A 236,154-nucleotide genomic window follows, 5' to 3' on the forward strand; every position below is an offset into this window, starting at 1 on the left:
ACAATCTCTAAAACAGATTGAGGGAATAAAGCAAGGTGCAGAACAGTTAAGTAAGCCATGCTGTGTGCAGAGAAAACACTGAAAAAGAATATTTACAAATGTACTTGTATGTTACAGAATAACTCTGGAAAGATATATGTATAATCAAATGGAAACGGGGAGATTGTGGGGAGAATGGACAGAATGGAGGGAGACCTTTCATCAGATACCCATCTTTTGAATACTGCATCCTATGGATGCTTTTCCTCCAAAGCTGAATTTTTCAAACTCCTCAAAGCTGTCTTGATGAGCTCAGGTGGGCTTCTCAGGTTAGCTCCTGGCAGGCTGTCACTGGGCCTTGGGCCGCTTCCTGATAATGAGTCTGGCGCAGCTCTGCCCAGGTCCCTCCTTCTCTTGACATGGTCCTCTATAGTTTTGGGGCAGACCACCCACTCCCTGTGCTCCGGACTTAGCTGCTAGGCACCCCTGGGCACCCACTAAGAGGGGTTCCCTTTCCCCAACTACCTCCCTAGATCAGAGTCTGAACAATCGGTTCTCCAGAGCTGTCTTAGGCAGGTGAGTATGGGCTGTCGTCTCTGGGCTACCGCCTAGCCACCACTGGCGACCTCTCTCCTTCGCAGGTACTCACCCTGCTTTAGCGATGGCAGAGCTAGAATGGATGCTCTTGCCCCTCCCTACCGGAGCCGCCTGGGTGCGGTGGGCAAGGGGTAGGCAGAGCCTTCTGGAGAAGGGAGCACCGGCAGCACACCAGACTCCCAGCTCCCTGACTCCAGTCCCACCACTGGGAAGCCCAGGGGCACATAAGTGCAGCCACCAGACCATGTTCATGATGCCTGTAGCTGCTGTCAGGCCTGGGGTCCCCTGGCCCCTCTGTGGCAGCGGGAAACCTGCACTCAGGAGAATGTGGGGAAGGTTCAACCCTTTCTGGGATCTGAGCATGGGGAAAGAAACTCCGGGAGCCCACAGCTCTAGGTCCTTCAAGTTCACCCCATACGGTCCACCCTTCCTGTCCTCTCTTCGTGCTCCAGCCCCACACCAGGGGCTCCCTAGGGTCCTATAGCTGCTGCTCAGAATAGGAAGTGACGGGGCTCAGTGTAAGGGGCCTGAAGATGCGCAGCAATGGGGTTTCAGGCCAGGGGCACCTTTGAGTACCAGGGCCATGGAGGCTGTGCCTGAGTGCTGCCCTGCCCAGTGCCCTAGCGCACCCCAGCTTTGTTCACAACCCTGGCTTCGCACTCACAACGTGCGACAGGTGGAACACAGCCCCTTGGCCTAGGACTTCAGAGAGCTGGAGGTGCAGGAGTGAATAGGGTTTACCAGCACAATGCTTCTCAAACCTCTGGGAAATTTAAAAAAGAAAAAAAAAAAAAAAAAAAAAAAAAAGCCAGCCCCCAGATCCATGAACTGGAACCTGGGGTGGGATCCCAGGAAATCTCCAGTTGCAACGCAGGTGGAAGGGCTGCGGTATCGATGAGACCTGAGGGGTTGAGGAAGGGCAAGTCACCTGGTGCCTCCTTAACTAGGGACATGGGCTAAGACAAAGCTCCAGACCAGAGCTGTTCTCCTGGCCTGGATTACCTTAATTTCTCCTCCCCTAGGCAGCCAAGAAAAGCCTTCCTGAACCTGTCTTGGGCTCCACAGCTTCCCTGCCCACCCCCACCCCCACCACTGGAGCCACCGTCACCTCAGTCTGTACTCGTTTTCCAGGGCAGGGCAAGGAATTCAACTGTGCTCCAGCTCTAGCTGTAAACCCAGGGAATCAGAATGTGCATGAAGACTGCAAGAACAAGGTCAGGTCTTGAGAAGGGGTTGGAGGTCACCGACTTGGCCAGAAAGGCACATCCCAGAAGCCCAGCAGGGTCATGGTTTTTGCTGCAGTCTGAGCTTTCAAGATCTAGGCACAAGCATAGGGGAGCCCCCAACACAGAACCAAGGATTGCTGACCGAAACGTACGTTTTCACACTGAAAGTATTCTTCAAAGGTGTTCCGGGGCATTGTTTCTTCCAGAATGATGAGTTTTGGTATTTCAAGACAAACTTTTCTCTCAAATTCTGCAGAATCCTCAAAGTAGGAGGCAGGGAGTGTCATAATTCTTTATAAATATGTATTGGTATCACTTCCTGAAACTCATTTCCGGAGGTTTTACAAGATTTGGACTTCTCAATGCACACATAAGTAGATGTGAGAACAGGGCTCTAGTTGAGGGGGTGTTAAGGGAAATCAGTGGGCTCCCAACACCTCAAGTAGTCCATCAAAAGGTCCCTAAAATTCATCAGAAGGAACAGAAAACAGACGGGAACAGAAAGTGATTTACAAAAGCTAGAGACACCATGCCCTGATCTGAGATGAAGCTGCTTGTTTTCCACTTCTGCTTGAAACCAACTCTGGCTAGCTTGAGCTGAACAAGTTTTTAACAGAGGCTTCAGATATGGGTGCCTATGAAGGAAAACATCCAAGTTTACCTTGGTGGTGTAAAGTGTGGCAACTATTACCTCATCCTCAGAAGGCCAAGGCTGAGCACGAGCTGCTTCTCTTCTGTACGAAGGCCCGCAGGTGGGGAAGGGTTGATGCAAGATCCCAGTCTATTTCGTGGTCAGTAGGGCTGGGTTGCAAGACTCAACTTCAGTGAAACACCAGGTGTTTCACCAGGTGCTCACCAGGAACTGCTTGGAAGGCTGGTGGGGGCTGAGCACCTCCAGGCAGCACTGAGATACCGAAACACCAAAGCTGCTGCCACCACCGGCTGATGCAAGTTTTATTGAGACAATGTACAAACAGGCCATGGAAACAAGGGTTCTGATGCCAGGACCAGTAACGTAAAATGGGATACAAAAATAAAAAGGCACTAATCTGTTAAGAAAAGACACTCGATGTATTCTAAGAATATAAGTCATTTAATACTGTTAATTTTATAGCACAAAATAAAACAAGCTATGATCCCAAAAAATAATTTTAAAAGCTTACACAGAAAATATTATTGCCTAAAGTTTATGATCTTTAAGTTACAGGTCAAAAGAGTTTTGTGTTTTGTTGTTTTAAAACACACAGTGAAGACCGTCTAGAAGCAAGGCCACTGTTCCTCCTGCAGAGACAACGACCCTGTCTCAGAGAACTGTCCTTCTACTCCTTTAGAATGTACAACTAGCTCAGTGTCCACCCTGACAGCAGTTACCAGGGACATTGGTCTCTGGTCCCAGAGGGTGGAGTTTGAGGCAGAGCTCAGTGGTGTCCACAGAAAGCATTAGTCTTAGGTGCTGTGTTAAAACAAGAAATCCACTCATTTTAAGAGGTTAATGAACTTAATATTAAAGGATTAAATTAAAAACACCTGGCACAAAAACACATCATCCCTTTTCAAAAATAAAATGTTCATGTTTCCTCTGAGCAAACATTACAAGAGCAGTGGCTGTCTGTCCCGGCCCGCCTTGTCTGTAAACAGCTGTAAAAGATGGTTAGCATAGTGCCAGGGATGCTTGAGCTCCAAGGTGGGAGCAGCTGTCCTTCCCTCCTTTCAGTCTTCTAACAATGAGCACAGAAGGTACCTTCTGGGTGACCAAAGTTGTCAAATGGCAGCGAGTCAATGCTTCTTTTTCTTTGTTAACCATGTCATCAGGTGGTCCATGCCATGCAGAAATGACAAGAATGACTCCTGCGATGGAGGTCCTTCCCAGGATAAAGTTTGAATCAAACTGTCAATGCCCTTTAGTACATAATTTGTTCACTTCCTGGGTTAATTTAACATCCAAGTACTTTCTTAAATGACAAACAGTAGAGCAGAGCCAGCAGCGGTAACGAACAATCCTATAAGGGAAGTACACACAGGAGGGAAGGCGGCTCCTCTGAAAATTTGCATCGCTTTCTGAAGCAGTCTTCCCAGACTGCTGGGGGGGAACCTAGGCAGGAAGCCAAGACAAGGGTGGTGTTTTTTTGTGTATTTAGTGTGAAAAGGAGAATTTCTCTACCTGATTAAAAAAACCTAATACGGTTCCAAGTCGAAAAGGTACTACTTTTGGCACATATCTTGAGAGTTCGGAACTCAAGGCTCACCTTACTTTAGACTCTTGAGTGAGTCTCCTGGGTAGTGCTGAAGACATGCATGTGGGCTGAAGTGATGAGCAGACTCACTCTGAAGCCAAACCTAGGTTGTGGGTGTTGATTCTGAAGTGCTCCACATGATGTGAATCTTGCTATATTAGTCAGTAGACATGACTGAGAAGAAACCTTGCTTTCCAAAGTGGTCATTTCCTTCTTATATTTAAAGCCAACTATTGTCATAAAAGGTACCAAACCCCTCAGCTACATTTGGTTTAAAAAAACCTTAAGGTTTATGCCCTCCACGAACAAGGCACACATTCCACCTTCTGTTAGATACCCCCCTTTAAGTACTGGGTCATTGGCCAAAAGGCAAGTGCTATTTCCAGGCAGAGTGTAAGGATCCTGCTACATACAGGTTATTTGTTGTGTTAACTAGGCCTGAACTCCAAACAAAAGGCAACTGTAATGGACTGGCACCTTCAGAACCAGAGGTGACTCAAGTTCTAATGGGAAGAGCCAACTGCTGTCTTTTTCAAGAAAACCACAGATGGGCAGCCACAGTGATATTTTTTTCTAACTGACCATTGTATCACACATGAGCACTCTCAAGATTCTTTCGTATGGCAGTTATCTGCCTGACAGATAATGATTTAAAAAGATATTGTTACTTTGCTGGTTCTCTCACCAGAATATATTGCTCTTAACCCTCAAAACCTACAACCCTGTAGAAAACAGGGTCATAGTTATAGCAGATGCTCAGTACATGACACAGAGCTGCTCATTAGGTTGTTGCTACATCTCTAAGTCTGCTGTATTCACTCTGAGCTGAGGCCTGTCTTCATCAATGTTCAGAAGGGAGAGTAGACTGAAATGCATGAAGGTTCCAGAATTCTAATCTGCTACTGCCAGCAAATGAACTATCAGTTACATACTTGTACCAGCTGGCTTGTATGAACAGGTATCTTTTTCCGCTAACGGGGAAACTTTAACGTCAAATTGGTAAATGGTTAATGGTAAATTGGTTAATGGTTCTCCCTAGTCACAAAAACATTAGACATCAACTGTATTAACCAATTTCCAGAGCCTGCATTTTCTGCGCTTGGGAGTATCACGGGTACATAGAGAGTGGGACCAGTATTAACAGCACCATCTTTCTCTGGCAGCCTGGGTTGGGGCAGAGGACTGGGCTTCAGTGAGTGGAATTTAAAGGTTCATTAATGAATCCAATGATTCTATGAAATGATCTCACTTTTTAAAGAAACTTAAGTACTATACTTTAAAGGAGTACATTCTCTGAAACACTGGAGAGAAAACTGGCCACATGCCCCCTACAATGCTCCTGTCACTGGCAAACAAAGTAAGCAAAAGTTTCCCCCAAAGCACCTTCCACACTGTTACTGTAGGGGACAATGTAATCCAAGAGGCTGCCCAAACAGCTTGGCACACGACTGAATTTTTTTGTGTTGTTTGCTGTATGGCAAAACAAGATACTGCTGGCAACCAAGAAAATCAAGGCCTCCACTTCAGGGTTGTTTTTTTTTCATATTCCTTTAGTTACACCAGCTTCAGTTTAGAAGCTCAGAGGCATGTGTCATTTCTTGTGATAATACAAAAATCCAACCTGCTACTTATAAACCTGTTTAGAACACACAAGTCTAATTAAGTCTTCCAAAAACAAAAACAAAACAACAAAAAACCCCGATTTGGAGAGTTAAGGACAGAATTCCCTCTCAAAGTTCACTTGCTCCGTTCTTCAAAGGAAAAACAAAATGGTGATTGAGCCACTGCTTTATGGCGCGACAGTACGCAATGCCACACCATGGCCTCAAGTTTTCTCTGAAAAACATGACAGAATCAGTCACAAGTACAATTAACAGGGCAGTGATGAGAACGAAGATCCTTTCCTTATCGACTTCTCTCCACTTGTGTGCTTCCATCAGTATTTCCAGTTTATGATCCAAAAGAACTCTAAAATTGGCTACTCTTAGACAATACGACTATGATACAAGTGCCGAAGCAGCCACTGTGTGCATTCCAAACGTTTATGAGACTGTCAGTCTGCAGAAAGCTGGACATCGGCAACGCAGTGTAACCTGTCTGAGACAGAACGCTTTCCGACTCAAAGGAGACTATGACAGGCAGAACAAAGCAGCAGGAAAAAGGGCAACAGCAATCACTCATTTTCATCTGGGTTCTGAGGGTCAATGATTTTGACGTGCGTAAAGGGGAAAAGCCCTTTGCGCCCATTTACTTCGCCTTCCCACTGGCCATTTATATTCATCCTTGTGACTTTCACAATGTCACCAACCTGTAAAAATAGAGAAAGACGACAAAGTTAGCATTTTCTCTGCAAACTAAAGAAAAAAGAAAGTTAACATTAAATCACACTGTACTAGCCATAGAAACCTATATATTTTTAAGGACTCATATTTTCCCCGTGTTTAGACCTAAAATCAAGTAGTGCCAAAGACATTAAAGTGCCATCAATAAGCCCAGAGTGCTTCTCTCCAGCTGGTGAAAACGTGTGTTAGGTGAAGCAGCTTCGGAGCACAAAAGCAACTTTTCTCCCCATATTGGCTATTAACTCCAACAGGATAGAAATGAACACTTGATTCTGAGTCAAGTCACACAAAAAAGTATATTTAAAAAACCTCTAACAATTAGGCCATGGCCCAAACACGTGATCAGACATTTTTAAGAAAACACCAAGAAATAACACACTAAAGGGAAGTCAGAAACACACCAAGTAGGTGACTGACTACCTCTACACACACCATTGGGAAGCAGACAACATAGCACTTTGCTAATGTCTACCAAGTTTGTAAACTTGATAATTTTGTCCTGATGTGAAAAGAGCTCATGCTGCAAAGAGCTGAGGGAAAGGCCCACACAAGATGGAGAAGGAAAAGAGCCTGTGTGGAATGTGCTTCATGGGGCTGGGTTTCTAATTCAATGGACACTGTGAAGTCAGGGACTTGTCCATATGGCTCCATTTTCACAAAGGTGTCTATCTGCAGGACTCCTTCAGACATATTATCCCCCTTGATCCCCAACATACACCAGCCTCCTGTAATGTAGGCTGGAATAATAAAGCCAGAGGCTAGAGCCTTCCCCAAGGTCACAGGCTGGTCCACCATGAAGGAGGGGTACAAAACCAGGCAGCTCCTAGTCCTGGCTGCCTGTGTCCCTGCCACCCAGCACAGTGCAAAGGCAGCAGACCCCACCAGCACCTGGGACCACTCAGCCTCCCCTCCGGGGCTCTTCTCACCAAGACACTCTCTGCCCTTAATGTCCTATCTTTGTAACTTCCCCCTGTGAACAGAGACTGGTTGCTATGAATTTAATGTATTAAAATAAACATATAAAAAGGCAAGGACAAATAAGATGGTATGTGCGTGTATACCTGTAGAGAGAATTCAGTGAAGGGGGAGAGTGGGCAAACAACCGCCCAGGAGTACTCTGCTATACTAAGAGATGATGCCTTGGACGTCCAAGGGAACCTGGGCAGTCTGCAGGCAGGCAGGAAGGCATTCAGAGCCAGATCCAAGATCTGACTCTGACAAGATGTCAAAGAAAAAAGGCTAAGGCAAGAATGAACTGAGATTTAAAAAACAAAGCTACAGTTTGGGGCTGATGGGTGCTGCTGGCAGATGACAGAATCAGTGGCTTCTCCCCATGACTGAAGTTTTTGTTTGCTCCACTCATTTGATGTCCTACAAAAAGTATTTTGGTGTTTTGTCCTTTTATCAGTAACTTTTCCATCTTCGACTAGACTCCAGATGCACAGAAAGCACACCTTTTGCCCAAAGTTTGTACTCTTAGCCTGCCTTAGTTGATATTTGATAAATATAAAAGAGAACAAAGTCTCATCGTCCCGAAAACTTGGCCCTGGGCACCTCTTTCCCATTTCTTTGATGTGCTCATTCCTCCAGCCTGGTGACCAGGCATATATTGTCCTAATAATGCCCTCACCTCTGGTTTTCCCCAGCCTCCTACCACCTGGCTCTACCAGCCCAGCCATCCTGCCCTGAGCCACCTTCCATCATCTATGTCACCCCAGTCCAATCAGCCAACTCCTCTCCTACAGCCAGACCCTACCCTCTGGCTATTGCTTCCGCCATTTCACCAAGGAATTCCTGATGGCCCAAGTCAACAACCTAAATCCAGTTCTCTACCTTTGATGTCCTATGGCACCTGAAGTGGGATACCTCACCTACCTTCCTCATTCCCCACTCCCTAGCTCTTTTTGTGGTAATCTGTAAAATAACACTGCCAGGTGGGCACCTCCCATTTTGCACAAGGCTCTGTGAGGTCAGGTGCCTTATCTTCCAGGATTCTGGCAGACTCCTCTGAGGAAGCACCATTTTGTGCCTCCATGGTCACCTCCCCACCCCCAACAGACACGCCACCACAATACAGCACTCTCTGAAGGAAGGAACTTGCTTTGCTGATTTTGCACTCCATGTCACAGGTCTCTTGTAAGCTACTTTCTAGAGAAATTTGCAGAATCAAGGAAAAGGGAGAAAACTATGAGCTGATGTTCCCCACATGCTGGGGATAGATGACCGAGCAGAGGAGCAAGGTTTGGGAGAAATAACAGGCACAGGGCATAAAGACAGTAGCAGACAGACCTTACAAAGAAATAGAATTAGATCACCACTCTGCCTTTTAAACCCAACTTCACTTCTTTGCACGAGAGCAACATCCAAACTCCCATCTTCAAGGCCCTTCCTGATCTGGCTCCTAACTCTTCCCATCTCTAACCCCATTTCATGCCTCTGTGACCCTCCTCTCCAATCTCTCCAATCACACTGGCTTCCTTTCATTGCTCAAACTTGCCAAACTCCTTCCCAGGTATGGACTATATAATAGATGCAACTCTCTCCTTTAAGGAATGGCTGGAAATGCAATTATGCAACTGAGTGTCTTAAGATGTTAAAAATCATGTTTCAGGCTATGGCCCAGAATCACCCAGCTGGTCCTAAGAAAACCTGGACCTCTGCTCCTCTTTCATAGTTGAGGAAACATTAACTCTGACCAAAATCAAACAAATCCCAAGGACAACACAAACCCCCTTAGAAGCACCTTCCTTATAAAGCTGCACATGCAATGAGAGCAGGAAGGACCTCCTGGAGGTAGCCACTGTAGATGGGGTATTTATTTTGCTCAGAGCACTGAGCTAGGTTCTATGTTATGTACTTCAGATGTCTTGAATATCAGACCTACCTAAAACTAAGGTACAATAGGACAGAAGCAATCTCTCATCTGCTTAAAATGGGTATAAGGTGGCAACAGTGCAATGGTTCATGCTATGAACTTTGGAGCATGGAGCAGGACTGGATTGGTGTCCTGGTGCTGTCAGTTTTAGTGGCTACATGATCGTGGCAAATTGCTCAAGTTGTCCAAGTTTCGGTTTCCTTCTGACTTTAAAACGTTCTTGCAATAATTAAAGGAAGTATTACATGGGAATTGTTAACCAGAACATCTAACTAAGTAAACAGTAGATGTTATGGGAGTGGAGAGTCCTGAATGGAACCCAGCCCCCATTCCAAGTTCATGGTCCCAGATAGTCCTGGTACCTTCTGGAAGCACTGTGGGAAGAATTGAAACAGCATGAAGAAGCACTGTATTAAAGTGGGTTTTCAGCCTTGTTAAGTAAGAAGGGCCCTTTCAAAACTGATGGGATAGGAAGGATGCCATTTAGAATGAGAAGAGATGAGGGGCAAGTTTGAAAACTGGGGATCTAATAATTTACTGTGATAGATACTAAGCAGCTGAGGAAAACAAAGAGAAGATGAAGAAGAGGGTAAACCAAGTACTGAAAACTGCCAAGAACATGTAAACCTCACGCCTTCCAATTAACTCATCATTCTGATGGTTTTCACAGTATACTTTCCACATCATTCTACCTAGTTAATTTAATAAAATTTAATGAGTATCTGCAGGGAAAATGAGCAACTCACTCTCCATCCTCAAGGAACAGTTGTCTTCACTATGGGATAAGACAATAAATAACCCATTGTCCAGACATGGTAGATACTCAGTGAATATTTGTTAGATAATAAAAAGTTTTCAAAAAGTGGCAAGCGTCATAAAAACAATACTGAGTCAACCTTGCAGAGCAAAGGAGCAAGGAGTTATTGCTTTGACTGAGAGAACCATGACCAGCAGAGATAGGTTAAGATTCAGCCTAGGAAAAAAGAATGACTGGAAGACTTCTGATGCCCACTTGACCATTAATGCTTCATTCTGGCCTTAGAGACACGCTCACATGTCAAAACATAGCATGTCAGTCCTGCTGTTGTCTACCTCAGTCCAAGGCCCTGTACTTGGGAACAAGCCTCAGAACACCAACAAAGAAAAGATGCCCTGGCTATGTTATGCCACCAGCTGCCCACAATTACGAGCCTGGTTGTGGACCAGCTTCTTCCATGTCTCTACTGAACGATGTTCTGGCTCAAAACCTTCACGGCCATCTTGCTATTTCCTCTCATCATTCCCAATTCCAGTATGGTGCCCTTTCTTTGGGTTCACAGTAGAAGTGAGCCAAAAGAAGCACTTGCTTTGGAGGGCAGATCAATCTCGAAGTGGTTGAGTATCAATAACTCAGTTCAAGGAGCACTCTAAGCCTGGAAGATATGGCTGACCTGATCAACAGATCAAGAGGAGAGAGAACCTTATATACCATCTTTACTGTGACCCTATGACAATCCTAAATATTATGGTAACTGTCGTAATGCTATCTTTTTGCCTAGTTGAATTTATTAGTATTTGGGGAGTGCACATGTTAACTCTAAAACTGAGCACACACTGGTAGGGCACTAGTCAGCCCCATTCTTAAGTGTCTAGTGAGGACCATGCAAGAATCCAAGAGTTAAAGGGCAACAGTTTCCTTCAGCTTTACTTGTCTGCAGTATTAACAGAAGGGCTCTGGTGATTCTACTGCCTAACTTCTGGCACTTGATTCAAAGACCAGTCAAAGCCCTGGAAAGCCCAAGCACTAGGTAGCTCCAATCAGTCTCCTTTCCCCATACTAACATTTTGAGAATGCAAATGCACTCTCAGATTACACAAAAATAAGATGAGGAGCACAATGGGTTTCACTGGAATGAGAAGTTGGGTGACAAGAATGGGCCTTGGATATTAGAGAACATCCTGAAAGTATCTGTAGAATTTTATGTAAACCTATTAATGTATGTTGTTTTTCTCGAAAAAGATTTCGCAGCTTTCACCAGATTCCAAAAGGGTCCATACCCCTCCCTAAAATATAAAACAATAACCCATATCTTATAATCACCAGTTTTCATCCTATTTGTGGCTTTCATTTATTTATTCACTCAACAAATACCGAATTTCTATGTGCCAGGCCCTGGAAGGATACAACAAAGAACAAAGCAGACCAACAGCCCTCTCCTCACAGCGCTGCCTGGGGCCTTCACCCTGTTTTGACACCTGCTTCTGTGCACTCTGTGCACCTGTACCAGAATCAAAGCTACTGGAACTAGAGGGCCAGGTCCTCCCTTGACTGTCATCTGTGTGCCCTGAGCAGCAGTCGAGTAGTCTCAGGCACTCTCACCTACAACAGGATGTTGCTTTTAATACTGAAGACTTGGTCTCTTCCTTGAGATTCCAATTATCCTTCAGGGCAGTAAGTTGGTTAAAGACTGCTGCTTACTGGTTAATACTTCTCATGAAAACACAGGGATTTAGATTGTAGAATGAGCCATAGTTTAAAGGTATGCTGTGATGCGAAAGAACGTAGGCTATGGAAAGGAAGAAGTAAGACTATCTATGTTTGCAGATGATCCTAGATATAGAAAATTCTAAAGATTTCACAAGAAAGCTATTAGAGGTAACAAAAGTCAGCTAAGTTGTCAAGTACAGGATCAACACACAAATATCAGTTGTGTTTCAATACACCAGTTTAAACAATTAAGAATGCAATTCCGTGTACGAAAGCATCTAAAAGAATAAAATAACTGGTAATAAATTTACTAAGGTGAAGGACTTACGTCCATCACCTAATGAACAGCTAACCCTAATGTGGTATATATCTATATAATGGAATATTATCTGGCCATAAGAAGAGTGAAGATACATGCTACAACATAGATGAACCTGGTAAAGTGGAATAAGGGCAGTAAGGGCATGTATATGAGGTATCTAGAATAGGCAAATTCACAAAGACAGAAGATAGATTAGAGGCTACCAGGGCCTCAGGAGAAGGGGAATGGGAACACTGTGAATGTAATGAATGCCATTGAACTGTACGCCTAAAAATGGTAAATTGTTATACATATTTCATAATAATAAAAAAAAATAATGTAATGTGCCAAACACCATGGAGTTGAATGCTTTAAATGAGTAAATTATGACATGTGAATTCTCTCTCCATAGAGTTGTTTAAAAAAAAAAAAGGACTATGGGCTGAGTCTTAGCTTTGCTACATACTACCTGTGAGACTGTTAGCAAATTACACAAACCTCAAGTCTTAAATATGTAAAATGGGACTGGTGCCACCTACCCTATAAGGCAGCCACTGGGATTGATTAAAGTACTGTCTGTGAGGCCCCTAACTGATGGTTCTTTTTCCTGGACAGTCAATACCACATACAGAAAACTGAGGTCAGCATTAATGACCAGACTGGGACAGGCCCTGCCTGAACCACATAAAGGCCTCAATTTCATGGTTTTCTCACCCAATTTCCATGTTAAGGAAAAAGAACAAAAACTTTTAAGAATAATATTTTCTGATTCACAACCCAATGAGAATGATACACTGTAAGAAAAAAATATTAAATATATAAGAACTTTCTAAAATTCTAAAGGATTTTCGAAAAATTCCTACAAAAGGACTGTGATTAAGGAAAAAGTCACTTTTAGTACAGAAGTAAATCAAATTCCTAAAACTAGATGCTGCAAAGAATAACTGACACAACAACATCAGTGACAGAAGGTGCAGAAGGAGCCCATCAGTGCTGATGAAATGCCCTGAGATTCTTATTATGAAGCTGAGTGTGAGCTCGTGGGCAACTCTGACAAGGCTCCGTGAAAAGGTGAATCATTGCTATAATGTGATAGAAAGCAAGACAGTAGTCTCATTACACATTAGGAAGCTATGACCCTGTATAGATCTCCGGAGTTGAGCTGGATGCTTGATGATAATCATGTACAGATCTGACATCACCGTGGCTACATATTACAGGTCACCCAGGCAGAGGAACACACAGATAACCTTTGAGAGGTTTAAAAAATACAACTGGTACTATTGAAACCTGGATTTGCTCTGCAGTTGTCATCTCAGTACATGGAAGCAGCAATGAAGAAACTGCTAATGTGAATTTAATTCTAACAAATGAACAAAACCAACTGGTTGAAGTAGAAATCTGAGACTTTCAGGCCAGTCTGTGAAGAAACTGGTACCAAGGGCCTTAGAAAGGCCAATTCAAAAGATTCTGTGACCAGATGTAATCCAATAACTAAGGGTTTCAAAATGGGAAGACAATCCAAGAAGAAATTTGAACAGTACAATCACATGACCTCAATGAGAGTGAAAAGTAAGCTCGAAGAACATCAAGCATCATAAAAAGAACATGCACCAAAGATGAAAGGATGTCCTATACTGAAAATGAAAGATATTTAAGTATCGGTCAAACAATACTTAGGAAGAAGGAGTCCAATAGTGGTCTCTTGCCACAGAATTACATAATAGGACACTGGCAGATCTATGAAGGGTCAAATCTCTAAGTTTTGTTAAAACAGGCATGATAGCAAATTCTGTAAGATGTAAAAGGTGAGCTTCAAATCAAACCTGGACAAAGTTCTGACGCAATCAGCAAAATATGGCTTATTACTATTTAGAATGGGAATGAGGTGTCTGGAAAGCGGCACGGGCTCAATCAAGAACAAATCATGCCAGCCCACAATCTCACTGTCTTTTTTTAGATATGAGACAGATTAGGAGAGGCTGCAGAGGACATACTATAAAAATCTGGATTGTGCTTTTATGAACTGTGCAGTTAACATGAAACTGAGGGATGGATAATCGATATGCTAGAAGACAATCAAAATTTTAGAATATTCAGAAAGTGTACAGATAGTATAAGACCAAAAAGAAAAAGAAAAAATACAACTGGTACTACTGAAACCTAGATTTGAGGGATAACTGTAGGGCAACACACTGAAGTCCAAACACTGGGCTAGGTAAATATAGTAAGGGGACTCGGTTTGTTTCTCTCTGGTGGAGGGCTAGGATGCAATGAACTTCTTAACTACCAGAGTCATCCAAGACAAGAGGAACCACACATGAGACTATGCTCCAGAAAGTCCACAGGGACACAAGACCTTTGTTTTAGATATTTTGATACAAATTTTCATATAGCAAATACTCATGGGTGCGTACACCCAGAGTTAAGTACAATTTTGAAGGTGCTAAGAAATTTTTTCCTTTTCTAGCCAGAAAAATAAACTGGAATACAAGTGTGTGAGAATGATATGATTATAGGGAGACTGAAGCATTTGCTAATTTATTTAAATATTAATAAATAAAAAGATAAATTGTCCACAAATTTCAGAACCTCCTCAGCTGTGAGAAATTGGCTATTTCATACCACAATGAAGGCAACACAAGAAACCTGTTAATCTCCTCAGTTTAGTCCTTTGATAATATGGCAATAGCCCACTGCCCTGCTCTCTTTTGCCACTTTTACCCAACACCCAGCATCTCACCAACCTACAGCTACTCAGTGATGTTAGTCTTATTTACTCAAGCTCCTCCCTTTGCCAGGAATGCCTTCCCACATTACCCAGCTAACTTCTATTTACCCTTCATAACTCAGTTCAAGGGTCACCTTCTTCAGGAAGCCTTCTCAGACCAATATCTACCCATACTCCCATCTCCACTCTTCTTCGCACTGTTATCTGCACTTACCCACACTGCTGGCTTCTGTCTCTATTCTTTCAATAGGTAGCAGGACCCTACAAGGGTCCCCTCACAGGTTGGTTGCATGAACAGATGATTAACAAACAAATTAACAGCAACTTTTAGAGCCAGGGTGCCTTTTAGGCTCAAAAAAATTTAAGCAACCTGCCCAAGATCACACCAGGGAAAAAAGCAAGGATTTGAAAGAGGGTCCATGATCTTTCCTAACCATCTTGCTTCTCCACTGTGTTAGAGAACACGACTTTGACTACAGGTATTTTAAAATGACAATAGCACCCTTGCTCCACACATTCTCTTCTGACTAATGATCTACTTCTAGAAAAGGCTACATGGCTTCCCTCAACCTGACAATGTTCTTGTAGGGTGTGACCTGCTTCCCAGGAGCCCTTTCAGCCCTGCCATTCCAAGAGCATAGGAGAGCCCAGTTTTCAAGAAGTTAGGACATCCACCGCAATCCTACTTACACAGGTATCAAATCAAAGTAAATCCCAAGGATCAACTCACTCCTTGAAAAGAAGTGAGCAAAAAAATGGCTAAACATAGAGCTGTTTGAAAAATGTCTCTTTATTTGAAATAACGTTCTTTCTTTTTTATTATCATATTATTATCATATTATCTTAAGTGAGGCAACCTTTGGTTGACCTCACAGACTGCAAGGACCTTGTTAGCTTACAATCCTTTATTTTTCTATTTTTTACGCCTACAGCACCTGGTCTTACTAGGTAGAACATTCTTTCAAAAATAAAGTTTTGTGAAAAAAAAGCTTGTGAAATAATTCAAGAAATAAAGTTCACCTAAGCTATCATCGTTCTCTGTAACACTATCAAGGGGAATAACGAAGCTTCAATTACTGGTACATTTTGTCCTACTTGTCGTACCTTTCTCATTTTAATTTTAATACTTTTCCTGGTAACCTAATTACAATGGTCCTAAGAGAGTTGTTTTTAACAAGATCAGACAGGCACCACTAAGTTTCAGAAGATAATACAATTCATAGAAATACTTACTTATGCTGTAGCTGAACTCTCATTTAAATACACAGAATGAGAAATACCATTAAGTGTGATTTGGCAAAGGTATATTTCTTGGGGCTCACTTACTGTAAAGTACCAACGCAAGGCTTTGATGAGGCTTACATGGCTGCATTAGTGTCATGAGGAGGTTTTTCTCTGACATCTGAGAGATTAGGAGGGCTGTGTAATGGTCAAGTATATGAATTATCTTAAAATTACACCATTAACCAGATAGCATCTTTTTCCTCATCCTGGTCTAAAGCACTTACCTAAATCACATCAACTCTCTGAACCCTAGCTCTCTGCTCCTATGACAACATGACATATGTGAAAATGCCTGAGAAGGCAGAAGCCACTACACAAACTAGAAGGTATTAAGAGCCCAGTATACCCTAAGTTATTTTAGAGTGCTGAGGTGTAGACTAAGCCAGAGGTGTTCAGGGGCAGGTCTATGTGGGGATGAGAAAGCCAGAAGGCTTACACAGCCAGGAGGCTGCTTCCTCTATTTTTTTTTTTTTCCCCTATTCTTCCACTGAGAAGTATAAAAGCAACTGGGTCCTCCCTAGTCTCTGCTACAAGCCTCACTTTTTCCTTACAGCCAACAAAAGAGGGATATGACTCTTGGTCCAGAGAAAACTGAGAAAAGCAATGAAAAAAATACACATGAAACAAATTATAGCTAACTTTTATCTGTGGGAAGGCTGTTTTGTGGGTTAAGTTTTACTTTTTTGAAATGACAGACTCTATTACTTCATCCTGCCATGTACCAAATTGTCTCCCAACCCTACACTGTGCTTTGACTTTGGTGTTAATACACAGAGAGCAGTCACAAATTTAATCTGTTTCTCTCTAACATATACAATTTGATAATATTAAGAGTATTCAATGGTAATCATAAAGTGATACTTACATTGCAGTTTGTAGTTCACAAGGCGTTTTCACAAGTTATCAACACATGAAAGCACTGGGATTTGTAGTACCAAATCCCATGTTCTGCTACAATAATATTTACGGCCTACTTCACTAAGTATTTTATACATCATAAGAATAACACTAAAAAATATATGGGACCATTCTTCTAAAAATCTTTAAAATATTCTTTGAAATCTACTTTGTCAGATTCTCCTGTGCATTTTTCTCCAGGACTGTCAGGGGGGTTGTGCTCATATATGGTCCCTCTGGACTTAATCAGATGTCTCACCAAACTTCTACCTTCTGGCAGAAACTGTGTATTGCAGTTTTACCACCACCCTCAAAAGGCCATCTGCACTGGTCTTAAGGACTTCTTTGCATTTCCATAAGCCACAGGAATATGCTAAGCTTTGCAAGAATCTTTTTTTTTTTAAAGGCAGTTAATGTTTAGAAAGAACATGACTTTGTGATTAAAATGTTCAAGTTCTATTCCATGCTATTATAATTTACAAAATCTTTAATACGACCTGAGATATTTTAAAATTATTCCTCTGCTGGGCTGAAGAGGAATTCTAAGGTATTTATTCATATTTTTCCTCAACTGAACTGACCACAATGTTAGAAATATGGAAATGTACAAATGGCTATGTGTCATGTGGAACACTCACAGTGGACCTTCCAAATCATCCAGTTCTTATTCCTATGACTATAACCTTAAATGAGCAGTCATTACTTTGCAGAAACAAAATTAAAACTAAAGATGAAAACTGAATGTCAAAGATCCCCCAAAACCAGCCTCAGACTTTACCTCCAATGCCAAGGCAGTCTTGTCATAAGCACAGGGTACTCTTTTCTGGATTGCTTTTGCAAAGACAGGTCCATTCTGTGTGGATGGCAAAGGGTTGATTGCTGCCCCCGGGGTACTGGAAACTGCAGGTAGAGGAGTTGTGGTTTGAGGTTGAGCATATGCATGAGCAGGTTCTGGGATCCCATAACTGTTGGAATTCCTATTTCCATGTTTTCCATGTGGTGAGGATCTCACAAGCTTTTCAACATAAGGGACGGGAATCATCCCAATCCGGCCGTCCTTGTTCCGGGCACTCCACCACTGTTCTTCAGGCTTCTCTATTATCACCAGGATCTCACCCTTTTTAAAGGGCAAGTCTTCAGCATCATTTCCAGGAAAATCATAGAGAGTCCGTACATATTCCAGATTTTCTTCTGCTGTAGGCAGGTTGGGTGCTGATACAGATCCCATTGATGGGCTTGGATACCTTAAGAGAGAAAGAAAATTATTCTAAGAGAAAAATTTTACTCTATACCAGTGTGTGTTAAACTTTTAAATAAACCATTCTCTATAATAAATTATTTCTCTCTATATAGTCTTAGTAGTTTAAGATTCTGTCACACTGTTTTACTTTCTATTGTTTGTACTGCAACAGAAATTAATACCCTGAATATGCCTTTTAAATCACATGCTAAGTACGTATACGCACATACAAAGTCAATATCTGTTTTACAGGAACCTTTTGTTTACACAGATACCTGGTCGGAATTTATTTTCAAAATCTAAAGTAAGTTCAGTAGCTGCCTTCCTTAGGGCCCTGTCACAACCACCACATACATACTCTTCCTCCTGGTCCTAATCTGTGGCGTGCATCGTGCACACTTTCCCAGGCACCCACAAAAAGGATGACACAGATCTCTGTCTCTCAAATCATAAAAACCAGAAAAAGGTTCATATGCCTTCCAAATTAAAAAAGTCATACTGCATCCTGTATAACAGGGATCATCATCTGAGCATCCAAATGAAAGCATGTGAAAGTTTTCACTGCAAAACTCTGAGGCAAGAATTCTCATTTAAGCAACAGTTCATAGACACCACCAACTCCTTTTGCTGTGCTCACAGATTCAACATATATTTTGCCTTAGCACGTTGTAGAATGCACTCCCAGTGACAATTATAAAAGCAGTCTCTGCTCTCCAGCAACATCCCATTTGTAATGCCTTCTGCAAAAGAAGTAGAGGTTTCTCTTCACCTGAGAAATGTTCTGAAAAGTTGCAAATACAAGTTTTAGAAAAAACTACTTTACCATTAGTCTCCCCTGCCCCCCACCCCCACCAACTCTTTTGAAGCACAGAAGCTACACCAGAGTATAACAAACCCTGGCCTTCATCTAAAGAGTACACCTCTTTAGGAGGAGTATGCTAGGATATTCCCACTGACCTGGTTTCCGATTAGCTAACGGCTATTCTTTCTCCCCGCCCCCCCCATTAATGACCTAAAAAATTATTTCATATAACAATGTGATCTAAGTTGAAGCATTTTAATATAAAAAAAATTTCCTTTATAAAAAGTGTCACCATATAACATTCAGCAAAAAAAAGGAAAACAAGAGAAAAAAAATCCCACAGTTTCTGCCCTAAGGTAGTTACAATCCTCCTTTCCTTCTCCCCTTCCACAAGGCCAGTTTATGGCTTTCTTTAAAAAAAAAAAAAAAAAAAGTCGGTGGTAGTTTTTTTTGCCTAATATCATACCACAGGTGTTTCTCCACATCACTGGTCTTCTTCATGATCACTTCCACAGCAGGGTACCACTTTTCATTCTGGGAGCCTGCTGCAATGAAGCATCCCTATGTTTCTGGATATTTAGTTTTTGCTTTTTCCCTATTTTATAATTCTTGTCATGAACTTTTCTGACCATATTTTCTCTATACTGGATTTTTTTTTATAAGCCTAGATTTCCATACTGAAGAATGGTAACATTTTCATGCTCCTTGGTCCATACTGGCACACTGCTTTCTAAGTGGCAGTCAAAACTTGTATCTTTTTAATGTAAATGACTAGCTTCATCATTATCAGAATACCATGGTGATTAGGAGCTTGATTTAAAACTGAAAGGCCTTATTATTTATTAACAACCAAAGGGCAAACTGCTCACTACAAGTACACCTAATAAGAGACAGCAGGAGTGGTAGGGGCAGCAACAGTAATAAAGAGTTGACATTCGTTACCTATGCTAGGCATTTTCTGCAGTCTTTGCAGACATTATATTGTTTAATATTCGCAGCAATCTGGTGAGGTAGATGTTGTTATCCCCATTTCACAGATGAGGAAGCCAAAGCAGGGGTCAGATTTGCACTCAGGCAGTCTGGTTCTAGAGCCCTCACTCATAACCTCATAACCTTTAAGTTAGTCAGCCTCATGGATAAACCCTGCATCTTTCAGATGTATAAAAATTAAAGTTATAATGTCTGTAAAACATTCAAATAGTTTCTGACTGACACTGAGCAGCTACCCATTGCACCCTCTTTAAAGTACACCTCTCCCCTCTTCTCATTTCAAGGGCCACAAAGATTCTGTGAAAAGTTTGGGTAGTACTACATAAATCTCAGATGCTTTACTAAGAGCACAATAGGTTCCAACTCAGACACCATCCAAGGTTATTTTATTGTCTGTATAGTTAAATATTAAAAGCAGTTCATTCCACAACACATATTTTGAGACACCAGTACAGCTTCAGTGGGTAGTAACCCTAATAAAATCCATTTACCCAGGTATCCCCTGGCCTTACTATGTACTAACAATATGAGAGGACAAACAATGAGTTAATTAAAACCAAGTTACTGCTCTCAAAAGAGTACCAATTTAGTAGAGGAAAAGACTAGAAGGCAAATGAAAAAGCACAAAGTCATGATGTGTATCATGACAGACAGTGAGTGACAGGGTCAAAGAGCACTCAAAGGAGTTAGTTCTACTAAGGGACAGGAGAACAGGCAAGGAAGTAATACACAAAAAGCTGAAGACTAGCATCCTTTGAAGCTGACCTTGTGGAAGATACACTTACATATTTTGGTTTTGCTTCAGAAAAAGACTAGAGGCCCAAAGGTTCAAAAACTCTCTTCCCCAGCATCCCCAGCCCACGGGGCACACTGTTGCTGGTTCCTATAAGCACAGACCAGGAGCTTTGCTGGAGAGGACCTTCAAAGACTGGCAAACGTCTGTAAAGAACTGGTACATGTTTGAAGCTTTGTGGGCTACCTATGGTCTTTGTTGTATGTATTTTTTAAACAACCCTTTTAAAAATGCATTTTGTATAGTACACTATATAAAAACTATCTGGAGTCTGGCTTACGAGTCTGCAAACTATGGCTTTGTAGGCCACTGCGCCTACCACATAATTTTCTAAATAAAATTTTATTAGAACACAGTCAAGCCCATTCATTTATTATCTATGACTGCTTTTGTGCTATAAGGGCATAGATGAGCAGGCTGTGTGGCCCATAAAGCTTAAAATATTTACTCCCTGGACCTTTACTGAAAGTTCGCCAATTCCTGGTCTACGTAATTGAGTTAAAGAGCAGAGAGTGCTTTTCAACTTTCAACACCTCCCTGGTGAGGGGAAGTGTGTACAAACCTAATAAAGATGGAAAATGGCTTATACATTCTCCACAACTATATTACTATAGTAACCTTGGGGATTATTTCCTGATTCACTACACCAAGATACCCTTAAATCTGACATCAAATCTCCCAGCTACATTCCCGACATAAATTCAATGTCTTCCACTCCATATTCTCAAACTCATTTATTCATCAAAATCCCCAGCAAATTACACATTAGTGTCATTGCAGATGAAACCAGGATGATGCCAAGGTCAGATATACTTGCCCTTTCTATTAGGCCCCACTGTCCAAAGATATGTGAAATATAAAATTGGAACTATTCATTGTTTCTAAATCATTTCACAGTTTGTTCCTTGATCAAGACTGTAAATAGCACCCATCAACCCCCTTTTAAAGTTTATGTACAAAGAATTTTCCAAGCCCATTCAAACAAACTAGACCCATCCTTCTCCCTCTCTTGTGCCTATGGTTCATGTCACACTTGAGTAGCAAGGCCCTGGATGACTAACTGGTAACTGGCTTTTCTTATCTAATGACAATGATCTTCCCTCCTTTCTTGGTTAAAAGCATTCTCAACTTCATGTATAAACAGAGAAAACATTTTCTTTAAACCTGAGTATTAATATCCTCTAAGCTTGAAATCTTATTCATGGTGAAGAAGCTATACAATCAATTTCTGATGGGAGAGAGTTTCAAAGGTTTGAGTAAAAGTTTTAGTTTTTAAAAGGGGGTACATGGATAAAGAAGACTTTTCTTATTATATCCATGTATCCATATACCCTTTATATGTATTAAATATTTCACAAGAAAAAGTTGAAAACAAAACAATAAATGGTAAAAGAATCAATTCCAAGAAGACTAGCTAAGCATCTCTCCAGAGAAACTGCTTTAGTTAAGTTAATCCTTCTTTAGCATTCAGTGGCACTGAATACTGAGGACTTTTCCCTTCTATACCTACACCATCACTAATGGTTCTTATTCTATGCCTCTCCACCTCCTCCCACAGCTTCTCTCTCTCTGCTCATTCCCATTCTGCTCATTCTGGGGCCTCCATCTAAGCTTAGGCTCCCAAATCTATATGTTTAGCCCCCAACTCTCTTCTCAATAACAAACCCATCTAATTGTTAAACACCTGGCTTCCTTGTTGAAAACAATCATCCCCTTACCCTGCCTGATGTGTTCTCTTCTAGTCTCTCAATTAAAGACACCATTCTATCATCCCTGAAGTTACATCTCTTCCTTATCTTCTATATACAATTGCCCAGAAAAGACAGTCGTTTTCCATTTTATATTTCCAACATGTTTGATCTTAGTTCAACTTCTCACTATCCCTCAACCACCCCTGATTAATCTTACACTCTCCTCTCCCTACCAAGTCCCACACCATAGACGTTTCTAAAAAGTAAAACTGACCATGACAATTCTCTTCCTAAAAACTTCACATGGCTTCCAATGTTAAACTCATTTATTACAAAGTACAGGAGGCCCTTTACAATTTAGCATTATTCGTCCTTCCTAGCTTGCTGTCAGTCACACACTAATTATAACTCTGTGCTTTTCCCAGCAGACACTGCCACCACCTCTTCTACCTCATATAACTTGTTCTTATCCTTCAAGAATCAGTTGAGAGAGCACCTCCTCTTTTCAAGCCTTCCCCAACCCCTTAAATGATCATACTTGCTTTTAAGCACCAATGGTATTATATTTTAATTTGTTCAGTATACTGAGCTTCTCAAGGCAAGAATCATGGTTTACTCCATTTACTTACTGCCCTGAGTCTAGTATTAGACTTTAGTACACAGTGGGCATCAATATATTGAAATTCCTACTGATAAAATTAAAATGCCAAAGACACAGGAAAGCATTCCCTATTACTGTTTCTATCCTTTTTTTCCCTTCTGAAAACACAAAAGCTTTGACATTCCAATTCCCTTGACCTGGTTCAATTCTGTGACACAGACAAAGAAATCCTGTATGCCACTGGTTTTGCCTTCCGAGCCTCTTCACCTCACTACTGCTCCACTCGCGCTCTTAGCCATCATTCCAGACTAGCTGCCACATGCCTGGCGGCCCCACCCTACTAGTTAGGATCTTAGCTCAGACGCTAGGATAATCTGAACTCCCTCTAATAAGCACTGCCTGCCTTTTTACTTATCAGGAAGAACTAAAATATTTTAGCCTGAAGGAACCTTAGAAATAATCTAGTCCGACTGTTCAGATCAAAAGGAAAATTCTTCCTTAGGTAAAAAAACAACTCTCCGGATCGGAGTCTTAAACAAGAGTAAAGTCACAAATCTTAATGGATTTACATGCCATGGGAACACTACCCTTGACTGGGCAAGTTTCCATTCCAGACATAATGACAATGTTCTTATGTCTCATATGAATCGAATTTAGATAATTTAAACTACTGGTAAGAAACTCAAAGGTTTATTCACAGAGCTGAATTCTATGCTAATCAAAGTTACTGGTACTCCTTCTCCTCTACTCCCATTTATAAAAGTACAGATTTGAGTTCCCTTAAATATTTTTAACAAGGAATATGAGTGGAGGTGTGACCCAACTGCCTGTGGTATCCTCTGGTCCATGCAGGGCTTGATTTCTGCTTCACAGGTGTGAAAGTCCTCTCTCTGGGTCCTCAGGTTAGGCTAAGCATTCTTTCTTTGTTCTCCATATTAGATAGCATAGAAATGGCCTTTAAAAAAAAATCTTAGTAACCAGTAAGCTCCTCAGGAACCTAACAGGGATTGTTGAGTCAACGTTAGTTCCATATTACCAGGTACATGTGATGTGCAATAGTCTGCTGAGTAAAAAAAAAAAAAAAAAAAAACAACAAGATTTTCTCTAGGAATCAACTTGCCTCAATTTAAAATTTTTTACTTCTCATGATTCTTCTCCTACCCTTCACACATAAGCTAAAACGAAGTTACACAAAACATACTTTCAAGTATCGAAACCATGAGAAAATGCAGTTCATATCCAAACAATCCACTCAGAAACTTCTGAAAAATTCTGTTGTTTAACTGGAAATAACCTCTATTAAAAAAAACACTAGCGCTTACCTGATTACTAATTACAACTTAATACACAGAATGTTAAAAATGTTTATACTCAAATAAAATGGAGGTGAAAACCACCACAGGATTTGTTTATCCATCAAATTATTTGTAACACAAAAACTACACCCACGTGCAGAAAGAGAATCCTTTAGGGTCATTCAAAAATCAACCAAAGCCATCTGACATACTTTTTTTGGGTTAAATTTAAAACCCACCACAGGAATACCACAGACAAATATAAAAAGCAATTACAGTAATAAGATAAACCTAGAGGTCACAAAGTTATAAATACACCAGGTCATCTTTATTCTTCTTTCCCTATCATCCCTCTTCCCACCAGCATCATTTCTATCTCCAAAATAGGTACCTATAAGCCATAGCTGTCTGTGTTAGTCTATATGATGTCTATATGACATGACATATGTGTCATGAGTCACCATCATTTTGCACCTGGTTTACAGTAACAGCCCCAGGTCATTCCCTTGGCTCAAACTCTTCCATGGCAACCACTGTACTTAAAAAAAAAAAAAAAAAAAATCCAATTTCCTTATCTTGACCATTCTATCTCCGAACTCTTCATATATGACCTATTCCTTTAAGAACCACACTCCCGACACACTGGCTGGCTTTCTCATCTCAGGACTTTGTGTTAGTCCTTCCCTGTGCTTGGAAGGCTCTTCTCTTTAGCTCAAGCCTTTCCCAGGCTTACTTTCCTTCTCTACCCTTAGGTAGTTTCATGCTTTCTCTAACTGCAGTACCTCAGGTAAATCCCGTCTATTATAGTCTCTTGGCCTAGGTTTACTTCTTTCTTAGCATTTATTTATCTTATGTTTTATTTTTCTACTTTTTAGTCTGCCTCCTCCGCTGAAATATAAATTCCATGGTGAAGAAAGTATGTCACCTATCTTTTCCAGTAGCTATCACTGGGATAAAATTCTCTTGTAAATATTTGAACAAAAATACAAAATTAAAACTTAAAGAACATTTCAAGAACAACAAAAAAAAAACACACTAGAAGAAAACCAGCACCAATTCTTAAGTTTTGAGAAAGTCAGTTATGACCTTCTGCTAAGCAAAATAAACAACACAAACTACTGGCCAAGGGGCATAAAATTCTGGCTTTTAAGAATTATTTTGATGCCTAAAAACTAAGCCACTTAAATTTATCCTGTTTGGGGCGTGAAGCCGCTTTACACTGAATTTTGCATCTGGCCAAGCTTTTACTAGCCTCTAGTTTTCTACAAAGGCTAATAACATATCAAACCAAATCTGTGAATTTCAGGCTTGGGAGAGGTAATCCAAAGACTTAGTATAGCAAAGTACATCCAGTCAGTATATAATTCAACCAGCATTGTGACAGTCCTCTGAGATATAAGGAAAAATGAAAAACTAAATTATATCGACATGAAAAACTAAATTATATCAACATGCCTCGGGTGGAGGGCATAGGTAAAAAGAAACAAAGCTGAATGTAAGCGGGAGGGTCAGGGAGAGGCCTTATTATATGTGAGGGGCCTGGAACTACAGGTAGGATTTCAATAGGTGAGGAGTGGGTAGAGTTAGTCAAATGAAGAGCCAACAGAGACAGCAAAGGTTTTGTGGGAATGAGTGAGCAGACTAATGGCTACACTAAAAGAGGAGAGGGGGCAAGGGCAGATTTGGAGATTTGGTATCTGAGGGGACAGTATGGAAAATTTGGTGTCGTTTTTGTGGGTATCGGGAAGCCACTAAACCATATTCCTTTTTCTCTCTCTAGCAGGGGATCAAGTCATTTACTTATGCTTTTTGAAATGGCTGTAATACCTGTCAACTCAAAGCAAGCACAATGCCTTGCACACAGCATGGCTTAATAAATGCCTGAAATTAATGATATAATTCACCTTCCCAAGTTAGGGAATTTATTTACTTAAACATATTACAAAATCTCATTACGGTGGGTTCTAAGATTCTCCCCAACCCCTTATATTGTGCTCAAAGTCCAATTACCAGCGTCTTCAAGGACCTGTAGGTTTCACCAATCAGGTTCTTGCTGTCTAGGTCTTTGTTACACAGTACTTGATTTATAATCACTTTCCTCCAGTTTTTAAAGTCCATTTAGTTCAGTAGTTAATCTTATAGTCATTACACTGTCATGGCTTTGTTTCTTCTCTATTCCATGGAAGCAACATTTAAACTTGGCATCCAGTGGGTGCTCCTTAATTATAATAGCTTTTAATGTTTAAAGCTCAGAGTAATATCCTGTCAGCGAATCTATAAAATCAGAAATATCTCATCACCCAAAATTTCCTGTCCTTTTAAAATAGATATTTAAGAAATAAATTGGGCAGTGAAATACCATTTACTTTTAAAATTCTAGGCCATTTCTTCAGCTCACAGTTAGCATAATTTAAATAAAAGAAACCTCTGCTACAATACTAATTAAGGCAAATTAAAGCAAATAATCAAATGAAAGAAATGTATTTTACTTGGAAAAGAGGATGTTTGATGCTCAGTGTCACCTCTGGTAAACTTTAAAATAGATATTAAATCATTAGACTTAATACAAAAAGCACATCTTAAACTGAACTAAGATAGAATTAAAATAAGTGTCATTCAAAAATTTCCCTTAGTAGGTAAACATTCTAGCCTTATTCTTCTTTGGACTTTAACCAAATGGATTTTTGCCTACTAATGGTCCAGCTTGGGAGAAAATGAAAAAAAAAAAAAAAATGCCCTTACCGTTTAAAACTTTTAATTAATGTATGATAAAATAGAAAGAGTCAGGCTTATTTCAAATCTGGCACCAAAGTATCAATACAGACAATTCTGACATTTCAGTTAAAGGTTTTTGTTTCTAAATGCTAAAGCATTTTCTTTTGTCGATTGTTTCAAAGACTGTAGTCCAGGAGTTCAGAGACCTGCAGAGTCCAAGAACCTCGAATGGTGTGCAAACGTGTTTAAGAGCATTTTTTTTTTTTTTTTTTTTGAGCGGGGGTGAAGGAGGATGCCAGGGCTATCAAGATTCTCAAGGAAATCTGTGGTCCAAAAAAAAGGTTAAAAAGACCAAAACAACAAAACCCTGCTTTAGTTTGATAACCAATTACAGAACATAACGAAACGCAAATAGCATACATTTTAATATGCAACCGCGGTTAATCCTGTTTTAAGACGCATCCCCCTCACCCAGCGACCCAGATCCTGACACTAGCCTTTCCTTCGAATGCCTTCTGGAAAATAATTTGGTTCAGAATAGGGGAAAATGAGTTCAACCACACACACCCATACACACACTCTTGGATCAACCTCAAACGAACCAACCCAGCCATTGTTGACCTTCCTCGGGGATCGGAGTGGGTTGCGGCCGGGAGAACGGGGGGTGCTCGCGTTACCTGGGCGCAGGCTCGATTAGGGTGGTCGTGTCCAGGTAGTGAATCTTGTAGAACTCCAGCAGGGCTGGCAAGTGGTCAAACTCCTGGTCCCCGATCTTAAAACGGCGGTTGGGCAGCGAGTTGATGATGTAGTGGGAGACCCGGGAGTTCTCAGACACGGACAGCACATAGTCCCCTGGGCAGGTGGAGGAGTCACGGACTAGGAACATGCCATGACGCTGGCCCTGGAGCCGGGTCTGCGCCTCCTGGCGAGACACCGGTCCCATGTACCAGGCGGAGCGGTCTGAGGAGTCGAACCTGGCAGAAGACATGGTGCTGGGCCGGGGCTCTGGGACGGGTCCGGGCGACGGCTGCTCTGCCTGCTCTGGATGCCTTGACCCGGCAGACGGCTATGGAACCGAAGAAGGGCCTCTCCGCACACCTTGAGGCGCTCTTAGTGGGCCCAGCCAGCACCTTCCTCTCGGCTCCGGGCCCGCAGCATCCTCCGCCCCCGCTCGCCTGCTCAGGGGCCGCCTCACGGAGGGAGCCGGCTCGAGGAATGGTGGGCAGAGCCCGAGGTCGAGGCGGGCGAAACCGAGCAGCAGCAGAGGCCGCTCCGCGATTCTCGGACTTCCCAGCGTACCAGGGGTGCCTCCAGTCACTCCTGGCTTGAAACGCGTCGGCTCCGCACCCCCACGGCTCTGCACTGACCCCCACTGCTACACCCAGCACAAGACTTCAAGGACCGTCGCGCCTCCAGGGCGGTTTCACCCAGCCGGTTCCCAAGAGCCACAGCAACAAGATGGCGGACGCGGAGAAGCAGCCGGCCACCTCCCCCTCCGCTCAGCGCACTCTATCTGCGCAAGCGCAGGCTTAGATCCCAGCTGCCGCCAGGATCCTCCCCGTGACGTCGCCCGGCTCAGCCAATCAGAAGGGCTGTCGTGACGGTCGGGGCGTGCGCCGCTCTCTCTGGCTCCCGCGTTCCGGGAGGAGGCGGAGGAATCAACGGTGACGGACACTCTCTTCCTGGGCTGCGGCACGCCGCTGGGGGCGCTGTTGCAGCTGGGTCTCCCAGCGCTGGCAGGAAAACAGCTGGATCTGAGAGGGAGCGGCATTTCGAAAACCAGCTCTGGGAACAAAGCGTAATGTGCTGGGCGAATCTCCAGCCTGGGAGGCGTGGCACTGAGATTACCTAGCCAGCCAAGGGGACCCGCGCTAAGGGAGAACGACGGGCAGACAGCCCCTAATGGGCTGAGATGGCGCAGGAAGGATTTGACCGCGGGGACTGAGGCGACCACCAGACAGGGACTAGGTAACCCTGGCCCGGGTGGCTTGGTAGGCTAAGGGACCCGTGGTGGCCAGGTTACCCGAAAGGCACAAGTAAGGGTTGCGAAGGTTGGATTGCCAGGATTAAGTGGTCTAGGACGTACAGCCTGGCGTAAATTGGCCCTCACTGGAGCTGAATTGATGCAAGTAAAATACAAACGCCTCTCGGGTGTGGCCTCAAAGCCTCGCCTGCCTACTTCTCCGAATTAATCTTTCATTTCCCCTTGTTTACCCCTCTCCAGCAGTGGCCTCCTAGCCTTTTTGCTCCCCACCCCCAAACAGAATGTAAATATTAAGGGAGTAGGACTGTTGTTCGTCTTGTTCACCTCTGAGTCGATGCTCAAATATTTGTTGAATGAATGACTATTGAGAGAAACCTCCAGGCTACTGGTGCCCCATTATTAGTAGCACCACCCCCGGAAACTGGTCAGACAAGAAAGCATATCCAAAAAGGGAGTCGCAGGCCGTACAAACCCATATTTAGATCCCTCTGTCAATGTAATTTCATTTTGACCATTTGCACACTCCCTCCCCTTTCCTCCCTCAGGTTGAACATATCCTAGACTATAGGTTGATAGGAGATGTCCATTCTAAGGCAAACTAAAGGGTCAATGTCTAGTGCCTTTTGTGACTTAGCATAAGCACGTTTTCATCAATCCCCCAAATACTTAAATGTTGTATTAGTTCCAGGTACAATTTGAATAGCACAGAATTTGAAGCTTACTACTTGGCTGCAAATCCTGGCTGAGTTGATTGACTAGCTGAGTGACCTTGGGCCACTTACTTAATCATTCCATCCATGCCTCATGTATTTTTAAACAAGCTAATACATGTAAAGTGCTTAGAATAGTGCCTGGCACGTATTAATCATCGTATAAGAGTTTTTCATTATTATTCAGCCTCTTCCTGGACTTCTACCTCCATAGCCTAAAAAAAAAAGTGTGCAGATCTTAAAATGGGTGGTTGAGGGTGGGGAGAAAAAAAATCTCCATTTGATTTTCTACCTGCTTTTCACTACCAAATTTTCCCACTTCATCATCACCCACTTGTTGCTCAGCCTTCTTCGTTTAGCTTCTACCCTGACTTTGCCTGAAACTGGTCTTTGGAGAACATTAGTGATGTTCATCAAATCCATCGTTTTTCTTGATTCACCTGGCCTTATGTGTTTATATTGAAAAGCTCTTTTTGGAAAGACTCCTTTCCCGCCCCTCCCAGCTTCTAGAACACTAACAATTTCTTTCACCTCTGCAAATATACCTCCTCAGTCTCTTTCTGTGGCACTTTAATCTCCAGTCTCTACATGTAGAAGCTCAACCTTAACCTCTCTACAGCTTCTCCTTTGGCAGGCCACCACAAAAGCTTTAGGGGTCACCTCTCTATTGGTGACTCCAGTAGAACAAAAACTGACCACACCCTGTGATTACTATGCAAACACTGTGGTCACAGCCAAAATTAATTTTTATCCCATTCTATTGTAATTGTTTAAAAGTGTCTCTCCTTTCCTAATCTGAGCACACTGGAGGCAGATTGTAGTGTTATTTTTTTTGTAGCCCCACTGCCCAGCACAGTACCCAGAACATACTTAGTAAATGGTTTTTGAATGAAGGTGGATAAAAATGGGAAGAAGCCAGAGAAAACTGAAAATTTGTTTTAGTAAGGATAAAGAGATTGTACCATTGTTTCCTGTTACTGACATATTAAATGTATTTAAAATAAATGTATGGACCTAAAGTTTAGCTTCATCTCTCTCTCTCTGTTTAGTCTTCCATTTGGATAAACTTTGCCTTTCAGCTTCCCCTTTTCTGTCAATAATATTGCTATTGTTCTAATCTGCAGACTCAAATCTAAGTCATCTTTTGCTTAACTGAAGAACTTAATAATACCTAATTTATACAGTAATTTTAATTCACAAAACTTCAAATAATACATTGTTTTACTTAATTCAGCCAATTAAAAACATAATTGATGGTGCTCCCAATGTCTCAAGTCTAAGCAACTGCCGTCACTGAATGACTAAGTAAGTTCAAGACAAGTTTCTTTTCTCCAGATGCATTTTTTTTGGCTGCTAAAATCAAATAGTTTAATTAACTCAGCATTAATAAGCAGCTTTCTTTGGCTAACAAATGAGACACTAGGAAACCTTTGATTGCAATTTCATTTTCATTTTTTATTTTTGTGAGGAAATTCTGGTGAACTATTCCACTTGAATTTTTTTTTTGACTGTTGCTTTCCTTTGAGTTGGGAATACTATGATGACTGCTTAGCCTAAGCTGATATATATTGCGTTCTTTTAGCACAGATACAGTGTTATTGTATAATAAACACAATGCTTTGCCATTTAATTCAATAACAAAATAATCTACACTCCATGCCGCCTTAAAAGTTATGCTATTCAAAGTCCACTTATCTTCTTTTGACAATGAATGTGCCCTGGGAATAAGAAAATAAAATACTGTGGTACAATGACAACATGTAGCATTTGCAACACTGTCGAGTTGTAACTGTGTCATTGCAATCTGTAGTGCCAAGCTGAGCAGTAGTGCAAAGGGATGGGAGTGCCACATATGACCTCTGTCACAAGTACTCAACTGCCACTGTATTAGGAAAGCAGCCATAGACTATATGTGGCTTTATTCCAATGAGTGTGAGCGTAGCTATATCCAATAAAACTTTATTTATGGATGCTGAAGTTTGAATTTCACATAATTTTCATGTGTCATGAAATACCTTTCTTTCGATTTTTCCCCAACCATTTAAATATGTAAAACCATTCTTTGCTCACAGTACATACAAAACAGTCAGCGGGCTGGATTTGGCCCATGGACCACTGTTTGCCATCTTTAGACCAAAAATCTATATTGAATGTGTATCTTTTGTCTTGCTCTCTATGTGATCCAGGATTTTTTAGGGTCACTATCACACCTTCTGATAGACCTTCTCATCCCTGAAAAAGGTTCTTGATTACAATCACACACTCCTGATAAGTCAATGCAGTATTGGTTTTCATCTTACACCATCTCTATGTCTGGCCAGTTCTCTATTTCATAGTGCTCAGCCTCAGACAGCCTAGTATGTGATCTATTGTTATATCCCATAGCATTGTCAATATTTATCCCAGATGGAGCTCCCTCATCTAGTATAGTATTCCGTCCATAAGGGGTGACACGAGCCACCAGAGTGACTTGAGCCAGTAGAGTTCTAGAACACAGAGCAAAGGCCAACCACTACCCACACCCACAACACAAAAACTCCTTCTCCGATCCCATGTTTCCTCTGAGACTGAGACCCAAAGCAGTAACTCTGAAGCCTTGCTGAACTTTTGATCCCCTGGGCAGCATAAAAAATTAAATGCCCAGGCCCCATCGCAGGGGAGTCATTGAATTGACCTGGGGAGACCTGAGTACTATATTTTTTAAAAATAGGTAATGCATTCATTCGTATGGTTCACATATAAAAATGATACACATGGTATTCATTGAGAAGTCTTGCTCCCACCCCATCAATCTTGGATGCTACTATAGTTTACCACTTTTATTTGCCTGGTGTATACACAAGCGTTCCTTTATACAAGTAAAAATAAATAAGAATACAGTTGGCTCTTTGTATCCACAGGCTTTGCACCCACAATCTAACCAACTGCAGTTAAAAAAAAAATAATGTTGCTGTCACGTACTATATATTTAGGACTACAATGGTTGTGATGGTTGCATCTGTACTGGACATGTACATACGTTTTTTTCTTGTTGTTATTCCCTAGACAATACTGTATAACCAATTATGTAGAATTTACATTGTAGTAAGTGTTATAAGTAATCTAGAGATGCTTTAAAGTAGATAGGAGGATGTACATAGATTATATGAAAATATTAAACCATTTTACACAAGGGCCTTGAGTATCCTCAGATTTTAGTGTGTGTGGGGTTGGTGGGGGGTGGAGGGTCCTAGAACCAATCCCTGGCAGTTATGGAGGGACAACTCTCTCTCTCTCTCTCTCTCTCTCTTTCTCTCTCTCTCTCTCTCTCTCTCTCTCTCTCTCTCTCTCTCTATATATATATATATATATATATATATATATATTTCCCCCTTCCTTACACTAAAGGAAACATTATATCTATTCTTATGTATCTGGATTTTTAAAAATCTAATAATATGTCCTGGAAACATTTCCATATCAGCATATAGAGACCTTCCTTGTTGTTCGTTTTTACATTTGCATATTATTTCATTGTGAAGATATACCATAGTTTATTTAACCAGTCTTTGTAGGCAGATATCCAAATTATTTCTAAACTCTTATTGTATGCATATAATTTCATATGTATGCAGGTGTCTTATTCTGTCTGGGATGTTATAACAAGCTACCATAGACTGGGTAGCTTATAAGCAGAAATTTATTTCTCACAATTCTAGTGGCTGGGAAATTCAAGGTGCCAGCAGATTCACTGTCAGGTGAGGGCCCACTTCCTGGTTCCTGTGTCCTCACTTGGCAAAAAGGGTGAGGGAGCCCTTAGGGCACTACTTCCATTTAGGAGGGCTCCACCCTCATGACCTAGTCACCTCCCAAAGGCCCCACTTCCAATTACCATCATATTAAGAATTAGATTTCAACAAATGTATTTTGGGTGGATGTAAACATTCAGTCTATAACAGCAGGTATTACTGTAGAATAAATTCCCAGAAATAAGAATGCAGATTGAAAGATATATGCACATCTTCAGATATGCTCAAATTGTCCTTCGTAAAGACTGTACCATTTTGTACTTCAGCAGTGATATGAGAATGTTTATTTCCCCATAGCCTCATCAACAATGTGTCAGACTAGATTAGACTTAGGTAGCAAGTGGCTCAACATGATAAAGGTTAATTTCTGACTTAGCCTCAGACAGGGCAATGTTCCTCTGTGCATCAATTCAGCAGTCCGGACTGGTGGAAACTCTACTATCCTGAGGCTACACCAAGTAGAACACTTGACCTTCTCCCTCGGTAGTTGAATCTGGAAACAGAATTGGAGAGTCTCTTTAATAGCACCAGCTATTAAACTTTGCAGCCCAGGGGAAGTCTGTTAATTCTGCTTGCATTTTGTGGACCAGATAAACCAAGTCTAAATGAAAAGAGAGCAGAGAATTGCATCCTCTATGTCCTTAGAAGTAGAGGAGGACCAGATAATGATGAAATTATTCAATCAACTTTCAGATTCTTGCCAACCTAATATATGAAAAAACATTCGGAGTAGTTTGTTTTGCATTTCTCTTATTAGGAGTGAGGTTGAGCATCTTTTCATATGTTTAATGATCACCATCAATATTTTAAAAAATTCCTAGCTACTTTTAATGTTCAATCAGATCTGCACCTCCTGGAGATTTTCCACTCAGTTTAGATTTTCCATCTGAGAGAAACATCTTTTCCCTTTCATGATTAATATGATGGTGGTAATGATCTCGTGAGAAGTTATCCTACAGCTGAGACTTTTAAGTAATGGTAATAATTTGATTCAAATTATAAAAGAACTTTCAATCAATAACCATAGCATCTATGCCATATAACTTACATACCTTAATAGGAAACAGGATGGTCATTCTGTAATAGAGCCTAAACTAGAAATCTTTGCCTAAAAACGACCAAGACTCATGCTTACGTGTTGTGAGAGTCTTGCATCAACCCCTGTGATCACCATTTCTATTTGTGGGAGAAAGTATCATATAATTCTCTTTATTGTATGCTCATCTCTATAAGAGTAATATCTTTTAACAGGACATGGTTCCATAGTGTAGCAGTTAGCATGTCTGCTTTACATGCAGAAAGTCCTGGGGTCATGCCCCAGTGGAGTCATTGTTTATGGTCTACAGCCATACTACTATGAACAAGCCTGATGTCTGATCGTGGAAGCTAAGCAGGGTCAGGCCTGGTTAGTACTTGGATAGGAGACCACTTAGGAAGACCAGCTGCTGTAGGCATAAGGAAAAAAAAAAAAAAAGAATCTTTTAATGATGTAGATAGTGGACAGAAGATGTGAAACCTAAGTCCTTTTATAACACAAAACTAAAACCCCCAAAATTGTTAAAAATCATGATCACTTTTTTCCCCCCAGTCAGGTCCATTTCCACATTTTTATTTTCTACCCATCATAATAGCAGTTCCTCTAAACATCTTTCCTTCTGAAAATTAAGAGTTAGTTTTTATTTAAGCCTCCCAGCTCACCTAGGAGCATCTCATTCATTCCTAGTGTAAAGGCTATTCAAAAAGTACCCATGACTTAGCTTACTCACATTAGGTCAGGGGCTAATACACTCCTGGGATTAGGTAATCAGATAGGTCTATACTTGTAATACTAGAGTGACTCGGTGATCTTACAGAAGTTTACTCATCCTGTATTCAGGGTAAAACCATCTTAACCAGGCAATAATTAGAAGCTCTATTCCAAATAGTTTCAGTAGTAAGGGCATTTGTCATTTCTCGTAACACAAAATCTGTAGTTGGGCTGTTCAGCATATATGATACCCAGACTCTGAGTCTTCTGTGATTGTCTTGGTTCTGACCACCTTTAGATTTGGGCTTTATCCTCTGGCTGGCAGCTAGATGGCTGCAGTCACCCCAGGTCTCATGCAATCAATGCATTCATGATGATGCCCAGTGGAAGAAGGACTGCAATTTTTGTGTGTCCCTTTTTATGAGCAAAGAGTACTTCCTCCAGCAACGTTCCAAGAGACTTCCCCATCACATGCCCATTCTTAAAGCAAGCATTGGCAAGAGTGGGACCACCTGGGCCTGACTTAGACCAAACAAGACTGTTGCTTTGGCACTAGGAAGAAGAAAACAATGACTTCTAGGTAGACAGTCAAGCAAATGTGGACTAAAACTTTCCTTTACTGAGCGCCGTCTGGGAACTGGGATTAGGGATGCAAAGGTGAATACTGTACTATATGGCTCTGTCGGGTGGTGCTCAGTCTAGAGGAGGAATAACATTTTTAAAAATTTTACTTATTATTTATTTTTATAATCCTCTGATTTTTAATCTGGCTCCTCAAATAGTTTTTCTATAGAGAGAAAATGGGCTTTTCAGTTGTGATGAAACGTTCACTTTTTCCCCTAGCTTTATTGAGATTTGACTGACACATAACATGATATTAGTTTCACATGTACAACATAATGATTTGCTTTATGTATATATTGCAAAATGATCACCACAATAAGTTTAGTTAATATCCATCACCTCACACAGTTATAGATTTTTTTCTTGTGATGAGAGCTTTTAAGATTCACTCTCTTAGCAACTTTCAAATATTATACAATACAGTGTTGTTAACTTTAGTTACATGCTGTCCACTATACCCCTAGAGTTTATTTATCTGATATAACTGGAAGTTTTTATCTTTTGATCACATTTAGCCATTTGCTCACCCCCAACCCTCCACCTCTGGCAACCACCAATCTGTTCTCTGTATCTATGAATTCAGTTGTTTTTTTTTTTTTTAAAGATCCTACAGTGAGATCATACAGTATTTGTCTTTCTCTGTCTGACCTATTTCACTTAGTGGAATGCCCTCAAGGTCCATTTATGTTGCTGTAAAAGGCAGAATTTCCTTCTTTTTTATTCCACTGTATATACATACATACCACATTTTCTCTCCCCATTCATCAATTGATGGACACCTAGGTTGTTTCCATATCTCGATTATTATTGTAAATAATGCTGCAATGAACATGAGAGTACAGATATCTTTTCAAGATAGAGATTCCGTTTCCTTTGGGTAAATACCCAAAAGAGAAATTGCTGGATCATATGCTAGTTCTATTTTCATTTTTTTGAGGAATCTCCATACTGTTTTTCATAGTGGCTGTACCAATTTACAATTCCACAAACAATGCACAAGGGGTTTCTCTTCTTCACATCCTCATCAACACTTGCTATTCTTTGTCTTTTGATGACGGCCATTCTAATAGGTGTGAGGTGATATTATCATGTGGTTTTGATTTGCAGTTCCCCGATGGTAAGTGTTGTTGAGCACTTTCTTGTGTACCTGTTGGCCAAAAATTTCACTTTCTTTCTCTTTTTCTCTCTCTAGCCTCTTTTTCCTCCTCCTCCTCCCACTCCTCCTCTTTCCTTCCCTTTTCTCCATCTCCTCTTCTTCTTCTTAACCATCCATTCAACAAAAAATTACTGAGTGCCTTCTCTGCGCCGGCCACAATGTTCTAGTGTCCCATCTTCAGAAAGCTTACTTACATTCTAGTTTAAATTGTTTGACAATTGTATTTCTTATTGTAAATGAATAATTATGGCCTTTTATCTCATTTAAAAATTCATTGTGATTTTGGTTAGTATCTGTAAGAAACTAGCCACATTTGGGTCTGTAGACCTGGGACCACATTTGGGGCCACGGAGGTTGTCATGTGCTGCCTCAGTTAGCCAACTGGCTTCCCTAAATGACACTTCTGTCATAACCACAATAAGAGCCAATGGAGGTTTTTAAGTGGTGGAATAACATGATCCCCTTAGCCTGTCTCAGAGAACTGAAACTTCAAAACAGAGCACATATTGAAAAAAAAAAAATCGACCCACTGCAGAACTTGATTTTGACTTCATTTCTACATGGCCTGGAGGTGCTCTTGGTCTCAGAGGTTTGTCTGTGGCCTAAGTGGCTCCATAGCCCTTAAATGCTGCCTCTATGAGGTAAGCAGATATTGCACATCTATAATGACTTGCTTTACTCCCTGATCCTCATCTATTTTCAAGTTGAGTCCTGCCTAGACTTTCGGACATTCTTCTTTACACTAAAGTATGGAGATCAATATCAGATCAGTTTTGCTTCTAGTTCTTCTCTGATCTAAGCTTCAGTTCTAGTACCCAGACTTCTGCCTTGTGACCCTGGTCAAGGAACCAGACCCTTGCTCTAGGTCTCAGGTCAGAGTTCTGACTTCTAGCTTGCCTTCTTTAGCTTTGCTAGCCGGCCACAGGGCAGGAGGCCTGCTCTCAAACCCTGGCCACACTGTCGGGAACTCTCCTACCTCTTGTCAAGCAACCATGAAATAACTGGCGACTATAGGGCTAGAGACCCCACTATTCTATTTTTTTTTTTATTTTAAATTTGTGAAGTGTGTTCATTACCAGGATCCTTCTGAGTCTCTCATCTCAGCTGGGTCTTTGACAGTCTTTTCCTTGATATCCGCTGCTCCCATCCCTCTTTCAGCTCCCCCCAATTTGAGCCCCACAAAGAAAATAAAGGCTATCAGGTATCAGCTCATTCCCAACTACACACTTATTTCTCTCTCTTATGAATTGAATTGTGCCCCCCCCCCAATTAATATGTTGGTGTCCTAACTCCCAGTACTTCAGAATGTGACCTGATTTAGAGACAGGGTCTTTACAGAGGTAATTAAATTAAAATGAGGTCAGTAAAGTGAGCCCTATTCCAGTATGACTGATGTCCTTCTAAAAAGGGGAAATTTGGACACAGAGTGATGGACAGAGGGAAGATGTGAAGATACAGGTAGAATGCTATATGAACATGAAGACTACCCACCTATAAGCCAAGGAGAGAGGCCTAGGACAATTTTTCCTTCACCACCCTCAAAAGGAATCACCACCACCAATTCTTGGATTTTGTACTTCTAGCCTCCAGAACTGTGAGATAATAAATTTCTGTTGCTTAAGTCACTGAATGCTATTTCATTATGAAGGCTTAGCAAACTGAAATTATCTACATTCTTTCTCTACCTCCTTTCTCTGTGGAAACAGTCTTTCTTCTCAGGTCTGTGACTGACTTTTCTCCTTCTGTGGCATTTCTCCTCTATCCTACCTCTCTCGTCGCCTGCTTTTTCTCCTTAGCCTTTACACAAGGTCCAGTCTCTCCTTGGATTCTGTCCTCAACCCACTTCCTACTTTATCACCCTGTCTTCCTCCTTCACAGCCAAGTTTAAGAGAGTAATCTCCCCTCTTTTCTGCACACTCACTTCGCAGCCCTCATAACATGGATTCTACCCACATCACTCCGTTGAAACCTCTCTGTCCTGATGTACTTCTCTATATTAGAGAACATCACTCCCTCCTTCCTCCAAACTCTGCTTTTGCTTTCTGATTGCTCCTCTCTTCCTATTTTGAGCTGAGTTCTTGGCATTGCTTGTGGCTTTCAACGTCTATATTTCCAGGACTTGGTTGTGGCTTTCCTCTCATTCTCCCTGGGAACTCTTCTTCATCTGTGTGGCTTTAACTACCATCTATATTCTGACAATGCCCAAATCCTTTCCATATCTTTCCCAAGCCTCAGACCTGCATGGTCAATTTTATCATACTACTAATTTTCTTTCTTGTCTTGCGCATTGTCTTCTGTCTCATGAGAATTTAAGTTCCACGAGGGCAGAGATTTTGGTGTTTTGTGCACCACCTTTGGCTCAGATCTGAAATCCATCTGGATATCCCAAAGTTCTTTAAACTCAACATGTCCAATACTTAGTCATTTTCCTCCACCCTTAACCCCAGATGTGCATGTTTTTGTATTCCTTTGGTGAAATAAAACTGCTACTAGCTCCTTTGACCAGAAATCTTGCATGTCACCTTCAACACCACCCTTACGGGCAAATCTATCACTAAAGCCTGTCCTGCTCCTCCCTGTCCTGTCAAGGCTCTCGTGTGGCCCCCCGTTCAGTTCCTGCCTGAACCATTATTAAGTTGTTCTCTTTCGCATGTTATGTTTGTCCACCAATGTAAGGGTAATTTTCTCTCCCTGAAATACATACGTTGGTTTGGCTTACCACAAAATTGGTACCATACTGTATAATTAGTTTACAGCCATTCTTTCCCCCACAATGTTAATATTGCAAGCATTATCCTATATGCTTGTTAAAAGCTTTTAATAGCCACAACTGTCCATTGCAGCTGTTGGTGAACCATTATTTATCATTTCCTTCATCAGTTAGGTTCCTTCTAGTTTTTTTTTCTCTTATGTTACTATGCCTCTTTATGGTCTTTTCAAATGCAAATCTGATCATGTCACTCTTGCCTAGAATCCATAAACACCTCCCTGTCATCGACTCTTTATTTACCTTCTGCCCCTAAAGCCTTTCAGATTGGGACCTGCCCGCCTTCCTCATGTCATCTCCCACCCATAACCCAAGCTACAGGCTTTTCTGTACTTGCAGCTTCCATATGTGAGTCACTTTGATTTTTTCACTTACGCATCTGTGTAATGTCCTCTCCCTTGTCTTCTCAGAAAAGTCCACTGCCTGTGTTCAGACCCTTGTAGTCCTTTATTTGTAATGATACCCAAAGACGTTATCTGCTAAGACCAGAGTGGCCTTTGGAACATGTGCAGGTAGTCTACCGGCAGGTAAGATGTCCAAGATGTCCTAAGTCCCGGTGCTTTCTCAGAGCCTTCAGATATAGAAGCAGTTCCTAGGCCTGTGGTCAGACATAAAAATGGAGGCAGCAGAATGGAGCCAAGGCTAGTCCTGGCCTGTTTTCTCCATGGGCTGCAGTGTTGCCCAGGACAGGGGCCTAGAGCTCTGATGGGGAAACCACTTACAAAGCAGAGTGCTCATCCATTGCTCACCCCCATCCCAGAAGCACCTCTCAGCAGTCTGAAGAGGGGGTGATCACCTCCAGACCATGAGCCAAATGCAGCCCAGCATGTTTTGTGCCTCCTGTGAACTAAGTGGTTTTGTATTTTTAACTGGTTTATAGAAATTGAGAGTATTTTGTGACATGTGAAAATTACATGACATTCAAATTTCAGTGTTTGTAAAGTTTTATTGGAACATGGCTATTCACTTTTATGTAATGACATCTTTGTGTTCTGGTGCTTTTGTGCTACAGTGGTACAGTTGAATAGCTGTGACAAACCATTTGGCCTGTGAGCCTCAACATTTACTCTCTGGTCCTTTACAGTTTGCTGAGCCCTCATCTAGACAGTTCTGCAGAGGGGGCAGGGAGGTAGGAGATGGATAGGAAGAGTACTCTGACAGATGAGATGAAGGTTTCAAGAAGGAAGCTGGTTCATAGGGCTAACTGTAACAGGGAACTAAATGTGTCAGGGAAGGTCAAACACAGGAAGACTAAATGAGGACTCTCCTCCACCAACTCTTTGAAAATGACTATGTAGGAGACAGATTTTGATTTAAAAACTTCACATTTTACTTTATGGAATATGGTCATTTTTTGAGTTGAAGGCACAGAGCATAAGAGCTATTCAGATATAGACTCTGAACAAAAAGCACCTCCTCTCATGAGCACTTTTAATGACTGGATCATCATTCTGTACATAAGATCTTTCACCCATCACAGCCGAAGATGCTCAACAACATTAACTTTAAAAATTTTGCAGAAAAGACCTATACAGGCAAAGTATAAGATTTTTACTAAATTGGTGTAGTGTACACTTAAAATCACATATTCATGAAGAGTTAGAGAAATTAAAATGCACTTATGTTTTTTTCTCACCACCTGAGTTAAATTCAGGTCTCTTTTCCTACAGAATGTCCCCGCCTCCCCCGCCCCCCCACCACACACAAAAATCCATGAGGCAATCTCACTGCTAAGTTACAAATTGCTAGATGTTAGAAATAGTTTTCTCTGGACGAGAATGCACTTATTTTTAGTAAGCAGAACATTTAACATATAACCAGCCTAAAGTTAGAAAAGCCACTTTTTTGAAGGCACAGTTTGTTTCCAGCTCAACTGTGGAAATAAAAATTTGTCTTATGGGCTCCTTCTGGCAAAGGTCGAATTCATTTTTTATGTCTTACCAAGCCCATCCCACAGTCAAACCCAGCCTAGGCACCTCTGAGTGTCCCCATGAGAGGTATCTAGTCTAGAGGATAGAATGTTTTCTTTTTGATCATTGCCCTCATGTGCAAAGCTTCTGGAGGCTCCTCGGGTCTTTGTTCTCTGAAAATGCAAGCAACTCTGCTTTATAAAGTAGAACCAGTTGAGGGTCTTTGGTGGATGTGGGAAGGATAAAGCGGCTGGCTAGCTCGTAGCTTAGAGATAATACCTTGGCTGAGACCTTAGACTTAGGGCCTCTGAAAAAGAACGAAAAAAATGATATGAGGCCCTTTAATGTGTCAGAGGAAGACAAATTTCTATAAAAGTGAGGGCAACTCTCCTTCCATAGACTAAGGGTAAAAAAAAAAATAAAAAAGGGAGGTGACTGGCTTCATCAATCCAATAAAAGACAAGGGAAGGTACATAAAATAAGGTGCTGCTTTACTTCAAGTCAGTTAAATCAGTAATCCCATTATGCAAATGGAAGGCTGCTGAAGAGATTGTTTAGTGGCAGGTGGCTGCATCTACTTGAAAAAAAAAAAGTTTAGGTCTGAGGTATAATGACTAATCTCCGTGAGTCGGTCTGATGATGATAAACAAGAAAAAGTTAATATGACATACATGAAAAGCATTAGGAAAAAATCAGAAACAATTAGAATGAATGAAATATACACACTGGCTGCTGTTCTCTGGCTTCATGTTTTTTGAGCTGCCTTTCTGCTGAAAGCCCTGTAAACTCATTTACTCTGGGCTGGGTACGGATGTAAAAATTTTCCTTTCGCTAGTTACCAAGAGAATAATCATGATGAGCTCATCTGGTAAATGTCTAATTCGATCACATCCTTATATCCTGGGACATTCATAATATTGTGGATCACACTCCCTGAGGCGACTGCAACTTGACAGAAAGCATCTGCTGGTGGAGGTTGTTAGTATTCTTAGGAAGGTTGTGCATGGATGGAACTTGTAAAAACGATTTGTTACATAAAATACTGATGCATTCATTGCTGCAGCACTCTAAAGAAGTTTCCTTTGTTTTAAGGGATTTTGTTTACAGGCCACAATGGAAGTGGTGAAGGTCACATATTCAGTGCCATGTTTCAAAAGACACTGTTATTTTAAAGTTTTTGATCTAATCTGTCTTACTAAAATCAGTCCCTTTCTCCATCTTCAAAATATTTTCATTAATTTGTTTTTTAAAGAGTCTTGTGGCTTCGATTATTTTGTTGGCAGTACCAACACAAAGAAATCCATTTCATTATAGAAAATCAATTGTAATTAATGCTTTTAAGTGATTCTTTTTATAAAATGAAAGAACAAACTGGACCAGTTAAAATGATGATGTTTGGTCTTTCTTTTTTAGCCAAATCCTTCTATACAAAGGCAGCATCATTTGTGGAGTTCCAGTCCTGAAAGTGGGTGGCACAGAACCAAGTGCTGAGTCGATTTACCTTGTAAAACATGCAAGGTGAGTGGGCTCCCTGGAGAGGTCAGGAAGAGCTCCAAAGGGGTGGAGGGCTCAGTGCAGGAACACCACTGCTTGGCCATGTCTGTGTGATGCTCCATTCCCAACTCTACAGGTCCCATAAATTGTAAGCCAAGCAGTCTTGAGCCATTGGAGACTCTATTCCTCCTCACGGACAAAGAATCAGAGATGAAGACGTATGGCAAATAAGGGATTACCCATTTCTCTATGTATTTCCAGGCATCATAGCGAGTAGGGCTTGTCTGATCCCCTTCTACTAAAATGCACACCAAGGATGGAGGTCAAGAGGGGAAGAGGTGACATCTGTCAATAAGACATGAAAAAATGCTGACATCCTCCATTTCTGAATCTCCCACCAATCCTTTTCAAGGAAGCTGAACCGCAATATGCTTAGTGTCTGTGAGTGTGTATGGTGATCGCTGCTACACAAGATGTGGGAAGGACCCTCCCCACAAATAACTGGCTCACAGGGTCTCTTATTCTTCCCTTAGCATTCTGATGACAAGACCTGGGAATGAAATATTGGCAAAAGGGATTGAAATTCCGCCCACATCTTTCCATTTGCTCGTTAAAGTGAGAAACACAACTTTTCCTTCTCATTTCAGCATGGTAATAGTCAAAGGCCCACGATATTCAGGGCCAGGCTACTGGGCTCAGACTAAAACTCTAAGCATTCAGTTCAAAGAACTAAGAGAAGAGTTGGTTCTCAGAATAAGCGGGATGCACACTTCTTTGTAACAACAGAATCTCTTAAGACCCACTCTATTATAATATTTGCAAACATGTTAAATCACATACTAAAGTAATAAATGAAATTTCTTGGGAGTTTAAAAGATCTTTTGAATCTTTTCATCACAATGAAGTAGAATTCCTTCTCTGTCTTTAAAGTTGTCGAACTTTTCTTTCTGTGCTTTTTATATTGACATCTAATTTGTCCACTTTGGTTGTGAGGCGGTCAATAATGTCGTCTTGCTCCTCAATTTCTGTCTGCATCCCCAGGCCTATGTCCTTCAGCCGGCTCAGTCCCATGGACAGCTCATCTGTGGGAGAGGAAAAGACATGCATTGGGAACTGCTTCTTGTTCCCTCCCAGGTGTTCAGCAACATTTAGGTTACCGAGTCCTTCTCATGAAACAGACTACATTTCAGAGCTTTGGTTATATTTTCCAAAATAGATGCAAGTGAAAAGAAAATCTCTTTACTCAATAAAAAGTAATATGTGCTTAATATAGAGTCACTCCTGTCCCCACTGCTCACCTAAGGTAACTGCTGTTAATATAATGGTGTTTGTCCTTCCAGTGTTTTAAAAAATGCATATAGAGCTATGTGATTTTTTAGCAGCCTTTGAACCTTCTAGTAGGTTGCTGCACATTGCAGGATCAGTACTTATGCAAAAGGGCACTGAGGGCCCTGGAAACACGTTCCCTTTCAAGACCCTGTAATGAGTACCTGGGAGAGGTAAGCTGGTTACTAAAAGCCAGATTCACTGGTCTGCTCTTCAGGAGCAAAAACCCCACATCAGTGGGTGGTGCCTGCTTTCTTTCCTTCCATCTCCAGCTCTCTAAAGTTAGATCAAGCACAGCTCTGGAATGGCAAATAGGAGAATCCCCATTTGGAAATATGTCTGAGACAGACCTGGGAAGCCCTGTCTAATGAGAGCCCCTGTGTCCAGCCTACTCCAGCTCCAGACACCACCTTGGAGAAGGCTGCACACCCCAGTCTCCTCTGCAAGTGGGAGGAGAAGGGAGGGCGTGTCTGTTGCTGCCCTTCCACCTGGGGTGCCAGAGAACACATGAACGATGGATGTTCCTATTGGACCCAGATGCTGTGAGGTCCCTTTACTCACATTAGGAAAATTCACATTTTCTCACACTTGTTCACTCACTGTTACCATTTCCCAGATCCATGAACAACACACTGATGTTGCAAATGTTCTAGGTTACGACAGTCTCCCAGAACTGGCCTGGCGTCATTTCCTTTGCTTACTTTATGGTCAGGAAGAAGGCAGTGGCCTCTGTACAAGCTGGGTGCCCAGATCCCTGCAGCCCAGGGTCCCCATGTCAAAAGGAATAAAATGCTAAAGATCCTAGGTTCCTTTAGAGATGCCAGCTGGCTAAGCCCCAGGTACCTACGGAGTACACTGCCTTAGGCAAAAGCTCAGCTCTTGTGCTAGGTTATATCATTATTGTTAAAATTCAAATTCTCCACCAGGGGAAATGCAGTATTGGGGGAAATCCAGGCCAATTCCATTGGGCCTGAGTACAAATCATTTTTTTTTTTTTTTTTTTTTAATCTGAGTGCAAATTCTGACTCTGCTCCTTAGGCAAGCTCCAGCCCGCCCAGGACCCTGACCACAGCTGACCTGAGCCCCTAGGAGCGCTTGGCCATAACTGGCTACCCTGGTGCCAGTTTTCTTCTGAGCTCATTCTATTCCCCTCATTAGGCTTTTCCACTATTGGTAATAAATATTTTCCTTCTGTTTCAAAAAACTGTAAAAGTCAATCTCACATTCGTTTTAAAAGGGATATTGTCTATAAGGACGTGGCCAATCTTAGGAGTATGTGAAAGCTAACCTGGCACAGATGACATAAAGAGAACTGAGGGCGAGTAAGGGGAAGAGATGTACGGAGGGACCCTGGGGTCCTCTAGCGCTGTGCCAACTACAGAGATGAGTCTTGACTTGATTCTGTCTGGGTGAACAATAAAGCCTCTTTCCTAGGCTTTGTGAGTACGTGTGTGTGTGTGTATGCATGTGTGCACATATGTAAACGGGAAGTGGGAGCTGGGAGCATGCCTAGAGCTGCTTTCTTTACTAAGAACAGCAGGTCAGGAAAGAGCCCGAGGGAAGAGAAAAGAGATGGTGCTTTGTAAGCACCCCCCCCACCACCAATGCTAAATTAAAGGCAAAAACATTAAGTGATAAAAAGCCAGAATCCAGAAAATACTGGTATTGGTACTATAAATCTAAGCAAGATCAATAAAAAAAAATAGTCTTCAGCTCCATGTTTCTTGAGTTTATTGAAACCCATGACCATGGAAAGTGAAAGTATGAAGCCACCCCAGGCCATAGGAAGCTTGTCAGCAGCTGTGACAGCAAAGAATAGGCAGATAGCTACAATGAGATAAAAAGTGTGAGAAAGTTAGATCTTGAACACTTTTCTAAACCCTTTTTCCTAAAATTTCTATGAAAAGCACCCTCGGTCTCTAGGGGTGGGTTGGATTTCCTGAATTCTGACCCTCTGCGGATCTCCCTCCTCTTCCTTGGGGAAACCTTAGGTGGGGAGGGCTGAGGGCCTTCAATTCCCTTTGTGTTCCTTTGGAGCAGATCCCATACATGCACCTTCTGCCTGAGGCTTTTGGCTCCAGGGCAAAGTTCGGAGGACAGAAGGGATGGGTGGCTAGCTGGGGCTCCCTGGGCTCTAAGGCCAAAGGGCAGGTGGAGTCTGGTAGAGAACCTGCGGGGGCATAGAAATTGCTGACATGGGCCCTCTTCCCCACAGTGATGAAAGTCTAGTGCTGACATTCACACTGAGGGTAGCAGTGGTGAGCTGTGGGTGGTGAAATTATTTATTTTTTCTGGCTTACGTCTATTCTCTAAAATCTCCAAAGATTTCTTTTCATGATTAAAAGATAGATTCTATTCCTGGACTCTGTAATTCCATTTCTAGTAATCTAGCTACAAAATGTAGCCAAAGGCTTCCTCACAAGAATGGACAGAGGATTATTTGCAATAGCAAACAATGGATGTAACCTAAGCGCTGAACAGCAGGGGATGGAAATGGTAATGCTTTTCAAAGAAATTTTAAGAAAAAAGGTTTAGGAAAGTGCTTAAGATCTAAGTGAAAAAGGAGGATAAGGAAATGTGTATACTGAATGATTCTCAGTACATTTGACACGAGACATATGTACATGAAAACAGAAAGATTGGCGCCAAATCAGTGGCCACTGCTGGATAGGAGGATGTTGGGTACTTGTTTCCTCAAGCACTTTATCTAACTTTAGAATTTTCTACAATGAATCTACATAGTTAGAAATGGAAGTAAATGTTACTAAAAAGAAAATGAGTATGGATTTGCCTAACATGCCCTCTACGCTGGCCAATCAGGGCTGCTGGATGGGCCCTGCTCTGTGTGAACCAGGGAAGGGGCCCACGCTGTGTCTCTTCCTGGGAGGAAGACACAGGAGGAAGCCTTTGTACCGACATCCATTATGTACCTTCAGGAGATTCAGGTTTCTTTTCCACTAGACAACTTTAGAGCAGGGGGACATTTTACTTTTTGTCTCACTTACTTTGCCATCTCCTAATGGGGGTGAAAGACTAACGAGCAACCTAAGTAGTTATGGGACAAAGGTCAGAGGAGGAGGCACTATCTGAGACACTATCTAGAATAAACTTATGGAAGCTGCTCACAGGTCAACTCCTACTGTCCGCATATGTGATACTCCACCTGAACTTCAAATCACTGATTTCGCTCCTTTCATTCAAAGAATGATCATTGAGTGCTTGCCTGCTAGGCCTTGAGTGTAAAGTGGTGACAAACTGAAATATTCCTGTGTTCCCGGAAATTTATAGTTTGGTCAGGGAGACATCAGATGAGTCACTACAGTGGAAACAATAGGGTGCTTGGTAGACCAGAGGTGGCCACGTTAAAGCAGGGCTCAGGGCATGAGAAGAAGCCAGCCTGCAAATAGGAGGAAGGACTCTCCAGGCAGATGGGGGCAGTAAGGCAGGGAGCCACAAAGTGATGAGGGCAGGAGGGGTGGAGAGGCAGGCAAGGGCCAGAGGCCAGGGCAAGGGACCTGGAATGTAAGGAACCAGTTGTGTGGCCAATGTGCTGTCATGGCCATGAGTGCTAGCTCTTACTAGACCAGGCAGTTTCCTACATGCTTGATGTATCTCTCTCCCCAAGTCCTCAGAGGCAGGTTTTGTTCCTGAGCCTGGTTCACAAGGGAGGAAATGGGGGCTCCCATGTCAGGTGGTAAGGATGGAGCAAGCAGGGTCCAGGCTGCACAATAAGGCCTCTCGGGCACTCCTGGTCTCTGTTGATGTCATGATTTAGGTGGGGATAGAGAGAAGTAGACAGACTCTGGAGAGTTGAGGGGGTGAGATGAACATAACTTGTGTTGGATGTGACATGTGGCAATAGAGAGGCAGACACCAGGTTTTGGTCTTGAGAACCTGGGTGCCTAACAGTGTATTGGTTGGCTCGGCATGAGATGTCTACAAGGCAAGTATCTCGAGTAAGGGACCTGTAGAGGCTGGTACAGCTTCCAGTCTTACCTAGATTGTTGTCAACCTTCTGGTAATAGGCTCGAAGGTGTGGGTTCTTCGGGTAAGCATCAGTACTCACAGCAGAACTAGTCCCTGCAGGGACAGAGTCTGAGTTTAGAAAGAAACACAAGAATGGTTAACTCACATATCTTGCAATGTTGTCTCACTAAATTAATCTTAATATTGGAAATGGGTGGAGGGAATGAGGTGGTTGGTTCTGAGGCCATCTGAAGAGATGAGTGTGGAAATGAATAACATTTGGGGGCAGGAGCACTGGGTAGGCTGGTGGGGGTGGAAGAGACTCTTCTTTGGGGACAGCCCTTTAGAGATTGAAGACCCTCAACCTATAGGTCACCTGGTCAGAGCCTGACACCCAAGTTCAGGAAAGAGAAAGAGATTCACACAATAATCTGGCAGTAGATCTGCAACAATGCAAAACACCAAAGGCTTGTGAATAAAGTCTAAAAGACAAAGTTTAAAAAATAAAAATTGTTACGTTATAAAAATAGGATGATGGGTGATTTTTTTTCCTTTTGAGATGTATTTCTGTACTCTTTTAACTTCATAAACGAGTTAACAACAAACGCTAAATAATGCACATTTAGAAACTTTCATTTCTAAATGCGTAGGAAAAGCCTGTCTGTCATCTCAGTTTACATCTTTTGGGAATAATTCCCTTTCGGACTTAGTGGAATTCCTCTAGCATAACTTACTGAAGCCATTCTACACCCTTAAAATTGTGTCTTTTGGGTGTAGGGCCCCTACTCTACTTCTTCAGGGTAGGAAGAGCTCAAGTTTTTTTCCAGGTTTCTATATTTTGTCTCACACTTCCTCCTGGGGTTTTCACCCTTCTAGAACTGAACAGTACCAATCTTAGTCTTTCTTGACCCCCAGCTCATCCTTCATCAGTCCTCTCCTTAGCTGCGTCAACCATGATACTGGGGGGTTCCAGCACGTTAAGGGTGAGTCCTGCTTTCCTTGAAGGCAGCATAGAAAGCGTTTAGTTTCTGGAGCCCTGTCAATGGTCTGGCTTTCTAGGGGTCTACGGAAGCTCTCAGGAGGCTTAAATTCCCTTCCAGGTAAGGGATGTTTCTGGACCTGTTATTTGATATAAACGGGATGATTTGACACAAAACATTCTATCTTGCACACCTTGTCCACATTGCCACTTCTCTGTCCACTCAGGCTTGGGGGCTGTATTAGTCTTTTACCGCTGCTGTAATAAACAAATATCCTTTAATTCTGGAGTATAGAAGCCCAACACAGGTCTTACTGGGCTAAGATCAAGGTGTCAGCAGGGTTCTGTTCCTTCTGGAGGATCTGGGGAGAATCAAATTCCTAGCCTTTTCCAGCTTCTAGAGATCACCTTAATAGGTGGCCCCTTCCCCATCTTCGAAGCCAGCAGCATAGTATCTTCCATCTCTCACTCTGACACTCTCTTATCTGCTTTCCATTCCACTTAGGGCCTCTGTGATTACACTAGGGCCGGCTGGATAATCCAGGATAATCTACCATCTCAAGGTCAGCTGATTAGCAACCATAATTCTCTTTTTGCCATATAATCTAACATATTCACAGGGTCTGGGGATTAGGACATGGACATCTTTGGAGGGCCATTTTTCTACTATCATATGGGTGTTCCTGCAGTTGCCTTTTCACTTCCAAAGGAACACAGAGCTACAGGAGGCAGACTCACTTTTGATAGGACACGGGCTCCTACTTCATCACGCCACCCTCCATGGTGACATACACCTTAGCTCCCTGAGAGCAGTGCTGGGTCCCTAACACCCTTCACTCAGGATGTGAGATGAAAACAGCTGGAGCCCCCACTGCCCACGCCCCGCCCCTAAGCCAACACCAAATCCAAATGTGGGTGGGAACACAGGTCCCTGCTAACCTGAGTCATTCAGCTTCCTGAGGTTTGGGTGGCTGGCTTGGTACTGTGCCTCTTGTTCTTTACTTGTACTTATAGCTTCTTTCAATCTTGGATAAAAGTTAAGAAAAAAAAAATCTTTTAGAAAGGAAAAACACTTTGGCAGTACAGACAGTCTTTTCAAGTTAATGCCTATATGAGAAAATCAAATGGTTCCTTTGACTGCAGCAGGAATTCCATCAGCACCTCCTGGGACACTGCTGGTCACACGCGCAGTGATCTGAGACACTTGCTTCAGAAACACAGTATCTGGTTAGGTAGCCCTTCCTCAGGAAAATGAGGACCCTAGCATCATGTGGAAAAGAAGCATATGAAACCACCAGCAGGTACTTTAGAATAGGAGTCAGCAAACTTTGACCTGTAGGCCGAATCTAGCCCAACCACCTCTTTTTACACAGCCATGAGCAGAGAACAGCCTTTACAGATGTCCACTGGCAATCAATCAATTAAATGATAGGGAACACTAACTTTAAACCTCAGTTAAGAATTTCATTCTTATTAGTAGACCTGAATTACAAAGTGTACTCAATTATTATTATTTTCCTATCATATAAGTCTCTACAAAATATCTTTGATTTTGCTTCCTGGGCTGCTCCAGCTGTAGACAGGGACTTCATTTAACAACTCAGAGATATTCAGACACCTCACTGAATCCCCACAGGTATCACACGTGTTCTCGAAGCTGGGCCTCTCACAGTCTGCTTTTCTCTACCTGTGCTGACCAGCAGCCTGGCCATTTCCTCAGCTAAGATGGAATCTTCAGTTGCTCTTCATTTTTCTCTCCCTCTGCACAGATCTACTCTCAGTAATTCATGAAACAAAAGTCCTCTTGATCCCTCACATACCCCAGAAATATGGTCCCTCTTTCTGCTCTGCCTCTCTTTACCCCCACAGGGATTAGCACCCTGCCTTTCCAATCTTTAATCCCAAGATACTGGGTATCTTTCTAACAACCCTGACATTTACTTCTCTAGTTAAAATCTTTACTGGCACTCTGTCTGTTTGGCAGAGCAAGTCGGGACTTCGTCAGGTTAATGGCCTTGGGGGCCCCCAGTGTTCCTGTGACATGCAGAACACAGCAGAGCGTTCTGAAATCTCAGAATTTCATTACTTGGAAGCAGTGACCAAAGGTTTAGAACACACAACTGGTTTTTTTGAGCATGTCTGTCAGCCTCGTGTGTTGTTGGGCTGGGTGCAGATGGGAGGTGCAAGGCTTCTGAGCCTGCCTGGCCATCACCCAGCATGCTTACCTCAAAGCCAACTTTTTTTCTGTGAACTTGCTTTCTCTGTGAAAAATGGTTCCCCGAAAGAAAGCCAATTCTAGGGATAGTGACAGAAGTGATAAGAAAGGGAAGTGTAAGAGTGATTGCTCTTGGGCAGAAACCAAGTCTTAAATAAGAGAGTTTCAGGTTTAGTGGCCAAATCTATGACCTAAGTGGAGCCCCATGAGCTTTAAATGGAAATGAGAGCGAGAAGCTTATAAAGCATTGTCAGCTAGAACAAAACTGGTTTACCAAGAGAGAAATAAAACTTTAGAGAAGGCACGAGGTTTTGTGTGATAGGGATGTACACACAAAACACATGACTTGACAGAAGTCTGATCAGGAGAAACTTATTTTAAGAATCTTTAAATGACAAATATTTCTGTATTTATGAATTAAGAGTTTTAACAGATCACAAAAATTTATTCACAATTTACTACATTTTGCAGAAGTAATTATATATTGTGGTGATTTTTGCAAATTTAAGAGATTAGGAGCTTACGGGCCATGCCTCAATATTAAAAGCCTGCTGGGCTCCTGTTCTGGAAACAGTCAATGCCCTCCATTGCCCTGCCTGGGCTTTTCCAGTGCAGTGACTGCCATGTGTCTCCCCCTTTCCCCTTCTTTCAACTGGTAGGCTCTCATGCAACCCCGACTCCATGCAAAAGGTTAGCTCCTTAGTTCCTAGGGCCAGGCTCACCCACCGAGGCTCCACTGCATCACTGCTGATATAGTCGGCTTTCCCCATACCTTCGAACAGACGGACCGACCTTGCTCTTGCAGCTCTCTCCTTGCCACAGGCATGGGCCTGCAGGGTGTGGGTGCTTAGATGAAGGAAGGAACCCATGCAATGACACTGGAGCGGCCTCTCCAACAAAGCTGTACAGATCTGCTTCTATGTACATTTGAGCAACAGCTGAATGAGAGTGAGTTGCTTCAGGTTTCAAGATGCACAAACAAAGTTGCACATGGAGCTCCAGGATCTAAATGGCTTTTAAAGCATGATCGGGGCTGTGGGAATCCCATGAGTCCCAAGAAGCAGCTTTTGGGAGGAGGCATGGAGGACATAGGTTAGTGCCAAACACAAACTCTCCTAGGGCTCACTCTGCTGCTGTGCTTGTGCAAGGTGGATGTCTCAGTCCAAAGCAAAGGGGCATCCAAACTTCTTATGGTAATTACATGTAGCCAAAGACGAGGACACAAATCATATTTCTGATTTGCATATTGAAAAAAAAATTATTACAGCTGGGAAAGAAGAGTGACAAGATATTTGAAATTAGGATCAGACTGGATAATCAGGAGTGAATGGTAATTATAGCAGAGCCAACAAACCCTCATAACCGTGGCTAGTGTATCCACAGGAAACAGCTCCTGGGCCCCATACTAACTACCTGCTCCTTTTCCTGCAGTTTCCCCTTTGTTAAGTGCAATGGCTTCACTTACTTGTTCTTTCTGTTGCCACCATGGCTCTTTTGCCTACATTCGTTTTTCCCCAGCCCAAATGTGAGTTGGAGATAGTTTCCTAATTTCTTCCCCATTGCGCTCTACTTTCTTATCTGGGTGGTTGCCACACAGGTGTGTTTACACAGGTAAATAGTCACTGGCTCTCCACTTAAGATGTGTGCATGTCATTCTACATTGGTTATACAGTTTAATAAATACCTCATAAATAGCTCTGTATAACAGAATTAATAACAGAGAGGGGAAAAGGGAGAGAGACAGAGAGAGAAAGAGAAAACCTGTGTAATAGTGTTACATTAAACATTTTTCTCGGTTAAATAGAAGCAACAAGCTATAAAGTCAAATGAATACTCTGGCGACAACTATGAAAACACTGAACAAGAGGAGAAACTAAATTTTAAGTGTTTGCATTATGGTCAGTAAGGTGTAGATTTTCTATAATACGGCTTCATTGTTTTTAAAAAAACATGATCTGAGATATGAATAGTAGTAATCTATTGTAGCAGAAATTCAATTCTTTTATCTTTGAACATATGACATTTTAAATGCCCACCAGAATCACATGTATGATTTTATTATAACTTTAACTAAAACTTTTGAGGAAAATAATCTCTAATTGAAAAAAAATCAATTGGCAAATTGGCTTAGATATGGAAAAGTTCACTATACTTTTCAAAGCAAACGTTTTGTAAAGTGAGTCATAGTTATACTGATTAAGCTTTCTGAGATGAACATTCTCTTTCAAATTACTGAGGTAACAACTACTGGAACAGTAATTTACTGAAGACCCAACTAATGCAGGATTTACAGACTGGATGTCAAACACATAAAAATCATCAGGAGTGCTAGAGAAAGGTATGTTTCAAACTGTTGGAAGACCAATGCCTTCTAATGAGAATCTCACAGGGTTCTTGGATCCCTTTAAGACACTAGAAATGGCCTGAGAGTCTTGGCCATCTGCACTGAACCCTGCTACTTCACATCAGGATAGCTGAAGACCCACTCACCTGCTGTTGGGCGGGGAGGTTACAGTGCCATTCTGTTCGAGTGAGGTCTCTGCTGGTTTGGATTTGAAGTAATTGACGAACCCCCCAAACACACTCTTAATGCTGTTAATATGCTTCTGGCTGGTCTTCAAATCTTGATCCATCTTGTCCACCATCTTCTCTGTGCGTTCTAAGACTCCTCGCTGACGGACGAGCTCCTGGGGAAAATGAGAGGCAATGGCATTCCATGTTTTTGTGATTTCTCTTCTACCTGTAGAGGACCACACACAGCAGGCTCTTCATAAACACCCAGTGAGCACATAAAAGGACAGATGCTAGCATTTGTGAGAGGCACACTATCTTTTCTGACAACACATATTTTTGTCTTCCCTACTCTGCCTTACCTCTATTTGCTTTTGAGTTTCTTTCTCCTCCTGCCACTATAAGGTCAGCTGACAGGACCACATTAGATGGATAAAGTGTGCTTGTGGGGATCAGAGTGCAGGGCCTCCACTGGCAGCAGACTTGCTTGGACCTAGCACTGCTCCATGGACTATGGTTTTGCACTTCCTCTTTTCAGATATGGGAGTTCCCATTGAGCCACCTGGCTCAGGTTATGTCTTCAAACTATTTTGTATACTAGATTCTAGGGTCCTTTCTGGGCCCTGCTAATGTCTGATTCCAGTTATTGCATAGTTGTAGCTTTAAACCTTCTAACAAGGGTGACGCTGTCAGAAGGCCTTTCCACATGCTACTTTCTCTCATCCAGGTACTTGCATGACTCTCCTCCTCATTTAATTTAGATCTCTGCTCAGAGGTCACTTCCCTGAACATCCTTGCTAAAGCTGAACTCCATCTTTCACCCTCAACCCTCCACTCTCCACCCTTGACTTGCTTTAGTTTTAGTTTTCTTTACAGCAGGGACCTGCTTTACACACTGCTGTGTTTCTAGTGCCTCGATCAGAGCAGTTGCTCACTGCTCTGAATGGGGACAGCATGAACCTTATTCCTCAATAGCTGATGCTCCTGGCTGTGGATGTGAACTCACCACCAAAGCGACACTAACACTTTCATTTGTGCCAAACTTGCTTCAGTCCCTTTTTCAGGCCATTCTAGCATGTTTCCTCCATATGATCTGCCTTTCCGACCAGAAGGCTCCCAAGCCTCTCAAGTTTTTCTTCTTTCACCTCATGATAAGGGTGGCTCCTGCCCTTAGCTGCCTTCCTCTCAATCTGCTAACCTTGCATCTCCCTGTGGCTCAGCAATTTTATTAACTGTGCAAGTAATCGTTAGTGATGTTCTCTCCTGATACCTAAAAACAAAGTCATGAACAATTTAAACAAATACCCTGGAAATCTGAAGAAAATATAAAACTGTAGATAATGTGTTTGAGAGCCTATTTCAGATATAAAAGTGTTAAGAGAAAGCTTTCAGGACATTTAGTGGCTCAATGTATAATATGAATTATTAATGTTTAGCAGATGAAATTTAAAAATGATGTACAGACAAAAAGCTAAAACATTGGTTGAATTTACTACTAAATTCTATGTCACTCTTGTTGGAAATAAACTTAAACTGCTGAGCTTTACAGCTTTGAACATTTAAATATTTTCCACCAGCTCAGGAGACATGTCTGAAGAAACCATCAGATTTTTTCAAGTAAAAAGACAAATGTTTTCTGGACTGTGTTTGTTAATATGTCAAGCAAATTTTGCAAGGGTTAATTATCAGGGAAAAATAGATCTGCTAATTTATCTAGAGTTTCCACTTCTTTCAACACTTTAAGTTTGTCATCTTCACGTCCATTCTAAGTTTTTTCTAGAACAAGGGAGAGCTATAAAGTAAGATTAAAATGATTTTCTCCCACATTCACATGTTTTCTGAGTTGATATATTTCAAACAGTCCAGTCTCACCCAGCTTATTTCACATACTGCAGAAGACAGAAGAATTTGAAGCTGGAGGGGCACTTAGGATGGCCAAGGGTGCAAGTGGTGGCCAGGGCTTAGTTGTCCACCAGGAGGCAGGTTCTCGGCTTCCCTGAGAGCGAGCTCTCCCATCACAGCTTGGCTTGTCTCACCACTACTTGCCCTCACATCATGGCCTCTCTACCTCAATTTGGAGTGTCACAGCAGTAACAAGTAGCTGACAATATCTTCCTCATTTCAGTGAGATTTTATTTTTTTCTGTTTGCAGGTGACACGGTCTCTCAAATTCCTAGAGTTTGCATCACTGTGCAGACTTGGTATGGAAATCAAATGTCTGATTTAGATGTTATGATAGAAGCATAGAGAAATATGTAGGGGTGGCTTATCCTGCGGTCAGGCTGGATGGCCAGAAAATGAGTGCCGTTCTGTTCTCTGGAAGTTTCTGTGAACTGGAAACTTGTGTTTACCAGAGGTGATCTGTTGGTCAGGCCAGCAGAGGAGGAACTTCTGTTAAAATCCTCCCCCAGGGACAGAGGAAAGGATTGACTCCATGTGCCTGTGACCTAGTTCTAACCAATAAGGAAGAAAGGTTTGACAGGGCAAACACCAAGATTGCCAGGACAGAAAGGACAGACTAAGCAGGCCCTGCACCCCAGCCATTACGAAGGCAGGCCTCAAATGCTCCTGTCCCGCAGAAAGGGGGCCATGTCACATCTTCTCCATTGGTTCCTGTAAGAATGGGAAGTGGCTGAAGAGACAAGCGCAGCTGGGAGTTCTGCAAAGTGCCCTCGATGTAAAGAGCACACATGCAAGGACTTAGCTCAGGTGTTAGTATTACAGGTGATTCCTCCTCTCCCTTGAGCTTCAGTAGGAATTTCCTAAAGTTAAACTGGAAAGGAAGATGTTCAGAGAAAAAAATCTGTTTGGTACAATGCTGAGGGACAACACAGAGAGAGGGAGTATCTCAATTCCTCTTTGGCTTGTGACTTTCTGTCCACCAGAGGGATTTCTGATAGAAAAAAAAGGGAAGTAGAAAAAGACAGCTGAAGACCCTAAGAGGGTGCATACTGCCTGAGATGAGGTGACACCTGCCAGATGGACTATGTCTAAGAGTCCTGTGAGGACATGAAGACATCGGAGAATCATGGCTGGCAGAGTGCTCTTTGAAAACACACACACAATGACAGAGGTGCGGCAAGATACCTGCTAACAGGTGTTACCTAGCACCCACTCTCTCTCTGCCAGGCACTGTTCCAGGTGCATGGGATTCACGGGTGAACTAAACAATCCCAAATGTCTTGCCTGATGGAGCTGACAGTCTAGTGGAGGGCAAGATGAAGGAAGTTCCATCTAATTTTTCATTTTCTGACAACACTGCAGTGGTGGGAATCCAAGAAAGGCAGCTGGTTCCTTGCTTCACTGAGCTTAGTCTCCTGGGGGAGACAGAAAAGAAAGCCATCATACACATGCATGATGCAAGCTCTGCCAGGGTAAGCCCCTCTCAAGGATTCCTCAACCTGGGTGAGAGGGGGTCAAGTAGGCTCCCTGATGGGGTGAGAAACTGAAAGCTGAGAAGTTAGGGAGTCAAAGGGTTGGGGTGGAGCAAGAGCATTCAGGCAGAGGTAGCAACCAGAGCAGCTGGAGGAACTGAGAGAGAAAGAGGAACTGTGCGGTGAGTGTGAAAGGGAGCAGGCGGAGATGCCTGGCGGGACCCACAGGGGATCACCGAGCAGGTGGAGCTACGGCTTTCAAAGGGCAGCAGGGACCACCAGACCCCAAATCCAATTCACAGCCAATAAATCTTATAACATTAGATATGTCTCAGGGTCTTCCATGACCGAGCCATGCCGTGAATTCCTGAGGGAAAGGTGTCTGTACTAAGTTTCTCACACTAAGCTTATAATTAAACTTGGGTATTGAAATAAGTAAGCAGAAGTCAATTTGGAGTCAAAAAGCTGAATCTAGAACCTTGAAATTTATCTTTATTACATAATAGCTCCTCTTACAACAGAGCATACATATGTACAAGCGCTGACAGAGATGCATGAGCAAGTGTGGGGCATGTGTAAAACTGGGCTTTGTCTCACTGCAGTAGCATGGAGTGGTTCAAAAACACAAATCAAGTTTTAGGTTGCACAAAAAAACACTAAGGGCAAAGATGGTACTGCTGGTGCCCCTCATGGAGTGTGTGCAGGCAGACCTGGGATCCAGTAAAGGGCTAACTTAGCAAGCCTGGGTTGTCCACATCTTGCACATTCCAAAGAAAGGTCTTTCTGGCTCCTTGGCCTTGACTTACCCTGCTCTTGCTCCACTCCACCCCTTTGGTTCCGTAACTTCTAAGCTTTCAGTTTCTCACCCACTCCCCTATGTGACCCCCTCTAACCCAGGTTTATCAGGGTAAAGAGTGTCTTTGTTTATCTGAGTCCTTAGGCCAGGCCAGATAGTTTAAGCTAATAATGTTATTTATGATGGGGGCCTTGGGCCACATGCTTACCTTACAGAAGTGTTGGAGACTAAGGTCAGCCAGGCAGCCATGTACTCATTGCTGACCCCCCAATAAAATTTCTGGACTCCCGGACTTAAGTGAGTTTCTTTGGCTGGCAATACTCTGTGTGGTGTATGTTGGTGTACATCATTACTGGGAGAAGTAAGTGTTGTTCACACAACTCCACTTGGAAAAAATTAGAAGGTCACGCTTGGTCTCTTTTGGACTCTGCCCTACAAGCCTTTTTCATTTGAGGATTTTAATCTGTATCCCTTCACTGTAATAAACCATAACCATAAGTGTAACAGTTTTGTTGAGTTCTGTAGTCCTAAAGAATCACTGAACCCGAGGGTGATCTTGGGGACCCTCAAACAACACTTCTTCCAACAGCACTTCCTACTCTCAGAACCATCAACTCAGAGGCAGAAGGCTGGAGAGAAGATAGCCCCTTAGCTTCCCTCAGCAAAGCAAGGTCTCTTGGGACAATATGGCAGCCATCAATGGCTATTTTAGGAAGGAGCAGCATATATAGCCAAATGCCAAAACTCCGGTGTAGGATATATGATGTAACAGTAACTCACTCTCACAAGATGTCTTGTTACAGTTAAGGAGCCAGAAAATTTGTCTGGGATCCAAGAACTTTCTAACAGTTGAATTCAACCATTGATAGTTTATGAAAAATAAACAAATCCAGAACAGACCTATTGGTGAAAATGTGATCCAATGACATTTCTCTATCAGAGTCCCTTAAACCTGGTAGAAATAGCCTAAAGTGCCAAATGAGGCTTTTTCTGGTCATCAGGAGTAGGATTTCATCCAGTCACAGAGCTCAAATCATTTTTCCCACCTCAATCTCTCTTCCATGTCCAATCGATACTCTTCTCCCTCCTCTTCTTTTTCCTTCCCTTCCCCAGAGCATTTATTCACCTGGCAACTATTTGGGGAGCACCTGATGACATAAAGGACACTGTGCTGAGAAGTGAGAGAATAGAAGGTTGAGCAAGAGACTATTCCTCCTCTACAGCTGCCACTGGGGAATTGCTTAACATAGCAGATGTCTCCCTGCTCCATTTGCTTTTGTGTCAGGATAGGGTTGTGCTACAAACTCTGGCCACATTAGAACCACCACAGGCTGCCTTAGAGAAGAGGCTCTGAGGCTCTGGTTAGTATGGCCCCTCATTTGGAGTGGGAAAGGTTCTGCTCAAGACCAGTTTCCCAGAGAATGTGGGCACCACCCTAAGTTATGGAGACACCCTGAATAGATAGCCATGATGACCACCGTTCCTGGGTTAGGAGGGTGTTCTTCTCTCATTCTCCTCAGTGACTAAATGCCCAGTGTGGCTTCAGTGACTGCTGAGTGCTGGAAAGACACTGAGAAGGTGAGTGTGGCCCCTGCATGAAACAGTGTTCAGGATGTACAGGCTAGGGTGGCAGAGTGCATCATGTTTGAATCCTACCAAACACCACTCCCTTCCCACCGATGTTACTGAGCCAGCGGTTCAGGCCTCAGGCTAACATTTGTGGCTAGATTCCCATGAACTGAGATCCTGGGCCCCAGAAAACTTCACTGGAGTCAGCTCACAACCAGAGAGAACGAGAAGTACTCTGGCCAGGAGGGTCTCCCTCGGCCAGGGTGGTGAAAAGGGTATACAAAAACCGCGTCTAAGTAAAACACAAATAGGCTCACCCAAAGGTGCAAACGACTCAAATGCCCATCATCAGGGGACTGGCTACATAAATAGAAGCGATCATTCAATGGAAGATGGCATAGCTTAAAAATAAAGGGGCAACGCATTATATACTGCTATGGAATAACTCCAGTCCTATTAAGGATTTCAACGTATAGCATGTTTTTATGTGCAGATTTCAGTGTATAGCATGTTTTTGCTTAAAGTTAAAAAAAAAAAAAAAAGGAAAAAGTCTATAAGTATGCCTTTATACACAGACTATCTCCACACTGCAGGAACTGATGGTAAGTGGCTGCTGTGGGTGCAGAGGGTGAGGGGAGACTTCATAGCCTTCTGTATATTTTGAATTTCGAACCATGTGATTAGATTGTCACTTCACAAAAATTAAACCTTAGAGAAAAAAGAATAAGTCGCACTTACAAAACAGATGAGTGGAGTGGCCTACAAGTCTCTCTATGGTTCTGGACTGTGCTTAGCAGGACAGCTGGGTGCCAACCTGCTCTGCCTTGCCTACTCACTCCTCCTCTGTCCTTTGGCAGTCATGACCTGTGGCTAGTTTCTGTGAGAAATCTTGCCAGGTTTCACAGGAGAAGGGCAGCTCTCCTTCGTTAGAGGTGACTTGACTAAGTATTTACCCTACTTCTGCCAAGCTAGGACTGGATTATGACCTCCCCAAACCAATATTATTTGTAAGCTCTTGTCTTCTATAAAAATCTGTCATGTTCTGGCAAGTTTTATTGTGCTAGGTATCTGGTAGGCATCCATCTAAGTTGGGAGGTGGGAAGGTGACCTGGGTCTGCTGGGAGCCACCATGTACACTGAGTAGCAGGAAAAGCTCACCTGTCCCACACCCATATTGCCACCCTAAGGGGAACGAAAGAGTGATGAGTGTGGTTCAAAGACAGTTTGGAGAATATGGGGTGGGGTACTGACCATTCCTGCTTCTGGTAATTGAGAACTGATTTAATCCTGGAAAATTCAATGTGTAATCATGTTAATGAGAGAGACCGTCACCTGTCCAGTCATGATCATAGTGTACCTTTCACAGTAACACCAGCTTAGCCCAGGCAAAAACCCTCACAGAGTGCCGGAGGTGCCACCCTGAGTCTGCTTTCACAGTCCCCACTGCATACAAAGACCTCTGGGGGCAGCGTAAGGTATATCAACACAATTCGAATGAAACAACTCACATCTACTATGTTTTTGGCTCTCTTGAGTTATGAGACCAGATCTTCCCTCTGACCATGAAAGGGTCCTAAGTTGCCTCGTCCAGGCCCTTACCTAGCACACAACCTGTGCATCACTTCCCTGCTCAGGAGCCCAGGAGCTCTGGTGCTGGACCAGTGCCTTTGCATTCCTCCTCTCTTCCTGGGATCATCCTTCCTCCTCCTCACTCCTCTTGTCTAAACTTTAGTCTTAAAAGCCAGATTCAAGTTTATTCTCTGCCATGACACCCAAGTTCGTATCATTCTGATTTCCTACTTCATTTTTTTGTTTCTAAAAATGACTCTTCCAACAGTTCTTAGTTGGTTTCCTTGGGCCTGGAACACTCAATCTAGTGACCTTAGCACCAGATCTAGATCAACACTTTCCATTTAGACTCCAACACAGGAATCCTGTAGACCTGAGATGTTAAGAACTACACGCTAAACTTCCTCAGCAAGGCTAAAGATTGGAAAGTGGGCCAATGAGGAATACTGTAACAGGGAGAAGTAGCAAAGGAAAATCACCCAAAAATGGGTAATGGGAAAATGATGGCGATGACTGTTTGAGAAGTTAATCAATGTACCTCAAAACTCTCCAAGACCATACATAAATGATCAGGTCAGAATGAACTTTGTCAGAGAAAAGAATTGCAAGGAGACCCATGGAGAAAGACAACACTTTAGCTTCCAGCATTACATTTCGAAGCTACATAAGCTTAATTTTTCTTAGCTGACATATCAATAATCTACTATTACATTTTTTAAAACTAAAAAAAAGATGCCATACAAAACCTACAAAACCACTTCACTAGTAGGCTGAGAAGAGAATGTGGGGCCTAAGAAAGAATAAGCCTCACTCAAGGTCCTACTCTGAAGTCTTCTATGGATGAAAGAGCTGACAAAGGTAAATTGGAGCAATGGACTGTCCCAAACGTACATTTATTTAGAGATTTGGATTTGACAAGTTAAGACCCTAGACTTGACCAAACCCGGGTTCTGGTTTACTCAGCAGCTGTCCAGGAAGACAAGACCTCAACACCTCTACTGGTAAAGTGGAGAAGTGATCAGTGATGGGAAAGAATTCAAGGCCCATTTGTTCTGAAGCTTCAGACATCAGAACCCACACAGACCTCACTCGTTCTGGGTCACTCAGGGAGGAATGGCTGAAGCCCTGGGGCCAGGCTTCTGACCAGGAAATTATGTAAAAGAAACAGACCCTCCGTTTCCTTAACTCTGGCTCTGCTGTTCAGAATTTTTACTTACCTGGACAGTACAATGAAGGGTGTACCTTTGAATTAGGAGTAGGAAAAAAAATCAACTAAGCAGACTAATGGCTAAGGAAGATTCCTGGGATGCTAACAGCCTCTTTCATGTACTCAGGAGGCACATCTCTTTACACAGTTAAATTATTACAAATCATCAAGTCACTAAAGCACAAGAATCTATTCTAACCATGTCGATAATTCCCCCGAAATGGTGAACAAAACATTTCTTGAACCCATGTGACTGGTCGGTCCTGCCCAGCGCTGTTCCAGACTCACCTCAGAAGAGGCGACCCCGATCTTCTCGGACTCATACATGAGGGACAGCGACCTGCTGGTGCTGGCGGCCATAGTCTCGGCCCTACGCATCACCTCCTGCCGCAGGTACTGCTGTCTGTCCGTAGGCGCGCCGGCTCCGTCGGGGAGGTCGCGGGGGTCCTTCCATGGGACAGGTGGAGCGCCCTCATCCTCCACGTCGTCATCGAACGGGTTGTAACTTTTGGGGTAGGCCGACATGTTGTCAGCGCTCGGCTCGGTCTAGGGAAGAGCAGGAGGTGCGTGGCCGAGGCGAGAAACTGCCTTTCCAGGCTCGCAGAAGTCCCAGCCACTCTCCCGAGGCCCTCGGGAAGCGCCCACCTCGTAGCCGACTTCGGTCTACCGACACACTCTTCCTGTCGACGCCGCAGACGCAGCGCGAGCTTCTTTCGCACGTCGAGGTGGGCGGCCCCGCCTTCGGAGCGGACCATTGTGCCCAGCGGCTTGGGGAGGACCAAGCCCAGCGAGCGCGGCCACTGCTAACTGCACTACTTCTCTCCCCCCTCCAGCAGTGAGACAGCCCCGCAGCCCCGCCCCGCCCAGTATCGGCAACAGAGAGGTCACGTGGCGGGGAAGCCGGACGCCGTCGCGCCTGCGCGGTGAGCTCCGGCGCTCCCGGGCCGGGTGCGGGAAGCCGGCGGGCAGCGCCGGTTCGCGCGCTATGATGGCGGCAGCTGCGACCCGGGGGAATTCTGGCTCCGGCTCCAGCTCCAGCGCCTCGCGGGGCTTCTATTTCAATACGGTCCTTTCACTCGCCCGCTCCCTGGCCGTGCAGAGACCAGCATCCTTGGAGAAGGTAGCCTGGGCGGGCCCGGCTGCAGGTTGACAGGAATGGGTGACTCGGGTGGCAAAGAGGGGAGGCGGGGCGAGGGTCTGCAGGAGGCCGAGAAGGGGGTGGCGAGCTGCCCGTGAGAAGAGGGAGCTCCTGAGCCTAGTGGGCTGGCGGGTTAAGGAAGCCTGTGGGCGGTGGATCCTGGTGAAGAGAGAGGTCGTGGGGGAGGGGTCATGTGGAAGGATTGGCGGAGACGTTGCTGGTGGGAGGGACGTGTGACCTACAGGCCTGGATTCGACCCAAGGGGCACCTTGTAACATTGCTGGGGCGGGGTGGCAGTGAGGTGCAGTGGGAAGAGCCAAGTGTCAAAACCTGGGGCTCCGCTCCTGACTTCCCATGCTTTTTATTCTGTGATCTTGGGAAAATGCCTTTCTTGTAAAATGAGGGTACTTTTACCTCTTCGACGGCTTTACGGGATTGTCATGAAGGGCAGATGAAATAATGTATCTGAAAGTGCTTTCTGAAATGCCGATCTACTGCGCATTGTTTTTCTGTGAGACTAGAGGGGGCATTAGATTGGGTAAAAGATTGCATTTGAAGAAGGGACTGTGGCAGATATGGGAAGGCGGAGTGAACTGTCAGTGGGCAGAGACTTGAATTGAGGATTGCTTCAGAGGAGAAAGAACTTATGCCAAAGGAACCCTTATCTTGGGAGAAAGGTGAAAGGCACCTCAGATGTCTAATTTTACAGATTATTCTAAAATCTGCTGATACAGGTTTTAGAGTCAGAGCTAAGTTTGGTCCTGCACTGTCACTTACTATGCGTTGTCTTGGATAAGTTCTTTCAACTCTGACAGCCTCCTTTAGCTTATCTGTGAAATGAAGTGGTTCTTGAGGATTAAATGAATTCAAGCTTAAAGTGCCTTGTGTCAGCTTTCTTCTTCCGCCGTGTGTGATGAGATTCATTATAGTATACTAATGAAGAGATGGGATATCCCCCCTCCCTCCCCCACCACACACAGCAGATGGAAAGAACTTTGATAGTAGAAGAGCAGTGGTGACTGGAGACTGCCTGCTGCAGTTGGGAGTGCTTTAGTGGCTTTGGTGAGGAGTGAAGCTGAAAGGCTGTTTTAGGCACTTGGGCAGAGTGACCTAGTTCTTCCTTGCTTTTATAGTTTCTTAGCATCGATTTAACATTCATCTACAGAGTGAGCAGGTCTTGGGAAACTGATACCAACCTGACTTTGGAGTACAATAGAATGGAAAGAATATGGGTTACAGAGATAGGACCACATGAATTTAAATCCTGTATCATTTGATTTCTTTGATATGACTCTGGGCAGCTCACTTCCCCAATATGATTCTTCGCTTTCTTCTGCAAAATACAACTAATGAATATAGCCTCTAGGTTGGCAGCTCCCTGATACCATCTTTTACTTTGGAGGTACTTCAGTCTCATTGGCAACATTTACAGATCACTTCAGGAAAGAGTTAACAGAGCAAGCCTGAAGCTGCTGTCTTCAGAAGGGCTTGCTTGCAAGATTGGCCCCTGACTGTCATCTGGGAACTTGCCACTTGAATCATTCCCTCCATTCCCTAATTGATAAGGGTGGGTGACTGTGCCTAGACTCTTTATACAAAAAATATGACTTATGTCGAACACATGCTTTCCTTCTGGGAATCTGGATTTTTTATAGTTGCTAGGCAGACAGTTCCTATGTGACCAGCCCCTAGTAAAAACCTTAGGTGCTGAGTCTCTGATGGAGTTCCCTAGGCACAAACATTGCACATGTGTTGCTGCATTGTTTGCTGCTATAAAAGAGAGAGAGAGAATATGAGGACACTCTTCAGATTTCTTCAGATTGTACCTCAGTCTTTTTCCTTCCTGTTATCTTTTCACTGTAATAAAATTTAGCCATGAGAACTACTATGTATGTGTGGGTGGTCTTGGGGACCCCAAATAACTTTCTTAGAGGAGGCTTTTATAGATGGCTGATTTCATCAAATATATGTGAATTCCTGCTATCATCTAGGATCTAGAGACTTGATTATGCTAGGGATCATTGTTACTATTTAGTCCTATAGACTATGTCTACTTACTACATTCCCCTACTCTAAAATTATAAGAAAGAATCCCTTAGCATTCATAAGGAAAAGAATCTTGAGACTCTTACGAGTAAAGGAATTTCTGAGTACCTATCCAGAATAATAAAGATGGAGACTTAAGGGGGGAGATAAGTAGTGAAAAATCTCTCTAATTTCTTTGTTTCTATTTTCCCTCTTTTTCTTTTTCCAGAGAGAAAGCAAAGGACTGAGGAGGGTTTAGTCCAGATATGGTTGACTAGAGGAAGGCTAAATTTTCTGAATTAGACCTGACATTTCAGCTTCGACCTTGGTAACTTTTAGTGGCACTTGAGGCACATTAATGACAACATTCCCCATCTTTGTCCCTCTATATGCCACAGTGTGTGTACTTACTCTAGTCACCCACTCTAATTCCAGGCTGTGAAATCAAGCCTATCACTATTTAGTGTGGATTTTATTTTTTCTTTAATTAATTCATTCTTTCATTCAGAAAACATTTATTGAGCACCTACTATTAATTGGTACATGCTAGGCAGGTAAATAAGAAATAGTCATAATTTGGTCACTCAGGTGACCAGCAACAAGTCAGATTGGCTGCAAGTCCTTCATCTACTCTCGTATCACATGTCTGGTGACCAGACTCCTGCCATGTTCAGAGAGCCAAACCCAAGACCCCTGCACATCTATTCTCTGATCCGTATCTGAGCTTTTTCTTCTAGGCTGCCTCTAAGACTGATGTTCCAGCCCTGAGGCCCACTCCCAGGATTGTAGCCCAACTCTGAGGGCACTCTTGGTGATGCCTTGTAGACCACGTTCCACTCAGAGGGAGAGTTTTCAGCACTCTCCCTCTGGGTGAAAGGTGAGAAAAGAAAAATATGAAGAAAGAGAATCCAGTCTTACACTGGAATCTTCACATATAGTCGATTTCTAGACTCCCTCTCTCTGATTTCTGTATGCCTGCCTGTCACGCTTTACTTTCCTTGTTCTCATCTGTCTTCAATTTTAATATATGTGCTGCCGAAGCGAGCACTCTCATCTGTCTTCAGAATGTTGTTGAGCTGTCCCTGCCAAGCCTCCTGGCTCTTCCTGGTAATACTTCTCTGTATCCAAGAAATCAGGAGACCTGTTTCTGCCTTTTCTCATTTGGCCTGTGCCATACTGATGGACCCGAACCCCTGGGACATGGAGGGTCTGGACAGAGCTGCAGGGTAGGTAGCATTTCTTGCCCTTCCATTTCTCTTCTCACCCTCAGGAAGCTTTGATCAGAGTCTTTTTCCACGTCCTGAAATGTCTTCTCTATTTTCTTCTGTTAGAATGCCAGAATCTTGTCGCATCTTAGCTAACTATCAATCTGATGTTTAAACAAAACTAGGCATTAGGGACAGGCCAGACCCTCCCTGGACAGATGTGTTCCAGAAGATGAGCTGGTTAACTCTTACCTATAATTGGAGGAATACATGGCCAGATGGTGAGGTCAGTGGGCTTTCTGGAGTTCATGGTTATCCAGTCTGTCCTTTAGAGCAGGGGTTCCCAACCTCCTGGGCCACAGACTTGTTCCTGTCCATGGGCTGTTATGGACTAGGCCTCACAGCAGGAGGTGAGTTGAGAAGAGTCATCTGTTTTTGGAGCTGTTTCCCAGTGCTAGCATCACCAGCTCAGCTCCACCTCAGATCATCAGGCATTAGATTTTCATAGGAGCACTGGTCCCTTTGCCAAAAAGGTTGAGGACCGTTGCTTTAGAGTGGTCTGCCATGGAGTAAAAATAAAGATGCTGACTTTTTTTTAAGCATCATGAAGCTGAACATTTCCCATCCTCTCTCCCTTTCCTTTGTGAGGCCATGTTAAAAAATAACCATCCATGAAGTAAGAGGAGAGAGAAAGCACATTGGAAAAGGGCATCATGTTGCTAGAACCATTGTTATTAAAGCAGCTCTAAAATATTTTAAGAAGAAATTGGAAGAAGAAAATCTCTACCTGTAATAATGCCACATTAATTGTACTCCTTGCTAGGGCGGCCATAACAAAGTACCACAGTGGCTTAAACAACAGGAATTTATTTTCTCACACTTTGGGAGGCTATAAATCCAAGATAGAGATGTCAGCAGTGTTGGTTTCTTTTGAAGCCTCTCTCTTTGGCTTGTAGATGGTCATCTTCTCCCTATGTCTTCACAGTCTTCCCTCTGTGCCTGTGTGCGTCCTAATCTCTTCTTAATAATAAGAACACCACTCAGATTGGTAGGATTGGCCCACCCTAATTATCTTGTTTTAACTTAATTACTTTAAAAAAACCCCATGTCCAAATACAGTCACATTCTGAAGTACCTGGGGGCTTAAATATGTGAATTGGGGTGGGGACACAGTTCAGCTCATAACATTAACCCCTCAGCAGTTTCATTTCTTAGAGCTCTGTTTTTAATCTTCAACCGTATATAGCTATATTTATTTCCTTCTTCAAAAATAGCTCATATTTGTTATTTTAATGGCTTCATGCCATCTTTTGTATTGACAGACCATAATTTACTTAAGCATTTCTGTTTAAACTTTCTAGTTTTTCCTTTGTGAAGCAGCATGTTTGTACACTTAGCATTTTGTCATCTTCTGAATTACATCCTTGTGTTAAGATTGTAGGTGGGTTTTGATGTTTACTGCCCAGTTGTTTTCAAAAGACTGCACGTAGTTATGACAGCATCAGCAGGACACCTTGTGCATATTTATCTATAGCTTCACCAGTGCTGGATTTTATTTATTTTTCCTGCCAGCTTGGATCCCAAGATAATACTTGACCATGGTTGGCCATGCTAAATTATGAATTAAACAACAACAAAACAAAACAAAAAGGCTGAAGTGATTGTGTGATACTGCTGTGTTCTCGTTTTCTGTTTTGTGGTAACTTGAGTACAGCATTCTCTTCATACTTGTGGTCCTGTTGCTTGAATACCGACTCCTAGCTGTGCCTACTCTGGGTAGCTTACTTTCTACAGTTGAGTCTGTTAGGTGTGCACCCAATCCCAGCTCTCAGCTAACTTACAAATTAGTAGCAGCAGTGAAAGTGCAGGGCTGGCCGATTGTATGTCCAGAAAGAGCCAGTGGCGGACTGTGTGGCTTTTCAATAAAAATCCCCTGGGAAGATATTTAACTGTTTTGCACTTTGCTGGGGTAAAAATGTGAGGTGCAGATATTTTTTTTCTTTGGGTACCAAACCATTTTTCCGTGGCTTTTGACAGGTATGTGAAAAATGTAATAGAAGTTTAAAAAGGGAAACATGCTCTAAGAAAGTGAAAATGTTGTGGGCACTTGCTGGGAGGTTACTTTCCCCTGAGATTTTAAGTAGGGAAGGCTTGGAAATGATGAGGATGGGCATACGTAGATGCTAAGAGTAGTTGGCAAGGGAAGGTCAAAGCACCGAGGAAAATGAGGAACAAGTAATAGAGGTCTGTAGAAACAGTAAACCTAAAGGGAAGAGTGGAGATGAGACTGGAGAAGAAAGTGGGTGACCTCATATGTAGTCCCTGACTCAGAGTTTGAATTTAACGGATGAGACAGGGAAGAGCCCTTGAGTATTTAAGGGCCTGAGAGCGATGTGCATTAGGAAGATTATTATGGCTTCATTGTTTATTTCAGTGCCCTTAGGGAGTCTAAGAATTGATGCATCACTAGCTGTTTGCTCTTTCAGAGGGCAGAAATGTTTTATTTCTGACTCCTTACTGCTGATTCTCTTTGCTGCTGCCTGTGTTTGCAGTTTGTACCCGGGAGAGATGTGGTTGCTTCCAGTCCCTTTTACCATCAGCTGTTCCCAATGTTGATTTTAATTGCTGAAGTTTATCTCTGCACTTTGTGTTCCTGATTACTTTATATGTTTATTTGTTTTTGTATTTGCATTTTGTATTGGCAAGTAACTTGGCATTTTGGAAAAAAGCTTGGCTTTTATTGAATATTACCAAGCCAGCCAGCCTACTACTTTTGTGTGTGTGTGTGTGTGTGAGATAAATTGACGAGTAAATACAGGGTTGAGGCAAAAATCCTCAGTTCTCACTTGCATTTATTTGTTGAGTTTTGAGAGGCTCGCTCTCTATTGCTGAAGCCATTCTCTTTTTCTGAATGTTTCTGTGTTAAGAGCTGGTCTGGAAGCCTGGATTCAGGACAGTTAAGGCTATATACCATTATGAAAGCAAAAGATGGTGACATTCATTCCTTCCTTCCTTCATTCATTCATAGAATAAATCTTTGAGTGCTTGTTGTGTGCCAGGCCCTGGAAGGGCCCACTAGAGGGATGAATAAATAGACATTGTATTGTAGTTATAGAGTTAGTTACCATGAAGAGAGACAGGCAAATAATTACAAGTAAATATAACTTAAACTGGTAACAAGTGCAATGAAACAAAAGTAAATGGTGTCAGTGAATTTTATCTCAATTAAAAAGAAAAAGGTAAATGATATGAAGAAAGATAAAATGGGGTCCTGATTTATGTGAATATCAGGGGAGACTTTCAACACAGCTAAAGGACGAGTAGAAGTTAGCCAACAAAGTGTGTAAAAAAGAATACTCCTAGCAGAGAGAGGGTGCAGATTGTTCAAAAGCCCAGAGGAAGGAAATTTTTGACTCATTCGATGACCTTAAAGAAGGCTACAGTGGTTGTAGCTTTGGCGGGTACACAAAAATAGCCTGAGGAGGTGGGCAGGCTTGATTATCCAGGGCAGGGTTGTGGAAATAATTTTGGACTTTATCCTAAAAGCAACTTAATAGTTGAATAGCCCTCTAAGGGATTGGTGAAGATTATAAAATATTAATAAGTAAAATAAAAATGTCAATTGTGATTAGAATATAGATGGAAATATTTTAAGAACACTTTAAGTAAAGCTGTGAAAATTACATTAGTATGAACGTTAAATATTGTTTTTCTGATGTCTTTTCTCACTTGGGAGAATCGTCCGTTAGATCTTTTAGGGGAACTTATAATTATAGGATCATAGGAATTTGGACCTTCCTTCTTTTCTAATATAAGCATTTAAAGATACAAATTTCCTCCAAATGCTGCTTTAGCTACATCTCACACATTTTGTAAGACGTTTTCTTTTTTCATTATGTTCAAAATATTTTTTCTAATTTCCCTTATGATTTCTTCTTTTTTAAATATTATTTTTAAATTTTTTTTTAGTTGAGGCAACCCTTGGTTGACCTCACAGATTGCAAGGATCTTGTCAGCTTGCAATCCTTTATACCCATAGTACCCGGTCGTCCTAGGTGGTCTCCCATCCAAGTACTAACCAGGCCTGAGCCTGCTTAGCTTCTGAGATCAGACAGGATCGGTCTTGTTCAGGAGCATGGCCATAGACTCATGATTTCTTCTTTGATTTTGAAGTATATAGAAGTATATTGTTTAGTTTCCAAAACTGGAGGATTTGTAGATACTTTACTGTTGTCGATTTCTAATTTTATTCTGTTGCCATCAGAAAACAATGTTTGATTTCAGTTCTTTTTAATTTATTGAGACTTAGGATGTAGCATATGTAAGATATATCTTGGTAAATTTTCCAGTTATACTTGAAAATGTATATTCTGGTTTTGTTAGGTGAAGTTTCCCATAGATATTAGTAAGATCAAGTAGGTTTTTCAGGTCTTCAGTATCCTTATTGATTTTCCGTTTATTTGTTCTATCAGTTACTGGGAGAGGAAGTTGCCAACCATAATTGTGGTTGCTTCATATAATTTGAAACTTTATTCTTGGAAGCATACACACTTATATGTATAGTTGATGTCCTCAACATCAATTGACCTCTATCATCATGAATAGCTATAATCTTTGTTCTGAAATCTACTTTGATATTAATATAGCAACACCAGCTTTCTCGTTAATGGTGTTTGCATAGTATATTTTTTCCCATCCTTTTACTTTTAGCCTATGTCTTTACATTTAAAATGATTTTCTTGTAGACAGTAGGTAGCATGCTCTTTTTCTAGTCTGAAAATCTTTCAGTTGGAGTGTTTAGACCCTTTACGTATAATAAGATTATTGATACGGTGGGATTTAAATCTGTCATCTTGATATTTGTTTTCTATTTGTCCCATCTTTTTTTTTCTTGCCTTCTTTTGGCTTCATTGAACTTTTTTTTTAAGTTTTCCATTTAATCTCCACTATTGGCTTATTAGCTTTTTTAAAAAGTGGTTTTTCTAGGATTGAAATATGCATTTCTTTAATTTGTCAGTTTACCTTCAAATAACATTATCCCACTTTATTTATAATGTAATGACCTTACAATTATAATTTCATTTTTACCTCATCTTTTGCGATAGTTGTCATAGATTTTTACATCTCTGTGTTCTAAACTCCACATATATTGTTTAAATAATCATAAAAATGAGACAAACATATTTACAGATACACCATTTTCAGTTTTCTTTATTTCTTTATGTAGATTCATGTTTATCCCTGGTATCATTTAACATTTTTTTTATAGTCCAGATCTGCTAGTGTGATGAATTCTCTCAGCTTTCATTTGTCTGAAAATTTTCATCAGTTTCATTTTTGCTGACTATAGAATTCTGGGTTGACAGATGTTTTTATATTAGGACTTAAAAGGTGTTATTTCATTTTCTTCTAATTAGGAAACTGGTTAATTTTATCCTTGTTTCTTTGTATCTATTTTTTCTTCCCTCTGGGTATTTCTAAGATTTTCCCATTTGTATGGGTTTTTTCAGAACTGAATTATGATACGCCTTTGTGTGGCTTTTTATTTATCTTACATGGAATTTATTGAGGTTTTTAGATTTGTAGGCTTATATAGTTTTATGAAATTTGGAAAAATTGTTGCCATTATTTCTTAAAGTAGTTTCATCTGTCCCTCTCCCCCTTTTTTCCCTCCGGACTCTGATTACTTGTATGTTACAGGTTGTCCCACATGTTGTGTCTCCGATCATTTTCCTCACCCTTTTTTCTTCTGTGCATCATTTCATCTAGTTTCTATAGACATGTTTTCAAGTTCACCGGCCTTCCTTCTGCAGTCTCTGATTTGTTGGTAATCCAAGCCAGGACTTTTTAAAAAAATTGTTTAGGATATATTTTTCATCTCCAGAAACTCATTTGATTGTTTTGTAGCTCTCATTTCTCTGCATACTCAGAGGTTCATGTCTTCCTTAAAACATCTGAACATAGTTATAATGGCTGTTTTAATGTCCTTGCCCGCTAATTCCATCATTTGTCATTTTCTGGTTCTGATTCTTTTTCAGGGGTCCCCCAAGACTATCCACAATTTCAATGAGTTAGGGACTTAGCGCATAGTTTACTTGTAGTTAAGGTTTATTACAGTGAAAGAATACATGGGAGGATCAGCAAGGGGAAAAGACAAAGTGTGCTCTCTCCTTCTGTTGAAGAGACACATCAGATGTGCTCCTTTCCTAGCAATGAAAGTATGCATTAGCATGTGTGCAATATTTCTGCCCAGGGAAGCCAGTTAGAAACTCATCACCCAAGGATTTTGTTGGTGGGTGGTCATACAGGTACCCTATGTCTAGCAGCTGTCGAAATTCCAGATTACCAGAGGCAAATCAATGTTCAGCATAAATCACATTTTACAGTTGAGGCATAGCGAACTACCCTTAATAGTTAGGGAATGGAGACAACAGTGCCAAGTTCTCAGACCCTGTCCAAGGGCCAGCCTTGTAAGCTAGTGTGTGTACCTTAGTATTCATCAGACTCAGAGGACTCTTTTGTAGATTCCTGAAGTATTTTTCTGCTGAGCTCTCTCTTCTTCATAAATTCTAGCTCCCTTAGACTTCCTGTATTCCCATATTTGTTTCTTCAACTTAATGAGACCAGCATGATCTGCTTGGGATTCCCTTCCTTGTTCTGTGGTTCATGATATGTCTTCTGGCAGAAAACCAGGGCAGTCATAGAGGTCACTTTGTTTTCCTTTCTCTCAGGTATTAGAGTCCTGCACTCCATGTTTCATATATTTGTATATTTTTCTAGTTGTTTGATGGCAGGAAGATAAACCCAGGTCCTGTTATTCCCTCATGGCTATAAGTGGAAGCTCTTGGATCACAGGATTTTATTGCTGGAGCAGAGACTGCAAAACATCTGTCTGGTCATCCTTTAAAACATGAGAAAACTGAGGCTTGAGGGAGATGATTTGATAATATTGGCATAGTTTTAAGACACGAGCAAGATTCCATATGTTTTTGTATATACACACATTTTGTAATTTGTCCACATTTTACAGAAGGAAATACAAAGGCAGAGATGTTCAGATAGGTTTTGTCACTTGTTTAGGGTCACTTAGGTAAGAAGTGGAAGAGCTGGACTGAAAATCAGAACCTCTTAACTCTGTGCGGTTCTCCTGATCATTTGAGAAGTGCCTATGGAAACGATGTCCCAGGACCCTGAGATGTGCATTGTATGCGCAGCACTCTGCCAGGCACAAGAATGGTGGCTCGTTAATTGTGTGTAAAGGCTCGTGTAGTGCTGCCTGTGTTGAACATTGTAGAAAACTGTGTTAATTTGTCACACAGTCATCTGCAGATCACCAAAAGAGCATCTTTAATGAAACCCCCATCCAGGCCTGCTAGGAGGAGCAGATTGCTATGCCATCTGCATGTGCAGCTTCTTGTGCATCATGTCACAATCACCTTTGTTTGTCCTGATAGCTCTGAGCCCCTTAGAAATGTTAACTTATATTCAGTGCTCTCTGTCTAAGGGGCAGTACATTTGAGAAAGACAATTAAAAAATGGTTTTAACAACAACAACAACAACAACACAAAACTATCACTAATACTTAAAGCTTAATCTTTAGTTCTCAGGGAATTTTGTTTCACAGAAAGATATTCCCAGAGGTTTCAGTTAACAAAAGTTGTATGCCTTTAAAAATTGCTTAGTTAGCCAGCTTGTAATGCAATTATTGTGGTTTTATTTTGATCTAAATACCTTACCTGCACTCACTGTTATGTTTGATTCTCATCTGCAGCTTGTGAAGGCATCTTATTTTCTCTTTGGTTTGTCATTTCCTTACCTTGGCAATCATAGTTTCACCTTGTGGTCTCTCTTAACAGCCTTGGGTTAAAGTGTAGTTCGGAATTCTTGTCAAAGTCCATGTAAGTTACCTCTCTCGCCTCCCTGTGGTCCATTGGGTTATTGACCTCAGAGTGGTGTGTAGAGCCCCTCGGGATCCTATTCGTAAATGAGAATAAACCTGGCTCTGTCAGGTTTTGAGCTTAATGACCTTTTATAATGACAGGCTCTATATCCCCCGCCCCCTTAAAAACAATTTGTTAATTTGTCGTATAATTCTGGGAAAAAAATCTTTCAATGTTATTTTTTCATTTATTGAATTATAGCATCAAAGCTTTATTCTGCATTAGGACTTGGACCTTTCTATATCCCAGTTTCTTAATCCGCATAATGGGGATAATTAATAATATTGACCTAATATGCTATCGTGACGATTAGATGAGATAACACAACCCCAGCTCCTGGCGTGTGATAAATGCTCAGTAACTGTTAGCTGGGGATACAGTCCTGTTTGCATTGAGCAGAAGGTTGATGCAAGTAACACCAAAATAAGATACAAAAAGGTAATTAGGAGTACAGAGTTCTCGGTGGGCTACTGAGAGGTGTGATGGGAGAGATCATGTTATGTTGCTGGGGTCTGGCTGGAAAAGCTGTGAGAAGCAGGAGACAGTTGAGATGATTTTAGAAAGATGAGGTAGGTTGAATGAAATGTTGCAGATGGGCGAGGACTACGGAAAAGGCCAGGCAGGGAGAAGTGAGCGTTTTATTTGGGCCTGGTTGTTTGGAGAGGTTGGGGAGGACCTTCATTGCCAGGCTGGGAGTGTGCATTGGAGTGAGGAGCCATCGAAGGTGCCTGAGCTGGAAGTGGTGATCCTGGAGTAGGGAGAGACAAAAGTCAGAGAGAGGGTCTGGTTAAGAACCTGTTGCCTTAGGTTGTGCCTAACCTGTGACATAAGGATGGGATAACACGATGATCTGCCTGCAGGTGGGCATTTGGCAGTTGAGTGTGTGACCTCGCGCAGCCGTCCATTTGTGATCTTGCATATGTTTGGGAGTTGTTAGTGGTCCTCAGGTCTGAGGTCCGGGTGAGCATCATTTCAGTGTAGTAGTTGAACTTTTGTGCATCCTGTATTTCTTTAGAGAAATTATACCAATAAAAACTCCATGTCACATTCCATTTTTTTCCATGTTTTTTTTTTTTTTTTTTTGCTGAGATAATTTAATAAATTTGGTTTTTGTTTACACAGAGCTGTGAACTATTCAAGACCATTTTGTGAGATTAAGTTTTACATGCCTGGGTCTCTTGTTTCAGGTGGTATGTCTCTGCTGTGCCTGTTGCAGCCCTGGGTGTCTTCGTCAGGGTTGAAATAGCTGTATCTCTTGCTCCATGAAAAAGAGGAAAACTTTTCTACTTAGATTGAGACTCTTGGGGAAGTTATATTTAAGTAGGAGTTGTTTTATGATATTAAAGACTTAAAGAAATTGTAGGACCTTTGTATGTAGAAAACATCTGCTCAGCTTATTTGATCCAGATTTTCTTTCAGTTCTGAGTTACATTTTTGTTCTTGGATTACCCAGATTCTATCCATCGAAATATTATACACTTTTATTTCTGAGCTCTAAGGGCATAAATATTATTGTCCTTTTAAAAATGAGATTTGCATTAATGGCAAAGTTGTTTCCTACTATTTTAAAATATATATATTTTTCTAAATCTGAGGTTAACAATGTTCCTTAAGGATAATACAGAAAAGAGTAAAGGAGGAAATAAATATTGCCTGTAATTCAATTACTAATTTTTGTATCTTTCTTTATAGGCAGGCCAAGTTCTGAGTTTTATTTAGTACTCCTTGACTAATTGTGTTAGTTTCCTATTGCCGCTATGATAAATCAGCCCAAATTTAGTGGCTTAGAACAACACAAATTTATTGTTTTTCAGTCTGTATATTAGAAGCCCAACACTAGTCTCACTGGACTAAAGTCATGGTGATGTCAGGGCTGTGTACCTTTCTGGAGACTTTAAGGAAGAACCCATCCCATTTGTCTTTTATAGCTTCTCAAGTCCCCCACGCTCCTGGTTCATGGCCCTTTCTTTCATTTTCAAAGCTGGTGACATGGGGCCAAACCCTCACGGCACATCACTCTGATCTCCTCTTCTTCCTCTCCTGTTAAGGACCTTGTGATTACACTAGACCCACTCAAATAATTCGGGATAACCTCTCCATTTCAAAGTCCTTACCCTAATGACATCTACAGAGTTTCTTTTGCTATGTAAGGTAATATATTCACAGATTCTGGGGATTAGAACACATACATCTTTGTGGAGCCTTTATTCTGCCTGCCACACCAATGTAGTTCATGCATCCTTGAATTGTTATGTAGATCTCTAAGTTGTTTAATAGCTCTTTTTGGTATCTGTCTTTCACATTTTAAAACTCCTTTTAGAGTAATTTCTAAATGGTCACAAATGATTTCTGTTTAAATATTTTTAATTGAGCGGAGGTGGGGAAGGAAGGTCTGAAGTCATAGTAGCCTGGAGTTCCTTAGAGCCCCTCTGGGCAGACAGTCCAGAGAAGGCAAGAATGGTAAAAACTGCTGCCTTCAGATATCTCTGCTGAGTTTGGTGACAGCTGTATGGGCAGTAGGGTTTAGAAATGTTCATGATGCTGAATGCTTATCCTGGGATATTGCAAGTACTCATATCTGTGCCTATTCTTCTAGTGTAGTACTTAAAAAACAAACATTGTAGTACTTAAGAAGCAAACAGAAAACCCAACCTAGCCCAGAACACTTACACTGTGAAGAGATATCCAGTTCTTACACTGGCCATAAAGGAGGAACCTTGGGGTTTGCCTCTACCCTCTGGGGCAAGTGCTGGAATGGGCTGGCAGCATTCCTCCAAATAGGGGAGGGTCTGGATTGGGAAGAGAACCAGCCACAATAGTCAGAGTGAAGTCTGGGCAAAAAGTAAGAATAGGCGGGAAGGACTGCAGCCTGGGGGAGAGCGAGGGTGGCTATTATCATTCATGTCTGCAGTGGAGGAGATGGGGATTCAAAGATAAGCTATGATTTTTGCCCTTAAGGAGCTTACAGGTTAGTGGGGAGACAGACAAATGCACTAACATTAAAGGTAGGGTAGCTGCTGTTGTTGATGATGTTATTGGAGCCTTTCAAATAGATAAATTGTGTTTATACCTTGATTGTCTTCAGGCTAAACATTCCTTTAACCACTCCTTGTATGGAATATTTCCCAGACCTCACATGCTACATGTCTGTCTGTATGAATACTTTCTAGTGTGGCAAAAAGGCAACGAAAATAATCTTTCCTTCACTTCCACATGCCGCCCATCATCAAGTCCTGATACTCTTTTCCTTTGAAACATATCCTGAGCTGGTCTATTTCTGTCTCTTATTTTCATTACCATCTCTGTCTGAACTACTGCAGGATTTACTGACCTATTTCTTTGCTTTTCCCCTTTTTCTTCAAAATCCATTCTTCATGCAGCACCTCAGTTCTAAACTTGAAGCGTGAAGGCTTCTGTGTGTGTGCCCCAGCAGCTCTGGCTTCTCATTGTTATTACAGTACAATCTAGGCTCCCAGCCTGGCCTGGTGGAGTTCTGTGGGGTTGTCTCTGCCTGCGCTTGGACTTCTGGGCAGCCCTGCATGCCCTTTCCCACCGTGCTGCTGCCCCGGTGGTCTCTGCTGTTATGCTCTTTTCTGATTTTTCCCGGTTGGTTCTTTCTTAATTGAACCTAGTTTAATGGGCACCTTCTTAAAGAGGACTGCCTTGATCACCCCCATTGAAAGTGGTCCTGCAGACACTGTTGTTGGAGAAATATAATTAAAAATAAAATCTCCCAATCCAGAAATCCTCTCCACAAAGATAGAAGAGAAAGAAAATACTTGTGTTATTGAATGAGCATTAAACCATAATGGGATATGCATCACAGGCAGCCCATTAAGAGATTGCAGAAACAGAAAGAAATCTCACCCTTTTATATAACCAAGCAGATATAACCTATCACATACACATTATGTTTTCAAGGTAAAACTTAATTAGTCCTCAGGAAAGAGGATGTGACCATCTGTGTTAGCCAATTGGGTTTAATCAGAGGAAAAACAAATTCCTTCTATCTTTTTGCAGGAGGGTGTTTTGCAACTTGGTGTCAGGAACATGCTGGAGTTAGGCTCCTGCCATCCCACAGAAACTGGGAGATAGGGGTGCTGTGTCCCTTGATGTACATTTCAAAGAGAGAGCTTCCAGGTCTTTGTAAACGGCATTCCTCGGTCATAAAGCTTACAAATTGCCTGTCTAGTCTTCAAAAGGATTTGTGTACATTTCAAAGAAAGGAGAAATACTTAACAATGGTCAGTTTTCAATGTAAAAGAACAAAGAAAAAGGTGGAGAGGGAAACATTCTTCCCTTATTTTCAACAGAGTGAATTAAGCCTCTTATTTTAAATTTGTATTTGTCTTTACACTATCAGTAAATAGTACATGAATGAGTTAAAGCATGTCATCTAAATTGACCCTTATATAAACCATTGGAAGGATATTACTGAAGAGCAGTAGCATGGACAGTGTTTATTCTGTACTGTGAAGTGAGTCCTGAGTCCAGTTAATGACTGTGCTTTTGTATCAGACACATTATCTCATCTAGCTCCATGCGAGGACCGCTTCGTAGATGGGGAAACTGAGGATCAGCATGTCACCCAAGTGGGCCATGCCAGAACCAGGATGTGACTCTGGGTCTAACTCCAAAGTCCATGTGCATTTCACACCTTTAAAAATTGTCAAGATTAGATGTTTTTATATACAACAGAAAACAAAACATGATCTTTACCCTACCCCGAAAACAGTCTCTAGGGGCTTAGAAAGGGACTGAAAGCAAAGATAATTAAAATTTTAAGCATCATGTGTGTGTGGCATGTGGGAATACTGATGAGTTACCTTTTTTGTACGGTTTCATCTTTTCCATATTTAATAATGAGGTTGTGCCAGTTTTGATGAGTTTCTGAGTAGCTCTAGTCTGTCTTCCAGCACCTAAGCTTCATCTTCCAAGTCTGAGGCACAGTGTGTCATCTTTGTGTTCCAGAAGGGTGTCGGTTAAGTATTGCATAGGACAGGGCCAAGTACAAGGACTTTAACGGCCCTAGACTCTTTCCTCTGGTTCCATTTTGATTCATTAATCAACATTCTTTGCATCTCATTGACTCATTCTGATAGAAATCCATCTTCTTTTGGTCTTTTGTTTACAGTGATGTTTCTTGAGAGACTTTTTCTGTCAAGATATGTGATTCTCTGGTGAAAGAGGCTGGAGCCTCTGAAACGATCACTTTATTGTGGTTAGTCTGCAGCTCTGTTTGTATTTTATTTCCCCTCTGATTGTGAAGCTCATTCTCCTTGTGGAGGAACAATGAAGAAAAGTGGGAATTTAGCATTTCTGTCCTCTCTTGTTACTACTTTATGTTCTTTTGCCTAAGCATTTAATTTAAAAAAGCACGTATTTCCCCTACCCCATGTATATAGATTTTTTATTTTCACTTACTAGATGTTTTTTCTTATTACATAAGTAATATTTTTCCCTGGAAGATGCTTTGAAAAATATAAAGTACAAAGAAAAAACATAAAACTACTGATCATCCTGCCTCTCAAATATTTTGATATATTTTCTTCCAGTATTTTTTTCGTATATGGTAATTTAGATCATTCCTCTCATGACTTTATAGAACATTTAGAGCAAAAACACTTTTTAATGTTTGTAATAGGTTAAACTTTGCAAAAGCATTGTTTTTGTAAGTTAAAAACCATTGAATATCAGCTATTTCATATGATTCAGCCTAATATTTCATCAAGTGGTTGAATCATTTAGTCTTCCAAAGTTAAATAGATTGTTTCAGATAGATATTTAGTTATTTTCTTTTTAAAAATTACAGTGGTAATTGATTGTCTCATTTTCAGGGCAAATGTCAAGCACTACACTTTCCTTAGCTGTTAAAACATTCCACCAGGACCATATGAATGTCAGCGAGTGACTTTTCATTGGGTCCACAGCCAAACAGCAAGGTTAGGACCTCCTGGTATATTGAAATGCTCTGTTCAAGAGCTTGTGGCGGAGATTTTTAAAACTAACATCACCTGTTTTCCTATTCATACTAAATCCAGCTTTTTTGTTCCTTTATGACAGATATTTACTATTCGTTAATTTTGAAGATAATCTTAGTTTTTCCAATTATTCAGTAAGGCTCTGTCTGATTTATATGCCTGCTTGCCTTCTGCTAGCCATTATTATGGCATATTCAGTCGTAATAAATATGGTTTATTGAGCACTTGCTTTGTGCTATGCAGTTTTAAGTGCTTTACATATATTTGATTTTTAAAGAGCCCTAAAGAGGCATTATGCCGGTAGGTAGGTTTGGGTAACTGGCTTATAGGCACCACTGGGAAGTGGGGACTGCGGACTATCCTGACACCAAGTGCGGGCATTAGCCATTGTGTTTTTACTGCCTTTGTATATACATCATTATGACATGCTGCCGAGGTTCCTCAGACTGTGTTTGGGGGATATGTGTACAATTATTTCAGAAGCTGGAGATGTCCTTTTTATTATCTTTTAATTGAAAAAAATGACTTACTGGTTATATAGACTCATTGGTCTTTTATGGTGCTGGTTTATTCTGAATGTGAGTGGATAATTTTAATTAAATTTATTAATTAAATTAAATGTGGGTGCTGTTTTTTGTTGTCTCATTTTCTAGGTCCAAAAGCTGCTTTGTATGTGCCCCGTAGATTTCCATGGGATCTTCCAATTAGATGAAAGACGGAGAGATGCAGTGATTGCGTTGGGCATTTTTCTCATTGAGTCTGATCTTCAGGTAAGTCTTGACTAAATTAAAAGTATTTCTACAGTGTAAAAAGGGAATATAATTAGAACTTAAAACTGTGCCTCTTAAGTTTATCTAAAGTACTAGAAAAATGCATACAAATCCCTAATAAAAGTGGTTAGCAGTGGGTAAGACAGGGTAGGTGGAACAGGAGGGAATGAGACTTCTTACTTTACACTTAGGACATTTTGATTTGGGACTGTATGAGTAAATTATGCTGTTAAAAAAATAAAGCTGTGGGGTTTTTGTTTGGTTTGTTTGTTTGTTTGTTTTTGCCAGAAAGTTAGTTAAAATGCTTTGTGAAGTAACTGTGTGCCCTCTAAAGTAAACTTGATTTTCAATCTCAGGTAAAATTCTCATCAGTCAGAATTATAGTAACTTTTTTTTTCCTTCCAAAAGGACAGTATTTTTTAAAATTTCTATTTTTTCAATCACTGTTGACATACAATATTATATTAGTTTCAGGTGTACAACACAGCGATTAGACATTAATATAAGTTACAAAGTGATCACCTTGGTAAATCGAGTATCCATCTAACACCATACATAGTTATTACAATACTACTGACTATATTCCCCATGCCATATTCTACATCCCTATGACTTTTGTAATGACCAGTTTTGTACCTCTTAATCCCCTCCCCTATTCACCCACTCTCACACTCTTCCCCCATTCTAGCAATCATTGAAATGCTTTCTGTATCTATGAGCTTGTTTCTGTTTTGTTTGTTTATCATGTGCTCTAGATTCCATGCATAAGTGAAATCATATGACATCTGTCTTTCTCAGTCTGACTTACTCCACACAGCACAATACCTGCTAGGTCCATCCGTGTTGTTGCAGATGGCAAGATTGCACTCTTTTTTTATGGCTGAGTAATATTCCACTCTACATATGTACCACCTCTTCTTTATCCATTCATCCACTGATAGACATCCAGGTTTCTTCCATGTCTTGTAAATAATGCTGCAATGAACATATGGATGCACATGTCCCTTCAAAGTAGTGTTTTGGATTTTTTCGGATAAATACCCAGAAGTGGGATTACTGGGTCCTTCTATGTCTCTGGTTATAGCCTTTGTTTTAAAATATATTTTGTTTGTTATAAGTATTACTACCCCAGCTTTTTTGTGTTTCCATTTTCATGAAATATCTTTTTCCATTCCTTTACTTTCAGTCTGTGTGTGTCTTGCGATCTGAAGTAAGTCTCTTGTAGGCAGCATGTAAAGTTCTTATTTTCTTATCCATTCAGTCACCCTGTGTCTTTTGATTGGAGCATGTAATTTACATTTAAACTAATGAGTGCTAAGTGTGTAGTTATTGCCATTTTATTACTCACATTTTTTGTTTATTTTTTCTTCTTAAAGAAGTTCCCAAAGTTGGGTGGGATAGGGTCTCAGGGAATCACCAGGGTAGGGTGAATGGTATTAGTTAAATTGGTGAAGACTCAGATATGGCGCGTGCCTGTGTCTGCATGCGGGGTGAAGGAGGGGCTCGAGAAAGGAACAGTGGTTTCTGCCAGCACTTCTGTCCGGGACAAAGCTGCCCCTCCAGCCCTCTCCCCAAAGCCAGACAATTCATTTCCTCTTCATATGTTCCTGGTACCTTTCTTGCTGTTGCCCCAGAGCTGGAGCTCAGAGCAAGCAAGTGATTCCGTCAGTAAGTCTATGCCAGTGGGCCCTTTAAGAGGAGTGCCTGGGACTCCAGCACCCCTCTGTCTCATTCATCCACAATCTCCACTGGTTTTCACAGCCAGAGGTTGTGGGGACTTCTCTTCCTGGCACTAGTGCTGGGATCCTTCACCCTCTGGAGGGACCTCCATAGCCGAGATATCCCTCCGGATTTTCAGCCGCCACACGTGGGTGTGGGACCAGTCCCTTTCGTGTCTCTGCCCCTCCTACTAGTATGGATGTGGCTCCCTCTGTATATCCTTAGTTATTGGACTTCTGTTCAGGTAGACCTCAGGCCGATCTCACTGATGGTGGTTTTGATATGATCATGAGATGAGGCAAGCAGAGCATTTACCTATTCCTTCATCTTGCCCAGAACTCAAGGACAGTATTATTTGAGATAATTTTGATATAATGCCATCTTTTTCAAAACTATGATAGTTATAAATTAAGTTTTAGAGTACATGTTAATGTGCCTTTTAAAAGTGACTTAAAAACCAGTGTTGTAGCTCCACTAGAAAATGGTATGGCTGTTGTTTTTGTAGTATTTTTCAAGGCTAATTGAAGCTAATGATTAATCACTGCATATACAGTCTTATTTATCTGTTTATTTTTATCGTTATCAAGAATCATTTTTTAATTCCAAGCTTAATTATACTATGTTAGGAAAGTAAAGATGTTAGATATTTAAATTTTTATTTATCTAGAAATGTTAGCTTGCATGTCCTGGAAATTTTACTTTTTGACAGATTGTTTATACATTTGAAAAAAATACACATTTTAATTTTAGAGCAATATTTAAAAAATAGGTTGTCTGATCAAGGCCATGTGAAAAAAACAAAATTAGATGCATCACCTGCATTTTAGTCTTCTTATTTATTTACAAACATGAAAAGAAAGAAAATCATTTCTAATTTTTTATTCGCCAATATTAAAAAATAAAGAGGAAAAGGATTTTTCAAAAAAATCTGTATAAGAAACTACTGCTGTTCAAATATGTGTTACTTGAAAATATCTTTGACAAACGTATTACTTGATAGATTTACCTGTAAGTCCTTAATACGTATATTAGGCTTTTTAAGGTGGCGAGGAAGAGATGAATACAAATTACCTTTGGTGTAACTCAGGTTCTGTTAAGGATTTGGTGGGGCACAGGGTGGCAGCTGACATCTCTCAAGCCATATAGTCTGCCTGTGATTCTGGGCACAACTGCCAGCCTCATGGACCCCAGGAGAGAAGACCAGCGTGCTTTTCTAGCCCACTGGGCCCTAGGGATCAGCTTTCTCTTTATCCCCCTGTTGTCTGTGTTCCTTGCCTCCATTCAGGATGGGCTGTAGCATTGGCCTCCTTTATGTCCAGTCGGTGGATTGCCCTAGCAGCAGCTATGGCTAGAGTAGCAGAGGTAGTTTACTTGCAACATGCTGCAAAAGCCATAATGGTTTATATAGGAAAGAGTACCAGGGTCACTTCCTTTGCAGGAGGCTGTGCTGTGTAGGCCCTTTGGAGTCTTGTACCTGTTAGTACACTAGGATCCTGGACAGATATCATATCCAGCTCCTTTTTATCATTTAGAGAAGAAATTGTTTTGTTTTCACTGATGAAAGTTCTCTGTGTGTTTGGTTATCAATTGTGGCATGTAACATACCATCTCAAAACTTAGTAGCCTTATATAACAATTTTTTTTTTTTCTCTCATGAACCTGCAATTTAGACAGCACTCAGAAGAGTCACTGTTTCTTCTCTATTAGGTGTCATCTGGCATGGCTGGAAGGCTGAGGGCTGGAATCACCTGAGGGCTTGCTTATTCATACCATGTCCAGGGGGTGATCCTGGTTGCTGTCTGGGACCTTAGCTGGGCTCTCAGCCGGTGTACTCTATGTACATGGCCTCTCCCTGTGGCCTGAGCTTTGTCACTGTGTCATACCATTGTTTCTGAGTTCCAAAGATCAGTGTCCTGAGAAAGAGCCGGGTGGAAGCTGCACGGCCTTCTCTAACCGAGCCTGGGAAGGCAGTCTCATGTGTACTACTCTATAGATACACTAGAAGCAAGTCACTAAGGCAGCCCACTAAGGTGAATTCGACTCCACCTTTCAGTGTTACAATATTTGCAGCCATGTTTTCAAAACCACCACATGCTTTTTTAGTGTTTCAGAATATCAAATAATATCCCTCTTCTCAGGAGCACACTTACCTCATCTTTACTAGAGCATCTATAAATAGGGAAACAACCAATAGAGCAAGTCATGGAAGGTTATGAAGTTATGTGTTGTTGGTTAGTTGGGAATCTAGAAGAAAGTAATTTTTTTATTGATTAATGATGTCTATAAAGTCTAATGTTCAATTCAAGAGGAGCCAAAGGAAACATGAAACAGTATACTAAACAAACAAGGGCTATTAACAACAGAAGCATCACCAGGTTTAGAAGCTTGTGGCTGTGAGCTTCTTTCTAGTCTGGAGGATCCAGGGGCCCACGGAAGGGTTTGGGGCTTCTCTGAACACCTCTCAGTGAAGGCAGCTTTGGGTGTGCATGCACATACACACCTTCTTCTGGAGAGGCCCCCATGGGAGCCCAGGCCTCAGAGGACACCGAGTCAGGCCATATACTCAGCTCCAGAAGGGCGGGTTTTAGCCCTTTCCTTAGGCACTTGTGCAGGCTGCCAAGAAACAAAGGGTGCAACACCATGTGAGCTACCTAGGGTGATTAGGATGTGGGTATGCTTTGCTTTGAGCTTAATCTGTGCTAAAATGCTGTCGGTCACATATTTTATTAAATATAATTTTTTATTTTTTATTTTTTTAGCACAAAGATTCTGTGGTTCCTTACCTTCTCCGACTTCTTAAAGGTCTTCCGAAAGTATACTGGGTAGAAGAAAGCACTGCTCGGAAAGGCAGAGGTAATTTCATACAATGTTTTCCCTGAGTGCAAAGAAAAATATGTCTGTTCTATGTCTCTAAGGTTCAAGTGTTCAATTATACTAACACATCAGTTACGATGCTTCCACTCCTGGCTATAGGACACCTGCCTGCCTGCAGTAACTTGGGCTTTACATATTCACTGTTGTCCAGGGCCTCTGGGCAAGGGGAGGGGAAGGGAGGGCAGGGTTGAGCAAGCCAGCTTTTAATTGCACTCTGAGAGAAAGCAGGAACTTTGAGACCTTTAAGAACCTTTCCGCATATCTTATTGGCTGGAATCAGTCACCTGCCATTCCCCTAAGTAGTCTCTGTTACCATTAGTTGAATAGGCTCACTCCTGGAATAAGATCAGTTCTCCAAATTGCATTGCTGCTACTCAAAAAGGAAGGGTGAGATGGATTTTAAGGACTCAACTTCATGTTCGCATAAATAGGTTTATCACTTTGTTGCTGCCGCTAAGTTTCAATTAAACTTTGTACCTTTAAAAATGGGGAAAAAATCCTGTGTATTTCTTTTTAACTTATATTTTATTTTAATCTCCCTTTAAGGTCAAAGAGAAAGTTAGATCATCTTTATCCCTCTTCTTTTCCATTACCCTTCCCTCCCTGCCTCCCTCCTCACTTTCTTTCCTCCCTCCTGAAATATTTACATTGGTCCACTACGTGCCAACCATTGTGCTAATAAACATTTAAAACGCTGATGTTCTTGTATATTGACTTTCTAAGACTCTGGAATCAGCTTTGGAAGACCTCCCAACATTTTAGAGTTCATGACCCATGAAACTGAAGTTTCCTTGTAATCAATCAATCTCTCTCTCTCTCTCTCTCTCTCTCTCTCTCTCTCTCTCTCTCTCTTTCTCTCTCTCTCTCTTGTCTGTCTGTCTCTCTGTCTCTGTCTCTGTCTCTCTCTCTCTTTCTCTCTCTCATCTGTTTGTCTGTCTGTCTGTCTGTCTGTCTGTCTCTGCCCTGAAGCCTACGGCCCACCTTCCAATATAGTTGGTGGCTATAAAGATGGCCCTTGTCCTTTTGGTTTTTGATACAGCCTCAATTTGTTAGGTAGGCCATTCTGCTAAAGATGGGTTTTACTCTTCTCAAGAAGGTCCTGTTTGTGCGTGGATTCCTCTTGACCTTTGCATTTTTATCCTTTCTGGTGATCTACTGTGCCTAAAACTGACAGATCCCAAATTATGCACATATCCGGGAATATAGAGAAAATGTTGTTAAAAGGTCAAACATCCAAGTCCACTATTGTTATGTGGGAAGAAGTAGAATGCCAGTAGACATTAATTTTGTTTTTCTATTCTTTTATTTCAAAACAAATATCACTTCTAAATATGTGGACTCAGAGTGTCATTGCTGGACCAGCAGCATCAGCCTCACCTGGGAACTTGTCAGAAATGCAGATTCTCAGCCACCGTATCAGAGTTACTGAATTAGAAACTCTGGGGCCGAGAAGCAGGCAGCCTGCATTTTAACAAATCCTCCAAGTGAGTCTGGTGCACAGTCAAGTGTGAGAGCAACCTAGAGCTGCATCTGAAAATGAGTGCAGAAGTAGAAATGTAAGTCTTCTGCCATGTGCCGTGCATATGGCCATAAAACAGTGGGTACCTCTATGTCTTTGATTAAATATTTAGTATTCACAATTGATTAAATATTTAGTAATGATTGGACCTACACAGCAAAGGTTCTGACATTTTGAAGGTGCAGTTGATAGAAGTGCTGCTTAGTGTTTGGTCTTTTGGGTTTAGAGCTCCCTTCTTGACCTTGAGGCCAAGCTCCTGAGAACCCCACTGCTAGGAGGCTCAGTAGTGTCCAGGCTTAAAAATCTATGAGGAATGGAGCAACTCTTTGGAAGCTCTTATTAGGATTTTCTCCATTTGTCAAAACAAAGCAGAACATAAAATATAAGCATTTAATTCAGTTTAAAGTAGTAATAGGTATTTGATAGTTACCTTCCAGTATACCATCTCTTACACTCTATCAGGATTGATTTCTCACTTTTACTGAAGTAGGGGATAAAAAATGGAATCTGTCGAGTTGAGAGGCTTTATAATATGAAACTATAAATTGGCTCATGAAACATTTAAGTTTATTGAACCAAAACATTTTATTAAAAGAAAGATAGGGGTATTTCTTAGCAAACATGTTGGGCCCGGATCTGTTCTTTTGAGAGTCATCTCAGCGAGGGTACCACTATCAACTGGTCCCTTGGCAGGCCCTATGAGAGAGGGAACATACTGAATTGGGTGGCCAGTAGGCGTGGCCCAGTGTCTCGTTCGTGATGAGCTGATTTGTGTCTTTATGCCATCCAGGTGCCCTCCCAGTGGCAGAGAGCTTCAGCTTCTGCTTGGTAACTTTGCTGTCTGATGTGGCCTACAGGGACCCTTCGCTTAGGGATGAGGTAAGTATGTGGTGAATTGTTGTGCATTTCTATAATATCAAAAAGAGTTTCAAAGTGATGACAGGAGTAAAAATCAAATTTGAAATGATTAGATTGTTTATATTGATTTCTTTGTACTATCAGTTACATACCTAAGAAATGTTTATTACTTGCTCATAGTACTTTTCAGGTTACCCACTCATCTTTTGAGTCTGATCTCATTCAGCTATCCAAATAGCCCTGTGAGGTAAGCAGCAAAAGGCAAAGGCAGCTAGTTTTCTTGATGCTTTTTTGGGGATTAAAGTCTTTCATAGAATATCCTAGATGAAGCTAATCCTTTAAATGCTCAGATTTTTTAGTTTTAGTTTATTTTATTGGAAATGTTACTTAAATGTGTTTCACATTTTTTTTTTTAGCAAAGAATAAGATCATAATCTAAACTTTTTCTTAATTAATTAGATTTATTATTTTGACAATCGATATTTTAATGCCACTATCCTCAGATCCTGCCAACACGTGCCTGGCTGCCTCCCTCTATGCTAAATGTGCTGAGTTAGAATCTGAGCTTTTTGAATTTTTGTATCTGTTTTTTAATTTTAAAAATCTCTTTCCTTGATAAGGTGCCGTATATGTAAAAATAAAATAAAATAAAATAATAAAATAAAATAAAATAAAATAAAATAAAATGAATAAAATAAATAAAATAAAATAAAATAAAATAAAATATCTCTTTCCTTGATAGCAAACTGTAAAATCTTTTGTCAATATTTCTGCCAATACATTCTTCTACATCCTTTTTTCTTAGTTTAGTATCTGTAGGTTGGTTAAAGATAACTAGATAAAGTTAACAGGTTGTAAGTTAAGGGCTTTTCTATAAATAACGTCTGTCAAAATAGGTTAACAATGAAGGTGACGACATAACTTTAATGTATGAAATGGAATAAATATTTCTTTTAAGTCTTCATAGGATATTCAGCATCATTTAACATTAGCAAAATGTAAGAAATTTGACTTGATTATGAACAAGTCATTTTAGATCAATTTCATTCTCTTCTTTGCCTGAATCTTTAAGACTGGTAGAGGAAAATGAGGTAAATATAGTCCAGTTGATCTTCATCAAGGTATCGGACAGACCCTCTCCTGATATCCCAGAATATGGGCTGAGCTCCAGAGGGTTTTTGGAATTACCCAAAGGAACACCTGAAAGGGAACCTCGTGAGATGCCAGCCCAGCAGGAGCCTCTGGTACCCTACCCCCCATTGAAGCTAAATGAGCCAGGGCTGTGGTTGAAGATCAGAAAGCGAGTCGATTTCATTTCTAGACACCAAAAAGCTGGGAATCAACAACCAGTGTGATGAACTAAAGCTAATTACCGTGAGCTTTGTAGGGATCAATGATAGGCAAAAAAAAAATGCAAACTATGTAAGTAGAGGTGGCATAGCTTGGGAGCAACACGTGTGAAAAAGATGTAAATATTTTCTTTATCTGTAAGCTCATTGAGCCAGCAGTGTGAAATAACTGCCAAAAGCTAATGACACATACATGAAAGTCTAGAATCTGTGTTGAGTTTGGTGATTACTCGGTGAGTTTCAACATCCCTGGAATATTTTATCTTGAGCACCACAATTTGAGATGGTTTCTGACACAGTGGGCTATAGTAAAATCAGAAGCAGACAGTCAGCATCTGTAGGGGACTTGTATCATAAGAAATGAGTGAAGAGAACTAGAGGTATGTAGCCGTGACAAGGGATTTGGGGTCCTGTCACTTGTTTGCAGTATATGGAGGAAGGGGTGGCCACATAGCTGGTGAGTACAAAGACCCAGGAGAACAACATTGGTCTAGAGTTAGGAGGAAGTCTGGATCAGCCCAGAGAGGGAGGGTTTTGGTCCTTGGAAGGTCAGCTGATTTGTCCTTTGGCAGAATTGTCATGTGGGAAGTTATATATCAGATAAATGGTTGGACAAGAAAATGTGTAAAGCTCCTTCTAATAATGAATTAATTTTATGACATTTTTCTGATATTGTTTGTAAGTTTGTTTGTTCTGTTTCCTTGGCTATTACAGATTCTAGAGGCACTTTTGCAGGTTTTGCATGTCCTTTTGGGAATGTGTCAGGCCTTGGAGATTCAAGAAAAAGGTATGATTATAGATTTAAGGCTTTTTAAAAAATGATTTTGTGATTATTGTTTCCCTTGCTTTTTTCCAGTTTTCTCTTTTGTTCTTTACTACACTATGTATGTACATCATGGTGGAGAACCTGCCTTTATTAGGTTGCCTTCATTGTGTGTTAACTAAGAGGCCACATAGGGGTTACGAGCACAGCTTTGCTATCTGAATTCCAAGTGACCTTCAACAAGTCACCTCACCCTCTGGGGCTAATAAGTTTCTTCACTTATAACATGTCTAACTTTCAAAGGTAATTTTTCCTCTAGGGCAAGGCTACCAGTATGATCCCAGGAGGAACAAATAATATTGTTTAAGTATAGTAAAGGTGCCTGATAACATGGCTTAGCTGTATAACTGATTTGGGTGGGCCATGAGTAGGTTAAGACCCCAAAGAGGGCAGGTGTGTAATGCATACATAGTCCGAAGTTGTTGTTAGTGCCAGATTGAAAATATCACTGGTCAGCTATTGGGGTTGACCCTGTTGCTGTGTGGCTTATTCTGACCCTTGAGATTTGTTAGTGAGTGGGTTGTTAGATGTGAGCCAGTGCTGCAAGTTGGGAGAGTGTGGTTCTCTTGCAGATAACTTTCTGATAGCAGAACATTCTTACTTTGTGTTCTAGAATACCTTTGCAAATATGCGATCCCATGCCTGATTGGAATCTCACGAGCATTTGGGCGTTACAGCAACACAGAAGAATCTCTCCTCTCGAAACTTTTTCCCAAAGTCCCTCCTCATTCCCTCCGAGTCCCAGAGGAGCTAGAAGGTGTTCGGCGGCGTTCATTCAATGACTTCCGTTCCATCCTCCCCAGCAACTTGCTGACTGTGTGCCAGGAGGGTACCCTGAAGAGGAAGACCAGCAGCGTGTCCAGCATCTCTCAGGTGGGGCTGCCAGTCGGGGAGAGAGCAGAGGAGAGAGGTCTTGTTAAGTGCTCGCAGGAAGAAAATCCCACTTACGTGTAGTTTAAGTAAATTTAGAAAACATAAAATGTTCTCATTAGAATTCTCTTTAATACAAAGGCTTGTGTATCCCTTTTAAGATTTATACATGATTTCATCTCCTAGTCACAAAGTATTCGTTTCCTAGCAATGGGATTCTGAGCGGGAGAGAGTTGGTATACTAAAGAAGTATATAATTGACTCATGGAGAAAAGATAGACAGACACAAAACACTGAGAATAATTCAGCTCAGTAATGAAGTATAAATGTATGTCTAGACAGGAAGAATTTAGTGATTTGGTATATGATAGAGAATGGGCTTCAGGAAGAAGGTGAGGCTTGAACCAAGACTTGAAGTACAGCCATTGACCTGACAGAGAGAACCTTGCCTACATCAAATCCGACTGAGGTTTGGCTGACCTTTTCTGATATGTAAGTGTGGTTGTGTGTTTCAGGTCAGCCCTGAACGTGGGATGCCTGCTCCCAGTTCCCCTGGAGGATCTGCCTTTCACTACTTTGAAGGTGAGCTTCACTTTTCTGCCAAGAATGTTGACCTACCACTCGGATAGCAAGTTCATGGTGATGACTTAGGGATGGTAATACCAGTGCGCCGCTATCATGCATCTAGAGTGTCAAGCTTTTAGAAAGCACTTATTTTAATTTAACTGTCTTTTAAATTTAATTTTAAAATACTTCAAACAGGAAAAAGTACAGAAATTAATATACAGACCCCATGTGCCTGTGATCAGAATTTTAGTATGTTAACATGTGAAAGCATTGGTTTTCAGGTGGAAGTACTAATGGCAGGTCCTTCTCTTATTTGTTTTTTTTTTTTTTTTTAGGTCATTACATATATAGATAATATTAAAGAGCATTTTTTACTTTTTATATAAACTTGCTATTCACAAAGCACTTCTACTGAATTTAATTCATATGATAGCCCTGTATAGTGTCAGACATTTATTAAAATTGCCTTCGACTTATCCACTTATACAATAAGTTATGGTCAAATTATATGACATGAAGAATAGTAAATCAATGGATATATATTTTTAAAGCTTGTGACCACGAAAACACACATACTTAATCAAATTCATGTAGTAAATTCAACTTTCAACTCACCACATCTCTTTTCTGAAATATGTTGGAAGACACATTTATCCTAATAAAAATCAATTGTCTTCAACTTATCCTTGAGGGAGGTAAGACTCTGATTAAGTGATAGAAGATGGGGAACCAAAATTCTGTGCCTTGTAATGCCATCTATTCCATTTCCGGATGATGCTAATTGCTTAAAGAACATTTCTCAAGAGGGTCTTGAAAGATGTGACGGGAATTAAAAAAAAAGAGGAAGTATCTAGACTCAAATGTGGGTAACTTTGCATACAGTATCTCTTGGATATGTGAGACTATAACATGTTATAGTCTAGGTATATGTTAGAATGTAAAGGCCAGATTGGCTCACTCAAAACAAGTCCCACCTTCCAGAGAGAACCACTTGTCCTAGACTTTAAACAACCTGTTTGCTACCTGTATACTCTTGGGGCATCTGAGGATAGCCATGATGTGTCCTCTAAGGCTTCTTTTTCCTTAGTAAGCTGCTCTCTGTGCCCAGGGGCCCCTCCCCATTGGGGCTGTCCTCCTTTAAGCACTTCCAGTGAGTGTCTAGGATTGGGGCGCACCCAGGTATGGCCTCACCGTTTAAGCTTCATTTAGCAGATGTGGGCTGAGCACCGCTCTCCTGTTGGGGTGAGCTCAGTGGACGATTTTCTTAATTTCTCACAGTCTAAAGTGCACCTCATTGTCGAAGAAACAGGCAGGAAACCAGAGCTCTTTCCCTTTTTGCTTCCAAGCCTCTTGTTTCACTCAGACTTCTTACAGCTAGTCTCCCCTTCTCTCTTTCCAGTTCCTCTTCTACATCGCCGTAAGAATTCTTTTTAAGAATTATTTTTTAAAAGCATAAATCTAATTTTTAATTTCTTGCTGAAAGACTTTCAGTGACACTCCCTGCATAAATCCTAAATCTTAGATCCTTGGTTCTTGCAATTCCCATGTTTTGCCTCTGTCTATGCCCAACAGACAATGGCTCAGCCACACATGACTTCGTTCTTGTGTTGTGTGTCTATCTGGGAGATGCCCTCTGATCACAAACTTTTTACCTTCTTTTATTATTATTATTTAAAAATTACACTTGCATTATTTAAGGTGATTTAATAAATATACACTTGATTATTACAGTCAAGCTGTTAACATAGCCATCTCCTCAGACAGTTACCATTTTCATCTTATTTTGGGGGGAGGTGGAAGTGATGAAAGCACCTGAAATCTATCTGAGCAAATTTCCAATATTCAGTATGGTCTCACTAACTATGGTCATCGTATCGAATGTCAGCGCTCTGGACTGATTCATCCTGCAAAACTACAGCTTCTTACTTTTGACTAGCATCCCCACCCCTCACCTGCGGTAACCTCTGCTCAACTCTCTGCTCCTATGTGTCTGACTGTTTTAGATTCTGCACATAGTGAGATCATGTAGTTTTTTTTTTTTTTCCCCTCTGGCCTATTTCCTTTAACGTGATGACCTCCAGGATCGTCCATGTTGTTGCAAATAGTAGAATTCCATTCTTTTTTTAAGGCTCCATTTTTATACACAAATTTTTATACACACTCAAATGCATATTATATACATACACATACATTTTACACACACACAAACATAGACACGGACATGGACTCGGGCACCCCTACCTCCTTATCCTCTTCCCTACCTATTCCCTTTGAGCCAGCTTTGTTATCTTCCTCCCTTCTTGGTCATTTGTTTTGTTGGCCTCTGGCATCTTAGCTCCTCTTTAGTATTATTGCGCATTCTCTCTTTTGTAAGTTGCTGGTTTGCTCTCTTGGGACCCATCTAGCTCACATCAGCAATGTGTCACCAGCATCATAGAACTACGCATTAGCTTTGACCCAATTGGGATAAACTCAACTCTTTGCTTTTTCTATGCTCTAGTGTTTGAGAGTCATAAAATTTATTCGTTGGTTCTTTTAAGATTGATATTGTCTGTTACTATTTAATGTGAAAATATTACAAACTTTTCTAGCCATCGTCTTCTACCATAGTTTTTTAATAATGAATTCTTAAGTGATTATATGCTTTTGGGTTTCTATTTATTAGTAAGTGTTAGATGATTGGCTTTTTATTTTTGTTCTGAGTTTGAAATTTATAGTAATGTGCATTTTTGTTCTAATTTTGGTGGTAAAATATCTTTGGGACCCTGTGAATCTCACACTTTCACATTGGTCAACCTTTAAAAAGTTGTAATTTTTTCCCCCACATTTAAGTCTTCATCGTTTGGGTTGAAAACATTAGGGCATGATTATAACTTCCTTTGACTTGAAATACCCCAGTGAGAGGTGTCATTCCCCAAGGACTTACAATCAGGCCTTTACTTCATAATTAAAAACAAGGAATTGGAGTATAAACAAAAGCAAAATCTATGCCTTTGTTGGTTATTGAGGGAATCGGCTTGAGGAATTACCGTGGTCATATGTTGCTGACTGACTCTCTGGTTTTCTTCCCATCAGTCTCTTATTTACCTGATGGGAGCGCCCTGGAGCCTGATTACTACTTCTCCACCATCAGCTCTAGCTTTTCAGTTTCTCCTCTTTTCAATGGCATCACCTTTAAGGAGTTCTGTATTCCACTGGAAATGCTTTGGGAACTCTTAAACTTGGTAAGCAGCGCATTAATGGATAAAACAGACCACGGGTATATCAATCAGTAAAATTGTTACTGCTGTAAGTCTGTATTTTTTAAAGGAAAAACTAGGAGTTTTTCAGTGTTTAAGAGTATAACTTAGTAGTCATAATTTTCCAATTAAGGAAGGAAGAAGAATAACATTCATAGAGCAGTTGTGCAATATGTTGTCATTTAATCCTTGCAGCAGCCATGTGGGGGAAGGAGCTGTGTATCCTCATTTTAGAGGTAAATCAATGTCAAATACTTCAAGGATTGGTAGGCCAAGAGCAGGGCCAAGACTCAGCCCAGGGAGCCTGACACCAGGTCCAGTTTCTGTTGCACCTGACTCCCTCTCGGGAGCTGCTCTATTTGGATCAATAGAAAACCTAACTTTTTCATATTGGGATAACTTTGGATGGCCTTTGAGGTGATGTCAGAGAAGGCATTGGTGCCATTGTCAGAGTCTCAAAATGGACAGTTCTTTAATCCGGGAACTCTGAAGTTATGATTGAGCTGGGATGCTTCAACACATTCAGGTGGGTAGTGGTGAAGACATCATCAGGGGCAGACTCTAAAGATGGGGCTTTCTATTTTGGAAAGAATGAGAGAATGAGAATGACACCTACGAAAGCATGAAGCATTCCCTGGAGGGAGTAGCCATCTCCCTCTGTGTGGACCGTGAATAGAAATCACTCAAAGAGAAAGGCTTTAGGCTGAAGATACAAGAAGACATTAAAACATGGATGATAATTAATAAGGACAGAGCCATAATGAATTGCTAAATAGCCTAGGATGTTTTTTGAAGTTGCTGTCAGCAAAGAAAACTCCCTCTAAACTGCTCCTCACTGTCGGTGTCCCAGACAAAAAGGTGGCCTGGGTGGCCATGGCCTTCTCAAATGGCTCTTTTTAGTATCAGCTCAGAAATCCCAATTAAAGGCTAAATATTTCAGTTCTTCTCTTGTGGAAATTAGTTTTCCAGTATATTTTAACTTTTCAAGGTTAGGTTTTGTTCTCGGCAGTTTTTCATTTCTTCTCCTGGCATGTTGTTTATCATTATCTATACATTTTTAAAATGACCTTCTTAACATACTACATTTGGTGGCAGGGCAGTTTTATCAGGTGGTTCTGCAGTTGACAGACCAGTTCATTCCCGTACTAAATGCTAGTACAGAGAATGGTATAAATAATTACTTCTATTAGTAGTATAAAACATGCGTTGTGGTGTGAGTACCTGGGCAGCTTTGGAAGAACCAGTGCACCAGGCCCTGGGGAGGAGAGGGGAGCCAGGAGCTGTCAGCACCCAACGACTGGCTGTGAAGGTGCCCTTGACATTTGGGAGGAGATTCAAGTGAACTGTCAATGTCGCCTGGGATCTGAACACTTTGACATTCTGGAAATGGAAATGTAGTGTCTGCAAATTTGAGAGGGTTGGTTTCTTTTGTATTTTTATGTCATTTCAATCTAAATAAGAATGAAGTTTGAAGTGATGGCAGAATGAGGGTATTTTTTGTGTATAGTTCGATATAGAGCCATTTGTGTTTTGTGGCCCTATCCTTCCATCACATTTTTCACCACATGGGCATGTTATGTGGTTTTATCTACATCAACACAATTTATTATTTAGTAGAAGGAGTTGGCATTTCTTTCTACCCCTGTATTTGTCAGGTGCCTCATGAGGTCTTGTTTCCCTGGTAGGTGAAGAAGATTGTTGAGGAGCCTGTTCTCAAATCCTTGGATGCTGTTGCAGCCAGCGTGATAGAGGTATGTCCCTTCTGAGAGCATCACCCTGAGCTCTGTCAGCCGTGAGCCTCTGTATGGAGAGAGCAGGAGGGCTTTGTGTGGGGGCTGAAGGAAAAGGGTTTGGCAGTGAGTTTGTAGCTTAGTTTCCCTAGCCCTAATAATGATAACACACCTCCTACCTGAAAGCTTGCTCTATGCCAGCCTCTTTTAAATATATAACCTTCCAGTGCTTCTGAGTAGGGGTAGGTGTCTCCATTTCACAGATGAAATACAGAAGTTCAAGGGACTAACTAACTTGCCCTCGTCACACAGTCACCATGGGAGGTAGGAATTTGCTGGGTCCTCTGACTCTGAAGCCCATGCTTTTTTACCTTCCTTGCTCCTTCAGTGCTTCCAAAGCCACTTCTCTGGGCTTAGTACACACCTCTCACACTTTCAAGGCGTGTACAAGGCCTGGCTTTCAATATATTTGGTACCAAGGCCTACAGCATTATTTATAAAAGCATTAGATGTTGGTGTTGGGAGGTCTCTGAACCTCAGGAAACATTTGGGTCAGTGCCCTGTTGAGTTTTGTGATCCAAAGTGATTGATGTTTGCCAGGCTGATAATTGTTGTGGGCATGTGCTAGACCCAGATTCCTTTTGAAGCCTAGTATTCTTTCTCTCACCTGGTTGTGAGACACAGTGTCTGGTGCCACTGGGGTCAGCTCTGAAATGGGAGGGAACCCCCAGGGACCTTTCTGTGCTGCAGGCTGTGTCTTCTGCCCTACACGTTCTCCCAGCAAGCCCTCTGCAGACAATAGATGTGAATATGCCAGGCATGGTTTGCTCCAGGCCAGTTCATGGTTGAAGAGCACAGTTCTTATAATTCTTCAGGTTACAGTCTGGCACTTTCTACCTTGTCTTTGACCTTTTTGCAGGTTGTGTCCTGCCCATTGGCCTGAGCTTTCGCTTTCTCACTGCTTTCAGTCTCAGCAGCCTCTTGGTTTTCTTTTCAGCATTTGGTCGTGTGCCCTGGTCCTCCTGGTCATACAGACCAAGAGATGGAACTGGGCTGCGTTGTCTGGGTTCCCTTCCTCTGCTCCTTCCTTGTAGTGACTTTTTACTAGTTCCGAGTCAGAACCCTATATCACTTTAACCTCAGCAAGTCTCATATCTTCATCTCTGCCCCACAGGGATATTGTGAGGACTGTGTAAGGTGATGTCTATAAAGCAGTTAACCAGTGGCCATCAATGACACTTTGTTAACCATAGCTACTGTTATCAGTGCCTGCTTGAAATTCTGGTCACTCATGTCCTCCGAGCAATTCTCACACCCTCCACCAGCCTCCCGTCATAGGCCCTGTCCTGCCCCACCCAACCTCTGGCCCTGCTGTAGATTTGCCTCCCCTTCCTTCTTATCCTATTCGCCTGTATTTGCAGAGTACTTTTATGAGTGTCAAGACTTCTATTTAAAAGAAAAAGAATTCTAATAAGATTTACCTTCCCATTCTTCTAAACTGGGAATGTATATAAGAATAGCATTTTATTCATCTCATTAAACTGTGTATGACTTTTTTTTCCAGAGGAAAAATAGTGCTATATTTTAGATCAGATTGCTAAAGAATAATTTAAAATGAGTTTTAATTACAAAATATAAGCTGAATCTGTAGGCGCCCTGGCTGTGGTGTCTGTCGCTTGAATGGTGGACAGGATGGAATCCCATGGTCTGGTGGTCTCTTTGCTTTCTCTCTCCTCCTCCACTTCCCTTGTCCCCATCAGTTCAAAAAAGGTGAGCTTTCAGTGAGAGGACGGTGGTCTTTCCTTCAAGGGTGCAGGTGGCCGCTCCCCTGCCATACATCTCTGGGCCATGTGAGCCTCTCGTTTTCCTCTCTCTGATGCTTAAGAGGGTGAAGAGAGTAATTAAAATGCTCCAAATGGTGAATCATGGTTAATTGTTCCATTTATAATGCTAAGTCACAAGTGTAAGAATTACTTAACCAGACATCACCCGAAGGTGAAGGGAGGCCCAAAGGAGGGTCTCTATGCTGCGGTCAAGTGCCTCTGCCTCCCCTGCAGGCTAACCCCAGCGCTGATCTCCACTACACCACATTCAGCGACCCACTCTACGTGGCCATGTTCAAGATGCTGCGAGACACTCTGTACTACATGAAAGGTGAGGACTTTGCACATGCATGTGAATGCAGTGAGACTGGGCTCCGGGCCACTGCCACAGTTTGCACTTCTTTTCTGTTGAGGGCACTTAAAAACATACACAAGTAACATGGTCACATTACTGAAATTTTGGAGAAAAAGCAAATGAGAAACATGATCCTGTTCCCTTAGTGCCATCAGTGATGGCTCTTCTGGTGGGTTTATTTCTTCAGGTATCTTTCTGACATGGACTTGTTATATTGTTCCGATCACAGTTTAACATGTCTACTTTAGACATTTTTAAAGTTAAAAAAAAAGAAAATGAGGTACTCATAATCTTACAACTCAGATAAGATCTTAATAGTGCAGCACACGCACAACTTTAGCATTTTCTTCCAGTCTCTTATTTGTGCATTTTTAAAACACTTTTTCTATGTTCTTTCTTTATGTCATTGAATGTTCTTCATAAACATAAGTTTTGATGACTATATAATCTACCGTGTAAATATATCATAATCGACTTAATCCATCTCCCTGATGATTTCAAGGGATCTTGGGAGGAGGAGGCTGAGTCTGGTTGGGGCCACAGCAAGGATAGGTTCACGAAGGAGGCTGGCAGTAACTGCCTGACATGGCCTAACCCTCTGCGGCCTCCCCTCCCACCTGAGCTATGTGTTACCAGCTTCCTCAGCTGGTCTGACTTATGCCCTTTACACTGGTTCTGAAGTTTGCAGGCTGTAGGGATGAGAATTTGAAAAGACTGCAAACTCTGGGTGCTCTGAAGATCCAGCCTTGTAGCCAGAGAATTAATTATCTTCTTCAGGTTATAACCAGTTTTTGCCCTTATCTGATAACTGATTGCCTTTAAAAAAGAAATCACTATACGTTTGTACAATCATTATGCAGTACACCTTAAACTTATACAGTAATGTATTCCAATTATATCTCAGTAGAACTGAAGAAAGAACAGTAAATATATATAACTGAAGTATTGCCCATTGTTAATTGGACCAGTTCCAGTGGTGATACATCTCAATTTACATGTTTCATATATTCAGGTTTTAGTATATTGACCTCTTAAAACGTGGCTCTCACTTCCCTGGAAAATAATCATTTGCTCTGAGTGCCAGGTGGCATGGGTGTGGAGGGCAGCTGTGCACTGCCTCTCCAAGTTCTTCCCAGCAGGCATTCTTAGAACCACAGCAGCTAGTAGCAAACTTACTCTTCTCGGGTTTTCGTTAGGGAGACTGTAGATATTCACGGTCATGGTCTGAATTTTGGTGCAATTTTTTTTCTAACAATGCCCGCTCTCTTTCCTACAGACCTCCCAACTACCTTTGTTAAAGAGATCCATGATTTTGTGCTGGAGCAGTTCAATACGAGCCAAGGGGAGCTTCAGAAGATTCTGCACGATGTAGATCGAATTCACAGTGAGCTGAGCCCCCTCAAGCTGCGCTGCCAGGCAAACGCTGCCTGTGTAGATCTCATGGTGTGGGCCGTGAAGGATGAGCAGGGTAAGCATTGGCTCCTCCCGTGCCCTAGACATCTAGTGTTTGGACCTCGAAGGACAGTGATGGCTAAGGCCACAGGGCCTGCATGTTCTCTCCAGGGCTTCTTGCTGGTTCCTCGGGCTTCTTTGTGGAGAAGCGGGGCTCAGTGCTGCAGGAAAAGGTGGAAAAGGTGCTTGTCTAGGGTGAGCAGCAGAGTGGGAAGCATGCAGCAGACTTGCAGATGGCTGCCTCTCACAGAGCACTGTGGGGATGGGGCAACAAGGGGGTTCAGGGCCAACAAAGAGGGGAAAGCAGTCACATATGGTGCAGGACGGTATTTTTACAGTAGCAGAAAAGGAGCAGAGATGAGCTTTCAGTTAGCATGCCTGCCTCTGAACACTTTCAGGCGAAATACTATCAGTATTAACAAATCCTAAAAAAAAGTGTATGTCTGGGGTTTAGTTTAATTATATGATTAATTGGTGGATGAGCATTTTATAAATTTTGTTCTTTGCTAATGGTTTATACCCTCCTCTGATTCTGAATTTAGGTGCAGAAAATCTTTGCATCAAGCTGTCTGAGAAGCTGCAGTCTAAGACATCTAGCAAAGTCATCATTGCTCATTTGCCTTTGCTTATCTGCTGTCTGCAGGTCAGTCTCACGGACACTGGAGAAGCTGAGATCCCAACAACAGGGCCTTCTGGTGCCATTCAGGCTGTGGCTGGCACAGCAGCAGCAGTCTGAGCTATTGTCTTTAAGAACTTGAACTAGAGCCTGTTTTGGACATAGTTCACCACTGACTGGTGGGAGCGGGCGCTGGGATATCTGTGAGTGGGATCCACATGTAGCTGGGTCCTCCTGTGTGGGGAGGCTGCCCTGTATCTGGTGACTGGGCTGTTCCTAAGGCTGCAGAAGTTGGGAGCCAGAGGGCTCTGTCTGCAGTGCCAGCTCTGCTCTGCCAAGACCCTTACATTGTTGCAACCCCAGTGACTCCACATCTGCCATTGTTTAAAAATCATGTTTTGTACCCTTTCCTCCCTATTTTGCTTCAAAAAGAAATGCACACACTTTACAGTGCATGTCCCTCTTAGGTGGAGGAGAGTCAAGACCATCTCCCTTCCTTGTCTTTGTGCCCCATGGCAGGTGACCCCAGGGAGCTTTGACTTTGGATATTTCTGGTCAAACTTGGGTATCTGAAGGGTTGAGCATCTCACTGCTCAGCCGACCTTACCCTGGGCCACATGACAGGTTGATGGTGTGTTGCAGGGTCTGGGCCGTCTGTGCGAAAGATTCCCAGTAGTGGTGCACTCAGTGATGCCGTCTCTGCGGGACTTCCTGGTTGTCCCATCTCCCGTGCTGGTGAAGCTCTATAAATGCCACAGTCAGTACCACACAGGTAAGGGGATGGCTGTACCCAAGGCCGCATCTCCCGTCCCCAGCCCCTGTGTGTCTTTGAGGCTCCAAGTAAAGGACCATGTGACTGGGTATGTGAGCCCAGCCCAGGTCCTTGACTGAGACATGTTGGCTGGGCTGTGTCCTCTGCCCTGCGCTTGGGCTCATTCCTCCCCCTCACCTTTTCTCACGGTTTTCTCCACTTGACCCCCTCAGGCTCCAGTCCTTTCCATTCTCTGCCTTCCCCTCTTGTGTGCACTCACTACCACCGAAGGCCTCTCTCTGGTCCTGCTTTCTTTTTGGTCCCTTTTCTAACTGAGGTAGTCTGAAGTGTGTGTCCTGCGTATCCCACACGCAGGGCCAGTAACTCTCTGTGTGAGATCTCATCTCATACCCTCATAATATTCCCCAAGGAAATATTATGTTTCTACAGAGGACATAGGCCCAGAGGGTATCTGGTCACCTGTAATGACTAACATTAATTAAACAGTCACTGCAAGCTTAGGTGCTAATATAGCTCATCCTCCCCACAGTCCTGTGAAGGCGGACATTTTATCCCTTCTCTTTAGATGAAGAAATCCTAACTCTGAGCACCTGAAAGACTCCCCGGGCCAAGAGTGAGGAGGGGTCCCTCTGGCTTCAAGGCCTCTGCACTCAGCCTCATCCACCCATACTGGCTTGTGCACCTTAACTAGATAACCGTAGGGATGGGTGATCATCAGGCCTTTTGAACCATTTCTTAGGAAATTGCTGGTTTACATATTTGTCACTTTATAACCTAAGTGTTCTTTCTTTTGATTTAAACGTGTGTTTTATCTTTCCTGTTCTCAGATACTTGTTTCTGAAACGTTCGTTCAAATCTTTTTAGAGATAGCTTTTTTAATAAGCTAAACATGATTAGCATATTATTTTGGTTTTGAATTACAGACAAGGGGGTGGAAAGTGACAGGTGCATATTTAAATTTTTAATTCAGTTGCTGGCAACGATATAAAAATCAGTGTAACCAACGAGCATTCCGAGTCGACCCTGAGTGTCATGTCGGGAAAGAAGAGCCAGCCCTCCATGTATGAACAGCTCCGAGACATCGCCATTGACAACATCTGCAGGTAGGAGGCCCCGCAAGGGACGGGTGACCCAGGCAGGAAGGAAATGGGATTTCAGACAGACTCTTACAAAATTAGGAATGTGTATAATTTTATAAAGCTTGTTTTTGATGATCCTAAACCTATACTTGATCTAAAAAGAGGAATTGTTACATTTTTTAAAAATAAAGCTTCTTGTGTTTTTTTGGTCATAAACATAATAAAAAATAATGAAACTTTGTAACGTACAGAAAAGTAGAAAGAAAAGAATTATCCATTGGCCCATCATCCAGAGTAACAACATTTGTCTTTCTTTAATCTTTTTTTCCCATGTAATTTTTAATATAAATGAGAGATTTTGTATGATCAAGTGTCCCTTGCTGCCCAGGTCCTTGTAGTGTGAACTCTTGCTCTCCAGACTTGGGAACCAGATCTGTTCTGATGTAGATAAAACGTGTTTCTCCCTCTTAATTCTGGCTCCAGTAGCTCAGCTCCATTTCTGTCAGATTCTCACTCTTTTCTGCCTCTGAGGCCTGTGAGCCAGGCAAATGTGAGAGAGACGCCTAATGAGATTTTATGTTCTTAGGGGCTTTTAAAATTTCCCCTTTTCTCTAGAACATAAGCATTTCTCCATGCTCCTAAAATGTTGTTATTTAATTTTAGTATTCCTTCAGCCATCTTGGGACTATCTATCTTTCGAATCAGTTACTGTGACTTTTGGTAAGGAACAACAGGAAATTTTAAATTGGAATTGGGTATGACATGCTGAAGGAAACTGTTCTGGGCAAAATAATGAAGTTATTTATCAATTGGCCATAATCTGCAGCAATTCTTTGAATTTATTCTATGTAATGGCTTTCATTCAGATTTCTGGGGGAAAAAAATGTCCAGAGCAGTTTCTTAAACGTTGTAGACCTGAGAATGGAAAAATTGAAACAAAACACAAAATACTCTTTTGGTGATTGTGATGCCTAATGGCATATGGGTTTTCTCAATGCTCAGGTGCCTGAAAGCTGGCTTGACAGTGGACGCAGTGATCGTGGAGGCCTTCCTGGCCAGCCTTTCCAATCGGCTGTATATCTCCCAGGAGAGTGACAAGTATGTCTTATCCCAGGGGGACAGCCAGTTGTATTCTGTGCAGGCCCCTGGGAGCAGCTGGCAGTGTGTACCTTGTGCTTCTTTCTTGCACAGTTTGGAGTTGTGCATTGGGTTTGTCCCATGATTTCAGAGGAAGCCTACCTTGGAATGTCTATTCTGGACCACTTGTTGGGAGTAGAGAAAGATCTCTGTCTTCCTGCCTTGTGCATGGGACTTTGTGTTTCTGCTAGTGGTTAAGGACCGACCCCAGGCTGTCTGTCACTTTCAGATGAACGCTGCATCTGAAAGACTGATGACGTCGAGGTCCAGGTCTAGCTGCTGGGTTTCATTTCATAGCCGCGTGCCAGAGGACTATTCCCAGGGCACTTCTGTTGTTTCCTCCCACAGGGATGCTCACTTGATTCCAGACCACACCATCCGAGCCTTGGGACACATCGCGGTGGCCCTGAGGGACACCCCAAAGGTCATGGAGCCAATTCTGCAGATCCTGCAGCAGAAATTCTGCCAGCCGCCTTCCCCTCTCGATGTGCTCATCATAGACCAGCTGGGCTGCCTGGTTATCACTGGAAATGTAAGGAAGGCCATGGCCTTGAAACCCACCAGTGCTATGCAAGCTTCATTAAACTCCTTTGACTATCAGGAGTATAAAAATACAGATTAAATTTACCCTGCAGATCAGTTAAATGCTTGCAGTCGTAACAACTGCAGATTAGCTAAATGCTTTACACTAAATAGATTTTTTTTTTTTTTTCAAATAAGAGAATAGTGTAATGATTCCATGAGTACTGCGGAAAAAGGAAGTTTAAACTAACTTCTTACTGATGTTGGTAGTGTAATAGGATTTAAATTAAAGCTATTCTCTGTTTAGCTTTTAACTTGAGGTTTAGTTAAAGTTTTAGGAATGGATGCCCTTGATGGTCCATGATTCCGGGAGCTTTCCCTCTGAATGACTAGAGAGGGACTTTTTCTCTGCTCCAAGGAAGGGCTTTCATGGCAGAGTCATGGCATGGTAACGGTGTCCTTTACTCTCTTCCAGCAATACATTTATCAGGAAGTGTGGAATCTCTTCCAGCAGATCAGCGTGAAGGCCAGCTCCGTTGTGTACTCGGCCACTAAAGATTATAAGGACCATGGCTACAGGTAAATCTCTGGACCTTATCGTTGCTTTAGATCATGACAGTATGTAACTCCCTTTGAAAGTGTGAGGTTTGGGAATTTGTCTTTTAAATAAATTTTTCTTCTTACAAAAGAAAACATGCTCCAGATCAGTGCTCACAGAAGGTGAGACATGAAATCCCGATATGCCTGCCACTTGGCGCTGATTGAGCTCAGTGCCGTTTACCCCAGATCCAGCCCTACTCCAGATGGGCTCAAATTGCCAGCCCAAGTGACCTGCTTTTTAACGTAGCAATACATCAGCCATGCCTTGAACATTCCTCTGCGGCACCGTGATTTATCTAACCCTAGCTGAGATGTAAGATAGTTTTCCAGTTTTTCTGCTAGTAAATGCTGCATTGAACACCTTAATAGCTGCATATCTGTGAGCATCTCTGATGCTTTCCTCAGGGTAGATTCAGAGAGGTGGGATTTGGAGGGTCGAAGGGAATGAGCGTATTTCATCCTTGAATGTTTTAAATTTGTGTAAAGTCTTGCCATTTTTCCCTGGCAGACTGAGATATGCTTCCTTGTCTATTCCTTGCCCTTACTGGAAATGTCTTGAGGACAGGGACACATTTTGCTGTGTTTGGAGGATCTTACAAGAGTTTGTCAGAGATCAAGGGAAAGAGGGAGGGTGAAGTCAGGACAGCAGGTTGGGGCAGAGAGGAAGAGATGTTGCCCTTTTGTTCGCATTTCTTTTCTCCCCTCCTGACCATTATATCCAGCTCAGTGGGTGGGAGTGTGGCTACGTGACTTGAGAACATGCTCACCATCTCTGTGCCTCAGTTTCCTCATTTGTAAAATGAACATGGCTCCAGTTGTGTGCTAGTTGAGATCATACATGTGAAAGCTCTCGATAAATGCCAGCTCTCAGCACTGTTATTTCGTTGCCTTCTCACTGCCACAATCATGAGCCTCGGCTACTAGAACAGCCTGAGGAGAGGTTGGGGGGGGAGGCGGCCATCTCCTTCTGTCCATCCATCCTGACCAAAGCACCTCTTGACCACGTTACTTCCTTGCTCCAGAATGACTCCTGCGCCTCCTTGCCTCTTGCACTTCCCCACCCTTTCTTTGCTCTGTTTTCCTCTGACTCTCAGATCTTTCTTGCTGCTCTTGACCCTGCTGTGTGCAGGTCTTAACTGTTCCCATGCCTACCAGTTTTTCAGCTTCTGACTCAACTTTCCTTCCATAAATCTTTTTCAGATATTGCCACCAAAAGTGATTTGTTCTCTCTGTCTCACCAGTGGAAGTATGTACTGCATTCATTTGCCCTCACCTACCAGGAATTAATTTACTTATCTGTGAAATGGGTGCCTTTATCATGGCTGCCATTTGCTCTGAGATTTTTAGGGGCCGGTAGTGTGCTCAGTGCTTCACCATAGAGTGTTTAAGTCCTTCTGTGCCCTGTAAAGAGGGAATTATCCCTCTTTTACTCAGGAAGGAACTGAGGCTCAAAGATGTCTGCTATCACCTGGGGTCACGAAGCACAGAAGTGGGGTCTGGTTGCCCCTAGTGCCCACAGAAGCCTGGCCAGCCTGTCTGCTTCACAGCGTCTGGCTGAGAGATAATGCCAGTTTCGTGTGTAGGGTTTATGTGAGGCTAGCAAGATCCCAAGGCAGATTGTCACAGGACCACTGAGTACTTCCTAAGTGTCTGAAGCTCCAGGGTGGAGGCAGTGTTGGGAAGAAGCTGTCATCAGACTAAAGTTTCATGGGTGGTAGTGATGAATTCAGGCTGTCTGTAAATTGAAGGAGAAAACAGTGTTCAGCCAAGAGATGTTTGGGAGTACTTGACTTCCTTTTTTAACTTGACACTCAGAGGGAATTGCTCTGAGACATTCCCAAGTCCCCAGCGTGCAGATTACTAGACCCTAAACAGTGTCCTGAGGCCTTTAATGCATGTCAGGAGAGAGGTCACAGTCATTTCTGCAGTAGGTGACTTCCCTCTAGTGGCCGCTGTTCACAAAGATGGCGTGTCCTTCTCCTCTGGAGGGCTCCTTTGTTCACAAGCACTGAGGGGGCAGTGAGGCTGGATGGAGTCCGCCTGCCTCCCCCCTGCAGTGGGTGGCCCCTGCCTGTGGTGGCCGTCATTTCTCCCCCACCCTCCTCGGCCCCCCAGGCACTGCTCCCTGGCGGTGATCAACGCCCTGGCCAACATCGCAGCCAACATCCAGGACGAGCACCTCGTGGACGAGCTGCTCATGAACCTGCTGGAGCTGTTTGTGCAGCTGGGGCTGGAGGGAAAGCGTGCCAGCGAGAGGGCCAGCGAGAAGGGGCCTGCCCTGAAGGTAGGGAGGGGGTGGCCCAGCATGTTGTCTTGCAGGCCAGGGCTGACTCTCCATATTTCAACCATCTTGGTTGAAATATGGCACTTTCTTTGTTAAATGATTTAAATGCATCTGGTAAAGTATAAGAACAAAGGGAGCGAGATTCCTTCTCAGAAATGCTGGTAGGGGTCGAGGGAGAGGTTGGCTTCCTCGTCAAGCCACTTTCAGCTCATGGCAGCCACCTCCCCTAGTCCAGGGTGATAAGGTGACAGCAGACTCCTAAGGGGTCCCCCAGCTTCGTCTCTCCCTTATTATCCATTATGAAGCCAGGGGTCTAAGACCGTCATTAGAACACAGTGACAGTGTGAGAACGGCCAGATTTGGCATAATCTCAGGGTGTCCAAGCAAGACAGGTCTACAAAATGTCAAGTCTCAAACCCCCAAAGAGACAGATTGGGGAGGTCGAGGCACATTAAGCCTCTTACTTTATCATCTCCCCTTTGACGTGTTATGTGGGTGCCAATCCCTCTACTGAGTCTACACCTTTATCCTCTTTTGTCTGTTCTCCCCCCTTCCCCTCCTTACCCACACAGTTACTGTTCACCTACTGTGTGCCTAAGGCAGAGGTGAGCTCAGTTCTTTTGTAAAGGGCCAGATTGTACATGTTTTAGGTTTGGTGGGCCACACAGTGATTTGTTGAAACTACTCAGTTCTGCCATGGTAGTGTAAAAGTAGCCATAGCCATTAAATAAATGAACAGGGGTGGGTGTACTCCTGTAAAACTGTATCCAGAAACAGGAAGTGGGATGGATTTGGCCACAGACCGTAGTTTCCCAACCCTTGTTCTTGGTACCAGAGTTATGGAAGTGAATAGACAAGGTTCCTGCTCCTGTGGGCTTAGTGGGAGATGGCGAAAACAAAACAGGGTAGTATAGCCAGGGTCGTAAGGGCCTCTCTGAAGAGGCGACAGCTAGGTTGGAAACTGAATGAGAAGGAGCCTTCTGTGTGAAAATCTTGGCAAAGAGGGTGTAACTGGTACAAAAGAAGATCTTAAGACCCTGTGCTCTAATTCAGCCTTACTCTGCTGGGCCCCCTACCAGTGATCTGGGCACCTGATTTCTTAAGTCTCCCAGGGTGGTGCACAGCTAGTCCCATCCTGATATATAAGAGACAGGGGCATCCATCATGTCCAGTGAGGCCTTTGGCATTGGGATGAGAGGGCTGCTCTGAAGAGGCAGGGAGGTCCTCAGCACTCAAAAAAGCAGAGGCTGTAAACTGAGGGTATCTCTAGGAACCATTTTCCTGGGAATTGTACCTTAGTGCCAAGAAGGATGCCACTTCCCTCTGCCTGCCATCTCTGCATATTCAGTATCAAGACTCAGGATTTAATGCTTCATTCGTGTGCTGGGATGGAGGTTGTGCCCCAGACAGTGTGGGAATCTCTGTGTATCAAATTGGGAATTCTGTTCTTTGCAGATAGTTCCTATTTACTGATCACGCAGTGAACAGACAAGTGTTTATTGAGTCACTACTGCACTTACCTCATGAAATGGGGCCTCATGGAATAAGGGGGTGTGGAGGGGCAGTGAGAGGAGACTGGCCAATATGAAGCCCTGTGTCTAACCAGGGGAATTACCTTTTATTTAGTTACTGTCAAGTAACCCTCCAATTTTTTCTAACTTGGAAAGAATATATGTTTATTGTGGAAAAGATACAGAAACCTGTAAATAAGGTAAAAAGGTCCCATAATTTCTCTACTCTGATGTAATCATCGTTAACATTTTGACAGGCTTCCACCTAGATTTGTTATGCAAATATATTTATTTTACATCATTGGAACTTATTTTACATAATTGAGGATATTTGGTAATTCATAATATACTTTTTAAAATTTTTTAATTTTCTAATTACAGTTAGTCATAATATACTCTTAAATCCTGTTTTCTTTTTTAACATTGTTTGGGACACTTTCCAAAGTAAATATTTTTCAGAAAGTTGTCTTTTTCACATCTATCTGGTATTTGATTATACAGAGGCACCATGATTCATGTAATTAGTCTGCTGTTTGACATTTAGGTTATTTCACCTTTTTTGCTATCAGAATTATGCTGAATGAATATCTTTATACATCTCTCCCAGTATAGCTGATCAGTTCTTTTAGATTAAGGAATTACAGCTTTACACAACACTATGTCCTGTCCTTTTTAAAAAAAAAAAAAAAAAAAGAAACATGCTTATCAGTGACTCAATTCTGTTCTCTTCTAGGCTTCTAGCAGCGCAGGGAACTTGGGTGTACTCATTCCTGTAATAGCCGTGGTAAGTATTTATTAGCTGAGTTGTTGCACACTCCAGATATTGTATTCACGTTTTGAATGTTGCACAGCAATGCGTAGCAAATTCCTTAGAAAAATGCTATTTTGAGGTGCCAGTGATTGTGTAGATATGGCTGTGCTTCAGTCACCACCAGCTCCTCCGTGACTGTTCGTGGGTGTGTGCTAGCTGTGGCCACACTGCCTCATTCCCTTTTCCCAAGCCTTGCCCAACCATCCTCCACCAGTTGACTAGGGAAACCACTTCGGTTCCCTCTTGTATAGTTCCAAGGTTCCTGGCCTGACGCTGGGTTCATCCTGTGTTTTATGCCCTGCTCTGGTGCCTCTAATACAGGCAGCACCCACCTCTAACCCCTCTCTGGCCCCTTCCTGCAAGATGAGGCCTTGGACCTCTGGGTCACTCTCAGGCCTTGGAGCCTTCAGTGTCCCCAGGTCCACAACATTTAGGGGCATAGCCCCCCACTCACCACTCTGGTGGGCAGCTCGTGGTACAGGCCCTGTTCCCTGCTGCAGCACTGTCCTGTAGAGAGCCCACCTCCATCTTTTCCCGTCTCAACCTGCAACCACTTCGGAGAACACTTTTATAAAAATAATTTTTCCATTTCTCAGTTTTTCTCAGCTGCCAGGCCTAAGCCAGGCTTCATGTTTTAGTATTTGTTTCCCCTTGGCATACCTTCCAGTTAAGCCCTTGCTTCTTCCTTCCAGTATCTCCCCATCTAATTCCACCCCTATTAGTTTGAGTCTTGAGCACTTATATGTGTGCCCTGTCACGTGAACACCAGAGGAGTTGACCTCCAAGCTGCTGTGGTGACCCAGGGGCCTACAGGTAGGGCAAGCAGATGGAGAGGCACCTCTCTTGATTTCTGCAAAGCAGTTTCTGAATTACTTCAGTCTGGATGTTCATTATTCTGAATCTGGGGACTTTTAGGGGGTCCATTTTTAGCTAGCCAAGATGGATGAAAAATAGTAACTGACTCTTTTATTTGTCATTCTTTACCTTTAAGATGTCACGTATTGCTTTTTGTGGAGCATTCCACTTCCGGTTCACCTTCCTTCTGCCTGTCGTTTTCTCTACTGTCCCTCCCCCTTGTAAGTAGCTGACTCAGGAGGGGAAGCAGTGGCTTGTTCTCCTGTCACATCTGTGTCAGGAGAGTCTCCTCTTTCTCAGTGTGCTTGAGGGGACAAGCGGGTTTGGCCTGCCTCAAGAAGGCTTTTCGCGTCTCTTTGGGAACCTTACCCAAACCTATGTACCTACGATCAGGTGTTTTCCACAGCCGCCTTAGAATTTGAGGATTTCCAGGACTCTCTCTGTCATGGTATTTCTTATTGACACCTTCATTGGTTAATTTTTTAAAACCTAAGTTTTTTCACTTTATAGTTAATTCGACAGTTGTGTTTTAGAAGTGCCATTGCACATGGACCCATTGTTTGACCTGGAGGGAGAGGGAAGAGACGTAAAGTCCACAGCACTCTCTCCGCCTGTCAGAGGGGGAGAAAGGCCATACAGCAACCTGCTCAGGAGAGCAGGTTTTGGCAGACAGCATGCTTGGGGTGACACTCAAGTCAGTGAGTGCCAGAATTCTGTGACCTGTATGTCTTTAAAGTTTTAAACATGTATAGTGGTTGTCATTTAGAGTTTAATAAATGCATAGAAGAAATCTAAACTTCGTACTTTTGGGGAGCAATGCCGTTGAAGTTGTTTGGGAGCACACGAGTTTTAGGGTCACAAGGGCCATAGTTGGACCCCTGTTCTTATGTGTGGGATCTTAAGTCAGCATCTCAGCCTCTCCAGGCCTGTTCTGCCAGCAGAGTTTCTCAAAAAGATGGGTATGACCCTCTGAAGTACCAGCCCATCAATGTAGGCTTAAATGTTAGCAATGATAAGTTTGGACATACTCACTTTAAATACTCCTGGTTCCTCTACTGCAGTGACCTTTTACATGAATAGAATAAATATTGTAGTTTTAACAAAAGTTAATGGTTATAATATGGGGGAGGAAGCAAATATTTGATTTGTTGCTCAATGAAGAACACAGAGATCAGGGTTTTTGAATTTGCTTTTTGGTTACCCCTTGTACCTTCTAGGAGAAACTAATTTCCAGAGTTGTTTTTTTTTTTAATGTGTTGCAATTTTTTTTCCTAAAGACAAAGATATTCTGTTTTGAATCTTTTGATGAGAGGGTCTCAAATTACTTTGTTCATTGGAAGTACCAGTGGGTTTGGGGCCAGAAGCCTGGGTGTTGGTCCTAATACAACTATTCACTTACTTATCAGTGACCTTGGGAACCTGGAGGGAGAGGCTGGAGACCGGGTCATGTGATCTCTGAGTCTCCTTCCTGCTTAAGTTTGTTGATCTTTGTCCTGCAACTTTTTGAATATTTCTTCAGAAATATCATTCATTAAATTGCTTCTCTTGGTGTCTAGCCCATTAGTTAATTAAACATTTTGAAAGTTATCTATTGCTTAGAGGTTTGGTTGCTCTATTGTCATAGTAAGATATGCCTCCTGCTTGAAAACATTCATGTACTTCACTCAGAGCTGGTTGACCTGTGCCACTAGTAGTTTTTGTGGAGAGGTTACTTATTCTCTCAGTGCCTGTAAAATGAGGTTCGTAGACTAAAAATTTTTAGATCATGGTGCCCTTTGAACTTGTGCCCTTTCCCTCTATAGAAATGCATTTATTCACAAGGGTGAGCGTTTAACCTCAAGACCTTAAGTGGGAGAAACACAGCCAAGACCCCCAGTTAGGAATCCCTGGGCCAGACACTGTCTCAGATGAAGATAGTGACAAGAAGCCCTTACCTATCGTGCTAAACACCAAGCATGGATCTAAACTTTTTCCAGACGTTAGCTCAGTTAATCATCACAACAACTCTGCAAGGTAGATATCGTTATCCCCACTTTACAGATAGAGAAAATGAGGCATAGAATTTGCCCCAAAGCCTCACAGCTGCTAAATGTCAGAACCAAGGTTTAGGCCCAGGCAGTCTGGTCCACGATCTGTGCTCTGAATTAATACTCACTGCTTTGAAACACGGGTCAGCTAGTAACTGAAAGTGGGGATGCGAGGGTGTATGAGTGAATGAAAAGCACGTAGACTGTAGGGCCTCGACCTGTCCAGGCGCAGGGTCGTGGAGAAGCCTGAGCTAGCTCTAGTACAGGTTGGGTAGCCACGTAAGGGAGGCTCTTGCCTTTCTGGATAAGGGACGGACATGACAAAGGGCTAAAGGCAGAATTTTTTGAGATAGTTACATTTAGGAATGGGAGGAGTGGGAGGATCCAGCAGCAAGATGAGGAATGTTGGACAGGCATCAGAAAAGAATAGTATGGAAGCGAATCGGAGAAGGACCCAAGGAGTAAGTAAGTTGTCAGCAGCCTCTGGTTTCACAGAGAGGTCAAGAGAAAAGATTTGACCTCAATAAGGAAGGACTTGGCCTTAAACCTTACTGATCAGGAGATAGTGGAGGCAAAGGCCCTGGTGTAGAAAGTTGGGATGGGGGCAGGTGGAGAGGGTTAGCAGTGAAAAGCTGGGCCTGGGTTTGAATTCAGGCTCGGGTCAGACTACTTCTATGAACCCTAGTTGTTTCTTCAACCACACAAAAGAGGTGATAATAGTGTCAACCTCTCTGGGTTGGTGTAAGATAACCTGGGGCCCACCTATCACAGTGCCCCTAATTGGGGAGTGCTAGCTGCTTCCCTTTTGCTGCCCCCGTGACTGGTATTGGTCTCACTATGTCATAAACACTGTGACAAGACTTTACGTGTGACCCTGGAGTCAGGCCAACCTGCGCTTCAACCTGGGCCCACCACTCACTGCAATGGCATCTTGGCGGGTTTTGGTGCCCTGTGAACCTGATCTTCCTCCTTTGCAGAGAGTGGAAGAGAAAGCCTCTCCTGCAGGGCTGTGGGGTCACAGTTGAACAGTTGCACACACAGCACTTGTGATGCTCTCCCCAGCCCTGTGCATCTTCCCTGGCACTGCAGAGATGCTGGCACTTTTGAATTCTGTGCAGCCTCTTTGGATTCCATTTGTCTTATTCAGACAGTGAAGAATCCAGAAATTTATTCCTCAGACATCACCTGACTTATCAGACCAGACAGGAGCGTGTCTGAGGTTTCCCCGCGTCCAGGAATGAAAGCCAAAATATGTGCTCCACACAAAGACTGGCATTTCAGGAATTCCCCACGCAGCCCCATCCACAGCAGCCCTGCCCTCAGGTGTTAGCAACACTTATCTGAGAATGTACCTTGATGTAGCACATGAGTCACTAGAGAACTCAAGTTACTTTTCCTCAACCTGTCGTTTCTGGGGATATCAGCTACTTTGAATTTGACCTTTCTCAGTTTGCCGAGTTTCAAAAATAGAATTATAACAGATACATAGTAAAAGTGGTCATATTTATTTATCTCTAGGGTAGAAGGAAGGCCACATGTACACACTGTCCTCTGGGCAGCGGTGAGGTGACAGCAGGAGTACAGATGACCTTAACATCAGTATGGAAGGTTGGGCCTTGCTAGACTTAAGCCCTAATGCCCAGGGCACCCCTTGAATATCACAAAGTGGCTTCTCCTAGGCATGGTGCCAGCTATACACCATCCTCGGGAAAGGTGAGAAATTAGTCATGTTGCTCGTTTCAGTGTTCTGCGTTTAGGTGAGGAGCCCTGGTTGAGGCTTAGAGTAATAGAGCCAGATATGCAAGGATGAGGGCTACAGTGGGGAAGGAGGTACCCAGGGAGAGAGGCTCTGAGGAGATGGGAGGTAAGCCAGTCTGTATGTTGCTGACACCCTCTAAGTCAGCAGTCCCCAACCTTTTTGGCCCCAGAGACCGGTGCTCCTATGAGAATCTAATGTTTGATGATCTGAGGTGGAGCTGAGGCGGTGATGCTAGCGCTGGGGAGCGGCCGCAAATACAGATGAAGCTTCGCTCGCCCGCCCACCCACCACTCGCCTCCTGCTGTGCAGACTGGTTCCTAACAGGCCGCTGACCAATACTGGTCTGCTGCCCTGGGGCTTGGGGACCCCTGCCCTAGAGAACAGCTGACACACTACAGGTACATTCACTTCTATGAACTGACGTCATTGTTCACTATGCAGAATTGATTCCAGGGAGCTTCTCGGTTGTTGGTAAATTTCTTCTCTCATAAGGGCCTTGATTTCAGAATGGTAGTGTGAACCACAAAGGTCATGATGCCAAAACATCTCTGTTCTCATTGCTAGAACGGAAACAGTTACAGTGCTCCCAGAACACTCGAGACACACAGACCTTCACCTCTAAGACTTGGTGGGGTTGGCAACCCTCCCCATGAAGAGCAGGCAGCTGGTGCGGTGCTCGTAGACGAGGAACAGGAAGGGGCGGTCAGCAGCGAAACGCACTTGGGTGGACAGTGGCATGAAGCCCACCGTGGTCACGGCAGCAGCTTGAGTGCCCTCCTCATTCACCGTGATGGTACCTTGGTGTTTGAACTGTTTCAAAATGGAAAGGAAAGTTGTCACATTCCATCAATTGGCACACGGAAGGATAGAAAATATGGTGGGGTCCCATCTCATTCAGGGAACGGGTCAGAAGACCACATACAAGGCACAGACTACTGCTGGTCAGAATGACTCTTGAAATGCTCCCTAATCACCTGTCAGGTATGGTAATGGTACTTAGAGGCCATATTGTTTAAAACAGTACTTATCTTTAAACTGGCATCATAAACTAGTCACTTGCTGGTGGTCACAATATAAGCAGTCTATGAGCCACGATAGCCTGCAGGCCCCATGTCCTGGGGTGTGCTGTCATGAAAAAGATGGGGCCTGGATCTGCACACTATTTGGACTGATGTTCTTTTTTTTGCAGATTGCCTGTCATTGGTGTGTTAAGTTCAACATGCAGGTGGTGAAGTGTCTGCATGTGTTTTAACAGGTCTTTCACGATTCAGCTGGGAGTGGCTATTTCACAAAGTGGAGCGCATGCTTTCTCGCTCTTTGGCATCAGCAGGAATGGGGCTCACCCTCAGGCTGCTCCATGAGACAGACCACCTTGCCCACTCAGCATCTGACAGACACAGGGGGAGCAGACCCAGTACCCCTGACCTGTGAAGCCAGGCCAGGCAGCAGGAAGGCTTTGCTGGGGGCAGACCCTGGAGATAGATGCAGAGGGTGGAGAGGGGGGGTTACCAGGTTGATGGTGAGTCTCTGGTCTGAGATGCTTGTCATGTTGCTGTTTTCATCAAACAGCGCTGTGAGCCCCATTGACTTCAGAGCCTCCACCAGGTTGTAGTTCTTCTCCAGCTTGAATTTAGGCAAGAGCACCTCTCGCGTTCTGGTCAGAGAAGAAAAAGGGGCCCAGTTTTATGAGCCACAAGTTACAAAAGAATCATGTTTCTTCTTCAAAATTGATACAACAGTTGTCAATATCATATCCTGGTACTGTCAGTTTAGGATTTTGGAAAGACCGTCCCATTGTAATTCCAGTTACAGAAAACTAAGGTGTGGGCATTGCTGTGCGGTTATTTCCTCCATACCATGTGGTTCACGCCCTGTCTTCCAGGTCAGCAGCAGAACTTTACTGGTTTATGGTTTGAGATCCAAATCCCTTGTTTGGATCCCTGATTTCAGGCATTTCTCATTTTATTAATTTAGGAGTTGAATATCTGATCAGTGTGCTTTAAAAAAAAGAACTTTTCATATACCAGACAGTGTGCCAAGCATTCCGTCCTTGCCACAGCTCATTCAGTCCTTAACTGGATGAACAGCAGCAATAGTGCTTTGGGGCCCAATCTACCCCTCCCGGGGGTAAAGAGATGTCATCTGCCTTCCCCGCTTCCCAAGAGCTTGCTTTCCTGTTGGCAAGCCAAGACGCTCATACGTGAAGCAGTGAAAACATAAAAATTGGTATGTGAACATCTGACCAACTAGAACAGGTCTGTTAGAAGAGAGATATTCCTGTTGCCTAGAAGGTGGCCCACAGCATGAGAGATAGGTGGGCTCACTGAGTGAGCAAAGGCCTAGAGGTAGTGGGTGGCTGTGGTCTGGCTGGGGTGCAGGAGGGCAGTGGGCAGGAGGGGACGGGAAAGGAAAGGAGGAGGTGAGGGACAGCAGAGCAGGCTGCATTGGGCTGTGTCTGTGGGCCAGGCCGGGGAACTGGGCTGTGTCTAATGAGTGAGGGTCCACAGAAAGTTTATGAGAAGAAGTAGGTGGAGATGGTGTCATTAGAATGCTGTTCTGGTGGCTAGTGCTGGAGTGGACTGAGGGATGGAAATGGGCCAGGCTAGTTAGGCCTCCCTAGGCTCAGGGTAGAAGGTCATGGGTAGTGAAGTTAGGTAAGAGACAAGTACAGAGGGACATTTTTAAGGAAAAATTGACAGGGGTTGATGACTAATTGGCTGCCTGGGTAAATACTTTCCTCTAACAGCCTGCTTTTCAGTTTATTGCATTTTTTTGTATTCTTGTCTGGAAGGAGATTCACACCAGATTCACCTCTTAATATGGGCTTAGCCAGCATACAGTGAAACAGAAATGTGACTTCTCCATTTTCTGCTATGAGCCAATAATAATGTTAGTAAATATTTAAAACCTGTGGTTTTGACTATGGAGTAATAAATAACAATAGAGGAAAATCATGAGTGACATGTCCTTAATGAGTTAAGAACACCTCAGGATTTCTTGGGGAGGGAGAGGGGAAATTCATCTTTGTTGGACACCTCTCAGGTTCCAGGTGCTGTGAGGAATGCTTGACATCACTTTTCTATATATTTTCTCCAGCAACCTTGGAGGCTTAAGGAATCGTGCCGCTTTTATAAGCTGGGACTCAAAGCCACGAAGCCACGTACGTGGCAGAGCCAGGATTGTTTCCCAGCTGGATCTAAGTCACCTGTGCCTAATTTCTGAACCTGTCATTATGGAGAGCAGATGTGTTTCTCACAGATGCTCTGATTGCCTCTCATCAAAACAGAAATTTGGGCTGAATTAATAGAGTGGCCCAGTGTGGCAGTTCCTGGGTATTCATAATACTTCTCCCTTTTTAAAAAAATGACCAAGGTTCCACTGTTCCTGGGCTCCCTCAGGATCCTGGAAATCAAACAAACTAACAAACACTCAACCCAAAGTACCTGTTTGTCATGCTTTTCTGCCATCTCTCCACCACCTGGGGTGTCAGCTGTGTCTCGAGGGTCTTCATCCCAGACAGCTTGTGCGGGACCACAATTAGCATGCTGATGCCCCCCACATACTCCAGCTGCAGGACGTCACAGTCCAGCTCCTGGTCATTTGCCACCAGGAAGTTTCCCTTGGTCTGCATCATGGAAACCTTGACCACCTCTCGCTCATTCAGCCGGAAGTTGTGGTTGTGGGTCATTTCTGTTGGGAATTTATTCACCCATGATCCTGTAAAGTCAACAAGAACAAGGCTTTTATGAAAATGTTCTTTTAGAGCCATGGTCCTCACATGTAACATGCATCAGAAGCCCCTGGAAGACGTGTTTGTACATCAGGACCCACCCCCCAGAGTCTCTGATCCTGAAAGTCTGGGTTAGGCCAAGAACTTGGATTTCTAACAAGTTCCCAGGTGATGTTGATGCCCCTAATCTGTAGACCACACTTGGAAAATTGCTCTTTTAGAGGATTCTAATATGGTCAGAATGCTAACATGCTTGTAGGAAGCATAATGATGGAGAGATTAAATAGACCAGAGTAGATTCTGGGTCAGATTCTTACACTAACTAGTTGTTTGAATTAGCAAGACACCACTTGTTCATCTGTAAAATAAGTAGTTTTGAGTTGATGGCAGCTCTGTTTTGATCACTTTCATCCCTCACACTCTGCAGTTCTGTAGGGACTAGCAAGGTGCATTGGTGATGATGCAATGCTGCAATCAAGGTCTTCGCTTTTGATTTGGGTACAGCGCTGCATATCCAGGAAGAAGCACATGACTATTTCAGCTCCAAGATGCTAGTAGCTAGTAATGATGGATACTTGAGAGTTGAGGCCTGGCGATGTTCTAAGACCTTTCCTGTTACTAACTCGTTTTCTCCAGCAACCATATGGGGGTGGATGGGTACTTTTTATTATTAGTCTCATCGTACAAATGAGGAAACAGGCACAAAAAAGCAAAGTAACTTGTTCAAGGTTTCCAGCTAGTGAGTTTAACAGCTGGATTAGATAAGCATACAAGTCCTTGGGAGGAGGTTTAACTACCATCTGCCTCTGTAGTTAGATTTCCTCCTCGCTGAGCTGGCCTCCACCCAGGGCTTCTCAGCACTATTGACACTAGGGCAGTTCTCTGTAATGGGCAGCTATCCTGTGCATTATAGGATGTTTAGCAGCACTCTGGCCTAACTTCTGAAACTGTCCCCTAGATGCCAGGAGTGCTTCCTTCTCTTCTCCAGATTGTGACAGCCACAAATGTTTCCTGACATTTATCCCGAGAGCATAATTGTCCCTGGTTGAGAATCACTGCCCTTCTGGTTGTGCCAGAGCTATCTCGCGTCTCCTGGGGTTCTTTCCTTTGACTTCCTGCTGAAGCCAAACCTCTGTTTTTATTCTGCTTTATAAAGTGGGTATAACATTGGAAATTAAAATCAGATTAGTAACAAATTTGGGAGCTAGAAATTAAAATTGCTCTTGTAGACTTTCTTCTTTTTTGATAAGCGTCCATGAAAGTCTGGGTGTTACTATTATTACATCCCTCAGGACTAAATTAAGTGACCTTTCTAATATGATGGGATAAAGAAGCACATATATTTGCCACCCTTAAAATTTAGTGGGACATTGGTTACTCAGTTTAGGAGATTATAAACTGTCCTGTTTCTCCAGCCCTTTTCTCGTGGGAATGGCTTGCTACTGTGTGTCTCTGCCTGCTCCTAAATGCCCAGTGAGCCTTATTCAGAGGCTCTCAGGGCCCAGGGGTGACCCACAGACCAGTAGGACTGAAAGCTTTGGCGCTACCCAAATGGCTTCCATTGGCCTGTTCTGAAGTCATTCCTAAACAGAAATTAATTGCTTATAGAAGTAAAATAAATGTCACTAGCAATATCATATACACTTAATAATATTGGAATCTACAGTTTTACTCATTTATGTTCATTGAGCTTTTGCCACATGCCACACACTGGGCTAAATGTGGCATCAGCATCACTACCTCTTGCCAGTGCTGCCCATGGCCCTATCAGAGTAGGTGTTATTATCTCCATGATAAAACTGAGGAAATAGAGTCACGGAGATGGTGAATGACTTACCTGAAGCCACACAAATAAGGCGTGGTGGAGCCAGGCCTTAGACTGCAATTTACTTACTTCCAAAACTTGTACTGATAGCCAGTAGCAAAAAGGGGATATGTCTGTGTTCATATATACAGGCTTCCCCCACTATCTGAAAGTAGAGCAGGCCTGTGAAAACTTTCATAAGCCGAAATGGGGTAAAGCAAAGAGTACCTATTTTCTTTAACTGAAAGAAATCCAAAGAGGATTTTTGCTTTTACGAAAAAGCTGTTACTATTTTAATGTAGGTCTTTTTTTAAAAGCGAAGTGGTGTAACGCAAACTTGTAGAAAGCCGGGGATACATATATAGTGTGTGTGTCTGTCACAAGCCTTTTAGAGGCTCACCCTTTAATTCCACCCACCATGAGGCCAGCATTGTGCTGAACCTTTTGTGGGAGGAAGCCCAGGAGCCCGCCTCAGCCTCCATGCCATTCCTGTAGGCTTGGCTTTTTCAGCCTTCTTTTGCCCATCTAGCAGAATGCCTGCCTGGCACAGCTGTTGGAAGGCCTTGGCACAGGCTCAGAGCGGTGTTTTGGCAGGTTGGGAGGGGGAGGGCTGGCCCCAAAACAGCAGCCAGGAAAGGACTTTAGTCCTTTACCTCTCTGGGCTGCTATGAACAGCATTAAGGCCCAGGAACGGGGGCCTCCCAGGCCTTGAGGATTGACCCACTAGTTCTCGATGGCAGAGAGGAGAGTGGTTCGTGTCATAGCAACCATTAGTGATGCTGACTCATTCCTTTTGTCTGCCCTCCAGCTCGCTAGGCTTATAGAATGATATAGAGGTTTCTTCTGGTTCAGGTCCCAGTGACGGCATATTAAAAAAGGTTTGGACTTTATAAGCCATCCCTACTCATTTATTTCTAGGACTCTAGGGGGCCTGTGTGTGTATAATGAGTTGGGGTATCCTCTTTAAAAAGTGCCTTGGTGCGGAGTCCAGAATAGTTGCTCTAGAAATAATAGTTTATTTCCTGTACACCTGCCCATTAGTGCAGAAGTGTCCCCAAAAGAGTTATAGGTGTTAGTGTCAGTTACTCAAGCTGAACAGTTTTCAGACACCTTTCTTCTGCCTTTTATACATATTCTTGCTTACTAAGAATTGGGCAAGGAAATGAAAAAAAAAAAAAAAAAAGCCTGGGGTGGCTCCATAGTATAGCAGTTAACACATCTGCTTTACTCGCAGAAGGTCCTGGCTTTGTGCTCCAGGTGGAGCCACAGACCATACCCTGGGTGCACCAGGCCCCGGGTGCACGCCACAAGTGTGTGTGGGAGGTGACACCCTGCCTTCAGAGATACAGTTCTTAAGGGGAAATGGCAGCATCCATAGGTCAGGGGTGGAAGTGGGGGCAGATTAAAGAGGGGTGAAAAAAAAAAAAACCAGGCTAGCCAAATGCTAAAAAGGTTCTTGCATTATTTTTTCCTGTTTAGCAAAGCACTAGAGATGGCCTACTTGGGGCGACACCCTGGTTCTGCCTCTAATTAGCTGTGCATGTGGAGTGTCATTTTACTTCCCTGTACCTTGATGACTCCATTTGTAAAATGAGGACACTAATAATAGTTTTGACCTCACAAGGTTGTGGTGAAGGCTCAGTGTAAAGCATGAAGTTAGGGCTCAGTAAATATCAGCTTCTGTTGTCACCTCATCACAATCCTGCCTGTCCCTGTGAGCTGAACTTGTATCTTGGTTTCCTGGGTAAATCAGAGGTAGAATACAGTTCTTGGTATTCATTCCATCTGCATGTACACTAAGAGTATGTTGTGACTTTGCTTTGAGAAACATAAAACTATTCCTTACCTTTAAAGTAGATGCAGTTTAGAATCATCATCTGAGTGGCTGGGTCTATATTCTCCAGAGCATCTTTGATGAGGCCCTTGGTGAGCTTCAGGATGTGGTTGTTGGTTTTCGATATAAAGACAGGGTCTGAGAAGTCAGCTGCCTGGGCCTCAGCAAAGTAGTATTCTTTGACTTTAGTTTTGAAGTCATCCAGGATTGGAAATTGCTTCTGAACATAGAGGTCATTGACTGACCGCAGTGTGTACCCAAATTTCCTCCTAAAGAGGCGATGAGTCAGTTTACGGAAGAGATTGTGAATGGTCATGATCTCGTACTTGCTGCTGGCATTGACAAAGTCTTTAAAATGCAAAATTGAGTGCACTTGTTCATGAGTCTCCCCATGCAGGCCCAAGGAAATCATACCCATGGCAGTAGAAATGCCCACGGGGGCTATGAAGATGTTGTCGGAAGTACTGGTCTGCTCCTTCAGTGCTCGATAAAGGTTGAAAGCGAACTTCGCGTTGAGGATATTAAGACGCTGGATCCGGCTCTTGCCCTGGAAGAGCTGGAGGATGTTGCCACCACTAGCCTCTGAATCTGTTGGCGAAACCACATCGATGATGTCAATGTAGTTATCATCTTCACTGAATAGCTTCTCAAAATCCAGATAATCCTCATCCTCTTCCCCCTCTGTGATCCAGTCGTTGGTGACTGTGTTTTCCTTGTGGAAGTCAGCAGGAAGAAGGGGCATGCTCAGGTTTTTGCTGTTTAACTGCCCCCATTGGGGATCCACAGACTTAGAACTTTCCCTTCCTTTCTCAGGCTGATCCACCAGGCCACTGTTCCCATACACGGATGTTAGGATGAGAGAAATAATGAGGGTTTGGAATGTGCATATCATTTTGGCAGAGCTAAAGCTAGGAGGAAAAATACAACATGTGAGAGGCAGCCTGACAGACCTACCCCACCTCTGCAGTGCCTCATAGTGACTCCCCATGGCTTTGACCCAGAAAGATGCCCTGGGAGCCCCAGTCCTTAACCTTTTTAGTATTACGGACTTTAAGAGAATCTGGTAAAGATAAACAGATATTAACATTATATATGGGCTTCATAAACCTGCCTGAGGAATTTGATGAGCCCCGGATAAGAATCCCTTCATTAAAAGCTCGCAAAACTGTAACCATCTAAAATCATGGGGGCTCAAGGACCCTGGGGGAATTTCTTTTCCATTCACTAAACTTTGTCTCCTATCTTCAAACAACATATTAGGCTCTGGAGGCATGAAGGTGTCCTCCACCAAGGGTCAGCCAGGTGAGGGACAGATGTGCACTAAAGCGAGGGGCTCTCATAAAGACAGTACCAAAGTAGGGTGGTGCGCAGAGCTGGGGTGCAGCTCTGCTACCTGCAGTAGGAGTAGGAGTACCAGAAGGGGCAGGAAAGCATCACCAAGAGGTGCAGCTTGAGTGGAGATGTTCAAAAATATGTATGAGTCAAGCTTTATAAAAAACGTATTCTAAAGATATTTGAAGTTTGTGTAGTCTTGTAAGGTTAATTTGCACAAGATTTGGAACTTGTCTATAACACAGAGACTCCCTCCAGACCTAGTGAAATATGATCGGTGGCCTAAAATTTGGTTGGAGTCTCCAAGGCTAGCAGGTGTACCTTTTTCCTTTCTACCTTAGTTGGCTCCCACTCCTCCCAGGAAGAACTAAATCTTTTCTACTTAACTTCCTCTAGCATGAAATTAAAAATAATCTCACAGGCGTGTAAAGTCCGTGTGAGGGTGATGTCAGAAAGTTCTTACTAAAGGCCCTTTATTTAAGTAAACAAAGTAAGTTTTTAATATTTAAGATCTGGTAAGCTTATCTTTATCTACTCATCTTCTGCCTGTTCCAAGAAAGGATTCGACTTGGCTTGTCAAATCGTTTTTTAGCTGCCAAATGGCTTTGTCTTTCTCTTATTTCCTGGTTATTAATTGTACCCTAGTAGATGATTTATTATTTGATGCTTCTGTGCTTCACCAGGACAGTGACAGTAGGTGTTTATAATGCTGTACAGTTGTACGCCGTCCCAACATCACTCCAATCACCTCAGCAAGAGGAGCCATGACTTAGTAAGTTTGTTGTGTGTCACCATCTCCTGTTAGATATTTGAGGACTGCGTATCTGTTCCTGTTAGGTAAATGTTTGGACTTTTTAGGCCTGAAGATGGAGCTACCTGTATAGATACCCCACTTGAAATGCTCTTGGTTCGTTGGTGTTAACAATGGCAATGGCTGTTGGCGCCTCTGCTAGAAGCCACGAGGGGCTTTGTCTATGTAATTTAACTTCATCTTCACAGCATTTTACGTAACAAAACATGAGCCTTAATTGCTATAAGTGGCAGTGGCTAGATGGTTGAAATTGGTTGAAGCCCCAACCCCTACATGGAATGCTCTGCCTGTTGGCCCTGGAGCACCAGGACTGGTGTCTCTACCCTTACTGTCCCTCCTTGGGTCTTCCCCTGCAGTTCTTAAAATAATCAGCTCGACTGTTGTTCTACTCACAACTCATAGGCTTTTGAATTGCATGTTTTGGAGAGAGACAGTCGTATAGTTTCTGGTTTTGAAAAAGTCTGTTGCCCTCACCCCACCCCGCTGCCCCCAGCACCTAGCAGAGGCTGCAGTGCCGCACGTGTAGCCTGCAAGTGAAACAGTTTCTGATGTGTGTGGCTGCACATAGAAGTGGGCCCAGTTCCCAGATAGAATTGGGAATGGGTATTGACGGTAACATACTTGAAAAACTTAGAAAAGAAGAAAGTGGGAGTCACCTTGCTAGGCTGCACTGAAAAAGTATCCTGAGATAAGAATAAGGTTTAAAAAATAAATGCAACTTGAATAAAGAAGAGTTCAGAAAAAGGAATGTGAAGCCCCCTGTGGAGGCAGAGGCAGACATTTATGATCTTGCCCTATATTCGGATAGTATATTCAGAAGCTTCTTACACCCTGTTCTTGCGTTATATAATGAAAAGCCAAAAACAGTTTTCATTATCCCCTTATCAGAGGAAGGAGAAAATAGCTGCTATTTTCCATGGATTGAAACTAAGGATCTAACAGGTAAATTTTCCTATTGTTTTGCTATTTAGTATTACAATAATTATATAAGACACTTTAAAATTATCACTAGGTTGTGTTTAAATCCAGATAACTACCTTTGAAGAGAAGCATTATTTTTTAAAGGTAAATTATTCACAAGTTTGTTTTTCCGGGAATTTCATAAGGCACTTTCTCATGCTGATCGCACGGAGCGAGGTTGGTCTTTTTAATCACACATCAGAGCATAACACCCAGACACCCTTGTCACTCGTGGCCATTATTTCCAGGCCTAAACAGAGAAACTGTAGAGAAAGAAGTGGTTGCCTGAAATTTTAAAAACCTTTTATTTTGAAACAACTTCAAAACATGGCATAGAAAACAACTCCTGTGTGTACCTTTTTCTCAGATTCACCGGTTTTATATTTTGGAATAGTGGCTTCTCTCTTTCTCCATTTATGTGTGTGTATATCTATGTATGTGTATACACACAGACGTACACACACATACCTTTTTTTCTGAACCTTTTGAGAGTAGGTCACTTATATCATGTTCCCTTAACTTATAATCCTAATATTTCAGAGAAAAATGCCTAAGAACAAAGATATTCTTATCACAGTACAATTATCCAATTCAAATAATTTAACATAGATACAGTTCTCTCTTAATCCAATTCCTGTTCCAATTACGTCAATTTTCCCAAAAATGTACCTTGACAGAATTGTATAATAGACAAATTTTAAAAATAATATTTCCCATTTTAAGTGTAGAAAGCTTTTGAATGTGTAGTTTGATATAGAAATGTACCAATTACCCATCTCTAACTACATAGAAGAATTTATAATCAGCAGAAATGTTAGAAACTGAACTCACCTCTGTGCTTCTGTGAAGTGGTGTTGCAGAGTTGAAATCAGCCAAGGTCATCAGCAGGGTTTCAATGTGAACTTTGGTGCTGGGCTGTTGTTGGTGTATCTTCCAAAGTAAATATGTCCCAAATCAAACAACACTCAACTAGCTTTGTCAGCGCAAACCTCACAGCTGTGTCTTTGATCAGTATTGAGTGACTTGTGACTCCTCAGCTCCAGTTCTGGTATAGCTGATATTTTGAATGTGTGACTGTCACTTTGTGGACATGCTTACAGTAGCAGTCCTCACTGAAGCCACCATGTTACGGAGATGGTCTTCAGAGCTCAGAGACTGGGTTCCTTCGGGGGTAGTAGCTGTAATGCTCCCCTGAAAATGGAAGCTACTCTCCTGCCCTCCAACTATGAAATCTCCCTCCAGGATGATTGCAGCATCTGACTTCACCTTGGTTTCTAGGGCTGACATGGCTCTGAGGCAGATGTCCCTGTCCTTCTGTGAGCTTGTTCCTCAGTGAAGAGGAAGATTGAGATGTGTGACTTCTAGCATAGACCTATCTTCAGTCAGGGATCAATGTGTTCTCTGTCAGAATTGCAGCCCAGCTCTCCTATCTATCACTGTAAGACATACAGGGTGTTACTGAGCAGTGTTCCTCAAACTCATGTCCACCTAACCATGCACAGGAATCTGTGGGGCTGTGATCTTTTTTATTTGTTTTAATTTTTGTAATCTGAAACATTATAATAAGAATATTCTGGAGTATCTGGAAGACTAACACCGCAGAGCACAGTTGTCTGATTTTGGGACGCTGAAGTGTGTGATAGTGTCATGCAGACACACTTTCTAAGTCAACCTCTCGGGAGTCTGCAGGTATGCCAGAGGCCAGTAGGGGGCATCTGTACATTGCTCAATTGGAGAAATTCTGGCGTGTAAAGAAAGGGTTATCCACTGCGTTCAGGACCTGGGAGGTGTGGTTGAATCTGGATCTGGCTTGGCACTCAGTGCCTTCAGTCAGATGTTGTTTTCTCAGAGCTTTCATTGTTTCACTCAGTACTAAGTCTCGGCAAACGCTCTCTCACGCCTGCTTGGAAAGGCCGCTGCCTCGGTCCAGACTCCTTAGAGCGGAGCTCGCCAACAGTCTACTCCTGGGCATCTCCCTCTTCTCCACCTTGTTTTCACATGTGATAAGCCCGGCCCCTGGCATTTGCTGTTCTTTCTGTGTGGAATGTCTTCCCTCCAGACCCTCACGTGGCTGCCTCTCTCTCTCACTATTCACTCTTGGCCTCACTGAAGCTGCATTGACCACCCTGCTGGAAACTGCCTCACCCCTCCCAATCTGTGTTCTCACTCTAAATGAGTCCAGTGGCAATGTTTTATCCATTTTATGGCCGAATAGTATTCCATTGTGCTTATGTACCACATCTTCTTTATCTAATCACTTGTTGGAGGACACTTGGGTTGTTTCCATGTTTTGATTATTGTAAATGCTACAATGAACATAGAGGGTACGTATATCTTTATAAGTAAGTGTTTTTAAAATTTTCAGGTAGATAGCCAAAAGTGGGATGGCTGGATCATATGGTAACTCTGTTAATTTTTTGAGGAAACTCCGTACTGTTTTTTTCAACATGGATGGATCTTGAGAGTATTATGCTAAGTGAAATAAGTCGGATAGAAAAGGACAGGAAATGCATGATTTCACTCTCGTGGGATATAAAACAAAAAGCAAACGAACAAATTAAAAAACAAAAACAAAAAATGAATTCATAGATAAAATAGAATGGTAGTTACCAGAAGGGAAGGAGGTGGGAGGAGGACAAAGAGGACAAAGGGGATCAAATACATGATAATGGAAGGAGACCAGACTTAAGTTGTACACCTGAAATTTATATAATGTTAGTAATCAATCTTACCCCAATAATTTTATTTTTTAAAATTAATATAACGAGGGCAATAGTTACAAGTACTACATGAGGTTGTTTTGAAAATTAAATGAGAAAATGTGTGGAAAGCACATGGAACACAGTAAATACTCAGTAAACATTAGTTCTTATCACTTTCATGGAATGTAGATTATTCACAGAAAAGATCTAGAAGGAGATACAGCCAACTTTCAACGTTGGAAGTGGGAGGCAAGTGGAAAGCTTTCATTGTTTTACTCTATATACTTCTTTGTTTGAATTTCTTTTCTATGAGTACTTATTACTTTTGTTATTTTTAAACCAGCAGCCAATAATGTTCCTGCATGTCTAGATTTCTGATCATGTAACTCACTGTTGAAAAAAACTGGATTTCAATCCTTAGTGACACTTTTGACAGTTTGGATCTGTCCCCCATTAGAGAGAGTTTTCCCATTAAAGGTGTGTGGTTTGGGCCCCCAACTGTAAAACAGTACCTTCTGTCATACATACTCCACTGTTTTCTTTCCAGTTCCAAGGCTTGCCTCATAGATGTGTTTTCCAATGTCTTATTATGAAATTTAAAAATATACAGAACAGTTAGAAGAATTGAATAATGGACATCCATATGCCAGCCACTAGATAAATTGCTGTTTTGCTGTATCTGGCTCAGTGCCATGTGTATGTGAGGATATTTCCTCAGATACCCGAGGTGAGTTGCAGAGGACATTGCAACACTTCAGCCCTAGAGCCTCTGTTTCTCTGCCCTGTTCCGTGGCACTATTATACGTGAGAAAATCACAGTCCTTCTCTCATGGCCAGGCCAAGTCACATTCCTCCATGACTTCTTTGATAGCTTTTTTAAAAATCCAAGATCCAGTCAGTTTATGCATTGCATTTGGTTGTTATGTCTCTTTAGACTCCTTTATCTATTTGTCTTTTTTCTTGACTTTAATCTTTTTAGGAGAGAGCAGGTTGATTATCTTGTAACCCTTTTCTCTAGCCTTTGCCTTTCCTGTCTTGGGGGCCAGACAGGACCCTTTCATCATCTTCTATCCTTCTCTAGAACCTCCCAGTTCCTTTTTGTCTCTCCTAAAGCATAGGGCAGTGTCCCTGTGCAGGGTCCTAACCAGCTGTGGCTGTTATGTGTTTAACTTGGAATGCTTCAGAGCACAGAGCACTTCTGGGGCCTTTTCTGATTCCACTGTAGTCTTCCTTCCCTGGGGACCAGAGCCGTCTCAGCTGGCATGATGGTCCATGGACCAGAAGTTGTCAGCGCAGGGAGAACCCACGTGGCACTCTCAAGCCCAAGTCCTTAGGAAGGAACCAGGAAGTTCGCTGGGTGAGGAATAGGATCCCAAATCAAAGATGGGTGTTTGAGAGTTACTTTCCCTTGTCTGTGCCAAATCCACTTTGGACCTCCCGGTCTCTTAGAGCCTCTGACCCCATTGGGAGTGAAGGATTCTGGAAGCCTGGTTTTTTCCATGACCAAGTTCTCTTTATAAGACAACAGAACCTCTTAGTTTAGCCACATAGACCTTGAAAACTGAGCCAAAGCTGAGGTCTTGGAACTGTCATGCCTCTACCATCACTCGAGACATTTTTCTAGGCAGACTGGTCACCTCAAAGACAGTCCCACAGCCTCTTATTCTTATACCCACTATTCTTGCCCATTGGCAAGTTAAAAACCCCACATTAACTGTTTTTGTGGCAGTGTTTGGTGCAGCTCTGGGCTTCCTGCCCTGAGATGCTTCCATTCACTGCTGCCTCCCCAGTGGTCCTCCACCTTCTCGGCACCTTTTAAAAGAGTCCACCCTATACTCCCAGGTCTCGACTGACTCCCCAAGGACACAGCATCCTGGCGGCTTTCGGAGCAAAGCTGCTGCTTCTCTCACACAACATGTTGCCAAGCCCTGAGCCAGCTCCTGTGTCTTCCTGGAAAAAATTTGTGGCAAAAACTCTAAAAAGTATAGATGATTTTAAGGCAGAACACAGAAACTCCTGCCAACCCAGCCACCAGAAGTAATCATTAATATGCAGCTGGGCTTTTCCCTTTCTTTTTCAGTATGTATATGTTTATATAAATATATTTTAACTCTATATCATATTATTTATATATTTTATATTTTTTCATTTGAAATATTGTGAGTTCTACTTGTCATCAAATATTCTTAGAAAATATAATTTTTAATATACTGTAACTTATTTAAATGCTTTTTCAGCTAGACATTTAGTGTTTTTCTGTTTATTTTGCAAATATAATAAATGTTACATTTTTGTGCCTAAAACTGATTTTTTTAATTAAAATACAATTGACATATTGGTTTCAGGTGTATAACTTGATTCAATATTTGTATATATTATGAAGTAATCACCACAATAAAGCTAGTTAACGTTGATCTCCACATATTAAATCTTAGAGACGGGGTTTTAGGTAAAATGTTGGAGATATTTAGAATTTTGATGCATATTACCAGATTGCTTTCCAGGAAGTGTACCTATAGTTCTAGCCAGGTGTGAAGGTGCCTTGCACTATGCCTGCCCCTTCCCCCCAGCGCTGGGATCATCATTTGTCACATCTCTGTGTCCCTGGCCCAGAGCCTGGCCCTCATTTTCACTCATAAGTACTAGGATTGCAGGGTCTCCCCTAACTGTGGATTGATTATCACTGTATGGGGGCTCAGCACCTGTCGGGGGCTCAGCGCCTGCTGGAGGTTCTGTGAGAGTCATCTCACCCAGCAGGTGTTATGCACAAATTTAGCCATTTGACATACCTGAGGAGCCACTCCCTGCATCCCACGGGGTGGGACACCATCTGGAGCATGGGGGCAGGGCCTTCAGCCCCACACGCAGACACCTGAGCAGCTCTGCCTGTACCAGTTGTACATACTGGGATTCTTCTCAAGATTGCTGTTTGAAACATTGGGCTCCTAAGAAACATTTGTAAGCCACCTCTTGACCCACAAGATTTCTCATGATCTCAGTCTCTCCAGTCACCTGTCACCTGCATCCCAGCCTCAGTTCATTGTTGCCGTCCCCTAAGCACTGCATGCCCACCGCAGGCCCCGGGCTTTGTGCCCAATACTGGACAGGCTGCTCTCTCTTCTCGGCCAGGCTAATTAAGGTTTACTCTGATGCTAACATCAAGACCTGCAGCACCTTCTCCGGGAACTCTACCTGCCTCCAAACTAGGCAGAAAGGCCTCGGAATGTACAAACAGGGCTTTTCACGTCCCGGGTACAGTGCCTAGTACACATTAGCTACTCAATAAATATTCACTAAATGAATGAACATTTACTGGGGAAGTTACCAAAAAGTGTCAGTCACTGCTCAGTGTGCCTTTTCTTACTCAATCCGCTTGATTTCTAGAGAATGTTCTTGGAGAATGAATCTGTGGTTAATTTCACATCTGTAGGTTTTAGAGTTGTGTGAATAACTTCCTTTTCTCCCTCTCTTTGGCATATCAGCTGACTCGACGGTTGCCACCCATCAAGGAAGCTAAGCCGAGATTGCAAAAGCTCTTCCGGGACTTCTGGCTCTATTCTGTACTGATGGGATTCGCCGAGGAGGGGTCAGGTAGGGGCATGTCCACTCTCCCAGAAAAGACAGAGTACAGAGCAAAAACTGAGGTGAAGTATGACTTGACCTAATTATGAATGTGCATGCATTTGAAATTAGTCCAAATGCAGCTCCTGCTTTCTGTAAGTATTTGCAAATGTTACACTTCCCAGATGTGGTTTAGGGTTCTGAGAATACAACATATCTTAGGAAAAAGCCTGCCCAAGTTACGAAACAGACTTATTTCTGTACCCCATTTTGGGGACAATTGGTTCAAACAAAGGACCCACAACTTTAGAAATTGACATCAACCCCACTGCGGTGCTTCCCGGCCAGGGTGGTCATCTGACCCATGTGCACTCTCTTGCAGGACTCTGGCCAGAAGAATGGTATGAGGGGGTCTGTGAAATAGCCACCAAGTCCCCCCTGCTCACCTTCCCCAGCAAAGAGCCGCTGCGGTCCGTCCTCCAGTATAACTCGGCCATGAAAAATGACACGGTCACCCCCGTAAGGATTCTCATCCTTCCAAGGACAAATGGTGTAGCGCAGGGGTTTTGCTAAGCTCTCGAACAATGAGAGCAGATCCTTTCATTGTTCTTGTTAACACGTGTTAGCCTCTGGGGTCTGTGTCTCCTGGATGAGGGACATCTCCCTCTTCAGGTGCCCATGCGAGCCCCTGAGTGTTCATTTCCCTCTAGGCTGAACTGAGCGAGCTCCGTAGCACCATCATCAACCTGCTGGACCCTGCCCCTGAAGTGTCTGCCCTCATCAACAAGCTGGACTTTGCCATGTCCACCTATCTCCTGTCTGTTTATCGGCTGGAATATATGAGGTATACAAGCTTTCACCTCCCCACACATCCACATTTGAGCTGATTTACATTTTCATGCATGAGACTTTTCAATTTCTTCTAAGACGTGCAAGCTTTCTTAAAAGCAAACAAAAAGCACCCTCTGCTTTTCTTATATGCTCCTCTTTCCTAAGCACCTAACATCATATCTGCTAACACCTTAAACTCTGTTCTCATCTTCCCCTCATCGGGAATAGGCTTCTCAGCAGTCACAATAGATGTTTCAAACTCAGTCTGTGGACTGAGTTGACAGCCCTGTTAGGAACCAGCGCTCACTGAGAATATTCTAAGACACTCCATTCATTGAACTGGCTTCCAGGACCACAGTGGAATACAAACAGGAAGTAGGAAGTGGCCAAAACAATCCCACAAGTGGCCTGACCCTCAGGATGCATCTGTAACCACAGCAGACCTAACAGAAGAATAGTTATGATCTGTAATTGTCATCATGACAATACCAGTATTAATATGGACTGAGCGCTTATGCCGGGCCAGCCTCTGCACTAAGTTACACACATTGACACACTCTCCAACAAGTCTATTTGGTAGATACTCAACCCATTTTGCAGATGATGAAACTGAGACTGAGCAGTTAAATAAGTTGCCCAAGATGATAATCTCTGATTTAGATTGAAACACAAATAGTCTTTTAAGCACTGTGCCATGCTGCCTCTCCTAAAAGTCTGGAAGAAGCAGCCAGGATGCTCAGAGCCTGTGGCTGCCAGTGTGGACACTACAGACCCACCAGGCTAAGGCCTGAGGCATGCTGGGCTGCAGCCAGATACACAAACTACAAAACGATGTGTCCCTGTCACACACACAAAAAAGATTATATTACACTTAGACTATTTGTTTACATCACAGGATGGGTGCAATTAGTTACAGAATAATGTCTTTCTTGAATGTTTTGAAAAAGAAAGTATTTTTAAAAGGAGTGATATTTGGAAAACACCACTCTTTTAATCTTTATCGGTGCCACAAAACCCTCTGGTAAAAGAAATCTTACTTGGAAACTCAACATGTTAAAGAGATTCAGGCTGTTTGGGGGTGGGAGTAAGCCCCCACCCTCTGCTCAGTCCCCTCTCCCTGCCTCTTATAGCCCAAGGACTCCAAAACAGAGCAGAATTTGAAAACCAGTGACCCATTCCCCCCAGAGTCCCACAGAGCTAAGAGGGTTTTTTTGACTTTCTTTTTTCATTATAATTTTTTTCAGTTATAAAAGTTATATGAGAACATTCCACAAAATCTTGGAAATAAGTAGAGGGGAAAAAATCACTGATCCCACCACCATTTCTTATAACGTGTTGATATAGTTCCTTCTAGTATATGTGTGTGTGTTTGCGGGTGTGTGTATAATATATTTTCAAAGAAAAACAAAACAAGTCAAACCAAAACAGCCAAAACCTGGTTTTAATCCTGCCTTGTGTGGCTCCAGGCAACCTCCTCAGCCTCATGTGCCTGCAGGAAGGGTTGTCTCCTGCTTCCCCACAAGTGCGTATGTGAGTAGTGATCTCAGGCTCTCAGACAGGCTATTGACTTGGCCCACAGAGGAAGACTTTTCAGGGGATGGCCCACGGTGGCTCCCACAAGTCCAGATCCTGCCCCGGCTAGCTGCCAGTCCACGACAGCAGTCTTGTTAGCTCAAAGAAGCAACTCTGGTGCCTTTATTCAAGAACCTGGCTTAGATTCCCAGCCACTGGTTATTGGGAGAACTTTAAAGTGGAAAACATGAGAAATTACATTAAAAATGTGTGCATATGAGCGCTCAAGACCTCCTGTGCCTGAGCCACCGACTGAGCCTGCCCCACTGAAGCTTAACTCTCAGAGGGTGGATGCAGAAGCCCACAGACACACTGAGGGGAACTAACCTGCTTGCACTGTCCCTGTGGAGCCCCACAAACCGTGAACAGCCCTCCACAGGCCATGGTTCAAGCACATGCCTGCCTTTTCTTTCTTTTTTTTCCCCAAGGTTAAAGATTTTTTTTACCCTAAAAGTCAAAATATTCAAGGTGCATAAAATAAAAAAAGCATTAAGATAATAGAGAAGATGCTAAAGATGAAAAATACAAACCACACTTTCCTAGCCTTGAATCCAGAGATACCCACTGTTGATAGTCTCTTAGTTTCCTTTCTAGAAAATTTCTGTGCCTATTCAAGCACATGTATCCTACACGTACACAAGGCACATGGAGAGGCCTTTAGGAAACCTGTTTCTCCTGTACCTTGCTCTTTTTACCTAACAGTTTGTCTTGAATGTTTTTCTGTAGCAGCACATACGGAGCTACCTCTCATTTTGGTGGTTGCATGATTTGCCATTGAATGGACATACTTTGGTTTATCTGACCAGTGTCTTATCAATGGATATTCAACTGGTGCTATTAGGAGAGTCCTTGTGTACATAACCCTTAAGATATATCATAAGTGATGAGGTACTGGGTGGAACAGTGTGGGGATGTCATGTTAGATGGTAAACATCACCCTCCAGGAAGTCCACATCAGTTTATGGTACTCTAACTGGCATAGGGCATCTGTTCTGACAGCCACACTATTTCCGGACAGCTTCAATGTGATAAGGAGGGCCTGGATTTTTTAAAATGTACTCAAAGCTGTTCTTCTTACCAGGGTTCTACGCTCAACAGATCCTGACCGCTTCCAGGTCATGTTCTGCTACTTTGAGGACAAAGCCATTCAAAAAGACAAGTCCGGTAAGTTCATCATCGTGGTACTCTCATGATGAACTGAGCTTTGATAGTATAAAAAGGAATACTACTCCCTATTTTCTGTCTCTGTGGAGAAAATAGTTTAATGAAACTGCATAGTGTGTTGGGAAAGATCAGTATAAAGCATAAAACCTTAGAAAAATAACATCTTTCTGGCTGTGCCATTGCCGTCAAGGGTCCAAGAGCAAGAATGTCACCCTTGCCCACCATCAGTACTCATGTGTACTCCAGCCTCCAGATTTTGGTCCCTAATTCTCTCCTCTGCTAAAAGGATCCTGGGCTCCTCAGATGGTCATTGATGGACCTGAAACATCTTCTTGTGAGGGAGCATTCATAACCTTTTAATGCCTGGACCAGGCTGAGACAACTAAGAACCAATTTAAAGGGACACCCAGGGACAAAGTATCATAATTTGAATGTGAATACATTTGTTTTGCTTAAAAGAAGGGCAGATATACTAGGATACGTATATATAATATGTGTCTTCCATTAAGTATTTATGAAGTAGAGACATGTAGTTATTTCTTTTACAGTCAGAAAAGAGCCACACAGTCCATGGAAGAGGGTCACGCTTGATCTCAGAGAGTGACCAGGTAGACAGGGTGCCTAGCAGGTGATGAGCTGAGGCATCCTACCAAGTAGCTAATTAAAGACTCTTCATTAACCAAGAACTCCATAGAGAGCTTGGTGTGGGCATAGTCCCCATCTGTCATTGAGTGGTGCCTCAGTAATCCTGCTGATTATGAGAAGACCCCACTCAGGACCACAGATGTTTCCATTTGCACCATTAGGCCAGGCCAGAATGTCAGGGCAGCAGGTCAGGACCTACGGGCCACATCTAATTTAAGGGTTACATCATTCCTGGGAAAGTTTCGAATACGAAAATCTATATGGAACACAAAGATTCACAAAGTTCAGTGATGCAAATGTTCTCAGACCCTGAGTACACAGAGGGTTTCATGTGTAAAGAGTTCCAACTTAGAGGACAACACTCCTAAGAAGACAGAAAAATAATTAGTGCAACAAAAGAAATAAGTTAAATGAATGATATAAATGCTATTTGACCAATTTTAGTATAAGAACACTGATAACTTTTAGCATCATTGTTTTGGTCTGTGTGCTGATTTATAAGATGTTTAAAATTTAACACACTCTGAAATATTAGACCTATGTTTTAATTAAATACTTAGAAGAATTTAATTAATTTTGTAATCATTTAAATATATTGAGGGAATTTAGTAAGCTAGATCCACAAATTTTTATTGACTAACTGTATGGGTAAATAGTTTAAGGAATGCTGATTGGTCTTTCTTAAGATTCATAAATTTAGTATTAGTAAAATGCAGTTAGTAGTGAGGAGTCCTTTCCATGCCAGAAGCCCTTGGCATACTGAGGAATCTATCAACTTGTTCTTGCCATTGGAGAACTAATCCCAGATACTTTTGGTACCGTTGTTTGCTTTGTGTTGAAAAGTCAGTGCTTGAAGAAATCTTTTTTAAAAAATCACCTCAGGGACTCTGAGATGCTGCTTCCAATATGTCCTTTTCTGAGCACTTCACATGCCTGCTCAGCAGTCAGAAAATTAGGTGAATGAATTTATTTTTGTAGTTGGAAGCCAGGAGGTCAACAAAGGAAGATGGCTTGAGGGTTCTGGCATCTCCCCCTGCTGGGAGTGGGGAGAAAGATTGGAGTGAGGCACTAGGGGTAGAGCTATATGAAAAACTATTACACTAAACACACGCCCTCTAAAACAGGATTTCACCCACTAAACCCAGCCTCTTAAAAGGCAGCCTCTCTTTAGCTTTGGGCATATGCCCAAGTCACACTAATCATATTTCATATTTCTGAGAGCCGTTGGGGCCTGTTTATCATCATAACAAACACAGTGGAGATGCCTCTTTATGTTTCAGGCTCTGTGCTGGGCCTGGGTGCAGAAGTACAGCAGCACTGGCCTACTCTGTGTCCTGCCGGCCTTTTAGCCGTGTCATTTAGCCATCCTTGTTAAAGACTCTGGATAAGCGGGACAGCATAGTGGAGGATGAGTTGGAATTTTAATACATTCTTTCTCGCAGTAATTCTCACAGTGTGCTGTTGCTTTTAAAAATCTGCTTTGTACCCCCGTAGCAATGAGCACACCTAGTGCCCAGATCTTGATTTCTAAATACCATTCTCGGAAAAGGGAACCAGGGCTCCATAGAGAAATAACTGATTTTAGAGAGGCTGGAGCAGGGAAACACAAGATGAACGTGGGGTACCTTGCAGTGCCAGAAAATAAGGTTATGGTAAAAAAAAAAAAAAAAAGATTGGGGGAAAGGGGACAGGAGAAAAGAAAAAGCATGTAGGCACATCACAAGGATACAGGAGCCGATCTGAGAGAGCTCCAAGTGGCTAAAGCTGCAACAATTTGAACAAAATAAACAACTATAATAATAGATGAAATAAATATCCATGAGTCTGTACTGATTAGATGATTGAATAAATAAAACGAGAGAAGAGACCTTCCTCACAGAGTTCCAGTTACTAAAAGTAGAAAAAATGAGGAAAATAGCAAATTCCAACAAGAAGCACAGTAACTGCTGTTGGCAGAACTCACCGAGGGGTGCTGATTGGGTAGGCGAAATTTTAAAGAGAAATGGGATATATACGTATCCTCAAAGTATCTTCCCCAAAGTATTTCTCAGTTACTGTGGTAGTTTTAATTTAGTCCACAGGTTCTCTCCGGGAGGTGGTACTTAATTCCTCACCCCAAATGCAAGTCGGACCCAGTGACTCATTTGCTTCTACAGAGTAGAGTATGGGAAGGGAGAAATAGTAACTGGGCAGTGGGAAACCTGGCATCACTGCTGTACGCAAGTGATCAAGGTAAACCCACCAGCAATAGGGGAGACCGATTTCACACACCCCGATATGATGTGACAAAAAGGGCACTTCCCCTCTGTGCTGTTTTCCCTGAAGTCATGTAATCTTAGTCTAATCATGAACAAGCATCACACAAACCTAACTTGAGGGGCATCCTACAGAATACCTGTGCTCTGCAGAAATGTCAGGGTCATGCAAGATAAGAAGAGACTGAGGAATCCACTCAGATTGAGGGAGACCAAGGAGACGTGATGAGTAAATGCCACGTAGCACCCTGGACTGGATCCTGGAAAAGAAAAGGGATACCACCGAGAAAGCGGGGCAAAGCCAAATAAAGGCTTAAATTTAAGAAAAACCGTTATATCAATGTGCAGTTCTTAGTTTTGACAAATGTGAAGTTAATACCGGAGGAAACTAGGTGAAGGGTATATGGGAACTCTGTGCTTTCTCTGCATCTTTTTGGTAAGTCTAAAATCGTCCAAACAAAATATTTGCAGGTAGCTGGGGTTTGTCCTTTTCTGTTGATGCTCCTGACCTTTGGAACCCCTCCTCGTTTCAGGGATGATGCAGTGTGTGATTGCTGTCGCAGACAAAGTATTTGACGCCTTCCTGAACATGATGGCAGATAAAGTAAGCCTGTCAGTGCCAACGCGTGTATGCCAGGGGCACATGGAGGGCACCCGCTGTACCTTTCTCTTCTGACTCTCCAGGCAAAGACCAAGGAGAATGAGGAGGAGCTGGAGAGGCATGCACAGTTTCTCCTGGTGAACTTCAACCATATTCACAAGAGGATACGGAGAGTGGCGGACAAGTACCTGTCTGGTCTGGTGGATAAGTAAGCTCTTTTTGTTTCTAATGCTGTGTGTGTGTATTTGTACATGTAAACTTTAGCTTTGGAATGCATGGAAGGCTCTTCCTCACATTGTCAGTTCAGAAAAAAATGGAGACAGAATTAAAACTCTCAAAGGGCAATGTAGCCTCCCACAGAATGTTAGTGAGTTCGTTGCAGAGTCACAAGCCACAGCCATTCAGTATGCTCCCCTCAGCCCTTGGGTCTCGAGTTCAGGAGTAGCTTTTCTTCACCCCAGGGTGTCATGCAAATACTGCCATTTTCTGTTTGTGCTATGGTGTGAGAACACTGTGGAGCACTGGTCACAAACGAGGAAGATCACTTGGGGAAATGGGGAGTGTGGCCTGGCCAGTGCATAGCCAAGATGATCAAGTCACTTGGAAGCAGGTTACTTGGGCCTATGTCTGGCCCTCAGGAGCAGGATTAGCAGGAAGGAGCCTGGGGAGTGTTTCTGACTGGGTGCCCTGCCTTGGAGGTCTCTTGACCTCCTCTGACCCTGAACTGGGCAGCAAGATGTGGGACTCCCAGCCCCTGAGGCAGCACTTTAAGGAACACGGGTTCCCTGGGGATTTGGCTTCTGGATCCTTAGAGATGCCTCTCCATGCAGGTTTCCCCACTTGCTCTGGAGTGGTACAGTGCTGAAGACCATGCTGGACATCCTCCAGACTCTGTCATTGTCACTGAGTGCCGTAAGTGCCCCCGCCTACCATGCACCTGAGCCTAATTTATGCTACATGTGGCAAAATTGGAGCTGGGAAGTCCAGATCCCACCCTGGCCTTTCCCAGTAAACTGCAGCAAGGTTGGAAGCCTCTCACAAACAGGACAAGTAGTGGGGAGGGAGGCATGGACTCTGCCCCTTAGCATGGCTGGAGGCTCAGCTCAGCAGGGGCCAGGGCAGCTTGGGGAAGGCTGTTGAAAGAGGGAGTCCTGTTGTACTTTCAGGATATTCACAAGGACCAGCCTTACTACGACATCCCTGACGCGCCCTATCGGATCACTGTTCCCGACACGTATGAAGCCCGAGAGGTAGGCCTGGAGCGATCCCCTTATTAAGGGTCATTTCACTGCCATCTCCTGTGTCTGTCAGGCCTGGCATTTTCTGCACATTATGTCACTCAGTCCCCAGCAGTTTCAGGTGTGAGTCCCACAGTTGCTGGTATCACGTGATTTGAGCAGGTAATTCACTCAGGCACTTAGCTGAGCTGACTCTCACTTCTTTTCTTGGTTCAACTGCCAAAGGGGTTTTAGCTACCTGTCAGTTTATAGCATCTCAAAGCTACATGAGCAACATGGCTTTGAGATGAGCGTCATTGCTCTGAGATGTGCTGGCTCCCTTTTTTTATTGTGGGAGTAGAGTAACGTGATTCCACTTTGTGCTGTGCTATGGGAAACTGACGAAGTAAAAAGCTCCAGATGAGGGTGTGTCATGCCAGGTCTGACTCAGAGCCCTCATTGTGGCAGCTTGAAGCCCAGCTGAGACTGGAGCTCCCCCAGCCTTAGGCTGGTCACGTCCAAACCTCGGCGTCCCCCCAAACCGGTTGCCAACAGGGAGTTCCCCATGCAGTGATGAGGCCCCTGTGATAGCTTTTACCTTCCTGGGCCTTCCTTCCCTGTCAGTGCACTGACTCAGGACATATGTGGCTGTGTGTTGCTCTGTGAGTGCGGGCTTTGTCACACAGCCTCATGCAAGAATTACAGACCGAGATGTATGTGTGCTCCCTATACCCAGTAGCCTTGGCTTTAGAACATAGTCCCTGTATGAGTTTGCTAGTGCTGCCATAACAAAGTACTACTGGCTGGGTGGCTTAAACACCAGAAATGTATTTTCACAAATTTTAGAAACTAGATCAAGGCATTGGCAACAGTAGTTTCTTCTGAAACATCTTTCCTTGGCTTGCAAATGGCTACCTTTTCCATGTGTCCTCACATGGGCACCCCTCTGTACATGACCACGTCCAGATCTGCACTTCTTATAAGGACACCAGTCTTCTTGGATTAGGGTCCACCACACTGACCCCATTTTAACTTAATCACCTCTTTAAAGCCCCCCATCTCCAAATACAGTTACATTCCACAGTGCTGAGCCTTTAGAGCTTCAACACATGGATTTGGGTGGACACAATTAGGCAATAATGTAACTATCCACAGTATGTTGGTGGCCGTCCTCTGACACCCCAAATAGACTGACCTTAGCTTGATCATACCCTCTTCCAGAGCATCGTAAAGGACTTTGCTGCACGTTGTGGAATGATCCTACAGGAGGCGATGAAGTGGGCACCTACAGTCACCAAGTCCCACTTACAGGTACTTCCTTGAAATCATCAAAAAGCAATCTTGATAAGCTTTTTCAAACCACCCAAAGAGCTTTACACAAATTCAATACAAACAGCACTAGTGAATAAACAGACCAAAAACATTAGTCTAGTGCCTGGGAATAACAGAAGCATCAGAAACTGATCTGCATTAGCACTTTGTGGGATAGGAGGTTGGTGAGTGTGCTGGTTGGGGTGAGGAGAAAAGGTGTGGTGGGATCCATGCGCAGGTAGCCCCAGGGGAACAGGCGTTGGGTCCTTGGCAGGACCTGGGGCTGCTTGCAGGATGGGCAGGGGCAGCACGGTGGGCTGGGAGGTCTGGCGGGTCAGCAGCAGCCGTTGCAGTAGCTCTAAGAGGACAGTACAGGGACTGCAGTGGCGGAGCTGGGACTCGTGTGTTAGAGCGCCATCTAGGCTGCACTTGTAGCTGCACGTGAGTCCTTTCGGAAGCACTGGTTCGTAAATGAGAATCCCTACAAGGGGAACCATTATTCTGAAGAATGCTCGAGCAGAGCTGGAGCAAAAATGCCTCAATATGTGAGAGGAGAGAGTCTCCCTAAAAGGGATCAAAGATAAGAAAAATGCCACTAGAAGAAATCTGGCTTAACAAAGAGCAGGTGTGTTGAGAGGTGCTTGTGAAATCGGCATCAGCAACACTTGTCAAGATAAAGCTAGTTCTGAAGTGTTTCTGGGTGTGGAATCCAGGACAGGTAGAGCAGCTGGCTCCAAGAGCCTTGGAGGCTGTTTGGAAATGCATTTTGCAAGAATCCATGGATTGTGCCTGAAGTCACTGTAAAGTTTCTCCTTCTACAAAAGTGTTGGAGTAGTGAGGATGGGAGACGTTAGGGGAATGAAAAAAATGGAGCCCTGCATTAAATAGGTCTACCAGCTAAACTGGACAAAGCTGGGCCTTGTGACCAAGCCATACCTAAAACTTGACTTTGTAGCTCTCTAGTATATATGCTAGTATTCTATAGACTGTAGTAGTTTCTCAAACTTCATATTTGGGAAATGTCTGATGTCTTTTGGTTAACATAGTGGGAAGAGGCCTTACCTGCTAAAGCTTCAGTCTAAAGAGGAGAAGACCCATTTTATTCCTAAAAGGAACTGGTGGATAAAAATGAGGTCAATAGAGAGCTGTTTATTTCCTCAGGCCTGGCCTAGAAGGAAGCGGAAAATGAAAAGGCTTGAAATATTCTTGATACTTTCACCCCTTGGTGTCGCCCGAGGCCCTCTGTATCCCTTCTCCCTGCACATCCAGTCTGTCTACACCCTCACCCCAACTGCCATTCAGCTCTCACTGCCCGGGGCTTCCTGCCTACAGCCTCAGCTAGCCCAGAACCAGCTTCCACGCCGCCCTCCACACTGGCTCAGTTTCAGTAGCAAATCTGCTCAGTACCTCCCTGCTACATATGCTCGTTAGCCATTCTTCATCACCATGTGGTCCGTGGTTGGGTTTCTGGGGAATCCTCTAAAACCATTAGTGAGCTTTTGTGTGTCAGTGCTCATGTGCATTTTCTTAAGGGGAGTTACATGGTTCTCCCTAAACTCTTTCACCTGGCACACAGGGCCTTTTAGATCTACTCTGTCTCTGGCTTAAACTTACCCCCTGCTGTCTTTCTCCTTGTATTTCTGCAGTGCTGACCCCTGAGGGGCCCCAGAGTAAGAGGTCCCCCTCACACCTCCAGGCTCTGTCAGGTGTGCTTCTGCCCCTGCACCTCAATCCACCAGTTGGCCAGGCGGACTTAGGCACTTGCTCTGCCTTCCTGCTGTGTGACACACCGCCCCTAGAAGCGGAGCTCTGCAGCTGTCTCCCCAGCACTGGCAAATAGCAGATGCTCCCAACGATGTGCTAAGAAATCAGCAGTCCTCCCACATTTACTGTGTGCCAGCTGCTCTGGGGACCAGCTTCATCCTTGTTCACATGGGAGCAGCAGCCAGTCAGAGAGGGGCTCTCACCGACGGTCCCGCAGTTGCCGGAAGGGGGAGGACTCAGCACTAGAACCAGTGTTTGCTTGCTACCTCATACTTCGCATATGGAATGTTATTTTTAAAGTAAAGTGACATTTTTCTCTGTTTCAGGAATATCTGAACAAACATCAGAACTGGGTGTCAGGACTGTCTCAGCACACAGGGCTGGCCATGGCCACCGAGAGCATCCTTCACTTCGCTGGCTACAATAAGCAAAACACGACCCTCGGGGTACGTACGCATGAGTGCCTTCAACCATGGGAGCCCGTGGGGTGGGGAAAGGCCGAAGCTGATGTGTAACTTCACGAAAGCCACCTGGGTACCGCATGCTGCATGTGTGAGAGGCACCTGAAGTGTCTGTGAGAGATCCCCAGGTTCAGAGAAGAGCTGATCAGTAAAGCAGGCATTTCCTTACTCTACTTCTGTTTTGAAAATATGGATTGATGGAGATGTCAGCTTGACTCATTAATGAGCTCAGATTTGGATTTCTGCAAGTCCACATCCACAAGGAAGAAAACTGATCTCTGGTTATACACATTCAACATCACTTTATAGTCACCTTGATCTGAAACATTTGACAACTTCCTAATAATCCTCTATTCAGCAGATGCTGATATGTATGTGCACATCTTCAGCTTCATCTTGTTCTGCTCGAGATTAACATAGAGGGCAGCACATCCACTAAGTAGTGCTTTCTGAGTTAAATTAGAGCCTAAGATCAAAGCAGGGGCTTGACCACAGGTGGTCTGACTGGATCGTTGGTCTTGGGCATCTCCCAGCCCCAGCGCCCAGCACAGGGCCTCAGTTGGTCCTCCGAACCCACCGTGGCTGTGTGTGCTTTTGGTGCTCCCTAACTCTCTTCAAGTGGGATAGGGGGAGGCTTCCCACTTGTATTTTAAGGACACGGTATGGTGGAGGTGCAGCGGCTGAGCATCAGGGAAGGAAGGAAGGCAGCAGGGAGCCCTGCCACCCGGGAGGAAAAGGAGAAGGATACTTTTTATTGTGTGTTCTGAGTTGCTGTGCTGGTGCTCCCAGCCTAGGTGCCCCTGCTCCATAAAAAACACGAGTCTTCAGGCCCCAGGGTGACACCTCCCCATCATAGGACACTGGGGTTGGGGTCCCATAGGGGGTGGTTTCAGAAGCGTGATTTTAGGCAGATGGTGCGGCCCAGAGAACTGAGTCAGAAAACCTCTGCAGGGCCATCCGCCACACCTTGGTGCTTTAGGCATGCACATGAGTCACAGCGTGTCTGAGGGAGCTGGCCTGCCCTGCGGCCCACCAGGGTCTCACAGCTGATTGGTGACAGAATCAGGTTCCAGAGCAGGCCTGCTTGATGCCGACAGCAGTCTCCAAAAAATATGAAGCAGTTTTAAGTAAAGTATTTTTTAGTAAACCAGCTTAAAGTTTTATAAGAAAAACATGTTTTTGTTCTCACTTATATTTTGATTCTTCTCAAAAAAATTTTTTCTCCTAACCCTCATTAGTCCCGCCCCCCCCCATGAAATTCTCAATATTCCAACAATTAAGAAATTTATTTTCCCCGGGAGTATTCATATGTCAAGCAGTGGATAGATTGTGTTGGTTTGTAGTAAAAGGCACTAAAGGGAAATGTTGGAGATGGTCATGCATCTTGGCAGTGTTTAGTGATGCTGGGCAGAACAGTGGGCAGCCAGCATTAGGGAGAGGAGTCACTGAGACCCCCGGTGCTGGAGGGGTGAGGGGGGCGGGCTGAGGGCTGAGGCTAAAATAGAGGCAGTGAGGGGATGCGTGATTTTGTATATTTTCCCCAATCTTTTGGTTGTCTCTCTACTCAGAGTGTGTCCCTTTTGTCTTATGCTGTGAGCAGGGAGTAGACGTTACAGAGCCCCAGTGACTCTGTCACTGCCCTCAACTTCAGTCACCCTCTACCATCTTTAAGTCACATTTGCGCACCAGCAGAGTGGACGTCCCATGAGCATTAACTCACAGTATTTCCATTGCAGATTACAATGATTTTCACAACAATCTAGAAAGGCCTGTTTGCCCTCACCCTTGGGGTGAAAGTAGTCAGGACAGCAAGGCGAAGCCACAGTACAAGCTGCCTCTCCAGAGAAATATTTCATGCTAAACACTTTTCTTAATCTCTTTTCCATGGGACATATCGGAATAGAGGGGATTCTAAAATATTTTCATTAACTTGCCAGCATCGAAGATTTTTAATGAATCCTGGATCTGAACTTGATTTCTTAATTAGACTTAGGTTTAGCCATGGTAAACATGAAAAACACACATTGCTAAGGTCTGAAGTAATTCTTGATATTTGTCCGTAGGCAACTCAGCTCACCGAGCGCCCGGCCTGTGTAAAGAAAGATTACTCCAACTTCATGGCGTCCCTCAATCTGCGCAACCGCTACGCAGGCGAGGTACTTCTGTCCCTGTGTCCAGGGCCCTTTGTAGTGTCCTCTTGTTCTGATGCCAGTCAGTTCCTTCCCAGTGGAAAATGAATGAAGCTGTCTGGTGAATGTGGAATTCACTTATTTTAGGTAAACATGAAGGCCTGGGGCCCCGGGACCGTCAGCACAGTCTGGAGCATTTATGGCAATTGTTCACCACACTGGCTACACTGAAGCATTCTGTATTTCTGGCTTTTTTTTTTTTTTTTAAGTGATAGCAAAGATTTATTGAGTGCGTTATCTGGGGCAACTGTAAGGTATACATTCTGTTATTCCAGTTTTACAGATAAAGAAACTGAAGCTCCTAAGATTAAGTAACTTACGAAAGTCACCCAGGCAGAGCGGGATCAGGAGCCACATCTGACCACAATGTGGGCTTTTGTCCACCACACCTTAGTTCATCAAGTTGCTTCACCTCTCTGGGCCCCAGTTTTCTCATCTGTAAAACACAGGAGCTAGCCTGCGCCATTTCAGAGGTTCCTGAAAGTCTGTCGGTGGCCTGGTTTAAGTGAGGGACTCACTCCCCACCAAGAGCTCTGCAACTTGCTTATTCCAACAGTCATTCTTCCCATTAGCCCCAGCAGTGGAACCCATTGCCCCCCTCAGCTGCAACTGACCCTGCATTCCCAGTGACCACAAATCACTCTGAGAGTCTCTTCCATATGTTTTGGTTATGGTATGTCTGTTTTTGTGGGTAGATTTGGTTTTGGAAGCAGTCACATCTCCTCTGTAAGCAAGTCTTTTTAAAAAATCTTGGGAAAAAAAAATGTGTGACTTTTCAAATAACGAGGCTGATCTTTCTGTTTGAGTCACTGATTGATTTTGAAGGAACTTTATTCAGCCCATGTTCATGCAGCCCTACATGGGCCAGACCCCAGGCTCAGTGCTAGAATACAAAGATAACAGGACCAGGTCCCTGCCCTCAAGGACCATCCAGTACGGTGGGAATGCCAACACATGTTTCTAGAAGAGAAGTTCCCAAAAAGCTGTGAGCAGTGGTAGCATTGTTGACATCGTCCCGCATTGGCTCTAATTTAGGACAACGAAGCACCCACCAGTCTTTCCTCGGGCACGGTTAGGTGGCTGCCAGCATCTCACCCACGTGTCTAGATTACTTCCACCTGTGCTGACATGCATGCTTCTTGCAGGTGTATGGAATGATTCGTTTCTCCGACACCACAGGCCATATATCTGATCTCAACAAAATGATGGTCCAGGAGCTGAACACAGCATTAGACCTTGGGAGTCCGCAGCACTACACTCAGGCCATGTTCAAGCTGACGGCGATGCTCATCAGCAGCAAAGGTGAGGGACCTCTGGGCTCATTTGTAAGAAAGTGTTTGCCTTCATCATCCTTAGTGAGATGGAGTTCTGATTAAAGAAACAGCTAGAGCTCCCGCAGTAGAGACCTTTGTGCCCTCTCTGGTTGGTGAAAGTAAATAAAAGGCCATTGTTGGCATAGCCAGTGCTATTTTGCTGACCCAGGAAGGCTGTGAGTTCAGCCCATGTTCGAGGCCTCTGAACAATTTGTCTTTGGTTCTAGATTGTGACCCACAGCTCCTCCATCATCTGTGTTGGGGTCCCCTCCGGATGTTCAACGAGCATGGCATGGAGACTGCTCTGGCCTGCTGGGAGTGGCTGCTGGCTGGCAAGAATGGGGTGGAAGTGCCGGTAGGGCACCGATAGCCGTCTGCTCTTGAGGGCGGGGCGGGGTGAAAGATGGAGGGACTTGTCCTGGCTCCTCAGCTGACAAGCCTGGGGACTCTGGGAAAGCCCCTCAGCCTCTGGGGCCTCAGCTTCCTTATGTGTAAGATTGTAATATTAATGCCTGACTACAGGACTGTCATCGTGGCTAGAGGGAATATCGGTTAAAAGCATCCCAGTGGTGCCCAGAAGCTGTTATTTTTCCATAGCTCAGTAGGGGGAGCCATTTCTCTGAGATTGGAACACCTGTCAACATGTAGTTGTCCATAAGGATGTTTCTCTTAGCCTGCTAACTTTGGGAGGAACAGCTTTCCTTGTGTCCCTATTTCTGAAGTTGCTGCTGGAGGGGACCCACAGGGAAGGCCCTGTATGCCCTTTCAGATGAATAGATGAATACCTAAGAAGAGTTTTATTTTTCAAAAATCCAGTTAATTTTCATGGTAACAGGGAATTCAAAGTTCTTTTCTGTTCCTTAAGATCAGTTAAGTGGTCAAAGGAGTGTTTTGTTTTTCTTGTCCCCTGAGGAAAATTGGAATATTTCCAAAGGTGGAATTAGAATGTTCCAGGCAAGTGGTGATAGCAATAATCATAATACTTCACATTTGCCTGGTATTTTATAACTGCATGGAGTTTGTGTTGGGCACACCAGTCAGAGTTTGAGGAAAGGTTTTGGTCCAGTTGTCTTCTGTGGGAGATTAATAAACTCTGTCAGGAAGAGGCACTTGCCCCTGCCTCTCAGAAGAATCAGGTGGGGCCTTGGGCTCACCAGTGGTGCTGGGACCCTTTCCACATGGAACTAAAGTGTGTATGAGTTCTCAAGCCAGCCAGTTCTGCTGTCATCAGAGAATATGCAGAAGGGCCTAAGGGAGTCACACTCCAGCCTGCAGGGCTCTGACCCCAAAGCAGTATTCCTCATCTGTATAATGAGAATAATAAGGGCATTTATGGCATAGAGTTGCTGTGAGGATTAAATGACTATATTCACCTCTCAGGCCAAGAACAGTGCCCAGCTCATATTAAGCTATCAGTAAGCGCTAGCTGCTATTGTGGTAGCAGCTGTTGTCATTACCAGGCAGGGGATTCTTCAGTGACAGTTGTACACCATTGCCATCATATACACCCATTTTCTCCCTGTCATCTGTTATGTTTTATTTTCATTTATTTTACTACTACATTTGCTATACACCTTATATTTTTTCCTAATAGTCAGAAACCTTTCAAAAATTAAGAAAAGGATTTTTAAGGCTTAAATATTCAAATTTTTTCAATTTCTCACATTCTTCAATCTTCTTCAAACCCAAATTTGCCCAAAGAACTTCCTTTAGCATTTCTTGTAGTGCAGGTCTGCTGGAAGTAAATTCTCTCAGCTATAGTTCATCTTCATTTCTTATACATCTGGATATTTTTCCTGGCTCTAGGATCCTAAGTTGATAAGTTGTTTTGTTGTCATTGTTGCTTTTAGCACGTTAAATACATCTGATGTCTTCTGGCTCGCATTGTTTCTGGGGAGAAGTCAGCAGTCATCATTATCCTTGTTTCTCAATGTATGCTATTTGTGTTTTTTTCTTTTTTTGGCTTATTTTAGAATGTTGCCCTTTATATTTTATTTGTAGTAGTTTGCCTATGATATGCCAACATGTGATATGCTATGTATTATCCTGTTGGAATTCATTGAGCTAAATTTAGAGATGTAGGATTTTTCATCAAACTTGGAAATTTTAGGGCAGTATTTCTTTAAATTTTTTTTTTTTTGCCTCAATTTCTCTTATTTTGGGATTCTAGTTACATATGTGTCAGTGAGTTGATATTGTCCCATAGGTCATTAACATTCGCTTCAGTCATTTTTTTCCCCTCTGTTTCATTTCGGTTCATTTTAATTGGTCTGTCTTCCAATTCACTGATGTTTTCTTCTGCCTTACTTATTGTTGGTAAACCATTTTATATACTTTTTATTTCAAATATCATTCTCAAATTTAGGATTTTTATTTTATATAGTTTGTATTTTCTGGTGAGAGTCTGTGTATCTTTCCTGTTCTTTACATCTATAATTATAACTTTGAATGTATTATAATTACTGTTAAGTTCTTGTCAGGTCTGTTAGTTCTAGTATCAGGGTCATCTGTGAGTTGATTTCTGTTGACTTTTCTTTAATGTTTTAAAATTTCTGATTGTGTACTAGATATTATGTAAAGAAAAGCAGTAGAGACTAAGGAGCCGTATTGATTTATTTTACAAGAGAATAGATCTTATATCAGGTGGCTAAAATGAAGATTACTGCCCCCTGCCTCCGAGGGGCTAGTCTTAGCAAGAAGCGTGGGTTCTTCCTGCTCTTCACCCCACCTTCACTTCCATTTTTTCTTTTCAGCAAAATTAGGAAGAGCAGTCACGGAAGGATTTTTATGTCAAGCAAATTATCGTTCCGTTTGGGATCTTTCAGATTCTAGTGTGTCTCCCCTGCCATCACCAGTGGCTGTGCTGGCTTCAGGTCACTCAGCTTCTGGATGGCCTTGTCCACCCACTTGTACCCAGACCCAGCACTGACCCACAAGCTGCCAAGACTCACAGCTTTCCTCACCCACCACTCTTCAATAGCCTGACAGGTGTGCGTGCGTGCGTGCGTGCGTGTGTGTGTTATTATTATCCAGGTCTTTCTTGCTATTAGCTCAGGGTTGAAGGCCATCTGTTTTCCTCTGCCTGTGCGAGGGCCTCCTATCCAGGCTCAGCAGCACCCGCCAGGCTTTTCTACTTTTATTCTGTGTCTTTTATGTGTTGGATTACAATTTTTAATTTTTTTTATTATAAAAACAATATATGCTTATTATGGAGAAGTTGGAAGGTATGAGCCTAATGAAAAAAAAAAATCATCTATAACCCTAGCTTCAGAGGCAGTTGCTGATGATATTTCGATGTATTTTGCATTCATGGGGTGATAAAGAGCTAGTGAGCTTATTGATCTCATTTCAGTATTAGGACACTTCTTGTGAGGGTCTGGAGCCTTTATTCACTAAGGTAGAAAAGAACCCCAATCTCTTGGTACAGTGCTCAAATTCATGACTCATTAATTTTTAAAAATTTTTAATTTTTTTACACCTATAGCACCCGGTCTTCCTAGGTGGTCTCCCATCCAAGTACTAACCAGGCCCTAACCTGTTTGGTTTCCGAGATCAGACAAGATTGAGCATGTTCAGGGTAGACTTCCCATCTCTTTAAATGCCAATGTAATCCTTCCCTCTGTTCAGACAAAATCTTTACAGCCATCTCTGACTCCCCTTTTCATACTCCCACAAATGATCCTTGGCAAATCTTGTCATATTTACCTTTCGCCTTAAAGTATATATCCAGAAGCTGGCCACTTTCCATATCCCAGCTGCTGCCCCCTGGCCCTAGCCTCCTTTGCCTCTCTCCTGGAACAGGGAGGCAGCCCCTGGCCTCCCTGCTTCTTCTGTCCCCTCTCCACCTTCTCCATACACGTCAAAGCGAGCCAGTAAAACGTGGGTTGAATCAGGTCCCTTCCTTGCCCCAGACCTGTCAGTGCCTTCATGTGCTAATGCAGAGTAAAAGGCAAATTTGTTTCTGTGACCTGCAAGGCCCCTCTGCTGTCCTTGCTTGCCCCACCATAGGCACAGTGGGGTCCCTGCTGCCTCTGCCCTTTGGGCATGCTCCCACATCTCCTCCAGGGCTTGTCTTAGCTGTCCCCTGCCCACCCTATCTGAAATGTCACACAAACACCCCCATTCACTCTTCCAAGCCCCTTCATGGCTGTTTTCCCCTTGGCAGAAATCAGTCTCCAGTGTCTGTAGCTTGTTTCTCTCGTCTGTGGCTTTACTATAGACTGGGTGGACATGTTTGTCTTCCTTATGTGCCATTTCCAGAGCCTAGAAGGATCTGGCCCAGAAGCAGCGACCAAGATGTGTTTGTCGAACAAGTGAATGGGTATGCGGCCTCAGCTGTGGCTCATCGGCCCTGGTGGCCTCATGGTTTTTCCCTCTATCACAACATTTATATATGGCAGCAGGAAACAGAAACCGGGTGCAGTACCTTGATCACTAAGGGTTCATCTTCCTCAGGTTGCAGACAGCTTATTGATATCCCAGGCCCCTTATCTGCGACTCTGCCACCTTTAGCATGTGGACTTTGTCCTCACCCTCAGGGCCTCCAGATGGCTTCTGTGCCTCCAGGCAGGAAGGAGTGCAGAGGGCCAAGGCAAGCACCTCCTGCCCTTCTTCCTCAGGGCCTCACCTAGTTGATGCTCACCTGCTCATTAGTGCTAATGAGAACCTGTGGCCACCCCAATCAGCAGAGGCCTGGGTGAGGTTACCTGTGACTGGTTACTCGGCCACCCACACAAAACCATAGGAAGGAGGGGATGGATCCAAGCCTCAGTTGTTACCTCTCTTCAGGGGGTTCTGGATGCCCTTAGAGGAGCTGCCTGGCGGTGTCAGGCCAACAGGGAAGACTGCTCCCTGCAGAACCTCTTTCCCAGCTCAGAGGCAGTTGCAGCCTCCACTCGCCTCTCGTGGTTATTCCTCAGCCCAGTTAGCAGCATGAAGGCATTGTACAGGCATTGTGAAGGCATTGTGAGGGGCGGAGAAAAGGAAGTCGTTTCTGGACCAGAATCTGGTCCTGCCCTTACCAGGTCAGAGCCTGCCATCATAAAACAGGACACACAAAACAGAACGTAGCCTGGCGATAGTTCAAGAATGGGCTTATTGCTAAAAAAAGATGGGAAGTGAGATCATGGGTCATCTTTATTTTAATTCATACTTTCTTCAGTTTTCTAAATGTTGTTCATTGAGCATCTATCCTTTTTATAATTAAAAATAATTAATAAACACATTTCCATGCTTTACGAGGAGCTAACAGTCATGTATTTGCAGTTTATGCGAGAGATGGCAGGGGCCTGGCAGATGACAGTGGAGCAGAAGTTCGGCCTTTTTTCTGCGGAGATAAAGGAAGCAGACCCCCTGGCAGCGTCGGAAGCCAGTCAACCCAAACCCTGTGCTCCCGAAGTGACCCCTCACTACATCTGGATTGACGTACGTGCCTAGGCCCCACTGCTCCCCCAGGCTCAGCTGTGCTCTGCCCACTCTAGCTGCAGGGGCCTGGCTCAGTGAGCACAGAGACCTGGGGTTACGACTGTCTTACCTTGGGGCCATCAGTGATGCCAGCCTTCTCCCCAGGCCACTTCCAACCTCTTCCTGCTTCCCTCAGTCCCCAACCCACCCTCCTGAGCCCAGAGCACCTCAGCTGGCCACACTGACTCAGGGTAGGCCGGTGGACCCCAACACAGCGGCATGTTCTCCTCCCTGCTCAGTTCCTGGTGCAACGGTTCGAGATCGCCAAGTACTGCAGCTCTGATCAAGTAGAGATCTTCTCCAGCCTGCTGCAGCGCTCCATGTCCCTGAGCATCGGCGGGGCCAAGGGGAGCATGAACCGGCATGTGGCGGCCATCGGGCCCCGCTTCAAGTGAGGGGCTCTCCTCTTTGGGGTGGTGGCGCTGAGTTGCATGTACCATGGGCACTTTCCATGGGAGTTTCCTGTGGTTGGTCATTTATTTAGCAGAAAATGACCAAGTCTCCGGTATGTGCAGGGCTTCTGGTAGGGGAGTCTGGACACAAATGGCCTGGCCCACCGCATTTTGCAGAGCTGGGGCAGTTGGGCATCGTTGTGTCCACAGCAAGAGAGTTGTCCAAGAAGCTGGTTCACTCAAGGGTCTGGGGCACCCAAATGTTGAGCAGCCTTTCTAAATTGGTTGGGGTGGGTGGCAGCAAAATGTCACCATTATAGTGACATACTAGTGAGTAAAAATCAGCAGGTTGTATGATAAGCTCAGGCTAGGGGTTCAGCAGTAACTTTGGGTATGTCACTTTACCCCTCTGAGATGTCCACAGAAAATTTCCAATTGTGCTGACTACATAGAAAGCCCTGGGCAAAACATCAGACACACCAAAGGGAGGACACATAATTTCCTTCAGGACATGTGGCCTGGTGGGGGGCCTCAAGCCAGGTGCTGTGACCAGGGTTGGGTGCTCTGGACACAGCAGGAGGGGCCAGACTGACATAGAGAGGGGCCTGAGCTGGGCCTGCAGGTGCTTGCGTGGTCAGATAGAGGGAAGGTACGGAGCCCCTCACTGGGGTATGCTACTTCTCTTGCCTGTACCCCTTTCTGCTGCCCAGCAGTGACACTAGCTCTGTCTGCCCCTCCCCTGAGCTCCAGACCCGTGTTCCTATAGCCCACTGGGCACTCGCCACCCCCTGGACCTTGCTTCTCAAACCACTGCAGGGAAGAGCTAGTTCTCTTTCTCCCTAATTTTAATGTCACGGACCTATTCCTTTATCAGATGCAGTGAAAATGAATTACTAGAAAAGGCTCCACACTGGACCATCACAGCAATGTGAAATTGTGGTGGAAATGAGCAGGTGCTCCCTCTCCATTGCCATACTTACCTCATCACAGACCACTGTGCACCTGGCAGAAACCAGGTTCTTGGTAGATTACTTCTTTTTAACTTTAATAGAAAGGTTCTACCTTTGTAGCACCTATAGGTGACTACATCTCAGGGAGTAGTTTCCAAATAGTTTTTAGACGGGAGCTTCTGGCCAAGGCAGATTAACACACACATTGTTCATTTTTCCCCAACAAAAGTGAAGGTTTAAGAAAATCCTTTCCTGAGACATTTTGGGTACAGTAAACCTGTGAATGGTAATTGGTGGCTGATAGTGCAGTCCTGGCACCCTAGAGTTCTGTCATCTGGAGATGTGCCCTGAGCCCAAGGCCCTAGTGGTTTGCAGAGGAGGCAGGGACCCCTCGGAGGTTTGTCACAGGCCATGTGACTGACTCATTCCCGGGCTCTCTCGTAGACTGCTAACCCTGGGGCTGTCCCTTCTGCATGCTGACGTGGTTCCAAATGCAACCATCCGCAATGTGCTCCGTGAGAAGATATATTCGACTGCCTTTGACTACTTCAGGTACTCATTGTGCCATGCCCAGCCCAGACAGTATCCTCTGTTGTCCCGGACCTCCAGAAGTCACAGGAGGAAATGATTTGCCTGGTTTATGCCACCGACCTCATTTAGCAGCCCTGATGAGGATTTGAATATCTTTAACCCTGTGCTGTGTTTCTGTGTGTATACTTAGTCCTTTGAGATGAATGACAATTCAGTTCAGTTGACTTAAGGGATTAAATGCATCCATTTAACTTTCCAAGTGATACAAATGGTTATTGCACAAAGAATTGCAAATACTTGCCTCCTGGGGCTTTGCAAGTGTAGGTGATGATGTTGTACGGAGACAGCTGTAGTTGTACAATCTGCCACAAGCATGCCATTCAGCCAAGCGCTGAAGACATTGCTGATTATAGAGGTGGAGGCGGTCACCAGAGGGCTCAGAAAATCATCACACTTTACCATGAGGGTTAATGAGATACTTGTTGCCGATGACGAGCCTTGGGTAACCTCTTGTCACTAAGAGATCATTGCTGTCACCTCTCTTTGCTTTGTAATATGCTTGCCGCTTTTTAGTCCCTGACTCCAGGCACTCAACTCTTGTCCTCTTGTGGTTGTTTGAAGTTGTCCCCCGAAGTTCCCTACTCAAGGAGAAAAGAGGCTGCGTGAAGACATCAGCATAATGATTAAATTTTGGACTGCCATGTTCTCAGATAAGAAGTACCTAACAGCCAGCCAGCTTGTTCCCCCAGGTAAGGGTTGTTCTGAGCAGCACAGCTGCTCACAGTGGTGGAGCTGAGGCATGGGGTGGAGGGTGGTACAGGATGGAGGTGTACAGGGGTCAGCCTTGAAGGAGCCGGGTCAGAAGAGCAATTAGAGCCCAGCTGTTCCCTTGCTTTGGTCCTGCTACACAGTCACCAGAGGCCCAAAGCCTGCCTGGCCACTTCTCCAGCCCCAGCTGTGCAGCATGAGTAAGCCCACAAGGCTCAGAGCAAATGCCGCTCAATGTAACTTCTTTCAGCACCAGCTCTGTTCACCCACTGCGTATCTGATTAGAGACAATCGACAGGTGATTACAACAGGAAGAGATCATGGGTATACCCCTCAAGGATAGGCACTTGGCCTACTGGAGTTGGGGAGCTGGGGATAGTTTTCTAGAAGAGGTGATACGTGAGCTGAGTTTCTAAGGACAGATAGGATCTAGCCAGTGTGGGTGGGTCGGGAAATAAGGAAAAGATGCTGAAATGTAATCAAGTAGCAAACCTCCAAAAGGAAACCACATTCTTGTTTCTCTAAGCTCAGAGCTGATCCCACACTGCAAATTAGAGATGAGGTTTCTGCTCTCAGACCTGCACCTGACAACCTGACAGCCAAGAAAGGAAAAGAAAAGAAAAATGAAATTGCAGGCACAGTAATTTCCTAAGTCAGCTTCCTGGTTCCTATTAGAACAGGGCAAACGATCCTTATCATCTGCCCCCACAAGTCCTCAAATTATTGCTATATTAAAAGACTACATTATCCTGGAGATCAGATAACTGCCTTCATTTATCAAGATCACTACCATATTTGTTTTATTCTATCATAACAGCTAGGAGGTCTATAAATTTTAGTAAGCTTTTCATCTAGAATGATGAAATAAAGAACTTCTTGGATGTCTGGGTTAGTTCTGCAAAGCTCTCATCGGCTGCCTCCCCGTCCACGTTCCTCCACTGATTGCCTTATCTCTGGTGAAAATCCAGACACCTTATTGTAGTCGCAATAATGTGTTTGCTCACAGATAACCAAGACACTCGGAGCAATCTGGATATAGCAGTTGGCTCTCGCCAACAGGCCACGCAAGGCTGGATCAACACCTACCCTCTGTCCAGCGGCATGTCGACCATCTCCAAGAAGTCAGGTCAGTTGAAGGTTTGCTGAAAGATCCCTCAGGTCTAAGTCACATCCTGGCAACTCAGGTGGTAGACAGAACACTGAAAGACAGCTTCCCCTGGGTTCTAGAAACAAAGGGCAGACCAGAGACCTCCAAGGAACAAATGTGTGGCTTCTCTCTCCTCCCCAGGCATGTCTAAGAAAACCAACCGGGGCTCCCAACTGCACAAGTACTACATGAAGCGCAGAACGCTGCTCCTGTCTCTGCTGGTAAGGCACTGCCCACAACACGCCCACAGCCCCAGGAGGGGCAGGGAAGGGAGCAGAGTGGGGGCAGAAGTTCCCATCCGCATGTCTCGTCTCACCAGGCCACCGAGATTGAGCGTCTCATCACCTGGTACAACCCATTGTCGGCCCCAGAGCTAGAGCTGGACCAGGCTGGGGAGAACAGCGTGGCCAACTGGCGGTCCAAGTACTTTAGTTTGAGTGAGAAGCAGTGGAAAGATAACGTGAACCTTGCCTGGAGCATCTCTCCTTACCTGGCCGTGCAGCTGCCAGCCAGGTAGGCCCAGGTCACACCTGCCTCACAAGGGCCTTGCCAGAGGTCCAATGTAAGGGGGCCTGAGCGGGGAGGAGTGCAATGTGTCACTGCCAAGGACAGTCGGGGAAGTGATCTTAGCAGGCTGGTCCTCTGCCCTGTACATTCACCCCGCACAGATGCCCACAGGGTACCTCAACCCCTGGAGCCCAAGGAGGCCACATTGGCACATTCAGGGCCCCGGTTTAATTCAAGAAAGAAAGAAGTACATAGAGGCTGCCACTCACTGAGGTGACCTGGGGAGGATTTGGGTTTGTTCCAGGATGTCATCTTTCAGTGGCAGGCTACTCGGGGGAGGCAGCCAGCCACTGAGTGTACTGTGAACTCTCCTATGAAAGTCTTACAGGGATAGGACTCTGAGATCAGTGGTAGCTGAGAGGGACTTCCAAGGCCCTGTGTGTAGTCCCACCCCATGTGAATGCGTGCAGGGGTGACCTTTCTTCCCCAAGAGCACACACTTACGTACTGACAGCCTCCTCCTTCTGGTTCTAATTCAGTCCTCTGGATCAGGACCAACCACAGCCTAACAGTGTTTATGGAAAGTCTACCTTGTGTTAGCCTGAAAACACACCGCCCTCCTACCTGCTACGGGCTGGACCCTGCTCCATGCTCCATGGATGGACCACTTTAGGGGCCAGGGCAAAGGGGTGTTCTGAAGGCAAGGACTGTAAAGGGAGGCATTCTTTGAGTGGTGAGGATAATTACTGATCAAGACAGTTCTGGCATTTTGTTACAGCGGTCATAATGCTGTTTATTGCAAATACTTGTATTCGGAGTTACCAGTGCGTCAACAATGTATAGTGTGTTTAGATAACGTTTGGCATTGATCTATATCCCTCCAGTGCAGGGCTCCCTCCGCCTCCCCCTCCTCCAGTGCGGCCACCCCACCTATACCCTCTGTGTCTGTAGGTTTAAGAACACAGAAGCCATTGGCAATGAAGTGACCCGTCTGGTTCGGTTGGACCCAGGAGCCGTTAGTGACATCCCTGAAGCTATCAAGGTAGCGTAGTGTGTGCCGGGTCCTAGGATCAAAATGCACAAAAATGCCTGAAATGCCCAGAAACTAGAAATGTGACAAATGTGATAAAAACCTGATGACCTGAGTGGTATAATGATTTTTCAATCTCCTGTTTTCCTCTCCTCATGTGAAGCATTTGTCATTCACAATAGAAAAATACCAAATGTGCTTCACCCTATTTGAAATTGCGCTGTTATACATAACTGTCAGAAGCCTTTTCTCACACTGCTTTAAAATGCTTTAAATCATCACTTTCCTGGACTGTCCCCATAAAGTGGGATGGAGCCGGGTATTTCTAGGGGGGCTCGGGGACTGCCTGAGCCGGCCGTCCCCTTGCTTCCTTCCCAGTTCCTAGTCACCTGGCACACCATCGATGCTGATGCGCCAGAGCTCAGCCACGTGCTGTGCTGGGCCCCTGCAGACCCGCCCACCGGCCTCTCCTACTTCTCCAGCATGTACCCGCCGCATCCTCTCACGGCACAGTATGGGGTGAAAGTCCTGCGGTCCTTCCCACCGGTGAGCCCCATCCTGCTGAAAGTGGCCTCAGTGGGACTACCTGGCAGTGTTTAGGTGGAGAGATGAAGGACAGGCTTTATCTCAAACCTGGGTGTACGCCTGGTTAAACATCGGTCCATCTCAGCACATGTCCTCATTCCCTTTTTCTGCTCAGCTAATCAAAGAAGATAGATTGAGTTCTATTCAGATGTGTTTCCTAGTTACATTTCTTTTTAACTTTAATTGTCTGAGTTTAAAAAAGGAAGTTTACTTAAGTTTGGTTCCAGTTGTGGCTGTGTAGGCTCATTGCCCAGCAACCCCACATGACAGGCATAGTGACAGTAGAATGTTCCAGAGTCTGAATTACTGCAGCCCCAGCACACAGGTCTGCTGTAATCTCAGCCTTTGTCCCCAAGCAGGCCCCCAGCAGCGAACACTGGCGGACCCTTCCCTCTCTTGTTCCCTTTGCTTTTCTCACCAATCATGTATTTTGAGCCATTAGCCTTTTTCCTCTCTGTCCTCTTGGCTTTCCCCCATTCTCAGTCCTGCTGTGGTCTCCAATGAGGATAGTGTCCTGTAGTCTGAGTGATAGCAGGGCCAGTCCCAGGTTGGGGGTAGGGGATGGGACGGGAACCTGGGGCATCCATCCATGTTGAGTTGTTCACCTTTCCTAGAGGTGGAGAATTGTCCCCTGTCCCCTGGGGTCATGGTCACATCTCCTCCTTTGCAGGATGCCATCCTGTTCTACATCCCCCAGATCGTGCAGGCCCTCAGGTATGACAAGGTAAGGCTATACCTACACATGCTGTTGTTCTCTTCACTCTGAGAGCTATGCTGGGCTCTGGGGAGGGGGCTCTTGATGATGAGGACACGCCCCCCTGCCCTCAACGCCTAGCCTGGTGAGCAGGCGTGTCTCCAGCCTGTCCAGGAGATCGCAGGCTATGCAGGGCCACTGACCTGTGACCATGGTCCCCAAGCTCCTCTCACACATACTCCTGGCTGTAGTTGTCACCAGTGTCCATCCAGGATGACCCCAGTCACCCAGCTCACCGTGAGGCCCAGTCTCGCTCTGCAGAGTAGCAGGTTCTACAAGCGTTCCCAGCCACTTGCTCAGGTTGGGTAGTCTGACCTGGGTTCCCCACTCATTAGATGGGGATCCTGAACCTGGCTCCCTCATCTCTTCAGTGGGAAGTGTTGAGAAGGAGTAGGTGAGATGATGAATGTATTAGTTTGCTAATAGGGTTGCCATAGCAAAGTATCATGGCCTGGGGAGAGGGGGAATTTTAAACAACAAAAATGTGTTTTCTCACAGTTCTGGAGGCTAGAAGTCTGAGGCTGGTGTTGGCAGGGTTATTGCATCTGAAGCCTCTCTCTTTGGCTTGTAGAAGGCCATCTTCTCCCTGTGTCTTCATATGGTCATCCCTCTATGTGTCTCTTTTTTTAAGGACACCAGTCAGATTGGATGAGGGCCCACCCTAATGACCTAATTTTAACTTTATCACCTCTTTGAAGGCCCATTTCCAAATATAGTCATATTCTGAGGCACTAGGGGTAGGATGTCAACATAAGAATTTGGGTGGATACAGCTCAGTCCGTAACAGCATACATGTACATAAGATGCCTAGTACAGGGCCGGCACAGAAAACACCCATGGGGGTGGCCACAACCCAGAGCCCACACTGCCCATGCCTCAGGGCAGCACCACCTGCCATGCCTGTGTCTGAGAGCAGCAGCAGCAAATGCCTCTTCCCCAACCTGCTGATCTTGTTCCCCACTGTCATGTGCCAGTCTCGTTTCCCTACTTTGTCCTGGCCGAGCCCTGTGGCACCAGCTTACCTCTAGGCTGCCTCCCACTACTCTAGTCTCCATAGCAGCTGTGAGTGCTGTGGCTGGGTGTCCCAGGGTGGGCTTCTTCTCTGTGGATTAGCAGGATGTTCCATCTCGGTCCATAGACTAAAGCGTTTCTATCACAGCCGACCTCTCTTGGTAGACTGGGTCTTGCCCTAGCTAAAGGCTTCTAACTCTAAGCAGGTGATGCCGATACCGTGTAGGACATTTGCCAAGCAGGGGCCTTTTCATTAGTCCCCGCACTGTGTGCTGTTGTGATGCGCCTTTCCTCCAGGTAGTGTCTCCCTTCCCCTTCTCTCCCCTCCGGTGTGTTTGCCTCCACATGGGCCTAGCAAAAAGGCCTAATCCAGAGGAGGGGGTTAGGAATGGGCCCCAAGGGTTTCCACATGAGCACATTGTGGCGGCCACCAGAGAACACTGCGCCCCAGGTAGGCGGTGTGTTCAGTCTCTGCTTAGCACGCTCAACAGGGACAGGACCGAGTGGGCTGCGGTTAGCGTGAGGCAGCTAGCGCGTGGAGACGCAGGGGACTTTGGTTTGTTTTGTTGGCTATTAGTTTACATAAGCTGCTTTTCAAAAAATTTCTGAATTTTTTCTGTGCTCCTTTTTTTCCTAGTTCTCAAAATAATGAGTTAATTCATTAACATTATTTAAAGATGACCAGTTTTTCTTTTATTTTCCTCCCAAATATCATAAATTCATGAATTTTAACATGTTTGATGTGTACCAATCCACCTCAGTTATTTTTGAGGCCCATCTTTCTGACTACTGAGAACTCCTGATTAAAAAATACACAGGAATAAAACGCTGAAATCTTTTTCAAAGCTGGAAGCCTTTGTGGTCCTAAGCGACTGACGACAATTCCTCCTTGTTCGTACTGTGCTGCCTCAGTTTCCATTCTCATAACAAGAGTTGGTTTGTTACTTCATGCGTCCCTTTTCATGGTCTTGACAAAATTGATTGTATTTCCAATTTATGATAAAAGGATATAACTCGGGGACAGCCAGATGGGCTAGATACATAGGACAAGGGGTGTGTGGAAAGGGGTGTGGAGCCTCCATCCCCTCCAGGCTGCTGCTCTCAGGCATTTCCACCAGTTCGCGAACCTGAAAGCTGCAAACATATCTATACACACTACAAGTTGAATGTTCATAGTTTATCTTTAGATCCTTTCGCTGGGTTAGAATTAGGAAACCCAAAGCGATGAGTTATTTGAAATTTGACCTGTTGGGTAAGCCCACCCACCTAAATCCAAAGAAGACTTTATCAGATGATAAAGACTTTATCACAGACTACCACAATGAGGAAGAGGCTGCCTTTTCAATCTAGGACACAGTAATTAAAACTGGTGTTATGAGTGGCAGGAAATGAGTAAGAGGTCAGAGGGTCCCTTAGGATGGTGGCTGTGATATATCAACTCATGAAGTATCTGTGCATTATATGGTTTTCTGGAACCCATACATCACTGTGGACCATTGTTCTTAACAGCCAGCTTACAGATGAGTTTCAGTTCCCAGCCTACTTATTCTTCGTACTTAACAACAGCAGAAATTGGCGAGAGTCCTGGTTCTTAGAATCCAGGAGAATCAACAGAGGAGACAAAGCTGATTCATGCCTATATAGCAGACCCTACCACCCCCAAAATTTGGCCTGGCCCCTGGGCTGGACTCACCAAAGACCGAGAAGAGTTTGCTCATGTGGCTGGAAACCACTCGGCCTCACTTCTTGCTGAGTCTGCAAGCACTAGGAGTCAGGGTTAGAAAGAGTGCATCTTCGGGGAGAGAGGCTCCCAGCCTGGGCTGATGGTGACCTTTCTCTCCTTCAGATGGGCTATGTGCGGGAGTATATTCTGTGGGCTGCAGCCAAATCTCAGCTTCTGGCACACCAGTTTATCTGGAACATGAAAACAAACATCTATCTAGATGAAGAAGGGCACCAGAAAGACTGTGAGTATTTTGTCATCTTCCTTCAAGGCTCACCCCACATCTTTAACACCCTCCGTGGCTGCCCAGAGGCTGAGCCTTCCTCATCCTGCAGGGCCCTCCATGACCCGTGTTGCCCCAGCCTGTAGTTCCTTCTGCTTCCCATTCTTTGGCAGGGACACCTTACCTTTAACACACAGCAGGAGCAGGACACCCACTCCCTTCCCCAAGCCTTCGCTAGCCCATTCTCTGTCCACCCTGCCGGGCCCGGGCCCCTGCCCCTGAAAACCCCATCCTGCAGCTCCCCAGGCATATGTGAACTCTCCTTCTCTGGCTGAACTCCGTGTGGGGACAAGGTGGCCACTCGGGACAGTGGTTCTCAAACAGAGATGTCTTAATCATCCTCATGTCCTTAAAAACTACTGAGACCCTCTAAGAGCTTTGGTTTACGTGGACTTTAGCAAGCAGTATTAACTAACGTTAGTCAGCAAAGCCATGAGGCTCCTGTGACCGCTAGTGTCCTCAGCCCCACTGCATGTGCGTAGGCTCACAAGTGTCAACACTGAGGATGGCAAACCTCGTGGTGTGACTTTAAAGTGGGGTGTACTGAGAGGGTGCCAGTGAATACCCAGACTGTGTGACAGGCAAACATGCAGGGTTCCTCCAGGGCCTTTCTGTGGCTCAGCCAAAGGCTCACCCTCTCGGTTTCCCTGTCAGCCGACATCGGTGACCTCCTGGAGCAGTTAGTAGAGGAGATCACAGGCTCCCTGTCGGGCCCAGCCAAAGACTTCTACCAGCGGGAATTTGATTTCTTTAACAAGATCACCAACGTGTCAGCCATCATCAAGTAAGCAGCTTGTGGGAATTGCCCAAGGAGTGCTAATGGAACAGCCAGGGTGGGACTCTGCTCTCTTGAAAGGAAGTTGGCCATACAACCTTCAGAAAACATCCTACTTTCATTCTGGATGTTGTCCTACAGTTTGCTCTCTCCAAGTTCCAAAGGAGCCTTGTAGTGGTAATAGGAAAACCAGACTCCTTTGTAGCTCCTGTCGTTTCACTGATTTGCCTCTTGATGAGGATTTTGGGCAGGAAATGCTGTGCTCCTAGAGGAATTGGATCTAGCAAGGCCTCCAGGAGTCACTGGAGCTAGGAAGAGACAGACTCAGACAGGAACGGGCCCTGGGCTGTCTCCCAGAAGTCCCAGAGGCCACTTTCTACAAGGGATAGAGCATCTCTGTCTTGTTTCTCAGACCCTACCCTAAAGGAGACGAGAGAAAGAAGGCTTGTCTGTCGGCTCTGTCTGAAGTGAAAGTGCAGCCTGGTGAGTAGGTGAACTCTGGAGACAGGAGAGGGACCTCTCCCTTCGGGCAGGCAGGGTGCAAGGGCTGGAGGGTGCAGGGGCTGGAGAGTGCGGGGTGGGTGTGAAGACCAGCAGCGGGGCTGGCTCGACTTGCACTTGGATCCTGGGTGCCCAGTGCCCCTCCCCAGAATCTGCCACTGGTGAGCTGGGAGCTGCTTCTCGGTGGGCACTCTTTATCTTCCTTGCTGCCTATTGTTTTTTAAAGACCAAGACACTGCCTTTAGCAGCTGTTATTCTAGAAGGTTCCAGAACTCCAGTGTAACAGGAGTAACATAGGTCACACAGACAGTGGTCATGGGATGGGACTGGAGGCATCACAGGTGTGCTTGGGACCTGTTGGACAAAGGTGCCTGTGTCCCCTGGGTGGGCAGCTGCTCCTTGGTGCTTGCAGCTGTTAACCATGCAAAAATTTGAGCCCAGTGTGTACTTTTTCAAATCAAGGTGGAAATCCAGGTTTCACTGCACAGCTCTCAACAAAACTCTGGTTGTCCTGAGTAATTATTCACACCAGCTAGTCTTAGCAAAGTTGCCAACACAGGCCTCAGTTTAGACTTTTCCTTAACTTGTTTTGTTAAGCTTCCTACCCTGCCCCCGCAGACAACAGCTCAGTTTCTCAGAGAAGGCTTGACATCCACACAGAACCTTCGTTTCCCTTATCAGCAAGCCCCCAGCTCCCTGCAGACCATGCTGCTAGGGCCTGTCCTGGCGGCACTGGGGAGCCAGCCAGGGCTGTGGGACAGAGGATTAGAAATTGCATCTGTGAGAGAGGCTGGAGCTGGAGGGTAAAGAAGGGTGAGAGGCAGGGGAGGGGGCCATGTGGTCCTGCCTTGCCCCATCTTCCCCTGGTAGGACAGCCAGTCTACACCCCCAGCAAGGCCTCACTTTGCCCCCCAAGAGACTCAGTCCTTTCTGTCTCAGGGCCACACCTTGAAGCCCACATCCTGTAGCTCTCCTACCTCCCAGGGGCTCAGGGAGTTCACTCCCCAGAGCGCCTGCCAGTTCCTTGGCCAAGAATGGGCTTTCTCTTGTCCTCCTACTTGACACATGTGCCGAAAGTAGGGAGCTCCAGTCAGTGGGCTGACTCTCAGAGCTGAGGGTGTTTGGGTGAGCAGAGCAGGGTAGGAAGCTCCTGCATGTGTCCTGTGAGAGTGGGTGGCGCCGCTCCAGCACTGGGCGGCCATGCGGGCCTCAGGAGCAGCATGATGGGCCTAAAACTGAGGGGTTCAGTGCATGGTCTTCGAGAAGCATCTCCTAGAAGGTGGTAGCTGCTTCAATAGACATCAAGAAGGATCCAGGGAGAGATTACAGAATCAGGAAAGAAAGACTTTATGGCTGTGGAATAAGAAGTCATCAGTACCACAGATGAAGACCCAGAAGGCCTCCATACATCATTCTGTCTACAGGGTGGACTCTATATGAGGGGAATTAGGTATTGAAGGTAGCTGTCCTCACCATTGTCATCCTTGGGCTCCCCGTGACTTGCCTTCTGTCCCTGCATAGGCTGCTACCTGCCCAGCAATCCGGAGGCTATCGTGCTGGACATCGACTACAAGTCGGGGACGCCCATGCAGAGGTGAGAGGCTGCCCTTCCCTTGGCTACTCCTGTGTGGGGTCCTGTTGGCCATAGCGCTTGTGCCACTTTCTTTCTGTTGTTGTTTTCCAGTGCTGCAAAAGCTCCGTATCTGGCTAAATTCAAGGTGAAACGATGCGGTGTTAGTGAACTTGAGAAAGAAGGTCAGTGGAGAATTCCCGATGTAGTTTGGGATCTAAGTGTCTCCCCTTTGCTGAATCCAGTTTCTCTTGGCATATTTAGTTTGTTCCCAGCTCCCCATGAGGACTGATGGCCATCCATCCACTCTCAGTGCGACGCCTCATTTGGGGACAGCACAGAGCTCATGTGCAGTGACAGATCAGTAAAGTTTGGCCACCAAGTCAGTCCAGGAGGCATCGTCTCGAGACAGAGTGGCCAGGGCTTTGGGGGGTATACTCATTTGCTCGGGCTGCCATAGAAGTGACCACAGACTAGTTGGCTTCAATAACAGAAATTTATTCTCTCATAGTTCTAGAGGCCAGAAGTGTGACATCAGGTTGTCGGCAGGGTCATGCTCCATGCAAAGGCTCTAGGGAAAGAACCTCAGGGTGCAGACGGACACACTTCCTGCCCCCAACTTACAGTGCCCATTGCTGACCCCAGGCACTCCTGGGTCCTCACTTCCAATGAAAAGGGGGCTCTGGCATCAGTTCCATTTAAGTCTAAATGTTCTTAGGAAAAGCCCTCAGGCCTTATGACTCCACCCACTGATCCTAGACATTTTCTGGGCCCTCAGTGGCCTCAGGGTTTCCCAAGAACGATCCCCAAGTTTCCTTGGGCTCCTTCCAGGCCGGGTCACCTCAGCGCCCTCAGAGGGCCTCTCACTGCCCTCAGGCTGACAGGCAGCCTCCACCCACCACACACAGGTCTGCGGTGCCACTCAGACTCCGAGGACCAGTGCGGCACACAGGAGGCTGACAACCAGAAGATTTCCTGGCAGGCGGCCATCTTCAAAGTGGGAGATGACTGCCGACAGGTAGGGGACCAGGTTGGGGTCGAGCTAGTGGCAGTGGGCCTGCCTCTCCAAAGCTCTGGGCGAGCCTCGCTGCTGAACCTAACGCACAGAAACACTAAGCTTTGCTTCTGCCATGGGGTTTAGGTCCACAGAGTAAGTCAGGGCTTTCTGCCAAACCTAGAGGTCCCTCCAGGGCTGTGTACCCACTGGCCACACAGAGGGAGCTGCCGTGAGGTGGGTGCCCCTTACTCCAACCCTTCACCGAGCAGCATGGCCTTATGCTCACTCCAGTACCTGGTGGTCCCAAGGGTCTGGGCTCAGCCTAGTCAGTGGGCAGTGTGAGTCTAGGCCCTCCAAGCTTTTGCTCACCTAGGCCTCCTTCCCTTTTCCCTCCATCCTCTGTGGGGCAGGGCCTCTGGGGGTCATGCGAGCAGGAGGAAGCCAGCCACTCACCCCTTATCTTCTCGGTTCTCAGGACATGCTGGCCCTGCAGATCATTGACCTCTTCAAAAACATCTTCCAGCTGGTTGGCCTGGACCTCTTTGTCTTCCCCTACCGCGTGGTGGCCACTGCCCCCGGAGTAAGTTCCCCGCAGGACCCCAGGTGGCTGCCCCTCAGGCCTTGGCCGAGAGTAGTCAGCCCACAGGCCTTGCACTTGGACTTCCTTTTAGTGCGGGGTGATTGAGTGCATCCCTGACTGCACCTCTCGGGACCAGCTGGGCCGCCAGACAGACTTCGGCATGTACGACTACTTCACGCGACAGTACGGGGATGAGTCCACCCTGGCCTTCCAGCAGGTGACCAGCGGAGTGGGCCCTAGGCTGTACATGTTTGTGCTCTCCATCTTTTCCCCCTGCACCCTGCTCCCTGATTTCCTACATTTGGGAAGTAAAACCAAGGCACCCCGTAACCTTCCTTGGTATTTAAAGAAACCTCAAGATGGACGTCCCAAGAGAATTCATGGGTGTGGGGGGGAATGGGCTGCTGCCCCTGCACAGGGGTCCCAGGCATGGAGCCAGGAGAGCACCCACGGGTCCTGGGTGGCACGGCCCCAGGGCCGTCATAAGCACTGGCTCTCTCTGCACAGGCGCGTTATAACTTCATCCGCAGCATGGCCGCCTACAGCCTCCTGCTGTTCCTGCTGCAGATCAAGGACAGGCACAACGGCAACATCATGCTGGACAAGAAGGGCCACATCATCCACATCGGTCAGCCAGCCCAGCACCCTCCTCTTTCCCTTCATGCCTGAAGCCCGGAGCACCCCACACAGGAGCAGGCGTGGTGGGGTCCCCAGCCAGGAAGTGTCAGAGTCAGGATTCAAGTCCAGTTTTAAGGCCTAGCTGTTGGGTGCTAGGAGGGTGCTGGGGGTGGGAGTAGTAGCCAGGGCCACGGGACACAGGAAGCTCTGGGGTTGGAAACTGGAGTCGCCTTAGTGCTTGCCTCTCTCTGCTCCTGACTGGTTCCCCGACTCCGTTTCCTCTTCTCTCTTCTGCTTGCTCCTCTGCTGTCCCTAAGAAAACATAGACTGTGGCCAACTCCTGGGGTGGGGGAGCTCCAGCGATGCCTACATCGCTGCCCTGGCATCTGATCCCATCACAAACGGCTTTTGGGGGTTTTGCAGACTTTGGCTTCATGTTCGAAAGCTCACCGGGTGGCAACCTTGGCTGGGAACCAGACATAAAGCTGACAGATGAGATGGTGATGATCATGGGGGGCAAGATGGAGGCCACGCCCTTCAAGTGGTTCATGGAGATGTGTGTCCGTGGCTACCTGGCTGTGCGGTAAGACGGGCACCAGTTCTCAGTGCCACTCATCTAGCAAGGCCAGCCCCTCAGAGGTCCCATGGGGCCTTCTCGGGCCCCTTTGTGGATATAGGGACTGAGGTTCAGAGAGAGCAGGGGAGGTGCTGGAGGCCGCCTGGGCCCGGGTATGCCCAGGCCTTGCCTTCCATTGCCTCTGTTTTCCCACCTGCGCCAGTACCTTCTGTCCAGCCACATTATGCAACCTCCTGGGCTTGGATTCACTTGCCAATGCCCGTGGCTCCCCTTTTAAGCACCCCATTCACCTTTTCACCCAAGCCTGAGCACCTGCTATCCCCAGACTGCACGCCAGAGATCAAATGTCCTGGTTTTAGAGTGCCATGTGGCCAAGGCCACAAAGCAGTGTGTGTTGACACTTAGACTCCAACCCGGAGTCTGTCAGAGCCTACATCACGCCTGCTCAGTGCCCACTGTCCCACAACGAAAGGAAGGTCAGGGCATCTTTGTGCTGCAGCCCGCACTTCATCAGCTGGGCGGAGAAACCACAGCCAGAGGCCTCGGGTGGGAGGAACAAAGCGGGACCGCTCAGGCCCTTCATGGGAGTGTGAGCAGCCCCAGCCTTTGGGCTGCAGGGCCTCCCTGGGAGACGTGAAAGGCCACAGGGAGGTGGGGGGAGCCAGCATGTGAGCAGCTGTCACGCAGCCGCTGGGCTGCAGGACTGTAGGTGGGGCCACCCCACTCGCTGGGCTCTGTCCACCTCCTTCCCTGTGTCTCCCCAGGCCCTACATGGATGCGGTCGTCTCTCTGGTCACCCTCATGTTGGACACGGGCCTACCCTGCTTCCGTGGCCAGACAATCAAGCTCTTGAAGTAGGTCATGGGCAAACATACAGGCCATTGGGGGGGGGGGGCGGTCGTCCATGGAGATGGGAGCCTGTGGGGTGGGGGTAACTGAATCTTAATGAGGCTGAGTACTCACTCTCCTTGGAAGCCCAGAGCAGACATTTCCAGGGTGAGGCGTATCACCAGACTGTGCCTCTGCTGGTCATAGCTGAGGACATGTCCAGAAGCCCCTTCTTTTCTCAGGGATGGAGTGTTATCCCTGGGCCCCAGAGCTATAGTGACTTATCCCCCTTGCTAGTCCTCCCCAAGCCATGGGGCTGCTTAGCCCTAGAGGTGCTGGGGAAGGAAACAGAGCCCTCTAGGCCAGCTGGAAACTGTCTCCACAACAAGTAAGGCCTGACCCTCAGAACACTGTCCCCATGAGGGAACATTCCCGGGCCTGACCCTCAGCTGAACAGATTATCACAAATGCCTGTTAGCAAGGGCAGGAACATGTCCCTCGGGGAGGGCAGTCTGGTGGGAGCAACTCTGGCCACAGCGGCCCCGATGTGAACTCTTCCCCAGGAACAGGTTCAGCCCCAACATGACCGAGCGAGAGGCTGCAAATTTTATCATGAAGGTCATTCAGAGCTGCTTCCTCAGCAACAGGTGAGTCATCCCCGTCTGCCCTCCCTTCTGCCTCACCCGCCACACACCAGTGCAGTCTAGGCGCCTATGGGGCCATGCCCGGGCCAGGTGTCAAGAAAGCTGATGGCTCAGGAGATTCAGTCCCACACACCCTGAAGGGAGCTTTCTCAGGGTGATGGGGTGCTGGTGTAGAGGGGCTGGGATGTGCTGAGGGGAACACTTGGCAGAGGCCTGGAGGCTGAAATCTGTGCCCCCGCCCCAGTGCCAAGCCTGTGAGGGTAAGGGAGCCATAGGTGCAAAAGGCCTCCAGGGAGGTATGTGTGGCCAGGTAAGGGGCAGTGGCAGGAGTGACAAGGTGGGGACTGGCCAGTCAGCCGTTGCTGTGAGCGATGGCAGAGCTGTGCGACCAGGTGGGCTTGGATTCTGAAGGCGGAGCCCCAGGCTTCCCTGATGGGCTCCCAAGGGGTGTGATGATCAGAGATGGATGACATTGAGGTGTCTGGGCTGAACAACAGGGTGGACATGATTCCAGCAGGTGGGTGAGGCGAGCCACCCACACAAGAGCTGCCTACACACATGGGGATGGTTGAGGCTCCAGAGAGGTGCAGAGACTGCTGGAGTCTGAGAGGAAGACCAGAACTGGTCCCGGGTAGGGCCCTAACAAGAGCAAGAAAAGACTGGGTGGGTACAGGCCGGGCTGTGAGGTAGCTTGGTGTGGGGAACGTGACATCGCTGAGTCAGCAAGAGGGGTTTGAAAGGCAGCATGAGGAAGATCTCTTCTTTGTTTTGTTGGTAAAATAAGAAAGGACGCTGAGCATGGCCTCACTCCTTTTGGTGCCACAAACAGGCCAAGGGGCTGGAGCGGCGTCTGCCACGGGGCAGCTCCTACAGACAGACTCCTGGGTCCCCAGTGCCTGGGCCCCAGGACCAAGGGCAGGTGTTTGGCTGAGGAAGGGCTGTCCACTCAAGTCCATATTCTGGGCCCACTAAGTGTGAGGTGGCCTCAGAGGAGGCCGAGCAGGAGATGGAGCCAGAATGGGACTTGCATGGCCATGGCCACTGGTCGGGAAAGGAATGTTCCAGGCAGAGGAGGAGCTGGCGGGGAGGCCAGAGGGTCTGCCATTTTGCATTCACACCTCCAGGGAGGGTAGCAGTGCAGACTCTCAAGTGCAGCTGCCAGGGTGAAGGAGATGGGGGGGGGGCTCAGAGGGCACTGGCTCCTTACAACCTCCCTTCTCTCTCGGCCTTCCAGGAGCCGCACCTACGACATGATCCAGTACTATCAGAATGACATTCCCTACTGAGGGTGGCATCGGAGCATCAGCTGTCGTGGCTCCCCTACCCAATCTGTCCACAATCATGGAGCTGTGCAAGCACTTCCCCGCCCCCCTGCTGTGCAAGGTCAAAGGGTGTGAACTGTTCACGGCCATTTTCATCCAATGGTGTTGTTTTCATAGGACAAAAGAAGTGCACCCCTGCAGAGCCCGGCCACCCGCTCCTTCCTTAGGTATGGCCCACATGTGGCATATGAGACTGAAACGACAATCATCTGATGGCACTCTCTCTCTGCTTGGGTGTGAATAATTTGCACTGAACACATTCCCTACCTATCTTATTTCATAGGTACATGAAGTATTTTCTAGTGTATAAAAAAAAAAAATTATGTTCAACTTAAGGTTTAACCAACATGAAGAAAATAATCAACAAAAGTGTTGTGTCGAACTTGAATATCAGGTTTATTGTCAAGTCCTAAGTGCACATTCAGCTGAGGGGTGATTCCTAGATGTGCTGGATAGAGAGCAGGGCAGTGTTTCCTCTCCAGAATCCTGAGACAAAAGGCGCATAAGGGCCAGCCTGCTGCGGAGCCTGTACTCACAGGCCTTCCAGGGACCCCCCCAAGCTAGGACTGGCCACCACGCAGGGGGACGTCAGGCATTGCATGTGCCAAAGGGATCAGAGCCGGGCACCCTGATTATGAGCTTCACCAAGATGACTCACCACAGTGCAAATGTACCAAATAACATTGCAGTCTCCCTCCCTAACTGCTCTCTTCCACTCCAAAGCTGTCTCTACAGAGGGCACCTGTGGAGGCCATGTGGCCGTCCTGTCCACATCTCTCAGTGCAGGTGTCACTCAGTGTCCTGCTTCTGCTCCAGTCTTTTCCTGTCTCCCTCTCATTCATGTTTAAGTTCTCTGTTCTGAGACTCTAGAATCTTTGTGCCACTAGCCCCCAGCACCAGCTGTCTGTTCCCACCCACTACAACCCTCTAATTATTTTAAGCAGATAGGAGGTAAAGACTCAAACCTTAAAAAAAAAAATCTAGAAATAAGTCACCGAAATTAAAATTTTAAAAGATTAGTTAAATGGCAGATATAGATGAAGAAAAAAAAAACAATCAATGAGAAACAAATTACCAAAAATGAAACATAAAAAAGTTGAGAAGCCCTTAGCTCCTAATGGGATTCCATAGTTGGTAAAAAAACACAAATATTCAGCTTCATATAAATAAGCTAATATGTAAGTTAAAAGGAACTCTTAAAAATATTACATTAATCAAAAAATCAGGAAAGGAGGGAAAGAAGAAAAAATGACAATTGTTAGGACAGGGAAATCATGCAATTGTAGACTTCAACTACATCAATAATTATATGGATGGACTAACCACTCCAATTAAAAGGCAAGGGTTAGAAACATAGATAAAAACATGAAATGAGTGCACTTAAAATATAAAGACCTAAACTGAAGTTAAATAGAGGAAACAAGATTTATCATCCATAATCATGTGAGTTGAATGTTCATGAAGCAATATTTAACAGAATTCAAGGGAGAAATAACTCCATAATCAGAGTTGGAGATTTTAACACCTTTCTCTCCACAATTAATTAGAACAACTGACAAGAAAGTAAACACAGGAGTCCTGAACAACTGTATCATCCACCTTCACCTGATCGGCATTTGTAAAACTTAATATACATCAGCAGCAACAACACACCATCTCCACCATCACAGGCTGGACGCTGGGCCACAAAACAGATCTCTGAATCATGCAGGGAATGTCCTCTGATTACATGGAACTAAGTTGGGAATCAATAACGAGATATCTAGAAGAACCCTAAATATTTAGAAATTAAAACAGTGGAACTAAAATACTAGACAAAATACATGAAAGATCTTAGGGAATATCAGAGTTAAAATGCTTTAAGGTAGTGTTTGGGGAGGATGGTAGAGATGAGCCAAGTCAATAGGATACCATCATATAGGGTGTAACTTTCAGAAAGTTCCAACAGAAGATATGAAGGGAGGGGAAAGAGCACAGAAAAAGCAGGATAAGCACATTATAAAATGGTAGAAATGCATTCAAACATACTAGAAATGATTTCAAACTAATACTTAAAAAGAGCTTGTCAAATTAGCTTTTTAAAAAAAGCCAAATGTTATGTACAAGATTCCAGCAATACGGCAAATTAATATATCTTGAAAAATTAGAAACACTATTTACAATACTGAGGAGAAAATCTAAATAAATCCATGAGCTGACAAGAAAATAAGGTCTCTAGAGACTGAAATAGAAAATCTTGAGAATAATCAAGTTCCTATTTTGATGATATGGGAAACAAAAGACCAACCTGGGAGCCTGACGCCTTTGAGGAGCTTGTTAGGGGAGCTTGGTTAGCACTCAAGATAGGGCATACTGGAAATAAAGCCACGCCCAAAAGACCAGGAACTTTCCTGATGTAAGTATCTGCAAAAAATCCATCACGCTTACAGGTGAAATATTGAAAGCCTTGCTTCCTACATAAAGAAGAGTGAGATGTACGTGAGTCTATTTTACTTCTCTTCATCTCTAGCCTTTTCAGTCAGGGCATAAAAAGAAACAGTTTTAACAATCTAGAAATAAATAAAACTCAGAAAATGGCATTTTTGTACATAAAACTCCCAACTAATCTATAAACGTGATGTATAACCAAGGTGATGAGCTACAGGTCACTATGTAAAGTCCTGTGTATGTCTGAAAACAAAAATTCAAATTAAAACAATACCATTTACAAGTGCATATCAAAACATTAAGTTCCAAGAAAAACTAATGAAAGGTTCATAAATACTAAAAACTACAAACGTTGAAAAATCTAAATAGTAACATTCTTGGACTGGAAGACTCAACATTATACAGATGTTTGTTCTCAAACTGATCTGTAGTTTCACTGCGTATGTCAATCAAAATTCCAGAAAGTTGTGTAGTGGAAATTGGCAAGTCTGAAATTTATGTGGAAATGCAGAGGTCAGAATAAAACTTTTCTGGTATTGAAGATCAACAAACCTAGATATTAAGACCTATCCAGAAACTACAGTAGTTAAAAGACGATGTGGCTTGCTGATGCCAGCAAAGGTGGATAACCAATGGGGGAGATAAAGCCCAGGAGCGCCCCACAAACAGACATGCAGGGTAGGAGGGGGTAGACAGGCTTTTGAATAATGGTGTGTCAACTGGATATCGATGTAGAAAAAAGTTGACTGCTTTCCTCATCTGACATAGAAATCACTTCCAGGTGGCCTGTAGAGCTCTATGTTAAAGGTAAACTTTAAAGGCTTTTAGAATACAGAAGAGAATGTCTTGCTGACCTCGGGACACACAAAGATTTCTTAACCAAAACACTAATAAAGGGCAAAAATTAATTTGGATTATATTAAAGGCATGCCACAGACCTAGAGAGATATTTGTAATCCAGTTCATACACTTATGTGTTAAAAAATTATTAAGGTGTCATTTTTTTCAACATAAAGCTAACAAGATAGGTCAAAACATCTTAAGAAATAATGCAATGTTACTCTTAAAATAGAGGAGAGAATGCTTTCAACTTCATTTTTAAGGAGGGCAGCATAGCCCAGACATTAAAACAAGATGAGAACATTCCAAGAAAATTATAGAGCAATGTCCCTCTTGACATAGGTGCAAAAATCTAACAAAATAATAGCAAGTTGAACATGATGTATTAAAAGGCCTTATCCCAGTAATGCAAGGTTGGCTTTGAAGCAATCAGTGTAATTCACATTAACAGACTAAAGAAGGAACACCATATGATCATTTTAATAGACAAAATTCAATACCCATTCGTAAAAACAGCAAAATAGAAATAGGAATTTTCCTCAATCTGATAAAGATCATCTAAGAAAACTCAGAGCTAACATCTTGATGATGAAATATTAAAGGCATTCTCCCCAAGATCAGGAGCAAGACAAAGGTATTATCATCACTTCTAATCAACATTGTATGGGGATAAAGGCAGTAGGAAAAGAAGAAACTGCCCTGCTTTACAGACAATAAAATTCTCTATAGAATGCTGAGGAATGTACAAAAAAATCCAAAAAGCGAATAAGATTTCAGCAATACTGCAGTACAAAAGGTATATACAAGATCAACATAAAAAATCAGTTGTATTTCTATATGCTAGCAATGAACAGTTGGGAAATGAAATTTGAAAAATCTATACCATTCATAATAGCATCCCCAAACATGTAAAAATATACAAGATCTCTACACTAAAAATTCAAAACATTGCTGAGGGAAAAAAAAATGGAGAGTAACATCGTGTTTGGTGTATTGGAAGACGTAATTCTTGGCAAATTGATCTCTAAATTCAGTGTAATCACAAAAATCCCAGACTGGTTTATGGAAATTGACTGTTCGAGTCTAAAATTCATGCAGAAATACAAAAGATCCTCACATCATAAACCCTAGTGAGTCCCAAGCAGACCAGAGATTGAAATGTGAACTAAGAAACAATGCAAGCATTGGAAGAAGACGCAGGTGAGTTTCCCTAATAACCTAGAAGTGAAGAAAACTACCAAAATGCAGAATCAAGAAGGGAAAGTGAATTAGATACCAAAACGATATATGGCTAGCAAAAAAATACCATAAACAAAGTTTTAAAAAAAACATTGGGAAAATATTTAAAACATCACAAAGTTAAAACGCCTAGTATGAGAGCTTTAAAAAATTGAGAAAAACTTACAATCCTACATTTTTAAGACAAGCAAATGATCTGAACAGTTTATAGAAAAAAATGCAGTTGGCCTTTAAATATAAAAAATAATCTCAACCTTGAGATCATGAGAGAAATGTAAATTAAAGCTATACTGAAGTGCCATTTCTCACCAGACTGACAAAAATCCCAGTGTGACAATACGCATTATGGGGCAAGGCTGTGGGAAAAGGGCCCTCAGACCCAGTGATGGGCTCTGGGCAATTTAGCAATATCATGTATGTGGTCACCCTCTGGCCCACAATCCTGCTTTCAGGAATCAATCTCAAAGCTGCTTTGGCAAAATACAAAAAGATATTTGCGGAAGGCTCCTCGTTCAGGTACTATTTGTAACAGCAAAGCATGGGAATCCACCCACCCACATCACTAAGGTTGAATAAATGGCACACCCATGTTGCCATGCTGCTCCGAGCAAGGTACTGAAGGGAGGGCAGAGAAGTCCATGTGGTACACTATTCATGTAAGTAAGAGGAGGGGACATGACTGTTTATAGTTCACTTATTTAAGGGAAAAAAGGAATCCATTAAATGTTTCTAGTGTGGGGGCAATCGGTGGAGGGCACAGGGATTCAAGCTAGACTTCCCTAAGATGCCATTTTATGGATTTGACTTTGTAATTATAAATTGTAAATATTAGTGCAATGCCTAAAAATTGAAAGTAAAAAAAGAAAATCACACCCATTAGGATGGCTGTTATCAAAACAAGTGTTGGGGAGGATGTGGAGAAATGGGAATCCTTGTGCTCTATCGATGGAAATGTAAAATGGTGCAGCTGCTGTGGAACATGGTACAGCAATTTCTAAAATAAATTAACACAGAATTACCAATGACCCAGCAAGTCTACTTCTGGGTATACACCCAAAAGAAGTGAAAAAGGGAACTCACACAGACATATCCGTACACACAAGCCCAAAGATGGAAACAACCCAAATGTCCATCAATGGGTGAATCGATAAAATGTTTACCAACAGTGTTACAATGAATGGATAAAACATTTACACCACTTAAAAATATTCAGAGTATGAGAATATAATTTCCAGGCAAGATTTTCTTTCTTTTTTTTTTTTAGGATACATTGCACAATTCTTAAATTTGATAAAATTTGATATGTCAGATTTTATAAACAAATTTAACCCCAAAAAGACTAAAGAGTATAAGTTAATAAAACGATTTTTAAAAGCCCATTGTATTTGTGTACAAGGAGTTACATATAAACAATTTCACTATCAAAAAAAAAACGCGTAAGCAATAAAAGTAGAGCAGTATTTATATCAGACAAAATAAAACCAAGGTTCATTTCTACTAAGCAGAGCACTTCACATAAGTAAAGACGATTCCCTAGACTGCAGTCGTGAACGCGGATCATATACTGCCGCACTCGCAGCGAAGCGGACCACGGTGAAGACGGCCCGCAGCCCTCCCTCACGGAGAACCCACCCCGAGAAAGCCAACGAAGGGGCGCTGCGGGGATCTGAATAAAGCGTGCAGTGGGGCCGACGGACACAGATCTCCACAGAGATCTGACCGGCCAGCTGCCCCCGCCCCCCACCGCCCCAAGATCGCTAGCAGGAAAAAGGCAAGCGTAGGAAGCCGGCCGGCTCTGCCCGACTTCGGAGTAGCCTCCTCTGCAGCAGCCGGGTCGCCGAGGAGCCCCTTGGTGCGAGCCAGCCCAAACGTGGGCGCCAGAAGAGGGCGCGCCAGGGTCAAGCCGGAGGCCACGGTGCCAGGGCCGGTCGCCTGGCCCGGAGGGGCACATAACCCCTCCTCCCCGCGCCCCGGTGTCTTCTGCCGGCCTCCCCCAGGCACCCAAAAACCACACGGGAGACAGAGGTGGCTGCGGCTTCCGCCGATGTGATGAGTCCTAGACGGGCAGCAGCCCGCGCACACGCAGCTCGAGCAGCGGGGACAGCGTGTAGCGCAGGCGGCGGAAGGCGCTGTCCGAGCGGAGGCGCCAGAGCCCGCGGCAGAGGGCGTCGGGGTTGACCACCGCTAGGTAGAGCAGTGGCAGCACCAGGAAGCCGAGCGGGAGAAGAAACAGCGTCTGCAGCGCGCTCAGCACCCACAGCCTGCGGACCGGTGGATGCACTGAAGGACAAACCCGCGGTGGCCCGCAGGACACGTGCAAGGAGGCGGACCCGAGCCCCGCGCGCCCGCTGCCCGCCCTCTGGCTCACCTGATGCCTGCGCCACCGAACAGCCGCTTCTGCTGCGGGGAGAGGAGGGGCGTCCAGCTCCACCGCAAGCGCGCGGCGCGGGGTCTCACGAAGGGGCCGGTAATCAGTCCCCCGGGAATTAAGGGTGTCCCTCGTAGGGGGCGAGTCCGTCTGGGGCTGGGCCCTCATGAGGGGGCGGGCCCCCGTGGGTGCGCGTGGCCCCGTGAGGAGGCGGGGCCCCGTGAGTGTGCGAGAGGGGGCGGGGACCGTCGGGGCGGATCTGACGGGCCCCGGTGGGGAAATGGGCCCGCGTGAGAGGATGGTGTCCCCGTGGGGGCGTGTACCGACTCCAGCCCTCCCCGGCCGGGCGCGCGCTCACACAGTCGGCCTTGGCCACCTCCTCCATGAGGGAGCCCGCGTAGTCCTGCACCCGGCGAGGAGGCTGAGAGTCGCAGCTGCGGGAACAGGCGTCGCATTGGACGATCTGTCCCAGACACAGTCGCCCCGCCATACCCGACAGAACTAATTCCCTTACAGTTCCAGTCCGCCCCGCAAGGCGTCCAGCGCAGCCGCCGCTTCCATCACCTTACCCTGCAGCTCCTGGAAGGGGTCGTAGTGGGGTCTCAAGACTAGGGAAGGCCTGGGGAGGGGAGGTCGGGGTGGCATGGGGGACGGGCCGTTGCCGCTCTGGGGTAGGAGGAGTGGAGGTCGTAGTGGAGTTGGAGGTGAGCGGTTCTCGAAGCGGAGGGTGGCGGCACCTGCAGGACTCCGCTCTGCTCTTGGAAGCTGGCCCAGGCCTCCTCCGTCCGTTGTGTGCCCTGGGGTGCAGGAAGCCTCGTTAGACTCGGGAAGACACACCCTCTTTCCACCTTCCAGCACCTGCCCAGCCTCAACCGCACCCGAAGTGGACCCTCCCCCGCAGGCGCCGGCACCGCGCTCACCTGCCGCAAGCCCTCCGCCTGTATGGCGTGCTTGGCCTCCAGCAGCTCCAGTTGTTTCTTCAGAAGAGCCAAAGAATGTCAGGATCCCGGCACACTCTGCATCCTGCCGCGCCTCAGGTTGGCTGCCTTGGCCCTCAGGACCCCGCTTGCCACCGCGGTTCCCAGGCTGTCATGGCCTCGCCCAAGCCCCGGCTGTGCCCGCCCCCAGCCCTAGGGGCCCCGCAGGGAGCCGCCCCACTTCCAGGTGGTTATGGCCCCGCCCATGCTGCCGCTCCTGCCCTCAGGGCCCCACCCAAGCACCTGCAACGCCATTAGTTGGGCCCCGAGTTGCTGCTCCGCGCGCTGCTGACTTAATTGTTCTCCTCCGTAGTAGAAAAGCTGAGGGTGGAGCTTTGTGAGGGCGGAGTTTGCGGAGATTCTAGGGGCGGGGTGTATATTGGGAGGCAGGAACCGGGCGGAAACGGGGCAGGGACTAAAGCGGGACTTCCTAGGGGAAGCAAGAAACGGGACATCCACTGAACGTACCTGACTTGACAGCTCTTCCCACTGCTCCTGTAGCTGTTGGTTGTGTTGCTCCTGTGGAGGATCGAGGGGGCGTCCCGGGCCTCACCGAGGTACTGCCCTACTGCCAGCACTGCCACGCCCCCGCGTGTCCCGCCCCGTCAATGGCAACACCCTCACCGCAGGCACCGCCCCACCCAGGACACCGCCCTCTCCGACACACCCCGCGCCAGCCAGGGCCGCGCCCTCCCCGAGGCACTGCTGTCTCGGCAGGCACTGCCCCATCCCGGGCCGTGCCCTCACTAGGTCTTGCTTGCGCTGCTCCGCAGCCTCCAGCAGTCCGCGGGCCCGCTCCGCGCGCTCCCGCGCCGCCGCGCGCGCCTCCCCTCGCAGGACCCTCGCCGTCTCGCTTCGCCTCCGCTGCAGGCTACAGAGGGGAAACTGAGGCGTTGCCATGGCGGGAGGAGGCGGACACTCAGGTCCCCTGGGCCCCGGGGAAGAACCAGCCGTGGCTGGGCCGAGGAAGCCCACGTCGGGTCGCTCCACTTTCCATCGTGGGCCCCTGAGATCACCCCGGTCTCCACGGCTTAAAGCAAAGGTTTGGGCCCGGGGTTGGGAAGAGTAACTGGTGGTTGGCTAGATTCTGCTAAGCCCCAGGTGCGGCCACCTGCAGTGCAGACCATAGCGCGCCTGCCCCACGAGTGGAGCCAAGCTCCCTGCGCACCTGCGCTCGCGCTCGCGCAGGTCCTGTAGTCGCTCAGTGAGGCTCTCGCTCTCAGCCTCGAGCCCGCGCACCATCTCCTCCAGCTCCTGCTTCCGCAGGCGCCCGTCGCGGTTGTCCTTCTGCAGCTGCAGGAGCAGCTCCTGCGTCTCGGCCATGGCTCCCCACCGACTCTGCCCCTGCTGCGTGCTGGGGGGACTGGCACACGGCCCGCGTCACAATGAGCAGCAGGGGGCGCCGGGGCGAAGATCCCTAGCCGAGCCAGACGTGAGTCAGGCGGGATCACGCTTTGCCATTTGCTCATTCATTCATTTAAATATTATTTGTTGTCCTTCATGGAAGAGCTACAATCAGATCTATAAAATTTAATAAAATAGTGTTACCTAATGCAGAAATTTTGAGGCAAGATTTGTTCCCCCACATTACAGATGACAATTCCAAACTGATTAATCTCTCCTGTGGAAAAGACAATAATATATATATATCAAGATCCATAAATATGTTCGTATCTTTTTACCCCACTCCTGGGAATTTGTACCGGTAAGAAAAATATTTTTAATTATTAGGCATTAAGTGGTTCACTGAAGTGGTTACAGTAATCACAAAAAGGAAATAATTGTAATTAAAATGATCTATTTGAATATTACTGTGGCATTTATAAAGATATGATGTTTAATGAAAAAAATAGACTATGATTTAGCATTAATGCTAAAATAGCTAAGATTATAAGGTTTACAGACAAGATCTTTAAAGAAAACAGAAGACAGTTATTTCATTGTTTGGTGAGACTAGGTAAACATCCTTTTAAAATCTGTTTTTATTTAGCCAATTTCAATTATGAACTTGGATACAAAAATCCTAAACAATTAGCTAACCAAATCCAAAGAGGTGCATTAAAAAGGTAAATGCAAACCAAGCAGAATTTATTCCAGGGATTGATCAAGACCAGAAAACCCATGTCATTCACCACATGGATAAAGGAAGAACATCCTTGTTTTAGTGGTCCTTTTCAATGGATGCAGAAAACAGGATAGAGTTCAACTTTTATTGATAATTTTAAAAGGGCTTTTCGAAGGGATAAAGGAATTTTTAACCTCATGAAGGCTACTTAGTAAAAACATGAAGTAAAAAATATAGTTTGGATCAACTAAAATGATGTAGGATCAAATTAAGTCAACATGAAGAAACCTGAAAATAATGTATGTAGATGGTAAAATAAAAGGAAGTAGAATGAGATGTGCCCATAATGTTTACATAAACTAAATACACAGAGTTAAATTGAGGAGGTGAGGACAAGGAGAACAGGATTGAGGGTGAGGGGGCCATGCACAGACCTTGGATGAGGACAAGGGTCATGCATACTGTACCTGGGGCCATTGGAGGGCCACAGGGAGGGTGGACTCTGCAAGTGATGACTCTGTACATGCCAGTGAAGTTTTAGGAAGCCTGCTATATCTAAGAACTAAGTCTCTTCTCACTAATGTTGAGAAATGTAAGCAAGACTGAAGTCACTTTGGGTTACTTATAGATTAAAAAAGACCACAAATATTCTGCAGTCCCACCATCAAGAGGTAGAGCCTGTTTCCCAGCTCATGAATCTGGGCTCACCCTCGTGTCTTGATCTGACCAATAGAAGGAAGCAGAAATGACATGTGAGCCTGGGCCTCAGCGTCTGTCAGCCCCTCTTGCCTCTTAAAACCATGGGGAAGAAGCCTGGTGGGCTGGCAGCCACCTCAGATCACACAGCCCCAAATGGCCCTGAGATGACTGCAGACCCCAGGCAAGAGCTTCAGAACTACACAGCTCAGCCCAGCATAGCCTGACCCAAGTTGCTGACCCAAGAGAATTAGAATAAAATGGCTCTTGTTTTAAGCCATTGAATTTTGTGGGTGGTTTGTTTTGTTTGCAGCACGAGGTCTGTTTTGTAGTAAAGGATTACGAGTTACTAGGTGGTAATTATATGAATATGACACCATGCAGTAACCAGGCCACTAGCACTGGGGGGTAAGCAACTTTATTCTTGGCTTCTCCTTTGTTGGAATCTGTCGCCTAGAGTTCAAAGGTGAACCCCAGGTGGGATGGAGTGGGGGCAGGGACAGAATGGGGGGAGGGTAGGAGTTGTGCTTTCTCAGTGTCCACCTCCTAAGGCACGTGATTCTGTGAACTCCTTTGACCCTTCCATCATCAAGGAGGTGGCATGTAAGTCCTGTTTGCACAGGGACACGAGGGTGCATGAGGTCCCCCAAGGTACCCCCCACCACCTCTGGATTCAAACTCAAATTGATCAGAATCCAGAGAATGTGCATCTGATTTTTACTTTTTTTTACCTGTCAAGAGTCCATACATCGGCCCTGGCATCTGCTTCTGTTATAGGTCCCCACAGATTTAATTTCCAGACTCAGGTTGTAATACAGGCCACCCTCAACAGAACAGACAGGTTTATGTGTGTGTGCATTGGGGGGGGGGGGGTAGGGTATTATTGTTTTTTGCTGTTTTTCTCTCCCAAAGGGCAGGGAGCTGATTCTGTTCTTCATCAGCGTGAGGCCAGGAGGGGTAAAGGACTGTTTAGTATCAATCATTTCTTTTCTAGATAAACTACAGAACTGTCTTGTCAAATTCTCCCAAGTACCTTGTTGGGATCTGTATTGAGGTTGCAAAATGTCCCCTACATTAAGTCTATCAAAAGGGGAGAATGATCTGCTCCAAGAACAGAGCATTTCAGTCCAATCCTGCAAGTCTTCTTTCAGCTTCTGTCATTTTCAGACAGGGTTAGCACATTTATCAAGGTTATGACTGTGTAGCTTGTGTTTTGTTACTATTATGAAAAGGCTCTTTTAAAAAAATATTTTCTAAATGACAATCGTGGCACACATGTGTTATGGGTTGAATTGTGTCCCCCACCCCAATTCTCTTGTTGGAGCCCTAACCCCTATACCTAAGAATGTGGCCTCATTTGGAAATAGTGCTATTGCAAACGTGATTGGTTAAGATGAAATTATATTGCAATGGGTGGCCCCAAATCCAATGCGCCTGGTGTCCTTACAAAAAGGGGAGATTGGATATAGAGATGAGATGCATGCTGGTAGAACCCCCTGTGAAGACTGGAGCGAGGCTGCCTCCCGCTAAGGAACCACCACGTCTGAGCCAGGCCAGGACAGACCCACCCCAGTTGCCTTTGAGGGGAGCGAGGCCCTGCTGACACCTTTACCTTAGACCTCCAATCTCTAGAACCATGAGAAGCAAATTGCTGTTGTTTGAGCCACTCGGTCTGCAGTAGTTTGTTATGGGCACCTGACACACTAATACGCAATGTCACACCATGTTTGCCTGTGATGAGCCCAGCCACATTCATAGTTGTCCAAGTGGCTCTGTCTCTAGATGTGGCCAGGAGTGGGCTCACCATGAGCAGCATCCTGCAGGGGAACGGGCCCAGGACTTACTGGTGACAGTAAGGACAAAGCACCTGGGGGCTGGGGTAAATTAGCACAGGCCGCTAAGAGTAGTAGGGACCATGTCTGAGTTTTACACAGCAGCTTCACAGAAAGACCCTCTTATGGAGCGGCCATGGGTGCAGGGACCACAGTGGGCACTGAGAAGGGGAGACCGGGGAACTGGAGAGAGCCTGCGGCAGATCCAGTAAGACCATGTGAGGCACCGATTCGCTGTGAGCAGTCTGGGAGTGAAGCCCTTTCCAGCTTGGGGACTTTCTCAAACTGTGGCGGGTGGCATTGGCAGTGGTTCAGCCTCGAACTCTGTGCCTCAGTTTCTTTACCTGTAAAGTGGGGCTATGACTAGACTCTCCCTCAGGGGTAGAGGAAGCCAATGAGGTTATACAGTTAAAGCTCTGAGCGCTGAGCCTGGTACCATCCAGGCCTCGGGGTGTCAGCCGCCTCTGGCACTAAGACACCCCACTTCACTCCAAGATGTGAGGTCCTAGATGGCTGCTGAACCGCAGAAAGTAGCTTAGTCCAAACCAAGATGTGAGGCACTATAAAATACACAAGTCAATAATGTTTATATTGACTACATATTTGAAATATTTCAAGTATTTTGGGTCCAATGAAATATATTAAAATCTGTTTCACTTGCTTCTTTTTCTATCTTCCTGCGGCTCCTGGAGAATATGCTGACATCCCGTTAGAGGACACTTCTACAGTCAGTCCTGTGGGAGAGTGCCACACCTCCAGTGCCCTGTGTCACTTCTCCCTCCAGGCCCAGCCGCATGGTGGTCTCCTACCTTTGTCTGTAGCATCCTCAAGACCCTGACCAACTCTGCTGGGCAGGCATCATGATCCCGTTGGAGAATCGCAAATGGGGAAACCGAGGCTCAGTGATGACAGGTTACTAGATAGTGGCAAAGCAGGTGCCCATGTCCCTACTTGAGCTCAGGAGAGAAGCTAGAAGCAGCATCTAGTCATAATGGGCAATGACACTGGCCCACCCTCTACTGAATTTTCTGCAGCCAAAGAGGATGAGCTCATAGGCACTTCTGGGGATGCATGCAGGGGGAGGGGTCTCTCCGGGCTGCTGACCCCTTCCCACCCACTCCTACCCCCTTACACCTTCATCTGGACCAGGAGAAATCTATGCTTGCCTAGTGGGGGTGAGGGGGGTGGGGAGCGAGCCTGAGGCCAATTATGCTATTCAGGAACCATGAAACCTAAACCATTTCCCCTCAGTGGCTTGGAGATCTGGGCTGGGCACGGGCAACAGTAGCCGCGGAAATAGAAAAACTCCTGGCCTTGGTGCCTCCAAGTCCTGCCAGGAACCGCCAAACCCAGGGCAGAGGACACTGGGGTCTAATTTGCACAGCCACTGTGCCTTTGCTCTCCTAGATCCTCACTGGAAGCACCTGCCTGTCTTCTCAGTCAGCTTATGTGGCCCATTTCCGGCCTTTCTTCAGGACTCAGGTTCAATATCCTCTTCTTCGAGAGCCCCCTCCTCTGCCAGGCTCGGTTAGGCCCTGTCTCCTCCTTGCATGGCCATGTCCACTTCCAGGTGTCTATCAGGGTGACACTGGCCTGACTAGAACCATCCCACAGAGGGCAGCTCAGAACAGGAAGGGGACATGGTGTCGGCTGAAGGTAAATCTTGCACTGCCCTAGAAATTTTTTTTTAACCTAGAAATTTCTCAATGTTTTGGAACTTTCAAAAGTATAATTGATTATAATAGTCTAGTACATGTAGGTGACATTTCTTCCAACATTTGTGAATGTTAAGAATTTAAGTAACTTATGAATTTATGAAAATTTTCAAACATAGAAAAGCTGAGATTTTTAAAGCAAACTCCCATAAAGCCAACACCTAGATCTCAGCTGTGTATCCACCTGCTTCCCAGCACAGGACCCCACTCTCCACTCCACAGCCAGACCAGGCACGTAGCCCACTCCGCCCTCGTCTTTATGGTTAATGCAGTAATTTCATGTTTACTGCACAGCCTTGTGAGAACATCTATGATGCTAAATCAATAAATGTTTGTCGAATAAGAGAAAGAACAATTACAGAATCTGTGCCCACTGTGCAGATGCCTTTTTTGTATTTGAAACTTATTTTTGCCCCCAAGTAGAAAATGGTTTAAGTAAACTATGACACATCAAATAATGGAAGACCTTCCACGTAAGCAACTATTTGCTAAAAAGGGTTGAGTGGCCTCCCTGTTGAAGCCCCTTCTCTGCACTGAGGTCTCCCTCACACCCTGGGGGAGGAAACCAATATCGTAGCTTCTTTTAGTCTCAGTCCCCTCGGGCAACAGTCAATTCTTGGTTCTCCCCACACTGACCACTGATCACACTCAGCCAGGTAACCTTCGCCCCACCCCCCTTCATACTGGCCTGTCTAGGGCACCTGGCCCCTTTGCCCCCATGAAGAGTGTATGTGCTGTCTCAGCCTGAGTGACTACCTTCCTCCAGCTAGCTACTCGGTGGCCTCCCACTTTGATGACCTCCCAATTCAGTGCATGGTTCGTACAGGTTCCTGGTGGGGAGTGGGGGCACCACCTCCTAGCTGGCTCCTTCCTCCCCCAGGCCCAGGGATACGGGCCAAGGCTGGCCTGTGCTAGTTGGGTGAATAGCACAGATCAGGCTGCAACGGAGTATTTCGTCTCATCTTGCACCCTTCTCTAGAGCATTCTCCAAGGCTCTGATGCTAAGAAGCTCCAGGATAGTTTAGCATAAGGTCCTTTGCATTGGTCCTTCTCTGTCAGAACCACCATGGCTGGTTCATTTCACATGAAAGTGATCTTACCTCCCTCCAACCCACATGTCTTAGGTGACCATTTGACTGGTTCCAAACAACTTTCTAGGGTTTCATTCTTAAATGAGACCCTGCCAAGGTCACCCAACACTTGAGGAAAGCCTTTAACATAATTTTTGAAAGGATAAAAACAACTCGAAAAGTAGGACTCTAAATGAGAACTAGATACAGTGCAAGGCATGGAAGAAAATTTTTTAAATTATTACTTAGAAGGAAGAGGTTACATTCATGAAAAGAGAATGAAATGTAACAATCAAGGAATGGAAAAAAGGAAATTAAAAATAATTGCTGAGGTATTTTTTAAGAATCAGTAAGACTTTACTGAAGGTAGTGAGTCTCCAGAGTGAAACCAACCCATTAGGTGTGCAGCCCAATGAATGGACAAATTATCTAAATTAGAGACATTGGGAACTGGATTTCTCATGACACTGGAAGATAAGAGGCCAATGGAGCCACACCTTCAAACTTCAGCAGGAAAATGATATCAAACCTTCAATTCTATACCCAGGCAAAATATCAATTCTGGGTAGTTTCAAACCATTTCCGACATTCAAGATCTAAAAAAAAAACAGTTCTTACGTGTTGTTTCTCAGGATGGTACTGGGGGAAATGTGCTACCAAAACAAGCATGTAACTCAAGAACACATGGGGTCCACAAAGCAGGACTTCCAATGCAGGACACAAAGACAATCCATTCAGGACAACGGCAAGCTCCAGAGGGAAGTCCCCTGAGGAAAAAAATGCAGAACAGATAGTGTCTGATTCTTGGAAAACTGTACTGGGAGACATTTCACAGAGTTAAAAGGTGAAGGAAGATGGGGATTCAAATCAAACCAAGCTATTGAAAAAGAAAGATAATTATTAACCTCAAGAAAAATAAGAAACTGTACAAAAAAAGACCCAGTACGCCACTTGGCTCAGCAGTATACAAAGTTACACAGTGATAACAAGTATGAATTGGCAAACTGCACATTGCATCAGTTTTTATACAAAATTAAATGGAACACGGCTGTGTCCATCTGCTTACACTGTTGACGGCTGCTTTCGTATTGTGACTGCAGAGCTGAATAGTCACCAGAGACTGCTTGGCCCTTAAAGCCTAAAATATTCACTATCTGGCTACCTTATAGAAAAGGTTTGAAACCCCTAGATCGAATTAAACTACTTCAGGAATATAAGGGGAGAGGGCGAGGGTACAAATGAAGCAAAGTAACATCCTCATCTATAAGTCCGAACTCTAAAAAGGATGAATAAAGACAGCAGTGCAAGACTCTAGAAATGTGGAGACAAATGCAGAAAATGTTAAAAGTTGTTGCCTGCATAATGTGCAGTAGGGTTGGGGGGACAAAAACTGTTTTTGTCTTAAGGCTTTTGATTATTTAAACTTTAAATATTGCTTTGATAAACACCCTCCCCCCACCCCCAAAATTTTTTCAACAACCGAATGGCACCATGATTTAGAGTAGCGATGTCCATGTTCTGCTGGAGGGCTGGGGTCCCGGGCTCATCTGCTGCTGCCCTGGAGACACGTGAACACCTGCAGTCCATGTGTCAGGGGTCTAAGCTGGTTAACTGCCCTCCTGGACCCATCCCCAATCCTCCTCCAGCACCTTCACTCATCCTGGGATTCTCGCCCTGGTGGCTGGACAGTCCCCCAGGGAATGAGATCTATTTATTGTCCCTGCCCCAGGGGAAGACGAAGATTATCCTCTTTTCATTCCACCCCACTTCCCCTGACCCCGAGGCCAAGCAGGAAAGATCAGGAGGGAGCAGTGGGCATGAGAGCCCCCCACCCTGCCTCAGCCCCACTCTGCTGCTCAAACAGGTGGTCCTGGGCATGAGCCAGACCTCCCCTCATCCAGGCCACCAGGTCCCTGCCGCTATCTACATATCCATTGCTTCCTAACCTGCCTCAGCCAACAGAGGCCAACAGTGCCCTATTGGATGCCAACCCGAGTGCTTGTTCCCTGGACCAGCACCCAACCTCAGGGTGCACACATGCTACCAAGTGAGGTCCCAGCACATCTGAAACCTGCCCTGAGGACGGTGGTGGCACATGCCCATCCCAACTCCCACCCATCTACGTCTTAGAAGCACTAGACAAAGTAAAGCAGTCTCTCATTTAGCGAGAAAGAACAGACACAGAACACAGACCCCGCAAAAGATAATTTTCAATCAAGCTTTTAATGAAAAGATCATAAAATAACAGTTTCTCATCACTGTACATTAAGACTGCACGCTTCTGAATGGAGAGATCAGTCGGTGAATTGCTTTTCTATGACACTTGAGGGCTGCAAACTTGCAGCTCTGACCTGAATTAATCCAAACTCTCAAGGGAAGTGAACTCAATGTAATGACTAACAGCGGCGGTGGCTAGTACAGGAGTGCGATCATGGTGTCCTCCCCCCTTTCTGGGAAGGACACAAAATAGGACATGATCCCTCTTCCAATTGGGATTAAACAAAACAGCTATAACCCCATCCCTCTCCCTCCCCCTCGAGGTATTTATGAATGGGTCAATGCCCAACCTGGGGTCCCCCAAGGGGGAAGGGGAAAGCAAGTGATAGGTGGGGTACGGAGAGGTTCCCCTCAGCACCTGGCCCCACAGGGCCCCGCCAAGTGGAGGGGAGGGAGCCCTAGGGATCCTCTCTGCCCCAAGTGAGGTCTGTTATGCAGCATTTTTGAGGTCAATAAATTACAGCAATAAATAGCAAGGTGAGGTAGGGGGAGGAGTTCCTGGTAGAAAATTAAAGTGAGGTGACTGAAGCTGGGGGATCCTGGGCAGCCTCAATTCCCACAGCACACACCCACCCCCCGATTTGGAATGTCAGACTGAGGCTCTGGGTAAGTCCCTCTCCATCCCCTCACTCCTGGCATTGGATTCACAGGTTTAATGACATCTGCCCCAACATGACTCTAAGGAACAGAGCTAGGGCCTTGGTCCCTTCAGGGGGCACGGCAAGGCTGAGATCCCTTGTTTGTTCTGCTTTTGTCCCACAAGCCTAGGGGGACAGGACGGATGCGGCCGCCTCTTCCCTGAGCCCTGCTCTCCTGGCTGCCCAGGCCTCACCCCAACTCAGGACAGCTTCAGGGAGGCAGGCTGGGGTCTGCCAGCCCAGCGAACCAGCCCAGATCGCACTCCTGTACTCAGCCAAGTCCAGTGAATACTGACAGGGTTGGGCGGAGGACAGCCCAGTGCCCCCCAGCGGTGACAAATGGGAAACACACACATGGCTGTATGAGGTTCTGAAAAGTCAGTCTGGGTCCAGATTGTTCGTTTCACAGGCTGAGGTGTATGGCTATGCTGTGAGTCTCTGAGATTTGCTTAAAGGTTCATCTTTTCTTTTTTGCCTTTTTTGCAATCCTGGATGAGCCCTTGCAGTGGCTCGGTCTGGTGGGAGCGTACTGTGGCAGAGCCCGGCCTGCCACTTGCTCGCCCCAAGTCTGAGAAATAAATACATTCATCACTGCACAAACATATTGATACAAAAACAACACTGTTCAGAGTGTTTGCACCGTCTGTGTTAGTAAGGACCAGCCCAGTGATACCTTCCTGCTGCCAGTGGGCAGGGAAGTGGTGGGGGGGAGGAATCCCCCCGGGGGCAGGGACCAGCCAGAGTCATGAAGATGCAAAGGTCCTGGCTTTTTGGCTTGAGGGACTCTCATATCAACCCACCCCAGGTCACGGGCAGAGCAGCGGGGGCTGGGAGTGGGGCCTCGCCTCCCGGGACCCAAGCCCAGACTAGGGTCTGGTGGCCAGAGGGCCGGTCAGCACTGGCCCGAGCTCTTTGGTGCCAGCTGGGCTTGGAGAGGCCCATGGCTGGAAGGAGGGCTCAGGCGAACCCAGGGGGCCTCACACCTGCCCCAGCCCCCCCGCTGCTCCCCAGCCCGGCAAGTTGTTCCAGGGCTGACTCGGAAGGGCCACCAGCAGAAGGTAGAAACTCACTGGAACTGGCCTTATAGCTGCTGAGGTCTGAAACTGTAAAAGTTTATGTAAACAATGAGATAAATATATTAGTATCTTTTTTCTGAGCCCGTTGAGGTTCCATACTCATTCAAAATGTGCTTTGGTTTAAAAAATAGGTTTTGTGAATTTGGGTATGAGCTTTTTTTTTTTTTCTTTTCTTTTTTCTTTTTTTTTTTTGTTGTTTATCCTCTCTTTCCTACATGACATCTGCTATTTTCTGTTTCCTGTTTCTCCGAAACATTCAGGAATTAAGTGACTAAAGCAGAGAATTGTAAGCCGCCCTTGGCCTCCAACGGCCTAATTTCCTTGTGAGGCTCTTAACACACCTCCACGCACACTCTCGAAAGCACACACTCCACATGAAATCAAAGGAAAAAGAAAACAAAACCAAGTGTTGTGTCAATCCCGACCCTCCCCACAAACCCTTAAAATCTTAAATAGGAAACTAGTGTTTTGCTTTCTTGTTAAAATACAGAAAAGGCTCGATACAATACTCAGGTGGGTACAATACTACGTCGCACAAACGTCGTTGAGTGAGGGGCCTTTGCGCCCAGTCCCTGAAGCTCTGCAAATGAATCACCTACTTTCACAAGTCACCTCACGTTTGCGGCTGCCCACAGCGCAGGAGGCCACACACAGGCCGGGTGTGTGCATACCTCCCGTGCAGTACAGACTTTGTGTCGTGTGGTTTAAGTGCTGATGGAGTGGGGAGGGGTCAGGGAAGCGGAGGGACCTGGGACAGGCCCTGCCCCCTCACTGGCCTGCTGGAACAAGAGACCCTGGGTCCAGTCCTCCGTTTCCTACCCAAAGGGAAGAGGAGCTGGCTCAGGTCTGGGGGCACCACACGGAGGGCTCAGTCAGGAGCCCTCACTCCCAAAACACGCCATTCACCACTCGGGTCCCTGAACTCAGGCTCTGTTTTCAGCTGGAGGGTCTCTGGAGGGGTGGGGGTAGGGGATGACTCTGGAATTTTTTGGTCTGAACTTAAAAATAGAAAGAAAAAAAAGAGGTAAAAGAATGAAACAAAAAAGATAAAGCTGCTGGCCCAACCTTGTGGCTCCAGTCAGCTGAGGACAGTGGAGCCGACTCCAGCAACCTTAGTCTGGCCTTTAGAGCCAGGTTCTGGGCCCACAGAGGTGCCTGAGGCTGGCAGAGAAACCCCATGGTGAGGGGGCAAGGGGTTAAACCCCAGACAGGCATGAGCCCATGTGAGGCAGCCAAGCCTTCTAACAGAGTGGCTGTAGACCAGGACTGCCTAGAGCCAAAGCTCAAGCAGGGCAGGTCCCCTCCCTGTCCCCCAGGGGGTACAGATGCTTCAGCCAGCCCCTCCCTACAACTCCACTAAGTGGGGCTGCCACTCAAGCTCTTGCATGCCTAGGGGACAGGATGGGGGGGGCTCACTTCCGCCTCATCCTGGCCCTCGCGAGGAGCTCCCACGGAGCTAGAGCACTCACACCCTCACCCGGACCCCAGAATGGAGCTGTGGGGGTTCCCTGGCACTCAGCTGCACACTCAAAACACTCTCGGGGTGGCCAAGGCTAGCCCTATGCTCAGGAGAAAACCCACACAGGAACCTGGAGACTCTGCAGCTGCAGGAGCCCACTGAGAGCATGTACTTGGGGGGGCCCGGCGCTGGGTCTCGGCCAAGCCCAGGAGGCCTGCTCTGCCACTGCGAGCCTGGCTCACTCAAATGCACGTCTTCTTGTGCGCACTAATGGGAGGAAAACAAAAGTGTCACAGCCTCAACTGCCAGTCACCAACTTACTGTTCTCATGAATTCAAGAGGTAGCAAAAGGTCAGAAGTCTCTCCACCTTGACAGGTAAGGAAGAAGGAAAGCGCAACGTCTGTCCACACGCACCGCGCACACCACACGCACAAAGAAAAGGAAAACGAGAGTACCAACGGCCCTGGCGCCCAGTCCAGCCTCCCCCCTCCCCCCATGAACCCCAGACCTTCCAGTTCAAACATTCACATAAACGTTACACTGGTTTTTCTCTTAATAAAAAACAAGTACCTCTAAACAAAGATTCCTCGGAAACTATAGGAAAAGCACTCTCTCTCCTGAGGCAGCCGAGGCGGGGCTCGGGGCCCAGGGAAGCCTTTGGCCAAGAAGGGCTTCTGGGGCCTGGAGGGTGGGCGCCCTGCGGCCTGCAGCCGGGGCGGGGGGCGGGAGGGGCAGCTGCCCCATACATTCAGTCTGCAGACCCAGGCTCAGCCCCCGAGGGGCCGGGAGGAAAATAAACTCTTGTTGGTTTTGGTTTAAAAAACAAAATTCATAAAGAAAAAAGGAACAGATCAGTAGGAATAACAGCAACACAGGCCCGGAGGGCTCTTTAGTTATGGAGAGGTAGGTGGTGGGGGCCCCCCTGGCTCGAGAAGAGAGGGCTCCATCCCCTCCCATCCACCACTGCTCTCCATAGAGCCAAGGTGGCCCGCACACAGACTAGCACTAGTACGCACAGGGACACTGGCCCTGGCCAAGGGCAGCCCTGATCCTCCCAGCATGGGGGGAGGTCCCCACTACCCCCTGCTCCAACCTGACCTGCAGGGGAAAAAGGCCGGGTCCCTGAGAACCCCGTGACCCACTCCCACAGGCCCTGAGGCGGCCCTGGTGGGGAGCCGGGGCCCTGGGCGGGATCCGGAGGTAGACTGCACACCCACAATACACCTGCGGGGCTTGGGACCCGGCCTCCTTCCGCTCTCTTCCCTTGGTACAGACTGTGGATTAAAGCTCTGGGTAGGGGGGGCTGGCCGGAGGTGCTGCCAAGAGCCACCCCCACTGGACCTGGGGTCCGGGTCCGCCCACTCGGCCTCCTTGCTTCTTCCTTCCGTTGTTCCCAAGGGCGCGTCTGCAGAGGGCACCCAAGGGCCGGAGAAGGTCTTTGGCTTCTAGGAGGGGGAGGTGTGCATGCGCAGGTGGCTGATGAGGTTGCGCTGCTGGGTAAACTTGCCCCCGCAGAGCTGGCACTCGTAGGGCTTCTCACCTGAGTGCACACGCATGTGCTCGGTCAGGCGGTACTGGCGGGTGAAGCGCATGCCGCACTCGTCACAGGCAAAGGGCTTCAGGCCCAGGTGGCTGCGCATGTGGCGTGTCATGGTGCCACGCTGTGTGAACATCTTGCCGCAGATGTTGCAGGGGAAGGGCCGAGTCAGCCAGTGCGTCTTCTCATGCTGCCGCAGGGTGGCGGGGTCCTTGTAGGTCTTCTCACACACTGAGCACTTGAAGGGCCGGGGCTCAGCTGCATAGGCTGTGCTGGGTGCTGACAGGTCCTCGGCCTCCTCCTCAGCGCCCCCACTGCCCGTCTCATAGGCACCTTCCTCCTTGATGAACAGCTCCTCTTCCGTGTGTGTCTCCACGTGGGCGTTGAGCTGCTCGGAGCTGGGGAAGCCTTTGGCGCAGGGAATGCACACGTACAGGTTGTCCCCGTAGGACACCGTCTCGTAGCCCTCCTGCCGGTACATGTAGTGGGCGCTGGTATGGCCGCTTCCCCCCTCGCTCCCACTCTGCCCGCTGTCCTCACTCCCGTCCTTGCCATTCTCCTCTTCCTCCTTGCAGGGGTACGGGGGATCCCCGTAGGGCCCACTGGGGCCGCCCCCTGCCACACTGTTGGCGAGGATGCCGTTGGGAACCCTGTCCCCGAGCCCCTCACTCTCTTCCCCTGGGCAGGGGCCCTTGGGCCCTGCTTCTCTCCGCTCAAAGGGGGAACCAGCCATGGGTTCCTTCTTGCTCCATTCCTTCTTGCGGGCAGAGTGCCGGAGGCTCTTCCGGGGCTGCCCGCCAGGCCCCTCCAGCAGGCTCAGGTGGTTGTCCTCAGCCCCCTCCAGATCCATGGGCTCACTGGGGGTGCCCCCCAGTTCAGCGTAAGAGGCACTGTTGGCAATGGGAGGGGCGGAGGCTGAGAGGGGAGAGCCATGCTGACTGTCGCTCAGCTGGGCTGGGTCATCAGGGGTGAGGGGGGGACCAGGGGTGGCGGGAGGCAAGGGGGGACTCTTCTTGGACAGGTCCAGGCCCAGCTCCTGCTCGCAGCCCCCACTGCTCCCATTGGTGCTACAGCTGCCCAGGCCGGCCTCCCCGCTGGCTGGACAGACAGCCCGGACCAGGCCATGCACACTCTCCTGGCTGGAGCCACCGAGGAAGAGCTCATCATCTGAGCCTTTGGCCTGGGGGAGCTCTTGGGGGGTGTGGGCCCCTTTGCGCCCATCCATGAGCCCTGGATACCGAGCCTGGATGACGGAGGCTGTGGACAGCCGTTGGCTGCGGGGGGGCCGTCCCATGCCGGTGGCCCCCACCCGTCCAGAGCCAAACGGCTTGCCGGCTCGCTTGAGCTTGCGGCGGCAGAGGGCTGCCAACTCAGGCAGCTGGAGGTAGCTGGCGGCAGTGAGGAGAGTGCTGAAGTTGGGTTCGGCTGGCTGGTCGCTGGGCAGCAGCTTGCCTGTATAGATGAAGTCCAGGATCTGCTGGAACACTGTGGAGCTGACCATGTCCGTGTCCAGGTTGATGAGGTTGTCATGCAGGACCAGGGACTTGAAGTAGATGCTGCTGGCGGCCAGGACGTTCTTGTGGGCCCGGAAGATGGAGTTCTCCACCATGATGATGACGTCACACAAGAAGCCCTTTGTCCTCTGCTGGTTCAGCTGCAGTAGGAGCTGTTTTGAGTGGCTGGGCAACTCCATGTCGGGCCCCATGTCCCCGCGCCCTGCCCACGCGTACCACCTGGGGGCAAGAACAGGCATGCACACATTAGCTAACCAGCACCCTCGTGCAAGGGTCAAGGCCAAGGTGTGCCCCAGTGGCACTCAGAGGGACCTCCGTGCTGACCTGGCTAATGACAACCTTCTGGGTATAGTACATGGGCAGTGAACTCACAGTGGTCACAGAGGACTCACTCTGGTTGAGAAGGTCCTGGCCTCATTTGTACCAATAAGAAAATGGAAGCAGGGCAATGAAAGTCACTCAGTGCCAAGTAGAGAAACTGAGATTGAACTTGGCTCCACAGCCCAGGGTACTGTCTCCATGCTAAAGGAAGTCTACGGGGACCCAAAAATGACCAGCAGAGGACTATGAGGTGCTGGAAACTGGCAGGGACTGAGGGGAGCAGGCTTGAGTAGGCCGACTTCTGTGAGCATGCAGCTTCCCAGCTTTGAGGACGAGCTTGAAATTTAGATTTTTAGGTGAAATCTCCCAATGCTAAATGAAGGTCCTTTTCCCTAAAAAATCACGTGAGCCAAATCAGATATGCAGCCTCTGGTCTGTAAACTCTGCTCCACACTGGCCGCCTCTCAACAACCGTAGAGGCTTCCCAAGCTTTCAGATTGGCCAACATCACACTACCACCTCCCAGACACTGCAGCCCACATGCCATCCCTCACTAGTACCTGCCCCCACCACATAAGGGCCTCGTCCCTGTGTGAGCACAGAGACTGGTCTGGGCCTCTGGATGCTGGGCAGAAAAGGTGGCCTGGCCAAGGCCCTGGCACTGCCTGGGTCCTGGGTCCTTTCTGTGCAGGGCAGTGCAGTCTGGGCCTGGAAAAGATGGTCAGCTGGCAACACCAGACTGGTGCAGACACTAACTGATGTCATTAAATAATAAACATGCAGAGGCCTCTGGCCTCCTCAGGAACCCTGCAGGCTGGGCTGGCTGTATGTGTGGCAGGGTCTGCAACACAGGGCCATGGCTCCCTACCTTCTCCAGCCCCTCAGGGAACATGAACCATCCCACAGGCAATTCTATATGACAGAGCTGATAAAGGTACCTTCACCTCCTGCTCAGGGCCCAATCTCTGAAAGTAACTGAGTACTCTGAGCCTTGCCCCAGCTGGGACCTCCTGCCTAGAGGTATTGTACCCACCCTGCCTCCCTGTGACACAAACGCTTCCCCTTGCCCCACACCTGCATTTGTTTGCAAAGATAAAAGGAAACCCTAGCGATCATTCACACCCCAAAGGTGGCTTCGGAGCTCGCCCTGAACACATGTGAGTGTCAGACCCCACCAGGGGCTGACAGCAGGAGGCAGCAAACATCTCCTAGGACAGCCCGGTTCTGCAAGGCTGCTAAGCCAGGGCTCAGAAGCTGGAGCCCAGGTCCCATGGGAATCAACCTTCTGCTACTCCCCACCCTATAGCCAGCCAGGCAGGGACAAAGCCCAAGGCATGGCTTCCACACTGTCCAGAACACCTGGCCCAAAGAAAATGCAATGTCAGCTCTACCAACACCCAGGACGCCTGGTGCTCTGAGCCTGGCAAATAGATGGGTGAGGTCAGGAGGTCTCATCTTCCAAAAGCCTGTGAGCCCACAGTGGCCCCTCCTCCCTATACCCCAGCCTCCCCTCCACGCTGCCCAGCACTGCATGCACATAAGACCGCAGGCCAGGATGCAGCCTCAGAGCTTCCGGGCTGCAGGCTGCCCAGAACGCCCCCAGCAGAAGAAGCAGGTGGATGATGTTCTCCCTCCCCTATGCCTCCCTCACCCTTCCCTGGCCTACCGGAGTGCCAGGGGCCCAGAAACCATGTGAGCAGCAGCCAGCGGGGGTGGCCTCCTTGAGCGCGTGGCCTCCCTTGGGGGTGCATCAATGCCTGGTCACCTGAGGAGAAGATGGACATGGTCATCCAGATAGCCATTATCTAGAAAGCGACGGACAGTGAAGGTGCTCAGTAGCCCTGGAGCCCTTGCTCCCAGGAAGGTCTGGGGTCTTTCTGATTGGGACGCCCGGGGCAGCCAACTGAGAAGAGTGGCCACAGTCCCCCACCATTGGGCCAGACCCAGCGGCAGAGAAGGCAGCTGGTCTAAGGTGCTGCACCTTCTTCCACCCAGGAGAGTTAGGGTACTCTGAGGGCCACCTAGGAATAAGGAGCTAGGGGCAGTCACATAATTCCTGGTGGGTGTGGTGGCAGGAGGCCTGGGCAAGGCCCTTCCCAGGCTGGCCACGTTTACATAACAAAAGGTCAAAATTGGAGAATGGTGCAATGGGCTATTTATAAGAACCAGTCTCAACCGCTTCTGGCTCTCAGGCCTCCTTCCCTTCCAGATCTGCTCTCGCCCCCTCCCTGCCCAGAGGGCCCAGCCCCCTCCTGCTCAGCCCAGCCTGACCACATGGCCTCCCCTCACAGAAGTTTTCGCAAGCTCGGCCTTTCAATACCAGCCTGCCAAAGCTGCTGGCAGCTGCCACCAGATGCGGGTGGGCTCCTTCTGCTCCCCACTTCCCCTAGCTTTGGGTCCCATGGGACAGGGTTCTGAGGTTCTGGCTCCTTGCACCCCACTCAGGACAGGCCTGGACTCCCCTGGAATGGAGCCAGGGTGGGGGAGGAGGCCTGCAGCAGCCTGGAGCCCATCCCTGCCTGCCCTTCCCCCACCCTCAGGGCCAGGGAGGCTCAGCAGGTCCCTCAGGAATGTGACCAGACCCGGGGTGCGGGGTGGCTGGGAGGCCTCAGCTCCAGCCTGCCAGCTGTCTCTCTGGCCCCTAGTACAACTCCCCTCTCACAGGGGTGGCCCGGGCAGGCAGGAGACGGTTTGTCCAGGATCCCACCAATGGCCCAGAGGGCAGCAGAACCAACTCTGTTGGTCCAGCGGCCTGAGAATGTCCACATTTAACAAGGACAGCTTGGGCCTCTACCTGTGTGGAGAGTCCGGGCTCCCCTACTGGGTGAGGCCAGAGGTCGCCAGTGGGACAGAGCGAGCGGAGCCCAGAGCCTTGGGGAAAGGAGCAGAGCCCACTGCACCGCTGGTGATTGGCCAGTTAAGAATTGCCAGGAAGCCTCAGCCGACCAGACGCCTGGCACACAGCCCCGTGCCACCCTGCCTTACTCCTCTCTGGACAAACCAAGCCCTGGCCAGGCAGAGTATTTGCCCACTGGCCTCCACCTCAGCAAGTGCCATACCCTGTAACTAGATAGCGGTTACTCGCCCTTGTCAGGATCAGGCCAACAACCACTGGATGTGTGCAGGCAGTGGGTGGCAGAACAGGACTCAGGCCTCTCATTAGGTGCCCACTGCCCAGCTCTGCCAGGCATTTCACTGGCCTGTGGACGGCCAAGTGGCTGATCAAGGTTTCCTGAGCTAAGTAAGACTTGATTCCTCTCAACCCTGACTTCCCCACAGGGACACTCAGCAGGACAGGACAGAGCCAGCCTGCTGTGAGTTCATAGCCAGCTTGATGCTGCCATGCCTGCCATCTACACCAGGCTGGGCCAAGTGTGGGTCCCCACTGTGCCTGTAAGCCATGAAGCAACCTCACAACAGGTGTAGTAGTGTCCCCTTGATGCAGGGCCAGGACCCCTAAGAAGCACTGCTCTTCTCTTCCCAGTAAAATGATGACAGCCAGAGACCTCTGCCCTCCTACTCACTGTCGGGTGTGGGAACAGCAAGCGTCTACCCTGGAGAGGCCACAATATGGTAGCAAGGTGCCAGATAAGTAAAAACATGGCTGTGGGGCTGGTTCAGCAAGCTGGCAGCATTACGCCCCACTGGGTAGAGGGGCTGGTACCCAGCCCTGGCAGAAGCCTGCCGCAGGCTGGAATGAGGATACCGCCTGGCACCCAGCGGGCACCTGGCACCCAGCGGGCCCCTGGCAGCGGGCCCAGGCAGTGTGCCTATCAGCCCCAATGATCCCATGCCCAGCTCAGGGCCACTGCCGGCCCAGAGTGCTGGCTCCAGGAAACCCAGGATCTGGGGCAGTAGGACAATCAGATTCTGTTCTAAGGCCAAGACTAGCCCTTCCCAGGTGGATGAGTAAATGTCCCCAGCTGGGCTGACTCTGGCAGGGGAGGGCAGGAACACAAGTCCCTGAGTGAGTCCCAGCTCTGCCCTCTTGTGAACACAAAAGGTGTAGGGGAATGAGCAGAGAGAGACCTGGCTAAAGACCTGGATCACCCTTCCCAGGTCCTTGTCTGTCGAATGGTCAGCACTCACCTACCCAACAGGATGGTTACCCCACGAACTAGGACAGGCCCTTACTCAGATCTCATTTCCTCTTCTTCCCCTCCAAGCCCCTGCCACGGAAAAGCCAGAGAGGCAAGCCCCCAACACACAAGTGGCAGGCCCAGAGCACAGACACCACTGGCAGCACACGTGCCTGAGGGACGGCTAGGCCCTTCCTGTTGAGCCAGAGGGAGCTGGCAAAAGCCTCTCACACCCCCTCTGCAGCTCCTTCCCCGTCCACCCTCCTCCACTAAAGGAATGGAAGGCCCCACTAGGCAATGTCACCCTATGGAAAGAAATACCTTGGCATGCACACCCAATTGCTAAATGAGTTATCTCTGGGTGGGTTGGGGGGGGGATTACTCATTTACATCCAGTTCTAGAATGAGCAGAACTAACCTATGGTAGAGACAAAATCGGGACAGCCTGTGGAAGGTGAGGTGAGCACTGTCTAGGGAGAGGCATGAGAAACCTTCAGGGGTGAGATCGGTTCTATATTTTGTTAGGAGCCTGGGTTAAGGGGTCACTTGAGATCTGAGTACCATGTTATATGTAAATTTTACCTCAAACGGGGAAAAAATAAACTGAAAAGAACAGAAAGAACAGAGCTTTCTCAAGAGCTTAACACTAGCTAACATTTACTGAGTGCTGCCCTAGGCCAACTGCACTGGCCTTGTGGACCCTACTGCCCGCCCCCCAGGAGTCTGTGTGCTCTGCACTCACTCCACTCTCATCTTTATACACACAGCCTCTGCCCCGGCAACCACCCAACAGCTCACCTCTCGCCTCCCCGTGACGCAGAAAGGCTAGGAGCTGGCAGTGTGGAGGTACGTGCCATCTGTGGCCTGGGTGTGACCCCCTCCCCACTGCTGCTTTCCATCCTACCCATGGCTACCAGTTCAGCCTTATGAGTCTGTGGCTCATGAAGGCAGAGTGACCATGATGGCAAGAGATTCCTGTCCCTCCTGCCTCCTCCCTATTTGAGCAGCCCTCATTCATCACAGGCAGTCCAAGCCCCAAGTCAATGATACCCTGCACCCCACCCCAGGCAGCCTTGATTTCTATATCCCCCCAAATACACATCAGCCAAAAGGCCAATGAGGATGGCAGAGGCGGAGCCCATGACCTCCTGACCTCTGGAACAACACTCTACGAGGCCCTCACCTGTCCATGATCCCAGAAGCAAGGAAAGGCCGCACCCACCCTAGGCAGTCCACATGGCCGGAGGAGCTAGAATGGGGCCACCTCAAGGCCTCTCTTCCTAGCTCCCACAAAAAGCAGGTGAGCGTGCTCTGGCCCCACACCTTTCAGAGGCCATGAGAAGAGGTTTTAAGATGAAAGTGATCCTTAAACAGAAAGCCGAAAACAACTCCAACCCTCCCCCACACACACGTATTCTGACAGGAGCTGCTCCAATTCAGCCTGAGTACCCATGATGCCGAGAGCCTGGGTTCCAGGAGGCCCGGACACTAGAAACTCCACCAGTCATTTGGCCTCCAAAGGTACGTTCTAGAGACCAGGCCAACAGCCCAGGGGACAAAGGATCACATCCCATGCCCACCTCTAGCCCCTCTGGTGGGGGCCACACTCAGTGTGTGGTTTCCAGACCCTCATGAGCAGTGCCCTCCAGAAGAATGCTGTCCCTTTACTTGATGCCTGACATACAGGCAGGAACAAGCCCCCCCAGAGGCAACCGCAGGAACCTTGACTGAAATACCACCCAATTTCAGGAAACTTCCTCCGGTCCACACCCAGTCAGGACGGAGGGCCCTGAAGAGAAGGGCAAAGGACAGGGAAAGGGGCCCTCACCCCCCTCCCTGGGCAGGCCTCTTTGCCCAGATCTCCTGGGAATCTCCTCACCCCACCTCCCTCCCTGGCGTCCCTCCCTCACTTCCCCTAAGGAGGCCTGAAGCTATGCTCCCCAGGAGCAGCTCCTGCCCAGCCCACCCCAAGGCGTCCAACGGGAGACAGTTTCTCCACTTTAACCACCTTCTGGTCAATAAACACCTGGTCAGAAGTAACAGAGTGACACATGAATCACCTAGCTCAACGTGGGGGGGCCTGCCCACTGACCACCTAGAGCTCCACTGCCAGGCGGGAGGCACTGGCATGCTAGGCAGAGGGGTGGTGCTGGGTGTGGCCCTTGGCAGGTTCCACAGCTCCAGCTGTTTAATCACACCAAACATTCTGGCCACTACCCCAAGCCTGAGTCCCAGGTCAGGATCGGCCCTTGCCCCAGCCAAACCCTAGAGTGGCCACCTGGTGCTCTAGGTACGGGCCCCAAGAGCTGCAGCACTGCCTCTGCCCTGAAGGTCTGGCCTTTCTACATTTGCAGGAAAACAGCTGGAGGGCAGAGTGGACACTGCCTGAAAGGTACAAGCAGCCCAGGATCCAGAAGAGCCTAAGGCCCAGCCCCCAACCCGCCTGCCAAGCCTGTGCATCCACAAGTCCAGGACTCCATTCACCTCATCTCTATGGCCTCTTCTCCACTTAACCAAGGAATCCTCAGTGAAGCCTTTCCCATCACAGCAAGCCAGGAGCCTCTCTCCCCTTTACTACTGGATCCGCCACACCTCACCCTGCACCAGTCTGCCCTGTGAGAGGGTAGCCTGCCTATGGGCAAGACTCTAAGGTATTACCTCCACCTCCAGGGGCAGACAAGCAACTTGCCAAGGTCATAAGAGCAAGCAGGTGGTAGAGTGAGAACTCAAAGCGTGACTACAGGGCTGCTGTCAGACTTTTCCTACCCCGGAGACAGACACTGCAAGCTCCCTCCCCTAGGAAGGGGCAGGGGCACTGCCTTCCACATGGGAAGGCCTTGGTTGCAACTCCACCCTCATTCCCCCCTCCCCCCTTCCATAGCAGGGCCTCACCATGTCCTTCTGACTCAGCTTAAGGGCACAGGATCAGCCAACCTCCACTACCCTGGGGCAGTAAGGAGCTTCTGGCTAGAAGCCACAAGGTGTGGCCCATCATGCAGCCTACTTTGGGGGCCCCTGGCTGCTCCTGCAGCTCCTCTGGGAATACCCCTTGCCTCCATGACCGCTCTGGCCTGTGCCTCCAGGCATGGGCTGGTGGTAGGTGGGACTCACTGCTCTGGGCAAGCCCAGCCGTGTAATCCAGCCCAGATCTGGATGCCGGCCAGCAGCTCCTGGCTCTTCTCCCAGACCATCCTCCTGGAAAGCAACAGGCTCCACAAATGCCAGGAGACCAGACCTTCCTCTGACGCCGCTTCTATGAAATAAACACTCAGGTTCCACTCAGTGCACTGGTGACGTGGTGATCTGGGCCCCTGAGCTGGCTTCCTTCCCTACCCTTTGGGCCAGCCCTGTTGTCTACCCTCCAGCTCACCCTGATCAATGAGAGGTGGCGTCCACCCCAGCTCGACTTCTCTGACTCTGTCCTGAAATTCCCATAGCCCCGACTGAAGACCCCGTGCTGCCCATGCTGGGCCAAGTATCTCCTGAGCCCCAACCACCTTCCCATCCGTGCCACTCCCATCGGAGAGGTGGGGAAGCTGAGGGTACCTCACCACCAGTAGGAAAAGGCAGGAAAGTGCTGCTTTGAGGCCAGGCCTGGCAGGAGGCTCCGCATAGGACCATACCAGGCCCTGTGACCCTCCAATCTTGCTTCTCCAGAGCAACCTTGGGTCCTTTCCTCCTCCCACCATTAGGCCTACAACCCTCCCGTCACGCCTGGCTTTGGGGCCAACAAGGAGACAGGAAGCCAGGGCGATTGGGGGACCTGCGGCTGGATTTCCCCTGCTGGCACTGGCACAACTAGCTAGCTAGAACCAGGAAAGGTGAAGGGCTGGAGGGAAGTCCCCTGCCTAAAACAGACTGGCCCAGAGTTCTGAGCTGGGCCAAGACCATGAGTGCTACTAGGGAGGAGGTAAACACAGCTCAAAGGGAAATAATAGTTTATGATTATCACAAAAAACTATGCTCTCCTCCAGACTCTGTCCCCAGCACTGCACTGCCCCCTGTGTGCTGGGGAACCTGAGCTGTTGGTAAAAGGCTCACTGGCAGTGATGGAACAGGAGCCTGGAGGCAGGAGAGCCTAAGGGAGGCTGGCAGGGTCAGTCTGCCAATTAGACAGCAGGGCAAGGGAAATCAGCCATCCTATTAGGCTGTGAATAAGTGAAAATCCAGTAGCCACTTCAGCCAGGAGGCAGACAGGCCCAATGTGCTAGTTTCTGTGTCCCCAATCCCAACTTCCAAGGGAAATCAGCCATCTTATTAGGCTAGGAATAAGTGAAAATCCAGGAGCAACTTCAGCCAGGAGGCTGAAAGGCCCAGTGTACTGGTTCCTGTGCCCCCAGTCCCAACTTCCTACTGATCCCATGTCCTAACTTCCTACTGATCTTGTTCGTTATCAGGTGTGGTCCAAGGACCATCAGTAGCACTCAAGATTTCTCGAAAAAATGCAGATGCTCGGGCCTCACTCCAGACTTCAGAACCAGAACACACATTGTAATTACAAGGGACTTGCATGCACATTCAAGTCTGGGAAGCGCTGGGGTGGGTTATAAGCTTTCTACTGCCTGGAAAGCCCAATGCTCTGAAAGCAGAAAATGCTTGGCCAACAAGTCTTAGGAGGAAGGAGACAGCCCCAAAAGGGAAGACACTTTTCCCATGTAAACAAGCTCAGAGAGAATTTAATAAAAGCAGTGGGTGTGGAATGTGAGACAAAGGGGCCAAGCCTGGTTACTGCAGGCATCTGAGAGCCAGGATGGTAGGAAAGGGGTTCTGGGTGTGGGAAGCAGTCAGGCTCGAGGACTCAAGGAAGGGATGGACAAACAGGGATGGCAGAGCTGGATACGTAGGTGGAAATTCCACATGCTAGGAGCTAAAAGAGCATGGGCAAGCAGGTCTGTCCCCCTGGAAGGGACTATCTCATCATCTCACCAGCCCTGGGACACATTTCAGATGAGATAACTGAGCCCCAGAGGGCAATAGGAGTCACAGCTGAGTCACGGAGCTGCAGCTGCCCAGCCCAAGGATCTGGGAAGAGACTCTCCAACTTCACAATTTCAAAAACAATCCTAGTAGCTAAAACAATTTCTTATGCCAACTAAAGATTCTAAAAGCAGGAAGAACCACCTCTCAATCTGGAGGGATCCTTCCCAAGAAAGGGTGGTTGACAACCCTCACCCACATCATTGTCACGGAATGGTAAAAGCCTTGAGGTGGGCTGGCATTAAGGAACCTCTGCCCTGTCCTACAGTATGACCCTCCCGGCCAGGAGGGACCTGAGATGGCATGCTAGAAGGGGATTAGAGAAAAACAAAACAAGACTGATGGCAGACAATGACGAGTTTTAATTAGCCAGACAAAGGCTAAACAAATGAGCTCTCAAGGAAGAAAGAGAAAGGTCATATTTTAAAATAAGACCAAGACTGAAAGCATGCAAACCTTGTGGGCCAGAAAGAGCATTCTAAGGTGCACACCACCAGAAAGCCACCTGAGCAAGCACCTGCATGGTAGTCCTGCTCCTACAGGAGAGGCAGCTGAAGGTATGGGGACTATTATCCACCGGGCAATGAACAGGCCTGAACATTCAGGATGAACCATATGAATTTGCTTTTTGTAGGTCAAAAATAATTGATTGTTGCCAATACCACACGATTAGATGAGTTTCTCAAGTGTATTCTGACCAAAGAAGCCAGATTCAAGAGACTATGCAGTACGATTCTGTTTATATATGTTCAAGTTGAAAAGCAAGAAAGGGGGAAGGGGTAATTCAAAAGACACTCAAGAGGCTTCTGGGGTTTTGTTTCTCAGTCTGGATGTTGGTTACGCAAACGTGTCCATCTGTGAAGAATCCTTGAAGTTGTCACTCGTGACACTCCTTATGGGATTTGATACAGTGCACAGAAATTTTCAGGAGGGAAAACAGGGTCTGGTCTTGGTCCCAATTAGCAAGTAGACCGGAGTCAGGCATTAACCTCCCTAAACCTCCGAATAATAACAACAATCACAAGAGTGGAACACTGACAGGAGGGAGGTGGCTAATTGCAGAATAGAGTGTCGGTCTTAGAAGAGGAAATTCTACAGACCAGCCAGGAACCACAGGAAACCCAGAGCCCACCTTAAAACCTCTTATTAGAGGCAGACTGGTATCTGCCATCCAAAGGAAACAACCTAATGATGATTTTTAATCAACCTAGTGTCTAGCTGATACTTCTCAAGAGAGAGAAGGGCTCTTCATATCCTGGCAGGCAAGCCTAGGAGAGAAGAGGAAAACTAGAAGCACAGCAGGCTAGGTGCAAACGACACCCAACAGCTCCCACCCAGCCAGAGCCACAACAGGTCCCAGGCGCAGGGAACTGGGCACATCAAAGGGAGAAAGCCAGGAAGAAAACGGACAAGGCTCTCAGGGACTGGGGTCAAAGGATGTTGATGGGGCAGGAAAAAGAAAAGTTCCCTTACTCCCGTGTGGATGATCTACCCCCCAAACCTCCAGAGCCTCAAACAAGGAGTTTAAGAACAAAAGCCAAAGATCAAGGATCAGGTTGTTTTCAACCAAGGGGGGGAGGGGGGGATAGAGACACGTTGGGCATCCACTGGAGTTTTTCACTAGAGTTTTTAAGAAACCATTTTTAAAATTAGGGAACCGCTATGGAAAATATTGCTTCCTATCTGTGACACTATGCCTGAAAACCCTCCAGGTGCAGCACTTGACAGAAGAGGTCTCACCTGTCCAGCAGGTCACTTGAAAGGTCTAACAGGAGAGGCCAAGTGCTCAGAAAGGGAATGAGAAAGAGGGCTCTACTCAGACTTGGGGGAAAAAAAAGTGTTCACAGGGTTTCACTCTATTTTTAACATGGAGTCTCAACAGTGCTGAAAGAACTGTTTAGCATTAAGGAACTGGGTTTAGAGACAGAAAACAAAATAAACAAGTACTCTGCCCGGAAAAGCAGAGCTAGGGGGTTGTGAAAACTGGGCTACTGTGAAGGCCAAAAACCCCAAAACCATGAAAACAACCCAGACATTCCCCTCCTTCCAGCCTTGTAATGAAGTGTGGGACGGCGTCACCCTGGAACACTCCAAGTCAGGGTGAGGAACACAGAAACTGCAACAACACGACACACTGCACTTCAGTAAATCTCAAAATAGATTAGCACCCGGCTCCTGCACGCAAAGAGCAAACCCGACCAAACCGGGCCATCCGCCATTCAGGGATCCAGACGAGTGCAGGGAAACAAGGAGGAAAAACTAGGGAATGCTTAACCCGAAATTCGGAAGAGTGGTGACTTCTGGAGCAGGGCTGAGATGAGCACAGGCGGGCGTCTAGGGCTGGGGCGCGGGAGCCAGGAGCTGTTTCTCTCTAGTTATGCCTATATTTATGTACATGTAATTTACACCCTCTGGTTAGTACTTCTGTAAATAACCTGGATCATAATCTACTGAGGAAGCCAGCATGCTCTGTGCAGAAGTCCCACAAGAAAGGGGAGAGGGACATGAGGTCCTCTAGATCTAGGGAGAAGCAGAGGGGCTAAAGCTGTGTGACATCAGCTGAGCATCTCCTCACATCACCTGATCCAGGTCCAGGTACCCCACAAACCAGCAGGCCCACATAGCTGGGCAAATACACGATGATGTGTGAACAAGGGCTTCAGAGGGTCAGTCCCATAGGAGATGTCCTAAAAATATCACTGTCCGAATGAATAGAAAGCCAAGAGAAGCCAGGGCAGGGCCTCTGTACCTGGGAGGGCAGGCATGCCTCACCCAAAAAGGAAAGAAACCCCAGGAGTCTTCTCAAGGACTGGAGGGGAAGAAGGGCAGAGTTAGAGCCATTCCCAAGTGAAAATATCAAAGTCTAGCACACATCTTCCCTGTGCAGCCCCATCCCCTCCAATTCAGAGTCCAATCAACCTTGAGTTATCTTTCTCAAACACCAATCTCATCGAGTCACTCCCCTGCTTAAAGCTTCCAATGGATTCCTGATACCTGAATAAAGTCCACACTCTGGTCTGGCCTGCATAGTGCTTCCCAGAGGGGCCCCAGCCCACCTCTCAGTCAGGCCCCTTCCAGTCACGCCTGAGTGTCCCCTCCTCTTCGAAGCCAGCCCTGCCTTCCCCCCTCCCTAACCAATGTCACCACTAGCTACCCAGCTGCGTCCCACCCTCGTCCCACCCTCGCACCTTCCCTTCTGTTCATGCTCCTGCCTGCCCGCCCCTGCCCTCCCCACCCCCGCCAACCAGGCTCCCAAGGATAGAGACCCTGCGTCCCACTGGCCCAGCAGCCACTGCTGCACCTGGCATGCAGTGGGCCTCATAAACGTTTATTGGGTGAGCAAATGCTGGTCAGGAAGAGGCAGTGCTGAAAAGAGATAGGGTGAAATAATACATGAGCGAAGATAAGGTGGAGGTGAAGAGGGGCAAATGATAAAGGAGAGAGGGCTGCTCGGAGCCCTTCCTTGTCGGCAGCAGACCCAAGAATTTCTATGGGCCTTATATGTCGCTGTAGTAGATGCCACTGTGTGTTATTCTATTTACTATTTTATTTACTGTATTAAAAAAAAAAACAGTGATTCAAAAATATTTAATTGACTTAAAATAAACTCATTTTGTATTAACAAAAATGTTTTAAAACAAACTATTCCAAACAAAAAAATATTAGTGAGAAGAGTGGTATTGTTCAACATTTTTGTAAATCTTTTTAAATGTCTGGCTTAATATAAGTAGTTAGATTCCCGTATCTGCTTCTGCATTCGGTTTATTATAAAGTGTAGTTTTGATTAAAATCTATGAGGAAATTTGATCTTACACAGAAAGGAAGAATAACCTTTTCAGGTAATTGTGGCTGTTCCTCATTGATACTACACACACACACACACACACACACACACACTTCAAGTGGTATCTGAAACTGTATCAGTAACTTATTCATATCTGGTTACAGAAAAATCCACTGGTCTACCCTGCACTCATATCCACCCAGGATTTTGTAACATCAAGCACTGGTCATTTGGAAAATATTGGTTCACTGAGTTAATCAGATTTTCCAAATGTTGTCGCATTTCATTACACAATACACAAAAATTCCGTGTGTTAAGAACATCACGAATTTTAGAGAAGTCTTTAATAAAGTCAGGCTCCCAGAAATGGATACGAGATTTCTAAATTCCCCATTTTCCCCTGATAGTTCTTTCACTGGCAACAAATATCCAGGGTTGTCTTCCTAAAAGTGGCAAGGTTCACTTCGTTCATTTAAGAAGTTGTCTGACAAATTCTCCCCGTCTGAGTAACCACACCTTGTCTGTCATTCGCTCAAGTAAAAATAATGTTCCATGAGGAAAAGCAGCTAGATCAGCACACAGCCCAAACAAATGTGAAATGCTTTTCCTGGCAACAACCGTCATACTTCGGTCTGCGGCAGGGGAGCCTCATGTACAATCCCCACTGAGTCACACAGAACACTAAAGAGACGTGTACTCCAGAGTCTAGATTCACTATTCAATCACCTGTATTGCCTCTCCATGACACACAGGCAGGCCTGATCCAGAGCATTGACTGGGGGGTACACAGCTCTGGGCAGTGTGCACCAGAGGCAGGGCCAACCAATGTGGCCTTGTATCACTAGCACAAGTGTTGGCATGGGACAAAAGCCAGTAACTTCTAAGTATTATCATAAGGGTCCTGGGGACCCCCGGGGGTCTGCAAAAACACTCTGAGAACAGATGACAACTATTATTTGAAATATTTCTACTAACCCATTTCACAGACAAGGAAAATGGAGCATGGAGAGGTCTGGAGGAAATAAGCTCGACACCAGAGTCTTCCTTCCACAAAACCACAGTTGTTCACCAAATGGTGAAATCCTGAGTAAGGGGCCCTCTGCCAAACCTCACAGTAACACATTTCAAACAAATAAAAGGAAGTGCAGTTTCAAATGGCACCCACAAATGCTCTTAGAGGCAGGGCCCACACAAACTATTAAGGGACCCCCGTAGGCCTGTTAACTCACAGAGTAATGCTTCGAGAGGCAAGCTGGCCTGTGCAGGCTGTGGGACCTGGCCTGGGTGCTCTGGAGGCAGAGGTGGTCAATGAGGGAGGTGGGGGAGGGGTGCTACAGGAAGCAGGATGTGCATGCTGCCTGCTGGGGGTATGAAGTCAAAGTCCCCTCCTGCCCAAAGCGGCTAAGCCAGCCCTGCTGCCCTTATCAGCGTCAACACATGCATGGAATGTGGGACTTTGGAAACAATCCTCTCCCCTAGGCCTGCACCCCTCTGGGGCTCAGGCTGACCTACCACCGCCAAAGGACAACCAAGCCCAGCACTCAACCCACCCACTGCTGGAGCTAGTGGCAGGTGAGAAAGACACCTGCTGGCAGTGCCCCAAGGCACCTCAGGAGGCTGTGGCTTGGCCCCTCCCCTCATTGCCAGGATCCTTCAGACCCCTTGGGCTCATCTACCAAGAGACACTCATATTGCTAAGAGAGAGGCCGCCCTGTATATGTCCCCTACACCACCAGGGGCAGTGCCTGAGGACCTCTCATTTGAATCCCAAAAGAAGAAATGGAGTTGTGAGTTCCTGGCAGCCCGACTGTCCCCCACATGGCTCTCCTGGAGAGTTTCCATAGAGTAGAGGATTTCGACATGCCAGAAGGGAAGAAGTTGTGACTAGAAGGATAAGGATGGCCTTAGAGTTTCTTCAGCCCCCCAGGTCCTGGGAGAAGGGGGAAAACGCCTGCTCAACATCCTTGCAGTGGTCCTTCACCAGCTTACCAGGAACTACCGTCCAGCTCCAGGAACCAGACTCCCTAGCTTTGCCCACTAGCCCAGTCAAAATGAAAACCTTGGCTACAATCTGGCCCAAGCACTACCCCAAAGGCAAGAGCCCATACATATGTGTTCAAGGTTCCCACACACATGTGCAATTCTGTTTCTCAAACTCTTAGAGCTTCTCCATCCACTTTCTAGCTGTGTGACTCCAGACTAATTACTCAACCTCTCTGAGCCACTTGTATAGTGGGAATAGAGAAAAAATTATCGGGAACACACAGGTATGTTCTGAAGATTATATGTGAGTGTAAAATGCCTTCCACAAGGCCTAGCATGGGGTAAGAGTCCAAAAATAAGCAACTAGTCTACAGCCATACCACCCTGAATGTGCTCGATCGCATCTGATCTCGGAAGCTAAGCAGGGTTGGGCCTGGTTAGTACTTGGATGGGAGACCACCTAGGAAGACCAGGTACTTGTAGGTGTTAAAAAAATATAAATAAACAAAGAAACAAAAGTGAACAACCAGTCCTCTTCTGCCACTATTTTCCTTACGTTGTCAGGAACCCTACAAGAACAATCCTCCCAGTTTTTAAGCAAAGTTGCCTTTAGCATCTGCCAGACAAAGCCATCAGCTTCATCCTACCAATTTAAAGGGCAACGAGGTGCTGGGGAAGGGCTGGGCAAAGAGGCAAAAGCACAGGGGCAAGAATCCACCCTAGGACCACTGGCTCCCAATACAGCCCCCTGGGTCCACCTACCAAGGTGTGTGCACGCACAAAGGAGCCAAGGGAAGCCGTCCTAACCACACCCCACACCACCCCCTTCCTCCTTGACTACCCAGCCAAGGCCACTCTTGATCCCATCTCCTTTACTGCCGCAGCCCAGGCTGCTGTTCCTTCTCTACAGGACAGCATTCCTACCCACGACACCAACCAGAACCACAGCAGAACACACCACACCCAAGGACCTTGCCGCTCACCTCACATGGTAAGCTGCCGCGAGCAGGCAGGGGCTGTCTTGTGTCCTGTCTGCCCACAGGTATGAACTAAACTCCAGGGCAGCCTGTTGTTCTGTTCCAGAAAAGGGGGCTGGGCTGGGCTGGGCCGGGCCGGGCAAGCAGGCCTTACCTGAAGCTCTGCCTCCAGCGCCCCTCCCAGCTCCTCTCCCATTCTATCTCCTAACCCGTTGTTGGTGGCCCCCTCACACACCTTACCCAGATAACAGCCCAGGAAACCAACTCAGGGATTGATCTCTTTCTCTCCCTCCCCCAGGGACCTTGAGGTCAAAGAGAAAAAGAAGGGGCACAGGCCCTAGGGTCTCCATTTGTGGCCAGAGCAGACTTGTTAGGGAGCCCCAAGGAACCCAAATATCACTGTGTGCAAGGGCACACAGAAGCCAACCAAGGCCCAAAAATGCAATAAGCAGACGCTGAAAGCTGAGCAGTACCAAGAATCCTGGAGTCCCTCCCACTGACACCCAAGAGGGGCCATAAAAAGGGAGAGCTCCCTCTGCCCCCAGTGTTTCTCCAAGACCCTGGGAAGTACCAGAGAATCAGCCCGACCCCACTGGGCTATCAGAGGAAAGCAGTTTGTGACCACCTCAAGTCTCATACGCTGGTCTATTTGGACTCACCACTTGCTTGATTCTATTATCGACAAAAACTTATCACCATCTAAAGCAATGGTTCAAAACTTGGCTGCACATCAGATTTATTTCAAAAGCTTTAGGACACATGCACGCCTGGGCCCACCCCAGAGATAGGCTGGGGTTTCCAAGTGATCCTGATTTGTAGAGCTGAGAACCAGGGCACCAGCAGTGAGGCCTCAGCCAGACAGCAGAGGTAATGGCACGCACTCAGTGGGTCAACGTGTAGCCCATGCTCACCACCACAGAAGGTTCCACTGTGTCCATCCAGGGGCAGGCCACTGAGGCCCCACCCCACCCTCCTGGCCATCAACCCTACTCTCCCTTCTCATTAATTTTGTGAACAAAAATTCACCGAGAGCTTAAGCCGTGCAAAGGAACACAGGTGAGGAAACTGCAAAGACCATGGGACAGTCCTACCCAAAAACCAGCCTGCAACCAGGCTGATGAGGAGGCCAGAGGGCTCAGACCCCCAGTGTGGTGATGGAAGCAGCACCTCCACCCACGTGTGTGTGTGGGGTTGGGGGGAGGGGACGGGTGCTGTTCTCAAGGCACTGGAGTGGTCTTAGAGAACCTGCCCACCCAGAGGTGCTGTAAGGAAAGTAGCCTGAGGCCTCAGCAGCAGTCTAGAAGGTATGGAAGTAGTCTGCATAGTGGTCGCACCCATGCCAGAGCCACAGCCCTTCCATCTCCACAAGAGGCCAACCCCCCATCCCGTCCCTCTAGCCAAGCCCTGCTTTTCGGTAGTCCTCCTTGGAATTGCTATCAGGTGGATGTGAAGACTGGGCCACCTGCCTTTCCATACCCCACTCCTCCTTTTCACTTATACCCTATGTGCTGGAGATGGTGGATTACCCTCAAACAAAAATGCTTTACATAGCATGGCCCTTCGGCCTACAGGCAGTAAGCTGTTCCTTCAGGCACAAGGACCTGCTCTCACCCCAAGGCCACATTTCCCCTTTCCTCTACCCACATGGGACATTACCATGAAAAACACGAAAGTCAGAAGAAGGGGCTCTGAACTCCTTCCCAACTGTCCCAGGCAGTTTCTTAGGGTCACTTTCCCAATTCAGTTGCGGTGCCCCAGCCCTTCCCTCCTGGGCTGTGGTGAAGCCTGGAGTCAGCCTTTGGCTTTCTCTCCCTTATCTAACTCACTGGGGGCCCACACACAACCCCTACCAGCTTTTCTTGCTTTGCCACTCCTCACTCAAATTGGGCTCTGGGCTGAGCCTATAGTCCCTCTCAGAGCCCTCCCCCAGCCTAGGTCCCTAACCCTTAGGGCAAGGCCCCTCACAGCAGGAAGCACGGCCTGGCCTAGCGGTGCCAGGCAAAATCAAACTGTTTGGAGCCCCTAACCCAGGAAACAGGATCGTCTTGGGGAAGGAGGTCTCCTTCCTACACTTCCCTGCTGGCATCTCAGACCCCTCCAGATTTCACACTACATAGGCCCTCCCTCAAAGGCTCTGGAGTCAAAAGCATTTACCCTCCAGCTACAGCCTGGCCAGTTGCTTACTTGCAGCCCCAGGAAGCTATTTAACCTCCTAGTCTCATTTACCCCTCTGTAAGAGGGGACCACTGGGATGCTTCTAGCCCCACAGCAGCCAACCACTAGTTGGCAAATCTGTGAACACCAGAGGGCAGAGACTGGCACGATTAGTCTAGCCACAGGGACTAAACACTGCACTTGTTCTCAGGAAATGTTGTTGAGTGAACAAAAAGCTTGTCAAAGAGCCTCACCGGTGCTTGGGTGCTCCTGTGCCAGCTTCTCATAACAGCATCTGCAGGGTCATGCTCTTGTCTCTGCTCTCCTGTCACCCCGGCCACACTCCACACTGCCTTACTAAAACTGAATGCACTCTCCACTGAGTTCAACAGCCAACCTGGACTCAGCATGGCATCCATGGCTCTCCTCCAGCTCAGAGCTGGCCCCTCCCTCCGTGCCTCACAGCCACTATCCCTGTGGTGCCCTCTGCGCTCCATTTGTCACTGTGCCAGCCCTTATCGCCCCATCTTACAATCATTTGTTTGCTTGTCTGTCTTCCCCAGCCTAAGTTCTGGAGGGCAGCGATACGTGAATGTAAACTCAAGTTCTGTTCCCATTTTAGAAACAGGGACACTAAGGCTCAGAGTCAATCACTGTCCAAGGTCACATGAAGGAGAGTAAACGGCAGAGCCAGCGTCACCCTCCTGACTTTCTGATTAGATCCAGTTCCCCTCACTGCCCTCCAGGAGTCCCTCCTCAGCCAGGCTCCAAGAGCCAGGAGGGGCGGAATGTGACTTATCAGGTGAAAGCTGCCTCCTAGGAAGCGAAGCAGGAGCAGCCAGGAAGAAGAGCCCCCACCCTCCTAGTGATCATGTCCTCAGGCAGTGGCCCTCAGCCCCAGTGGGCAAGGCAAGCAAGCTGCCGGGTGGGGCTGACTGCTAGAGGCCAACAGGCCAAGCAAAAGGGCAGAGCCACAGGTCCCCTGGGTAAACTGAACTTTATTCCTTCCTCACTCCTCTGACTCTCCAAAACTGTCCAGCCAGCCCTTCTCCGGGGGCTAGCTGCTGATTGAAAGACACTGCCCCCACCCCCCAGATCTGACCCTGGCAGACAATAAGGACTCTGAGAAGGCAGCAGGCCTGTCAGCTCAATAATGCAAAACCCTATTGCTCTGAGTCCACGACAGCTGACTTCAAGTGGATCGGAGGCTGTGCTTATTAACAAAATGAGAAATCTGATCTATGGAAAGAAAACACTACGTGAGGATTAATCCAGGACTGCAGCTTGTGGAAAAAGCTGGGCTGTTGGCCAAAACCAGGGAGCGAGGACAGGATCGTACCTACCTGTCCCCGGAGTAGCAGGACAAGAGGCATCACCTCTTCCCCACCTGAGCCTCCTCCTTCTACTTCCAGCAATCGCAGCAATCATTTCGGTTTTGCTTTAATTAAAGACCTGGCTCCCTCAGGCTGCTTCTTCCTCTACAAGAGCCAGCAACCATAGGGAGATTTTTCTTTTCAGGAATTGCTTGTAAAAGCTGAGTGACTAATCTACAAGTCCCAACAACTGGCAGGAAAATACTGCAAGGAGAAATTCTGGGCACCCATCCGCACTCCAGTCAAACAGCCAGAGAAGCTGGGCAACAGGCACTCAGCAACACCCCAAAACTGGCTTGTAGGAAGCCAAGAACCAAAGGAAAGCAAACCAGCCTGGGAGCTCTGACCCCCAAGGTAGGCAGGCAGGTGGGGGGCCTCCTCCCAGCCTCCACATCTATGTAGTACATAGACATTTTCACAATAAGCCCAACTGCACAGGACTGAAGATTCGGTTGCATGCAGGGTAACCTACTCCAGGGCCAAAGGACTCACTCAGTTCAGATCCCAAGTATCAGCCTCCCACCACATCCGTACCCCCATTCCCATGCTAAGAGCCCACTAAACCAGCAATCTCACCACACAGCTTTGTCTCTAGAGGCCAGCCTGAGACCGGCCCATCTGCTTTTTTTCAGACCACTCCAACAACCCTGCTCTGCTGATCGTACACCCTCTCCTTGAGCCACGGCTACAGACCAGCCACATGGCCTGTGCTCCTGAAAATGTCTGCTGAAAGGCCCAGGGAGTCCAGACACTGGCAGATGGGAATGGAGAGGAAGAAGTAAAGCCAGAAGCCAGGAAGCAATAAATGCTAGCTCCAGAAAGGTCCTGGGTTTGAGTGACCCAATTCCATCCCTCCCTCAGGGGCCCCTGTAGAAGAGCCCCCAAGATCAGCTTAGAAGCTCTGGAGGCCCCTCCACTACCTGCCAGCTCCCTCCTCCTCCCAGTACAAGAGGCACAGCAATCCCCAGATCAGTCAACAACCCCCTGCCACAGGATTCCTATGGGCAAGGCTCTGCCCCTCCCCCCACCACATATGTCAGAGGGGTGGCCTCCCTGGGCGTTACACCCCTGCTATTTGAGGGGGGGGGGGCGGTGGCTAGCTTTCCAGATGTGCTTGGCAAATCGTACTAGAAAAGACAGTGGACGTGGAGGGGATAGGAGAAAACATGGGAACATAACTTTAAAACCGTTCCAGCCCATCCGGATCAGCACTGGGACCAGGCAGTCCCACGCTGTTCTGGGTGGGGCAGCTGGAAGCATTATCTGGCCTCGTTCCCTCCTCTCCATAAGTCACTGCCCCCCAGGGAGAGGCATCCCCCGCCTACCCCCCACCCCACCAGCTAGGCCTGTGTGAATATGAACCATCTTGGTAGATAAACAGAGTGACAAGCTGGGGCCCTTCAGCCCCCTCCCTTTGCCAGCCGTTCCCCTCCTTCTGCCAGCCGACCCCCTCCCCCAGGCCCATCTCTCTTCCTGCCAAGAGGCTGCCTACAGGAGAGGTCTGGGGGCAGGGAAGGGAGCCCACCAGCCGCAGGCCTGGCGCTCTGGGAGCGGCCCCTCCAGCCTGCCTCTGCCCTACCCCTGCCCACGCCGGTCTTCCTGTGGGGAGGGGGCAAGGGAAGAGGACCTCAAACCGTGCAGGGCCGCAGTTCTGTAAATAGCAAAATCCCCATGTGAGGGGCGACCGCAGGCGCAGGGCCGTTTGCATAATGGGAGCCCGCCTGTCAGGCAGCGCAGCTCGCCCGACGCTGTTCGGATTAGATTGCTAATGAAAAGGCACAAAGAGCCGGCGCCCGCTCGCTCGCCGACCCCCGCTCCGCAGACCCGCGTCGCGGCCTGGCGCGGCCCCGGGGGCTTTGTGCCCAAGGTCCCCCGCCGCCCGCGCCCTGCCAGGCACCGGGGCCACAAAGCCAGGTCCGGCTTGGTCAGGCCGGGGGTCCCGCTTGCGCCCCGCCCAGACCTGGCGGACACGCGCGCCCCTCCCACGCGCGCAGCCCCACGTCGGCCGGGCGCGCGCCCGCCCACGCCCCTCTCCCTGGGGGCGCGCCCGCCCGCAGCCCCCGCCTGCGCCCCCCGCCACCCCTGACCGCCCCTCACCTCCCCTCACCTCGTGTGCGTCGGCGGCGGCGCTCCGCCCGCCGGCCGGCTGGCCCTACCCGCGGCTCCTCGTCCTCGGCGCCCAGCCCGCGCCGCCCGCGCCCGCCCCGTCCTCCTGCCGCCGGCCCGGCTCGGCTCCCCGCCCAGCGCGCCCCGAGCGCTGCTCACAGCCGCCCGCCCGGCGCCATCTTGGAAGCTTGTGACGTCGGCGCTGCCCGCTCACCCCTGACCCGCAACTGAATGGGAGAGCGGCGGGGCGGGGGCGGGGGCTGATCGCGGGGCGGGGCCTGAGGGGGCGGGGCCGGCGGGCGAGCGGTCCGAGCACTGGGTGGGGCGGGCGGCCGCAGGACGACGCCATGGGGGAGGGGCGCGCGGGAGGAGCCGGGGACCCCGACCTTGGGCGCCCCGCGGAACCCAGACTACAGGTGCAGGAGCCGGACCGCAACCTCACCCTCGGAACACCTGGACCGCACACCCACAGGAAGGCGACTCTAGCTCCCCTAACAGGCCCACGCCCAGCCCCCACACTCACAGCTGACCCCTGTTGAGCCTGACCCTGACCCCTTGGAGCCCCCGACACAATCAGGGCCCCGCTAGCGGTGCCTGCGCCCACCTCCAGGACACCTCACCCCACGCTGCGTATTCCCTGCAGGGACCCTACAGTCAAAGGCGCAGTCCCCGGGGACTGCAAGCTGCGTGGTCTGGGCTCTCAGGGAGACCCAGGCTGTTTGGGTCCCGAGGAGTGGGTAGTCCCTTACCTCTGACCCTAGCGCACCTTTTGGGTTCCGTGCTCTCAAACCCTTGGGCCAGCCCTACCTGCTCAGAGGGCGTGGAGGTCGCTATCACGCCGTGCTCAGCCAGCCCCTTCCGGTGACCGCAGCCCCTAGAAGGCCCCTGGGGTCAAGCGACGCGCCTAACGTGGCCCGCCTGGACCTAGGCTAGTGGCCGTCATTCAGATGGCCTGCTGAGGGCTGGAGCTGGCCTTGAGCTGCGACCACTTCTCTAGGGAATTACTTAATGGACCGCTCTCTACTTAGAACACCAAACAAAGAAACACCACAGTCGGAGTCTGAGAGGAGCCCAGATTGGACATGTAGAAAAGTCGTGCCCTAGCACGAGTCAAGACTGAAAATCCATTCAATAACCCCTTAGGAAGGCTGATTATGTGACTGTTCTCTCCAAATTAATGTATACGTTTAATGTAGTCCTAACAGGACGTTTCTTAGACTTAACAAAATTCTAAGTTCAACTGGAAGAACGGCCCAAAATAGCTATCATTTACCCCCTTGGAAACAAAAAATGGAATGAACTTGGACTTGCCCTAATGGATATTAAAACGAGTTATAAAGTTAATTCAGTGCCGTGTAGGCCAGGAAACAGATTCAAAAGCCTAGGAACAGAACCTAGAAATGGTAAGAACATAATAAATGAAAGGAAATATCCAACATCCATGAAAAAGGAGATATCAAATGTCTGTGAAGAAAAGAAAGATTCTGCCAATAGAGCTCAGTAGGGAACTCACTATTTGCAGAAACTACTGAAAAAAAATGTCAATACTCTTCTAACCAAAGACGTCCAACTTAAAACTAAAAGATGCTAATTTTTTGGTTTTTACCAACTTAGAAATCATTTTCAAATGATAACCTTCAAACACAGGGTAATCACTCTGATACACTGTTGGAAGCATATAAATTGCCTCAAAAGTCCAGGAGTTTAGCAGTATGAGTCAAAAAAAAAAAATCTTTTTAAATTCTCATACCCCCTTGGACTGGTAGTAATTCATCTTTCAGGATGCTAAAGGAATTAACCACATTTGCAGACAATGTACTTGATTATCTGTCTCTCTAACCAGACAATAAGCTCGGAACTCCAGCACCAAGAGCACACCTGAGACTTAATAGGCATTCAATAGTCACTTGTTCATTTACATTTGAAAGTTAATGTATAATCATTTTCCCGTGTTGTTTATAATAATGAAAAAAATCATACACAAAGTAAAGATCTGACAATAGGGGATTGGTTAAATAGTCCATATGATGAACCGTTAAGTAGCCACTACGAGTGGCATTTATAAGGATGTTTTATGATCTGGAAATGTGAAAATGGTATTAAGTTAAAAAAGCAAAGTACTAGATTGCATGAAACAGATGTATGCAAAATAGTGATCTATGGGGAAGCAAATGAATAAAATATAGCAAAGTATTTACTGATGTTCTCTCTAGGGGTTGGGATTTATTTTACATGTATGTTTTAGTGTATGTTTTACTACAAAAGTAGTTTCTTTTTTAAATTTATTGGGGTAACATTGGTTAAGAACATTATATAATTTCAGGTGTGCAACATTATGACTTGACATCCGTGTACTCTAGTGCATACTCACCACCTGAAGTCTAATTTCTTTCCATTACCAAATATTTGACCCCTTTTACCCACTTTGTCTCCTTCTAAAAAGTAACATTGCTAATTAGAACAATTCTGCCTAGATTGAAAGACATTTTTTAAAAGTTACTAATTCTCTTCCCTCCTAAACTCCCTCCCATCTGTCCTCCGAAGTAACTTGAACAGTTTGACGTGTATCTCCACTTCCTTCTCTGACATCAATGTGTATCTGTTTACATATTACAAAAAAAGACCTTCCTGCTTTGAAAGTATAAAATATTATACCCTATAAACTATAAGTCTCTACAGAACTTACACTAGAATTGCTCTTTGTCCTTTAAGAATCTATTACAGACATCTTTCCAGTTCATGTCCACAATTCATTCTTATTAATAGCTGACATTCCAGGGTATAGGGTTTCCATAAACACTTCCTTAATTATGGATATTCAGGTTATTTACAGTTTGGTGCTTTCGAAATTATTTTTAAGTCCCCGGATATATATCTTTACATACTCCTGCCTTTGTTTGTGCAGAATAGTTTACTAGGAGTGAAATTTATAGATTGAATGACACATAGGCATTTTCAATTTTTATAGGTTCTGCCAGGTATACTTTCTCAAGAAGATGTACCAATTCATATACTGTGGGTGAGTTTTTATTTTTCCTACTTCTTTAATTTTCTCAAGTTTTACATACTTAGTACATATTCCTTTTAAAATCAGGGGGAAAGTCTAAAGGGAGAAAAAAGATTTCTAAATGGCAGTGAGCTAGACTCTCAACGTCTCTGTCCTGGTTCCTGGGTAGTCTCCCCACCTCCAGTGCCCACCCCCAAGCCCATTTCCTGAAAAGTATTTGATAAAATCCAAGCATTGATTACTCCTTTGCTTCTGGTGCAATTTTATATAGCACTTAAACTTAAAAACTTGGGAGGAAGTTCTTGATATAATATTAAGTGAAAATAGCAGATTTCGAAATTTCAAACTATATTTAGATAGAAGGTAAAATAGAAATATAAAATCCACACACTGGTGAGGATAGGAGAACCAAAGAGAACTGGGCTTATTCTGTGTCCCAACTCCTTCTGGATTCTCTGTGTGTCTAGTCTGGGACCTAACCTCTCTGACCATCTTTCCTCATCAGTCATTGAAAATAATAATGTCACCCTCCTATGGGGCTTTTGGGAGGAATAAGATGAGGCTAGGCAGGTGGAGTACAGAATCAGGCTCTGACAAGCCCTAGGTAAAGTAACTATGTTTGTTATGTCATGTAAGATGGATCAAGTAAAGACAATAGAGCTGATTTTTTACCATCCTCTATTCGCACAAAATGAAAAAAGAAAAGAAAAAGAAAAAGGAAAAGAAAGAGAAAGAAGAAAGAAAGAAAGAAAGAAAGAAAGAAAGAAAGAAAGAAAGAAAGAAAAAGAAAATATACAAAAATATCCCAAAAGGGTGAATCACAGCTTCTTAACATGACAGCCAGATTTAATAAATAAAAAATACAGGATTCCCAGTTCAATCTAAATTTCAGATAAACAACCAATAATATTTTAGTATAAATATGTCATATATAATATCACATCTCACTACCCCAAGCTCAAGCTGCATTGGCATACTCTGTGTTCTTGCACATGCCATGATTCTCCTCCCACCTCTAGGCATTAGCACCCAGGGCTCCTACCTGGGCTACCCTTTCTCCTTCTCCCAACCTTTGTCTGGTGAGCTCCTATTCAGCTCAGACATCATCTGCTTCAGGAAATCTTTCCTGATCCCAGCTGTTTCCCCCAATATGGTCCTAATGCTGTTGCTGGGTGGTTGCCATAAGAGAAGAAAGACTTTGGCTTGCTCATTCTTGTAGACCCAAGACCCAGGTCATGCCTGACACTAAATAGGTGCTCAGTTAAAAGTCGAACGAATAAATGCATTTCCTCCTGACCCCTGCTTCCATTCTGCCACAATGTATCCCACCTGCTGCTTCTCAACCTACATAGGGTTCATTTATTCCTTGTCATGGGGAATGCAATGCAGGTGATACACACAGGATAGAGTGGCACTGCAGAAACTCAGGTCACTCAACTGAGAAACCAAATCTCTCTTGTAAGAGCAACAGTTATACTCAACTTCTGATTGCTAATACTGTTTCCCAACATTGAGTTTTCACTCTACCTGTGGGCAAAGCACTTTGCACACATGGGCCTACTGATCCTCATCCCTACCTATGAGAGGGGTACTATTTTATAGGTGAGAAAAGTGAGGCTCGAAGAAGTTAAGGTCACCTGCCTAAGGTCACATAGCCAAGCTCCAGACCAGACCTCTCTGACAAGCAAGAGCTTGGTGCAGCCTCTTAAAGCAGCAGCACATCAATTGAAGAAAAGACACCCAACATGCATCTTCCCCAGAGCAACTGGGCCCCCTCCCTCAGTATCCACCTCCCCTCAGTTTGTCATCCACAGCCCCCGTCAGAGACCCTGAGCCCAAGAGAGGATGCACACTCCACTGTCATTCAGTCAACCGTTGCTGACGCTCACTCAGTATGATGAGTTGGGCACCTGGATGGTGAACAGCACAGCAGTGGCCCCTGGAGGACCACCTTCAAGGGGAGTGATGGGAGAATGCTCACAGTGGGGCAGAGCTGGGCAGAGAGAGGTGCAGACTGCTTTGCAGGGTCATAACAGGACAACTGACTGCCCTGGTGTGTAGAGTCAGGGAAGGGGTTTTGCCCACACTCTGCCCCTCTGCCTGGCATGCCTTTCTTCAGCATCAGCTCCTGGTGTGATTTTTTCCCGACTGCTCTTTCTAAAACAGCCGCCCTTCACTCTCAGTCCTCTCTCCCTCTTCTCCCTCCAGTCCTGCACCATCCTTATTGATGTATATGCTTCCTCGCTCACCGTCTCGCCTTCACTAGAAGGAGAGCTCCATCCCTCCATCCGTGAGAGCCAGGATCATCCACTGCTTACCGCGGCAGCCAATGTCTGGGACCAGGCCAGGTTTTCACATGATCGATGATGATTTGTTACACCCATGAATCAATACGTGAGACCTGAAGGCCAAACTCGAGTGGGAAGCAGGGTGAGGCCAGGCAGGGGAGTGGCATGTGCAAGTTCCAGAAGGGAGGGAGGGCTTTTTGAGGCACCCAGAAGAGGCTGGCAGGGCAGGGCCGTACACATGGGCCTATGCGATATAATGAGAGCTTAGAGTTGGAAGCTCTGTCAGCCCAGGCTCGTGTTGGGGGCATGTGGAGGAGCCCAGTCCACCAGTAACCCAGGGAAGGCCTTGGGAACCAGCTGAAGGTGGCAACACTGTCATCAGGCACACAGGCAAAGCAGGATGAAAGGAAAAAATGGTGAAAGATTTATTGGTAAGTTAGCCAAGACATCCTGCTAAGTGGAAGAAGCAAGATACAGAACAGTATAATATAATTACAATATAATTACATTTATGATTTTTAAAAATTATATACCTGCTTCCATTCCTATATATGCTTAAATATCCCTATAGAAAGCTGGTGCAGGAAGAGGGGGTATGGGGGAGGGGTGAGGAAGGACTTCACACTTAGCTACTCCTGTATTATTGGAATTGTTATGTCTATGTATTACTTTGTCATTTTTCAGAAAAACAGTTATGAAATAAAGAAAAAGAAAAGCCTCAATGAGCCCTCCCTTTGTTGAGAAGCTTTAATTGCCCCCTGCTTGGTGGAAAACTCCCCCAGGCCCTGGGCCTTCTGCTCCTGCTCAAGCCTCAACCAGCCTTTTGGTTTCCTTGTCTCCTCCCCCATTAGACTGTTAGGGTCTGTTCTAGGGTCTACCTGCAGGATGCTATGGCCCCTGTGCCTGAATGGCACCTGACCCAAGTGAATGGATAGATGAAGGAGGGGACCTGGTTGTGGCTCTCAGATGGGCAGGGTGGGGGCGATGGCTGGCAGGGTTGTGTTTCTGGGGAAAGCCATGGAGAGACCTCTGGATCTAAATCCTGACTGTACTACTGACCAGTCAGCCACCCCAGAACTGACCCCTGTCAGTCGGCCTTAATTTTCCTACCTGCAAAATGGAGCTAGCTGATAGCCATATCTGCAGACTCTTCCTCATTTCTCCCTGGGGGACAGGGTCCCAGGACACCAAGAACCTCCTGAGGGCTCTGCTCCTGTAGACAGAGAGTGGGAATGGCCCCTGTGAAGCCTTGGATTTTTCAAATTCCAGCTTTCCAGTTTTCTTCTGGGAGACTTTCCCCCATCACCAGGGCTCAGTGGGGCTTCCTGTGGCAGCAGGGGAGGGAGCCAGCTTCCTCATGGACAGGACACCAGGAAGCCCCCAGGCTGGGACAGAAGCCTCTGGTCATAGTCACGAGGGAGGCTAGGCCCAGCGGCCCTTATCTTGCCTGACCTTGTGGAGGCTGACCACTCCCTCCTTCTGGAAAATGTGGCCCCCTACCCTCTCAGAGGCCTCTTTCTCCTTAAATCCTGATGGTCCTGGGGTGGGGCCTCAGCACCCAATTCAACCCCTGGGCCCACCACCCTGGGGTGCTTTCACTAGCCCCAGCCCAGGGCCACCTTCGAGATGCCTTTCCTGAAGACCCTGGGGGCATCTCTGACTCAGCAGGCCTCTGCCTGTCCTGCTGCCCCTCTCCGCCCAGTGTAGCTCCACTGAGTACCCTGTTGCCCAAGCCCTAGGACTGGCCACTCCCAGCACCTCCCACCCTCCCCCTATCAGTTCTTCAATTTGAGTTTCTGACTCTCCCTCCCTCTGGCCTCCTCCCTAGACCCAGGCCCTGCCCCCAGGCTAGGGCAGGAATCCTTCAGATAAGGGCTAGAGGCAAAGGGATACACCTGGGTTTAGAACCTGGCTCTGCCTGGACTCACTGAACGACCTTGATGAATGACCTTTCCTCTCAGAGCCTGAGTTTCTCCATCTGTACAAGGGAAAAATAATTACACCATCTGGGTAGGGTTGCCGTGGGCAGTACGTGAGGTAAGGCACATGGTGAGGGCTTGCAAAGGTCAGTTCTCAGTAGGAAACATGGCCACCTAGAGCCCCAGGCCAACCCTTTTTTGGGCTTCTCTGTCACAAGCCAGTTGGTGCCTTTCCTAACTTAGGAAGGAATGTGCTGGCACACAGACCCCAATGCAAGCTCCACACCAGGTCCACACCAGGTCTGGACGCCTGCATTGAGCAGGCAACCTGGAGTGAGAGGCACTCTGTTGCGGAAGGTGACTGAGTAAATAAGTAATTCCAGGGCACAGGGATTTTGCCTGGGGGCTGTCCATGCACATGGGAGGGGCATCTAAACTCAGTGAGGGTGGAGTGAGTTGGGGAAGGCTGCTCAAGATAGGAAGAAGGGCACTTTTGAAGGACAACTTGGAGTGAGTTGACTGAAGGGGCAGGGCAGCCAGAAGGGCAACTTTAGGGAAGAAGAAATTGAGGCAGAGAGTCAAGGAACTCCATGAGGTTGTCCAACCGGGTGGTCCAGGATTCAAATCCAGCCTCCACCCAACTCTCAGGCCGGGCCGGAGGGGACAAGCTCCTAGGAGGTCACCCTCTAGCCAAAGACCCTAACCAAGGGGAAGTGGCCGGTGGGGTCACCCTTGGGGTCCTGGAAGTCCAGCCATGTGGGCACAGATAGTCAGGTGGTCAGTTACTAAAGGATTTTAAGGGAGCTTACTTTGGGAGTTTGGGGCATGATATCAGGAGTTTGTAGTCAGGTATCAGAGGCCAGGACTTTTGAGTGAGAGGATCTCCAAATATAGGGCATTCCAGCCCAGAACAGACCCCAAACACCATCTGGGACAGGGACAGGTGAGGCTGAGCCCGAGGCTGGCTGGACCTGTGGAGCTGGCTGGGGTGCCAGTGGCGGCACCATGGTCCCAGGAACAACCTTCCGTGCCCAGGTTCCTGGAGTCAGCTCTACCTGGCAATGTGCTTAGTTTTACAAGCCTGAAGTTGACTCAGCATATTCTATCTTAGGTGGAACCCTTGACCTTCCATATGCCCCCACCCAGCCTCTAAATCTGACCACCATGGGCTGAGACAGGGAGAGGGGATGTGACCAAAAGATGGAATCTGAGTTTTTTATATTGTCCTTCATGGTGTGTTCAGATTTCATATAATAACTCTGAAATTGAGCAGTTAACTTTATGTTTTGAAAATGCACAATGGCTGAGGTAGAGGGTAATGAATGAACTATTCCTGGGGTGCGCCAGCAGGATGGGGGTTCCCATGGCAAGTGGGTTGTGGGAAAGACTAAGAGCCGTTTGGCTATCTTTATGCTTCTTTTGTGCCATCCAGTATGTGGGGAGTGAGAGCAGGAAATAATGAGAAATGTCTGAAAGCCTCTCTTTTGTTGGGGGAGGACTGGCGAGGTGCTGAGACCTGCCCTGACCAGAGGGGCCCTGGGTGGAAGTGGAGAGTGCCAGGTCAGGCTCAGTGACCCTCACTCTAGAATCCTCTGGATTCCCTGACTGCTGTACCTTTGACTACTGTAGGCTTCTCTGCCCTCTGGCCAGCTGGGCTTCCCATCCCCCTGTTCCCTACTGGAATGGCCTGGACAGGCTTTGAGCCTCCAGGTCATCTGGTCAGTTGGGGAGGAGCCCAGTGCAGGCCATGACCAGGCATCTACTCCTTTCCATCTACCCACCTCACTAGACCTGCATGGCCTCCCCTTGCCTTTGATCAAAGTCTTCTGGTTCTCAGCGCCCTTGGAGGAGGCAGGCTGGACCCAGAACCATCTACCCCTGCCCTAGACTCCTGACACCTGTGTCCTCACCAGCTTTCTTGGGCTTCCTTTGGGTCTTGATCCTGGACCAAGTACTCTGCACACAGGATCTGCTCAAAACAACCCCCTCAGCCCTGCCACGGATGAGGAAACTGAGGCTCAGAGACGCCTCCCAGCTGTCTACTGGCAGATCAGGGTTCAGACGCAGTTGGCTGGGTTCCAGAGCCCAACTGTGCTACCACTCACTCCGCTCTGCCTCCCACAGGCTACCAGGTTTTGTGCTTCTTTATTCATTCACTAAAACCTCCCATGGCCTCTGGGAAACTAGGATTTGTGGGAGTGAGACTGCAAGAAGAGTGAAGAGGGAGGCTTTTCTGTGGCCGGGTGTCAGACTTGCCAGGCCTGATACTGGTCCCGGTTCCCCTGGAAGAATATCCCCTATGGGGATGGGGATGAGGTGGGGGGGGGGGGATGGGTTCCCCGGAGAGAGAGGAGGAGAAAACAGGGCTAGATGGGGTCTGAATCACAGACCTGCAGCATTGGAGACTTCCTGCTCATCCTAACACTGGGCTTCAGGGCCTGTGCAGGCAGGTGTGGCCCCAGGCTGCCCAGGTGCAGGGTTCCTGGAGAGCAACCCACGGTGTGCCTAGGCTGCCCTCTAGTGGCAGCATGAGGAAGCTCCAGGGGACTTTGAAACCCAGAAGGGACTCTACCAGCTGGTAGCACCTGTCCCCAACCCTTTCCCTCTCTCTATGCCACTGTTCTCCAAGTTTCCCCAGTGTGCAATCACTCATTATTTTCATGCCTCAGGCCCTTTGCTTCGTTTGTTCCTACTGCCTAAGATGCCCTCCTCCTCACCTGCACTGGTGCCCAGGATCAGAATTACCAAACCCTAATTCAGGTTCATGTATTATTCTATTTCAGTGGGTGGAGCAGCCAAATGCGTGGTGTAAATGCCTGGAGCCCAGGCCAGTATCTGGGCCCAGCACAGGGGCCACATACAGTGTTCCTTTATCCAGCATATATTTATTGATGACCTACTATGTCCTGGGCAATGAACAAACCAAAGAGGTCCCTTTCTTTGTGGGGCTTACAATCTGGTGGGGGAGTGGCCTTGGGGGTGGAACACAGACAACAGAAAAATCATAGGTAACATGCCAGGTGTGGATGAGTGTTATGGAGAAAAATAAAAGGGGCATTTGGAGTGAGGGCGGGGGTACCACTTCACAGCCATGAAATGGACAATCTTGCAGCTGTTCAAAAACAAAGGAGGGCAATCTTGGTCAATGGTCAGGGAAGAATATCAAGTTAAATAAAAAATTATGAGAAAAAGTGATGGAATAGTGTGTTACATCTGTGGTTCTTATGGAATCAGTTATTGTATTTAATTTTGAAAGTGCATGGATTTAAATTCTATTTCTTGATAAACTGTTGTTGCTCTTCTAGTGTCTGGGGACCATATTTGTCCCCACCCCTTAGCCCGTGGACACCGAGACCTCCAATCTAGCTCCCAGGAGCTGGGAGGGGCTAGTTGGACTGTCCTCTCCTGCAATAGCAGTTTCCATGTTGTTTATTATCCTCAGGTTCCATTCTGGTTTTGAGCTGATGGTTTGAAAAACTGAAAGCTGAGAATACTTGTACATTCATGTTCATAACAGCACTAGTCACAACACCCAGAAAAACAGAAGCAACCCAAGTGTCCGTTGATGAATGAATGGCTAACCAAAGTGTAGTGTGTCCATACAATGGAGTATTATTCGGCCTTAAAAAACAATGAAATTCTAACACATGCTACAACATGGATGAAACTTGAGGACATTATGCTCAGCGAAATACGACAGACATAATAAGACAAATTTACTGTATGAGCCCAATTATATGAGGTCTCTAGAGTAGTCAAAGTCATAGAGAGAAAAGAGATTAGAGGTCGCCAGTAGCTAAGGAGAGAAGGGAATGGTGGTGGTTGTTTAACGGGTACAGAGTTTCAGTTTTGCAAGGTGAAAGAGTTCTGGAAATCGGTTGCAAGACAATGTAAATGTATTAACACTACTGACTTGTACATGTAAAAAATGGTTGAGATGGTAAATTTTATGTTATGTATATTTTATCACAATTAAAAAAAAATTGTGAGCTTGTCTGGGTTACCTCCTCAGGTCAGCCTTCTGAGCCTATTTTCTCACTGTAAAATGGGGAGTTGTGAGCTTCAGAAAGGATGATCATGGCCCTCAGTGGAAAGAGGGTGGTGAGGGGGAGCGGAGTTTCTCTCCTGTAGCCTCCTGCTCACAAGTAAGTGCGTGTGTGCACACCACAGCTGCCTCGTTGGTTCCGGTGTTTTCTGAGGATAAGACAGCATAAGTGTGTCAGGTTGAGACGTCCCCTGGGTCTGCCCCTTTCTCTGTTCCCGCCTTTAGCCCAGGGCCAGCGTGGTGGAACCCTATGGCCCCAATTTGCCAAGTCCCTCAAGAACCTGACTGGCTCTGATTCCTCCCAGGAATGCTTCCAGTAACTTCCTCCTGCACTCAGGAAGGTAGTGCCCTTCATCTGACAGTGTTGTTGGATTTAGGGAAACATAGGGACATCAAACAGAAGCAGAGAAGGATGAAGGCCACCCCTCATCCTCACTCTCCTAGATGGGGAGCCCCAAAAGACCATGGGAGGAAGCAGCTCTGGAGCTGTGGAAACTGGGGGCCCCCCGAACCTCAGCAGCTCTTCTGTAAAATGGGGCAAATGTGGACATGCCCTCCCGGTGAGGTTCCTAGGGAAGTGCTGGGGAAAGGGACCCCCTGCTGGTAGACACAGACACTACCCTCCAAAAAGGGACACACAGACCATGGACAGGGACACCTTTGGAGTCCCTGCTTCTCAGCCTTGGCTCCTGGCTGGGCCCTCGGCAGCCCTGAAAGCGACCCTGTGTTGGGTTCTAAACAGCAAAGGGGTGCCCTTCCTAGCCCCACAGCTGGGAAAATATGTCTGTAGCCCTCGCAGACCCCTTAACAGAAGACAGGGAAGAGAGGAAGGCTCATGTTTCCCTTGGTTGTGCTTTCACTTCTAAAATATTCTTTTTCTTTTTTCTATCAACATTTTAATGAGGGGTTGAACATGAGATAGAAAAATAACATTCTAGTCACATTTTTTTTTTAAGAGGCAGGCTTTTCTTGAGACTTTCATACAAGGCAATGGATGATTAATGTTCACCTCCTAAAGAAAACGCATACTGAGCACAGAAAGGCACTTCTTCAAATGCCTGTTGGAGTTACCAACAATGCTGAACCGGCCTGTCACACTCTAGGGGCTGAGTGTCCTGTTTTCTTTGGAAACAACTCAGTTCAGACTTAAGCCCTGCTGCTCTCAGAGGCTAGGGGATGCCTGACGACTGCCATCAGTTTCACATAGTGGGGTGATCACAGAAGGGAAGAGGGGTGCTGGTGGAAGGGTCCACATGCTTGCTTCTCCTCTGGTGGGGTGCTGGTGGCCAGAGGCCACTACACCTGTGGGTAGCTTTGCTCACTCTCCATGGAGGGACATGTGATCCAGCAGGTGAGCTGGGACCAGGCCTCTGTGACCGCCTGATTCCCCATAATAGAATCCCTTGTCATCCACAGGCCCGTAGACTGTGACTACATCCCCTGCCTTCAGTGATAGCTTGCCTTTCACCAGGCCCCCTCCTCGCCTGTCCTTGGGGTCATAGTCCAGAGCTGCCATCATGGTTGTTGGAGTCCACAGTGGAGGCCTCCTGGTGAGCCCACGAAAATCATCGAGGTGGGCCACAGAGGGCGTGTGCCCTTGCGCTGGCAAATGCCACCTCCTGTCGGTCCGCTCCATGCCCGCCTCTGCCTCAGCCACCAAGTGCCCAGGGATGTTGCCCACTTGCCCATTGCATTCACCATGGTAGAAGCCATGTGGGTCCAGAGAGCCCCACACTCTCAGCAACTGCCCTTTCTGAAAGGCTAGCTCCTCCTCTGCAACCTCGGGGTTGGCAGACATTGCTAGGGGGTCGTAATCAAAGAGGGCTACAAAAACCCTGACCGGAGTGTCCATGCCTACCCCCACTTGTGGGGGGCCACCCCTGGACATCTTAATGACTTCGTTGGATGGAGCTGGACAAAGTGCTGAGCTGGGCTCATGAAGCTGGCACTCCCTCTTGCTACCCAGAGCCTGACCTTGCCCGCTCTGGGTCCTAAGTTCCCTTCTCTGCTCTCGCCTCTCTGTGCCCCATGGACCGAAGCACACTGCCTCCTCCTCCTGTAAAATGTTGCGAAAGTCAGACATGTATCGTTGGCTTGTGCCCAGCTGGGGAGCGGTGAACACTTGGGCATCTTGCTTTTGCCTGAGGTCCTTCTCAAGGGTGGCCTTTTCCTGACATAGTTCTTTCCCAGGCCCACACTCGGGGGACAGATGGACAACTCCCAGAGCAGGGCTTTGGCTGGTACCCATGTGCTGGTAGTGCTCTTCTTCCTTCTCAGACTGGCTACTGGGTAGAGGTGGCCTGTAATTCTGAGGACTCTTCTGAAATAACACCTCCTTTTTGCATACCTCCCAGGCTTCTGTGGGCCCCTGGCCTTGGCTGCCAGCCCTTGCTCTTGGATATTCTCCTTCTGAACTCAGGTTACGCACTGGGGAGTGCCTCCCTGGCAGTTCTTCAGGGAATGCTTCTAGGAACTCAACCCGGGGCTCCCCACAGCTTCTGGGGGTGTGAGAGCTGGCTTTGGCAATCAGGGGAGCCAGTGCCAGCCTCTGAGGGCAGACAGGGAAGGTGACTCTGCATGGGAATTGGTCGCCACACGTATAGCTAAAGGGAGAGGTCTCCGGTAATCGTTTACAGGTGAAACAGTCCTGAGGGATCTGAGCTGGCACCGAATCCAGGGACTCCCCACAAAGTGACATGGTTCTCACCGAGACCTTCTGGCACATCAGGGGCAGCTGGAGCTGGGACGATTCCAACAGGGTGCTCCCAGCAGTGGCATCAGTGACCTCTGCAACCTTGAGCCCGTCAGCATACACAGCATAGCCAGTGACCTGGACTCCGTTGGAAGATCCGGCAGAGTCAATGGTCACTGGGAGCCAGCTGACCACCAGGAGGCCCGGTGAGGTGTGGCGTTCCACCAGCACGTCCAGTGGAGGGTCAGGGGGTCCTGCCAAGGGTGTGTCAAAGGTGATGGTGGAAGACATGGTTTCCCAGTGTGTCTGCAGTGAGTCCCATGGCAGCTGCACCTCCACCCGTGCCTGGTACCGCGTGCTGGGATGCAGGTTTTGGAAGGTGTAGCAGCTCACACCTGCTGGGGTCAGGGCATGCTCCTGGTCGTCGAGGTACACCACATGGGGGTGGCTGCTGCTGCTGTAGACCCAGGTGATCTCAGCCGATGTGGCTGCAACATTCTGCAGGTGTAGTTGCTTGGGGGCCACACAAAGGACCCCTTTGGCCCCCAGAAGGGATCTGGAGAAGTCTTGCTCCTCCACACTCTGCAGCGAGCCAAGCCAGCCATCTTCTGTCTTGGCATCTGAGATCTCTATTGCTACTTCTGTCTTGGAGCCCACCTTTTTCTGGCATGTCCCCCTGTCCAAAACTCCCTGAGTTTTCACAGGCAATAAGCTGTGGCCAGTGTCTTCCTTTGAAGCTTCACCCTGCCTGGCTGGGAGCTGAGTGGGGCCAAGGTCTGGGGACTCTGGGGGCAGGCAGCCAAGGACGTCGCTGTCTGGAATCTGCTCCACCAGGTTGGAGGGCACCAGACCCCGCCGGCCATCCTCAAGCTCCCCTTCATAGAAGCCATCTTCATCCATGTCTCCAAAGATATATACATAATCCCCAGCTGTGAGGGGCAGCTCACTCTCAGGGTGTTCATTGGGCCCCTCAAATGGGTTATAGCTATATCGAACCAGGAAGATCTTGAGTTTGAGGGTGGCAGGGGCCTCTGAGTCCCTCACTTCCAGCGTTGAAGACACACTGTCTGGATCCAGATCTTCCACTTCACTGGCTGTGTCCATGTCCAGAGTAGGGCAAGATGGCACGGTGGCCCATATGGACTCCACCTCTGAAGAGGAGTTAGACTGGGAGCTAGTTTTCTTAGTTTGGGGGCTGGAGTCCAGAGGTTGGCTGGCTGGGACGCTGTCTGGCACTTGCGGGCCACTGACTGGGTCCTCAAGGGCAACTGGGCTCTCCAACAGAGAAGTTTCTTTCTCCTGTTTGTCTCTGCTGGGCTGTGATGATGCTCGGTCTTCAGACCCTGGCTGGAACCTGGTGCTTCTGCTATCCTTGCCTTGAGAATCCGGAGCTGGGGGCGCCTGGGGAGGGTGACCAGGCTGACACTGCAGCGCCCGCATCTCCTCTCGAGCAGCCTGGAGATCACGCAGGGCCTTCTGCAGGTCATGCTGCAGCTGTTGCTGCCTGTCCTGCCCGCGTGCCGCCTGCTGCAGCAGCTGCTCCGCCAGCAAGCCGGTGGCATCCCGCTCCTGACACGCGCGGCACAGCTGCCTGCGCACGTCGTTGTTCTCCGCCGCCACCTTTCGCATCCAGTCTGCCTGGGCCTGCAGCCGCGCATTCTCCTTGGCCAGCCAGACGCCCTCGCGTAGCGCCGCCTGCAGCTGCGCCTCTGCCTCCTCGCCGCGCCGCCTCATCTCCGCCGCCTGCACGCCGAGCTCCTCGCACTCGCGCCGCCGCGCGCTCAGCTCGCGTTCCAGCGCCTGCACTTGGCGCCGCGCATCCTCGCAGGGTGTATTCTGGCCGCCCGCCTCTGCCCGGGCTCTGCAGGTGGCCTGCTGCAGCGTCAACTGCCTCTGCAGGCGGAGCACCTCCCGCTGGGACTCGCGCTGCAGCCGGTCCAAGTCGCCGATGTTGAGCCACTGGGCGCTGGCTGCACCCCCACTAGGGTGCGGGGCGCTGCCGAGGCCCGAGGCGACGTGTGCCTGCAGCAAGCGACACTCCCGCTGCAGCTCTTCGATCTGCTTGTCTTTGGCCAGCAGCGCGCTCGCCTGCTCTGACAAGTCCCGTGAGCGTTGGCGGGCGAAGGCCTGGCACAGCTCCAGGCCAGCGCGGCTTTCGCCCGGCACAGGCGCGCTCACAGCCCGCAGGTTGGTTTCTTGCAGCTTGCGGGCCCGGTCTTCTAGGCGCCGCGCCAGGCCTGTTAGCTCCGCATGCTTCACCTTGAGCCGCTTCACCTTCTCATCCTCCTTGTCTGGGAAGCCCGCGCGCCGCAGCTGCATGTTCTCTGCGTGCAGACCAGAGCAGCGGCGCGCCAGCACCTGCAACGCCTGGGACAGTTCCGAGTTCTGCTTCACCAGCTCTTGGTAGTTCGAGCTCAGCGACGAATGGGTCAAGGCCTCGCAGGGCTGGCTCCCGGAGTCTTCTCTTGGCGGGTCGCTAGGTCCCCTGTGCTCCGATGGCGGTGGCGGTGGTGGTGGTGGTGGTGGCGGTGGCGGCGGTGGAGGCGGCGGCGGGGGGCTAGGGGAGCCCAGGATGGACGTGTCTGGCGAGGAGGAGGCCCGCTCCTCGGATTCAGGAGCCTTGGGGCGACTCAGGGTGCTGTCGAGCGAGCGGGAACGCGCTGGTGCCAAGGAATCAAGGGAGCTGGCACGCGTAGGGAGCAGGCTGCCTGGGGAGTTGGAGCACGCCGTGGGCACCAGATCAAGGGAGCGGGAGCGCACGCGGACGCCGGCGCTCAGGCCGCCAAGGGATTCGAGTCGACACGCGGACTTTGGGAGGCGGCGAGAGTTGCAGGCGGTCTCGGGGTGCGGCACTTCCGAAAATTGCACAGCTTGGGGGTCGGGGGGCCGGGACAAAGCCGGGTGCCAGCGGAAGTGCTCCAGGATGTACTTGAGGAAGAGCTGGCGCTCTACGTCGAGCGCCTCCTGCAGGTGGCGGATGCGGGAGGCCTGCTCACCGTCTGTCTCCCAGCGAAGTTGCGCCAGCACTTCCTGCAGGCGACAGCGGCACTGCGCGGCGGCGACTTCGGGCGCCCCCGCGCGGCCGCAATAGCCTCGATTCACCAGCTCCTCGGCCAGCTGGCGCTGCAGCTCCCGGGCCTGGCGCACGACGCCATCACGCTCACGGTGCAGCAGCTGCTGTAGCTGCCGCATCTCGGCCTCCTTCCAACGCAGCAGCTGCCGGATCTCGGCCTCGCGTTCCCGCAGCACCTTCTCCTGCAGCTGCCGCAGCTCCCGACAGCGTTGTGCCTCCCATTTGGAGCGCAGATGGTCAACCAGCTGCTGCCGCTCCCGCTCAGCCGTCTCCCGCAGCTGGCGCGCCTGGGCCGCGAAGCGCCGCCGCTCTGCCAGCCCGCGAGCCCGCTCTGCCTCCAGCTCCGCCCGCAACTTCTCCAGCTCCCGTCTCTGCTCCTCTAGCACCGCCGCCGCCGCGCCCGGACTAGCTGGCTTCTTGGGTGTCGCGCGGCTGCCACCCGAAGGGTTGGGCGAGTCCTTGGTCATGGTGGCCACGGCCTGGCCAGACGCCTGACATTGCCTGGTCCAGGCCGCTGCTCGTCAACGGCCGCCTACCCGGCCAAGGCCAACCGCCCCGCGCGCCGCTTCCGGCGTCCCTGGTGGTCTCCACGTGCCACTTCCGCCCCTGGGCATGTTCTTCCACCCCATGCTGTGGGTGCACCAGCCCTTGATCCTTGTCAGGCTGCTTGCTCATGCCAGAACTGGGCTCCCAACACCCCTATTCAGTCCAGCCCATGTCCTTCCCAGGATGCCCAGGGGTCTCTCTGACCCCAGGCCTTTCCTTTTTTTGGTACCATGTCCTTTGTGACCCATCCCGGTACCGTCCCAGGCGCTCTGCAATCCCTCTTAGGCCAATGGGATGGTAGAAAGCCAGGCTGCTCTTCTGGGCCTAGAAAAAGGGGCTCGCTGTGTGGGTCAAGATCACAGATGAAGTGTGAGCAGACCCAGCCTGGCCTTGCCATGAGTTCAGGTGGTGTGTTCGGCCTACTTGGCTGAACATTGCAACAGGATATGCCCAAACTTGGCTCTCAGCTAGGGGAAGGTACCTCTGATGCCTGCACCTCCACAGGGCCTACTCTTCCAAGGCCCTCTGTGGTGCTAAGCACTTGCATGCCATTATCTATTTAAACCTCCTATGCCCATTTTACAGATGGGAAGTTCTGAGCCCATAGTCTGGGCGTGGTGCCAACTGAGACATGGAAGTAGGGCTTCTTCAGGGACCAAAGCCCTGAATCATTCTGCAAGGATGCTCTGAGAGATACAGACATCTCCATGGTCACACAGCCCAGAAGTAGTTGAATGGAGATTCAATGCTGCAAAATTATTCCTCCAGAGTCTATAAGCATTCTGACTATATTTGCCCAATCTCAGGGTCACAGTTGTGAGGACCCCTCTCCACTCTTTCTCCCAGGGGGGAGCCACATTCTGCATCTGCAGAAGGAGAAAGAGTCGAGTAGAACCCGGAGTGGAGTGTCAGCCAGTTGGAGAGTCAGGGAGGGAAGTAAGAAAATTGGGCTGCCATGGGGGCCCAACCTGCTCTTTGGTCTAGCCCAGGAGTGCCCGGGCTTCCTGCTTCTCTAAAAGGTTAAGCCAGAGGCCCTTATGGGCTCATTTAGGTCTTCACACCACCTCTCTGGAGACAGCAAGACCAGAGAACTTTCCATGACTCTTCAAGGGGTAGTCTGATCAGATGGTTAGGGCTGGAAGACCTATGGATTCAAACAGTCCTTCAGCTTGTACTACTTCCATGTCCTCATCTGTAAAATGAGCCAATGATGTTGCCCTCTTCTGGGCTGTGTGACCTCCCAGAGTTCTCTGACCTCGCTGAGCATCCATTTCTTCTGTTTGTGGGACTCTGGTAGGCAGTTCACTAATTTTAAACCTATTCCCTTTTAGGCAGCTAGAAAATCTGAGGCCTGCAAGGTAGGGATTTGACTGAGGCCAGACAGGGCTGCCATGGCGTTGGCAGCACAGGCATTCCCTATGTTCTCTGGACTCACTCTGGATGCTTCATGGTAGGTGGGAAGCCTCAGAGTCCTGGTTTCCATCTAGACTCTGCCACTTTTTGGCTGAGTGATCATTGTGTGTCTATACAATGGGTATATCGATAGCCCCAGCCTTCCAGGGTTGGAGGGACACTGGAACTCTCTTAGATGAGGGGTGGGTGTGTGGTAGGAGCTGCACCAATGTCTGTGTAAGTTCTTATTTTCCCATTCAGGGCTTGGGCTAGACAAATTTCTTCCAGGAGTCTGAGGAATACCCCTGACTCAAAGGCTTCTGGGTTTTTGCATGTGTTATTCTCCACATGAGAATAACCCGGAGTGGAGTGTCAGCCAGAGGTTGGGATGCCAACCTCTCCTAACATAAAAATAGCAACAATATCCATTGCAAACTAAGCACCTACTATATGCCATACTAAGCACTTGACATACATTATTTAAACCACCCATTTTATAGATGAGGAGTCTCAAGCCCCAGTGGATTAAGAGTTCTGCTCAAGATGATCTGGCTCATTAATGGGTCCCACATAACCCACGGTTTTGTCCACTTACCTACTACTAACCTCGCCTTGTCCTTTGGCCTCAGCTTAGCAGTCCTTCTCTAGTGAGCCCCCCCCTGACTCTCCAGGCTGGGCCTGGGCTTCCCAGGACTCTACAGCCCTAATTGCCTCAACAGGTACTTCTCTTTTCGGAGCAGAGACATGTCTGATACACATTGGTATCCCAGGGTAGGCTCAGAGGAGGTGTAAGTGAAAAGTCCCTCCCCAGAAAGGAGGGGCAAGGACCCAGGGCCAAGCAGCCAGGAAGGGTGTGAAGAGCACTGCTCAACCTTGCCACTTAGCCTCCCTACCTCCCACATTCAGGTACCACCTGGAAGCAAGGGCTGGGGCCCCAGGCTCCAGGTTGCCCATCAGGGCCTTGAGCAGAGGCCTCAGGCTGGGCTGGGAGTGAGGGTCTGGCCTCAGCAGAGATATTGGGGGGGGGGGCGGGTCCCAAGCTGTGGAACACGCACACATGCACACATGCATACACGCACATGGCTTCTCTTGGCCTGGCCATCTGCGTGGTTAGTAGTTTAAGAGTCCTAG

At 46.2% G+C, this 236,154-nt stretch overlaps 7 protein-coding genes and 1 non-coding gene across 9 annotated transcripts; 2 read left to right on the forward strand and 6 right to left on the reverse strand.

Annotated features, from left to right (window-relative positions):
- Positions 1-2,729: 2,729 nt before the first annotated feature.
- Positions 2,730-28,575, reverse strand: CRKL (CRK like proto-oncogene, adaptor protein). Its single transcript, XM_016120192.2, has 3 exons — positions 27,738-28,575; positions 17,712-18,177; positions 2,730-6,344 (listed from the first exon to the last, which is right to left on the reverse strand). The coding sequence occupies exons 1-3, from the start codon at positions 28,046-28,048 to the stop codon at positions 6,210-6,212; spliced, it is 912 nt and encodes a 303-aa protein (XP_015975678.1). The 5' UTR covers positions 28,049-28,575; the 3' UTR covers positions 2,730-6,209.
- A 12,187-nt stretch (positions 28,576-40,762) lies between these two features.
- SNAP29 (synaptosome associated protein 29) lies at positions 40,763-63,507 on the reverse strand. Of its 2 annotated transcripts, none has more exons than XM_016120197.2 (5): positions 63,041-63,507; positions 54,217-54,413; positions 50,451-50,536; positions 48,563-48,646; positions 40,763-44,322 (listed from the first exon to the last, which is right to left on the reverse strand). In XM_016120197.2, exons 1-5 carry the CDS (start codon positions 63,275-63,277, stop codon positions 44,165-44,167), a joined length of 762 nt encoding a protein of 253 aa, XP_015975683.1. In that variant the 5' UTR covers positions 63,278-63,507; the 3' UTR covers positions 40,763-44,164. The 2 variants fall into 2 exon arrangements, with proteins under 2 accessions (XP_015975683.1, XP_015975682.1); XM_016120196.2 differs by having other exon boundaries at positions 48,563-48,661; positions 63,041-63,316.
- A 230-nt stretch (positions 63,508-63,737) lies between these two features.
- On the forward strand, positions 63,738-172,782 carry PI4KA (phosphatidylinositol 4-kinase alpha). The gene is made up of 55 exons (XM_016120120.2): positions 63,738-63,872; positions 81,696-81,812; positions 86,291-86,384; positions 88,715-88,803; positions 90,846-90,918; positions 91,568-91,827; positions 92,340-92,406; positions 95,467-95,615; positions 97,316-97,381; positions 99,418-99,514; positions 100,815-101,006; positions 101,533-101,633; positions 102,249-102,378; positions 103,349-103,481; positions 104,460-104,555; positions 104,943-105,126; positions 105,592-105,695; positions 107,832-108,000; positions 110,245-110,295; positions 131,619-131,727; positions 132,080-132,216; positions 132,408-132,541; positions 135,182-135,264; positions 138,698-138,768; positions 138,849-138,973; positions 139,596-139,677; positions 139,932-140,015; positions 141,204-141,293; positions 143,384-143,503; positions 145,582-145,674; positions 146,853-147,009; positions 147,248-147,375; positions 152,286-152,444; positions 152,723-152,874; positions 154,270-154,377; positions 154,978-155,105; positions 156,131-156,250; positions 156,413-156,492; positions 156,591-156,784; positions 157,730-157,820; positions 158,187-158,354; positions 159,064-159,117; positions 162,005-162,125; positions 162,819-162,948; positions 163,352-163,422; positions 164,962-165,034; positions 165,125-165,195; positions 165,919-166,028; positions 166,483-166,587; positions 166,679-166,804; positions 167,095-167,215; positions 167,629-167,788; positions 168,547-168,636; positions 169,174-169,257; positions 170,489-172,782. The coding sequence occupies exons 1-55, from the start codon at positions 63,738-63,740 to the stop codon at positions 170,538-170,540; spliced, it is 6,288 nt and encodes a 2,095-aa protein (XP_015975606.2). The 3' UTR covers positions 170,541-172,782.
- Positions 112,417-126,331, reverse strand: SERPIND1 (serpin family D member 1). Its single transcript, XM_016120121.2, is given in 6 exon segments — positions 112,417-115,773; positions 116,473-116,617; positions 118,407-118,680; positions 122,344-123,239; positions 126,266-126,285; positions 126,287-126,331. Coding segments are annotated over 6 exon segments (1,557 nt in total). The 5' UTR covers positions 126,317-126,331; the 3' UTR covers positions 112,417-115,581.
- A 3,665-nt stretch (positions 172,783-176,447) lies between the features above and the next one.
- On the reverse strand, positions 176,448-179,756 carry TMEM191C (transmembrane protein 191C). Its single transcript, XM_016120122.2, has 10 exons — positions 179,596-179,756; positions 179,175-179,298; positions 178,896-178,946; positions 178,671-178,748; positions 178,371-178,427; positions 178,188-178,247; positions 177,965-178,029; positions 177,809-177,884; positions 177,451-177,482; positions 176,448-177,343 (listed from the first exon to the last, which is right to left on the reverse strand). Exons 1-10 carry the CDS (start codon positions 179,748-179,750, stop codon positions 177,139-177,141), a joined length of 903 nt encoding a protein of 300 aa, XP_015975608.1. The 5' UTR covers positions 179,751-179,756; the 3' UTR covers positions 176,448-177,138.
- An 8,253-nt stretch (positions 179,757-188,009) lies between these two features.
- HIC2 (HIC ZBTB transcriptional repressor 2) lies at positions 188,010-216,203 on the reverse strand. The gene is made up of 3 exons (XM_016120123.2): positions 216,063-216,203; positions 196,295-196,393; positions 188,010-194,526 (listed from the first exon to the last, which is right to left on the reverse strand). The coding sequence occupies exons 2-3, from the start codon at positions 196,318-196,320 to the stop codon at positions 192,702-192,704; spliced, it is 1,851 nt and encodes a 616-aa protein (XP_015975609.1). The 5' UTR covers positions 196,321-196,393; positions 216,063-216,203; the 3' UTR covers positions 188,010-192,701.
- LOC118603544 lies at positions 209,818-209,937 on the forward strand. Its single transcript, XR_004951223.1, has one exon. It is a non-coding gene; the product is annotated as a 5S ribosomal RNA (ribosomal RNA).
- An 11,973-nt stretch (positions 216,204-228,176) lies between the features above and the next one.
- LOC107497849 (RIMS-binding protein 3A-like) lies at positions 228,177-234,931 on the reverse strand. Its single transcript, XM_016120173.2, has one exon. It carries the CDS (start codon positions 233,550-233,552, stop codon positions 228,639-228,641), a length of 4,914 nt encoding a protein of 1,637 aa, XP_015975659.2. The 5' UTR covers positions 233,553-234,931; the 3' UTR covers positions 228,177-228,638.
- Positions 234,932-236,154: the final 1,223 nt, after the last annotated feature.

This window comes from Rousettus aegyptiacus, unplaced genomic scaffold (genome assembly GCF_014176215.1).
Source record: "Rousettus aegyptiacus isolate mRouAeg1 unplaced genomic scaffold, mRouAeg1.p scaffold_m13_p_5, whole genome shotgun sequence".
NCBI classification, from domain to species: domain Eukaryota; kingdom Metazoa; phylum Chordata; class Mammalia; order Chiroptera; family Pteropodidae; genus Rousettus; species Rousettus aegyptiacus.

Coding starts and splice junctions, on each gene's coding strand:
- HIC2 (XM_016120123.2), bottom strand. CDS start 196,320: ATGGTTTCTGGGCCCCTGGCACTCCG. Junction 194,527..196,294: donor TCTGGGCCCCTGGCACTCCG/GTAGGCCAGGGA, acceptor TCTTGCCCCCAG/GTGGTACGCGTGGGCAGGGC.
- CRKL (XM_016120192.2), bottom strand. CDS start 28,048: ATGTCTTCTGCCAGGTTCGACTCCTCAGACCGCTCCGCCTGGTACATG. Junction 18,178..27,737: donor CTAATCGAGCCTGCGCCCAG/GTAACGCGAGCA, acceptor TTCTCTCTTAAG/GTATCCAAGCCCATCAATGG. Junction 6,345..17,711: donor AGACTGCCTTGGCATTGGAG/GTAAAGTCTGAG, acceptor CTATTTTTACAG/GTTGGTGACATTGTGAAAGT.
- SNAP29 (XM_016120196.2), bottom strand. CDS start 63,277: ATGTCGGCCTACCCCAAAAGTTACAACCCGTTCGATGACGACGTGGAG. Junction 54,414..63,040: donor TCGGGGTCGCCTCTTCTGAG/GTGAGTCTGGAA, acceptor CATTTTCCCCAG/GAGCTCGTCCGTCAGCGAGG. Junction 44,323..48,562: donor GAAGGTTGACAACAATCTAG/GTAAGACTGGAA, acceptor CCTCTCCCACAG/ATGAGCTGTCCATGGGACTG.
- PI4KA (XM_016120120.2), top strand. CDS start 63,738: ATGATGGCGGCAGCTGCGACCCGGGGGAATTCTGGCTCCGGCTCCAGC. Junction 97,382..99,417: donor TTGCAGCCAGCGTGATAGAG/GTATGTCCCTTC, acceptor CCTCCCCTGCAG/GCTAACCCCAGCGCTGATCT. Junction 147,010..147,247: donor GATGCTCATCAGCAGCAAAG/GTGAGGGACCTC, acceptor CTTTGGTTCTAG/ATTGTGACCCACAGCTCCTC.
- TMEM191C (XM_016120122.2), bottom strand. CDS start 179,750: ATGGCCGAGACGCAGGAGCTGCTCCTGCAGCTGCAGAAGGACAACCGC. Junction 178,428..178,670: donor CCCAACTAATGGCGTTGCAG/GTGCTTGGGTGG, acceptor GCTCTTCTGAAG/AAACAACTGGAGCTGCTGGA. Junction 177,885..177,964: donor TTGCGGGGCGGACTGGAACT/GTAAGGGAATTA, acceptor CTGTTCCCGCAG/CTGCGACTCTCAGCCTCCTC.
- LOC107497849 (XM_016120173.2), bottom strand. CDS start 233,552: ATGACCAAGGACTCGCCCAACCCTTCGGGTGGCAGCCGCGCGACACCC.